Here is a 288,358-nt window from a genome sequence, read left to right as displayed (position 1 = left end):
AAAGTGTTTCCAGCAGGCTGAGAAAGGTGATCTTTCCCTTCTGTTCAGCAGTGGTGAGGCGGAAGCTGGAGTACTGTGTATAATTGGAACTCACAAGTAGAAAAAATACTTACTGAAGCAGATCCACTGAAGGGTCACTACGATTAAAAGGACTGGAGTATCTTGTATGAGGAGCAGCTGAGAGAGCTGGGATTGTTCAGACTGGAGAAGAAAAGGCACAAAGAGAATCTTGTCAATGTGTAAATATATCTGAAGAGAGGGTGCAAAGAAGGAGAGCCAGGCTCTTATCAGGTGTCCAGTGACAGAACAAGAAGTAATGGACACAAACTGAAACACAGGAGGTTCTTACTGGACATCAGGAAACCTTTGTTTTTAGTGTGAAAGTGTCATAGGTCACCCAGAGAGGTTATGGAATCTCTTTTCTTGGAAATAATTAAGTTATCTGGACACAGTCCTGGGCAGACTTCTCCAGGTGGTCCTGCTTGAACTAGGCAGTCTCCCTAGGTCCACTGCAACCTCAGCTATTCTGTGATTCTGTGATTCTGCCATTTAATCAGTGAACCTGAAGCAATCTATTGCAACCTTTAGCCTAATTATGGTATTTTTCTACCTTAGGACATTGGATTTTCTTGTCTTTTCTCACATTTTCAGTTCTGTAATGTTACACCTAAACATAAAATTTTTTTAAATGAAGCTCTTCCATGCTGTGGTATGTAATGAGTGTCTGCTTGTTTGTTTGCTTGCCATCTTTGTGGAGTTACTAAATGACTTAATGCATGCTTCCAAAAGGAAAAAAAAAAAAAAAGGGGGGGGGGGGGGAGGGGGGGAAAGAAATCTACGAAGCAGGTAAGGAGAATGCCTGGAAATCTGAGTGTATTGCTGTGGAAGACAAAAATGCAAATACTTCAGCTACACTTTTCTTGTGCCTTCCTACTGTGCTCATTGCCCATGATGCTGCAGAGGATTAATGCATTTGAATCAATACAAATTAAGATTTTTCCTAAAGACTGTCTGCTTTTTAACACCCTTTAGGTACAGGAGGCAATTAGGGATCATTAATTCAAGAGCAAGAAAAGAAGAGGTAGGGATACTGAGAAGGTAATAAAAGGAATTTGGCAGCCTCAAATAGAGGGATGGCAAGTTATTTCCTCCTTAGAGAAAAGGGGAAACAGACAAGTTCACTTATTATGAACAAAGAAACCTAACCCACTGTGTGACATTTTTTTTTTTTGTGTGTGTGTGTCTGTGTGTATGTGTGTGTGTGTGTCTGGTTATATCTGTTGGTAGTGATAGTAGAGTGATAGTAGTCAATGAATTGTGGTCAAAAGCCCCTCTGAGGGGCTTTTAAGACATGTTGGAAAAGCTGTTGACATGTCTTCTTAAAAAAGACATACCTTTTTAAGACATCTTGGAAAAGCTGTTGAATTGCCATGTGATAGGATTTTTATTTTTATTTTTTGGTTAAGCAAATATGTTTGAGAAGGACTCTGAGACATAGCAAAACTTTCCAGATATCTTCTCCATAAGCTGGCTATTGTTTTTTACTGTGGACAAACATGAAAGGTTGGTAATGTTTTTTTCTACCCTCTGTGTTTAAAGCTGACCAGCTCTGCAGCACATCAGGACTGATGAGAGTTCTGAGGCTGTGAGTTCAAGAGTGTATAGGTACATGAGTGAGTCTAGTCATATGGAAGATTGGAGACCCACAGAGCTTGTTTGTAGCAGTAATGTGGGCTCTCTGTGTTGTTCAGACAAGACTTGATGTTAATGAGGATTTGAGGGGAATCAGTTGAGTGGGAAGGGAAATTTTGGAAGAAAAAAAAAGCAAAACAAAACAACAAAAAATGAATTCCAGCATGAGTTAAAAAGATCAAGAGGGACAACAGAAACCTATTGAGTATCTTCCTGAGTTAGTACACCTGACAGTTTAATGCATGCTTTGTTTAGGGAATCAAATGTTAACCAAGAGTTAGAGGAGATTGAGTGACACACTGGAGATGTATTTGACAACCTACCAAATAGAATCAAAAGGCCAAGTTTTCAGGCTGTAATTTTGTATCTTATCTTTGAAGAATATAGGTCAGCAAGTCAAGGATGTGTGCATACACAGAGTTGTGCATGTTTATGAATGAACATATGAAACATTTAGTTGTATTGTTCTTGGTCATTGCAGCAATATTTTTTTATTCACTTGCTTCTGAGAGCAATTCTGGGAGCATTTCCTCCCCTAGAACACAGGATATCATTATTCCCCAATACACTGCTTTAATGTCAGGAGATTAAAACACTGGCACACACACACACAAAATAATATATATATATATATATCACAAAAATAATACACATATATATACTTTAATATAATTAAATAACTTTGCTAGCAAATATAAACTCTTACATAAAAATAAAACCTTTGACTTTTCATATAATTTGAATGATACTAATCTGAATGAAAGTATGTGATGTTAGTGTAAATAGCTTAGTAAACAGACTCCCAAATGATTTTGCTAACTCAAAAAGACATGCAAATTCTCTTATCCACGTGAAAATGGAGGTAAAAACAGGTGGAATCTAGCAACTCTTAACATCATTTAAAATAAAAGAATATTTGTAACTGGCAGAAATGATAGAGAATTTATGTCCATAGAGTGTAACTCTGAGCTGAATTTTGTCTTGTGAATGTGATGTTCATGTCCTCGTTCATGTTGAAAATGTCAAGCTTACAAACACAATCAAGACCTCAGAAAAATTTTATCTCGGTTCTACTGCATTCTTCCTGAAAGATGTCAGTGGTGTTAAAGAATATAAAGTGCAAAGATTGTTCAAAATTGCAGAACTAGCACATTTTAAATGAAACAGAGAACCTGTTCTGAAAGGTAAAACTATACCCTATAGTTGAGCACAGTATCATGTATGAATTGGTGCATCTTTACACTTTGAAACACAATTAAGAAAGGGAGAACATAGTCAACCAAACTGGAACACAACCTACTTATAAAATGTTCTCAGTATCTGCTTAGCTTAACTTTGTATATCTAAATTTATATTTAGATACATTTAGATAAATTTATATACAAATAAGTGATAACTCAAGCTTTAATTTCCTTACATCCACCAGAAAAACCTGCAGTACAGCATCTGGTCAGAATACAGATGAACAAAGTGTAAGAGATACTAACCATCTGGGCATAATAAGCTCCAAAGGCAGTAAAGAAAAGTAATTAAAATAGCCATAAATTATATTCAAAACAAATCTTTCCATCAGCTTATTTCTAGTTTCAAATATCCTATAGGAATTGCATGACTTTCTCAGAAGGTGGGGAAGTGTCCTGAAGTTCCTCTTTCCGTTGTGGAGTTTTACAAGAAAGTTACTAGTACAAAGCCACAGTGGCTCTGCCCAAAGCATTTATGGCTCATGACTAATACACTGCCTCTGTTCATATTTCCAGTGAGTGTTACGATTCACAGACTGTGGCCCAACTCTTTCTCAATTTTTGAGACATTTCCTTCTGTAATCCACCCTGTTCTGCTTTCTTCATTGACTCTCACTGACAAGATTTAATGACGTTACAGTGCATAATGAAGGGTACAGCAAAAAGGTCACAGGGATCAAACTCAACCATCCAACTGAAGAACTGCACAGGTTTGGGGAATTATTTGATTTTTAAACAGTTTCTCCTTATGCAGACACTCAGGATTTTTCCAAGTCAGCTCCTGCCCTTAAAAAAAGCTGCCACTTAGCTAGTAATAGTAGTGCTGCTAACTGCATAGCAAAGTTTTTTGTGGTCCCGTCAAGACTGTGAAGGAGTCCTAGCAAAAATAAAATGAGTCTCTTTTGTCCTTATAACATTTGGAGCAGCTCCTGCTGTGCTTCTCTGGATATTTGTTACTACTGACAAAGTGGGAAGATCTCTGCCCCTCAGATCTCACCATCCTCCTTCCAGTCTGGTTGCTAAAGGCATTGTCTTTGCATCTCTCTGTGCTGAAAGAAAGGAAGAACCCTTCTTCTGTGGGATGTGGATGGCAAGGGGTTCATCTCTTCTTTCCAGTTTTCATGGGTTCACTAAATTCAGTTCTTCATTTCTGAGCAGTATCACAGAAGGCAAAAATACATTAGTCCATGTGGCAGTGAAACAAAACACTGGGTGCAGGACGCTCCAAGGTGGCATTACCTCTACTCTTCTGTTATCAGGAGTTCAGACAGAGTAAGCACACCAAGAGCCAGGAAAATTCATGTGCTTGCCAATGAATTATGTGGAAGACTGAGGAGAGCACTGGCACTTGTTTGGCCTAAAAGCCCATTAAATTAGCACAGTTTTCCCAAAGGGTGGAAGAAAGTCAAATAGACAAGCACAAAATTGTACTTGCTACCATTCTGTAGCAAAAATAAAAGAGAACACTGGATAGTAGGTTTCAGTCATCAGACAAACATGTTGCATGTTGTTCTGCAGAGTACCTGGAGAGGATTCTTGTTCTGGCACAGCATCCAATACTATGGGACCTCGGGCCTCACTGTATGCAGAGATAGTTCCCAGTCAACACTCTGGCTGTTGGCCTCCATTTCAAGCTTCTAGACTGGTAGACTGACACCTAAAATAAATGAATGTGTGATTTACAGAAACATGAGAAATAGGAGCTGAAAAAGTGTTGATAACACATGTCCATTTATCTTAGGATTTGGAAGAATGAGGTTGGCCTCAGGATCTTTGTCTTTGTGAGGAATGAGGACTGTCTGTGAGGAATGAATTTCCTTCTTACTACAAAGGAAGGATAGACTTTGATGCCAGCATAAGGGTCCTTTCAGCGCAGAATAAACCCTGGACTGCTGAGACTTAGTGTTGCAACAAAACAGATAAATTCAAAACAAAGATCACATTCTGTTCTGGTAAATGATAATTTTTCCAGTCTAGTACTAGGCAGCCTGTGGTGGAACAATGCCTTGGATCCTTCACCTCATTGATGACAGTGATACTTGCATTTGACAGAAGCCTCATCTCATCCTTCTTCCAGCTCCACTTTTCTTATAAATGTTGACGGACAAGAAAGATTTATAAAGTGCCAAATCTAACAATAAGCCATTAAAAAGATGGAAGTGCAGGAAAAAATGGTATGTTTGTGCCATGACAATCTCACACAGCACAAAGAAGAGGGACAAATGGTTGCAGGAGGAGATAAGAGAAAAATGTTTGGATATGCTGGATAGACTAAATTGTTGCAGGAACTAAATTGTCCAAGGAAGTTTAATTTAAGTCCAGCATAAAAGCCAATTTTCTGTCAGCAGCTATATATAGGTAAAGCTGAATAAGAAGTAATTACTCACTCTGGCTGGTAGATGAGATATTTCTGTTCTTCAATATCACAAAACCCAGAAGAAGTGTGATCAGTATAATTACAGCTATAAGTGGGCCAAAGAAATTTACCTTCCCTTGTTCCATTTCTTCTCTCTGTATCTCTGAATAAGAAAACAGAGGACATGCACACAACAAAGATTTAATTTGGTGACATTTGGCTTAACCAATCTAACTCAAAATTATGTGAATTAAAAGTTTAGGGAAAGGCCCTCAGTATCCTTTACTTTTACAGTACTTTAATAATGTTAAATAATCACTATCTATATGCTTTATTTCCATTTCCAATAACCAGCAAGTCCACCAAGGCTAAATGACATCAACAACAGTAAGGCAAATTATTATTTCTGAAGTTTGGATAACATGAGAAATAAGCAGCTTGATTAATACAAGGGCCTATGAGGCCACTGTTGTGCTACTGCAACTCTGTGCTACTGTGCGAATTTCAAGAACCTGGGATTTCTCACTATTTGGTATCTGTTGGAACTGATGATTGAAGCCTAATGAAAAGCTATAAGGGATGTGAAAGAAGCAAGGAGTTCAAGGGAGTTTCCCTCTATTTCTGATTATTGTGCTTTTGAGGTCTTGGTTGCTAGGGATAGCAACAAATACAGCGTCAGTTGTCATCAAAGTTGTTTTTTATCTAGAATTGCTGGTTTCTTACCCACCATCACTATTTATCAAGTGGCTTACTTTCATAAAGCAAGGGAGGAGAGAACTGAACAGGGAAGAGGGGGATGCACAATTATGGCTAATACTATTGATGGTATTACTCTTGAGCAACATGTAGGCTATGCAAACCTCAAAAGATTTCTGAATTGTATTTTAATGTTAATTACATTAAAATTATGTATATATTTATATTATTTTACAATTACAATACAATATGTTGTATTATATATATATTTTACAATTATAATACAATACAATTTTACATTACAATATTTACATTACTTTCATGTAAGGACTTCAGAGGCAGTTTACTATATATAGCACTGATGACTTAACCCTTTAGCTAAAGATAAATGAAGAAAATTGCTCTGTGGAACTTCTTTAGGAATGAGTTGCAATCCTCTTTTACATCTGTAGTAAGTGTTAAGTAGGGAAGCCTGTACTTCCCTAGCAGGCTTTCTTGCAATGCTACCAGCGTCTCTGGGCTCCGTGTTCCTGTGAGTTGAAGCACAGCTTCAACACTAAAGGAGATGTGCAAGGTGAATGACCAAAGTGGGAAGCATCTTTATTTTTATGTGTTTGTGCTATAGCTTATGAATAAAAAATAATAAATAAATAAAATAAATAAATAAAAATCAAAAGATGTTGGATGTTTTCCTATCCCAAGCAATAAATAAAATACATTTTTAGTCTAAAGAAAGGGTCATTCATATGGAACCCTGATCCACGAGGGTTCAGTATTCATACAGTATTCAGCTAGAAAAGTAAAAGTAGCAAACTGTGAGGCAGACAAAGAATACCTAAACACAACTGAAACTGTAGTCATTAATAAATCAGGGAATATTTAGGATGGCACAGAACATACATATCTCACAAGAGGTGTCTGGAAAACAAACAAAAAAACAAACAAACAAAAAAAACCCCTCACCACAATCCCAGAGAAAAAAATCCCTAAATGGTCATTTTGGAATACACACTCTATATGCCAAATATTATGAAAACCACCAGGAATGCTTCTGAGACTGGTCAAAGTTTCATGGTCTTTACATTTAAGCTCAGTGCAGTCTATTTGGCAGTCTGTGAGCTAAATTTGGTCCAAGGGTCTCTTCTGTTCAACCTTCAGCCTTTCTATCAAGAGAGATTAGGAATAGCAGCTCAAGCACTTCAACATCAGAAAAACAAAACAAAACAAAACATATGTACTGTGAGGGTGGTCAAACATTAGAACAGATTGCTGAGAGAGGTTGTGGAGTCTCCATGATTGGAGATACTTAAAACCAACTGGATGAGGCCCTGAGCTACCTATTGACCCTGTTTTGTGTGGGGTGATCTCCAGGTGCTTCTTCAAACCTCAGCAGTTCTCTGATTCTGTGATGCAGCAACCTCTATCTTAACGGTGAAATGTCACCTCCAGAGACTGGTTGAAGCCTAATACTGGCATCCAGGTTGCTTTGTTGCTGCAGCAGCATTTAGGGAAGGGATGAACATGCCCTGTTCTAAACAGTGTAGCAGTAGTCTTCCTTCCCTGTGCCAACTCCCTGCTCTAATAAGGCTTCCCATGGAAAGATAAGGAGAAGGAATTTGATGGCCTTGGCTATCAGTGAACAGGATGGAGAACATACAACCCTTGTAACTAGACCATACTGCTGCTTAGAGTTTATTCTCTGCCTTGACTATGCTGCCATCTGTGATCATTTCTACTGCAGTGTTCCCATCTCCTACCCATGCAAAAATCAGAACTGGCAAATGAAGACTCACCGATCACTAGTGGCGCTGAGACAAGGCTCCCCAGCTCCTCTCTAAGGTGAAGTAAGCAGCTAATATTAGTGAGGATGTTTGTAGGAACTGTGATATTCAGCTTGCTGGTAACATTGTACAGCTTTGTTACAGCATCCTGTGAGACATCCATATGATGTATATGCCTATTTGTTGTGTTTTCATATGAAATTAGCCAAATCATCTGCCTGGGTTCTGGATAACCTCCGCTGGAAGAACAGGAAAGATTCAAGTTTTCTTTGGGCTTTAGTTCCCCAGAGGTTAGCTGTGTTATCTCAGGTTGACTATAGTTGGCTGAAACAGAGCAAAGAAAAAGCATCATGAGTTGGACACACCACATCTTGTGACAGTTCCTGTCAATTATTTGAGATTTTCAGGCATAATCAAATCTAAACAATCTTCTCAGAAAAGCAATGTGGGTCCTAAGAAGGGTTTGTTATATTTTTGTTGCATACACTGGCTTGCTTCTCCTTCACCTTGGGACATTTCAATGTCATAGGTCAGATCAGCCAGAGAGTGAGACTCCATCTCTCCCATCTTCTTTGGACCAATTGACACTTCAGAATAATCAAAGCTGGACAACTTGCAGGCCTGCTTAAGCACAAAATTGGAATGAGAGATACAGTAGTACCTACCCTCAACTTCTTGATTAATTATGAGTCGAAATACAAACCTCTAATTTTTAAATGTGTGCAAATAAATTATCTGAGGGATTTCAGATGAGGTAAGTTGAAGGTCCAGTGTTGTCATGAGTAGACACATCCTTGGTGTCTGTCAATATTACAAGTGATTGTTTTGCAGCTGAAAGAAATTCACTCATCTTAACTTGAAACGTAGGCCTCTCTTAGCTCAGCTTAAAATGTGGAAGTGACTACAGTACAGGTTTCTTTACTCTGTGACACTGCATACTCATCCCAATCAATGAAAAACAAGCCTGTTGCTTTAAAAAGCCAAGTTTCCAAGGCAAGAAATAACTGGTAAAAAAGGACTGTGTAAACATAAAACATGAAGGATAAGCAGGATCATTTAATGAAAACAAAAAAGTAACAGGCTCAGGACTTCATTGAAAACACTTAAGTATTTCAGAGTCAAAGTATTTTTGTGCTAAAGACAACATGGAGAAATATTGGAGATGGGGCAAAATATTCTTAGAAAAATATGAGCCTAAGGGGTCTGACTCTTCTATATACATGCTCAAAGTGTTGGATCCATACTGTAATCCTTGCCCCAGTGAATCCTTAATATAAATGGAGGAAGAAATATGATTACAGAATGTTAGGGATTGGAAGGGACCTTGAAAGATCGATCATCAAGTCCAATCCCCCTGCTGGAGCAGGAACAACTAGATCAGGTCTCACTGGAGTGCATCCAGGTGGGTTTTGAATGTCTCTAGACATTCAAAAGGAGACTCCACACACCCCGGGCAGCCTGTTCCAGTGTTCTGTCACCCTCACCATGAAAAAGTTTTGTCTCATATTTAAGCGGAACCTTCTATGTTCCAGCTTACACCCATTCTGTCCTCCTGACGCTCACCCTTTACATATTTACAAACATAAATAAGGTCACCCCTCATTCTCCTCTTCTCCAAGCTAAAATCATGTTGCTTTTGTTTGTTCTATGCCAGTACATAGGGAAACAGATTTATTCTAGTCAATTAAATGCCTGGAAGAGTCCAGAAGGAAAAACAAATCAATCAATTAATCAAACAAACAAAAAAACATATTGTTTGCACCCTAAAATGTAGTTAAGTTGTCCCTTGGGAGGGTTCAAGCCTCCTTTTTCTCCTCAAGGTCTGACTTGCTTATCTGACTGCTCACTTGAGCTCCTGGTCTGGAGTATTTATTCTTAGCATTTTATGGGGAGGGCAGAAAGGTAATCCATGGCTGTGAAACTTGCCATATCATCCAAGTGATTTAAGAGTTTGAATCTTATTGACAGTAAGCAACTGGAAATAGGGGAATATACCCTTATCAAAGCACTTTCATTTTCATGGCTTCTGGAAGGGAAGCTTAATTTACTGAAAAGTGATGATGCTTGCATGCAGAGTGTGCACTACTTATGTGTGAGTTTTGTATCTGGATTGCTAACAGAAAAGCATATTTTAGGACAATATTTGTAATTAAAGATAACATCTTCCAAGTAGGCTACCTCAAGACACAACAGATCCATCAGGCCTTTATTATTTTTCCCAATGGCTTAATCACCCTACCTGGTTTTGTTTTTGCATCCTAAAGTGACAATGCAGCTTACTCACTTGCTTCCCAGCCACTGACTTTTTTTATATCTTCAATGAATTAATTAGCCTTTTAAAATAGATATTATTTTATGTATATTTTAGGTTCCCATACTCTGAAAACAAGACTCTTTAAAGTCTTCTTTGTTAAAAAGTAATTGATTCATCTTTCAACATCTCTACTTGGACTGTATTTTTTCCCAGCCCTCAGATAATTCTAGTAGAGCTTTTGTTCATGCTTTTAAACTTTTCAGTGTTCCTTCTATAAAATGAGGTCACAAACTCTAGTCTGTATTCTGGCATTGGATCTACCATCAAGAATTTGAAGAGAGCCTATTTTTAAATAGCTTTCCTAGTCTTTTCCCTTATTGATCAATCCAGAGTAAGCACTACATACATGCTGTAGCAGAAAGATCAGAATTTCCAGTTAAGCAGCTTGTCCACAAAATCCCTACCTTGTCTGTTTTAAGAGTCAAAGTTTTCCATTACGAAACCCACCTTTTCTGGAGAATGATCTGTGTTCATTGTTCTTATATAAATAATCTTGGCTTTATAAAATTCATATAATATACATACCTTTACCTATGTATTGTCCTGATGGAATATATATGAAGTAGATGCATAAACTACATTAGAAGGTGCTTGGGTATTTTGGAATAGGTTTGGTCATCAAGTGGTCTAGATAGTTTTCTGTGACTGTCCTTTAATTCCTGTATAGCAGTCAAACTTTCTTATGTCCATTTTAAGAGTGAAATTCCATAATACAAAAAGTGTGAAATTCCATAATACAAAAAAGTTCTCTATGCATGCTGTAAGTTTCTAGTTAAGAAAGAGTAGATAAGCACAGGCACATTTCAACATTATTTTTTTTTTTAATATTTTTTATTTTAATATTTTTTATTCTCATGGAATTCCATATTGTTCCTTCCTTTGGGAGCTTTTTGAACAGAAAGTAATTTGAAAGAAACACAGCAGCAAATAGCGTAAAAGAACCTTCCTAAATTAAAGGTTTGGAAAAGTTTTAATGCTTATGTATAAGACTTCTGTAACATGTTGAATTAATTGAATGGTTGATACTAAGCAGCTCTTAAATTAGAGATCTTGATACTGAGTGTCTGAAAGTTTGCTGAAAATACTTGTCATGAAAATAAATTCTGGGAGAACCAGAATTAATCTAGACGTTCTATCTGTTTGTGGGCTGAGGAAACATCTGCTGGTAGCACAATACTAAATAGGCTCAGAAGTCTTGGTACTCTGTTTCTGGCTGCTGTTACACATGGCCTATTCTCTTTTGAAGCAGTATTCTGAGGTCTGAGAACACCAGTGGAAGTTAGAAGCTCTTATTACTAATAACTACCACTATCCTAGGAGTAGAGAAAACACAGCCACATGAACAAAGGTTGCCAAGAGAGCAATTTAAAATAGAAAAACATTATGAAAATATATTATGAATTACTAAAATATTATACATATTAGGACAATATTGCTTCCTCACTGAACCCCATCCCTCCAAAGATTATCTGTCCTTTAACATGAAAGAAATCAAGTTAAGTCTCATCAATGCCTGCATTTTTTCTTCAGAGATATTTTCAGTCCTCCCTTAACTGAGCATATGATTTTCTACTCCTCCACATATGAGCTGCTCTTTTCTTAATTTTCCCTACAATTTATATCTTCATAAAATAGCTGGGTGTTTGCAGAGATCTTTTTGTTTCAATTGTGATTTATCTCCAACAATGCTAATACTATGTTTTAGTAGTAAATGTTAATACTATTGCTTTTAATAGAAGACAGTACATCAGATGTAAATAAAACATGTATTTTCTGGGGTCCTAAAAGCCATAAAACTTGTAGGAAGCAACAGAAAGAAGGCAGAATGGTTTTCACTATAAAATGTGATAGGGTGGGAGTCAGGAATGTTCAATGTTGAACAAATTATTTCTTTATTTTCTACTTCTTCTGATTGCTTTCACCATAGTACTACTAATTCAGAGCTAGCTAATTCAGAGATGAGGATTTTCTATTGAGAATGATATTTAGAAATTCTGCTCCAGTGCAGGTACATCTCCAGTGGCCTGGGGACACAACCACAAGTTTCTGGACTAAACAAAGTGACAGAGAATCAACCAACCAATCAACCATCAAACCACCACCAACAAAAACAGATGTCAATTAGCAGAGATTACTTACCAATGATGCTCAGTGAACACTCAGATTTGTGTATGACCTTTGGTGATTCTTTGTCTCTGTGCTGTATAATACAGGTATATTGTCCCTCATCCACAATCCTTGCATTTAACAACTGCAAGGTCCATTTGTTCATATCCATCTTGGTGCGATTTATGTATTTAGGACTAAGGTTGTCATGTTTTTCCTGGCCATAGTATACTTCATGCACCACTTCAGCAACACCTTTTTGCCAAAAAACTCTTAAATCCTTTATGTCAGTTTTCTGAGAGTTTGTAAAATAGCAAGACAGGTATGCAGTGTGATTGAAAAATGACTTCACCTGATGCCCACTGGCAGTAATACCTTAAAAAAGAAAGATAAGAAATTAAGATTTTCGTCAGCTGAAAAAGAGCACCAAGTATTTGAAGTCACAGAGGCAACACAACAATAATAGCAACAAAATCACCAGCATTTATACACAAATTCTCCCACTAGGTGTGGGAGGATACTTACTTCTGCAAACTGACACACTTAGTCCTGTGGAGTTCAGGTCACAAAACTGTTACTTATATTCTTATATTACTATATATATATTATTTATATACTGTATTACTTATATACTATATTATTTTATATTATTATACTATGTTATCCTACATTATCATACTATATTATTCTATATTACTTATATATTTATATTACTGTTACTTCCTATATTTCACTTTCCAAGGAAGGCCTACCATACAGAGGTTGCCAGCAGGCAAGAGGTCAAGGGTTCTTGCATGTGTATGTAGTGAGATTTTGCCACAAAAGAGATAGTTGCATAATTTCTTTTCTGAAAGTTAAGTTCATTCTCTTCATAGAACAACACAGCATTACAGTTTTGAAGAAAATGTAAAGTGCACACTGTGTGGTAAATATCGGTGTCTGAGGATAATATGACCAGAAAGTCAGAAACAGGTAAACACTTTCTGTCTCACTGAAGAATTAATCTAGAGTTTAATGACAAATTAAATGTCAGGTTTAACTGTTCTGTAATTAATGTAGAATGTAATGGCAAATTAAATGTCAGATTTAAAGTTCTGTTGCTGATCTTGTTAACAGAAATAGTCAATAAACACAATTACATGTATGTCTTCATGCAACAAAAGTATATACTGTTATTACACAGGGGATGATTTTTCTCCCACTTTCACCACAGCATGTATCCATTGTTATAATGGGTGTTGATGGGCTAGGAGAAGAGTCTTTCCTTGCAATTGAAAATGCAGTCCTCTGTCCAAGGAGGTGCAAATACCTCTGCTGTGTTAAAAAGGAGGAGGATATTCACAGTCTCTCTCCTAAAGCAAAGTTTTCACTGCCTTTCTGGAACACCAAACTGCAGAGTGATCTCTGCAGCTGCCAAAAACTCCAGTTGTTCCTTATCAAACTGTCCATTATCAGTTTAATACTGCTGTCCTCTACGGTATACAGAGGTGATATACACACATTTTTAAAGATTGATTTAAATTGAAAATTTAAGAGCAACATAAAGTATGTGTAATGTAAAGATATAAACCTGGAGAAAATACTTACTAGATATTTAATAGAGTCTCTGCACATAATTTAAATATATATTACATAGGTTCTGTGACTTTGATTGTACAACTGGAATGTTTAATTACTACTAGGGAATTTCTGAGTAGATGAAAATGTATAGAAGGACACAAGTAATCAAAACAGGTTTTACAATTTAAAATGTTCCTCTTACCTGGGAGAAGTATTATTACATGAAGAAAGAATATGCAGACCTCCATGATACTGTAAGAAGGAAGAATTAAGCAAGTATTTTAGAGTTTGAAAACACTCCAGTACCTTCTTGAGTATTCCCAATGAAATGGTAAAACAGGAAGCTTTCAGAGTGATTTTTGAGAAAGTTAATCTTATATTTTCCCCCTGACTGGTAGAAGTATTTCTGTATTCTTCATAGCCTTTAGCAACAAGAATCATCCTATGACAGGCCTCTGGTTTACAAAGATGGTAATGAGGTTCAAGATTACTGCAGATAGGGTATGCTATGGGAGGAACGCAGAGCCTCTGATCTGCAAAGGGCAGGATGAATACCTAGAATGTCTGGCACAGAGGAAAGAGGAATGGGGAGCATGCTTGCCCTTGGCTGTGTGGGGAAGAAGATGGGGTAACTGAAAGTAGAAGGGGAAGAAAGTGACACAGAAGGAGGAGGTGGGGGAGACTTTACGATGATGTCAGCTACCAGAAGCGATGAAACGTGTGACCTTTAGTTTTGCAACAGAAACCTATCCCTCACTACAGTAAAAGACAACTGAGAGTAATCCTACATAGTTAAAAGAGTTGAGACTATATATCACACAGTTAGCTAAAGAAAAACTAATATCTTTTTAGAAACAAACAAACAAAAACAACAACAACAAAAAACTATGAATCCTCTTATAAGCAAAACACTTCTATGACTGCTTGGGTTCACATGATGTAGGGGCCTTTAATCCTGTTTAAAAGCCTGGGCCATTTTCTCATGTCTTTCTCATTTATTGGTGAAATAGCAGCTCCTTCATCTGACTCGCTTGTGGCTGCTGGTTAGCAGCACATTTGTCTGTCTCCTGTGCTACTTCCATGTATTTGGGAGAAGTCTCCACACCAACCCATTCAAAACATCTATCACTCTCCTGAACGATGCAGAGAATCCTCTTTTGGTGGAGCAGATGTAAAACTCTTCAGCTTTTACAATACTTAAAAACAATGAGATTGATGTCTGCTGTCCTGACTGGTAGCATAGCTTTCTGATGGTTTCCATTTTTTTTGTCAGGTTTTATATTAAGCTTGTACACTTTGGTCTTTACCTTTACCCAGATCTCTGGGAGTGCGGGTCTCTTTTTCTGTTTAACACAGAATTTTTCTCAGTCAGCTGTCTTTCTTTTTTTTTTTTTTTTTTTTTTCTTTTTTTTTTCATGTACTATATAACACACAACTAGTAAATACTTATTTCTAGATTCAGACTGCCTTTTCTTAGGAAAGAGGAGAATGAATCCTAAGTGTGTCAGAGGGTATAAAAAATTTTCTTTGTGATCAGCGAGACTCATTGATTTCTTCCTCAGAAGAGGGAAGGGGGCTCATGCAGAATTCATTGCTGTAAACAGAGATCATTCTCTTTCTGCTCCAGACTACAAGGGCACAAACCAACCTGCTATGTGGTGGCAACTTTTATTGAGCAATTTTTCTCCTAGGTTGGGTCCCACCAAATTAAACTACACAACTGATTGCCTAAATTGCCTGATTGCCTTTGGACTATGCTCTTAGTCATATGGACTGAATTTTTGGGTAGACCTGTGTGGAGCCAGGAGCTGGACTCAGTGATCCTTGTGAGTCCCTTCCAACTCAGGTTATTCTATGTTTCTATGATTGTAAATAAAATTGCCTGTGCCAAGTCATAGAAACCTACAGAAAATCCCTCTCAGCAGGCATATTTCTCTCCTGTGAACAAGAATTTTTGCTTTCAGTCAAATAATAATAAACAAACAAACAAACAACAACAACAAAAATGTGATAGCCCTATAGCCCTGTTTTTTCTTTGATCCAGGGCAGGTTCATAAGAGTAGGACTTAAAACAATTTGGTGACTGGAAACATAAATGGAAGAGACAGAGTATGCTGCTATAGCAAGACGTGTTGCAATGACTGTCTCAGAGCAGCAAAGACCAAAACCAGAAGTGAAAATAAAAAAGAGAGAAATAAAATCCAGGGGAAAAAAACAAAACAAAACCCACCATCACCACCAACAAAAAACACACAACAGATAACACTCCTTGCCTTTCTTTATGGGTTAGAATTGGAGCTGAGGACAGAAGTCTCAAAGGTCCCACAGACTGTCCTGGATGCTGTCTTCCAGGTGGTGTGTAGCTGGGGATGGCTGTACGATGAAGGATTCTGGGAGTCTGCAGAGGGACATACCTCCACATACCCTGGCAAGGGAGGTCACTATGTGTGACAAACTGCTTCTCTTATGTGAGCTGATTTAGAGGTAGTTGCTGAATCATGAAGTGGGACAGAAACATTTCAGTGCTGTGAACGGCTTCTCTTCCTTTTTTTACAGGATGCCTTTAACCAGCTGATGCAACTCCTTGGAGGCAGTCTCCAGAAGACTGTGGGGAGGAAGAGGAATTAAAGAGTCTCTGTGTTGGCTACTTATATGATTTCTTAGGCATTTTCAAGGACGGTTTCAATACAAATTCTGTGCTCAATTCTCTTTTACAACTTCAGGCCATTGAAAGAATGGCAGTGTCCCAGAATTGTTAAGGAGTCAAAAGGGACCAGGTAAGAGGGGAAAGACAGATTCTACTTCATGGCATGGCCTGCTACTGGCTAATGGTGGAGAAGGAACTGCCCCACTTTGTGGTCATGGTCCAGTGCATGAGCACTCCACTTCAGAGCATTGTGCCTCTGCGTCCATGGCACTTTTTCAGGATGCTAGTGATAATTGATGAGTTAGGAGTGCTTTGAAGACCCAGGGCTTAAAAAATCATCTCTGACATTCAGAAGTACATGAAGTTGGTCCTCAGGGAGGTAAACATTTTTCCTTGCTAAAGAAGTGCTACAGAAAAGGCACTATATGGCAAGTGTTTTTCTTGCCTTTTAAAGCTCTGTCAGCCATTCCCAGAGATGCCCTCATGACTCAGGATTACAAACTATTTGTGGATGTCAGAGATGAAAAATGGAGAAGTATTTTAATTGAAATTATGTCAGTATGCACCAGTAGTTACATTCAGCTCTTTATTTACCGAAAGAAGAAAACGTATGAGTACATGTACTTTAGTGGCCCTATTCATGACTGCTTTTATTTTGGCTAAAGCAGTTTGAGAGGAGTCATGAGGCAGCTCCCATTTGGCTGAATACAAAGTTCTTCCTCCCTGAAGAACTCTAAGATAGAGGTTTGAGAAAAAGAGGTGACTTTGCTCATCTTACTTTTGAAGGTAACTGTGAGAAAGCCCTCTGGGACTTGCTTTGAAATTGGCTTGTGCTTTCTGTTTCTTCTCCCTCTAAATTCAGTGTGTAATATATGCAAATTGAAGCATCACAGACAATAGTTCCTCCTCCCCCCCCCCCCCCCCCCCCTCTTATTTTTTGCCTGAGTTTTCATTTGCGCTCTTTTTTCCCATTTTCACTTTTGGATGTAGTCATTGTCTTTTGAAAGATACTGTCAAATCTGTGGTGTTTGACTCAAACTCCTTCAGTTCCTTTCAAAATTTACTTTTAAAGAGTATCTAAGAACATGCAATTAATTTATTTTATTACATCAGGTACATATCTTCTATGCGAAGACTCTCCTCACCCTTATTTCACCATGATCTCAAAACAAAACTGTCCACTAAACTAGTAACCTCCTGTTTTGACTTTTCTTGAGTAGGGATTTTTTTTTTAAATTTCCATGCTGTGCAACACTGAGTAGCTCCATGAGCAGTGTTGTGAACCTCCTGAAGACATCTGTAACTAAGACTTTTCATCACTGACATGAAAGCTATCCTAGAGAGTTCTAAACAAAATTGTGCTCAAATGCATTATCAGCCTTCTCCTTCGTTGGAAATACAGGATGATTTGAGCAAGTGTTATCAAAGGGATGGAAAAACTTAAGGAAATTCCTTTAACATAGCAAAGTCTGAGAATGGTAGTATTCCTTCCACCCAAATACTCAGACATGCAGTATAAATATCTGGAATGGACATTTTTAAAAACATAATATTGCTCAGACAACTTATGTTTCCTATGTGTTTCTCCATAAAGAAATTGTCACTGTTGTAATCAATTACTATTTTTTTTTCCTATTGCTCATTCTATTTTAGAAAACTATTTTACACTAAGTTAAATTTGTAAATACAGGATTTGTTTAATTATGTTGTTGTTACATTCTAAAAAATCTGTCTCCATAGTTCTCAATTTGTGAATGCATTTTTTTTTCCTTTTCACTATCCCCTCTTTAAGTAACATTCTTTCATTATTACCATATTCAGAGAACTATGACTTTCTCTATGATTCTGGGATTACTTTGCTCTAACACCCACAATCTGGTCTTTTAATAGCAATGAAACAACACCAATTATTATTTAAATAATACCTTTGGTCCAAAGATCATGGAGCATTCCACTGCCTCTGCAAACAGAATTCTTCATCCACAACTAAAAGAAAAGTATCTCTGAAGGAGAGCACAGAGTCTGCCTAACAATGCTCAGTCCCAGAGCATGAATCACAGGACACGAACAAGTACTCCACGTAACTGAAACCGTGGGGGGAATTTGAAGGGGAAGAACATCATCAACCAGAATAAGACAGTTGTTGGAATTAGCTGTGGTATTTGCTCTGAGTTCCACCTACAGGTCAGGCTGACATGTTTTTCCACACTCTACGCTATATCTGGCTGCAGAATTGACAAATTTGTTGAACCACCTCTCCTGCATCACAGGTAACCACATATGATGACATCTGTCCTCCTTTCCCAGCCTCTGCCCTTGTTTTGACATTAGTCATGCAAACTTCTCAGCTGAGAAGTAGCAAGTGGCTGATTCTCTTCTCCATAGTTCATACTAACCCAATTGACTTTGCAAGGAAACAGAAGGAATGCGCCCATTCCCACACAGGTCACAACTTAGAGATGGCAACTGGTTAACAGATTAGTCAGCTGCTGGAGTTTCCTCAAGAGTCAGAAGAGGGAGTAAGAAGAGGAAATTCAGATGCTCACTCACAGGCCATCCCTCTTCTAAGACTTCTACAAGGGATGCTTTGCCTGGAAATGGTAAGTTAATGGGTTGGTGTTAAGGCTAAAGCTCTCAGCTTAAGTCAGGGCTACACAGGGTGTCACAGGCACAAGCCCAAATAAGTTTTCTGGGCACCCCTAATATCAAGATAAAGGCCATATACAAAAGAATAAATTCATGATTGATTCCTAACATATACCCAAATATGTATAACAAGGTTTAGCAGCCATGCAACATATTATATGTTTGGTTCTCAGGTATTATATGCTTGATTTTTAATAAACCTCTTTAAAAAACAGCTGTGAATATGATGCAAACCTCATTCTGCTTCTTAAATGAGAACATCACTGATCAGGAACTACTTTTTTCTAATTGCAATAAATTAATCTCAATTATTAAATTAAGATGTGATATTCAGAAGTGCAGGTAAATGAGCCAAGCTCTGCTACTCCCAGTTCTAGTGCAGAAATCACTCTAGGGATACATATTTATTTTCTCATGGTGTTTCTTACGGCACATTAACTGATTTACAAAGCTAAAGGAAGAGGTTTTGGATACCTTCCCTCAGCCACCAAAATTACAGTAGTTAAGAAGAAAGGACCCAAGTTTCCTACCTACTGCTGTAAAAAAAGATTGCCATTTTTATAATGTGCATAATGAGAAAATATCCTGCAGTTCTACATTATTTTCTTACCCAGTTTCTGATTATATATGTCCTACCCTAGGAGTTCAGGAAATATTGTGCTGATGGCACTATAAAAAGGGTTCTGTCTCACTCTGTTATAGGTTGGTCAGCTTGCTTCAGGGAATAAGAGATGTGCGTGAAGCTGCTATGATTAGCAACTGTGATTCAAATGAAACAGAGAACAGCTGTAGAGTTACTTTACTAATAGAAATTTCATCTTACAAGCATATGCTCTTATTCATTTATAGGAGTGTTACAAAGGCTTGCCTCAATAACTGCTCAAATCTATAAGATAACTAAAGGAGGTGACAGTCAATTGAAAACATTATCACAATATTAGGGAGTACCCTATTTCTTTCTCTAAGCTTCCTGTCTCAGACATGGCAAACTAGTCCTGTACAGACCCTGACAACAGTAATGTTCACTTTCCTTTGTCCTCAGAGCCTGTCCTTCAGTACATGCAGAATGCCTTGATCACAGAAAATCAACCCTTTCATATCACAAATATGCATGTGCTTCTTATAGCAAGCAGCCTCTGTCTAAAAGCTTCCTCTTTTGAAGCTGAAATTCCCCTTGTTTCCAAACATGTTTTATTCTCTTATAAGCATTGCTGTTACTCAGAGTGTTCCTGAATTGCTGTGTTAGCCCTTATCTTCTACAAAACCTTTGCTTGGATTTTGCCTTTAGGAAAAAGCCCTTTGCCTGTAAGAAATAGCCCTTTTTGAATAAGGCTTCATTTTTTACGGCTGGCAAGTTCTATTCACTTCTGTTTGCTTAAACTATATTAATAGAAGGGGAAATAGTTTTGTTGGCAAGGACTAAACTTTCTCCAATGAGATTAAACAAAACTGTCTGTCCTTCCCCAATTCTCTGTTGCTGAAAGCTACTAAGTTAATCTGAGATCAGATGTCACAATAAAAATAGAGCTTAATGGATTTTTGTATAAGAATGCTGATATTCAGAGTGATTCCATAACAATTATGGAAAATAAAAGAAATTTAAAGCCAAACCTATACCACAACTGCTATGCTTGTCATGTAGTGGTTAATTTTCTATACGACTCAGTAAATAAGTTGTGCATATGTTTGACTATTTATACATACAATTCTTCGATCAATTGATAACTTAATTCTTCTGTACTGTCAATTTATTTACATTTCATTTGATTCTCTTGTAACTTCATTTTTATTCTGATAGCTTAGTAAAACTTGTGACTTTATCATCCATTAAGATTTGCTTCAAGTTTGCTTATGAATATGCTGTAAGCCTCATAAAAGCCCAGTTTAATGACTGCAATTGTGCTTGCCAGGCATAAATCAAATATTATTCACACCTGAGACTCTTGTCTCTGAATCACAGTTTATACATGGCATTCAAAAAGGAGCTGTCTGGGGAGAAAAATCCAGCCTGCATCTACTACCTATTAAACATTATTAGAAATGAATTTGAAATCAGTTTCTATACACATCTATTTCTTCGCCCAGGACAAACTACTCATCAGCTCTGAATAAAAATAGAGAAAAAGGCTGCTATGAGTGAAAAAGAGGAAGTTGTTTTCTCGAGTCTGTAGCAATCAGAGAGCTATAATTTGCTTTTAACTTAAGTTTTCTGTGAAAGCAGCCAAAAGAGTAATTTCTTCAACTAGATTGATTATAAACTAATTAGATCTAATTTATGTGTTTTCTAAACAAGCTGAGTAAAATCTAAAACCTAAGAGCTTTTACAAGCTTTTTTGTTTGTTTGTTTGTTTTTGTTTCTTTGGTTTTATTATTTTTTATTATTTTGTATTTGCTTGCAAGTCAGTGTTGTGGTTAACAAGAAAAAACAGTAGAGGTGCATAGGTTTTTGGTGATGATGGAGTATCTTCCTCCCACTCTAAGATTTCACCAACAGTAATGATGGAGGTGATATAAACATGCTGGAAGCAATAAAATTGTAAATGTTACATATTCTTTGACTTTCTGCCTACAAAGTCTCACCATTTATACTCATTGTCACACGTATGTGTTGCATTCAGTTTTCATCTGAGTCAAATCACTGGCCAGGCAGCCTGGCTGCAGTTGGATGAAGAGGCAGTACCCTTTATAGGAGCCTCAGGAACATCTGATGTGGTAGAATTTGTTTCTTTGTTCATGGTGGAAGTTTTGCTATATGTTAACAGATTCTCCTTATCTGAACTGTTATTGATATAACCAATATTTGATGCTGATACTCAGTTGGCAGTGTGTTGACTGTGATTCTCTTGTAAAAAAAATACCTGTTGAGTGAGAGCTGAAATAGGAAACCAAAGTGGCTAAATCAGAAGAGCATCTAAATACTAACCATCCCAGCATATGCTGGGGGCTATCTGACTGGAAAGCAGCTCTACAGAAAAGGACCTAGGAGTCCCAGTGGACACTAAGTGGAACATGAGCCAGCAATGTGCCCTTGCTGCTAAGAAGACTAATGGTATTCTTGGCTGCATTAGGTAGAGTGTCACCAGCAGGTCGAGGGAAGTGATCCTTCCCCTCTACTCAGCATTGACAAGCCACACCTGGAGTATTGTGTGCAATTCTGCCTTCCCCTGTCAACCAAGTCCCTGCCAACCTCGACCATGCTCTGATTCAGTAATTCTGTAAAAGGTTGGTGCAAGACAGAGACAGTGATTAGGCAGGGAAAGAGAAATTAAATTAGGCTTTAACTGAAACACAAAAAAATACATAAGAAGGACCAGAGAGCACCAGGGATTTTGTAGAACAGTACTAGGAGTTAATAGCAGCAAATAAATGTTTTAAGAATAAATTAGTGAAAACTTTAATCATGTTCAGGGAAAAGAACAATACTTGATGGGAGATCATGAAGGAAAGGTAAGCAATTATTCAGAAAGACTGAACTTGAAAGCTCAGGTTTAAGAGTGAATTTTCAGCAACTATTCAACCACTCATTTGTCTCTTGCTTAAAAGGAAAGGAAAGGAAAGGAAAGGAAAGGAAAGGAAAGGAAAGGAAAGGAAAGGAAAGGAAAGGAAAGGAAAGGAAAGGAAAGGAAAGGAAAGGAAAGGAAAGGAAAGGAAAGGAAAGGAAAGGAAAGGAAAGGAAAGGAAAGGAAAGGAAAGGAAAGGAAAGGAAAGGAAAAAGAAAAGAAAATAATACATATTTTTAATATTTTGAAATTTTTGAAATAATAAGAAGACAAAGTAAGGGCTGAAAATATATCTCCAATGTAGCAGTAAGGGTTAGGGTTAGTGAGTAGGGTTGGGGATCTCCGTTAGGGGTAGGGGTTAGGTTTAGGAGGTAGGACTAGGGCAAGGGTTAGGGTTAGGTTGTAGTTAAGGTTAGCCATTAAGGCTAGGGTTAGGGATTAAGGTTACAAGTTAGATTTAGCATTAGCCATTAACGGTAGGGTTAGCCTTTAGGGTTAGGGTCCTTAGGTTTAGGGTTAGGGTTAGTGCTAGGGGCCTTAGGGTTAATCATTAGATTTAAGATTAGTATTAGGTGTAGGATTAGGGTTAGATTTAGGGCTCAGGTGAGGGTCACGGTTAGGTTTAGTTTTAGGGTTAGGTGTTTTTAGGATTAGCCAATAGATTTAGATGTAGTGTTTAGGTTAGTGTTAGTCATTATTGTCAGTGTTCCAGTTAGTGTTAGTGGTATTAGGGTTATGGCTATGGTTGGGGTTAAGTGGATTAGGTTTAGGGTTAGTGTTAGAGTTACAGGTACAACTTAATGCTAGTGATAGGGTTCATTAGCGTTAGGGTTCAGGTAAGGTTAGGATTAAGCTAGCCATTATGGATAGTGGTGGAGTTAGGGTTAAGGTTAGCCATTTGGGTTGATGCTATGGTTAGTCATTACAGTTACAGAATCACTGAATGGATGAGGTTGGAAGGGACCTCTAAAGATCATCTAGATCAACCCCCCTACCCAGTAGGATCATCTACATGTACATGGTATTGCACAGGATGGTATCCAGGCGGGTTTTGAATGTCTCCAGAGAAGGAGATGCCATAACCTCTCTGGGTAACCTGTGCCAGTGCTATGTCACCCTCACAGTGCCTTCTCATGTTCAGATGGAACTTCCTGTGCTTCAGTTTGTACACATTGCTTCCCATCCTGTCACTTGGCACAACTGAAAAGAGACTGTCTCCATCCTCTCAACACCCTCCCCTCAGATATTTATACACATTGATGAGGTCTCCCCTCTGTCTTCTCTTTTCCATGGCAAGCAGGCCCAGTTCTCTCAGCCTGTCCTCATGCAACAGGTTCTCTAGTCCTCGAAGCATCTTCGTAGCCCTCCTCTGAACTCACTCCAGTTGCTCCATGTCCCTCTTGTACTGGGAAGCCCAGAACTGGACACAATACTCCCCGTGTGGCCTCACCATGGCTGAGTAGAGGGGCAGGATCAGCCCCCTTGAGCTGCCAGCAACACTCTTCCAAATGCAGCCCAGGATACCACTAGCCTTCTTGGCCACAAGGGCACATTGCTGGCTTGTGGTCTGCCTGCTGTCCACCAGGGCTCCCAGGTCCCTCTCTGCAGAGCTTCTCTCCAGCAGGTCAGTACCCAGTTAGTCATCAGAGTTATGGTTAGCCATTAATGTTAGTGTTAGGGGCCTTGTTGTTAGGGTTTGGACTAGGATTAGGGGTCATAGCGTTTGGATCAGGGTTAGGATTAATATTTAGGTTTTGGTTTAAGAGTTACATCTTATTTAGGGTTAGCCTTCAGGCTTACAGTTTGGGTTAGGGACATTACAGTTAGGGCTGGGGTGAAGATTAGCCTTTAGGGATAGGGTTAGTGATAGATACTTGCAATAGCATTAGGTTTAGGGTGAGCCATTAAGGTTACCGTGAGGTTAGGGTTAGCCATTGGGGTTAAAGTTAAGGTTAATGTTCAGGGCTTTGTGGTCTGGTTTAAAATTAGGGTTAGATTTAGGGTTAGCCATTAAGGTTAGGATTAGGGTAAGTATTACGGATAGTGTTAGCCATTACATTTAATATTAGGGTTATGGGCCTTCTAAATAGAATTAGGTTTAGGACTAGGAGTTTGTTCTAGTGTTAGAGTTAGGAGTTAAGTTTAGGGTTAGCTGTTAGGGTGCAAGTCACTTATATTATGATAAAATGAAGTGGAAGAGATTAACTACAGCATATGTTGATGGATGTGTCTTGCCACCCACAGGGAGCACAATTTGAGGACTTTGAATAGTGTGAGCAACTCAGGCTGCATCCCTCAAAGTCAGCAGGTTCCAAAAGCAACAGAGGGCTAAAGTGTAGATGGCTGAACTGATCACAGTACACACATGTAGCAATTTAAAGTGATAAGGACTTTGAGGCAAATGTTTTTTAGGTACTTGCTGGAGTGGGAAAAGAATGGGATGAAATGGTCAAAAGCGGGTGTACTGAATCACACAAGGTTTGTGTGCTGTTATCTCGGAAAGCTGGTCTTGGGATTTGCTGGGAGGGAAGTAAAGGACGTCCTGAAGGAAATGATCCTAGTGTCATAGGAAATGGTGTGGCCTCCAAATAAGTAAGAGGTGTCTTCGTTGGAAATCCCAGAAAGCTTCTAGAGGAACTGCAAGATCCATTGCCTGAAACTGAAGTAGTCACTAGGGGGCGGTGAAAAATCAGACCAGATCTAAACTGTGATGATGGCAGCTGTGAGGAAGACAACAACCCGCTTTACAGTGGGAGAAGTCCCTTAGCTCTGTTTAGGACCTCAGTTTTCTGTTAAAGGCATAAAGGATGCTAAAACATTCTTCTTCTGCCCCAGAAAATTAAATACTGATACAGAAATAATGCTTGATTGATTAAAAATCAAGAAGAGCTTCCCAACAAAAGTGTATTAATACCCAAGTTATTGTTGGGTGGCATCTAGGAACTCAAGAGGTATGATTATGAAATTGTTCCAACATAATGCCTCTAGAGTCTCTGGGTACCACTAAGGCTAAAATCTGTGCTAAGTGGCCTGATGGCACAAAGTGCAAAAAGATCAGGAAAAAATATTGTCTTGCTTATAATTTCCCAGTCCCAGCTCACTCAGAGAAATAAGATCAACTGTGGCAGGTAGTATTCTCCAAATGGATTGTACAGGACAAATTTTGAAATCTAGGGAAATTTTGAAAACCTAGGAACCTAGGAAAGAAGTGTAAAACTTTTTTTTTTTTTTTTTTCCCATAAGTTGATAAAACAACTTTTATAGACAGAGAAATATCTTTTATTAGATTCAAATATTTGTGGAAAAATCAAGTAGAGTTTTCAAAAATAAGTCTTGAAAAGGGTCTGACAACCTGCTTTCTTTTCTCTGTATGTGAGTTGTTCCAATAGCAAAATTAATCTCTACAAATCTTGCTTAGCTTAGACTATCCTGGCTACAGCAACACTGCAATCATAATTAAGGATTTGTATGCCCACATCCAGAAACTAAAAGGTGCTAAACATAGAGTTTGTACAGTTCACAGGGAGAATTTAATGGTTCCAAATGGAAATTTTGACAATTAGCACACTGCTGAGGGAGCCACCTGCACAGGTCTATGAGAAAAGTCAGGATGTTGTAAACCTAACCACTTTCTAGGATGCGGTTTTCTCATTCTTTGCTAATAGGTATCTCCTTTTCTTCAGGACTCACAGTCTAGAAGCTTCTGCTCACAAGCATCTTCACCTTTTAAAAAGAATAATGTATCACTCCATGAGAAGAGTGCAAGTAAATCCCCTTTCTGTTCTTTGGGAGCCAGGCTGCCCTGGACATGGCAGGGAGGCAGGTTCATAGCTCTTGTGAGGGGATTCTGATTTTCTTTTTGACTCTGTAGGAATTCTGAGTGTATCAGGCTACAGTCAGTCCTGGAGCAGGACTGAATCACTTCTGAATCAGTTCCAGTTTGTGCAGAAGAATTGCATAGTCTCTGGGTGAATGATGGAGAAGGAACAGATTGGCCTCTGTTTTCTAGTGCTTCATTTGTGACATGGAAGTTCTGGATGCACATTGTTGCCCTTAGGACTGTATTTAGAGTTTTGCATCAAATATTATTGTGTTGAATACATCAGCAGTGTCTTGGGGCTGTGAAAAGACCAGGAATGATCTTGTCTATAAGACTGCCCTCATCATAATCTAAAGCAATACTTTTGCATTATAGTCCACATGTTCAGGAGTGGCTGAGAATTGCTACCGCTCAGGGAATATAGCTGACTACAGCACTATTCTATAATATGAGAGATAGAAATGTACACATATAACATAGACAGGACTGGGAATTGGCCTGCACTCACTCCATGGAGGGCTCTAACCACAAAGCAGCAGTAAGAAACAGTCCCAGTCTCACAGGCAGAGAGAACCATCGTCCTAATTGTATTTCAAAAACTATAAGAATTTACAATCTAATTTTGTGCAGAAACTGATTCAGTAAATATGTTCTGTGTTCTGAGACAACCAACTACACCAAGTCCCACAAACAATACAAACAGAGGAAAGGCTTTCTCCTGGCTTTTGGCTGGGACTAGATCTTGCTAGGGCCTGAATTAATAAACTCTCTCTAAGCACCTCAACTTTTGCCACCTGAAAGCCTGGAGCACTGTAGAATTAAAGTTAAGTAACAGCTGAGCAGGGACTTTTCATGATTGTCCTTCTGAGTTTGGGTACCTGCAATCTAGTCCAGGAGCCTTCTTAGGTATTGAGAACCTTTGGTGGACTTGGCTTAAGTGGAGAGAATGCTTCCCTCTTACCATAATCAGAGGCAGTGATTGTCTCACTTTTGGTTAGGTTATTGGTCAATGGAGATTACCAAAGCCTTCTAAAAATTACATTTCAAGTCTTCTCATCTCAAAGAAGATATCCAGTGCAGCTCTTAGGAGCAATGGCCAGCAGTGCCTCGGAAAACATGTTAGCTTTCAGAAAAGACTGAGATTTGAAATTCTGCTCGTCCCAGGACCTATTTCAGCAAATTCTAACAGTTGTCCAGGAATGAGAACATCAGAGCTCTCAGGTACACTCTGTTTAGTTTTGATTCAGAGAAAGAAGGAGTTACTGCTATGGGGTAGGCGAAACTCTATTTAAACTTCATTCCTTACTTTTATTAAATTGGCTGTGTCCTACAGGATGTTCCAGTTAAACTGGAAACAAGGTTTATTTAATATACAATGTCTGAGTTTTGTGAGATGAAGATTAGAGTCCAGTACATTTGGAGAGGATTTCTTTCTCATGGCTTCTGGTCTCTCAACTTGTTTAAACAAAATACAATTCTTTGATGTGGAAGTGATGGTAACATACAAGAGAATTAAATATATCAAATTTAAATTGACAGTTAGCTTATAAACATTTAACCCTGTATATATGCTGATGTACTGAAGTGCTCCTGCCTATGCCTCCTACAGACTAACAAAACATTTTCTACATTATGCTGACTGAAACAATTACAAGATTTGAGACCAGAGCACAAAACACATCCTTTTTAACTCAGGTCCTCCTAGATCTTAAGAGAATCTGTCAGTCCTCATACTAAGAAAAGAAAAGAAAAACTGGCTAAAAATGGAAGTACATGATTGTAGTATGTTCTGCAGTGCAAGCCCACTGTGTGGAAACAAGCTAGGTGCATGTGCCGGTCTGCTTGAGGGTAGGAAGGCTCTGCAGGAGGATCTGGATAGGCTGCACCGATGGGCTGAGGTCAACTGCATGAAGTTTAACAAGGCCAAGTGCCGGGTCCTGCACCTGGGGCGCAATAACCCCAAGCAGAGCTACAGGCTGGGAGATGAGTGGTTGGAGAGCTGCCAGGCAGAGAAGGACCTGGGAGTGATGGTTGATAGTCGGCTGAATATGAGCCAGCAGTGTGCTCAGGTGGCCAAGAAGGCCAACAGCATTCTGGCTTGCATAAGAAACAGTGTGACCAGCAGGGCTAGGGAGGTGATCGTCCCCCTGTACTCAGCTCTGGTGAGGCCGCACCTCGAGTACTGTGTTCAGTTTTGGGCCCCTCGCTACAAGAAGGACATAGAGGTGCTTGAGTGGGTGCAGAGAAGGGCGACAAAGCTGTTGAGGGACCTGGAGAACAAGTCCTATGAGGAGCGGCTGAGAGAGCTGGGCTTGTTCAGCCTGGAGAAGAGGAGGCTCAGGGGCGACCTTATTGCTCTTTACAGATACCTTAAAGGAGGTTGTAGCGAGGTGGGGGTTGGTCTGTTCTCCCACGTGCCTGGTGACAGGACGAGGGGGAATGGGCTTAAGTTGCGCCAGGGGAGTTTTAGGTTGGATGTTAGGAAGAACTTCTTTACTGAAAGGGTTGTTAGACATTGGAACAGGCTGCCCAGGGAAGCGGTGGAGTCACCATCCCTGGAGGTCTTTAAAAGACATTTAGATGTAAAGCTTAGGGATATGGTTTAGTGGGGACTGTTAGCGTTAGGTCAGAGGTTGGACTCGATGATCTTGAGGTCTCTTCCAACCTAGAAATTCTGTGATTCTGTGAAACATATCAATTATCATGTGAAACAGGATTTTGCTCATATATGGTTTGCTTTTTGTATCTAACGTAAATTAAATTAATTGCTAAAAAAATACAGATAATCATTTAAGAAGTTAAGCTGAACATTTACTTTTTTTTTTTTTTTTTTTTTTTTTTTTTTTTTTTTAAGTATTAAGAGCAACTATCATAGAATCATAGAATGGCCCAGGCTGGAAGGTACCTCAAAGGTCATCTAATTCCAATCCCCCTGACACAGGCAGGGATGCCTCCCACTAGACCAGGTTGCTCCAAGCCCCATCCAGCCTGGCCTTGAATGCTTCCAGGGATGGGGCAACCACAGCTTCTCTGGGCAACCTGTTCCAGTGCCTCACCACCCTCAAAGTAAAGAATTTCTTCCTTATACCTAATCTAAATCTACCCTCTTTTACTTTAAAGCTATTACTTCTTTTACTATCACTACACTCCCTGATAAACTAGTTTCTCTTCAAAGCGTATATTAGCTGTCACTTGAAGGAAGCAGGGAAAATGTGGAATAAATAAGTTCCTTTGCATAAGGCTTTGGTATTTAAATCTCTTTTTCCATATTATGTCATATCTGATAATACTGTTGGTTTTTGTTTGTTTGTTTGTTTTGTTTTGTTTTTGTTTTTCTTAACTAAATTTCATATTAAGGGAACTACAGGCAATGCTTTTGCCAGGGGTGACCTTCCTCTAGCTAAGGTGAGCAAGATGACTATTTCTTCCCTCCTCCCTCCCCCCCCCCCCATTCCCCCCATCCCCCCTCTTTCCTGCTAATAGGACCAAGAATAACTGAAGAATAGATGAAAGAATACAAAGCATTGATAGGTGCGCACTGGGAGTATCTGTGAAGTGAGAGAAAATAGTGGATTACGTCACCAAGGAAACTAAACATATAGGAAATGACAGAAACTGACATCATATTAAGGTTCAGACAGGTAATTTCACAATTTGAAACCCAATTGTGTTCATATAAAGTGCAGTTGTTGACTTCATACTGTATTTTAAAAATGTATTAACTTTATTTCAGTTCTAATGTTAATATGATCATTCTCTTGCTTGTTTTTATTTAGTTTAGTGGAAAAAATGTTTTATTAGGATACAAATGTGTTTTAAGCTTTTTTATTATTAAAAAGTAATCATCCTTGCAAAAGGCTTACCGTCTGGAAGGGCATTTTTCCTTTCAGAATTGCAGCGAGGCTATAAAAACTATAGTCATTGTGCTGGTAAATACTTGTCTGTCTCTTGATGTATACCCATGTTCTTCACAATACATTATATACTTCTTTGTAAGACACCTGCTTACCACATCATTTTAAGGCCATTACATTAGATGCCTAGATATACCTGGGTGTACATGTATATGTTAATAGTGTACAAACTAGGAAAAAAATAATAATAAATACACACACACACAAAACTATCAAAACCAACAAAACAGCTATATCTGATTATATTATAACTTCATGAGGTTTGATGGACTGTTTATGTAGTTTTGGTCTCCTAAAAATTTATTCAGTCTGTGTTGCAGAGCCCATTGTATTTTGTCATACCTCATCATTATGCGCTATTCTTTGAACAACTTTAACTTCTGTAACTTGAAGTACTTCACCTTTAAATTGCATTACTTTTAACAGTCAATGGATCTTGAAATTTTCTTGAAGGCTGTTTAATGTACTTTTGTTATCTCATTCCAGTTCTAGCAAACTCAAGTGAAAAGCTCTGGAGTTTATTAGCAATGCTCTGAAATCCCTAGTCCTTCAGAAGGTCCAAAAAATAAAAATAAAAATAAAAATAAAAATAAAAATAAAAATAAAAATATAATCTACAAACATATATATTAGCCATTTTAGGTTTACATTTATATTAAAAGACAAGCTCTTCAAAGCTTAGAAATCTCTGCATACTTCATAGTGCCCCACCTGCCCTGCCCAGTGCATTCATTTATATAGGCCTGAAGGAACCATGTACCAAATCAAATATTGTGCAAGAGTAGTACAGTCAAAACCTGGTTAATTGAGACACCTGTATCTGCCTATGTAGTACTATTCAAATACATACTTCAGTTCATTACTTCTGTTATATGCAATTTTTATCCTAAAAAGAAGTAATGAGCAGCAATAGAGCACCGCAGAATCATACTATAGAATCCTAACATTTGAAATAAGACCTGTTTTGAAAGACTGTTTTTATGAAGCATTGGGCTGCAGTCTGGTGAGGAAAAGACCTGAAGGAATGGAGCATCTCACAGACTTAATAAGACATTTTAATTTCACTGACATTATCAATGACAATGACCTGCTCAGATGTTATGACTGGAATGTTAACACCTCTGGTTATTATGTGATTAAGAGGGATATATATAGGAAAAAAAAAAAAGTTTCAGAGGTAGGACTATACAGGGAAGATACAATTACCTCATATTAGAGCCGTAGGTCATAAAACCATGAATAAGCTAGGTTGGAAGAGACCTCTGGGGATAATCTAATGGAATCTCCTTGCTCAGTGCAAGTCTAATTAGACCAGGTTGTTCAGTGCCATGTCCAGTTGAGTCTTAAACACCTCTCTGGGCAACCTCTTTCAATATTTGACCACCTACAAGTTAAAAGAAAATCAATCAATCAATCAATCAATCAATCCTGCTGTATAATTGGAATTTCCCATGTTCCAACTTGTGTCTTTTGCCTCTCGTCCTATTCCTGCACCTGCAAGAAGCGAGAAATCAGAAGTGTAGGACTGCTGGACGCCTGTAGTGTGCCAACTAATACCGTTTAGGAAAATACAACTAGTGTAGCAGGGTGGAAAGAAACAAAAAGAAGAATATGAAAGGTGCTAATCCTTTAGCTTTGAAGGGTTAGAAAGCTAGCAATTAAATTAATGAGGTAAGCCTATGCATGTTTATATAATGGCCAGAATTCAAACCTGCACCATTATGGAGAAATTAAAAACTGGGAGATTTGCAGTTACCAATTAAACATCAGTAGAGTTTCTTCTTTGTTCAGTGGCTCTTCTGGCCAGAAGGGACCTCTGTGTTCATTTGAACCAATCTTTATGTGCAAAGGCTGGATAACCATTTTGTTTTCAAAACTAGGTCAAACAATGTCTTTTAGAAAGAGATCAAACCTTGTTTTCTGAATTCAAAGTGATAGTAACCATTTAATAACTTTCTCCACAAAGCTGGTAAAATGACACCTCTATAACATAAAAGTCAGCCAACATAACATAACTATTTTGGAGTTCATTACAAGAAATAAAGATGTAAGTTGCTGAACTGGAACTTGGTGGTTTTCTAGGGACAAGTTTTCTCATTCTGATTTTTTTTTTTAGCATGGCCAAGCACAGGAGAATCCCAAACACAGACAGCTTCAAAAGCTTTAATTTATCAAATCTCAAAAAAGTTATGAATAGTATCAATTGGGAAAATACGTCTGGCAGAAAAATGTAAATGGAAAAGGGTAGCTCTTCAGAAGAATTTATTAGGTTGACAAAAAAAAAAAAAAAAAAGAAGTTTGGCCATACTTTTTTCAGTGGCTAAGTGAAAACCATGTTTAGAAATAAATAAGCATTTTATAACAAATAGAAATTGGAAACAAATCCTAAGAACAATGTAAACAATGTATGAGTAGCCACAAACCTTGGAAAATCATTTAGGGAGGATAAGACTGCCAAAGAAGGAGGTCTCTGGCTGGAAGGTCTAAAGACAGTATCAAATTATTTAATCAAAAAGGATCATACCACTACATATACGTTAGATAGCCTGATTCAGTCCTGAAAATAAAAGGTAAAAGTTTTTAAGGATTTAGCTAAGAAAGACCTGATGGGTAAGATTATAAATTATCCCAATTAGCATATTTTTAAGGAAATCAGTCAGATCAAACACTTGTGCTGGGAGCACCACAGGATACACTGATAAAGGCAGCAACATTGATATAGTCTACATGGACTTTTATGAAGCAGTTGATTTAGTTCGTCATCACTGATCAAAAAGTTTTTACAGTGTGGTGAGATAAGAGGACATATTAACTAGTTTGATAACAGGTTAAATGACAGCTCTTGGTAACTGTTTGCAAAATAGAAGCAGTCACTGAGCAATAGTTTCTTGACTCAGAAAACTATTATCTGGTGGTAGGATTGTCAGGTGGCATATGGTACAGACTCTTTGAATTTACATTTTGACAGCCACACTGTGACTAAGCCCATGCCAATAGGTGGGTTTGCATTCAAAAGGACAATCTTCTGTTGCAGCTCCATGTGTGATGTGAGCAATTGTAAAGCATCCAAAGACTCTAGTCTGAAATAGTGGGTAGAATGGAGCACAGCTTCCACTAGATGATTTTAAAATCAAATGCCAGCATTCTTAGAAAAAGAGTGGAAGAATTTGGCTGATAGTGCATACTCACAGACAAGTAGCCTGGGAAAACTCAAAAACTCAACTCAGTGTAATTCAGGACAAAAGGCCTGGTAACCACAGGCTGGCTTTTCTTGTGCTTGAAAACTGTGTTATATCCTCCCAGGCTGCAGCACAATTGTGTTGACTGAGTGAACCTAGCAAGACATAAGTCCTGTCACTTAATTAAATCAGAACTTTTATTTTACAACTCCATGTTAAAGTTTGAGACATTTAGGAGATAAGGCTGTAAAAAAAAAAAAAAAAAAAAAAAAAAAAACCAACAGGATTTCCCCCTGGTTTCCTGATGAGAGAGGCTGAAACTGTTTTTTGCTTAAATGTAACAGAAGGAAATCCAGCAACTAGATAAGACAGGCATGGGAAAATTTTGTTAAAAGAGTGATTAGAGTAATTACGGGTAATTGAAAACAAGGGATTAGAATTTAAACCCTTATGCAGCCTAGCCTTTATAGAATCAGTAATGATTCTGTAAAAAGATATTGTAGATAGCACATCTTTTATTTAATCTCAACTTTTCAACCTCCTTATTTTTTTTTCCAAATTAGTAACAAGAAAGGTTTAATGTAGCCACATTGTAGCTTCACACAGCCTGCATCCAGGAGCACTGAGTAAAGGCAGACTACAGGGAATTTCTAAAGGATTTTTCAGAATGAATATTGGGTGCTTTCATTTTAGGTGCACTTCTCCTTTAGTAATGATAAAGAAGTCCCATGGTGGAACATTTATTCTGCCCTGTGGGGAATGTGTAATGATTTGTTTCCTGCATGAAGACTGATAAGTTGCTGGCATATGAAATGTCAGTTGTTGGTCATGCTGGCAAAAAAAAGGCATTTGTAGTTTTTAAGAACTACCATTAATCATACCTTGTGTCAGAGAGTGAAGAGTGCAGCAGTGCCAGCACATTTCTAAGAAAAGAAGGAACTGTCAAAAAGGGAAACCGGACTAAAAGATTGTGACCAGCCATGGGGCTGTCTAGTGCTGCATCCTGGTAGCAGAGGGGTCTGGTGCGACAGAGAGGTGGGGGACAGTCTTCTAAAGATGAAAAGCTGAGCTGCACAGGCACATTCAGAGAGTGTCCTCCCTGATGTACCTTTGGAAGAGGTGTGGAAGTAGTGTTGCTTGGCCTAACTTTTGGTTCCTTTGCTTCCCAGGGTCCATGTCAAGGCTAATTTGTACCTGTCTACCTTAAACTACCTTAACCTTTAAAAAGTGCATCAAATTAGTTTTCTAATTCCATTTCAATTCTTAAACAATGTCTGTGAGGGGTATAAAGTGTAGCTGATGACAGAGAACATTGAAGATTTATGTGCTTCCGCCTAACAGGCAACTGTTGTGTGCTATATTTAAAGGTCGTCTATCTAATCTAAATAGTATATTTCTTCTACCTGTTGGTAATTAGGTAAATAGACATGAAAAAAATATGAAATCTAGCATAAGCAGAAGGCACAGATCTATAGCAAATATTATAGATACATGTATTACTTATTATGGGATATCCATTAACAATGGGTTCTTGAACTGCCATGGAGGCAAATCCCACCAGAAATAAATTTCAAAGTTTTTCTAAAGAGAAATTCAGGAAGACTGAATGATAATGCTAGTCGTTTAACACTAACATCTGAGCAAGAATAAGTGACTATATATGCATCCTTACAAATCTGAAACAGAAATTAGAAGATTTCTATCCACCAAAGAATGAATTTACAGAACATACTTGCAAACTGAGATGTAGGTGTAACCCAGACTGACCCAAATATAGCCCAAAGGAGGCATAAAATGTGGGCATTGGAGATAGTAAACTCATAAAAATGGAGTAGATGAGTTGGGAAGTTGATAAAACTGAGAATAATAGGTTGGAGAGGGTGTCAGGTTAGCCACAGTGTTTCTGCCAAAATTGCTCCTCATTAAAAGAGCAGGCAAAGTAGGAGTAAGTGTCAGGAAGAAACCATGCCTGTAAATAGTTACAGGTCCTTGTGTCTACACAGAAATGCAGAGCACCTTATGAAAGAGTTTAGCGAGGCAATATCTGCCAAACACATCAAAAGGACAAGTCTTTAGTATTGTAAAAAAAAACAAATCAAAACAAAAACAACAAAACAAACAAAAACAACCGCACACAAAAACAAACAAACAACAATAACAAAACAAACAAACAAAAAATAAAGCAGAAAATCTGCAAGTTACAGTGGCCTCCAAGGCCTTCCGTAAATACTCTTTTGGCATTGGGAGACATCTCTTTCCTGTGAGTACAGCTTTATATGATGAAAATACTTTGTTCAGATCTGGGTCAGGCGTTTTAAGGAAGCTGATTTTCTGTAACTCCATGCACCTGGTTTAGGCCAAACACATCCACTCCCTCTGAGATTTGGACCAAAACTAGTCAGTTGCCTGGGCATCCCCCCACACCACCACTTTAACATTTTGCTTTTTCTCCTAATTGATGCTGCCCCATTACTCAGTCCTGGAACTTCTCCACTAGCATGGCATTTTACTCTTTGACATTTCAAACTTGTTTCATGTGTGAATAATTTTATTTCAGTTATTTCTGTTTCTGCTTTCACTTTCCCTGATGGCGTAGCATCTGTTCTGTATGTTAGGATATGAACTACTTATGCCTCTTCTTATTAGCCGTTCTCAGAAATTGCACTTTCTTCCTTTATCCTTCTTAGGAAGAGCTTATTCCCAGTCGTACTGTCTTCAAAACAAATATTTTTTTGCCATGTGCTTATAACTTTGTGAACCAGCTGAGCTCATTGCTGTGCTTTTGCTTGGCATTTGGACATTTTATTTTTCTGTTTTGCTGACATTGCTTGGCGTGTTTATTTCCTTTGCTATTTCAGTTTCTCTAGTCTTTACTGAAATACTTTACATGGATTGCTTAGTATAATGTGATCCATGCCTTTTGAAGTCCTTTAGGATTTTGATTCAGTGGTCTTTCAAATATCTCTTCAATGAATCCCAAGTTTTCTGATCTTTAATGAACAGTCCTGATCTATCTATCTATCTATCTATCTATCTAAAGACTCTTCAGAGTGTGAAAAAAGTCCTTCTTACTTTTTTTTTTTTTTTTTTTTTTTTTTTCTGAATTCTTACGGAGAAAATGTGTAGCATTTCTTCTTATGGACAGAATGTTCTTCCTCCTTTTATTTTAACATTTCAAAACAATGTTCCCCTTCACCTCCATAAATAAAATGCAACCAATACTCCCCAAACCACTGCCATTCCTTTAATCATCTCCCATTTTACAAGCCCTGATGATTTTCATGTGCAACATAAAGTGCTAGTTGAACATGAACTTTTTCAAGATTTATTCAGCATCTCATAATTTTTAAAGCTGCCATGATATTGCCACAGAGACTCTGAAACTTTGTTTTTATTGTGACTTTTTCTGTACTGAGTTTAGTCAGTTTCACCCAATATGTTCCATCAATAGAACAACTTTGTTCTGTTTTTCTGTATTTACTGGGACTTGTGACTTCCACTTTTAAGGACCCCTTTTAATTGCAGTCCTAATAAATGCAAATTTTATGTAACAAAAAGAAAAACATGAACAGTAAGCACAACACTCATGCTGCCATCTTTCGGCTTGGCTTTAATTTCTGCTTCTGTCCGCAAAGGAATGTGTGAAAATCTAGCTATGGTTCAACACAATAACCTGCCAGGGATTATTTAACTATCAGATGGAACATAAGCCTCCACAGCAGCATTTATTGTGAGGCAGGATAGGCTCTGAGGCATGAAAGGGCTAGCTGTAAAGCTCTGAAGATGTCCAAATAGGGTCAGCAGATCTTTATGCATGCTTGAGAGAGAAGGGATGAATCTGGCTTCATTCTTCCTGAGGGGAGATGGCTCAGAGTTATCAGTTGTCAATGTGTGCACTTGTATTCATGTGTGTGTGTTTCTGGAAAGGAAAAGAAAAAGAACGTATAATCAGAGTGAATGTATAATCATAGATATAGCAGAGAAGTTCCCAGTCTAATCTGTGTGGGTATTTGCATAAACAGTGGCAACACTGGTCACCACAACTACTAAAGGCAGGAGCAGAAATGTTTTTCTTTCTTCCTCACCTGTTGTCACATGCCTGGATTTCCCCAGAGAAGCTTTGTTTTGGCATCCAGAATTTCAAACTTACTTAAACTTCAGGATTTTTAAGTGTATCTAGTAGACACAAATGGCTGCAAGTCTGGCAATGGGTCCTGCATAGCTGTTCCAGCTGGAGTGCTGCATGTTGGATGCTAGGGTGGTTTCAGACACTCATCCATCACGGTTGCTGCATATCCATCGAGTAGAGCTGACACCAGGGGGACTCAATTGCATGGGACTCAATTAGCAAGTGTCTGCTGTCCAGTCAGTTGAGCCTGACTAGCATTTCCTGGAAATGACAGATTCATTATGTATGTATGATATAGATTCATATCTTAAATGCAGTATAATCCAAAAAATCAGGCTTACTACTTAAAGACATGACTATTTATCTGGGAAATCCCAGAGAAGCAGAGAGATGCCAGTCAGCCTCACATGGTACAGCTGGAATACAATCAAGGACCTGCTGGGATTTGTGGCTAGAAATTCTCTTGCAGTTGGAGTGGGGGGTGTTAGAAGGTGAATAATATATCTTGCAGCTTTCCCTGCTGCATGTGTCAGTCTGCAGTTAGGTAGGTAACTGCAGGCTGGACAACAGTGTGCCAGGAATTTGTTGCATGAGCACAAACATCCATGCAACAGTCATGCATTTGCCCACTGTAGATTATGATAGTGCCCATGATCTGTCATTTTGGGTTCGCTTATGCCTTTGGAACAAGGGAGCACATGAACCTCATATACTCCATGGGAAATCATGCCAAATGACAGCTACTGTGTCTGGTCAATTTGCCTTGGTGCCTTCACTTCCACCCTCAGGCTTGACCTACTTTAGGAGAGCTGTTGTTTGCGCAAATCCCTTCTTCCCTCCAAATCTGTGGATGGACTAATGAACAGAGCTGCTAATGTGAGAACCAGATCAGTTATATTTATGTCAAATGGTATATTCTCCTTTAACAGCAGATTTTTTCACTGCCTGTCCACAGACTGGTTTTAATTCAGTACCGTTAGCTGAATGATGACATTTTACCTGAAGATCAAGTTTCCAAAGGACTGGCTTATCAGCTTGCAGTATTTCTAACACTATTCAGACCTGAATGTCCATCTCTGTCATGTTCTTTCTCTTTCTAAAGGGAAATGTCTTTTAACAACTCTTAGCAAGTAATGATGATAATGTACAGCTACTAACAATGCAATGATAAAATGTCAAATATATGAAAGAGCCCTTCAGTTTTCCACATATTTATTACTTACTTTAATATAAAACATTTTTTGCTTTCAATATGTAGATATCGAATAAAATCTCTTGAAATCCAGTAGTGAAATCGGATCTCATTAAAACATGGAGTTAGTGAAATGGAAACAGATGGGCCCTGCTGGGAAGGAGAAGATCATTGAACAAGACTGGGATAACTTAGTGAGTTTGCAGTTATAAAGCATGTGGCTTTGTAATTTCTAACCCCCAGTTCTGCAAAGTAATCAGTGCAGTTGGATCCACATGCCTGCAGGGAGGCTCATTGAGACAGGCATGAAGATCTGTGTAAAGGAACAGGCACATGCAGCTATTACAAACACAGCTGTAAGGAAGTGAATTTCTCTCTTTTCTAGCCAAATTTTAATCTGCCTTCTCCAGAATGGAAGAACACTTCACTATAAAATACGAAGCTGCTTTTCAGCTCCCCTCTAGCTGCTACCAGATCTGGGCTGGAAATTTAAGTAAAATATGAATCTTTCAAACATGGATTGATTAATCTGCCACTGTTGAGTGTTGTCCATCTCAGTACGCCACTGGCAATGGGAAGCAGGTTTTAAAATTATGTTTCTAAGAGGGTTCTGACTTATTCTTAATAATGTTGAAAATGTTTATCTTGACTCATTTCTGTGATAAACTTTTGGTAACAGGAAACCATACTTTATTTACGTAGAAATTTCTCATCTCCATTATTGTAAAGATGTCTTAGCAATTCTATTTTAGGATTCCACAGATAGGGCTTTAATCTTGCTTTACTTTTAATGCAGATTGTGCTAGAATATGAAATGTCAGATGTGTGAGATTTGTGACCATCCCAATGATCAGTATGGTTCTTATTTCCAGAGACGTCTTCAGTCATCAAGTCCCATCATCTGCAAACCCAGACTACACATGATATACTTAAGTCTTTGCACAATCTCTTCCACGTGTTTAACAAGCTCCAATAATTTAAGGTGGTTGTTTCAGTACACACTACAGGCAACCATTTGGTCTCAAGGTCCTGAAGCAATGCAGCTCCTGAAGCTTGCTTCCAAGCATCTTTGGAGCTCCTGAAGCTTGCTTCTGAGCATCTTTGGAAATCTTATTTTCACTTCCTCAGTAAAAGAATGTCAGTGCTGCTTGTCCTAAAATACACACTCCTGGACCTCATATTTTCTTTTACAGTCTGATATTTATGCCTGTTCTGTATCTCTGTACAGAAGTTACCATCCAAGAGTTCAGTTTTCATAGCTGCAAATTTACTGGCAGACTATAATACTCTTTCATGGTACCAAAACTCCTTTTTGATGTGCAAGTCCCTTCATGCCTTAGGGAAGCAAAGAAGAAAGCCTGTGAATATGTGATACATTAACAAATACACGCTGGAGGCTGATATTATAGGCCAGCTATGTATAGGAGGAGTTGGTGTCTTGGTAGTGAATCAGAAATTCTAGGAGAGAGCATGCCGCCCTTGCATGTCCAGAAAGAATGGGACAATGTGAAACTTAAAGTGAAACAGCAAGGACTACTACACTCAAAAAAATATCTTTCCAGAAGCACTTTGAATGGACCAGAAAGGTGCAAGTCAGCCTCTGTGAGACCCAGAGTAAAGGAAGCAAGACTATGCCTATGTGGGACAGTTTGGTGTAGGTGATGGATGGGAAAAGCCATATCTTTGATACGTTACATTGAAAAAAAAAAAATCAACAAAGTGTGATTCAGAGCTTCCATGGACAATTCAGAGCAGAAGACCACGCATGAGTTATGGGTCTGAATTAGAATATTGTGTTCTCTACCTCTATCAAGAGAGGAGATAGGAGAATGAGATTAGTGAATCATCCTGTTACAGCCACACTGAGAATGAGCAAAGGCTAGCCTTTTTCATGCAGATGTAAGAGTAAGTGTTGTTTGGAACAAAATGGGACCTGAATTAGAGGGGCTGATCAGAAGGATGTCCACACAGAAAGAACAGTAAAATGTATGTTTACACACATTCAGCAACACAATGAGTAGGTACAGAGAGAGCAGAAAAGGGGCCAAAGAAAAAATCTTGTGGCAAAGGCTGGCTGTTGTTGAGGGGTCTTTTCCAAAGAAGTGATGATTGGACGGATAAGATGATAAACATGAAGACAGAGTCACAGGAACCACTAGAGACTTTGTGAAGTGTATGCTCACCTTGGTTTAGTTGCCATCAACGTGAATGCCATTTTGAGCTGTGTCAGACCTACCATAGAACTTGGGGATCTGAGGAAAGACTGGAAAATATTTGGGAGAAAGTTGAAGAAGCATCTTTGAAAATAATGATTGAATACTGTGTGCCCATATTGTCAGGCTTGACAGGATCCCTCTGATCATTTTAAGAACAAAGAAAGACTACATGGCTATGGTATGAGCCACCTGTACTTTTGTAGGAAAATCATACTTTTTCTACCTGTAGGAAACGTGAACTCTCCTAATAATTTTCCAGAAATGCTGGCTTGCAGAAATAAAGTGACTTCAGTGCTGATGATCAAGCATTTTTGCACTTTAAACCCTCAGTTACATAAGCAATCGAAGACAACAAAGTGAGCACAGGAAATTCCTGGTTCTTGTGAAAATGTTTAGGTTTCAGCACAAGGCATTTCTGAGAATGTTCAGGGCATCTGTGAGAAAACATTAATATATGCAGAATCTATGTAGTGTAGCACAGGCTCGTAAAAACAACTAATTCAATATCATTCTATATTTAATGTTGTTCAGCTACAGAGTAACACTACTGCAGTGTGGAAAATCGCTGGCAGAGTTACAGGGATATGCATATTACCCAGTATGACAGAACCAAAGGATGAAAAATGACTCTTAGACTTTGTTAAGAGCAAAACATGCACAAAATTGTAGAAAAACTTCATCCCAGGTCAGACATAGATGCTTTAGAATTTGGAATGGTCATCATAAACTACAAATCTTACAGAAATGTCACTTCCTTGCAGTGAGCTAAACATGAAGAAACATATTATAAAGAAATTGGAAGCTTCTGCTCAGTTTTTAAAGCCTTTAAAGCAAAAGAAAAACTAACAGTTAGTACAGAAGAGTAAAGCAAAGGGCAAAAAGACTGAAGAACAAATATCTTCATCGACTAATTTTTTATTTATTTTTTTTTTTCCCTTCAGACTGTGTGTGGAAGCAATTTAACAAATGAAGATGGGAACGTATTTGAAGATATTTGGCTTTACCAGAGCAAAACTAGAAGGCAGCTGAAATTTTAAACCTATTGAAGCTGGTTGAAGCCTGTTGATCAACTTCAGTTGATCCTTCAGTAACAGCACAAAATATTAGGTATAGTTGCTGTACTGGTTGGAGTGCATTGTTGTATCATTGACAAGGCAGCTGCTATCATTTCATAGAATCATAGAATCATAGAATATCCTGAGTTGGAAGGGACCCTTAAGGATCATCAAGTCCAACTCTTGACACCGCACAGGTCTACCCAAAAGTTCAGACCATGTGCCTAAGTGCACAGTCCAATCTCTTCTTAAATTCAGACAGGCTCGGTGCAGTGACCACTTCCCTGGGGAGCCTGTTCCAGTGTGCAACCACCCTCTCTGTGAAGAACCCCCTCCTGACGTCCAGCCTAAATTTCCCCTGCCTCAGCTTAACCCCGTTCCCGCGGGTCCTGTCACTAGTGTTAATGGAGAAAAGGTCTCCTGCCTCTCGACACCCCCTTACGAGGAAGTTGTAGACTGTGATGAGGTCTCCCCTCAGCCTCCTCTTCTCCAGGCTGAACAGGCCCAGTGACCTCAGCCGTTCCTCGTACGTCTTCCCCTCCAGGCCTTTCACCATCTTCGTAGCCCTCCTCTGGACACTTTCCAACAGTTTCATGTCCTTTTTATACTGTGGTGCCCAGAACTGCACACAGTACTCGAGGTGAGGCCGCACCAGTGCAGAGTAGAGTGGGACAATCACCTCCCTTGACCTACTAGCGATGCCGTGCTTGGTGCACCCCAGGACACGGTTGGCCCTCCTGGCTGCCAGGGCACACTGCTGGCTCATATTCAACTTGCTGTCTACCACGACCCCCAGATCCCTCTCTTCTAGGCTGCTCTCCAGCGTCTCATCGCCCAGTCTGTACGTGCAGCCAGGGTTTCCCCGTCCCAGGTGCAGGACCCGGCACTTGCTCTTATTGAACTTCATGCGGTTGGTGATCGCCCAGCTCTCCAACCTGTCCAGATCCCTCTGTAAGGCCTTTACACCCTCATTTGAGTCCACAACTCCTCCAAGTTTGGTGTCATCAGCAAACTTGCTCAAAATACCCTCTATTCCTACATCCAGATCGTTTATAAAAATATTGAAAAGTACCAGTCCTAAAATGGAGCCTTGAGGGACCCCACTGGTGACCGCCTGCCAGCCTGACACAGCCCCATTTACCATAACCCTTTGGGCCCTGCCCGTTAGCCAATTGCTCACCCATCGTATGATGTTTTTATTTAGCTGTATGGTGGACATTTTGTCCAGTAGGATCCTATGGGAAACCGTGTCAAAAGCCTTGCTGAAGTCCAAAAAAATCACATCAGCTGGTTTCCCTTGGTCCACCATACGGGTGATTCTTATCATAAAAGGAAATCAGGTTAGTTAGGCAGGACCTACCCTTCACAAACCCATGCTGGCTGGGACCAATGACTGCTTTGTCCCCCAGGTGCGCCTCAATAAGTCCGAGAACCAACTTCTCCATGATTTTATCAGGCACTGACGTGAGACTGACAGGCCTGTAATTGCTAGGGTCTTCTTTCTGACCCTTCTTGAAAATTGGCACAACATTTGCCAGCTTCCAGTCTACCGGGACCTCTCCAAATTCCCAGGATCGTTGAAAAATAATTGAAAGAGGTTCCGCGATGACGTCCGCCAGCTCTTTCAGCACCCGGGGATGAATCCCATCCGGACCCATGGACTTGTAGGGATCCAGGTGGAGTAGCAAATCCCGCACACGTTCAGGGTCAGTTGGGAGTTTGTCATCCCCACCGTCCCGGCCCTCCAGCTCCGGGCACCCTGGGTCCCGAAGCCCATCATCGGCATTGAAGACAGAGGCAAAGAAGGCATTAAGCGTCTCTGCTTTGCCTATGTCATCGTCTGTGAGGAGACCTTCCCTATCAAGGAGCGGCCCTATGTATTCTTTAGTTCTCCTTTTTCCATTTACATATCTAAAAAAACCCTTTTTATTTTCTCTCACAGACACAGCCAGCTTTAACTCTAGCTGTGCTTTGGCCACACGAACTTTCTCCCTACAAACACGAACAGCATCCCTGTATTCTTTCCATGACGCCTGGCCCTCCTTCCAGTAGCGAAACACTCTCTGTTTCCGCCTAATCTCCATTAGAACGTTCCTGGTCAGCCACGCCGGCCTCCTGCCCCGCCTGCCTGACTTGCGATATTTTGGAATTGCCTGAATTTATGCCCTCTATTTTGCATCTCTGCCCCACATTGGCTCTTTGGTTTCTATCACCTCACAGCAGAGTTTTACACTTTCTTCTGTTTTTGATTAGCATAAGACTAGCAACCAAGGTTCAGGAGTCTGCTGCACAACATCGTTGTAGTTCTGGCTTGTAAAAAACAGCATAGAGGATACAAGTATATTATTTGATGGAACAGTTTATCTGGATGGACAGATGGGAAAAGCCATTATTTCTGGTATGCTATGCAAAAAGATCCAGCTACGTGTGAGTTGCCTTGGATGTGAGGACATAAGGATTGTTCTGAGCAGAATTAGTCTCAGATAGAAGATGGTCTCCTCACCTTCAACAGTTAACTTCAGACAAACTGAATGACCCTAAGCGTTTATTGACCTGGATTATTTTGACCCACCCACACTCATGCCACTGCATTTGACCATCAGAGTTTTTCAATTAGCTGAGCTCGTTTCCCTCCCTGGAGTTGTCCCAAAGTAGCTTTTTCTTGAGGTTTAATTTCCACAGTATATGACACTCAGACCAGAAGCTGAGCACTAACCTTCATTAATGCAGCACATCCTGCTGGATTTGGAACATTTTTGCACAGGCCAGCATATTTCCGCAGCAATTTGAAACATTTAACACAAAGTGTAAGACTGGCAACAGACCTAAATGCCTGGTTTTACTGAACCGAGAGTTATCAAACCTGTTCTGCTCAGATACCAACAACTGCGGTGACTGTGATCAGGAGCACCACTCATGGGTACTGGCAGCATTAGTGGCAGCTAAAGCCACTCTTGGCTCAGTGCCTGTTCTGTCTGCACACGACACAGACCTCATTTTCTCTCCTGCTTTCTTCTCCAGTGCATTGCTCTCACTCTTGCATAGTAACTTTCTGGAGCAAAGCTGGGGGGTTCCCCACAGGGAGCTGCTGCCTGATGCTTCCATTCATTTCTCATCCTGTCAGTGTGACCACATCCTGGGGATGCTGCCTGGAAGCACACCTTGGAAGTCCTCTCTAGCCCAGGTAACTGCACTTTGGCAGGCTCAATGTGCCTATCCTCTCCCTATGCCTTTCTGTTTCCATGGCTATCATTCAGCCTTGTCTGCTGGGTTCACTAAAGACTCTCTACAACATGGGAGTATTCAAGATCTTTTTAAATCTCTACAAACATCCTACTTTAAAAGAGCAGAAGGTGCAATCTGTCTCCCAGTATTAAGGACCTACTACTGGTCTTTTATCTCCTCAATAATAATGTCAAAGGAAGCTGTGGGGAGCTGGGGATCAGTCTCTTCTCACAGGTAACTAGTAAAAGGACTAGAGGGAATGGCCTTGCATTGCGCCAGGGGAGGTTTAAGTTAGAAATTAGGAGACATTTCTTCTCAGAAAGAGCAGACAGGCACTGGAATGGGTTGCCCAGGGATCTGGTGGAGTCACCGTCCCCGGCGGTGTTCAAGGAAAGGTTGGACCTGGCACTTTGGGACATAGTTTATTGGGTGAAATTAATAGTATAGGGTGATGGATAGACCGGATGATCTTGAAGGTCTCTTCCAAACATAATGTTGAAGAGCAAAATGACCAGGAAGCCTCTGCCACAAGTGAAGCCACACAAATCCTCAAATCTCTCTGCTGCCCCTCAGGACATTGCCTCAGTGCAGCTTCAGTCTTGGAGGCCAGCATTTGTACCTGAGTCAGAGGCAGGCAGGATCATCCAGTGTGAGGGACCTGAGACCCCAACGAGGCTGCTGGGACATCAATTGCCAATTCTTCTTCACTTAAGATGAACATGTAAAACTCGTGGTTTAGAAAAAACGGTGACAAACATGGGAAGTTGAGGAATTTCCACACAACTCATGGGAAGTTGAGGAATTTCCACACAACTGTGTACAGCCACAATTCTCCTTGTGTCACCAGCACTGCACACCGGTGTCTGGCGTGTTCTCACATCTGCACTTGAACAGAAGATACCCTCACTCCTTTAAGAGCGTACAAGGAGGATTATAAAGACCAAGTGGCAAAAACTTGCAATAAAAAGAACTCGTTTTCTTTTTTTTCTTTAAAATAAAGGTTCTATGATTCTATGAATCCTGAATGCTCCATCTCCTCCTCTGCCACTTCCTCTACTACTACCTCCAAAACAACCACAGACACCTCCTTAAAAACCACTAGTACCTCATCATGTTTCTCCTCTTCTACCACTGCATCCACCTCCACTGCCGCCACCTCCACCACCACCACAGCCTCGACAACCACCACCTCCTCCACAACGGCCTCCTCAACCATCTCCTCCTCCACCTCCACCACCACCACCACCTCCTAGAATGATGATTTCCAAGGACTCTTCCAACAATAATAATTCTGTGAATACTCCTCCACCTCATGGAATCATAGAATTATAGAACATCCCCAGTTGAAAGGGACCGATAATAAACATCAAGTTCAAATTCTTAATCTTCCAAAAACATTATTGTTGGAAGAGACCTTCAAGATCATCCTTCTAGAAGGTCGTAGCAGTGGTGAAGGAGGAGATGGTAGGGGAGGAGGAGGTGGTGGTGGAGAAGGAATTTTGCATGGACCTGTGGTAACAGGAGTTGGATTTGATGATCCTAATGGGTCCCTTCCAACTGGGGATATTCCATGATTCTATGAGGTGGAGGAGGTTTCATAGAATTATTATTGTTGGAACAGACAATCAAGATCAGTCTTCTAGGTGGAAGTGGTGGAGGAGGTGGTGGTGATGGAGGAGGTAGTGGTGGTGGAGGAGGTAGTGGTGGGCAAATTTTGGGTAGACCTGTGGTACCAGGAGTTCGACCTGATGATCCTTATGTGTCCGTTCCACCTGGAGATATTCTATGATGTGGAGGAGTATTCATAGAATCATTATTGTTGGATGAGATGTTCAAGAACATCCTTCTAGGCGGTTGTGGTTCAGGAAGCATTGGTGGTAGTGGAGGAGGACATTTGGATAGACCTGTGGTACCAGGAGTTGGACTAGATGATCATTATGGTTCTATGTGGTGGAGGAGGTTTTGTAGAATCATCATTGTTCAAAGAGATCTTAAAGATCATCCTTCTAGGAGGTGTTGAATGAAACTTCAAGTTTATTCTCCTAGGTGGTGGTGGCAATGGTGGAGGAGGAGGTCGTGGTAGTGGAGGAGGACGTGCTGGTGGAGGAGGAGGTGGTGGTGGAAGATGAGGAATTTTGCATGGACCTGTGGTAACAGGAGTTGGACTTGATGATCCTAATGGGTCTCTTCCAACTGAGGATATTCAATGATTCTATGAGGTGGAGGAGGTTTCGTAGAATCATTATTGTTGGAAGGATCATAGGATAATTATTTTTCATTATCTATGAATAATCCTCCACCTCATAGAATCATAGAATACCGCCATTTGGAAGGGATCCATAAGAATCATCAAGTGGAACTCCTGGTACCACAGGTCTACCCAGAAGTCCTCTACCATCACCAACTCCTCCACCATCTCCTCCACCACAACCACCACAACTTCCTCCACTAAAATCTCCTCCTTCTCCTCCTCCACCACCACCTAGAACAATGAACTGCACTGTCTCGTCCTACAATAATATTTCTAACTATCCTCCTCTACCACACAGAAACATGCAATATCCCCAGCTGAAAGTGAAAAAAACACATCACACAGTCGAACTTATGGTAAACATGTCTTATATAAACTCCTCCTCCACTACCACCACCTCCTCAGCCTCCAGCACCTCCTAGAACGATGATCTGGAAGGTCTCTTTAAACAATAATGATTCTATAAAATCTCATCCAGCACATAGAATCATGGAATATCCCCAGTTGGAAAGGACACATAATGATCATCAAGTCCAACTCATGGTACTACAGGTCTAAAAATACTCCTCCTCCACCACCACCACCTCCTCCTCCACCACCGCTTAGAACAATGATCTGGACTGTCTCTTCCTGCAATATTGATCCTGTGTATCCTCCTCCACCATGTAGAATCATGGAATATCGGCAGTTGAAGGAGACACATAATATTCATCCAGTCTAACTCCTCGCAACAAAGGTCTAAAAACAATTCCTCCTCCACCACGACAATCTCCTCCTCCACCACCGCCTAGAACAATGATTTGGACTGTCTCTTCCTACAATAATGATTCTATGTATCCTCCTCCACCACATAGAATCATGGAATATTTGCAGTGTGAAGGGAAAATAAGGATGATCAAGTCAACCTCATGTTAGCAGAGGTCTAAAAACAATTCCTCCTCCACCACCACCACCTCCTCCTACACCACCGCCTAGAACGATGATCAGGAAAGTCTCTTTAAACAATAATAATTCTATAAAATCTCCTCCACCCCATAGAATCATGGAGTATCCCCAGTTGGAAACGATAAATAACAATCAACAATTGCAATTCATGATACTACAGGTCTAAAAATATTCCTCCTCCACCACCACCACCTCCTCCTCCAGCACCAACTAGAACAATGATCTGGCAGGTTTCTTTAAGAAATAATGATTGTATATATCCTCCTCCACCACACAGAATCATGGAATATCCCTAGATGGAAGAGACCCATAAGGATCATCAAGTCAAACTATTGGTAACACAAATTTAAAGAAAATTCCTCCTCCACCACAACCAACTCCTCCTCCACCACCGCCTAGAACGATGATCTGGACTTTGTCTTTTTACAATTATGATTCTATGAATACTCCTCCACCAAACAGAATCATGGAATATCCACAGTTGGAGGGGACGCATAGGATTTATCAAGTCTAAATCCTCGTAACACAGGTCTAAAAAGAATTCCTCCTCCACCACCAAAACCTCCTCCTCCACCACTGCCTAGAAAGATGAACTTGAATGTCTCATCCAACAATAATGATTCTAAGTATCTTCCTCCACCACATAGCATCATGGAATATTTCCAGTGTGAAGGGACAAAGAAGGATTATCAAGTCAACCTCATATTAGCAGAGGTCTAAAAACAATTCCTCCTCTACCACCACCACCTCCTCCTCCACCACCTCCTAGAACAATCATCTGGACTGTCTCTTCCAACAACAATGAGTCTATGTATCCTCCTCCACCACACAGAATCATGGAATATCCGCAGATGGAGGAGATGCATAAGATTCATCAAGTCTAATTCGTCATAACACAGGTCTAAAAACAATTCCTCCTTCACCACCACCACCTCCTCCTCCACCACCGCCTAGAACAATCATCTGGACTGTCTCTTCCAACAACAATGAGTCTATGTATCCTCCTCCACCACACAGAATCATGGAATATCTGCAGTTGGAGGAGATGCATAAGATTCATCAAGTCTAATTCGTCATAACACAGGTCTAAAAACAATTCCTCCTCCACCACCACCACCTCCTCCTCCACCACGGCCTAGAACAATCATCTGGACTGTCTCCTCCAACAATCATGATTCTATGTATCCTCCTCCACCACACAGAATCATGGAATATCCGCAGTTGGAGGAGACGCAGAAAGATCATCAAGTCTAATTCCTCGTAACACAGGTCTAAAAAGAATTCCTCCTCCACCACCACCACCTCCTCCTCCACCACCACCACCTCCTCCTCCACCACCTCCTAGAACGATAATCTTGAAAGTCTATTCGAACAATCATGATTCTATGTATCCTCCTCCACCATATAGAATCATGGAATATTTCCGTGTGAAGGGACAAAGAAGGATTATCAAGTAAACCTCATGTTAGCAGAGTTGTAAAAACAATTCCTCCTCCACCACCACCACCTCCTCCTCCACCACTGCCTAGAACAATTATCTGGACTGTCTCTTCCAACACTAATGATTCTATGTATCCTCCTCCACCACATAAAATCATTGATTATCCCCAGTTGGAAGAGCCCCGTAAGGATCAAGTCCAACTCATGGTACCACAGGTCTAAAAAAAATTCCTCCTCCAACACCACCACCTCCTCTTCCAACTCCGCCTAGAGCGATGATCTTGAAAGTCTCTTCAAAAAATTATGATTCTATGTATCCTCCTCCACCACATAGAATCATGGAATATTTCCAGTGTGAAGGGACAAAGAAGGATTATCAAGTCAACCTCAAGTTGGCAGAGGTCTAAAAAAATTTCCTCCTCCAACACCACCACCTCCTCCTCCAACTCCGCCTAGAGTGATGATCTTGAAAGTCTCTTCCAACAATAATGATTCTATGTATCCTCCTCCACCACATAGAATCATGGAATATTTCCGGTGTGAAGAGACATAAAAGGATTATTAAGTCAATCTCATGTTAGCAGAAGTCTAAAAACAATTCCTCCTCAACCACCACCATCTCCTCCTCCACAACCGCCTAGAACAATCATCTGGACTGTCTCTTCCAACATTAATGATTCTATGTATCGTTCTTGACCACACAGAAAAATGGAATATCCGCTGTTGGAGGAGGCGCATAATATTGATCAAGTCTAAATCCTCGTAACACAGGTATAAAAAGAATTCCTCCTCCACCACCACCACCTCCTCCTCAACCACCGCCCAAACTGATGAGCTTGAAAGTCTCTTCCAACAATAATGATTCTATGTATCCTCCTCCACCACATAGAATCATGGAATATTTCCAGTGTGAAGAGACAAAGAAGGATTATCAAGTAAACCTCATGTTAGCAGAGGTCTAAAAACAATTCCTACTCCTCCACTACCACCTCCTCCTCCACCACTGCCTAGAACAATCATCTGGACTGTCTCTTCCAACGACAATGAGTCTATGTATCCTCCTCCACCACACAGAATCATGGAATATCTGCAGTTGGAGGAGACGCATAAGATTCATCAAGTCTAAATCCTCGTAACAGAGGTCTAAAAAGAATTCCTCCTCCAGCACCACCACCTCCTTTTACACCACCGCCTAGAACAATCATCTGGACTGTCTCTTCCAACAATCATGATTCTATGTATCCTCCTCCACCACATAGAATCATGGAATATTTCCAGTGTGAAGGGACAAAGAAGGATTATCAAGTTAACCTCAAGTTGGCAGAGGTCTAAAAAGAATTCCTCCTCCTCCACCACGACCACCTCCTCCTCCACCACCGCCTAGAACAATCATCTGGACTGTCTCTTCCAACAACAATGACTCTATGTATCCTCCTCCACCACATAGAATCATGGAATATTTCCAGTGTGAAGGGACAAAGAAGGATCATCAAGTCAACCTCATGTTAGCAGAGGTCTAAAAACAATTCCTCGTCCAACACCACCACCTCCTCCTCCACCACCGTCTGGACTGACGAGCTTGAAAGTCTCTTCCAACAATAAGGATTCTATGTATCCTCCTCCACCACATAGAATCATGGAATATTTCCAGTGTGAAGGGACAAAGAAGGATCATCAAGTCAACCTCATGTTAGCAGAGGTCTAAAAACAATTCCTCCTCCAACACCACCACCTCCTCCTCCAACTCCGCCTAGAGTGATGATCTTGAAAGTCTCTTCCAACAATAAGGATTCTATGTATCCTCCTCCACCACATAGAATCATGGAATATTTCCAGTGTGAAGGGACAAAGAAGGATCATCAAGTCAACCTCATGTTAGCAGAGGTCTAAAAACAAATTCCTCCTCCTCCACCACAACCACCTCCTCCTACCCACTGCCTAGAACAATCATCTGGACTGTGTCTTCAAACAACAATGATTCTATGTATCCTCCTCCACCACACAGAATCATGGAATATCCGAAGTTGGAGGAGACGCATAAGATTCATCAAGTCTAAATCCTTGTAATACACGTTTTAAAAGAATTTCTCCTCCACCACCACCACCTCCTCCTCCACCACCGCCTGGACTGATGATCTTGAAAGTCTCTTCCAACAATAAGGATTCTATGTATCCTCCTCCACCACGTAAAATCATTGATTATCCCCAGTTTGAAGAGCCCCGTAAGGATCAAGTCAAACTCATGGTACAACAGGTCTAAAAAGAATTCCTCCTCCAACACCACCACCTCCTCCTCCACCACCGCCTGGACTGATGGTCTTGAAAGTCTCTTCCAACAATAATGATTCTATGTATCCTCCTCCATCACATAGAATCATGGAATATTTCCAGTGTGAAGGGACAAAGAAGGATTATCAAGTCAACCTCATGTTAGCAGAGGTCTAAAAAAAAATTCCTCCTCCTCCACCACAACCACCTCCTCCTACCCACTGCCTAGAACAATCATCTGGACTGTGTCTTCAAACAACAATGATTCTATGTATCCTCCTCCACCACACAGAATCATGGAATATCCCCAGTTGGAAGAGACCCATAAGGATCATCAATCCAACTCATGGTACTACATGTCTAATAAGAATTCCTCCTCCACCACTACCACCTTCTACTCCACCACCGCCTGGACTGATGATCTTGAAATTCTCTTCCAACAATAAGGATTCTATGTATCGTCCTCCACCACATAGAATCATGGAATATTTCCAGTATGAAGGGACAAAGAAGGATCATCAATTCCAACTCATGGTACCACAGGTGTAAAAAGAATTCCTCCTCCTCCACCACCGCTACCTCCTCCACCACCGCCTAGAACCATGATCTTGAAAGTCTCTTCCAACAATAATGATTCTATGTATCCTCCTCCACCACATAGAATCATGGAATATTTCCAGTGTGAAGGGACAAAGAAGGATCATCAAGTCAACCTCAAGTTGGCAGAGGTCTAAAAACAATTCCTCCTCCAACACCACCACCTCCTCCTCCAACTCCGCTTAGAGTGATGATCTTGAAAGTCTCTTCCAACAATAATGATTCTATGTATCCTCCTCCACCACATAGAATCATGGAATATTTCCAGTGTGAAGGGACAAAGAAGGATTATCAAGTCAACCTCAAGTTGGCAGAGGTCTAAAAAAATTTCCTCCTCCACCACCACCACCTCCTCCTCCAACTCCGCCTAGAGTGATGATCTTGAAAGTCTCTTCCAACAATAAGGATTCTATGTATCCTCCTCCACCACATAGAATCATGGAATATTTCCAGTGTGAAGGGACATATAAGGATTATCAAGTAAACCTCATGTTAGCAGAGGTCTAAAAACAATTCCTCCTCCTCCACCACCACCTCCTCCTCCACCACCGCCTAGAACAATCATCTGGACTGTCTCTTCCAACGACAATGAGTCTATGTATCCTCCACCACACAGAATCATGGAATATCTGCAGTTGGAGGAGACGCATAAGATTCATCAAGTCTAAATCCTCGTAACACAGGTCTAAAAAGAATTCCTCCTCCACCACCACCACCTCCTTTTACACCACCGCCTAGAACAATCATCTGAACTGTCTCTTCCAACAATAATGATTCTATGTATCCTCCTCCACCACATAGAATCATTGAATATCCCCAGTTGGTAGAGACCCATAAGATTCATCAAGTCCAACTCATAGTACGACAGGTCTAAAAACAATTCCTCCTCCACCACCACCACCTTCTCCTCCACCACCGCCTAGAACAAAGATCTGGACTGTCTCTTCCAACAGTAAGGATTCTATGTATCCTCCTCCACCACATAAAATCATGGAATATTTCCAGTGTGAAGGGACATATAAGGATTATCAAGTCAACCTCAAGTTGGCAGAGGTCTAAAACCAATTCCTCCTCCTCCACCACCACCACCTCCTTCTCCACCACCGTCTAGAACAATCATCTGGACTGTCTCTTCCAACAACAATGATTCTATGTATCCTCCTCCACCACATAGAATCATGGAATATCTGCATTTGGAGGAGACGCGTAAGATTCGTCAAGTTTAATTCCTCGTAACACAGGTTTAAAAAGAATTCCTCCTCCACCACCACCACCACCTCCTCCAACACCGCCTAGAGCGATGATCTTGAAAGTCTCTTCCAACAATCATGATTCTATGTATCCTCCTCCACCACAAAGAATCATGGAATATTTCCAGTGTGAAGGGACAAAGAAGGATTATCAAGTCAACCTCAAGTTGGCAGAGGTCTAAAACCAATTCCTCCTCCTCCACCACCACCACCTCCTCCTCCACCACCACCTAGAACAATCATCTGGACTGTCTCTTCCAACAACAATGAGTCTATGTATCCTCCTCCACCACACAGAATCATGGAATATCCGCAGTTGGAGGAGATGCATTAGATTCATCAAGTCTAAATCCTCGTAACACAGGTCTAAAAAGAATTCCTCCTCCACCACCACCACCTCCTCCCCCACAACCGCCTGGAGTGATGATCTTGAAAGTCTCTTCCAACAATCATGATTCTATGTATCCTCCTCCACCACACAGAATCATGGAATATCCCCAGTTGGAAGAGACCCATAAGGATCATCAAGTCCAACTCATGGTACCACATGTCTAAAAAGAATTCTTCCTCCACCACCACCACCTCCTCCTCCACCACCGCCTAGAACAATTATCTGGACTGTCTCTTCCAACAATAAGTATTCTATGTATCCTCCTCCACCACACAGAATCATGGAATATTTCCAGTGTGAAGGGACAAAGAAGGATCATCAAGTCAACCTCATGTTAGCAGAGGTCTAAAAACAATTCCTCCTCCAAAACCACCTCCTCCTCCTCCAGCACCTCCTAGAACAATCATCTGGACTGTCTCTTCCAACAATAATGATTCTATGTATCCTCCTCCACCACACAAAATCATTGATTATCCCCAGTTGGAAGAGCCCCCTAAGGATCAAGTCAAACTCATGGTACCACAGGTCTAAAAACAATTCCTTCTCCACCACCACCACCTCCTCCTCCATCACCGCCTTGAACTATGATCTGGGCTGTCTCTTCCAACAAGAATGATTCTATGTATCCTCCTCCACCACACAGAATCATCGAATATCCTCAGTTGGAAAGGACACATAACGATCATCAAGTCCAACTCATGGTACTACAGGTCTTAAAATATTCCTCCTCCACCACCACCACCTCCTCCTCCACCACCGCCTAGAAAAATCATCTGGACTGTCTCTTCCTACCATAATTATTCTATCCATCCTCCTGCACCACATAGAATCATGGAATATACATAAATGGAAGCGACCCATAAGGATCACAAAGTCAACCTTATTGTTAACATGTCTTCCATAAACTCCTCCTCCACCACCACCATTTCCTCCTCCACCACCGCCTAGAACGATGATCTGGAAGGTCTCTTTAAACAACAATGATTCTATAAAATCTCATCCGGCACATAGAACCATGGAATATCCCCAGTTGGAAAGGACACATAATGATCATCAAGTCCAACTCAGGGTACTACAGGTCTAAAAATATTCCTCCTCCCCAAGCACCACCTTTTCCGCCTAGAACAATCATCTGGACTGTCTCTTCCTGCAATAATAATTCTATGTATCCTCCTCCACCACATATAATTATGGAATATTCCCAGTTGGACGAGACCCATAAGGATTATCAAGTCCAAATCCTTGTAACACTGGTCTAAAAATAATTCCTCCTCCACCACCACCACCTCCTCCCCCCCCACTGCCTAGAACGAGGATCTTGAAAGTCTCTTCCAATAATAATGATTCTATGTATCCTCCTCCACCACACAGAATCATGGAATATTTCCAGTTGCAAGAGACCAATGCAGATCATTAAGTCCACCTCATAGTACCACAGGTCTAAAAATATTCCTTCTCCACCACCACCACCTCCTCCTCTACCACCGCCTGGTCTAATGATCTGGACAGTCTCTTCCAACAAGAATGATTCTATGTATCCTCCTCCACGACACAGTGTCATGCTATATCGTCATTTGGAATGGACACTTAAGCATCAGGAAGTCGAACTTACGGTAAACACGTCTTCTGTAAACTCCTCCTCCACCACCACCACCTCCTCTTCCTTCACCACCACCTAGAACAATGATCTGGACTGTGTCTTCCTACAATATTGATTCTATGTATCGTCCTCTGTCACATAGTATCATGGAATATCCCCTGTTGGAGAAGACCCATGAGGATCATCAAGTCCAACTCCTCGTAACACTGGTCTAAAAAGAATTCCTCCTCTACCACCACCACCTCCTCCACCACCATCGCCTTGAACGATGATCTGGAAGGTCTCTTCCAACAATAATCATTCTACGTATCCTCCTCCACCATGTAGAATCATGAAATATTCCCAATTGAAAGGGAGCCTTATCTGCCATCAAATCCACAGGTCTAAGAACATTTTCATTTTCAGTAGGCGGATGGATAGACTGGATGGTATTGAAGTTATCTTCCAACCTTAATGATTCTGTGATTCCTTCATCTCCTTCTCCAGGAGTACCTCCTCCTAATCCTCCTCCTTCTCCTCCTTTTCCCTTTCCCCTGCTCCTCCACCACCTGCTGTTCTGTCACTTACTCCTTTACTGCTGCCACTACTGCTGGCACCTCCTTCAGCACCCCCGTAGCCAACAGTGCTTCTGCCCCCGCCACCACCTACTTTTCTCCTCATTTTATGCTGCCGCCACCACCTCCAGCTCCTCCTTCTTCTTCTCGTCCACCAACTTTTCCCCCTCCTTCTTCTTGTCGTTGTCATCCTCCTCTTCCTTCTCCTCCTCTCCGTCCTCCTCCTTCTCTCCCTCTCCCTCCTTCTCTCTTTCTCCCTCCTCTCCTTCTCCCTCCTCCTCTCCCTCTCCCTTCTCCTCTCCCTCCTCCTCTGTCTCCTCTGCCTCCTACTCTGACTTCTCGGCCTCTTCCGCCTTCCCCTCTCCCTCCTCCTCTGCCGCCTCATCTCCCTCCTCCTCCTCCTCCTCCTCCTCCTCCTCCTCCTCTCCCTCTCCCTCTCCCTCTCTCTCTCCCTCTCCCTCTCCCTCTCCCTCTCCCTCTCCCTCTCCCAGCTGCTGCACCATGTGCCATCCCGAACACTCTGCCTCCCACTGCCACCCTTCGGCCCTTATGTAGGGAGAAGACACACCCTCTGTTTATGACATACTAGTTGCAAAACAGCTAACAATCGCTAGCCAGCAAATCAGGGGACAGGCAACGTATCCCGGGGAGTCATGATGATGCTAGGATTAGCCAGCTGCTGCCTTACAGAACCACGGTGTATGGTCCTACTGAGTCACAAATGGAACTAGAACTATGAGTGGTGGGCAGCGCTCCTGTCCTGACCCTTCCATAGAAGCCACCTTTACACACCTGGTTCCTGGCAATTGCTCCCGACATCTCTGGGCTCAAGGTCATTGATACCACCATGCTGTTCTCAGGGGCACAGAGAGCAAGGTGGCCAGGAAGAAAAACAACCACAAAGTCAGGGAGATTGCAAGGACCTGTTTATATTTTTCAGAAGCCAGTGCTCAAATCACAGAATCACAGAATCAGAATCACAGAATCACAGAAATCACTAAATCAGGGTAGGAAAGCTCCTCTTCCTCCACCTCCTCCTCCTCCTCCTCCTCCTTCACAACCTCCTCCTACTTAGTGCAAGAAGGACACTGTGGCCCTTGAGTGTGTCCAGAGAAGGGCTGTGAAGGTGGTAGAGGGCCTGAAACATGAGTCCTATGTGGAGTGGCTGAGAGAACTGGTGTTATTTATTCTGGAGAAGATGAGGCTCAGCAGAGACTTGCAATTGTACCAGGAATGTAGCGATAGGACTGTAGCGATGGCCTCGTCTTGCACCAGGGAAGGCGCAGGTTGGAAATTAGAATACATTTCTTCTCAGAAGAAGTAGCGAGGCACTGGACTGAGTTGCCCAGGGATCTGGTGGAGTCGCCAACCCTGGAGGTGTTTAAGGAAGGGTTGGACCTGGCGCTTAGGGACACGGTTTAGTGTGTGACGTTGGGAGTAGCGGGATGGTTGGACTGTGATTTCGGAGGTCTGTTCCAACAGTAACTATTCTGTGATTGTAATCTGGCTCCTGCTGTCCGCTTCTCCAATCCTTCAGTTTACACTTCCTTTTTGTTTTATATGAAACCCTTTGCAAAGGACTCGGGCTTGTGCACGTGTGCGGGCCGTCAGGCACACCATTTTGGGGGACAGCAATCACATTTCAGCGCTTGCAGGCGGTAATCCAGGTACGCTGCCTGTGGCCGCGCCCCTGGCCCGCCCCTCCCGCCGGAGGGGCAGGGCCGTGCTGGCAGCCGCTTCCTGGAGACCTCACTTTCCCCAGCGCGCCTGCTCCGCTCTCCACCGCCTCCGCGCAGGCGCAGCCGGGCCGTGGAGCGGGTCCGGAGCGGGCTTGCGGTGGCCGTTGCCGGCGCCGTTGGCAGCGGGGCGGTGGGGATGAGCCCGCGCCTGGCCCGGCCCAGGGGACGCGGGCGGAGCGACGCCGCGCCTCAAGCCGGGCCCCCAGCAGCCCGCTCGCCGCCGCCGTCCCGCAGCCGAGCCGCCGCCGAGCTCGGGGAGCGCCGCTGACCGGAGCCGCCCGCTCGGGCCCTGCTGGCCCCGGGGCGCGGAGGCAGCGGGGCGGCTGCGCCCCAGCCCCCGGGGGAGCGGCGGCGGCCGTTGGGGCAGCCGTTGGGGCGGCCGTTGGGGCGGCCCGCCCCCCCCCTCACAGCCCTCACCTCGCTCCTTCGAGAGGGCGCCCGCGGGGAGGATGGTGAAGCCGCCGCCGGCCCCCGCGCCGGGCTGGGAGGCGGCCGAGGCGAGGCGGGCCCCGGCAGCCCTCCGCAGGGGGTGAGAGGTGGCGGCGGCCGCCGCGGCGGGGGGTGAGGCTGCGCCCCGCGTTGGGGTCGCTGTCGGAAGGATGACCACCCCCGCCCTGCTGCCGCTGTCCGGGCGGAGGCTGCCCCCTCTGAACCTGGGGACGTCGTCCTTCCCGCACCACCGGGCTACCTTGAGACTCTCGGAGAAATTTATCCTGCTCCTTATCCTTAGTGCCTTCATCACGCTGTGCTTCGGGGCGTTCTTCTTCCTGCCCGACTCCTCGAAGCACAAACGCTTTGACCTGGGTTTGGAGGATGTGCTCATCCCCCACGTGGATACCAGCAAAGGGGGCAAAAACCTCGGAGGCTTCCTGATCCACGGGCAAGGACACGATGAGCATCGGCACAGGTAGGTGGCCGCGTCCCCGGCACGGCTGCGGTGCATCACGCTCGCTCGCTCCAGCCAGCGCACCCCGGGGGAGTGGGGCTGAGTTAAGGAGAGACCCCGCTCATAAGGGCTTCTGCCTCTGCGGACGGGACATCAGGTGTTCTGTGTTCTCCACCTTTCCCCAGCAAAATGTACCTCTGAAAATAAGGAGGTTTTTTTTTTTTTGTTTGCTCCTTTGCCAAGTGTAGAAGTTATAACTGCTTACTGTCACTTAAGAGACCAGAGGCATTCCAGGGCTTGGATCTGGCCAAGAAAAGGAAGAGTCTTTAACATACTGCCGTTGCTACTCTCTCCATCAATCATATGTCTTTCCAATATGTATTAACTTCAGAGTTCTCCTGTTCTCCAGCTGCCATACATAGATGCATCTTCATGTTTTCTTTCCTAAAGTGAGTTTAATTCTAGCCTTCCGACTAGTGAGGACTGGGCGGCTAAACCTGCGCTCTCCTCCAGTGATTGATTACTTCTCACCGTAGGCAATATGTAGTGTTAGTCGTGGCGGGGAGGGGAAGATAAGGGGTGATTAAATTATGGCATGTGGGGAGATAGCCTAAGTGACCGCTGCATCTTTTTAATAGCTTTTCCTTGCTTACTCAAAACACTGACTTGATGCTGAATAGTTTGTGGGATTTTTGTCTAATAGAGTCTCAGGGTTATAGCATGAAATCTGTCAGTGTATGATGTGTGGGATGTCGAACTAGTAAATGGTTTAATCACCCTTTGTGACCCTTAAAATAAGTTGCTATAATATTATTCCAGACATTGGAGTTGTCAGTGATTAAGTTTCCGTAATTGTGTTAGCAAGGGTGAAGAAATTGGAAATAAAACAGCAGTTAAGAGCAATAAGGGTTAATGTAACGATGTTGGTAGCTTTTTGGGGCCTCCTAAATCCTTGTGCAGTGCGAGTCCCTAAACGTTCAAGGCTGGGTCATGTGAAGCTGTCTTCAAAACAGATTCAAAAACTTAAATGAAGGTTTTGCAGTGTACTTGCTTCTAATATGCATTAATTGCTTAAATCACATCTTCATGCCTGGGTAAGATCTCTCTTCACTGTCAAAGATGTGTAAAATGTGATGACAACGGATGATAGAATATGTTCTCTTCAATATTGCTATTAATAATATGGTGAAATTTAAGTAAATGTTACTTATGCTGATAGTGTTCTTTGGGAACAGTTTGAAATGTATCCTATTGACATCATATTAGAATTATTTAAAGATTATTTGCCCTAGATTGAAAGGAAGGGATGTAATTGCCTCTTTTTATTAACATCTTGTGAGTTATAAAGACTACCTGAATACTGTTCTATTTTTCCTTATGGCGTTTTTGCCGTTAGATATCATGGAGCATTTATCATGAGCTCTTTCTTGCTAACTGAAAGGGCACGGATGCTTAATATTTAACAAGGACTTCTTTTGTCTGCGATGTTAATTGCTGGTGCAGTTAATGTTGCTCAAGACATAGGTTTAGATGCTCTCTAATATACCTTTGAAGTTCTCATCTTTCATTGTCTTTTTTTTGTCTCTTGTGATCTTGCTTCTTTTCACCCAGTCACAATGGTACATGCAGTCAAAAACCAAGTTCTAAAATAGAAGATGAAACAAAACAGTCAAAATCAGGTTCTAAAATAGATGTCGGATGAAACAAAAAGGAGTTCAGCAGAAATTTTCAAAACTCCAGCTGTGATTGTTGTACCTTGTGCTGCCTAGTAGATGGGCCATAGAAAAGTGTTTAATACTGCTGGTTCTGAAGTGATGCTCTTGATTAACCTACTTATGAGAGTCCTTTTCAGGTTTGCTCTTCGTGTAATTTCTGAGGCTATAGCTTCAGTAGTGATATGAAAGTGCATACAGCTTTTCTTTCGCACATAGATAAACAAAATGCATTTAGCTCCAATGGTTGATAAGCGAAAACAGACCCCAAATAAACCTTAAAAGAAGTGGTTACTGTGTCATCAATTAACTCTTCTATAATTCCTCTCTAAGTTGTAAATATGTACTTCTCCTTACTTCAGTCCAAAATTGTCCCTCTCACGTACAAATTTTATGACCACCTTTCAGGTGGTATTTGAGCAAGAATAAGTATTTCTGTTGCTTTAGTCCAGCAATCCATTACAAAACTCTAAGCATGCTTTAACTAGTTTAAGCAGGCAGGCTTTTTTTTTTTTTTTTTTTTTTAAAAAGGCACTTCTGTGAATTCCACCATGTGCATTGTGAGGCAAGGTTATGTGTTTTATTTCTGGAGTAATTTAATGAGCTTGTTACCTGATAGCATTATCAATAGGTATTTGCTAGTTTAGGGTTGGCATAGTGACTGTTTTTCCATAGAGGAGAACAGTTGCCTGTTGACATTTTCAGTGCTTGGTTACTGCTCATGGGTCACAGGGACCTCAACAGTATTCTTAGAAAGCAAAATGTCTTCAAAATTGAATTCTAGATATCTTGTTATTTCAGTTTGGGATGAAAAACTTTGTCCAGCTTACCATCAAGGAGCAAAGATGAGCATCAGCTACTCCATAGGTGTTATTTTTTGGATAGAATTGTGAGTTAAAGCAAAGATCAAGAGAAAATAACCTGGACTGTAGCACAAAGGAGGGTGCAGTCTAAGATGTGAAGTATGATAATGGACTGACAAGCTGTCTTTCCAAGAGTTGTGAGACTTAAGAAGAAATCGTATCAAAGGTCATTCATATGAAGTATACTTTATCATAAAGTGGCAGGTGTGTTTATTTAGTGATTAAGGGAAAGTATTTCTTCTGTTACAGCAGCTATTGACCGATATTAAAAGCTTAAAAAAAAAAAAAATGAAACAAACCATATTGTTATACTGCTCTCTTGTTATATAGTGTATAGTATTTTAATGTTCATTTTCCCTTATCACTTAATTTTTGAGCTTTGTAGCCTGCTGGAGGGTATTGATATTTCTATCTCGCAAAATATAGCAAGGATGTAGGTAGAGGGCTGTCATGTAGCCATGCATTAGTGTTAGGTGTGCAAATAATGGTTCTTTCTGAAACTTCTTTGTATTCCCTCACATTGCTTAAGCATTTGTTCAAGAATTGTGGTGTCCTTACCTATCAAATAAAGAAAAACAACTTCCTTTTAAGAAGGGGGTTGAAATCTGAAATAAAGCTGCAACTGATGCTCTGGGAAATGGCTTGCACAAAGCCCATACAATAGTCATTTCTAGCTGTATATTTTGGGGGAAAGCTCTTCATTTGTTCTTAGAAGGCAATACATAGGGAGTGCGTTAGTAATGTTAGAAAGGTGTGTATCAGAATCTTGCCTTGGTGAAGGAGAGTGGAAAAGACTAATTAAGGACTTCTGAAGATACGTACACATGCATGCTTTTTAAAAGCCCACTTCAGTTCCTACAAGATGGATTTCTTTCTGCTTTAAATAGGATATTGCAGAGGTTCTGGAACAAGAGAAGCACAGTTTTGAAGACACATCTCCTAAATCTTGAATGACACACGTTTGTTTGGCGAGAAGTGACAGCTCTATGCAAGAAAATTCTACATATTCTGCTACCAAAAAAACAACAAAAAACCCACAAAACAATACAAAAACAAAAAACCCTTAAGCTGTTTCTCACTACCCAGTTTCTTTCCAACTATTTTAGGTATTTTATTCTTCCATACTGTGTCTGAAAGATAGCTTTGGAACCAAAACAAAATATTTTTATAGTTTCTTGGCATTTAATATAAACAAGTGAGAATGCAGTCTGTAATCTTTTTGATTTATTAGAAAGTTTTTAATAAAAATGAGTACCTGCAATAAGAACATTGAGCAGACTTGTTTTTTTAATGATGTGTTAGTAAGCTGCTTTTTATATTGACAAAAATTGAGATTATTTCTGCGGAAAAACTACATTATTTGGAGAAGCAGTAAATACATAATTTTATGAGCTCAAAGTTGCAAAGCCACTTCATAACAGCACTCTGGACTATTGCTGTGCCAACAGTTCAATCCTTCAGAATTTTGCAGAGCTGTATCTTCAGCTGCTAAATTCCTGTGTTATTTTATTTCAAATCACAATTCCCACCCTTACTTAAAAATAAGACAAGCTCTCTTTTCAAAAGATTGGTAGCAGTTACCACTAATGCAACTGACCACTGCAACTACCTTGGCCTTGGGGTGTAAGCTCGTATAGATTAGTGTAAATCATGCTTTTGACGCTGTTCTTGTGAGGCTAAGGTATATCAGCTTCTGAATTATACAGAAGTGATAAGCTCAGCAGGTTGATATGACCAGGTGTATGTCAGCAGCTGCATGGCAATAGTTTAAAAGCACTCTTTCTTTGTTGTTCAATATATGGTTACCTCTAAAGACAGTAGCTGCTACTGCTGTACAGGTTAAAGGAGGTGAAAGTAATAATATTTTCAAAGACCTATCAGTCTCTCTTCTTCATTCTTCTAAATCCTGCCACTCTTCTTAATTTGAAAGAAACTTGAAAAACTGAATATGCTTTTTTTGACTCCCGTTATCTTCTGTGGTCTACGTGGCTTAATTACAGAATCACAGTGGAGCTCACCTGGTCTAACCCCCCTGCCAAGCAGGGTCACTACAGCACGTTGTGCAGGATGGCATCCAGGTAGCTTTTGAATATTTCCTGAGAAGGAGATGCCACAACCTCTCAGGACAACCTGTTCCACTGCTCTGTCACCCTCACAGCAAAGAAGTGTTTTGTCGTATTCATCTGGAACTTCCTGTGTGTGTTTGTGCCCGTCACCTCTTGTCCTGTTGCTGGGCACTACCGAAAAAGTCTGGCACCATCCTCTCAGTGCCCTCTCTTCAGGTACTTGTACACACTGATAAGACCCCCTCTTAGCATTCTCTTCTGCAGGCTAAACAGGCCCAGCTTTCTCAGCCTCTCCTCGTAAGAGAGGTGCTCCAGTCCCCTCATCATCTTAGTAGCCTTCTGCTGGACTCACACCAGTAGCTCTGTGTCCTTCTTGTACTGGGGAACCCAGAACTGAACACAGCTCTCCAGGTGTCGCCTCACCAGGGCTGAGTAGAGGGGCAGGATCACCTCTCTTGAGCTGCCGGCAACACTCTTCCGAATGTACCTTACGATGCCGTTGGCCTTCTTGGCCACAAGAGCACATTGCAGACTCACAGTCACCCTGCTGTCTACCAGGACTCCTGGGTCCTTCTCCACAGAGCTGCTTTCCAGCAGGTCAGCCCCCAACCTGTACTGGTGCTTAGGGTTATTCCTCCCTAGCTGTAGGACACTGCGTTTGTCCTTGCTGAACTTAGTGACGTTTCTCACCACCCAGCTCTCTAGCCTGTCCAGGTCCCTCCGAATGGCAGCACAGCCCTCTGGTGTGTCAGCCACTCCTCCCAGTTTTGTGTCATCAGCAAACTTGCTGAGGGTGGGCTTTGTTGCATCATCCAGGTCACAGAAGAATAAGCTGAACAAGACTGGACCTAGTACTGACACCTGGGGGATACTGCTAGCTACAGGCTTCCACCTATAGTGCACTGTTAAGACACAGAAGTGGGCAGAGGAGATAATTTAATTGCTGTTGCTCAGTGGGATCAGTGTTTCCTATCATCCTCTGCCATGCCATCAAGTATGAAGCTGTGTAAAGCCAACTTTTGCTCTTCCCTCCCTGCATGTACTTGATGCACGGCTCATTAGTGCAATTATGAGTATTAGTGCAATTACGAGTATATGGGTGATTCAGATAACTTGCTTTTTCCCCTGAAAGCTTGGAATCTGCTGTAGCCTCTGGGGTAAACTCATACTCTGTCCAATTTCCCTTTGCATGAAGTTGAGCTTTCAGAGCAGACTGCACAATCTGTCTGCAGTATGGCCAATGAGTGTCAGCTCAGGTGATGAGTGTTGAGAAGTGATGCTGGTGCTTGGAGACGTACCAAAATCTGATTTCCCTTGATTTCTTCCAGAATCCTCACATTCTCTTAAATTTGATCTGAAATTCTTCTGAAGTTGTACTGGGCTATGGGAGGAGTACCCTCTTGTCTTATTTCAAAAGGTTCTGCTGAAATGAGTGCATTATATAGTAGGCTGAGAAATACTTCCATCTTTGAATTACAAAATGCAAATTCCAGACCATCTGTATAGATGTCCTTCCTCCTCCCCCCATCTGCTTAACAGCCTACATCATGTGTAGAGTGCTTCTTTAAGTTATCTTGCTGTACTCAAGTTTGACAAAGCACTTCTTGCACTGTGGAAGAGGAGATGACCAATCATGTTCTCCAGTTCTTAACGTTTCCATTAAAGAAAAGAAAAAAAGTTGGTTTTCTGCATGATTTATACTTCGTCTGCATACTGGAAAACAATTAGGCGTGGGAAAACAGCAGAAAGTTTGCTTGCTGGATTTAGGCCAGCTAGTGGGTGGAAGGCAGTAGCGCTTTGGAGTTTTGTAGATTAAAATCTCAGAAGAATTTTAATATAAATGTGGGTTACTTGATGTGTTTGCAGTGGTATAGGCAATAGTAAGCAACGTGGGCATACTGTGCCCTAAGAGTTCTCCCATTTGCTGCTCTTGTCAGTAGCATGTAGTAAATACAAACATCCTGATCCTTCTCAGCTTGTTCCGAGTTGCAGATTTTTGCTTGCTTACCACAAATGTATGTAAAAATAATCACATTTGGTGATGTGTTGTATGCATACGTTTTTTCATAACAATTGAATTTACACTTAATACTGGCAAAAAAAGGGAAAATATATTGTAAATTTTTTTTTGCTCTTGTATGTTACCACTTTCAGCTTGTGTAAGGGGGGAAAAATATTAGCAATCAATGCATGAAATTTTTGAGGACTACAGCATTGTATTTTCAGTTTAGACTTGCTCTAGAAAAGCTTTATTGCTTCAATAGTTATTTATGAATTCTTGCAAAATATTTGCATACACTTGTATTTTAGAGGTAGTTATAAAATGTTTTTTTCTTGTGTTCTTTTTTAAGAAACCCATGAAGTCCAAAACATGATCAGTGTCTCTTCTCCACTCTTCTGCACTGTTGCTATTGCAGATCAAGAGAAAGTTGGTCTGACACGCAGACAGTTATTTCTCACAGTAAAGACTAGCTAAGTGGGAACCTCAGTGTTTGTGTTTCAACATAGTTTGTGGGATTTGTTCTTTTGCCTTTGTTTCTGGTTGGAGAGTCAAGTGACTGCTGTAACGTGTCTTAATTCAGTACCTAGGTTGTCAATTGATTACTAAAATTCAGAGTTCTGTTGTAAGCTAATTGCTTGTGGGAAGAAGAGTGTTCAACAAGCTAAAGATGGTAAAGCAAGAAGGGGAAAAACAGGGAGATGTGGGGGAGGTTTTTAAACGTTGAAATAAGAATTGTGAAGGCTCTGAATGTCCTGTATGACCAACTTTTTCAAAGTACCTGCATTTACAGTATAATTATGTACCTCTTATTTGACCTGTTGAAGTCTATTGACTTCTGCTATTTGTCTTTTGAACTTAGTAATTCAACAATATTTCACAATCTTACTGTATTAAGTGTGTATTCATGGTTGGAAAATATTTGGCAAAGCTTTGAGAACTGTGGAGTTCTTACCATATAATAATTTGTAGACTTTTTGATTCCTTCTACCTGTATTATCTATGTTGCCTGATCTAGCCTCTCCTATGGAGCAAATCATGTAGGTTCATCCATTCACTCAAATACAGAACCTCTAAATCTTTATTAAATCAGTTAACTTTCTGGGATTATTTGAAGATCTTAAACAGAAATGAGAGATTGATTTTTTTGGTAACTTTGAGTTGTTTGTTTGAGCTCCTGACCAGGTTCACTGGGGTTTTCAGAATGTAAAAATTTTGAGCAGATATGCTATAGACTATTAGCCTTCTTTTCTAAGTTGGAGGCTTCTCTTTAAAGCATTTTTTTGCTTCTTCTCCTAAGCAAACAAAGTTTATATGGTTGTACCATATGTTCACCTGTGGTGCTGACCCTCTTCTTTTCTACATTCCCTCTGTTCCCCCTTTAACTTTTATCAGAAGCAGAGGGTAACCTGTCAAAATAAATACGTTTCTGTATCTTGTGCCTATCTAATTGCTGCGTGAAAGAGAGACACCTCGGTTAGGGACGTTGTTGAAAGGAAGAATCACAACTGTGAGCCCCAGAGTTTTCTGCGATACTTGATCTGCTGCTTTTCAGTCTGTCCCAGTGTAATTCTGAGCCATTCACAATATGTAGGGTTTAGTGGGGTTTAATGGGTTGGGGTTAGTAGGGTTTGATGGGATGTGTTACTGAGGAAACGTTGGTCTAGAAAGCTAAAGAACCCTAATGCGTGAAATGCTGGGCAATGATAGTTCTGTTCCTTGCAGGATTTTTGTCCAGACACTGAATCATATTTATGATTCTGTCTTGCTGCCTTTATTTTTTTTTTTTTAATGTTCTTGAACATTTAAAAAACATACAAACTTATGAAGAGGATTACCTTGTATATGGTATTTGGCATTAGGTTCATTAATATTTTCTGTTTTCTTTTACTTGTTAGTCACTCCTTAAACCACCAGAGGGTTTTGTAAACACTTCCCCAACTCCTTGCTGTAGTGTTGCTGTTGAAGCTTGCAATGGGCAGGGAGCAAGTTAGAGGTTTTTGTTTGACTTAAAATTATGCAATCTGCTAAATATGGTATAAGTAGAATTACTTGCAGCTTTAAGGGAGTGCATATGATTAAAGTACTTTTTCCCTTTTTTTCTGTAAGAGGGCTCTTAAAAGAGATTACTTTGTGTCTATTAACACCAGTAAACAAATGTCAAATTTCACATTTAGTGTGTGCTGTTAGCAACCTGGACGGCATTTGTAAGATGATAATTATCTCCATTTAGGTTTAGCACAGTTTGTAGGCCAGCAAAGCATTTGAAGTTTGCATGGGCAAGCTGCTTCAGAGTGTTCTCCTTCTCAGCAATTTGTTATTGTTTTTCCTCTGGAGCTGCTGACATGTTTGAACTGCTGAAGCTTACAGTCAGGCTACTTACGGGCAGATGACTGTCAGTGGTAAATCAAACTAATCCATTTTACTTGTTATTGGATCAAATGAATGTGATCACAAAGGGGAAGAAAAACATCTTAGTTGGAGGAGTGGCATATCCCTTAAATCCTTCAGTGGGATGGGGAAGATCCCATTTGCCATGCTGGCTGGTAAGAATAACTTACAGCATGTGCTACTTCCTCACAGATTTTTCTTGTTATGTTGCTATCTTTAGGAGTTTATTGCATTTCAAGTGTTATTTATTGTTTTCTCTATGGAAGTTAGGGACTCTTCTTTTGTTCCATAATATTGCATTCTTTCTGTAGTGTATTTAAAAAATATTAATATATAGCTGTCTTTCTGGACCACAAGTTTTCTGCTGCTTTTATTACTTAATGAAATCATAAATTACTTTTTGATTTAAAAACAAAACCTGAAGAAACACCCACAACAATCTGAATTTGTCTGGGATGGCAAAAGTAGTGTGAGAAATACTTCTGAGAGAATAAGAAATAATCTTCCTGATAAGATGGTCTCCCCTACTTCATTGTTCCCAAAGGGGACAGGCAGTACAAACCCCTCAAAACCTTGTTATCCTCTTGAATCCATGTTCTGCAGTCATATTTTCTGATGTATAAATCCAGTTGATCTTTTCTTCTATATTCAGGCAAACTTTTCTAGCTGTTTTGGGAGATCAGAATATAAGAGCATAGGTTAAAATCTTCAGGGTAGAAATAATGAGGGATTCTTAAGAAATGTTAGTAGAGAAAAGTCCAGTGTGTTAATAGCAATTTACAGAGATTTGCAGAATTTTACAGAACATTTAGTAAGTCTTAAAAAAAAAAAAAAAAAAAAAAAAAAAAATCAGTCCCGAAAAAAATGATGTGAACTAGTTTGACTAAGAACCATGTTTCTGGTGACCTTTTAAATCTCTTGTGAATCAGATTTATCTTGGAAGTACTAAAGGCTGTTTTCAACTTAATTATTACAGATGATGCAAGCATGTGTCTGTTTTCCCAGTGCTATAATCACACATCCTTAGTTTCCTAAAGGCATCTGTTCTGCTGTCATTGGTTTCTGTTTGAGTGGAAAATGTTCTCCAAATTATTAAGTAACACTTGTATTAAATTCTGAATTGTAATGCAGAGTGTTCTGGAGAAGAAAATACAGCAGAAGAATCAGTGGACTCACTGCACTGTGGAGTTCTGATGTTACAAAGGGCATGTTTGGAAAATGAATTCAAGTTTCTATTTTTTGTGAATAATTTCACCTTCCAGAGACTGTGGAGTCCATAGCCATTAATATAGAATCATAGAATATCCCGAGTTGGAAGGAACCCATAAGGATCATTGAATCTAACCCCTGGCTCCACACAGGTCTACCCAAAAATTCGGACCATATGACTAAGAGCAGAGTCCAAATGCTTCTTAAACTCTGACAGGCTTGGTGCTGTAACTGTGTCCATGGGCAGCTTGTTCCAGTGTGTGACAACCCTCTCAATAAAGAACCTCTTCCTGATATCCAGCCTGAACCTCCCCTGCTGCAGCTTGATTTCTTAACATGGTCTCTGAAATAGGTACTTTCCAGAAAATGGGAAAATTGAAACAAATTAGTTTTGCTGTTGAAGAATTAACCAATTCTCTTACATTAACAACAACTAATTTAAATAGAGTAACATACCAGGTACAGTGATAAAGTTAATCAACACTGTTAAAGATACTGATTTTAAGTACTTAAAAATAGTGAAGTTGGATCTACTAACTGTCACTAAGTTGGTCCAGATCAGTAAGGTGAAAAGTTCATACAGTATGAATATTTTGCCTATTTATATTAGTAGTTCATACCTGGGATGATGAAAGGGATAGAAGGAAACTTACCTGCATTGCAGTAACTGTCACCCTGGTAATCATAGCTTTTTTGGAGGGTTTTCTGTCTGTCACCTTTCTCATCTTGAGAGATTGATACCTATGGAAGCTTTGTCTTGATCTCTGATATATGTGTGTATATATATGAAACTGTTCTGTGAAGTGGGTGATCAGTTGTCACTGATGTTGTTTCAATACTTGTACGTGAACTTTCAAACAAATGACAAATGAGGTGACTGGTGTTGTACAGGAGTTTTTTACAAAGAACTTCTATTAAAAATTATAAACTTGTTTTGTTTTGTTTTGTCATGATATTCCCAAACAGAATGAGAATCATTCAGAATTGTATTGGTATCTGAAAGAAGTTTTTGTTGTTTTTTTTTTTTTTTATTAAGTGAAGAAAAACACCTCCCCGCACCTCCCCCCCAAAAAAATCAAAACACCAAAACAGCACAATCAGACAAACAAAAAACAGCCCAAACAAAAAAAGCCCCCAAATAAACAGAAAACAGCACTTCATCATTCTTGGTCTTACTTGATGTGAAGAGCAACAAAGCCTGCAGAACAGTGGTGGAAGAGAACCTGGAATCTTTGTCTGGCTTTCACCCAGTCCTGTGTTGTCATTGCAGCATTTGCTAGCTGCTTGCTGGCCACAGTAGGCTACGGGAACAGTTTATTGGCTTATAAAGTAAAATGCCCAGTGTTTTTTTTGTTCTTGTTTCCAAACTGACAAAATTTGCGATTCACTACCACTCTACGTGTGAACCCCAGGCCCTTGGTTAGCTTGGTTTTTAACATTTATTTTGATTTTAATGTATTACAGATATGTAAATCACTTGATCACTAATTTTATTCAGAGGGATATACTATTGGAGTTGTGTAGTGGTTTGCTTGTCAGCCCTTTTCCCCTCCTTAGATGTAATTTACTCAGAATAGCATCTGGCTGTCACACTACAGTGGGACTAGATCATCCGGTCTACTGCTATTACAAAGAAAAATGACGCTTGACATATTCGTGTCAATTTGGCAAGATGCCTAAATGATTATGCTCAATGAAATATGTGACGTTTCAAGTGGTAATGTAACCTGCAGGAACAGTTGCAGGAGAAATGTACAGTACTGCAAAGAAAATGCCACCTTTACTGGTTCTGGAAGGTTCAAATACTGACACAAGTCACCTGATCAATTCCCAGCACACAACTGCAGGCTTAGTCCATTAATTCAAAGTTTTTTGTACTCTAGAATTTGCTGATGGTGATCCTGAGGAAATTCAAAATGCAATGGAGTTTAAGAAGAAAAACACCAGGAAGTGCCTATGACGCTTCCTTTCCTACACTAAAAAGAAAACGAATCAGCAACCATCCACAGTTCCAAAGTGGTGTGTATAATTACATTGAGTAAGTCATAATTACTTGCTATTCCTAGGTTCCCAGGAAACTCCAGTTTATTTTGAACCTTTCCAAGTCCATAGTATGGAATTCCTAGGAAAAAAGCAAGCTATGTAATATTGTCTACTGTTGTAATAGCTAGGAATTATATGAAAGCATAAAATGTTTAAATGCTCCCTTATTTGATTATAAATTCATTTTTTCCATCTACCTTACTTCTATTACTAAGGAGAAATTCTGGAGTCTGTGCAAACTAAGTAGGGTTCTTCCACTCTAGCATGAGACAAGTTGCCTTAAACTGCATCAGGCGTAACCTTGCCTCACCAGCTTTCAGGTGGGTCCAATAATGCTTAAAATGGAACACTGTCTGAGAGTTAGAAATCTTTATTTATGTCAATCTGTTCAAAGAAATTTTGTGGTAGATAGTCTCTGATTTTATATTTTACTTCCAGTTTCTGTTCTACTTTTCCTTTTTATAAATTGGTCACTTATTTTTAGCAATTTGACCCTACCATTTTCAGTTCAATGCTTGACAGTTGCAATAAAATAGGACTATGAATGTGGTAAGTGCTATTCAAAATGGCTGAGTGGTCTGAGGCATCTAAAACAACATCACCATCTCTTCTCAACCTTTTTCTTCCACAAAGACAAGGCATAGTCTCAAAAAAAAAAGTCTGGTGATGGGTGGCTAGTACTGCCTCATTTTCTTCTAAAACATGAAGAATGATTGAAACTTAACTCTCACTTTGAGTAGCAAGAGTAAATGAAAGCCTCCGTAAAACTTAATTTCTTAAGGATGAAAGATACAGAATTGCTGTGGATGAGGTTTTGGCATCTTCTAGCATGCACAGAGGTTCTTTATGTCAGAGACAGAGCAATTATTTTCTAGGTAGTGCAGGTTGCTTAACTGGTTAGGCAGTTTGCTAAGGATTAATGTGCTTACCAGCCTGATGAGTCCCTGCTGATGTGAAAGGTGTATGAAAGGAAAATACTAACTGCCTTTCCTTCTTGGAGTGGTTTGATTTTTTTTTTTGATCTGGTTGAGTTGATGTAGTCCAACTTTTTTTTTTTTTCCTGAACGTCTTATGTCTTTTGTCAGTATTTTTCTTCTGAGTTAAATTACTGTCTCAGCAATTTCACTGTTTTTCTTACCTTTTGAGACTTACAACAGTTAGAGTATCCTCTCATAACATTAAGTTTTTGGTCGAGCTGAGCCCAAGCTCTTGATGGACTGTGGGTCATAGAGAGTACAGTCTTTTGGTTTATCAATACTTGTACTGCATGCTTGTTTACTCTATATAATAAACTTATATACATGTACTGAGTTTTGTGAGTTGCATTATTTCATATGTATATATAATATAAATAAATATAAATATGTTCTGGGGAGTAACTGACCCACTATTGGTTTTCTTCCCTTTTTTAATAGGAAAAAAGATCCACCCAATTATCAGTCTCCTGAATCATCATTATGTAGTTTATTAGTGGGGTGGATTTTTTTATGTGGAAACTTACTGGAAGCACTTGGAAGGCTAAATAACTTGTCACACACTTGTCTTTCATCCTCTGATTTATTGATAAGATTAAAGAATTTTGTGAGTAATGAAATAGTTTTGCTCTGTGGAAAAGTGCAAGATTGGACAGTACATCATTATTTCCAGATAGCCCATTGCTCTGTCTTCAGTTACTGATTTGGCTGATTTGACAAGTAGAGAGGTATAAAGATTTGCTGTTCTCTCTGTCTAACCACTCCCAGAGGTGTGGTATGGGAGAACTTTGTGTAGAGTATTTCCATTTTAATTAAACCAATATTACTGTTACAAGAGGACAGAGACTGCAGTGTGGATATACTTTTATGCATTCCTTCTGGTTCACAGTATAAAATAAGTCCTATATATTTTTTTTTCCCTTGAAGTAAGTAAAGGCTTTGTACCATTGCCTGCTGTTCCTTTCCTGTCTGTGTTTTTCTCATGACATATGATGAAATACCTTCTAAAAGCTACTGACATTCTGAGACTGAGATAAAATTAATTTTTTCTATCATTGCTCTATAATTCTTCCGATTTCTCTGAAGTAGGACTACTTTTTAAACTGCTGCCACATAGCAGCAAGGGAGTATTGCAACTGGAATGATCCTGCCAACACTAAGTGCAAGGAGCTAATCTGTCTTTCAGACTGATAAAATGCTGCTCCCATGCCAAAGCAATGCTAATTGACCATCATTGAAGCTGTATTGACCCGAAGGACTGCATATAACTGTTTTCTGGTGGTGAGAGAAATCAAGAGAAATTGCTGAGACCTGTATTTTTAGAACTTGTTCAGCCTAAGCAGTAAAACCCTAGTGATGTTGACCCACTGCGATGAAGAGCTAGTGTCAGTTTCCTATATGAATAGCTCCCAAGGATTCTTCTTCCTCTTCAGGTTCTGTGCTGTACATTTGAGTGCATGGCTTATGGTGCCATGCACATTGACTGCTATTGTGATTTTAAACATTGATATAAAAATATCAACTTATCATATAGCAATATAGCAACAATTATAGCCTGAGGAGGATAAAACTGAGTAGTGCAAGTGGACTTTCAGTAGTATATTTACAGCACTGCTGCTTCAGGGATGTGCAAAGCAACTCAGGCTGGGTTAGTAAATAGTGTTATAGAAATTTAGCTTGTGTTGACAGAACATCTGTGTGAGAGTAGTCTGTTCTGTAGTGCTCTGTGGAAACTGCTGGGGGATTTCCGTGCAAAGAAGTCTAGTGCCATCTGCTTACCTGAAAGTTTGCCATCTCAGAGTCTATTCTATATGCTGTTTGCTACTCTACCTTTGCAATAGCCATTTTATGTGTATTTTTGCTAGCTCTCAACTATTATATTTGAAAAAAATGAGTACTTTTTAGGCTAAAAGAATAGTCATATCATGGCTATTGCTTTAAACTACTAACTTTCTTCAGCTCTTTTTTTTTGGTTTGTGAGGATCTTCAGCTTTACTTCTGGAGGCTGAGAAGACTCATGTTATAAAAGGAGGGAGTTACCATATTTATTGTGGTACCACTTTTGAACACAGGCTGCAGGAAAAAGGCATTGCTACAGGTCAGATAGAGTTCTTATTTCTACAGTATAGGGGGTGGGAAAAGGAAAAGGGAAATGAGTATCTGACTAGGAACAAGAACCTGGGGAAGGGGTAAGTCTGGGTTACCAGGGGGCCTTGGTGATGAAGAGGAACAATTTATTTCTTTGGAATCTGCAGATAGGAAGTACACACTGAACAAAATAAAATAATACAGGATGGCTGTGAAATAGTAATTTTAGCTGCCTTCTACAAAAACTACAAAAAAGTGTTGTCTGAGACACGAGAAGAGGTGGGCATTGGCTGAGTGAGGTATCAAAGACTTAGCAGAGTGGCACTGGGGAAAGGAGACATTTCAAGCACAGTGGTGCTCAGTAAGGCATAAATAATGCCTTAGGGTGGTAGGGAGTGACTTACTGCATGGAGGAAGCAATATCATTGGGATAAGTTTGAGGAGTAGAAACTAGATGTGATGGTGGGGGAGGGAATGACTGGGGTTATTGATCATGTGAGTTTGTGTGCAGAAAAACTGTTGCTGGTCACTTGGGCTCTACTTTAAGATTCTTGAATATGCAGTTCTGTAACACTTGGATTTCATGTCCTGTTCTCCTATGTGGTCAGCCATTTAATCTTGCCTATATCTGAGTTCCAGCAGTAGTGTTTGGACAGTCAGCCTGTTAGGAGGCCTGATGTGGCCTTAAACGATCAATGATTTTTCAGGTGGCTCAGCTCACCACTGACTGAGTGGCTTGCTGTCTGGTCTCCTGAATACCAGCATAAGGAGTAAGGAAGTTTTTCTTTTCTTTCTCTTTTTTTTTCTTTTCTTATTATTTTTTTTTTTAAGGCAACCAACGCTCTAAAAGAATGATTTGCACAGAGATGCTAACCAACGCAAGGAATATTGAGTTACAGCTGGAATATTGTTTTATGTAATACTGCTGATCATATTATCCATGCTGCTGTTACATGTAAGCAATACTAAAATTCACAATATAAGTGGACGTGCAGACATCATTCATGTGCTGGTTGACTTGATGCTAAAAAATGCCTACTTTTCTGGCAATCAGTGAGTCAGTGTAGCATGGCCAGAGAAGTTGTGCTCCTGTGCGCCATTGGAAGAGGTTACCCATGCTGGTGGTGAGCAAATTCTCTTCATCCAGGGATGTTTTCCTACTGCTCATGCATGTGACTTCTCTGCTTTGGGCATACAATGAAGATAGGGCTGTCTTCTCCCTGACTGGAAGTTGGGTTGGTGGAGCTGTTGGAAGAGCTTCACAAGATTTAACCTGCCAGGGCTTGTGCTTACATTGGTGATCTTTGGTCTGGATGTTGTGTTGGTTGTCCAGTCAGTTAATTTATTCTTCTACCATTATTTTAATATAATAATATATATTATGATGCGTATATCTAGTAGTTGCCAGTTTCCAGTAGACCCCTCCCTTATTACTGTTGGCACTGTCTATGTACCTCAGAGCTCTATAATTAGTATGTTTTTTGGTATAAGTCACCTTTTAGCTACAATGTGCACTTTTGTTTCTGGCAGACCCTGTAATGGGAAGGCAGTGTGGACTCATCCATAGACAGAATATTGTTCCTGCTTCTTTCCTCATGTTATCTTTTGGCTGTCATCTGACCCTACCATAGTTAACTCAGGGAGCTAAGCCCATGCAACAAAACTCAGTGAACAAATGTCCAGGGCAACACAACCAAGCCCCTAGGTAGTCTTTTATGTTAAGACCCTCAGTCAGTTCACCAGCCACTGACAAGTGCCAGAGCTGGTGCAGTGCTGAGTGGGACCTTGTACTTGGCAATAGCTAGGCATTAATCAGCTTAAATATCATGTGAAACTGTAGCCCGAGCCTTGTTTTTTTGCCTCCTGCTGCAAGCTGATACATGTGAAACCCTGTTAAGGTATGTTTCTCTTCCTTTGACCTACATAGTAACTGATAGCAGAAGGTTGTCATCTTCTATAGCTCAAATGATAGGGTCTCTAATGGATGTAAAGCTCCAACATTAGAGTTGTGAATTACTGGGATGCTGAAATGATTATCATACCTTTTAGTGATTGCTGCTTCTTAGTTTTCTCTTAAATATATACATATGTACTTAGTTATATACAACAAGTGTCTTAATGGCACCATTTTTTTCCTTTCTAGTTTCCAAAACTCAGTTACTTCATGCTTTTAAAATTCAGCAACATATTATAGCTCAGTGTTTTATTTTTTTCTTATTGTTATCGACTTAGTATTTTAAATTAAAACTTTCAGTCTGTTCTTAGAGTTGTCAGTTTCCTAGCACATATGGAGAGTGAGGCTGTCCTGGTATATTAAGTATTTAATATGTTAATATTTAGCACTTCTTACTGCAAGGTATTCATGCAGCTTTCTCTGTGATGTTCTGACATACTGGTTTCAGCAAGCCTTTGATCTCTGCTGGAAGAGTGTTTTCAAGCTATGTCTTGTAAAGGTAAACAGGTGAAATCCTGTTTCTCTTTTGCTTAAATTTTCTTTTATACATTGCTGTTTCTGTATAAAGTGAAATGTTAGGAAACTGTTGGTAGCATATTTATTAGTCAAGCTGATATCACAGTGTTCTGTTAATTGAGCTAAACTACTTGAACACAAACATACTATAATCAATAGATGTGCTAAGAAATTCCTTTTTGTCTTCACAATGTGAGTATTCAGGACAGAGAATTTCTCAGCTGGTTAAGACTCCTGCCTTAGGACTTGTTCAGTTTCTGGAGACTGTGTGGGGCCTTTCAATGATTCCTGAAGATTTTGTGCATGCCTCCAGGAACTGTTTTCTCCTCTGGGAGTATAATGTACAGAAGGGCGGGGAATTTGTAACTCTAGGATCAGGAAGAAGATCAGGAAAGAAGGGAGAGCAAGGAGATGCTGTCTGTACTGCACACATATAATTAGAGTTCTTTTGTTGTTGCTTTATTCTTGTTTCCTATTCCATCTCCTTCCAAAATTCCTGTACAGAGCTGAATTATGAACCTGCCCCATTTTGGTATAACTGTAAGGCAATGTAGCTAGTGCAGTGAGTGAAGGAGTAGCAAGTCGGTACAGTAGTGCTGAAGATGTAGTGCGAGCTCTCACAGCATATACTGAAACAGATGCTGGTGCTATGCTAAAAGGGACCCATGATTCATTTTCTGTAGGTAAAAAAGTTATGTAAGAACTGCATTTAAAAAAAAAAAAAAAAAAAAAAAAAAACACAGCTTTTCACTCCAGGGAGCATTAAAATGTTAAATAGTGTCGGAAGTGCTAGTTGCTCTACGTGTGTTCAAAAGGTTGAGAATTAAGGTGTAGTGGGAACATGTAATTTTGTAGTGCCTTGGTTTTCAGGTGTTTGAATATATATACATTTAAGTAATCTAAAATTAGCCATCTAAGTCTGGCTATCTTTGGGATTCTGTTTAATTGGATGTTGGGCAGCTTAAATAGGATTGTGGTTTTGCTAGGAAAAATGTTGCCATCAAAGCAGGTTTGTTTTAATTGTTGTAAAAAATGAGTATATACTTAATTTTGTGTAGCATAAAGAAAAATAAACATGTTTAGTAAAGAGCATAGTAAGTTTACTTCTGAAAAAGAACAACTTCATGCTGTATGGAAAATGCAGTAGTGTTTCAGAATTTGCAGCGACTTCTGTGATAGAATGCACCATTTTTATTTTCCTTCCTGGTTTGTGTAGTTGGGCTTATGCCTTTTTTCTTATAAGAAACTTGGTTTTGACACTAGTAGTAGGTTGGACATAAAATAATACTTAAGAACTTGATGCTGTGTAATGAAGTGCCCTGGTTCTTTCTCTCTTCTTGAGCATGTTTCAGTATCTGATTTGTGCTATTGACAGCAGTGGGACTGCTTTGTTTGTCCTATATGTAAGTGTGCTTAGCAGATGATGCACTGCTGTTGTATGAGAATGCAGTTCAGTGTAATTGTTTTCTCAGTATCTCAAGACCAGCTATGTGTCATTCTGCTGTGATCAAACGGTAAGTCTTGTAAATCAGGAATGAATACAGCATGCAAGATGTTGGCAAATGCTGTATAGGACTTGAGCGTGATTAGTATGGAGTCTAAATACTACGATAGATCACTATATACATATCTAAACTTACACAACAGTTTCCAGCTAGAGAGGTTTAGAGTGGAAATTTTTATTTTGACATCATTAAGTGTGATAGGCTTCTTGAATTTAAAAGTATCCTACAAGATTTTTGGTGTTGTTAAAATCTTGCATCAAAATGAACTCTACTTTTCCAGATATTTGTTCTTACTGTCTTGCTCACTTCTAATTTTTTATCCTACCCGATGCTCTTGTCCTATACCTATTTCATTTTCTATTTATCATTCCTGTAGCCTATATACTATTTTCACTCAAGCTTCTTCCAATGTTCTTCCATCTTTATTATTTTAAAGGAAAAAAAAAAAAAAAAAGAATGTCTCATGGGGTTACACACTGGAAATGAAGATAAAATGCTCCAGTCAATATTATGCCGAGAAGGTGTTTAGAATCCTTTTACATTTGGCAGGTGGTAACATTCCTCTGATTCATGTTTCTTGATCAAACATAAAGAATTCTGAAATATCATAAGCTTTTAGTATACTTTTTTTTTTTGAAATCAATTCCTAAAAATAGCTTTTTTTTTCTTCAGAAACAGCATTGCAAGTGATTTGACAATCAGGTTTGAGACTTTGCTCTATAGAGGCTTAATATTCTGCACAAAAGCAACCAGCTGCAGCCATTAAATGAATTTTCTTTAATCAACCTAAGTTCTGTTGTAATGCCTATTTTTGATTGTTAGTACCTTGAGGCAAATCTAATTGTATGCATTTTTCCATCATATAAATGAAAAAGATCTAAGGAAGTATTTTCATAGAGCTGTAGTGATTGAAAACTCTACATTTTTGAACTTTACGCATCCACTGCATTTTCTAAGTGTTTTGTCGAGTCACACTAAGACACTACACACAAAACAGTAAGCTTGCTTATGCAGTATTCAAAATGTGTGTAAAGCATTGTGTTAATTTATATTTATTCATTAATTAATTTTTGTTAATATCTGTTGAGTTGAATATCTTCCTGAAATAGTTGGTTTGATTAATCTGAAAAATCTGTATGAGCTGATACATGAAATACCCTGTTTTGTAATTACGGTAAGCATAAAATGCTTACATGGTCTCTAGTGACCCTTTTTAGCACTGACAAATGTCCAGTTGCTATTATGAATGCAACTGTTGGAGAGTGTTTGCAGAAAACCTCTGCGTTTCTTCACCAAGTAAAAATTAAGCTGACTGTGCAGGCTATGACAGTGCTTTCAGGTGCCAAGAAAAGCATTAACTTGAATTTAGCGTATCTATCAATACTAAGGAATTTTTTTGCTTTTAGTTTTGCAGTGGGCTTGCTCTTCATGCATAAGGGATGTGCTTCAGCTGTCCAGTCCCTTTGGCAAGTTCTCTGAGTGCCCATTCAATCTGTATTTTTGAAATTCTCTCTAAATATTATTATTCCAGAGCTGCTTCAAAGGGCCCTATCTACATCACAAGATAAAGGAAAACAGTTGGGTACAGATAGATACAGAAGTTACAACAAGCATTGGCCTTTAATGATCAGCCATAAGAATTAGTAAATTTAACACTGGACTTCAAAAAGTGTCTGTATTCTTGCCATTCTGCCAGCGAAAATATATATAATGAGTAACAAGTTTTGCAGAAGGAAAATGCAGCAAGGCAGTGTAAGGATGTAAGTATCTGATAAATGTCTTCCTGACAGAATTGCTGAATGAACAGAACAAGCTGTGAGGGTTCCCTAAACATATGGGATAAGAGAGACCACGTTTAAAATATGTGGAAACAAGGTAGAAAAACTTAGGTGTTGTTAAGTTCTGGAAAAAAAATAAAAATGCCCAGACACAAGCAATCTGGGTAATGGAGAAATTTGCACTGTTGAACAGAAGACGTGGGAGGAAGATTAAAAGTTACGGTTCATTGGACTTGAAGGTGACACCCAGCTATCTGCAAAGAAATGTTGGAGACTGATGTTTTTGCTTTACAAGAGAGATTGGAACGGAATCTGTGAGCTTCCATCACAGAGAGGAATTTGAGAGCTATGCTGAAAGTGTCTGAAGGCCCAGGCTTTTGGCCTAAGATAAAAAAAATAATAAATCAGACCCATCATTACCAGGAAGCGCCAGTTTCTTCTCCCTGTTAACTAATGGTAAAACACAAGGGAATGGCACAAAGCTGTGCTGGGGAGGTTCAGACTGGATATCAGGAAAAAATTGTTGACCGTGAGGGTGGTCAAACCCTGAAACAGGCTTCTGAGCAAGGTGGTTGATGCCCCATGACTGTCAGTGTTCAAAAGGCATTTGGTTAATGCCCTTAATAATATGCCTTGCCTTTTGGTTAGCCTTGATGTGTTCAGGCAGTTGAAACGGGTGATCTTTGTAGGTTCCTTCTAACTGAACTATTCTATTGTGTTGTTTATTGTTCACAGGAGGAAAGAAGTGTGTTGCAGAAAGCCTACATGCAGTTTAAGAGCGGTTATTTAGTATTAAAGGGAAGCAACTGTGTCATTGAATTATTTCTCACCTTTCCTTAGCACAGTCCAAAGAACTTGACTGATGAAAGTGAGGAGGACTGGTGTTTGGAGTGGCAACTGTCCTTGAAGAACAGCAAAGAAGCGAGCTAGCAGAGGATAACTTGGTATCAATAATAGTAAAGGAAGATGGGAAAAAAGAACATGAAGATCAAGGGAAAGTGCAATGGCAAGACAAATTTCTGAAACTAGAGGGAGAGGAATAAAAGTGCTTGAAGAAGGAAACACTTGTTTGTGTTATGACATGAGTACCGCTTGTCAATGCCAATGTAACCATCTGCTAGAAATAAGTTCTACTGTCACCTTTGTCTAAAAGGAACCACTCAAGAAGTGTGCACCTTTAGTTACTATCTGCTGCCTCTCATCGCCCAGAAAGTTAATCTATGTCCTTGCATGGCTTGAAAGTGTATTCTCCATATCCTAAGCAAACATGATGGGCTTGTAATGTGTGTGTATGTTATAAAACGGTGTATGTTGGAAGGAAAAGCAACTTCAATACTTAATGTGTGAAATGTTTTTTGAGTCACTGACTCAAATTTTTTTTCTTGTCTATCCATCTGCTGAGAATCCAAACAATAATAAACTGGTTGCTGTCTTGCTTTAGTAACCCTATGCTATGCTTTTTAGTGTGGGAGAGCAGTTACTGGTCACCAGTTTTCTTTCCTTTATTTTAATTTTTTTTCTTTTTAAATCTTGAATGAACAAGCTTTAAAGCTTTTTTTTTTTTTCTTTCTTTTTTTTCTTCTTTTCTTTTCCTCCAGATCAGTTATTCAAAAGCTTGTTCTCTCACAGCAGGTAAGAGAGACTTGCATTAAAAGTCATCAGGGCAAGGGAAGCTTTCGTGGCTACTCTTAAGTTCAGAAAGTTCCCTACCTCATGCATATTTTTGTAGCACATAAAGATTCACCTACTGATTCTATTATCAAGCCTTACAACTTGTGGTCTTTTCTGAATGACATTTTGTCTGCTTGTGCAGACTGTGTACAATATTCTTGCATAAGCAGCTGCAATAGTTAACTACAGTGATTGTTTAAGAAACTTGCACCTGTTTCTGGTATGCACTTGTCTAGTTTCAGATTGTAATTATTTGGGTCTATTTATGGTCCTTGCTGGCAAAAATAGTCTACTTGATGATCCTTTTAATATTGCTTGTTTTAAAGATGCTACCAATGTAGTTTCACGGTACGTAGACCTCTCTATTTTGTCTCAAAATTTTTAGAACAAGCTGTTGGGGTGACTAAAGGAAGCAGCAGCTTTGCTTTAGGTAAGGTTTTTGAAGAATTACTCCAAATGGTGTGTATTATAAGAGCTTGCTAGTGTTGACTGGAGCAGGGGGATAGTTGGGTAGGGAAACAGTTTTTGACACATTGTGATATGTGTTTATGCTGGGACTGTTTCCAATCTTTATTCAACTGTGAATATGTTCTTAGTTTGGTCCTTTGAGGTCTCTCTTCTTTATCTCCATGATTTATTGAATGTAATGATATCTACACATATTGAACTGTTGCTGACTCTTTCTTATGCTGGATGAGGAGTTTGTTGGCATTTGGGTGCTGTTCGGTGGGGAGTGGGAGGCAGTGGGGAGTCTCAGTTGGTCACACATTTCAAATCTTTTCACAACTTCATTATGTATTTTCACTTATGTCATAATGCCTAAGAACTCAAGAAAAGTGATGTGACTTCTTAGGAGTGAGATTTTTCTTTTGCTAAGGTCATATACTTCAATATATTTGGTAAAATACATCTTCAGCTGGAACATACAATATGACATTTCTTGCAGCTCAGGCTGTCCATCATTGGTAATTGCACAGTGAATTGCTGTCTGCAGAAGAAGCTCTTGCACTATCTACTGTAAACTCCCTCAAATACCTGTTGACCTTTCTCTTCATCTTACTGTTTTCGTATGTTTGTTTCAAAATGTCACTTCCTGGAAGGCTTTTGGCTGATCATATAGTTAGTGCTAGAGTTTTTCATCTTAATATGGAGTCTTTGCATATTTTCTTCAAACACTTTAATATACTGCTGAGTGGGTGAAGGAAAGTAGACTGTCATTCAGACCTCCTTAATGAATCTTGTCGGGTTATAGTGCTGTAGAAATCAAAACTACTATATAAATGTATATAGTAGTTCAGTAGTAGTTTAGACGTGAGTTCAAAACTGTTCTGAATTATGGCTGTTTCATACGCTTTGTTTGAATCTGGAAATAAATTAAGATGGTAGAATGATTCAACACCAATTACTTGTCCTGGGACTGAGAATTAAAGGGAAGGATGTAGGTAGAATCTTCATGGTGCTTGATTTTGGTAACACAAAATTGTGATAATGCACAAAGCATGTTACTACAGTGGCACACTTTAGTGAGTCACACTTACTCTAGCTACTCATAGTTAATTTTTTTCACATCTTTTTGGGGGATTGTCTTTAGGTACATGTGTGTTAACCACAGGCTTTACCAAAAATTTTATACCTACAGATAAAGCACATTTATTGTAAAATAGTCTCTGCAAACTAGGTTCATGTGGATATACCATGAACATCTTTTTATGAAGGCCTGAAAGGCATAATTATCATGTTCTAAAAATTCCTTTTTTTTTTTTTTTTTTTTTTTCAAAGGATGAGCCTCACGGAAAAACCTGATTTCAGTGTTTACTAGCAAAACCATTAGTAGATCTAGTCAAAAGGTAAATGGTATCACTTGCCTCCAGATACTGAGTTTGAAAACGAGAAACATGCTTCCAAAATACACTAACCCCACACTGAGCGTTTAAGAATCAAAATACTTCAATAATGCTTCCTGTTTCTCATTCTCCATAAGCCATGTCTTTGGTTTCTGCACAGAATACTCTTTCTTAGTGAAACTGTGACTGTGCAAAATGATCTCTAGTTCTGGCTACCTCATTCTGTCTAGCTGCATCTTCCACAAAGCCACCTTCAGCTAGCTTCAAAAAAGCTTTCCAGACTACAGACCTATGGTTTCAAGTTTTTGAAGGACTGCTACTATTCATCTGTATTAATGAGATTGGATTTGATGGTCATAAAGAGGAGCTCAGTGCTTCATTTTTCATTGTTTAGGAGAAACTGAATGTGACATGGATGATACTATGAAAAGTGGCTGAAGAAATTCTTTAAAAGCCTTTCAGTCAACGCATCTGTTAAAGCATTTTGTTACAATTCTCATGATGAAATATATAAAGGTAATAGTGCTACTATAATTTTTAACTGCAAACGTAATAGCACATAAGAAAAAAACAAAGTGCTAATACAACAGTCTGTGTAACAAAGCTTTTTGTTGACAGCATGTGTTATCAAGTGATGTCAGATTTTGTCAAACTGAGAACAAAATGTGCCTTAAAGTTCTTGAGCTCGTGTGCTGAGCTAAAGAGTGCAGCTGAGATGTATATACATTTTAACTTAAAAATATACTGTGTATTTATGTGATAACAGTCAGGGCTAGTGCGCTGGGGGGTTGAACTGTGCATTTCTTGAACGAGAAGCCTGATTTACTGCACTTTGACTTAGATAATCCTTCATCAGAGAACTGTAACTGTCATACACCTTACACAAAATGGATTAATCTATGGGGATTGCTCTGTTACTACTGTGCTAAATTATAGAAATATTTAGCCCAAACATTTTTATAGTCCATGAGGATAGAAATTGTCAAATAAAGTTTGTGAGACAGTAATTGAAATTGTATTCAATTGGTTTCTAAGAAATTTAGGGAATCCACTTTATTTTTAGTCAGTTTTCAAAAGCAGTTTTTTAAGATTAAGAGAATTAATAGTTTAAAATCAGAAAATGCTAGTTAGTGCATTAACACTTCATTAACGTTTCAGCGTGCTTTATATCTGCATTAATTCTGATTTATGTTTTGTACGTTATGTTGAACATAAACTTTCATTAACTAATGCATCTCAAAACATAGCAGTCTTTATCTTACATTTCTTTTCTGTGCTGAAATGTAGACTATCACTTTAATACATTAAGACTCCTATTTTTAGAATGATGCATTTAAAATATCAGGACAAGTTGGTGATTTTTTTTCCTTTCAGTTTGTTTTTATCTATTTTACTGCAACTTATCTGGTAAATTTGAGATGTTTTACAACAGGGTTATTATGCGCATCTTCCCATTCTAATCTGCTTGAGTGTCCTTTCCATATTCCCTCTACTCTGAAGAAGTTTTTACCTTTTAATTGTGTTAGAGAAGACATTTTGAATTTCTTCCATTCCTAAATTGGTACATGGCCTGCAATATTCTATTCCATATAACAGCTGTTCTAAGTAGTTATATCTGATGGATACCTTTTGTGCTTTCTCTTGGAAATCTGAGTATTGGCATACAGTATAGAGAGCATGTTCATGAGGTATTTTTAATAAGAAAGTAGATGGAAGAAGAGCTTTTTAAGATGTGTGTGAATATGCTTACTATGCTCCGCCTTATCATTGTAGGGCAGTATTTCCAAGTTTAGGTTGTCACATCTGCTCAGGAAAAGCATACCCTTAGACTGTTCTCTTTTAGGTGCTGTTAAAATACTTTTCTTTTTTTTTTTTTTTTTTTTTAATTTGTGGGCTTCTTTTCTCTCTGCCCCAGTTTAGATCAATTCTGCAAACCATCTGGCAATATTTTTATATCCAGAGTGCAAGTGTTTTTATCCTTTTTTTTTTTTATTATTATTTTCATCATCTTTGAGATATGGCTGCTTGATTTTTTTAATCCTTCCTGTTTGTGTCTCAAAGCCCCTATTAATACTTGAAGCATCCCAGTAGCCATTATTAAAAATGCAGTAGACACTGTAAAGAAAGCAGAATGTCTTTCTTCTAAAACATATAAAACATAACTTCATGCAAGTTACTCATATTGCCTTTGTTCTCCAACCTATTTTGGAAAGGTGAAACAGTGCTGTATAATAGTCATGACATGATCTATGAGGTTAATAAAAACAGTTCTGCTCTACTTGGAAAGCTCAGTAAGGTCTGTCCATATTCTTAAATATTGCAGTCTAAATATTCCAATGCAGCACCCCAATCTGTTACTTAGTTTGGTTGAATCTCTGAAATGTTACCAGTTTATCATAGATGTCAAATATTTTTAATAAATTTTATAGGAAAAATAGCCCAGTTTAACCCTAACATGTAGGTATCTTCTACTTTTTTGTTGTTAATGTATGGTTAACAGTTAATCCCATGGTTGTGTTTTCTGTAAATTTTGGATTGGCTTTTCATTGTCATGTATCAGAAAGCGATTGTTCCTTTTCATTAGTACTGCTTCAACACACTGGAAAAAAAAATGTCATTTGTGTCAAGTGACTCAGCTCCTACTAAAAGTGGTTAGGCCAAGCTTGGTATCTCTTATGTGGTTTGCTGCATGCCTTCTCTTCTTTCCATTATCCACTTAATGTTTTTCAGCAAAAGAGTATTTTTTTGTCCAGGTAGGCAGAGGGTAGGGAGTGTATTGTTTTTAATCTCTGCAACTATTTTGGCTTACATTGGTCATTGAACAACTCTATAAAGAAAAATAAAAAGGTTTTGTTATGTTGAGGGTCATGATGTGTATTTTCCTGATGCTTTTAAGTATTTTAGGACGTTTTTCATTTGTTAGAATAACCTCTTGTTTAATACCGGCTTTAAAACAGCTCTCCTTGTTTTGTGTATGAATCTCATATTTTACTGATCATTAAAGATCATGGTGCAAGATTGTGCTTAGAACCAAGATATTGTTGCTTTTGGCAACAGTGAGTTTCAAAATCATGCTTTATTAAAAACCCTTATGTTCTTAAATTGCTTTATAATTAACTCTGCCTTTAGTTTGTGAGATTTATAGACGATACCAATCAGAACAATAAGTACTGAATTCAAGGCAAAACACAGCGTGATGGGGTTTACAGCTCTTGCTGCAATCTCATTGTTAATAAGGGCCTTACTGCAATTTTTTGTAGTTATTACTCCAGATCTTGACAAGTTGCACGTGATGTATTATTGTGCAGAAGGTGAGGAAGAGCCCTTTTGATTATATTAAGACTGATTGTTAGATATGCCTGTGCGTATATCCTGTAGTTGAAGTACAGGATGTAGAGCTTTTCCTTTCTAAAGTCTTGAATAGATAAGCAAAGGTGCTTAGGTATAATCCAGAATACCTTATGGTATATTTTTCTACAATACTTTCACTGATGTGTGTGCTGTTCATCTTTTGAGCTTCATGGCAAAATTGAAATATGTTAATGCACATTTCTACGCAATAAACTTGTCTGAATCGTTAGAATTATTTAGAGTAAACCAACTTGGAATGTGGCTTCTGTTTTGAAGCTGCAGTTTGTTTATGATCAATGTATTTTTAGTAATGAGATGCTGACTAGCATTTGTGTCTCTAGAGAAGAAGAGGAACGTCTGAGAAATAAGATCCAAGCAGATCATGAAAAGGCTCTGGAAGAGGCTAAGGAGAAATTGAAGAAATCACGTGATGAGATACAAGCTGAGATTCAGACAGAAAAGAACAAAGTAGTACAAGAGTTGAAAAAGAAAGACAGCAAGCCACTGCCCCCTGTTCCTTTACCAAATCTTATAGGGATAAACAGTGGAGAACCAGCAGACCCGGATATTCGAGAGAAGAGGAACAAAATTAAAGAGGTAAATATGATGATGTGGTCCTACCCATTCTTGTATCTGATAGTAGTTATTTATGACATTTAGTGGTTATGTTTAAAAAAAATAAGAAAATCAAGTATTAATAAATATTGACAGATTATTGCATGTTTTTTTCTGATATTGGAGTGTTAAACTGTTATGCAGTGAAATATTAAAAATGATTTTTTTCTAGAATTTGGTGTTATGGGGGTAGAATGGGGATGGTGTTGTAGTTGGTCATTAAGGTGTGGAACAGGAACGGTGTATCTTTAAAGCAGAGCCTGACTTTATCAGGTTCCATTGAAAGAATATGGTATGATACAGTGTTGCAAGATAAATGTTTATGAAATTGAATTGAAAAGATGGGGGGGAAAATGACCTATTGCTAAGATTAGCAAATTACCAAATTATCATTTGCTTTTCAAAGTAAGTTTTAAGTGACTTGAAAACTGTGAGTTCATTTAAGTAGATCGCCTCATTTTCCTGTAAAACATTAAAACTAAGATGTTGGCCTAAACTTTTGTTTTAGTGGCAGTCTATGCAATGGGAATTGCTGACTGTGATGCCATCTTTTCTACCTGTGAGATTCATTGCCCTCTTTTACCCTGATAATACGAACTTACTATTTATACCAGGCATTTTTCAGAATCTGTGTTTTTAGCTCATCTGATAGAAACATTATGGGACCTCCCCCCCAATTCTGGTTAGTTTTATGCACCAAAGTCAGCTTAGCAGATAGAAATGGTTCAGGCCAGAAGTAGACAAGCACAAATGCTATTACTGAAGAATGTCTGGGGCCACAGCACTTGAAGATTTAACTCATGTAATCACTTAGTTATCATCTGAATTTGATAAGCTCATTTAAAAAAAAAAAAAAAAAGTCAGTCATAGGAGGGCTACAAAGCTGGTGAAGGGCCTAGAGGGGAAGATGTATGAGGAGCGGCTGAGGTCACTTGGCCTGTTCAGCCTGGAAAAGAGGCTGAGGGGAGACCTCATTGTGGTCTACAGCTTCCTCATGAGAGGGAGTGGAGGGGCAGGAGCTGACCTATTCTCCTTAGTCACCAGTGATAGGACCCAAGGGAATGGTGTCAAGCTGAGGCAGGGGAGGTTCAGGCTGGACATCACAAAGAGGTTCTTCACCGAGAGGGTGGTCGCACACTGGAACAGGCTCCCTAGGGAAGTAGTCACTGCACCAAGCCTGTCAGAGTTTAAGAAGTGATTGGATTGCACACTTAGTCACATGGTCTAAACTTTTGGGCAGACCTGTGTGGGGCCAGGAGTTGGACTCAATGATCATTATGGGTCCCTTCCAACTCGGTGTGTTCTATGATTCTATGCAGCTGTCCTAGCAATTGGGAAGTACAGCAGCTGGAGTATGTGACATGCTGTGGGTAGGTCACCCAAGTTAGAATTTTACTTAGAATATTAATGTTCACTGCTTAGCAAGAATGAATTTCATCTAATGAAAAACTGTTTATGCTTGTGGAGCTGTATGGCTATTTGAACCTACAGGTAGCAAACCCTTCCTGTGAAGTGGTGCACATTCCGTTGGTGACTATTGCAGAAACACTTTTGACTGAAGTTGTGCATATAGTATTGGATCCCCTTGATGCTGCTTTGTTAGATTCCTTTCTCAAAGGACAGCACTGACTTGTGGACTTCAAAAGGCTGCTTTTCAAAACTGAGGAGCCCTCATATCCTGAGCCCTCACATCATATCCTGTGAGATTATACAGATAATTTAGTTTTATCAACTCTTGTTTGTAGGATGAAAATGAATGCTGAAATGATATGGTCATGCAGTTGTCAATTCTTCTTAATTTTAACTGGAGTTTACTGTATTTAAATACCTTTTGAGTTTACCACTGATGGATTTAATGGGTAGAATTAAAAGGAGTTAACCAAGTGATGTGAAAGCACTGAGCACAGCTAATAATGATGAACTAGCTTGAAGAAAACTAAAGTTCCTTTAGATCAAACCTAGAATTAAAGGGGAAGATTGATAATATGCATTACTGAGGTTGTTTTGTCAGAATGTATACATTTGAGAGGAGACAAAAATCTTCTAAGTTAACACAGAATAGTAATTTTCTTGGTGATAAAAATAAGTAGTGAAGTTTGGACAATTATTTCTGTTTTAAATCTGCAGGTATAGTAATTTGTGGGTGGGGGAATCCAGAGTGATTTAACTGATAGCTCTCATGATTCTTACCTGCAGTTGCCATATATCTTGTGCTGTAAAAGGCTTATTACTTTTTTCTTTGTCAAAGTGTGAATCACATTGACAAGATGTTTAATTAAATAATTTGTCAATGGCTTGTGTTTTCTGAAGTGTGTAGCTTCTCATAGACAGACCAAAGATTCCGTGGAAGTAAGCTTTAGCTGGGTGAGTACTTCAGTTAGGATATCGTATCTTTGTGCTGAGCATTCTTTGCCAGTGTGACTATTGGACTTGAGCAGTCCAGGCTCTTCCTAGTATGATGGAAACATTCTCTTTGTTGTGCGAATTACCTTCATTGAGTCAGTCTTATCGGTACTGTGGCTGTCGAGTGAATTCCAGAATTTAAGTTCTTTGATGCAGCAGACTGTTTCTTCTACTCCTTCATGCATCTGACTGTAGAATACAGCACTAGAAGGTCTGCTAATGAGAATGGATGAATTGTAATGCTGATGAATGCGATGTTGTTTCAGTATTATTTGTGTGTGGCCTCTGTATCTACTTCTGTATTTTGGCATCTGCTGCATGCAGTGAATGTAATGTGTCTGAGGTAAAAACATGTATTGACAGTGTCAGATGAGTAATATTTTGCCTGAAACCTGCTCTTGGGGTATCGGTTGTATAACAGAATGCTTCAGTGATTCCAGAGATGCAATCCTACATCATGAAATATGCTGCAATCACTGCTGGTGTCTTCTCTTCCTGTTTTCCATAAACATTGTAGACTAATATAAACAGTCTTTGTAGATGAGATACAGATGTGTCAAAAAGAACAAGTTCTGGGAGATAATATCTTAGGCAGAGGTCTACATCAAGTGTATGTAGCATTTCTGATGTGCAATACAGTACGGTTGCCTGGATTAAGATGAAAAAAAATGCGTAGGGAAGTGTTTAGTGCTTATAGAGACTGATCGACAGGCTTCAGAGTTCTAGGTGGTCCTGAGGAGGCAATTGGCTCTTGTTTTGGTTTACTTTGAGGTGTGCTGATGCATATTTGAGGAACTTTGCTCTCAAAGAACAGCATTAGGCTACTTAAATTCACAAAACAAATGTATGTAGCCTACTTCACCTAGTATCAAATTGTGAAAATGTAGACATGGGCGAGTTGATGGAGTCAATTTGTAACGTGAACATGGCTCTTTGCAGCTGGGAGGCAGACTAGTTTCTGTCACTGTTACAGAAAAAAAATATTGCTACATCTACTTCTTTCCAAACAACTAGAAACTTTGTGAAGTATTTTTTGATTACAGTATAAAAAGTAGTTTTGCAGTACTTTAAAATATTTTAGAAACAGTTTGATTTTCAAGAAAACATGCATAAATATAATTAGAAGATGTGTAACGCTATTAAGAGAGTTTTGTAAAGCATTGAAAGCTGTATATAAGATGTTTACTGAGCACAGAGAGGGAAGCTTCTTGAGATCATGAAATAATCCAGAAACATAATCTGCATCTCCCTGTTTTAATTTTTTCTTTGGTTCGGATGTTTATATTTAGTGTTTCACTATATTCTCAATTGTAACTAATTCACAGAACTGTATAATTTGTCTATATTATTCTAACATTCTGTTAATTCAGTTATTTAATTAAGGACCATTTTTGAGTTGATTATTTTTGATGTACAGTGACAATTTTGAGAGTTAAAGGTCTTCCCACCTGCTTACTATTCAAGCTTTGTAGCACTTCTCTAGTATACTTGACTGATTTAAAAAAAGCTGTTTTTCAAAACCAGAACAGCAATTACTATATTAAGAATAAATGTCTGAAAGTCATTCTTGTTGCTACACTTTAGCTTAGTACGAACATTTTGTACTGATTTTTTCATACTAAGGTAAAGATTATAATAATTTTATACAAGGGTAGATGTGGCTTGTATAATCTTTCAAAAGATTTTGAGATTTTTTTTGAGGCTAATGTAAAGAAATTAAGAATAAAACTGGTCTTTTAGAAGTCATTGGCTTCTTTCTAAGTTAAATTAGATACATGTATTAATTGCATGAGCAGTAGGAATTTAGGAAGCTTAATTTCCATTATGTCCTTTAGTGTTCAGAATATTAATTTTTGCCACAGTTAAAATGTAATCACTATGGATATTGCACTGTTTTTAATGAGTTTTGGTTCCTTGAAGAGTTAAATTTTACCCAGTCAAATAAGGAAAATTTTCTTGAAATTTCTTCCGTTTTAAAATTTTCTTTCTTTTAACTCTTTGCACCCTATTCAGTTTTTTCATTTCAGACTAACTTCACACTATTGCTTTACTGCCAGCACTCGTTTGGCAAAACAGGGTATTTAATGCAATAATTTAACCATTCCCATGCGGGTGTTTCTCTATATATCTTATTCTAAACATTGGAATGTTTATTTTTGATTGGAATGTTTATTTTGATCATGTCCATAAATGGTTGTTCTAAGAAGTGTTGAACTTATGGACATACAAGTTTTACATACAAGTCTGTTTGTATTGTATTACAATATTGTGTTTCCTGTGTGGGTTCTTCTCCACGGGTTGCAGCTCTGGCCTGGGGCCTGCTCCTGCAGGAGCTCTCCATGGGCCGCAGCCTCCTCCAGGCCACATCCACCTGCTCCACCGGGGGCTCCTCCACCCATGGGGGGGCTGCAGTGTGGAGATCTGCTCCATGTGGGACCCACGGGCTGCAGGGGGACAGCCTGCTCCACCAGGGGCCTCTCCACAGGCTGCAGGGGAACTGCTGCTGCCTGCCTGCAGCACCTCCTGCCCTCCTGCTGAACTGACCTTGGTGTCTGCAGAGCTGTTATTTACTCTTTGCTCTCCCAGCTGCTGTTGTGCAGCAGTATTTTTCCCTTTCTTGAATCTGCTCTCATAGAGGCACAAGCAGTGTCACTCATTGGCTCCGTTCTGGCCAGTGGTGGGTCAATTTTGGAGCTGGCTGAAACTGGCCCTTATCTGTCAAGGGCCAGATTCTGGACTCTCCTCAGAGAGGCCACCCCTGCAGCCGCCTGCTACCAAAACCTTGCCATGTAAACCTGATGCAAAGGGACAATTGCTTCCCTAGTCCTGTTGGCTACACTACTTCTGATACAAGCCAGGATGCCATTGACTTTATTGGCCACCTAATCATACTGCTGGCTCATTTTCAGCCAGCTGTTGGCCCGTATTCCCAGGTCCCTTTCTTCCAGGCAACTTTCCAGCTACTCTTCCCTGGGACTGTACTGTTGCATTGGGTTGTTGTGATCTAAGTGCAGCACCTGGCATTTAGCTTTTTTGAATACCATACAATGGGATGTGCCCCATTGATCTAGACTATCCAGATCCCTCTGCCAAAGCCTTCCTACCTTCAAATAGATTAGTACTCCTGCCCAAGTTGGTATTATCTACAAACTTACTGAGTATGCACTTAATCCACTCATCAAGATTGTTGATAAAAATGTTAAAACTGGCCCCTATACTTAGCAATTGGGAACACCACTTTTGACCAGCTGCCAATCAGATTTAAATCCATTCACAACTATGCTTTGGGCCTGGCCATCCAGGCATTTTTTTTACCCATTAATCAGTACATCTGTCCAAGCTGTGGGAAGCCATTTTCTATGGGAGAATGCTGTGGGAAACAACTGTTTTGATGAAGTCCATGTAAGCAACATGCAGAGCCTTTCCCATATCCACTAAGCATACAGTCTTATCATAGAAGGAGATCAGGTTAGTCAAGCAGGACCTGACCTTTATAAACACCATGTTGACTGCATATGATCACCTGGTTGTCCTGCACATGTTGTGTGATGGCAGCAGAGATGATCTGCTCCATGACTTTCCCTAGCACTGAGATCAGACTGACAGGCCTCTAATTCTCCAGAGCCTGCTTCCTGCCTGTCTTGTAGGTGGGTGTCAAATTTTCTAACCTCCAGTCATCTGGGACCTCCCCAGTTAGCCAGAACTTCTGATAAATTATTGAAAGTAGCTTGCTCATCAATTCTGCCAGCTCCTTCAGTACTCTTGTGTGGGTTCCATCTGGCCCATCAATTTTTGTGTGTTCAAGTGGTGTAATAGGTTGCTAACTGTTTTCCCTTGGATAATAAGGGCTTTATTCTGCTCCCTGCCTCTGTCTTCCAGCAAAGTGGGCTGGAAACCCTGAGAACAATTAGTCTCACTAATAAAGACCAAGCCAAAGAAGGCATTAAGTACCTCAGCCTTTTCCTTATGTCTTGTCACAATGTTGTCCCCCCATCCAATAATTAAAGTATATTTTCCTTAGTCATCCTTCTCTTGTTTATGTATTTATAAAAACATTTTTATTGTCTTTAACTACAGTAGCTAAGTTAAGTTCTAGCTGGGCTATGGTCCTTCAAATTTTCTCATTGCATAACCTCACAACATCTTCGTAGTTCTCCTGAGATGCCTTCTCCTTTTTACAAAGGTTATAAACTATCTTGCCCTTCTTTCTTGAGTTCCAGAAGAAGCTCTCTCTGTTCATCCAGACTGGTCATCTTCTCTGCTGGCACATAGGGATGGCCTGATCCTGTGCCTTCAAAATATCATTTCTAAATAATATCCAGCCTTCCTGGACACCTCTGCCCTTTAAAATTATTTTCCAAGGAACTCTGTTAGCCAGGTCCCTAACAGCCCCAAATCTGCTTTCCAAAAATGCAAAGTAGCAGTTCTGCTGACTGACCTGCTTTCTTCCTCAAGGATGGAGAGCTGTCATCTGATTGCTGTGCCTGAGATGGCCTCCAGCCATTACATCACCTATGAGACCTTCCTTTTTAACTAACAGGTCAAGTGGGGACATCTTCCCTAGTTGGCTCCCTCACTACCTGTGAGGAAGTTGTTCTCCACACAGTCAGGAAATGCCTTAGTCAGTTTCTTCTTTGCTGTATTGTGTTTTTAGCAGACATCTATGAAGTTGGAGTCTCCCATGAGAATGAGGGCTAGCAATCAGGACACTAGGGCTAGCAGTCATTTCCTAACTGCCTGTAGAATATTGTCTTTCTTCATTCTGGTTGGGTGTTCTATATATACTCTAACCACACTATCTACATTGTTTGCTCTTCCCCTGACTCCTACTCAGATACACTCATCACTTTCATCACCATATCTAAGCTCCATGCAGTCAGGACCTTTCCTAACGTATCCCCACTTCCTCTCTTTTCTTTCCTATCTCTTCTAAAGAGCCTGTAGCCATCCATCTCAGCACATCTCACTGAGGCCTGTGGTATCATAGCCCCGAGACTGGGCTAAAAATTCTGGTTTTCCTTGCTTGTTTCCTGTGCAACCTGTATTTGTTTAGAGTGATTTAAGTTGGGACCCTACTGAAACTGACTTACTGTCTGGTGTTCCTTTTTGTTCTTCTTCAGGTGCCTCAGGACCTGCTGGAGGGACAATGCAGCAGGGCTTAAGCAATCTAAGTAGTTTCTAGAGTGTATTGATGATAATTTCCTCACCCAGGTGGTAGAGGAGTCAGTGAGTAGAGGTGTTCTGCTGGACCTCATACTCATCAAGGGGATTGTTGGGGGATGTGGAGGTCGAAGGCAGCCTTGACTTCAGTGACTATGAGAAAGTGGGATTCAGGATTCTGAAGGGAGGGAGCAGGGCAAAAAGCAAGATGGACTTTAGGAGAGCTTTGATCTCTTCAGGGATCTGCTTGGTAGAGTAGCATGGCATGAAGCTCTAAAGGGAAGAGAAGCCCAAATAAGCTAGTTAATATTCAAGGATTATCTCCTAGTTCAAGAAATATATCTCCTGTCATATAGGAAGTTAAGCAAAAATGCTTGGAGACCTGCATGGTACAAACAAGGAACTCCTGGCCAAACTCAAACACAAAAACAAAGCGCACAAAAGGTAAAAGCAAAGGTGAGTAACCCAGAATGAGTAAGAGACACTGTCTAAGGATGCAGAAACGGGGTTAAGAAAGCCAATGCCCACATAGAATTGAATCTGGCAAGTGATGACAAAGATGACAAGAAGGGCTTCTTTAAGTGCATAGATGACAAATAGAATACTAGGGAAAATGTGGACCCATTCCTGAAGGAGACGGGAGATCTGGTTATACAAGAGATGGAAAGAGACAATGTACTGAATACCTTCTTTGCCTGTCTTTACCAGTAAGACTGGCCTTCAGGAATCCAAGGCATGGGAGGTCACAGAGAGACTGAAGCAAGGACAACGTAGCTTAGTGGAAGAGGGTCAGGTCAGGACACACTTAAGTGAACTGGCCGTACATAAGTCCATGAGCCTAGACATGATGCACCCATGAGTGATGAGGGAGTTGGCTGATGTCATTGTGAAACCTCTCAGTAATCTTAGATTAATTGTGGCATCTAGGAGAAGGTCCTAAAGGCTGGAGGATAGCAAATGTCACTACCATCTTCAGAAAAGAAGACCCAGGAAGCTATAGGCTAGTTGGCCTCACCGTGATTCTTGGGAAGGTGATGGAACAGCTAATCCTGGAAACTGTTCTCAGGCCTGTGAAGGACAAGCAGACAATTGGGATAGCTCATGTAGATGCATGAAGAGGAAGATGTGCTAGATAAACTTTTACAATGGAATGACTGGGCTAGTATATGAGGGGAAAGCAATGGATATTGTCTACCTTGACTTCAGGAAAGCTTTCAGAACTGTACGCAGTGAGATCCTCACAGAGAAACTGTTGAAGTATGGGCTGGGTGAGCAGACAATGGCATGGATTGAAAAGTGGCTGCTGAATGTTTGAGCCCAGAGTGTGGTGATCAATGGTGTGGTCTAGTTGGAGGCCAGTTAATTACCAATGCACCCCAGGGATCAGTACTGGGTCAAGTCTTGTTAAAAATCTTCATTAATAGTCTGGATGATAGAGCAGAACATGCCCTGAATTAAGTTTACAGACCACACAAAAGTAGTAGCCGAAACACCAGAGGGTTGGTTGTGCTGCCATCTAGAGGGGACTTGGAGAGGCTGGAGAAATGGGCTGATTAAAACCTCATGAAGTTCAAGGGGAAGTGTGAAGCCTTGCACTTGGGGGGAACAACACTATGCTGGAGGAGAGCCTAGTGGTGGGCTGTGAAGATGATTGAGGACCACTTCTTATTTGAGGGAAAATTGAGAAAGCCTTGACTTTTTAACGTAGAGAAGACAGAGAGAGTGTGTGTGGGGGGTGTTAGATCTCATCAATGTGTATAAATGCATGAAGGAAGGGGCAGAGACAGGCATTTTTTAGTTCATTTATTTATTTATTTATTTTCCCCTGTGGTGCCCAGTGCCAGGACAAGAGGTAGTGAGCACAAACACAGGAGGTTCCCCCTGAACATAAGGAAATACTTCTTTACTGTGAGGGTGTCTGAGCACTGGCACAGGTTGCCTAGTTAGGTTACAGAATCTCTCTCCTTGAACAGGTTTCTAAAGCTGTCTGGACATGGTCCTGGGCAACGTGCTCTCAGTGACCCTACTTGAGTAAGACCAGATCACCTTCAGAGGTCAATTCCAACTGCAACCGTTCTGTGAAGTCTGTTAGCTAAGCCTGTCAACTGGTAGAAAGCTTTACCAGAATGGAACAAACATGCAGTTTAAGTAAATAGAGTGAAATAGTTTGTATGTTCTAGGTTTCAAAGGTATGCTAGCAAGTCTGAGAGTTCTCTGAAGCTTTTGTTCTACTTGTTCTGCATTCATTATGAATTGTAATCATGTAATTAGGCAGTACTAATTATGCATAGAACCTTTTTCAGCTCAAAGGGTCGGTGTTGTTCACAGAATAAGCCACTTCTGAAGTTAATGGAGGTTCTGGCTGTGTAGCATGCTTGCTCCTTGTTCACAAACTTATTAAGCTTCACGACAAAGACTTGAAAGGAGATGCTTTATTAGTATCTGACAAGTTGTTTTCAATACAGCAAGACTTCGGTTTTGTTCCTGCTTCTGTCGTAGCTTTTTTGGCAAAACATTGAGCAAGCCTCTTAATCAAAAGTTGTTGGAAGTCATCTTTAACTGTCCCCTATGCACCCTGGATGCCCATTTTATAGCATCTGACACCTGCAGAATGCTGAGCTTGGATGATATCGCATGAGTGAGGAACAATGCTCTGACTGGAGTTCTGCCAGTGAACTTAATCTGTTTTTCAGCAAAACTTAAAGCATATTGTCTTTTTAAAATGTGAATTCCAATATGCTACCTTTTAGAAGGGAGGTATTTATTTATTTAGAGGGGGAATAATTTATTTCATATTAGCAGAGGCAATTTCGGAAACACTTATAAGAATGTGCCAAGAAGAGAGATGATTAAAATGTATTTTCATCATGGTCTTTGGATGATGCTCAAGAGGCTGCTAACAATGTTGAGAAGTAACAGCTTTATAAGCAGCAAAACTAATGGTTTCCCATGTCTTTCTGACCTACATATCCTTATACCACCCTCTGCTTCTCTCTCATGCACACATTGCTGTGAACTTCCTCTTATCTTCTTATTTGACTGCATGAATCGCAATGTGTTTTGTGCCTGGTTTAGAGATACCTGTATGCTAAATGTTGTCCCTTTGAATGAATAAAGGAACGGATTATAACTGCCTTTCTCTCAGTTGGGGTACTCATTACTGTCCATCTTCCTTACAGAGACATTGATTTCTTATTTTTTCACAAAAAGTAGAGGTCTCAAATGCCTGGTTTCTCCAATTCTGTGAAATCAAGTTTGAAATTAGACAATGGATTCAAAGGCTACTGCAAATGTATGTGTTGAGTGACAGTTACATAGACAGGAAGATTGCCTAAGCCTTACTCTCTTAAGAAATCATCTTAAAAAGAATAAGTATCCATTACCTGAGTTCTGTTTTGTGTGCTTATTGAGAAAAGAGCCGTGCTGGAGAAAAGACCTATACATGATTAAATATTTCTTTCATGCTTCATAACTCCTGTTTTCATATTTAACTGTTCATATGACTTCCATTGCTGAATCTCGTTTATTTTCTGTAATTGCATTGTTTCTGATGTAGCCAAATTGGCCTCCTTTTTTTGAGTGTGGGACTTCTTTCAGCATTTAAAAATATGTTTTAGCTGTTTCTTTACTGAAACTTACATACTTTCCTTAGCTGACACCACAGTGTATTTGTTTTCAGTCAGCGTATTCAGACTGCTACTTGGTTAGGACATCGCGTTTTTTAGTATATATTTTGTGAAGTTTTTTGCACTGCATTTTATATCTTACTGCTTCTGGCTTTGATCATAATAAAAATGAAGTGCAATAAGTATCGTGACCTACTTTTTTTTTTGGAATTAAGGTAACACTCCCTACATGTGTGTGCATATGTTTTAGTAAGTGGTTCTGTTTCAACACTCTTGAAATATTCTGGATCCTCATGTGTAATTCAGCATATTGGGAACAGCTATGTTGGCTTCAAACTAGTTTCACTGTACTTCTTTGATGATGTTCATCTTTACTAAATAAGTGAAATCTATGTGAAGTAAGGATGGACTCTTCCTCATCAAGACATAGGATTGTCTGTTGGTAAACTAATTTTCAATGTCTTTATCAGATTGAAAGTTGTGTGATCAGCACTTTGGCCAGTACAGGCAAGTTAGGAATGGCCCCGCACTGATTTGCGTCCTGACATGCTGGTGATTGTACAAAAAATTCCTAATTTTAACCAGTTTAAAGCCTAATTTATGTATGTGACTATGTCTGTTTGTATCTTGGTGTATTCGTTCTGCTCCGACAGGAGGAGGAGGAGAAAACTTTTTCTCAGTGGGTAGCTGGTGCAGTATTTCAGCTGCATATCCTAGATAGTTTGCTTTGGCTGGTAACTTAAAATGTGCTACTAATGAAAAATGCAAGTTTGAGTGTTTGAAGGTATTCAAAAAAACAAATCAAGTTGCAGCAATTGCAGAATTTTCTAGTACTCTTAAATTATTGGAAACATTAAAAATTCAAGAACGTCTTCATTTTTAAAAGTAACTTCTTTCAGACTTCTTTCATTATGAAAAGAACCTGTCTTTCAACAATGAACTAACACACAGTATTTAAAATTTATAAATGCAAAGTAAAATAGAAGAAACAAGGAAATGCTTCATTTTCCTGTTACAATCAGCCAAACAGAAGTGAGTAAAACCCCAGGTAAACTACTTATTGTCAGAACTGCTGAGTCAAAAAGCTTCAAAAAGCTTCACAGAGGTTACACCTCTGTGATAGCATATTTAAGAAAGGCAAAAAACCTGCTGCACAACAGCAGGAGGGACCCCACGTTGGAGCAGATACAGAAAATGACTGTGAAGGAGCAGCAGAGACGGAAGTGTTAAGGACTGACTGCAGCCACCATTCCCTGTTCCCCTGTGCCACTTGGAGGGAGGAGGCAGAAGAAGGTGGATGAGAGGGGGAAGTTTGTAGTTTGTTTTTATTTTCTCACTGTTCTAGTCTGCTAGTGATGGGCAATAAATTGCGATGATCTTCCTATGCTGAGTCTGTTTTGCCCATGATGGTAATTGTTGAGTGATCTCCATGTTCTTATCTCAACCCTTGAGCCCTCTCCATCGTTTTTTCTCTCCCTTCCCCTTTGAGGGGGGGAGTGAGAGAGCGGCGTAGTAGAGTTCAGCTGCCCAGCAGAGTAATACTACCACAGTAGTGTTATGATCAACTTAGCTGACATGGAGATTTGGAGTAGAAAACTGAGACCTGACTGAAGAATCGCAGAAAAATCTAGGGATACTGAGTGATTCTTATCTCCCCCTTTTATTTCTCAGATAAATAGAAAATGATGCATATTGAGACTGAGAAGGAAAGAAATTAGAACTTCACGCTTAAAAAATCACCTAATACCTTGTCATATTACCACTTGAGAATGAGAACTTGTGACTGTAGTAGTTATTTGGAAAGGTCACTGTAGTGCTTAATAGCAGACAAAAAGCAAACCTTCAGTATTTTAGGAAGGGAGAACAAAACAGGCAAGGTTCTTTTGTTTGTGTATGAACTAAGGTGCTTCTGTATCTTGCATGCTTCATGTAGTTCTAGTCTTTCACTTTAAAAAAGGGTATGGTAAAACTGTCAGAAGTACAGGAGTAAGCTGGTGAAGATGATTAGATTGCCTGAAAAGGCAAGAGTTAGAACACTGAAGAAAAACTACTTTCTAGTGGTTGCTTTGCAGTCCTGTTACAAAGGTGGTCTGTGAGGTTTTAGTTTTCTGGACACAGGATGAGTAAACCTGTGACAACCATTTTCTCTTGAAACAATGAAGATACAATTTCAAAAATATGGATTCATCATATTAAAAAAAAAAAAAAAAGTGTTTTTGTATTGCTTACATAAATTTGAGTACTCATTCCACTTCTGTAAGCTTTCCAAGTTTAGGCCATTTACATCTACTGTTCTGGTTTCACCATTTGAAGTACTGTCCCCTTAGATGGGGACAAACAAGTTTCCCATGTTACATTAATTTAATAAACGTTATTTTTTCAATTTAGTAATGGATCTGTTACTATGCTTATCACTAAATGAAGAAAACCCAGCTTTCTGTGCTCTTCAGGAACGTGTTCCAAACAGATGCTTTCAGTAGCAATGTTCAGATATGCATGACAGAGGTATAGGCTGATGCCAGAAGTAATTTCTGTTTAGGTGGAAATTTGTAGCTCCCACAAGAGTAAAATAATAATTTTTCTAATTTTCTTCAAACATAAGACTATCTATACAATGAAAAGATCATTGCTCAATTGAACCTCCAGAAAGTAATCTCCACAGACACTAGGAAAGTGCTTATTAATTTTTAATCTGCCAATTGAGCAATAAGCTTCTCTAGCAAGTCCTTTGCTAATTTAAAAACAGAAGTTAGAGGTGTCTTATATAATCTTTTGAAATCGTTCTCTTAACCAGAATATGTTCCTTTGAAAGCAAAGCCTATTTGTTGTCTGTTATGTATATTCCTGATGGATGGCAATGAAAAGATAGATTTTTAGGTACAACCATTCTTTGCAATTTGCTGATAAATGGCTTTATTTGCTTATTTCTTAGGACTCTGATTTAGTTTTCTAATTTGAAGTGTCTGCCCTTTTTCAGGGATTGGAAAGGGACTTTTAGAAATAACAATATAGAATACAGATTGTTTTAACACACTGCTGTAGTGATGGGACTTCCTGACAAAATTCGCTTTCATCACTGTAGCCTCCTTTTACTGTTAAAACTGTGGTTTTGTTAAGACACATTACCGCTCTGCTGTTATAAAATACTGATTTCTCAGCAACTGCAGAGGATCAGATCCAATGAACAAGGCATATGCGTTCTAAAGTCAGTAAAAATATCTAGATATGGTGTACCTACAAAAGCAGTTTCATTTGAGACATATCCCACTTCTTGCCATTCTGGCTTTATAGTAGCAGAGTCCAAATCCAGTTTTTTGGTAGAATCATCAAGCTGTACATGCAATGCTGTCTTGCTGACTTGTATTTTGGGTGCGTCCCATGATAAACATTTTCAAGACTGGTATTCAGTGAACCTATTCCATATGAATCATTTTCCTGTCAAAAGTAAGATCTGTCATCTGGAGTTAATAGAACCAGTGAGAATTCCATCAGTAAAAACATTCATTCTTGGGTGGCCACATGACAAGATCTTCATATTATACACCATCAAATCCAAGGGCTTGCTTTGGCAAACTGTTTTCTGGTGTGGAAATTTCAGCTATAGAAATTTCCACTTCTCATTTGACAGAATTATTAATGCATCCTTGGACAAGTTGATTTTTTTTTTTCTTTCACATAGTTGAGCTTACGTTTCTCCTGTAATGGCTTCTTGAAAGGGTGATTTTTTGTTTTTGTTTTGTGTTTTTTTTTCCTATTAAATATTTTTACCTTCTTTCTATCACCGTTAGTGCTGATGTTCCAGTCAGTGTCTGAAACTTCCCTATTCTTGTAAAGACAAGTTTTTTAAGGAAAGACCTGCAACTGCCTACTGGCAACTATAATTCAGTATTTGCAAATTTCATTACATAAATGCTTTCTGGCATAATTGTAGAGATAATCTGGCTTTTCAGATCAAGAGGTCATTGCTTATACTTCATGAGCCAAAGTGGCATCCTCTGTTAAAGTTTTAGCTGGCAGCGGGTTACATCTTCTCCTGTCTTCTCACAAGCTTCTGCCTGCACAACTACTTCCAGTTATATAGGTGTTATATCTACAGTATATCTTGCTACCACTTCTGGCAACAGCAGATATCCTATGTTGTTTTTAGATCTCTTGGTACATGATCCTTACAGAACTTGTGTACAGGAGCTATGGGGCTTCTCCCTTACATGTAATGTGCAGTTATCTGCTAACCAGATATAATCAAGTATTTACTCATTTAGTGGTAGAAAAGAGCATCACATTGTGTGCCTGAATAATGTTCAGTATTCATTTGGAAATGATCATTTGACTTGCTAGTGTAAAAACGTTAAGAAGATTCTTGGGGAATTATAATACCATTTGATTTGTATCCTGTTTGGGAGAGGCAGAGGTGACAGGAAAGACACCTGTTCATGTTTATGAAAGTAGCTTAGTATCTACAAGATATGATTTCCTTTCTCAGAACCTTAGATGATGCAGTCAGCTATGCCTTAGTCTTGTGTTTGGCAGTGGTTTTGGTCTCAGTAGTGTTTTCCTAAGTTACTTTTCCATTAATGGATGAATCTGGTGAAACTGATTCCGTTCAAATTTCTATCTTTCTTGAATTTTATCTTAGGAAAAATTATATCTTAGGAACTTACGGATATAAAAACATGTTAGGTAGTGGTGGATTTTGTTTTAGCCCTTTGTAATGTCTGTAGTTTCCTCAGAGCTAAAAAAAAAAAAATCTGCAAACAAAAAATCTGTACCAAAATCTACACCTTCTCCTCAGACCCCCAGTAGGCATAGCAAGTGGGGACAGTAGAATATTCCATGGTTAACATTCTGCCATGAAGAAACAATTTATTGCTCTTGGTTTTGGGCTTAGCCTATTTTTGTTCTATACTACTGTATGTTCTATACTACTGTATGTTCTATACTAACATTATACTGTATGTTCTATACTACTGTATGTCCACACTTTGTCTGAAACTTTTACAGAGCTAAAACATTAGTGGTCATTTATTCTTCACCATGAAATATTTCATTGATACATTCCAAGGTCTCAAAGCTCAACTCCCCTTTTTTTGGAAAGAGGTTGGTTAGAGCTGTCATGTCACGATCACCTTGTTATGTAGATATCCATCTATTATCAAACTGAGATAAGAGCTCAGCTTCTTTAGCTCTATCCTGTAGTGCCTTCTAAAAATTCAGGTCTTTTTTTCCTTTTTCACAAGATAATGTTTTTAGGAGTGTCTTGTTTCAGTTTTGAGCAGGACAGTTCAGGAAGACTGACTGTCCTGTCCCGTCCTGACTGGATAAAGAATCAAGCAGCCCCAGTCTCATAGCTGATCTTGCTTTGAGCAGGGGGTTGGACTGGAGACATTTCAAAGTCCCTTCCAGCATGAATGAAGCTGTGGTTCTTGACTGTATGATCTTTAGTAAACATATGTCTATGTATATATATACATATGTGTATATAAATTGTGGATTGATTCTGGATAATGTTAGTAAGAGCTCTCAGAAGAAGTTCTACACTACCTATGATCAGGATTTTACTGCATTTTCTAGTAGCTATTAATTGATCAATTAGTGAAGTGCTTAGTAAACACTGAAGAATCTGTCAATATTAATGAAATGTCTCCTCTCTCCTTTTAGGGTAATATTTGCATATGCTTTTTCTTACAAGTTCATGACCAAAAACAACAAAAAAAAGACTAATTGTTTGTCAGAATCTTAATAATGTGAAAACTGAGAACAACCATATAGGTTGTCTTGGCATGGTGCACAGTAGGAGTGGGACCAATGCCATCTTGAGAGGGATATCTGTGCTTCGGTTGATGTCAGTTTAACACAGGAGCATGTTCTGTATGTTCACCTCTGCTCTGTTTCAAGTTATTGTCTGGGCATGAGCTGACTCCCTTCAAGCTTCTCATGTGTTAGTTTATGTTCAAATGAATTATGGCTGTGTGGGTTGGACGAGAATCTCTTGATAGTTATAGAGAGACGGGGACTTCATGGTTTGCATATCCCAGTAGGCAGCTTGGATACAGTTTAAAATGCTTGGGTTTACTGGATGCTGACTTCCTCTAAAAGAGAGCTGGTGTCTTGCTTCTATGTGAGCTAGTGCTAATAGGGCAAATGACTCCGTCTTACTTCTTAGCTGACATCTACTTGTCCCTTCATATTTTCTGTGAACATGGTGACCCTCAAATTACAATAAGAAAAACTATATTCCTGTAAATCATGGCATTTCCTTGCCCTGATATAATCAGCTTCTTAAAGGGTTAGTATAGGTCTACAAGTTGCATTAGCATAGTTTTTCCTCTTAGGGAACATTTCTCAAACTTGCGGATATTGTGATTTAAGTTCTGTACATTTGTGGAGGCTTTTGTTTATTTTAACAATATTTTAATATCAATTTTGAAGACACGATAGAAAAATAAGTTATATATAACACTGTGGATACAGCTGCATGGCTGTTGATTGAGAACTCCTGTTCAGAAAAGGTTTGTTTCTAACTTCCTTGTGTCTGGGGCAGTGGTTTTTAGAATCAGCTTTCCTCCATGGTACTTGCTTTGATCTGTTTAGGTAACTTACCTTATTTGATTAAACTGCATTTCTGTACTTTCAATTTTGCAGTTTGGTGGCTGCTAAATTTCAGCTGTATGCAAACAAGGAATTTTGAAAGTTCTAGCAAATACATAAGAGCACTGCTTAGCAGCTGATGTGTGCAACTAATACTCATGGTCCAACAAGACTTTTATTTTTTTTTAGTTTACTATGTAGCATAAATCCCTGTTAAAAAGAGTGTTTGGGGGAACAAGAAACCTGAAGCTGTGAATGAATTTTCTACTGCTTTGTTCATTATACTTTCTAAAGAACAAAATGAACAAAGTTTTTGGTATTTCTCATGGTAGAGGCTGTTCCGCAGTATATTTCTGTCAAGTAGGTGTTGCTAACAAAAAAAAAAATGTATTATGCCTTTTGCAACATTGTTTAGTCATGCTCTGATTCACCAGTGTAAATAATAAATAATTAGTGTAAATAAATCTTTTATGTTTCAGATATTGCTATTTGTTTATTTGTTTGTTTTCTTCAGGCTAGCAGCTTGAGTATTTGCCAGTATTTTTCACTAATTTCTTAATGTCTGTGTATATATTTAAGTCAAAGAAAAAGTAAGTGAACTAATGCAGAGCATCTTCTATCACAAGTTGAATAGACTTAAGTTGTTTTCAATACTTACTCATGATATATAACCTGACTTCTTAAATAAATAGAAATAGAAATAGTAGCAATATCAGTATGCTGGGACGAGTGAGAGAGATGAAGCCTCAAATAAGGAGTAAAATACTATATTTTTATGAAGTAGCTTCACAACATAACCGAATCCTATTTTTTTCCTATTTTTTCCCTCTCTTAGATGATGAAGCATGCCTGGGACAATTATAGGCAATATGGATGGGGACATAATGAGCTCAAACCGATTGCCAGGAAAGGACATTCCACCAACATATTTGGTAGGCTATGTTTTCTTTTGTTTGTTTGTTTGTTTATGCTATTCTCCTTGAACATCTATCCAAGTGTTCCAGTAAATTCTGTTTTAGTAGAAATGAGGATCACAGAATTGTCAGTTACTTCAGTTGTGGTTTAGTGAGTAACTTCACTAAACTATATTTTTGGGAGTAACCTGTTCTTATTGTTGCAAAAGCAAAGTCGTGTCTGTGCACACTGGTGATTTGTGTATGTGTGTGTATATATACACACACACACACACATATATATATATATATATACACATATACACTTATATATACATATAAGGTAGTGTGGTGATGATATTTGGGGATGCAATGAATGTACATTTGTCTTAAAAACAAAACTCTCACCTCTTGTCTAAATTTTCAAGTTTAATTCTTGGAGGATGATACAAGAAAGTGTTTGCAAGATGCTGAAAAGCTACTTGTAACAAGATGAATTTTTAAGTAGCTTTAAAAAAAAAAAAAAGTATATATAAGAGTGATGTTATCTGATGTGTGATCGTGATTATGAAACCTGAATAGAAGAAAGAAAAGTTGAAAAATATAGAAATTCAAGGGTGAGGAAAAGGTTCGAAGAAATTCAAAGGATGAAGGGAGAATATTTGAGCAATGGAGTGTGAATGTAAGTGTTACAAATGGCATTTTGAACAGTATGAAACATGAAGAAGGTAAAGATCAAGAAATTGAATAATATGCACTGCATATGTGTGATCAGAATAGATAACAAGACGGACTTTTCTTCCTTAAAATCTCAGCAATCTGCAGCACTACTGCTTTTTTTGGTATATATGCCTTAAGACAGAATAAGTGGAATTGTGATTGGAAAATAGCGAGTATTTTATTGGTGCTCATACCAGGAAAGAAATCTATTTTCTGTCTCCAATTTCGTAAGACTGACAGTATAAAAGAAGTAGTTGTGACTGTTGAGGACTGAGCCCTGGAGGCTCTCTAGGTTCATTTTCTGGTGTAACAAAACATATAACATTGGAGTTAGTGATTAAGGTTTGTATGGGCTTACATGGCAAGGTTTTGGTAGTGGGATCTGCAGGGGCGGCCTCTGTGAGAAGAGTCCAGAAGTTGCCTCATGTTAGGTAAGGGTCAGTTTGAGCCAGCTCCAAAATTGACCCACCACTGGCCAGAGCTGAGCCAATGAGTGACATTGAATGTGCCTCTATGAGAGCAGATTCAAGAAAAAAAACTGCTATTCAACAGCAGCTGGAAGAGTGAGGAGTGAGCACCAGCCCTGCAGACCCCAAAGACAGTGCAGCAGTAGGGCAGGAGGTGCTCCAGGCAGGCAGCAGCAGTTCCCCTGCGGCCTGTGGAGAGGCCCCTGGTGGAGCAGGCTGTCCCCCTGCAGCCCATGGGTCCCACATGGAGCATATCTCCACGTTGCAGCCCCCCCATGGGTGGAGGAGCCCCCGGTGGAGCAGGTGGATGTGGCCTGGAGGAGGCTGCGGCCCATGGAATGCCCCCGCAGGAGCAGGCCTGGGCCGGAGCTGCAGCCCGTGGAGAAGAGCCCACGCAGGAGCAGGGGGTCTGGGGGGAGCTGCCACCTCTGTTATATACCCCTGTTGGAGCCTGTGGAAAGCCCATGCAAGATCAGTTCAGGAAGAATGGTATCCCATGGGAGGAACCTGACACTGGAGCAGGGACACAGAGTGACCATGAAGAAGTGGCAGAGATGAAGTGTTAGGGTCTGACTGCAGCACCCATTTGCTGTTCCTCTGCACTGCTCAAGTAGAGGAGGTACACAAGGGTGTGTGAGTGTGTGTGTGGGTGTTTTTAATTTGCTTTTAGTTTTTTACTGCTCTAGCCTCTTAGTAATGGGCAATAAACTATATTACTCTCTCATACACTGAAGTCCGTTTTGCCTGCGACAGTAATTGGTGAGTGATCTCCCTGTCCTTATCTCAACTCTTGAGCCCTTTTCTTTTGTATTTTCTCCCCCTTTTCCTTTGAAGAGAGGGAGTGAGAGATCTGTGGTGGAGTTCCTCCAACCATCAGCGTGAAACCATCACAAGGATTAGCCTGGACTGGTCCAGAATGCACAACACCTAAGATGACTGACCAATGAAGTTCATGCATTTATTTTGAAATGCACAAAAGAGGGCTCTTCTAAGATTGTAGGGTGTGGTTTTTTGTTTGTTTGTTTGTTTGTTTTTAATTCTCTTGAGAGCTTCACACTGTGCTCATCTATTCTGTGGTATCTGAGAAAGGTACAAATTTTATCATTTAACCATTTTTTACACCAACAGAGTGTGATTATGCAGTGTATACCTTAAGTATTTTAGTATTTATTATGTTTGCTTGAGATCAAGATTTTTATTGGCTTTTATTATAATGTAATTGGCTAATGACGTTGTGTGAGGTTGGTTCTCGTTATAATTGGTATTTACTTTATTTACCCTGCTTTAAACTTCATATTTGTTTCTTATGGATGATAGAAATACAGATTAGGAAAACCTTCCAGAGGAAACTTATTCCAAACAATGAGTCAAATTACTTGTTTCAGAAGCTTTTTAATATTTAAAGGATTTTAATTTTTTTGGGGGGACTGTCCCTGCTATTATTCCCCATAAATATTATCTTGAAACCATTCTTATATCTTACCAAATTAACAAGCTGTGTTATAACATTATTTATATTCAAGCTGTTTTTTGTCAAATTTACATGTATGGTGAATGTCAACCTTAAAAAAAAAAAAAATGTATACTGGAGGAGAACAAGGCACTCTGCTTTTTTCCCCTGCTCTTAGCAATGGAGTGCAATCTTCTAAGAAGAGAAAATTTCTGAAATACTTTAAACAAATAAAAAACAACAACAAAAAAACCACGAACTTATAGTGCATGGAAGCCTTTTTAAATTCATAGGAGAGTAACTTCAGTTTGCATACCAGCCCTGCCATCAGCAAGGACTATTCACTTTTACTGCAAACAAATGGCTTGGAGTCTGGCATTGATTGCTTTTGTTCATGCACTGGAACGTGTTTTGTTACACTTCAGTATGATGTGAAAGGTGCTATTTGTTTTACTTCTCTATATTCCTTTATAAAGAAAATGATTGGGTCAGATGGAGCTGTCTGGGGGTAAGGTGAACAATTTAGCATGCTCAGGAGAAAAAAGCATCTGGAATGGACGGGGAGTTTGAAGAGTGAAATAGAAGAGTCTAAAACTTCAGTCAGCACTGAGCATAGTGCAAGGAGATAATGTGAGACTGCAGGGAAGAGCGGAGAGCAACGGGCTTCCGCTGTGACAGACAAAGACGTTTCTTACGTTTTCGAAGTACTGTGCAGTATGCTTAGGCAATTTCTCATTGCTACCTTGTAAATTGGCAATACTTTGAATTTCTATCAGAAAAAAATCTCTTTTTAGGCATCCCATGATGTAATTTGCTTTTTACCTAGTTGTCTGTCATCTCTAAATCATGGCTTCTCTGTATATTTTTTCCAGCTGATGAAGTTGTTATGAAAATTTTCAGTGTTCATTCACCTGTATGATTGTGTAGTCTTCACTGTTGAATTAACGTGTAATTCTGTTGATTAATTTGTTAAAAAAATGTTATTTCAGCATGTGAAATTATTATTTTTTCTTTATATGGCAAGCAAACATTTTTAATGTGTCTGATGCAATATTTTAGAATTATTTGGAATTACCGTTTTACTATATTTTTTTCATTTCACCTCTGCTTGCTTCTCTTATATCTCCTAATGAGGATTCAGGACCTTCTACTTGATTCACATTTGGAATGGTTATTCTTCGTAGTTTTAACATTGCTTTCTGAAAGAAATTGTAGACTTCTCCCACATTTAGGTCTGTGGTTCTCTTGTTCCTGCTAACTTTCCCAGTCATTTTTTTAAGTGCTGGTTCTTTTGAAATCCAGATGCTATTTTGTGTCATTTAATTTTTAGCCAAATCATGTTATGATTGCTCTGCTAAAGGCTATTTCAATGGAAAACTTTTCTGTAATATCCTCAGGATATATCAAATCTAAAATAGCATCAGCTATTGTTGACTTGGTGGGTGGTTGATGGAGAAGGGAAAAAAAATCTGTTGCTGTCGTACCAAGGACTATCCAGGCTGTATTGTTACTGCTAGTACGTTACCAATCTCTATTACCAATGACGACACCATTCCCAGTGGTATTTGCTTTTATAGAAGCATTACAGAACTCTTTTTGAAATCTGATTCTATTTTTAATAAAAAGCAGCTCAGCAAAAGCTGCTTTTATTGTTAATCCCAAAGATTATTTGACCCAAACTGTTTTCTGCCATTACTGGAGCCTGTTGTACTTCTATCTCAATTCATAGCATGTCTATGAGATTTAGCAAGGAGGTGGTAGCCTGGTTGACACAGCATCCTTTTGCATTGAATCTTGCAAATGAGGTAAATGTAATTCAATATAAAAAGTAAATAAGGCCGCAGGCTTCCCTGTTGGACTTCTTTTTCCGTCTGAGATAGTGTGTATTGATACCTATGCCAGGATGAACTTCAGTGTTCCCAGCATCACATGCTCTAGCAGAGTTCAGGATTGAGTGAGAAAAGGGAAGATGAGGTGGCCTTCACTGCTCTAATAAATCTTAATTCTAAGTCATTAAAAAAATAAATAAGAGAAGGTGATAAACTTCAAAGCAATATTCTCAGTGCCTCACTGAAGCATGCCTGCAAGAACATTTGTGGGCTGCCCCAATTAGTAGTTTGACTCTTAAAACAAAGCCTCCTGATGTTACATTAGGTGACCTGCAACTAGAATCTCTTGACAGCATTTCTGAGGTGTCTGACACTTATGACTGTAAAATGTAAAGTAGAGTCTTCTGAAAGTGTTGCCTATCAAACTGTGTAGTCAGTCAGCCAAAATCCTGAATAGTGCCTTTTCAGCAGTGGAGTCAAAGCATTGGTAGTATGGTGCTGCTTTTGAAAAGTGTAACTGGCAATTGATGGGCTTCTAAAGAGACTTACACGTAGATAACATGATACGAACCTTTATAGGTTCTGTATTGGTGAAACACAGATTATCTGCTTATTTGTAAAAGCTGCCTGCTTTTAAAAATCATAGATTTGTCATTTATTTCTGCCTTAGCAGAGAAGGTATGTTATTTTTCAGTTAACTTGATTTGCAGGTCTGCTAGTGTTTTTTGCAGCTGACCTTAAAAAAATAATTTTGGGCAGCTTAAGCTGCTGAAATAATTTGACAGCCTCATGGTGTTATTGTAGAGGTGGGGTTACATGGTATCTGGGGCAAGTTCTCATTGGAACACAAAGGATGTGAAAAAAAAAAAAAAAAAAGTCTGAAAGACTGGTGGGAAATGATGCATGTAGATAATGAGCAAGTACGACAAACCCTAAGCTTACTTTGGAAGGTTTTCAAGGCTTAGCTAAAACCACATCAGTTGCTAGTATTTTCAGATTGCCTTGCTGTAGTGTAATCTTGCCTGGGTTTATTCTTGGGGATCACAATAACTTTTTAAAGGTGTTTTGACCCAGCACTTGTTTGGTGACCCATAGGTGAACATTTTTTAGAAACACTGTTAAAATTACTCAGGCCAGATATGATTCAGGGACTTAAATTGTGTATTTGTGGCACCTTTTTGTTCAATATCTCATGAAATAATTACGGTTGCACAAGCTTTGAAGACCCCTTGTTAGGATTTAAATTGAGCTTTTTATATTGAAGGGTTTGTATTGGTCTTCAATTAAAAAAAAAAAAAGTTTGAGAACCTGAGCAACTGAATGAGAATCTGAATGAACCCAAACAGGGAAAAAAAAAAAAAAAAGAAAAAAGAAAAATGATCATAATCGTTAGCAACTCAGAACACTGGCCTCAGCATAAATAGAAATCACTGTTTGTCATCTGACCTGATGCTTTTTGAAATGAGGGCTCTGAAATCAATTTGTGGGTTTGGAGTAATCTTATCTAAGAATAAAATGAAGATGTGCGGTTTGTCATGTTATTATAAAGTATTTGATAAAGTAGTGATACAAACTTGCAAAATTATAATCATCTCCATGTACTAAAAGTGCATTTCTAAACTTTGCACTTGGACAGTTTCTGTCTAGAGATGAGCTGTATTATGTGAAGATGATCTGATAATGTACACACACATAGATAGATACACATCTAAATATATTTTCAAGGATGTCAGTAGATCTTTCCATAGGGATAACTATGTGGAATTTTTAGTTAGTAGACACTTGCATACAGACAGGCCTGTTCTCATGCACAAACATTTGAAAAAACTATTACTTCGTATTCTGTCATGCTATAACTCTCATGCCTCTATTGTGCTTTCATGCTTCTCCTGTTCTGTTATCTCATGCTATGCAAATGGTCAATTTAATCTGCAACATCTGCCAGCTGTGTTTTGGGATGTTGCATTCTAGGAGGAAGAGAAAATGGTGTATGAATTTACATTGCGTTTGCATTGTTGCCTTTGTTTTACCTAGTAAAGCCTTAAGGTTCCAATGCAGCGCCATTATCTCTCTCCTAACACATGACCAAATACAATGCTTTCTCTTTTACAAGGGTATTCTGTCTGGCATATTGAGTGACATATAATGTGCTTCTGGTTCATCTGTTTGGAAAAAATGAAACTTTGATGCGTAATGTGTCTTAACAAGCAAGATATATCACTGCAAACAACTTGAGGATTCAGTTGGGACAGTTAGTAAGCCAAACTTATTTTTTTCATTAACTTGCCAATTGATTACTTGGTTTCTACCCACTTGTTTCATGCATCCTGTTGCCTCGCGTAAAGCACAGCCCATCTCAGCTTTTTGCTACCAGCACCAGTGATAAACCCATGAGACCCAGGAGAACATCGCTGAGCCAGCTGCCTGCTACCAAAGAGAGCGTGCTGCTGCCTGCCTGGCAGAGCCTATGGCCAACTACTGCTGCAGCAGCGTGGGAAGCTCTCCTCTCAGATCTCTTTGTTGCTAAGCAATGGAGAACTGTCAGTGCATTTCTCTACGGTGCTGGAGAGCAGGAGTAGCAATGCTCCCAAGACCCATGGAGAAAATGCATTTGTCAGACTGCAAAGACGTGGGGTGGTTGCAAGAATAAGCTGAGTCAGGCAAAGGAGTTTATTTTCCCAGTATTTCTGGCAAGTACAGTATAGCTTAAGAGAATAATCCTATTTCTATGTGCAGTCTGTGATCTAGAAAATAAAAGGTGGAATACTTCTTGGTAGTGCTACAAGATTTTACAGATTATTTTTTTTTTGTACTACTCTGGAAAAATATTTATTAGACATTTTTGTCTTCTTCCATTGTATTGGTTCTTGGGCTCCTTAAACTGCTCTGACACTATTGTCTGCTGTTGTCTGATTATTTGTCATTAACTTTTCAAGTTCATATAATTGAGCATGAGGTTTTGCAGGCCTTCCATTTTGCTGTATTTTTGGCTGTCAAATAACCAACAAATATATAAAAATAATGGAGACAAAATACTTTTTTACTAGGAGGAAACTAGATGATATACCCAAAGGGGTGTATCACACAAAGGGATGACCATTCAGGAATATGGTTAAAAACTCGTGGTGTCTTTTCATTGTAAAAATCATAAGGTAGAGACAGACAGTAGAAAAAACTTATGCTCACTGTCCTTTTTCTGTGTATGCCTTTAGCCTCTGATTCCATGTGGAGGATAAATAAAAGCAATAAAGGAATAATGTGTATGTGTAAACAAATAGGTTCTTGGCTTCTTGTCATTTTGATGAAAAATATAGCAGCAAATGAAAGGAGAAAGAAACTGCTCACACTAACTAGTGAAGAGAGCTAATTGCATGACGCAAATTTCAGCCTGATCTCTGTATTTCAGAAAAAATATGAAAAGATAGAAAGCGTATTTTACTTAAAAGTAAATGAAACTGGCTTTCAGACAGCCATGTGCAGCAATGATCTCTGCAAAATCAGAAGTGAATGGCTACGCTGAGACGATGTTGAACATTATATGCACTGGCAATGTGTATTTTTTTTCTCAGTAATGTGAATTTTGGAAATACAAAATTTTAAGAAAGTACATAATTGTCATGAATTACTGGCCTAATCTGGAATGAGGAGAGTGTTCTGATAATGCGAGAAAAGTTTCCTCAGGTTGGATGAAAGGTCAAACACGATAATTACTCTTCCACCAAAAACTGAAAACAGTAGGTGCTTATGGACAAAACGTAAGAACTTGAAAAGCACGTGGTTATTGGCTGTTTCTCAGAGTACTGTCCGGGCTTATGGAATTTTATGTGGTGTTACTGATTCTGGGCTCAGAGGCAACAAGTTTTACTTAATAACCTTTAGTTTATTTTTCCATTATTTTGTTGGATCTGTTTTTGAGTTTATGCAAACTTAAGAGCACCCACAATGTGTCGTTACAAGTGGTTCCACAGCTTTGAACTTTTGAACTTTTTTTGGTTTTGAACTGTCTGCACACTGTATCAGGTAACAAATTTTGGTGTTGAAGCAGAACCTGAAGAAAACATCCATAATGAATCTTTTCCTTGCCTTTCATGAGTTTGTAGAACTGTACATAGCCTCAGTTGTGTGTCTGTCTTCTATGGAGATTATTGGTCTAAGCCATTTCTCATACACAGGTGTTTTTACTCCCTATACGTTGCTGTCTCTTTACTCTAATGTTTTCAAATTTTCCTGTTGAGAGGGAAATCAGCAACTTTTTGTTCTGATTGTTCACTGTTCCTTTTTTAATTGTACTTTGCGTTTTTCAGACAGCTTATGGAGTCTAGAATGTCAATATAGGATGGCTTCTTTGTGTTAGCATTCCTTTCAGTATCCACATCCAGAGTGTACACCATTTCCAAATCATAGAATCATGTAGAACGGCTCAGGTTGGAAGGGACCGTAAAGATCATCAGTTCCACACCCACCCTGCCATGGGCAGGGATGTCACCCACTAGATCAAATGATTTATTAATATGTGCAATAGCATGTATCCAAGCATTCATCTCTGTACAACCTCACTGGTGATTTCCCTTCACAGTAATTGTTTATTTGTACTTTACTATCTTTTAAATCATTATCCATTTGTGAGAGAATAATTTTCTCTTATCCTGTGACAGTTTTTTCTTAAGAATCTTTAATAGTTGTTCTCACATATCTTCCAAATCTATTCTCTAGTTGGTTGACTTCTTAGACTTAACGTTGTTGCTAACATATAACTTCCCTCTACAATAACTCTTGACTCTTCCTCAGTTCATCTAATTTAAATTTCTGCTGATGCTGCTAATTGGGCAAGTAGTATTTTGTAAACATTACTTTGCTTCACTGCAGTAGAGGTGGTGTTTTATTCAGAATATGGCTCTAATTTCTCTAAAACTTGCAAATGAGTGCAAGAAGGATGCAATTTCTCTGTTCATTCGCTCTTAATTGCTTACAGTGCTGGTGCCATAAAAACAGCTGTAGTTGGCTAAGAACATTTTTTAAACATTACTACTGTTTTGTCAAATTGTCATGTGTGCCTATGCATATGAGGATATTTCACCGTAAGAAGCTGTTGTCTTCTGTTCTTCCTTTTAATACTACAGTATTCCCATGGAATGCTTCATGCCCAGTGTGTATTAACTCATGTACTTCCTATTTAGATTCAGTCATCTCAATAGCTTTTTTTTTTTTTATGTGTTTCTGAACTGATGGTGCTAAATGTTATGTTGTTACTCAGAAGATTGAAAACTCTGCCTTTAAAAAATATATAATTAAATGCAAATGCAAAGTGAGATTAGACAAGCACATCTTATTTCTGTAACCTGCTTTATAGAAGAGTGAGGTTCACATCTACATCAAATAGTAAGGAATAAATTAAATCATTAGAATTCAAGGTTCAAGATCATGTGGAGAATTTTTATGATCTCTAGTACCATCATATCCTGCTTTTCTCATATAAACCAGATTATTTGCTCTGCGGAACAAAAAATATGTTTCCCATTGGGAATCTTTGGGCTTCCATTTGTTTTGGTTTGGTAATTATTTAGATTGCAGGACTGCTATTCCTGAATTTTAACTCGTTTCCTATCATTTGGAATTATGAACAGAACGTGCAATATGGAAAAGAAATTAAGAATGTGTATTTTGGATGGTGTTTCAATATTAAGTAAACAGGCGTGACAACTAAATAAGGATTAGTATACTTGAACTTTAAATACGTAAGGACAGCAGCGTGAGCATGCATACAGAATTGGAGGCAGATGCAAGTATGCTTTGCTGTCATCTGAAGCCTGCTGTGAGGCAGCTGTAATTCAGAAACTGCTCAACCATGTGAGTGCAGCATTGTGACTGTGCCTCATATACTTTGTCTTCAGTCAGAGATTATTCATTCAAGGTTTGCACCATTCTGATGAAGTTACATGGCTATCCAACTGAAATTAGTTCTCCTTCAGTTTAGAGAGAGTTTATGAGGTGGTTTGGACCAAAGCGTGTAGAAGTGGCCCGTATTTTTGTTTATCTGAAGATGGAAAAGTTTATGTGACATCATAACTTAGAGGAGTGTCTTTTGTGATGCTTTTCCTACTGCATAGCTGGTAAAGAAGTTTTGTTTACAATTATCTGTAAGAACTTGTATCTTTACAATCTTGAAAGGTCAGTAGTTAGCTCACTTTGTATGTGAGGTGCAGGAATGCAGTTCACACAACCATTCCTGAGTCCAGATAATACTTGGCTCTCTTATTTACTGTCAGATATAAGTTTTACCATGTTCGCTGCTGGTTTTAACTGTCCACTGCCTGCATTTAGATTCTGCAAACTTCTGAGCCATTGTTCACAGATACTCTTCCCTTTAGAATTTCATTTCCTGATTTCTCAAAATAAAGCTGCTCCAGATGTGTATTTTTATTTATTTTTTTCATATGTGTAGCTCATTGCCATCGCCTTCACTTCTCGTCTGTCATTCTGCCTCTTCTCTGACACACTTCCATCCTCTCATGTTCCTCCTTTGTACTCAATTTAATGCCATCTCCTCTCCCTTGTTGCTTTCTTACTCCATAGCTCATTCTCATCTTTTCCTTCTCACACTGAAGCCTTTTGTTTATCACTAGGTTTCATCCTTATACTAACTTAGATCGTATTTCCAGTGTTAGTCTTACTTATAGGCTACACACAATCCATTAATTCCTCCTTCTGTCTACAGTAATTCAGTTTTCTGCTTATGCTTAAAAAATACAAATAAAAAAAAAAAGCAAAGATGATAGAGAAACTTGATGATAGAGCAAATCAAAACAGTCTGATACTTATATGCCAAGCCCTATTAAAATTAGTTATGTGTATATTCAGGCTTTGTACTAGAGGGACTGCATTTAGCACTTGTATGAATTTTGAATTAAGCTGAAGGACCAAGGAGGATTTATTTGGAGAGCAAAGCAAAGCAATCAGGTGAAGTTCACTGAAGAGACAGGTTTACTGTAATATAAATTCTTAGGCAAAGATTTTAAATTTGAGTCTTTAGGACGTCGCTATTTAAACAGCAGTTTAATTGATAGTATCCACCTGTAGGTTCCCTTTTCTATAGATTCGAAGAACAAAGACTTAGCATACACTTCAATGCTTCATTCCTATTACTTCCTCATTTATAAAATAAAGCAAAGCATTATAATCAATTATTTAATGTTGTTTATATGCTAAAATACTTTAAGTGTCTGGTAGAAAAGATTAGGGACTCCTTTTCATGCTGTCTATTATCAGCAAATTAACAGAACTAAGCAATCAACAAGCTTAGTGTTTTGTTCTGCTTTTTTAATTAGTCTAAAATTTTAAACACAATTGGCTTCTCCATGGATACTTAAAGGCTTATTCAGTGCATTTTAAGGCTGAGCTGAAATCATACGTTGCAGTTTTGTATGAAATGTATTGTTTCATTGACTAATTCTGAGGCACTTGTTTTCACGGTGGAATTAAATTCTGTTCAAAAGTTTAATTCATTTTCTTAAACATTATCTTGTTCATTGTGAGTCATTAAGATATTTTACAAGTGGTATGCTCCAGTAGTGGCAGCTTTATTGCCAGAGCCTCATTAAAGATAAAGACGACTGGTTTGATAATTGTTTGCTTTTAATTTTCATGTTGTATATTTTTCTGCCAGGTCTGTAATTGTCTATCACATTAAGAAATCCTGTTGCTGCAGTTTAAATTAGATTCTTTGAATCTTTTTAGATAGAAATTGCTATACTTTCCCTAGATCTGTATAGTCTTGCCCAGTCTGCATGTTTTAGCCCCTCTCAAACTGGCCAGGCAAGACTACTGATAATGAGAATGTTTTTTTTAAGACTGTAATAACTCTGTTTAGTATCAGGTTGAGTTTATCAAGGAAGCATTTTCACTCCCATGCTGGGGATTAATATACCTTCCTGTGTGAAAAATAACAATGATAATCTTTTAGATTCAAAGCGTGCCAGGGAGGGTTTCCTTGAGGAGGTTCGAGATTTCCCCTTTTGTTTCTGGAATCACTGCAGCAGGATAGGGAGGATCCGCTCTGAGCTGGAGCACATTCCAGACATTGGGATAGTGTGGCTGTAGTGCTGTACCGTGCTGAAGTCCAGATCACCCACTTGAGCGGAATTTTAACTTTGAACTATCCTCTCAAGACTGTGCTCCTCTTAGATTCTTTCTGCAGATTGATTCCCCTGGTGAAACACGCCAGTAATCAAAGATGTTCTGCACCAGTAGAAGTAGGTTCTTCTTCCAGCAGATGATGTCTGTCCAGGGCCATGAAATAAATGAGAACTGGGACTTGGTCACTGTGACAAATACTGTTTCTGCCACAAAAGGTTTGTTAGAATCTTAAAGTTTTATCCATTTTATTTTATGATATAGAGTCACAGAATGCTTTGGGTTTAAAAGGACCTTAAAGATCATCTAATTCCTCTACTTCCATGAAAGGGGCATCCACAGCTTCTCTGAGCAAACTGTTCTGGTGCCTCACCACCCTCAGAGTAAAGAATTTCTTCTGGATATCTAATTTAAATCTGCCCTTTTTAAGTTTAAAGCCATTATTCCTAGTCCTGTCACCATACTCCCTGATGAAGAGTCCCTCTCCTGCTTTCTTGTAGGCCCCCTTTAGGTACTGGAAGGCTACAATGAGGATATAAGGCAATTGTCTTCAATAACATCCTAGGTACTTGTTTTTCTTCAAGCAATCTTAACACTTTCTTTAACTTTTATGGTTGGTGGTGTTATCTGTAGATTGACCATGTAAGTAAGAAGAAGAATCTCTAATAGATTCCTTTATATTTTTGTCACTGGTTTAGGAAGTATTAAAAACCTATCTTTATTTTAAAGGAACTAACGAGCATTCCACTTTTGGGTCTTTCATGTGCTGCCTTTTCTACTTGATAAAGTATTTCTTTTTCAGTCATTGCATAAGATTGAAGGGTGAGAATGGTTACAGGTGCCAGTTAGGCCTGTTGTATATGACTTTCATTGGAGAAGGAGTGGCCTTGTGGTTGTCTTTCCTTTTCACAGAATCACAGAATTTCTAGGTTGGAAGAGACCTCAAGATCATCGAGTCCAACCTCTGACCTAACGCTAACAGTCCCCACTAAACCATTTCCCTAAGCTCTACATCTAAACGTCTTTTGAAGACTTCCAGGGATGGTGACTCCACCACTTCCCTGGGCAGCCTGTTCCAATGCCTCACAACCCTTTCAGTGAAGAAGTTCTTCCTAACATCTAACCTAAAACTCCCCTGGCTCAACTTAAGCCCATTCCCCCTCGTCCTGTCACCAGGCACGTGGGAGAACAGGCCAACCCCCACCTCGCTACAGCCTCCCTTGAGGTACCTATAAAGAGCGATAAGGTCGCCCCTGAGCCTCCTCTTCTCCAGGCTGAACAAGCCCAGCTCCCTCAGCCGCTCCTCGTAGGACTTGTTCTCCAGGCCCCTCACCAGCTTTGTCACCCTTCTCTGCACCCGCTCAAGCACCTCGATGTCCTTCTTGTAGCGAGGGGCCCAAAACTGAACACAGTACTCGAGGTGCGGCCTCGCCAGAACTGAGTACAGGGGGATGATCACCTCCCTAGCCCTGCTGGTCACACTGTTTCTGATACAAGCCAGGATGCCATTGGCCTTCTTGGCCACCTGAGCACACTGCTGGCTCATATTCAGCCGACTATCCACCATCACTCCCAGGTCCTTCTCTGCCTGGCAGCTCTCCAACCATTCCTCTCCCAGCCTGTAGCTCTGCTTAGGGTTATTGCGCCCCATGTGGAGGACCCGGCACTTGGCCTTGTTGAACTTTTAGGCTGGTTTCCTTGAGTTGGTTGTTGCAGCCCTGCTTTGACCTAGAGTGCACTTTGATAATGAGAGATCCATTTGAATACACTGTGTTTCCTTAAATTTGTGGCATCTGTGGTCTGCCTAATCAGAACTGTTTTAGCAGTGCCATGGTGTGGGTCCACCCTGCCTTTCTTTAGTACTTGGTGCAGACTTTTTTGTCATGTAAAAACTCTGACAGGGAGCTTCTTTAAAAGGTCTTTGGATAGATGTGAAGTGTGTTGTAATATTCATGTGTTAGAGCACAGCAGACAGTAAAGGGGAAAGAAAGAAAAAATACTTTCTATAGTTCTAGTTACTTGAAATCTGTTGGCCATACAAATTACAGCTTTGTTTTTTCTTGAGTCTCATCACCTCTTGCAGCTCAGTACCACATGGCCACTTGCTCACTTCCCATTTCACCTAGTGGAACTGGGGAGAGAATAGGAAGACCAAAAGCGAGAAAGCCCTTGGGACAAGATAAAAATTGTTTGATAAATGAAGACAAAGGAATGTCTGTCTGCCTCTTCCTCCCTCCTTTGCACTTAGTTTTTTTTGCTAAGCATGATGTTATACAGTATGGACTGTCCATTGGGTCAGCTTGTGTCAGCTGTCCCATTTGTGTTCATCCCATCTTCTTGCCCATATCTGGCTTACCGACTGGCAGAGGCGGAATGGGAAAAACCATAAAGCCTCAATACTCTGCAAAGACTGCGCAGCAGTAGCCAGAACTCTGGTTGTGGTATCAACTCTGTTTCAGTCACAAATACAAAACACAGCACCATGTGGCTGCTATGAAATAAACTTATTCCATCCCAGCCAGACCCAGTATAGCTGCTCAGCCCTCAATTCAGGCTAATAAAAGCCCTCACAAAAATGTTTTCCAGTAACAAGATTTGTGTGTGGTATATATGTGTTTAAGTAAAGAATAGATGTGGAAGACAGGTCAAATAATCAAAGTATCTGTGAAGTACCTTCTTGATGATTACTTTTCAACTCAGAGTGCATTACTGAAGTTTTGCTGTCAAAAGATTTATCATTTTGTTCCTTATTTATATAATGTGGCAATGTCTCAAATTTTGAGGTCTTCTGTGATCATAATTCATCAGAACAGCTTGTTCGGTTTTTCTAGTACCTCAGTGCTCACAGTCTTTTCAGCTTCTGCATAATAAATACACTAAGCAGTTCTGTAGCTAGTATGAAACTTTATAAATCTCTACACTTAACCTTATGGTAGAATGAAAATGGGCTACTTATTGTCTTCATATTTCTTTTGTCATGGAACACACGACAAGATTTTTTTTTCTAAATACTTTGATAGTCTCTTGTGAGACTTTAAAAAGTGCAAGTAAAGCAGTTCTTCACCTAGCACTTCAGCATATTGAAAGAATTTTAGAGGAAAGAAGTGGAAGACCAATTTTCTCTTAATGGCCCTGCTGCTTACAGATAGTCATATCATTTGCTAGGTATTTCAGACTCTGGATTAATGTGCTATCAGACCAAGGAATTATTTGTCTAATCTCAGGAAACTGAAGTCTATCTAAATATAAACCTGACTTACTATTTTGCAATCCTTTCAAATAATATTCTTGCTTAATGAGTGTGCATAATTTTGTTAATAGTTGAGCTATTTTGCTGCTCAGTTCCTTCCATTAGCTCATGATGGATGTTCTGTTTTATTTAGAAGAACGAGTATTGCATTCATTAGGCAAACTTCATTAAATTTGGAGTTCAATCAACTAGAACTGTAATTATATGAAGAGGAAACTTCCTAATCTGACATTTGTAAAACTGAGCCCTTTTGGAATCAGTTATTACCTTATGCAACATGACCAATGAGCCTTTGTATTGAACAGAGGTGGACCCTGGGAGGAGTGCCTTCAGCTAGGGAAAGTGTTATGTTCTATTATGATTTAATTGTTTTATAGCTTTTTTAACCACAATGAGACATCTGCTCTCTATGTATCAGGAGCAATAACGCATCATATTGGTTAAAGTGGTAGTAGGCATGCTATACTCCTCTTAACTGTTATCTCTTTGTTTATAGTGTGCTGTATTACTTTTCAAATAACACGCGCAATTTAAGTCCATGACTACCCTCTTGTCCTTTAAGGCAAAATTTATGAATCTTGTCATGGCTATGAAATTTTAAAAACAAACAAACGAACAAAAAACCCATACTGTGTTATGAATGGAAAATGACTTACTTTTGAGAGTTCATGCTGAATGGTTTGAATCAGCATCAGGAGTGGGGAATTATAGCTGTCTATCCGTTTTAGTCTATTTTCCCTATAGCACTGTGTGAGACCCTAGTACAGACCAGTGATCTTTGAACTCTTCCTGCTTCAGATTTCAGCTGTTGCCTTACTGGTACAGCAATGCATTTTAATATGGAAGAAGATAGCTATAACAGCATCATTGCCTATTCTGATTAGGTTATGAACCACATCGCTATGATTCTATGAATTCAGCAGAAGCTTTCTGTATTTTGGATCAAGTTAAGAATGACATCTCCTACACAGAGACATCTGGAGTCCTCCAAGAGAGAGAAGCTGAAAGCAATTCATTAATTTGAATCTCTCACCCACCGTAGCAATAGTTTTAAGTTGAACCTATCTTGCAACATAGGGTGGCCAAGCTGTTATGTTAAGATTGTTATTCTCTGTAATGGAATTGGGCACTGAGCTGAAGGTGTTAAACCTTACAGTACTTACACACTGCACTGAATTAATTTTCTGAGAGTTACATGGATGCCTGGTGGCCACCTTGTCAAAGGATATGTCTTTATGCCCAGATGTACCCTCTGTTCTTGTAGATACAAGATTTCTGGGAATGAGCTTCATGTTTTGGACTCCTGCCTCTTGATGAAAGGGGTGCACAAGAGTGGAATTAGCTTGCTTTGTGCTGCCTGATTGACACTTAAACAGGAGAAGACTGGGTAGAGAATCTCTTGCAACATGTCTTCTGTCATCTCTTGACTTTTGGAATTGTGTTCAGCTCAAAAGGTTTAACAACCAAAGAGTGCTCTTCTTAGTCTTCCTCAGGAATGATGTGCTGGTGAGGAGTTAGGATTAGTTATGTAAGAATATGCTATATGTAAGAAGAAAAAGGAAAAATAAACCAAATAGAGGTGAAATAACAGCCTACTTATAAGAAGAGAAATGAATCTATTTTTATGTGTTGGGATGTAAATGCTGTTCTTAAGAGACCATTTTAAGAAATGATTGAGCTGTCATTTGTAACCCAAAAGCTACAACCATATTGATCTGCATCTCAGAAACAGGTACCTGTCACTGCTCAAGGAAGTGGCATGTATGAGCAACAGTGGCTTTTATCAGTAATGTTTTGCTGGATGTTTGTGGGTCTAGGAAGGATAGACATAAAAGAGGAGAGAGAGAATCAAACAGGTAGCACAAGAGAGAGCCTGAAAAAGCTGTTGGAGAGTGGCTCAGAAGATGCTCCAGGTATGAACCTACCCCTTTAATTGACTCTTGGGGGAAAAATGCTGAGAAGCTTGCTTTGTTCTGTTGGACTGTGTGTGTTTTTGTGACTGCCAACAGTGCTAGAGGGTCTTGTGTGAAACAGGTTGTCATTGTATCCCTATTCACTCAAACACCGTGTGTATTTGAAAACTGTTTTCATTGTGGTTTAAGTAACAGTACAGAAATTACTTTGAGTGCCATAGCGGTGTAACACATTCTAACTTTATATCAGAAATACTTTGTCAGGTAATACTGAAATCAGTCCTTGTGTTATGGTCTGATTGGTGTGTTTGTGAAGTGAAAAATTAGATAACTGGTCATATTAGGCTTACGAAAAGGTACAAAGTTAAGTGCATGCTGTTGTTCTGCTCAAAGCAAACCCTATTGCAAGCAGTGGAATCCAGAACTTAGCTGGAGGTGTTAAGCTGTGCAGTATGTACGCACTGTACTGAATTAATTTCACTCCTGAGAGTTATAGGTGTTCCTGGTAGCCAACTTGTCAAAGCATATGTCTACTAATTAATCTTAAGAAAGGTAGTATATCCTTATCTATACATGAATATTCTTAATGCACCACTGCTTTCCATATCTGGTTCATTCAAATTCATTAAAATAGTTACACATCTATTTTTGAAGAAATTAGTTGGCAATTATTTTGTGATCAAGACTGTTGTGTTTAATTTTCGTTATTTAGAGAATGAAATTCCTGCAAATGGAATTAAATGTGCATGCAAGTATCAGTCATAGGTGTTTAAAAGAACTACTATGGAGGTGATGACTCAATTGAGTTATTGTAATGCATGAGGTAAAATAAATAAATAAATAATCCCTAAATACATGAAATGCAGGAATAAATGAATAGAAACAAGCAAGCAGCAACACTGCCCTGTAGAAATTAAATTATGGATGAAAAGCACATTAACAAAATAAAATTGGGTTAACTTTTTAATGGACCACTGTCATAAGATTGTTAATCATATAGTTATTGTACCCTTCATAGAATACTGGTATGAACAATGACATTTGGCTATTTTGTTACTGTCTAGGAAGTTTTATACACTCCGTGAAAAATAAATAATCCCATGCATATCTAATTATCTTGCATTCCTCCATAAAGAAAGACCTCTGCCTAGTAAGTGAGTTGGGGTGGCTTTAAAAGGTTACAGTTTGTCCTGTGTTGTTTGTCGTCTTTTTGCAAGAGGATAGGAAGGCTCTGCAGGGGGACCTGGACAGGTTGGATCAATGGGCAGAGGCCAGTGGGATGAGGTTCAGCATGGCTAAGTGCCAGGTCCTGCACTTTGGCCACAACAACACCATGCAGCTCTACAGTCTTGGGGCAGAGTGCCTTGAAAGCAGTGCAGTGGAAAAGGATCTGGGGTGCTAGTTGATGCTCGCCCAAACGTGAGCCGGCAGTGTGCCCAGGTGGCCAAGAAGGCCAATGGCATCCTGGCTTGTATCAGGAACAGTGTGGCCAGCAGGACCGGGAGGTGGTTGTCCCCTTGTACTCAGCTCTGGTGAGGCTGCACCTTGAGTACTGTGTTCTGTTTTGGGCCCCTCAGTAGAAGAAGGACATTGAGGCCCTGGAGCATGTCCAGAGAAGGGCTATGAAGCTGGTGAAGGGCCTGGAACACAAGTCCTGTGAGGAGCGGCTAAGGGACCTGGGGTTGTTTAGTCTGGGGAAGAGGAGGCTCAGGGGCGACCTTATGGCTCGCTAAAGCTGCCTGAAAGGAAGGTGTGGGAAGCTGGGGGTCAGCCTCTTCTCACAGGTAACTAGCAACAGGACAAGAGGGAATAATCCCAAGTTGTGCCAGAGGAGGTTCAGATTGGAAATTAGGAGAAATTTCTTCTCAGAAGCAGTCAGGCATTGGAACGGGTTGCCCAGGGAGGTGGTGGAGAAACCATCCCTGGGGACATTTAAGGAAAGGTTGGATGTGGCTCTTAGGGACATGCTCAGTAGTAAATGTTGGGAAATGCAATGCATCAGTGCATGGATTGTTTTATCTCGTTTACCAATTGTTTTATCTTGTTTTTGTGGGTTTGTTTTTAAACACTTCTGCCCTAGAATTCCTAATAGTTTTTTGAATCTGAATTTCTTTCTGTCCCTTAATTGTTACAAAGGGGAGTTGCTCATGTTAAGGTTATGAAAGCAGGTAAGTTTTTTTTTTTTATGTCTTTAGTCATTTTTTCTCCCCAGATTCCAAACTATGTCAGAGAACTTAAGCTTTGAAAGGGATACACTCCTCTTTTGTAGCTGCTTATTCCTTGCTCAGTTGGACTATTTGTTATATTGTCATCTTCTAGTAACTTTGCTTTGCAACTGCTTGGGATATTTTCTCATGCCTGTGATGTTCAGGAAAAGTGATGAAATAATCAGTTGTAATAGAAATCTTTATTTTTGTGTTTAGGAAACTCACAAATGGGTGCTACCATAGTAGATGCACTGGATACTCTTTATATCATGGGGCTTCATGATGAATTCAGAGAAGGACAAGAGTGGATTGACAAAAATCTTGATTTCAGCGTGGTGAGTAGAACTTACCCATCTTAATATTTCTCTGGTCCCCTTCATGGTGTTCTGATGGAGGGGGAGAAGTCTTTCAGCTAGAGTTTAAAAAACTTGTGATTAAAAGTATTAGAAGTTGATATGCAAACTTAAGTGAAGTGTTCTGTTTCTAGCTTAATATTAAATAAAGAACACCATTAACTCTCCAATTGTAATTAAAGATATATACATATAATATTTTCAAAGTACAAAAAGTGGATAATGGAAGAAAAGGAAGGTGATCAGTGGGAAACTACAAGGCTTCTACAGAAGAAATGATTGCAGGAAAATAAGAGTTTACTGCTCATAATAGCTTGAAATAACTGAGTTGTGAAGGAGAATTTCTCCCCAGACAAAATGAAACATTGGTATACAGTCAGAAATGAGCAGATGTTTATTATTATTCTTATATTAAATCCTACATTTCAGAAAGGGTTTGTTGGCAATTTTGTTTGTTTGTTTTGTTTCATACATTTCCTGTCTGGCAAACATGAAAGAAATTCTACTTTCTGCCTTTTTTTAGTTAGTGCCAAATAATTATTCAGTATAAAACTGAAGACCCTAAATGTGTCAGAGATGGTGCAGACATAATGGTGCCATTATGGAAGGTGGAATAAATTACTACCACAGCTTTTGTCTGTTGTGAGGAAATCTCTATAGAAATTTGCAGAGTTAGTCTAGGATTTGGGTGAAATAAATTTGCATGACTCACTGAGGTTAAATTACAGCTTCCTTTGTATCAGAAAACATTTCTGAAGGTTAACAAGTTGTCTTGTATATGCAAGACTTGAGTGATTTCCTTATGTGGTTAAAGATCTAAAAAAAAAAAAAAAAAAGAGTTCCTCTTGAATTCTTTTACTGGGAAATACAAGTGACTGGTTTCACTATACACTGTACTGTTCCTTGTGTGATTCATGACTTTAATAGGTATTAATTAGAATCATACACTGCATTGTTGGTATTTTTCTTGTGTCATCTGTATCTGAATTAAAATACATCTTTTACTAAAAACCTATTTTTGTGAGTATTTCAAACTTCAGACTTCTAATCATCAGAACTGTTAGAGGAAATCTTTATTTATATAATCTCTTGGAGATAATGTGTGAAAAATATACATATTTTGTATACATGCAAAATGCATGATACAGCTATAGTTTCCATAGAAGTAGTGTTAAAGGAAGGATATACAGGTTTATATCATGTCACTGGTGTACTCACTGGTGGGAAAACTTGTGTGATAGTGATTTTCTGGATAAATTAAAGCTTGTTTTATTTCAATGTGTTTTGATAAAACAACATGTGTGTCTAATGGGTTGAATGAATAAAAGTTTATGAAAGACATGGGATTAAGCAAGCAAAGGAGTGAGTGGGGCTCAGAGGGAGGCAGAAAGACAATAAAACTAGGTAATTCCTCTTAGTTTTTCAGATTGGGTTACATGAGTCAAAATGTACCAGTGAATTTAACCCAAATATATTAATGTAGAGGGAGGCAGTAAAGTGGTTTCTCTTCAGCTGCAAAACCACTGAGAAGCTCTTGTTGTTACACCATTGAATACATAAAGGCTGTTCCTTGATGGAGAGTATCTTAAAATGAAGCTCTGAATTTGCACATTGGTAGTTCATGTTAAGAAAACATGTTACAGGAATTCTCTAATTATTCTTCTACTTTGTCCTGTAAACCAGGAGATTCAAAGTTATGTTTAAACATAAGAGAAAAGGTGCTGCATTATGGAAATGTACTAAATGTAAATGTTGCTTTCTCTCTCACCGTCCCCAAGCAACTAAAATTGTACTCTGTAGTGATAATATGATCAGAGAGTAGGAGAAAAACTAATTTGATTTTTAAAAATCAGTTGATGCTAGAGCTGGAATTAGCATTGTGTCATGAAGGCATTTACAGGAATTTTGGTATGATTTAACATATTGAAACAGTACAAACCCTTACATGTATATTGGTTTAGCATATAGAATAATAGAATCATCTAGGTTGGAAAAAACCTGCAAGATCATTGAGTCCAACCATCAACCTGCCCTACCGAGTCCTGTCACTAAACTGTGCCCTTAGTGCCATGTCCATACATGTCTTAAATACTCCAGGTATGGGCACTTCATCACTTCCCTGGGCAGCCTATTCCGGTGCTTGACCACCCTCTCCATGAAGAAATTCTTCCTAATGTCCAAACTGAACCTCCCCTGGCACAACCTGAGACAGTCTCCTCACATCCTGTTTGCCTTTTTTCTTTGATTAGAGAGTTGGTTAATTACTTACATTTTCTTTGTGTTTCAGAATTCTGAAGTGTCTGTATTTGAAGTCAATATTCGCTTCATTGGTGGTCTTCTAGCAGCATACTACCTTTCAGGCCAAGAGGTAAGGATACTGGAAGGTGTCTGTGTCATGTAATGTATTTTAGTAAATCAAGTTGCACATTAAGTTTTTTTTAGAATCTTGGTATATCATGGGTTTGCAAACTGATTTCACAGTAATGAGTTACACAGAGTAACCAAATTCTTTGAGTATGGAATCTATGAAGTTGGTTTCCGTGCCCATTTAAGCTGATTTAGGACCCTTTGTTAGAACTTTGAAACTGTTTTATCAAGATGCTTTCAAAAGAAGTCCACTTCAGTAAACATCAACCTGAAATGTCAAATCACTGTTCTTTAGTGACAAAAATAACTTGTTTTGATATTCTGTAACTCCTCAAAGCTAGAAATAATCTTTTTGTCACTTTTCTTGCAAGGCTACAGGTTTGTTTGACAAAAGCAGTACAACAATCTTCTTGCTATTTTCTCAGTGACAAACTGAGAAATATCAAGCCAATTCCATCCCACTTTTCAAATTTCTGTTAAAAAAGATTGGAGATTTACACTTCTGAGTGCTTATCCAAAGGCGTGCTTAGATTGAAAGGATGCATATACCCAAAGACTTGCAATCACAGATGACTTTGCTCTTCCCATAACATTGTTGCGATTTCATGCCTCATTGCTTCACATACTTTAATGGAGATGGAGGCTGACCCAACCTACAGATTAACTCATAGCTCTTCTCACATCTTAACAGCTTTCTATCTTTTCATCTGTTGCCTATGTCTTTTTATCTTTTGATTTTATCTTTTTTTTTTTTATTATTCCTTCCTTTTTTTTTTTTTTTTTTTTTTTATTTTAGCCATTCTGTAGTCCACTACCTAAAACTTTAGGTTTCCTGCCATATTTCACAGGTTAAGGTTTGATATGCTTTCAGGTATCCATACCTATTTTTTCCCTTTGTTTAGGGGACCACCACATACATATCAACAAGTTCTCATGGATTTTAAGCCTGCAACCCTAAGAGGAACCAGAAGAAACCCCGTATTAGTTGTCTTTTTATGTATTTGGCATCATCCTGGGACCCATTAATTTTCTTGTTAGCAGTGAGTTCATTTTGGAAGAAGAGTGTAGTGACAGAGTGCAAATCCAGCAGGTATCCTGAAAAAATTGAGAGTACATTTTTCATCAAGTACTACTTTTCATCCTTGTTGTTGTCAACATTCTTCAAGGACTGTGTCTACAGAGTGATCAGTTGCAAGCAGTCCTTTCTGTTGCACTGATTTATGTGGTCTGTGATAGAGGCCTAAACGAAAGAAGAAGCACAGAATTTTGCTACTCCATTTTATTTGTAGTAATGTAAGAGCTGAACAACTTGTGTTCACGGCAGTGAGTCTTTCTCTGCCTCCAGAATCTGTCAGGCTTAGGTCTGACATCAGAGATTACTGGCAGCTCAATAAAGTACTAAGTCAAGTCCCTTTAAGTACTGAAAAGGGGCTCTTTCAGTACTTAAAGTGGGTTTATGAAAAAAAAGGTGTAGAGAGAAACTTTTTACTTGGATAGATAATGATAGGACAAGGGGGAATTATTTTAAACTAAAAGAGAAGAGGTTTAGATTGGATGTTAGGAGGAAATTCTTCATTCAGAGGATGGTGAGGCAATCCTATAGAAGTTGTAGATGCCTCATCTCTGGAGGTGTTCAGGACCAGGTTGGATGGGGCCCTGGGCAACGTGATCTAGTGGGGTGGCATCCCTGTCCATGGTAGGGGAGGTGGAACTAAATAGTCCTTAAGGTCCCTTCCAGCTCAAGCCATTCTATGATCCTATACTTTGCCCTCAGGGAGTGGTCCAATGTTGCAAGTCAACCTTTAAAACCGATAGCTGTGGCAACTCTTCAGGAAGACAGCCTTTATAGCAGCTATCACTTGTGTCAGAATAGCAGTGAAATTCAAGCCCAGTTACTTTACACTTTTGTCCTAACAAAAGGCATAAAAATCCCTGAAAGATCATCCCAAATATTTGTTTTGAGCAAGCTTCCAAATTTCATCTGGGTCAGCATTATTAACCTACCAGTTTTCTTCTGAAGACCCCCAGAACAGAAGCTTTCTTTTGCTATCAGACATAAGCAAGGAAAACTGCTTGTAGCAATTTCTGTAGGAAAGATGTTTCATGGAGAGTGGTCTCAGCTGCATGTGGTTTTCAACTTGTGTCAGGGAGCAGCTGGAGCTGTTAGGAGGCATTGCTGTTCTTACCTTTAGTGTAATGATCTCAGCAGCATAGTGAAGGATGATTCCTTTCCAAAAATCTGTATTTCTGTCACTTGTAGCTCAGATCACATTTAGTACTATGTGATCACTGAAGCCTTCAAGCATTGAGTAGTGCAGTCCCACATCATCTTTTCAGCTACAAACATTGATCCTGTCTCTGGATAACTTCAGCTAGATTGTGCCCCTTGGAGTCATCTACCGTGAACATGGAAAACCTCAGAGAAAGAACAATGATCCCTCATCTACAGGATTACTGAGATAGATCAATGCTATACCTCTGCACAAGCACCTTAGCAAGAACCCTTTTTCCCCAGTATGCAGATGGGTGCAGCCAAACACTGCCAAAAGCATGTGTTTGCCTGCATTTGTAAGGCTGGGTACTCCTTTCCCTTTCAGTTCCTTCTAACCACTTGAACAGAGACAGAGCAATCTCCTTTGTGTAAAGAATTTTCATCAATACATTTTATGTCTTTCCTTCTCAGAAGGCTTTTATTCTCTTTCTTAAATTTTGACCACTGGACTGATTTTTGCCACTTAAAAATATTTCTATGGCATCAGTTTCACCAGTGGATTTTAAACACTTAATAACTTGTCGAAGATTATTCCTGTCAAGTGATTATATATTATCTTTATTTTCCAAAAAAAGGACTCATAAACAAGCGTTCACGCTTCATTTCTTTCAAATAGTTTGGCAGATAGGACTGCTTCTGGTACCTGAGAGACTACTTAATTTGCCAAGTTGGATGATTTCTCTGTAGTTTATCAGCGTGAATGAGATAAGCAGGGAAACTTGAGACTTTTCAGTAACTGAAGCCAGTAGAGAGAGATCTGCCTCTGAAGAGAACTTATTGGAGTCACTTTCCCATTTAAACTGTTGGAAACAGACTGCAGATCGCCATCAGGAGAATGAAGTAGCTGGGGAGAGAGACCTAACCCAGACCAAGAGAGTCAGAGGAATATGGTGTTACATGGATTTCTGTCTGTTTCACTGTGCACTTTTTATTTTATCCATATTAAGATGGATCCTTTCACTTTGTGTGTTTTCATTATCTTTCAGAGATTTGCCTTTGAGAAACTAAGTTTTTTGAGTCTGAATAACTCAAGACAGTTGACAATATTTAGCTGAAATTTTGATTTGAATGTTTTTATATGTGACATCACCTTTTGTAGTTAATATACATTTGGAATAATCTTAGTTATGTCTTTTTACAGACATGCAGTCGTTTCATGTTTTCTTGCTATTTCTTCTTTAACATTGGGTTTCAGTGTGTAAGCTTAGGTGTGTGGGTTGTTTTTTTTTTCTGATCCTCAAGAATCATTGCTTGTTTGAGATGCTTGTTCTGTGGGGTTTAAAAATTGCATCATCACAGGTGTATTTTATCTGAGGTGCCAAATTCAACTATGTCTACCCACAAAAGAAAACCTGTCCAGTAGGTGTGTGAGAGGCATCTGGTTCTTTGGACAAAATGATGGATGAATATCTGTATCTGTAGTAATATGATATTGAAAGGAGCTTGTTACTAGGCTGCAACTCCAGAATGTGTTCACTAAGGTCGTTCTTTTGAGCATAGGTTTCCCCCTCCAAAGCATATGTGCTGGCTGCATACAGTGCCACAGGTGCTCTTCTGTGCCAGATCTGACATGAATTTGGTCAGTAGGTCATAGGTTGTTTAGGAAGCATCATTCTGTTCTGCAAGCGCATAAAATGCAAGCCCAGCCAGAGGGAGATCACAAAGGAAGAGCAAGTCATTACTCGCCTTCTGTACAGCAGGCTGTGAAGGTGTGTGTGTCTAACACCTGTCTTTACATGCACCCAGGATGAACCTTCTATTTTTAATCATTTCTGTACAGTGGTACTGGATGTGTCCTATAAATGTTTGCTCATTAAGGTATTCACTATTCTTTGTAAGAGAACCTCTTATACTAATTTCAGGCATCATCAGTTGAGTAGTGGATAGATTTGTGGATAAAATACAGGAGATACTTGCTGATCTAGGTTTGCTTCAATGAACAGAAGCACGATGTTACATGTGCTTGGCTTTACCCTTTCTCAGAAGTTAGTATTCTGAGGGCCTGTGACCCTCAGTTACAGATTAGAGTTCTTAAAACTCTGAAAAATCCAGTACATGTTCTGAAGCAAGATGAATCAGAACAAGAAGTGCTGTAGCTGGTGTTGGTCTCTGTAAACTCAGATGTAACTCTCTTGACTAGCATCTTGTGGGAAGTCTGTAATAAAACCAAACATGGAGCCCATGGCATCTTGCTAGGCCTCCCTATAGAAGTTCAGCAGCAACTATTTGCAGTAGGATTCTGGGGTTGTTTCCAGTTGTTGTGTGTTCTGGTTTGTAAAGCAAGTGATAAGCAGGATTAGTAAGTGATACTTATAAGCTTTGCTTAGAGTTTACTTGATAGTAGTCCATAAAAAGGTTTGTGAGGTATGCTGGAGTATGCCCCGTTTTGCTGTTAGGAGAACTAAGCATCTTATCTAGCACGAACAGCATTTGTCTGTGGAGAGAGTCCTTAAGCTACTTGTTGAACTACTTGCTTTTTTCATTAAGTGGAGCTTCACCAGTTAAAACTTCTGATGTGACTGGTAGCATAAAGTATTTCTGCTAGCAGTAACACATGGGATGACAGAAGCCTGAGGATTGACAGTGTCAGTTGTTATAGGGAGTACACTACACTCACACTTGAGAACTAGCATCAAATAAAGAAAACAAAGCAAATATTATTCTAATAGCTGTTGTGTGATGGTGGCTGGAGGACATTTTTGCCATTAAGACAGTTATTGTCTGCTGCTGATTTATTAATACAATAAAAGGGATAGCATACTGTTTTATTTTTTGAAGAAAGTTATTCATGACATCTGCAATATGAAAAAGATTAATGATTCACTGTGCTTGCGTATGCCAGCAGTTCCTTTACATGGTTGTTTTTCTCCTTTTTATAAACACCATCAAAATGACGCTTCTTTCTGGGCATGATACTGTAGCTTGTTTGGATAAATTCAACCTGAAATCTGTCATTTAGAATCGAGAGCAAGAGCTGTAATCTGTCCAATGGTCCGTTAACAAATAATCAAAATAATCCTTTCAAGGATTTTTTTTTAATTTTTCCAGGGAACTGACATGCAGTGTTTCTCCTGTTCAGGAAAATTCCTTAGTAAAATTGTGTTATTTACACCAGTGGATATCCCTGACAACTGACCAGCATATGTAAAATCTAAGTCTTCAGTAAGCTAATATATTTCGTGAACTGTTTTCACAGTTGTCTTGCCTGTGCTTATGAAGGGGCTTATCTAAATTAAGTTTGTCAAAAAGTTAAAAACTCAGAAGAGATGACAGCACTGTGTACGTCCTGTCCAATATTTTCAGTTTATTGCCATGAGATGAGCTGCTTTTTCATAAATGATCCAGACAAGTCACAGGTCTTTAGCAACCTGAAAAAAAAAAATGTTTTATGGAGTTTTAAAGCAGTGCCATGTGTATGCCCACTGTAGTGCAGATTATAAACTTCGGACAATTTCTGTTTACTAGGCTTGTAGTAAACATTTTTTTGACTGGCAAATGATACTTCACCTAATTTATTGCTGAATCTTAGTACTGCATAACACCAGAAGAGGAAGAAAGGAAGAAGAAGCTGACTTTATTGTAATTTTGTTGACTACTGTAGGTTGAAATGAAAATAGGTTTGCCCATTGGTGTAATATGCCTTAACCTTAAAGCATTAGAATTAAAGGATAAGCTGTTTTAACAGTAAAAATAGGATAACTAAGAGTGGTTATAACTAAGGCAGTGATAGCCACTCTTAAAACTCTTAAATAGAATCATAGAATCATAGAATGCTTTGGGTTGGAAGGAACCTTAAGGAACTCATCTAGTTCGAACTCCCCTGCCATGGGCAGGGACACCTTCCACTAGACCAGATTTCTCCAAGCTCCATCCAGCTTGTCATTAAACAATTCTATGGATGGAACTTTGACAACTTCTCTGTACAACCTGTTCCAGTGTCTCACCACCCTCTGAGTAAAGAATTTCTTCCTTATGTCTAATCTAAGTCTACTGTTGTTTAGTTTAAAGGCATTCCCACTCGCCCTGTTACTGCACTCCTCGACAAAGAATCCCTTTCCAGCTTTCCTGTAGGCCCCCTTTAGGTACTAGAAGGCCACTCTAAGATCTCCCTGGGGCCTTCTCTTTTCCAGGCTGAACAATCCTAATTCCCTCAGCCTGCCTTCATAGGAGAGGTGCCCCAGCGCTTTGATCATCTTCGTGGCCTTCCTCTGGACATGTTCTAACAGGTCCATGTCCTTCTTGAGCTGAACACAGCACTTGAGGTGGGTTCTCACGAGAGCAGAGCAAAGAAGAAGAATCACCTCCTTCAACCTGCTGGCCACGCTGCTTTTGATGCAGCTTAGGGTACAGTTGGATTTCTGGGCTCTAAACCAGTTCACATTGAGCTTCTCATCAACCAACATCCCCAGGTCCTTCTCCTCAGGGCTGCTCACAATCCATTTTCCACCCAGCCTGTATTTGTGCTTGGGATTGCGCCAACCCGGATGCATGACCCTGCACTGGACCTTGTTGAACCTCATGAGGTTCTCCCAGGCCCACCTCTGAAGCCTGTCCAGGTCCCTCTGGAAGGCATCCCTTCCATCCACTGTGTTGACCGCACCACACAGCTTGGTGTCATCAGCAAACTTGCTGAGGGTGCACTCAATCCCACTGTCCATGTCACTGTCAAAGACGTTAAGCAGTGCTGGTCCCAATACTGATCCCTGAGGAACACCACTTATTGCTGATCTCCACCTGGACATTGACTGTGACTCTTTGAATGCGACAATCCAGCCAATTCCTTACCTACTGAGCAGTCCATCCATTAAATCTACGTCTCTCCAATTTAGTGACAAGGATATCATGCAGGAAAGTGGCACATGCTTTGCACAAGTCCAGGCAGATGAAGTCAGTTGCTCTTCCCTTATCCACCAATGCTATAACCCCATCGTAGAAGGCCACCAGATTTGTCAGGCATGATCTTCCTTTAGCAAAGCCATGTTGGCTGTCACCAATCACTTCCTTATTTTCCGTTTGCCTTACTGTGGTTTTCAGGAGGATCTTCTCCATGACCTTGCTGGGCATAGAGGTGAGACTGGCCTGTAGTTCCCTGGTCTCCTTTTTTTCCATTTTTAAAAAAGTGGGTTATGTTTCCCCTCTTCCAGTCGGTGGGATCTTCTTTGGTCATGTTACTGTAAAGGGTTATAATTGCTAAGAAAGAATAGGTCATTTGTCACTACCTGCATGCCATGTATTTCTTGATGACTGTGTCTATTAGCTTTTTGCTCCCTCTTTAGTAGTTTTAACTGTCATGCTGATGGGCACTGATAACAGCAAGCATGGTAACGTACCTGTGATTTTTCCATGTGTTTCATTTATTTGCATTGATGTCGACATTGTAAATGCTAATTTCTACTCACTGAGTTTTCCTACAAGAACTTTCCTGAGAAGTTTAGCTTCTGCACTGGAGGTTTTCACACTTGATCTCATTCTGAGAGGAAGTATGGTGTTCTTTTTGGACAACTGAGAGCACAGTTCTTCTGGCTGGATTGTTTAGGCTGCCCTTTTCCCTCTAAAACAAGAATAAAATTCAACTCCAGACATGATCACATTTTAACACAAGGCATCTTTGGTTTTGCATTTTGGAACTTCTTTGCATTCAGTGCTAAATTCCGTCTTTAAAAAGGAGTTTGAATATTAAAAAGGAGTTTGAATATTAAAAATAAAAAAGGTTGCTAAGCAAAACTACTAAAACTAGCAAGAATTCACTAACAAAAGTTGTGTTGCCTCTAAGCATATGTACACCTATCATGTGATAAAACTGAACTCTTCAAATCTATTAGGTATCAAGAGGATGCTAAGCCATCTGCAGTGGTTACCATATTACAGTTGAAAAATTGGAAAATCAGCAAACAAATTTGCACAGAAATGACCGAGAAGTGCTCTGGCCTAGTAATTATTATTTTGTTTTTAGTTTCAAAATCCAAAATTTCAGATACATGCCTAAACCAGAAGAATGTTTATGTTCAAAAAGGTCATTTAAGGTGACCTAGGTATCTGTGTCAGTCTATTTTCACTCCTTTTTCCCCACCCCAGGAATTCAGTTGATGAGATCATCAGCATAAAAATGATTTGGTAATAAAATGGCTCACATCAGAATGTATAGCTGACTGTTAATTTGCCTATGTTGAAATGGTAAGTAAATAGAAAACTATTGAAATTCAGTCAACTGGTCAATTTGGCTTGTACAGTTGAAGTCAGTTTTAATGTTACCAAAGTTGTACATGCAGACTGTTAGTTATAAAAAACGAACACACGGAAAACAATGACCCACATTGTCCAGACCAACAGAACAAGGGAATGTGTTTTGAGTATTCTGACTGAAGAATATGTGGAATTCGCAGAAGACGAGCAGCTCAACTCGAACTTTTTATGTGAAATCCTGTGGCAAAAGACCTGTAAGCATTTGGATTTACAGAACAAGTTTTGAATATGAGGAGGAATTTACTTCTGTTTAAGTCATTAAAAAAAAGGCCAGTGTTGGTATGCTCTAAACTTATTGGAAATCATGTTTTAAAAAGGATGTGTAGAAACAGCAGAAGTAGTAGAAAAATCATCAAAAGGTAGAGGAATCTCCTGTACACATGAATAGTCAGTCAATATATCATAGGTAAATCAATCCAGGTATGTCACTCTGTCAGCAAATAGTATTTAAAGTAAAGTTGGTAATTATTCTTTATTTTATACAGAAGTTGAGATTGTTGCTCTGAGCCTTTTTGATTTTTTGATTGCATGACATAAAAGAGGAAAATCCTTGTTACATCTGGCTGTAAGATCTATAAATTATTCTTCAGGAGTTTAGGATATTTCTCCTACCATTTTTCAAAATAAAAGTTTTTTCTAGTGTCTTGCAGAATTTATCCAAATATGAAGATTTGGTACTTACTAATTCATTGCTTATAGCTTGTGTTGACCATGTAATTTTTTGTCAGAGCTTGGACCTAATGCATGCATATAACTGTGAATAACCTATGTCTGCAAATATATAAAAACATGCCAGTTCATCCATTTAAAAAAAAAAACAAACAAACACAAAAACAACAAAATGCTATTTACTTGCTTTCAGGTGCAATGTAATGGACTGTATTTTGTATCTGACATAGTGTGAAGGATATGTTTTTGTAAATGTAAAAGCTATGTGTTTTTGTTTTTTTTTGAATATTTTGTTTCTAGAGTGTGATTTTTGCACTGTAATCTGTCACATCATACCAATGGGAGGAAGGAGTCTGTTTATAATGAGTGTACATAGTGTGAAACAATATGTAACTTCATCTATGTTTAACTTTTTTGTAAAGGCAAATACAGTCTAAGGAGGACTGAGTCATTTCTGGCAAAGTCTAAAGGGGAAATCAAGATTGATTTGAAATGGAAAGCTTGGCAGCACATTGAAGAGAAAGAGGAGACAGGAATAACAGAAAGTAGAAACTGATACAATGTAAGCACAGCTGAAGGACAAAAAAGATGACATAGCACAGAAAAGTATATGTGAAAATAAGATATTTGACGTGAGTGGAGAATGTATTAGGAACAAATGTTGCCAAAAATGCTATAGATTAATAATCAGAGGTGGTAGATAATTTTTATTGCATGAGAAAGACTCTTATAAAACTTGTAAATATAGTATAAATGGCTTAATTACTTGATTTCAGAACTGTTGTTAGGGTTCCTAATACATAGTTTCTTTCTAGAATCTACAGAGATACTGGATCATCAGTTGGGTTGGAACCCTTAGGAACATAGTACAGGCTTGGTATTAGCAAAATAACAAGGATCATTGATAAAAAACAAACTGAAAAACCTACCAAGATAAATTTCTACTGTTTACTTTGTCTGAGTGTGTTTAGCCAGGAAGATATGTTGAAAGGCAGATACGTTAGGGTCAATTCTAGGTCTGAAGAATCTGCTCTGGTGATGAGAAAGTGTTTTTCCCTATTAACCCAGGCTGTTCCTAGTACTCTTGTTTCTTGTAGCTAGACTCTTGTAATTCTCTTCATGGTCTCTTGTTATTGTCTTCTCTGCTTTGTCCTTCCTTCCATTCATATTCTGGCCTTCCTCCTGATGCCTTCTTCTTCATCCCTTCTGCTCCTGTTCATGCTCTTTTAATTTCTTCTGCCTGACACTTTGTGTGAGGTGGGAGACTGGAAGGCCTGCCTTTACCACTTTTGCTTCCCTGCTGGTAAAGCTCTATACTGATCTTCTGCCCCTTGATGACTGTTTTGTTTTGTTTCCTGTTGGCCATCCAGATATGTTTTATCTTCCTCATTCTGCTTTCTTTTTTTTTTTTTTTTTTTTTTAAGTCAATCCTTCTTGCTGCCTGCAACCAGTAGGAGAACACTTAAGCCAGATGCCAGAGATTGTGTGCTCTCACATCTGATTCCCAGTGCTACTCTGGCTCCCACAGCAAGAAGAAATCACGTGAATGGAGAGGCTCTTAAAAGCCCAGTTGTGTCTTTGGAGCATGCATAGGTGTGAGTGATTCTGTTTGGTATGTTGTACAAATGCAAGATTGTTGCTTCTAGAAGGTTACTGATCTAACAGGTTAATACAGCCTGTATATTTGAACTTACAGCAAAGAAATCGAATCTGAAAAGAAGGAAAAATAAAGCAAAAACAAAATGCCTGGACTCAAAGCAACTTTCTAATAAAAATAGAAGACAGAATTAATTCAAAACAGCCATGAATTTTGGCTCAGCTAGGCAGGATGAGAAACAGTATAATATCTCTTACTGGAATGATCAGATCTAGGAGCCGTTTATATGCCAGATTCTCATAGCACTTATTCTTAATTTTAAATGATTTGTGATGTTAGCTGACTGGTATGAAGTGTATCAGATTTGAAGGTCCTTTAAAAATGAAGAAAGTGTAACTTTTCTACTCATGAAACCAATGCCAAGGAAGTAAATGGAAATGATGCAGTTTAATTGGGGCACTATTAACCTGTGCCAGGTAATTTAAATGTGATTAGCTGGTTGTCCAGTGCATGCCAAACTTTTACATTTAGGTCTTACAGAGCAAAGATTTCAAATATTTCTAGTAAGTTAATTATGCACAAGCTTTTTATGTAGATTTTTCAAAAATATCAGTAGTGTGAAACCAATGAATATTTCATTAGATCCTAAGATGCTATAGCCAACAGTAACTAGATTCTTCAAGTCTGTTGTCCAGGAAAGCAGCTTTGGAAAACTTTAGTAAAAGATAAAGATAGTATCACTTAAGAATTCTGTTTGCAAATCCTTCACTGCTGGTGGTAAAAAAAAAAAAAAAAAAAAAAAAAAAAAAAAAAAAAAAAAAAAACCTCCATAATATTTATTATCATATATTAAAGAAGCAACATTTGAACATACAAACATGCTCCTTTGTAAAATATAAATAGGGAAAATTGTAGTCAGCCAGATAATCTGTTTATCTGGATTTAATTGATGCAGTTCAAATATTTTTCTTCATTTATTATTCTGCTCAGTTTTAGACTGTAGCTGAATTACATGATCAAATAGGCATTTAAATGTTTTTCTGTGCAATTCTAACATAGGAACTACCAATAGGGTAGTTTTTCTAGGTTGTCTGTTCCATTCAGATCAGTTGATACAATGGGGTATTTTTTTGCCATATCTTTTACTGGTACTTTACCTTTGCCTGTGTTCAAAATCCCACAAAACATGACCTTTTATTTTTATCTCAAAAAAGTGTAGAGCCTCTAGGAAAGAAGAGATCTGGAGACTTGGGTTATGAATAGACCTGTACAGTCCTGCAGGCTTTTCTGGGCTTTTTGTTTTAGAAATGGAGTGCAGAGTGCAATTGCAGCTTTTTCCTTGAAGTCAGGATAATTCTAATACAACACGTTAAGAAATTTTTGCAAGCTAGATAGAAATATTAAGGGTAACTAGGCTTGCATAACCATAATTTTTAGAACAGAGGCAACTGTTCTGTCACCTGAGTTCATGCATCATCTGGAACTGGACAGCCTTTCTTACCTTCCTACCATTCTTTCTTTCAAATTGTTTACAAAAAGTATATCTTGCAGAGAGGTGTTCAGTATGACTTTGTTTTATAAAAATATTTGTCTTATGTGTAGTGTCACTGGCTAAACAAAATGTTGGCCTAGTCTACAAGTTTTGAAAATATAGCAGAAAATTCTCAGAAAATTCATTTTCAAAGGCACTTTTCCTTTAGTTAAAAAAAAAAAAAAGCAAACAACAACAACAACAACAAAACAATTTTACTTTAGAGATTATCATTAAACAGAAGAGAGGGTCCTGGATTAGAATAGATGCAGGAAACAGCAGTTGCAATACATTCAGAAATGTTGACTTTGAGATTGGTGAATTACTAATGTGTTTTTTTCTTTTTTTTTTTTCTTGTTGTTTCTTTCTTTCTTTTTTAAAGATTAAACATTTCATAAAGTATCTCGTTTCCTGAAACCAGTAAATCAGCAAATCATGTAATATTTATGGGTGAAGTATTGTCTGCTCAGATGAGTTGTTCTTGAGATACCAGAATTCTCTTACACAAGAGGACTCTACATCAATAATTGCATAAACAGAAGTAATTAATCCCAGACTTCCATAAGGGTGAATTTTAGCAGTGTTCTAAAATTCTGAAGACTGTTGAGATTAAAAGACCCATACCAAATTCCATTGACTGTCTGTGTAAATTTTTGCATATAATTGCCTCATACCTTACAGAAGTGCAGTGATACTCTCTGCCTTGAGTTCAGGAAGGCTTTCAGCACCATATCACATAAGATCCTCACAGAGAAGCTGCTGAGGTATGGGCTAGATGAGCAGATAGTGGTATAGATTGAAAACTGGCTGAATGGTGAGGCCCAGAGAGTAGCGGTCAGTGGCACAAAGTAGTGAGAGGCCAGTAGCTATTGATGTACCCCAGGGGTTAGTACTGGGCCCAGTCCTGTTCAACATGTTTATTAATGATCTGGATCTGTTGAGCATACCATTGGCACATTCGCAGATTAAATTATAAGGAGTCACCAGAGGGTCACACTGCCGTCCAGAGAGACCTAGACAAGCTGGAGAAATGGGCTGACAGGATCCCCGTGCAGTTCAACAAAGAGAAGTGCAAAGTCCTGCACCGGGGAGGAGCAGCCACGTGCACCAGTACATATTGGGGGCTAGCTGTCTGGAAAGTAGATAGGCAGAAAAGGACTGAAGTGGTCATCAAATTGAAAATGAGACAGCAATGTGCCCTTACTGCAAAAAAGGCTAATGGTATCCTGGCTTCATTAGGTCAAGTACTGCCAGCAAGTCAAGGGGAGTGAGTGATCCTTCCTCTCTGCTCTGCTCGGCAACTGTGAGGACACACTTGGAGTACTGTATCCAGTCCCGGACTCCCAAGTTCAGGAGAGATGTGGACATACCAGAAAGGGCCATGAAGATGACTTAACAGACTGGAGGGTGTCTCTTATGAGGAAAGGCTGTGAAAGCTGGGACTGCTTAACCAGAAGGGAAAGCACAGGGGGAATCTTATAATAAAATATAAATATCTATGTATAAATTTGTGAAGGGAGGGTGCAAAGAAGACAGAGACAGTTGACATCATAGTCCAGATTTAAGCTGATTCTTGGTGAACTTTTTTTTTTTTTTTGACTCTTAGAATGCTGAGGTGGGTTTGGGCTTTTCACTTCTGTGTTATTTTTTTCTGTCATAGAGAAATTAAAATAAATTCAGAGACCATTCCTTTCTAGGACAAGTCTTCTCTTGTCTAAAGACTTTGTCTTTTAGAAGCACTGCATGTTGTTCGTCAAGTACTTGGTAATCATTACAGCTCACCAAGACACATATGGTAGTGTTTAATAGCATTGGCAAATATTTCTTTGTTAAACCTCTGCTATGACTCAATATACTTCCACTGCTGAAAAGTTGCAGTTGTATTTATGTAATTCTGCATCTTTTTACCACCAAAAATGTTGTAGTTTATAGCTGCCTTGCTAAATCTCACATCATCACAGATTTACTTTCTCCAGGACAAATTCTAGATGCGACAGACCTCTTCAATCATTACTCACAAAGTGCTTTTCCACTTTTTTTTTCATACTATGATAGCTGAAATGTTACCTCAACCTTTTTGTATCTCCCTCTTGTCACGAGACCTTTCTAATGAAATCCTTGGAATTTATGAGAAGCAAATACATTATAAAGAGGGACCTATTTCTTCGTAGCATGATATCCCTTCTTTCAGTGGGGAACTCTCTAGGAACATTGTAAAACTCTGGTGTTCCCAGTCTTATATAGGGGTGTTGTGTGTCTTTGGAACTTAAAGCTGTTCACCTGTCTTGCAGGCTTTTTATTCTAAGCCTTCATAGGCAATGAAACAAATATGCTTATTAAGGTAGCTATGTTTCTTTTTGCAATAATGCTACATATTTTGGTTTTCAGCAGTAAATCATACCACTAGTCCCTATCTCTGCTCATGCAGAAAGTCCTAACTGACGAGTTGAATTTTAAATGGGTGGTTATCCACAAAAGGACTGTAAATAGTTCAGTAATGCATATCGAATTCCAAAGGTAAAAAGATAACTACTTTAGATTGAGTCAAGATTTTAGACTGTGCCAAACAATATTCTCAGCGGTCTGAATCTATTGGTGTGAGATGCTCTGTTCATTATCTGCTTTCAGTATTTGAATAGGCCAGCCTTGACATCTTACTTCATGCTTCTGTTATTTTGTATTCTCCATGACCATGGAGAACACAGTTTATTTCATTTTTCCGTGTATTGGCATTGTATGGACTGAAAGGTTACTATCCTGTCTTCTCTTGAACATCTTTTCTGTAGGCTAAATAACCACAGTGCTTCTACTGTTTCTTAACAAGGTCTAATTTCAAGGCATCCATTCATTTGGGTTCTTCTCTGTTCTTCCTGCTTGTGTTGTTCTTGAAATGCAGTGCCTAACAATGGGGAACTGCCAAGGATGAAACAGAATCTATTAGTTCAACTTCTTCAAAACAAACAAACAAACAACTCATGCTTACTATATTATAAGTGATCATGCTGTCTGCTGTCATAGCATTATTTACAAGTTAGGGCCTCGTGCATTTACTGCTGCTGTTGTGGTACGTCTGAAATTTATTAGAAGGAGCTGTTTAAGTTAGATCAGCAGAATACTGTGGTCACATCTGCAGTCTCTCCTACAAATGACATTTCATCTACCACTGCTTGTTTTATTTCCCTCTTTTCTCTACCTTTCTACAAATGTGCTCTTCTAGTTACTTTGCTCTGATAAAAACCTAAGCAGCTTTCTCTCCAATCTTGGAGAGAAATGAGTATGCATAGATAAATGAGTATGCATAGATAGATGCAGTATCAAACATTAGGTTGTTTTGTTACCCAAAAACAACAGTGAGAAATTCATAGGACTCTGAGATGGTGGTGGGGTTGGAAGGTATGCTAATATGAAGTAATGGCCTATCTTCAGTTGCATATAAGTGTTTTATTTGATGAGAAGGGTAAGGATGGGCAGTTTCACCCTTTGGCACTAAATAGTAGTGCTCAGAGTCCTCAGTTCAACAGAGGTGTCAGGAATGTGCCTCTAATCACAGCAAGTTTTCACAGATGCTATTAATATCATTGTCTGAATTAACGGTCGCTACTTTCCACTGGCTTTCTGTTTTTTTTTTCACATGCTGAAATGACTGGCACAGTGGCTATATTGCTTTCCCTGCCCCTGTGTAGATTCATGTACATTTTGCTCAGCTTAGCCTGTGCTTTCTGCACTGTTACTAAAAAACCGCTTCCAATATATTATTTTTTCCTAAGTTATTGTAGTACATTTCATATTGACTAAAAGCTGGATAGTAGTACATAAATAGGTAGCCATTGGGAATATTCTTCTAGTGAGGAAGTTTCTAGGGATATTCTCCCACTGAATATTCTTGCCACAATTTTTCAGTAATTTTCAAATTGCAAACAAATGCAAACAAATAATTGTATGCGTAGAGTTTTCAAAAGGTGCAGGATCTAAATTCATGTCAGAGACATCTTTCCAAACTATGTACCGTTTAAGTAGAACTTATAATTCTGTTCTGGAGGTGTGGAAATTGTTCTGCATTGTAGAGGTAACTCACTGCAGGTGGTGATAGCAGTTCTATCTGGTCTTGGCCCATCTATTAAAAATCTAAAATTTCAGCATGATTTTTTGACATACGTTCGTAGATGCAAAGCTGCTAATTTACCAATGCCAAGGCAGAGCTTTTAGTTTTCTTCAGGGTTTCTTTTTTTTTTTTTTTTTTTTTTTTTTTTTTTTTTTTTTTTTTGCAATTACCATAGACTCCACCTGTATTATTCCTCTTACTTATACTATGCCTTCCTATTTTGACTTGGGCCTTTATTCAAAGTCAGAGTCTCTGAATTTTACCGTTAAATTTCAGCATGTTTTCTCACTGTCTTTTGTCAATATCATTGCTGAAAATCATTCAAGCCACGTTGCCTCCATTACTTCACACTTACATCAAATCCTATTTTCCTATTTTGATGATTCCAGTATCCGCTTTTTCAGTTTAGACATACTTCGTCTTAGAATTCATTTAGAATACCTCTGTAGAAGTTTTTTCCTGGCTCATTGCTTTCAGATCCACCCCCATCTCTTCATACTCCACTGCATCAAATGCAATTAGATGTCATCTTTAATATTCTTTTCTGTCTATTTCATGTCTTACTAGTCACCTTCTAAAATATTAAGATATTGATCTTTTCCCACCTTCATATGAAAAATGAGAATAGTCTTGATTGCTTATTTTTCAGATTCCCCAGGCAGCATCTTTTCTCTTTTCCTCCTCTAGACTTTAAAAAAGGAAGAAATCATTTTTATAAACATAACAGAGCTTTCTTGCAGTCCTTCTTAAAGCTTTTAATTCTCTTCATTACAGAATATTGGTCAGCTAGTTGATAATACTGTCTTTATAGTTTGTCCCTGTTGTATAAGTAATTGTAGAGCATGGTAGCTCTTTTTGTTAAATGTTTGTGCAGTGCCTCAGCAGATGAATAATGTTATCTCCTAATTAAGAAGATGCTTTTGCAGAAATATGGTGAATATTGACAATGAGTTAATTGATGTGTGTGCTAGCAACTAGCTACTAAGACCAATTTTATGTCATTGGCATCTGCCAAGTATGCCTTCTTGGAAAAGATGCTTCCTATAGGCTTAGCAGAAACTTTCTCCAAGTTACTAATTTAACTAATGAACATCAGGCTCTAAATAAAGATATTACAGGTTTATGTTCTGAAAGCACATTTTTTAGAGAAATGAAAAACAACAATGGAAATTAATTTTGTCCGGTCAGTAAATTGTACGACTAATCAAACTGGAGAGGAAATACTAAGCCTGTTATTTTTCTTCTGTATTATCAATGAAATAAAAGCTACAGGAAACTGCGCATATTTGGTTTTGCTTAGACAGTGTTCATAAAAAGATAGGAAATCCGTCTACACTAAATATATTGTTAAAGAGATTGTAAGTTTGTAAAAGTTAAAACGCTTGTGTGTCAGGTGGAGGAATTGTCTTGCTTTTAGCTCCAAAATATAAAGTATGTTCTAAAGACTGCTGTACACAGTGTTTGAAACTCTTAATGTTGGTGGAAGGAGGTGGAGTGAGGATTGATATCCTTCTTTCATAGGAACCTTAGCAAAGTTGCTGGTGAGCATGGAGGCAAAGTCATTAACATAACGAGTTTTCTTTTCATTTCATTTTCTTTGTTCAAATCTTAATGATACTCATAAAGTGAACAAGTGAAAATAAATGAGAAGTTAATGCATTATCTTTTTTTGCAACATAAAGCTTTTCTTAGATGAAGTGGGTGGGGCAAGGAAATTTCAGTCCTTATAGTTCTTGGAGATAAATCAGAATTTGTAACTATTTCCACTTTATCCTACTATCTTAGGTTTTCAAGATCAAAGCAGTGCAGCTGGCAGGAAAACTTCTTCCAGCCTTCAACACGCCTACAGGTATACCATGGGCAATGGTGAATCTGAAAAGGTAACGAATTTTCTTTTGTGTTCTCTGTGTTTTTCCCCTTCCTCCAACTTAGAATTAGTAATGGCATATGTCAGTTCTTCTAAGTAGTGCAATTGTAGAAAATGATGACAAATTGGTATTTCTGGAACTTAAGAATAATGTTAATAGAGATCAGAGCATCCTACCTCATTAACTGCAATAATTTGTGACCATTAATTTTTTCCCTGATTCTGCAGTAAGAATTCAACATGTCATTAGAACATATTGAGTTTATTATGCCATATGTTGTCCTAGAACTTAATGATTAATTGTTTAGTCATCACATTCCTATTAAAAAACAAAATTGTTTAGACGCCGTGGTTGAATTTACTGATTTTTATGGACTTTGTGAGCTGTATGTTACTATGAGAAATCTCAAAAAGTTTTAGGATGCTGAAGATACTCAATCATGATGATTCATTTTACAGTTTGGCTTAGGTATAAAGGCTAGTGTGCTGAAGTCCACTATGGTCAGTTGAGATGGATAGGCTCCTTTGATGGCTGTTCAGCTGAATACTGAACTTAGGTGGTCTGAATAGCCTTGTGGAAGAAAATTGCCTTGTCTAATTTATCTTGCATTGCTTGTTCAATTCTGGGTTTTCCCTCAAATTTTGAAAGCATTTTTTGACACAAGGCATTTTTTCTATTTTATCATTGTGGTGCCAAAATTTTCCTGTTAGTGCATTCACTGTCTCAGTCTCTTGGTAGCATACAGAGCCAGCTGGCATCACAGCAGAAAATACAGTGGCTAACATGCAAGGAAGCAGTGACAGTAGCATGTGTATGTGTGAATGCTTATCATGAGGCTAACACACACATAAAAGGCAAGGCCTGAAAGACAGATATGAAAAATTAGCAACTTGTGTTTTATTAGATTTTGTATTTTTCATGAAACACTTTATTTTCTCTCTGTATGAGAGTTGAGCCAAAAATAAATAAATAAAAAAAAAAAACAACACAAACAACACAGTTTTTGTCTCTATACAGTCTGTGAACAGTGGTTACTGTATTTTTAAAGATGTTCTGTCTCAGGTAAAGCTACAATTGCTGTTCCATTACCAATGTTTTTCATTTACATTTTTCCTTTTTCTAATTGTTATTATTATTAATATAATATATATAATTAGAAAATTATATAAAATTATTAAATTTATTATTAAAATTATATAAAATACAATTTTATAATAATAATAATAACAATAATAACAATATTAAACAACCACTCTCAATTATATATGAAAAGGCCTGGTAGTCATGTGAAGTCACTGGTGACTGGAAAAAGGGAACATCACTCCCGTTTTTAAAAAGGGTAGAAAGGAGGATCCGGGGAACTGCAGATTATTGAGCCTCACCTCTGTGCCTGGAAAGATCATGGAACAGATCCTCCTGGAAGCAATGGCAAGGCCCATGCAGGACCAGGAGGTGATCCGAGACAGCCAGGACGGCTTCACCAAGGGCAAATTGTGCCTCACCAGTCTGGTGGCCTTCTACTACACAGTAGCTGCATCAATTGACAAGGGAACACCGACCAGTGTCATCTACCCGGACTTCTGCAAGGTCCATTTGACACGGTTCCAGATGACATCCTGGTCTCCAAATTGGAGAGAGATGGATTTGAAGGGTGGACCATTCAGTGGATAAAGAATTGGCTTGAAGGCCACACCAAGAAAGTGGTGGTTACTGGCTCTACATCCAAGCAGAGGCCGGCGATGAGTGGTGTTCCCTAGGGCGCTGTCCTGGGACCAGTACTGCTTAATATCTTTATCAGTCACATAGATGATGGGATCAAGTGCTCCCTCAGCAAGTTTGCAGATGACACTAAGCTGAGTGGTGCAGTTGATACAACAGAAGGAAGGGATGCCATCCAAAGGGACCTGGACAAGCTTGAGAATTGGACCCATGTGAACCTAATGAGGTCCAGCAAGTATGAGTGCAGAGTGCTGCACGTAGGTTGGGGCAACCCCAGATATGAGTGCAGATTGGAAGAAGAACGCTTTGAGAGCAGCCCTGCAGAGAAAGACTTTGGAGTTCTAGTGGATGAAAAGTTTTATATGGGCCAGCAGTGCACTCTTGCAGCCCAGAAGGCCAACAGTATCCTGGGCTGCATCAACAGAGGAGTGGCCAGCAGGTCGAGGGAGGTGATTGTCCCCGTCTGCAAGGGAGGTGATTGTCCCCCTCTGCTCTGCCTTTGTGAGGCCCCACTTGGAGTGCTGTATCCAGATCTGGGGCCCCCAGCACAAGAAGGATCTGGATCTGTCAGAACAGGTCTGGAGCAACTCTCCTATGAAGAATGGCTGAGAGAGCTGGGGATGTTCAGCCTGAAGAAGAGAAGGCTGTGGGAAGACCTCATTGCAGCTTTTCAGTACTTGAAGGGGACTTACGAAGAAGATGGAGAGCAACTTTTTGCTCAATCAGGACAAGGGGGGGATAGTTTTAAACTAAATTACGATGGACTTAGATTAGATACAAGGAAGAAATTCTTCACGCAGAGGGTGGTGAGGCACTGGACCAGGTTTCCCAGAGAAGTTGTGGAAGCTCATTCCTGGAGGTGTTCAAGACAAGTTGGACGAGGCCCTGGGCAACCTCATCTAGTGGGTGGCATCCTTCCCATGGCAGGGGAGTTGGAACTAGATGATCTTTAAGCCCCCTTTCAACCCAAGTCATTCTATTTTTCTATGATAAGTAAGAAGACATTCGTAATTGTAATTTTACTGGTAACTGAAATCTTGTATGAAAAAAAGTAGAAGGAATCTCCTGGAAAATATGGCTAACAATAAATTAAAGGACCTAGTCCTGCAAGCTGGTGAAAACTCACAGATTAAATTAAAACAGAGGTAATTTAGGAGTTAAGAATTAACACATGGTATCTCTTACAGTGCAAAAGATCTATGGCATGATAAATTCTGCTGGTTCCTTATGTGAATCTGAGAAATTCATAATATTCTGCCTACCGTAAACATACAATTTTCCTAGGTAGAGAGAAAATGGGCCCACTCCAATCTTGCTAAAGGGTCTAATGCTTACTTTAAGCACAGGTAAAGGGAAGACAGCAAATACCTGACAGAAGATGGAAGCTAATGCTGCCACACTTAGAAGTATACTTGTCTCATCTGATAATTGCTTTTGATTCTTGTTCTTAATAATATAGAATGAATAAAAAACAATTGAGAGATTGGATCCAGCGTTAAGACATTGAAATATACAATATCTTGATGCACAAAAATATAATCACGGGACTTTTTATCAATGACACTATGTTTTGTTTTGTTTTTTCTCTCCGACTTATACCACCAAATCACCAACCAGTCTACCAAACCACAACTCCAGTAATCTTGAATACAGATTAATATTTTGCTGTTACCTCTTTAATTTTCTGCAGTAGTTGTACTAGTACTGTGCACAGTAATTCTGATTTTTTTTGTCCTTTTTTTTCCTGATTTCTGCATGTATTTCTTGAAAATCAGTGGAGTGGGTCGAAACTGGGGCTGGGCTTCCGCAGGAAGCAGCATCCTTGCTGAGTTTGGTACTCTACATATGGAATTTGTCCACCTCAGCTATTTGACAGGGGACCCTGTGTATTACAACAAGGTAGGTCTCAAATTCATTTTTTTAAATCATATAATTGTCTTTTTTTTTACTGTTTCAGCATAAATTGCATTAAAGGAAAGTGCCTCCTGTATTGCATTTTGTAATGGATTATGTTCTATCTGCATTCTTGCTAGCAAGTAAAATCTTTTGTACATGTACATGTATTTCTATTACCAAATAGGTGACTTTTTAGAAATTTATGACAACGGAAGATTTTTTTTTTTATTTGTTTCAACGTACATTTAAAAAACACATTTTAAAAAGATGTTTGTGTTTATGTGTCAAACCTTTAAAAAAACAAAACAGAAAGCCCTCAAGAAAGCTTCAGATTATGGATCAGATTATGAAAACTTCTGAAAAAAAAATTTAGATTTATCAATATGCAGAGAGTTGGTGAAAGATGTTAGTGGTGAAACTGATTCTTGATTTAATTTAGGTCATGCACATTCGGAAGTTACTTCAAAAAATGGATCGTCCTAATGGACTTTATCCAAATTATTTGAATCCAAGAACAGGCCGATGGGGTCAGCGTAAGTATTCTTATTTTATTCGTTCATAATTAAAGCTCTACTTCTTTCTTTGATGCTAAGTTGGAGATCAGAAAATTTATTCTCAAGGGCATTAGCAGCACTGCTTGAAAATATGAAATGTAGAAGAATTGCTTAGACTTTAGATTTCCTGAAACCAATTTTTGCAAATCATTCTCTCAGAAATCATGCAACTCATTTTTATATGTTCTGACAGCAGCTTCCTACCAAATCCAGTGCATATCTTTTACTTCTGTCTGTCAGTAAAATCTTCGGTAATAAAGAATGAGACAGAAAAACAGTTCCTCATTTTGATTTTGTTCCTGTTTTTTTTTTTTTTATCTGTAGCCACCTGGTTAGTGGATTACTCTTTGCAGGTGTAGTGTAAGATACTGTTTATAGGTGACTAATTATGCATGTTTGTGCTGGTTATGTTTGAAGTCTTTCATCTGGTTAAATATACCTATTATATTTAATATAATACATATTTCACCTGGGGAAAGTATATTTACATATATTTCTACATACATACATACTTTCACCTGGTATTAGGGACTGCAATTTTTAAGGATCATTGTTCTTCTTAGTGACATGTGAAATGACATAGAATCATAGAATACCCTGAGTTAGAAGGGATCCACAAGGATGATCAAGTCCAGCTCTTGGCTCCAAAAAGAACTACCTAAAAATCAAACCATATATTTGAAAGCATTGTCCAAATGCTACTTGAACATTGCTTCTAGCAGGCTTGGTGCCATTACCGTTGCCCTGGGGAACATACTGCAGTGACAGACCACCCTCAGTGAAGAACCTTTACCTAATATCCAACCTGAACCTTTTCTGATGCAGCTTAATGCTGTTCCTTCAGGTCCTATTGCAAGTAACCAGCACCTGCCCTTTTCTTCTTGTTGTGAAGAAGCTACAGTGTCCTGAACATTTCTGTAGATCCTGCTGTTATCTATGTGTGTCTCATTAAAACAAAACAGAATAGCTTTGGGATGAAAACTTTTAAAATGTATTTGTTTTTGTGGACAATCTATGTGGAGAGGGAAAACACGAAGACACATACACAACCCTGATTCCTTTTCTTGAAGTGGTTCTTCTAAGAAGCGTTGGATGTTTTAGTGCTTTCATAGTATAGATGATGAAGATAGTTCTTTTTCTTCAAGGCTTCTATTCCTTCATCTTTTATGAATGCAAGTTGATTTAGGAAAAACAAGAAAGATGGTCTATTTTTGTCCTGTTTGACATCACTAACAGGTTTTGGTGATTTCAGTGTTTGGCTGTAAATATCCAGCAGAACATGTTCTGGCTTACAAATTGAGAATTTGCTTCTGACTTTGAGTCTGGAACAGGAGGGAAATGAATACAGCTATCATTGCAGTGACTTTGAAAAGAGTTGTCTAATTAGATCTGTGAGACCAAAATTCTCTTCAAAGAGTGCAAGTGAATAGGGCCACCTTTTGAGATGGGTGCCTGGATTAATGAGATAAATCCTTTAGACAAATTTAGGCTTACAAATGCTTCTGAAAAAAGGGGGGGGGAGGGTCTAGTAAATACAAACATTCATCTATAATTTATTAAAAAGTCAACTTGTTTGTTGTGAAATAATTTTTATATTGCTTTTTCTATTCCTAAACAATTGCTTTTACTGGTTTCAACAAAGGTAGTAAATTGTGGCATATTACTAGGATTCTACAGGGGCTTTTTATTGGTTTTAGTAATAATACTGTTACTATTAGCAACTCTGGAGAAGGAAATAATAAATAAACATACAGTGGAAGTTTTAACTTGACAAAGCTTGATGAAGCTCTAACATAACTTTTTAAATGAATTTTGAAAGATTATACATTTGAAAGTAGAATTTAGGATTGCAGATTATGACTTAAGGTTTTAGGATGAAAAGAACTACACCTTTATAGAGCACCTAATATTTTTGTGCTGCTTACTAACCACAAACTTACTTCCTGGAATTTGTTTTGGATTTTTCCCCGCTAGGCAAATAGGGCACCTAATGCTGATGCAGAGCTTCTAGGAGTGTTTATAACATTTCATCAATGTAGCATTTATAAACTTACCTTGAAAAGGTTTGTGAAGACAAGAGAGCAAGAATCCATAATCCTATTTTTTTTTTTTTTTAACTTGCCACAAAACCAGATGGGACAATGAGAAACTGTCTTTGTTGTAGTCCTGAGAGATAAGTCATTAGTGAATTCATTTGCAGAAATTTAAGAACGTGACTTAGAGTAACAATGCATAAATGCTGAAACATTGGACTTAGGAACTGGAACAGCTGAGGCTGAGACAGATATTCCTTCCTTCTGATTCTCTTGCAGAGGCCATATCCTGCATCACAAAGTCAGTTAAGTAACGGTGATAACTCTCATGCACTAAATCTCACTTCTGTAGAGGACTCTTGTCAGAGTCCATGATATTGTTAATGACCTAGTCATATTGTTGGTTTTAAGGATGAAAAAAGCTTTTATATCTTCCTCAGAAGATAATCTCAAAGAATATTATGTTTTGCTTGTTATATACTTTAGTACTGGAAATACAGAGACAGTGGAAAGAGCACCAAAGCATAACTTTTCTTTCAGCATCTGGAAAAGAAGCCAAGCAGCCCTGTTTTTTTCTCTCTCTCTTTTTTTTTCCTGTAACCTTTAGTCTGATACAACTTTTATCTTGTACAAGCTACTGAAAATTTCAGTTCCTGAAAATTATTTCAGAACTCTATTGGCCTAGGTACATGTAACTCTTGGCTCTGACCTTTCTGTATTTCTTCGTTTTTTTTTGATAGTTTGTTTGTTGTTTAGTTCTGCTTGTTGTTTTTTTTTGCTTTTTTTGTATTTTTTCCTTTTAACATTTTTTCTCCTCCTCAGGCTTGGCTCAGTTCTAGTTAAGTTTTCTGTTAATCTGTACAGTGTTCCAACTAAGTCAAAAGTGGTGTGAAATAAGTAAAATAAATCCATCAAATAGAATATTGAGGAAGTATGGGATTTTGCTGAAATGTAGCATCATTCTAGTGGTGGCTATGTTTTGAATTTCTATACCAGTCATGCTGATAGTGGATGTACTCTGGTGGTGAGTGCTTTTATTTGAAGTAACAAAAATACCTGTGGTGTGCCAGTTACTGCCAGTTGATTATCCAGAGATTATTAAACAAAATTATATGATGGAAGAATCTGTTTAGGTAACATTTTCTCATAGTTATATTTTGTCTTTACAACTAGCTCGTAAAATATTTGAAAAAATAAAAGTATATATGATTTGATTAGAAGCAATACTGAATAGATACACTTCTGTTGTATTTCTGTTTAATTCTGTTCTAACAGGCTGATAGGTAAACTTTAATAATTAGAACCAATTCTTTTTGCAAGACAGATTTATGGAAAAAAGAGAAACCTCGAACATTTTCAGTAGCCTTGGTGTGGCCCTGTAGGGTTTGGGCTGTATGTATCTCTACTTCCAACATGAATTTTGTGGAAAGAACAGTATTCTGATATCTTCTCAGAGGTATTTACACAAGCAGCCTAGCCTAATTTTAGGTTTTTAAAAACAACAACAAACAACAATAAAAAACCAACAAGGATTGCGTCTACTTTATTTGAGTTTCAGTCCCAAGTATTAAATTTTAGCATGGGTAACTAATGTGCCTTTGAAATGTCCCAGTCAGAAACCTTTATTTCCTTTTTCCTCTTTAGTCCAGAGAACTGGAGCTGTGCAGTAATGTATGATACCACATAAAAGCATGGTTTTAAGTCCCTTTCCGTTGCAGACAAAAGACGTCTGCACATTTATATCTAAGATTTGTTTGAAGTAACTTCTCAGCACATGTAAAAACCTACTGCCTTTCTTCAGTATCTAAAAGATACATAATCCATCAGAAACTTGAATTAAGTGGATTTAATTCACAAATATTAAGTTTTTATCTCCATTGCTAGTGTAGGGAAATTAGAGTAATAAAATTCAGTGCAAGGTTGTATGGAAGGGCTATTTGTTTAGAAAATCATAAAGTGAGCTGATTTTTACCTGCACACTTTCACTGTCTTATAAATTTAATTCATTGTTACTGAAAGGTACCAAGATACGGCTGAGTTGTCTGGACTCAAAGGACGTCACTCTTCCTCACTTATCTAGTGTTTTTGAATGACTAGTGATGAGCTAGTTTTTGGGCAGATCTTTTGGGCCTAGGGATCAGCAATTGCTACAGGTTCTTGCTTTTCCTCAGAGACTTTCTGACTTATCCCTCCATAGATCTTGGCCTTGTCTCTTTTTCCTCATTTAAATGTGTTTAAAATGTATGTCCATGGTTTGCTTTCTTGTTGGAGCTAGGCGAAGGAGAGTGGTGCATGTGATGTGCTGCAACCTTGTCACAATCCTTCTAACATCAGGATGTGGGGTCTTCTGCTGATGAGTCATTGTGCTGTGGTTTGATTTATCAGAACGCAGGCTTTTTGGTCTTGATAAAAGCAGCACACTCCTCAATTTCATTGCTTGGGAATGGTGCTCTAGGGACAGTGTCCTGAGATAGGCCATCCTTTTAGCTCATTCTTCTAGTTGCTTCTTGTAGTGCTCATTTTCATTTGTACTTCCCTCATGCCAGTCAATGTGTTTTTTTTGCAAATACCTGAATATATATATTCAGTAAAGTAAGTTACCAGTCAATTATTAATTATTGTTTCACCAAGGGCATGATGATGGCTTCCAGGTTCTTAACAAGTTGGAAAGGTAAGTAGAGCCATATAGTGTCACATAAATCCAATCTATAGACATGTCTTTTTAATGTTTGTTTTTATTAATAAAAATTTCCATATGTATTTAATGCATTTTATGTTGCACTTGAAGAACAGCTCTGGTGACAGATTCCCTTCTTTTTTTTTTTTTTCTGCCTACCTCATGCAGCAGCAGTCATCAGGGTCCAGAGCCCCTGCAGGCAGTTTTGCAGCAAGCACTGCCATTCCAACAATTGCTTTTTTTTTTTTTTTTATGTTTTGTTTTGGTGTTTGTTTGTTTGTTTTTTTTTTTCAATTTGAATGCCATAAAACCCAATTCTAAAAACTGCCGGGTGAATGGCTTTCTAGTCGTTGCTTCATCTCTGCTTTACAGTGGAACTGCTTTGAAAGGTAGCAGAGTGCTGTGTAGCAGGAGTTCACTATATCTAGGAGGAGGAAAAAAATGTCATGTGTAGGCTAAATATTTGCGTATAAGCTTATAACATGCAGGTATTACTACAGCATGAGTGGCATGACAGACAGCTTTTAATGGGTTCAGCTCAGGATTTGTCATCTCACAGGGGTTTTTGCTAGAAAACAAAGCTGTAATGCCCACAGGAATGTTGACAGATTCGATTTTTAATTATGGACTAATGTGATGGTCCAGTGGAAGCAAGTGATTTACACTACTTCTGTCTTGGAGTTCCAGTTTCTGTAAAACTTGAAATAAAAATAGCTGGCAAGAAGCATGTTTTAACTTCTCATGTTAATGTGCAGTTAACTTTGTTAGCTTTACTTTTCACTTGGTGAGCAATTTGTTTGGTGTAAGCATCAGAACATCATACAGTGAATTTGGATTATTTTCAATGAAAATGACAGTATTTTCTCAAGAAGCCTGCTATGCAGATATAATGCCTAAAATTTTCATTAAATATAAGAGATTTCAGAATTATGGAAATTACTTTGTAGTGAAGAACTTTTCTCCTAAAATGAAAATGTTGAGAAAATTTAATTCTAATATACATTTGCAAGCAAGTTAGATGTGAATACCAAATAAAACAGCAATAACAACGATATTGCCACTCTGCGTGTTATTGCCAAGTTAGGAAATGCTATTTGTATTTGCACATTTCAGTAAATTGGGCATTCTTTCTTTCTACTTTTCAATACGGAGAATAAAATATTGCATTTCATCTACTTCCAAAATCTCTAGCAAAGATGTTACTGAAGGGGAACTCAAATCACTCTGGATTCATATCTCAGTTCCTAGAACCGGTCTGTCTATAGAGTTACCTGCATTTATTATTTAAGAAAGTAGTGTCAGTTTAACTAAAGATGTTTTTTAGACTATATATGGTTTCTCTGTGCATGCAAGTAACAAAAATACTTATTCTATGTTAGCCTTCTGTGTTTATTCACCTTAATGACATATGAGTACAAGTTACTGTAAAGTAAGCTGGTGTGTACATTTACACACTGAACTCTGCTATTAGGAATGTAATGGCAGGTTCTGAAATTACCAGCACTGATACGATGAATAGTCAGGTTGTGGTCTGTTTTGCAGTGCTTTTTTCATGTATCATTACCTAAGACAAGCCCTTTTAGACAAATCTACAAGTGGACCAAGTTAAAAATCTGATGAGGGGCACTCTGGCAGCTGGTTTACTAGGACTGCTAACAGAGTGGTATCAGACCACGTATGTTTATTTAATATTCTAAATTTAAATACCTTGTGTCCTATACAAAGTGATGTCTATCCTGTAAAGACAAGTAAGAGGATTCACATAGGTATATAACCCACCTTGTTACACATGCTGCTTTAGCACCTTCTGGTGATTTTCTCACTTCCTTGCTGTTCTCTGCAGCTGTAGTGCAGAATAAGTTGAGGCTTACCCAATGTGTCTGACTGGGAAAAATTTATATCTGTTTCCCAGTTGCTTTTGCTGTAGACTGTCCCTTAAATAAACCAAAACAAATGTCTTTGTGGATGTGCATATTTCAATTTAAGTAGTGGTCTTTCATTTGCAAAATAAATGCTTAAAGTAAACCAAAACAAGCAGTTTTAGTATTTAACTTTATTTAGAGAAGGCTTCCATGGATTTAATTGAATTGGATTAGATTTACATTTTCTTTAAAACAGTGCATTTTTCACATGTAGGAAAAGTCATAAAAACGATTTTAAATTACCTTCATTAAATCAGTGCAAATAGTGGGCCCTAAATTTTTATGCCTGCTTGTACAGATGGATTTAGACTAATGCTCTTGAGTTCAGCTAGGTAATTAATTGAACTGCTTCATTTAAACTCTTGCAGGTAATAGACAAACCAAGAATAATACACCCAATCTATTTTCATTTGTGATATGAAATTGTGTCAAATATATGGCACCATCTGTCTATATTTTTTGTCAGTATTTAAAAGAAAAATTAAAAAAAAATCTGAAATAAACATTTATAATACACTTTACTATAGATGTTAAGAAAGTCACTGCATCTAGCAGAATCTCAGACCTGTAGATTGCTCCTTTGTAGCTGTTGATACCCTGCCCAGTGCATTTTGAGACCCAGGAGATGTCTCTGTCTCAGTCCAGTGGATGTGACTGCTGCTGTTACAACGTGCATATTGGCCCAGCAGTGAGGCTGAGCATGTATCCTAGAGAGGTGCACACAATCTAAGAGGACACTAACATGGCCACCCACATGGACTACCACTGGCAGAACATGGCCTTTGTAGCATCCACATGTAATACATAAAAGATGAGTACTGGTAGCCAGGTCTTGTTCATCCTCCTCATGTTTGTGGCCAAATAGGTGTAGGCACTTACACTCTCTTCACCCAAGCAACCATCACGCTCAGGAACCTTTAAAATATTCACATACTTAATTACCTGCTACCTGTGCTTGGACCCTGGGCCCCTTATCCAGGCATCAGCTTACTTGTAGACCTTGGGTCTTTCCAGATGCAGGTCTCCTACTCACCATCCTGTCCACCTTGAGGTTTGCTAATGAATTCCATGTACAGACATGCATTCTGAATCAGGTTAACTGGGAAAAATAAACACAGGTAGGTCTTCCCCTTTGTTGACACATAAACCTAGAGACCTGTGACATTCTTTTTTCTCCACTTGCTGCAACCTGCTTCTCTGGTTGCTGTCACTCTGACCTTGCAACATGCATCCCACTCTCTCCAGTTACTGTCAACGGACCTCTGTTGCATGCCGGTCTCCCCAGTTGCTGGCACATAGACTTGCAGGCTCTGTGGCCCATGGCTTCTCCAGTTGCTGATGTTTACACCGTGCAGCACTCACACATGGGATAATGAGTGAAAGTAGACACAAAAAATGGTTAAAAAAGGATTTAATAAAAAGAGAGTTACAGACAGTTGAGTGGGTGCAGGGCTCAGGAAGGCAAGCATGTTAATAGGCGGCCGGCCTGTTTACATGCAGCCAGGCCCTTTTAACCCACCTGATCTTCATTTTTTCCTTACTTATTCCTCCCCAGTCCACCCTGATTTTTTCCTTTTTCTGACTTTGGCCCTTCCCCTAAAATCCGGTTGTAAGTTTTACATAAAGTCAGAAGTCCCTTCAGCTGTCCCATAGATATATTTTTCACAGTCATAGAGTTTCCCTCAAATATCTCATAATATTCATGGTTATTGTGTTTCCCCGTTCTCATCAGCGATGACATTGAGGTTGACTCACTAGGGTTGTATGAGCAGTATGACCCATCAGTCAGGAACTGAAGAGTTCTGGTCTTTGTTATTGTCTGTTGCCACCAGCTTGTTAATGTCTGTGTGTTTAATTAATCAATTTCCTTGTTTGATACTTCTTTCATACAGAATACTCCTTAAACAGATAACTTGACAAAGAAGATGCTTTCACATTGTGCTTAACCCCACATGTCAGAATAGAGAAGGATTAATTAAATGAATGATATGTCTTGGCAGGGTGAGCTCTATTTAAAATATGAGTGGCTCTCTTGAGTGCAAACTTTAAAAGGTGCTGCAGAGATTGAAAAGTAAGTCATTGCCTGGGTTTCTATTATCTGGACTGTTTCTGTCAGTATTTACATCTACTTTTGCAAGGTAAAAGCCCTGCTAATTGCGAGGTGAAATGAATAATACTGAAGAATGAAGTAGTCTTTCAAAAGATGAAAGGAATATTGAAAATAACTTAGAAACCTAAAAATATTTTTGTAGCATAAATTAATAGGTTGATTAGTTATGGGTAGTGAGAAAGATGCTAATATTAGAAAACTATTTTCTTTGCCAACTGAAGCTGTTAGTGTTCTCCTTTACCATTAAGATATTTTGCACTATTTTTTTCTACTCTTCCTTTTTTCTTTTTTTTTTTTTTTCAAATGTACTAGATGCTTTTTTTAGCAGAGGTGGTCTCTCAAGTTATATCTGTTAATACAGATATAGTACACATTAAAAGGTGTGCTATATACAGAACTAAGAAACCAGCAATGCCAAGAATAGTTGGAAAAACAAATTATGAAATATAACGTCAAGCCCCATCAAAACATCCATAACCTTAAAGGAAATTAAAAGAATTGTGTCAAGTAGGCCTGTATTTTCAGAAAAGAAAGAAAAAAAAGTATTTTGAAAAACATTTTCAATTTGGACTGGTGGACAGTAGCTTCTACTGTTTTAATTCTTGGGTGATGTTCTCCCCTTTAGTACAAGGAAAAGATTTTCCCTCTCAAGTACAAATGATGCAGGATTAAAATAATTAATTTTATTTATTGTAGAAATAGTTCCCAGCTTGACTTCATTTTTGCACATTTATTTAATTCAGCAAGTACATTTCATTTTTGATTTGTTTTTGAAACAGCAGTTATATAACTGGAGATATGCCATGTATGTGATGGTTAGTTTGGGGATTGGATGCAGGCATTTATTGTTTTTTGTTGGTGGTGGTTTTGTTTTTTAAATCTGATTTCAGTTCAGTACATTATGAACAAAAAGATACAACATGATTTCTAGATCTCCAATAGCAGGCTTCTCACCATTGCAGATAAGAAGGTGGGGATGGTTCTCTGCTGTTTAATTTTCTGTGCTGTCCTGGCATATTTCCTTAATTTTTCTTTCAAAAATATCCTGGTTTGTTCTGCATTTAGGAATATGCATGTGTTTTGAATATACAATAATCTGTGTAATCTCTGATGGGGAATTCCCCTTGCCCTTTTGCTTTGTAAACATATACAAATGTAATTAACAGTGCTTCAAGAAAAGGCTGTATTCAAATCTGATTATTCAGTAGAAGACAAGAACAAGTTAATCTGCTAAAGCTTTGTTTTAATGACATACAGCAGAGCAATGCATTACAGGGAATATGTTTTTATAAATCTGCAAGGTTAAGACATTTGCTGGTCTGTTCATCAAGATGCTGAAAAAGCTAAACAAATAGAAGCTTTGTTTGGTGTGTTTAAGATTTTAGTGTTATTGGAAGGTTAAATATTTATATGAATTATGCATTTGAAAGGGTGTGTGTATAAAGAATTCCTAAATATAGGATTCAGATATGGTGTAACTTGAGCTTTCAAAGTGCTTGCATAAACTGATGTGGAAAGAAATGAGTATTTTATTTTGCTGTACCACCAAACTACACTTTTATACCATGATATTGATGGAGAGTGCATCAATATCTGGAATTTGAAGTCAGTCTTCTAGCAGCTCTAACATTTGTTTTCCTCACTGTAAAGCCAGTAAATTAGCCTGTATGAACAGAATCCAACATGTATTAGGGTACTTACCTGATATTCTTGAGGAGTTTAAATTGTTGACCTTGAGGACAGCTAATTTAAAATGATTAGGGACTAAAAGTGCATCCTTTGATACAAGCTCTGTGAGTTTTTAAAGTCTGAGCTCCCATGGAATCATGTATTTCTTTAGTAATTGATTTTTGTACCAGAGTCTTTGGATATCTAAACTGTATTTTTCAACCATTTTTAAATCGTTAATTTTCTATGAAAAGAGAGTCTATGAAAATCTAATTGCAGACTTTTTACAGCCATATTACAGTTACATGTTTTGATTTTATTCCTTCTATATCATTTAAATGTTGGAGGCTGTGCAACTAGTTGTTTATAATTAGATCAATGTTGTTCTCTGGACCAATAATAGATTTCAGATGACACATAATTGTCCATTTCTTCTAATTCTGTCTTCAACATGTGAGATTTTATATTCTGGGCTATATGGGGAGATGTACCTTCTTGAGAGAAGAAGAAAAAAAAAAAAAGAAAAAGAAAAGCTTCCAGTTCGGTGCAGAAGAGAGGGTCTATACTTTTACTCTCTGGATAGAGAGTGCATTTTCATACTGGGTTCTTTTAATCATAAAGTTCTGTTAGGAGTTAGACTGTCCTGGAGCAACAAGGTAAAATACCCTCTCATCTTGGAGATCTAAGTGAAGACATTGATCTGTGATTGCAAATCACTCTGTGGCACTTTTTTGCCGATGCGGTCAAAAATCAGAAAGGCATGGTGATGAACGCAGTACAAATGTAGAGTGCTATAGCTCGGTCTCGGTCCATACTCCGCTGTTGAGTAAGCCTTTCACACAACTTGATTTCCTACCACCTTGTGGTGGTTTTACCGTGCTGAGCAGCTGAACTCCACAACAACTGCTTTCTCACTCCCCCTCCCCAAAGGAAAAGGGGAGAAAATATGACATAAAGGACTCAAGGGTTGAGATTAGGACAGAGAGATCACCCACCAGTTACCGTCATGGACAGAACAGACTCAGCGTAGGGAGATTAATGTAATTCATTGCCTATCACTAGCAGACTAGAACAGTGAGAAACTACAAGCAAACTAAAACCACCTTCCCCCCCCATCCACCCTCTTCTGCCTCCTCCTCTTGAGCGGTGCAGGGGAATGGGGGCTGCAGTCAGTCCCTGACGCTTTGTCTCCACTGCTCCTTCACAGTCACTCTCTGCCCGTGCTCCCTGTGGGGTCCCTCCCACGGGTTGCCGTCCTTCCCCAACTGATCTTGTGGGGGCTGCCCACAGGCAGCAGCTCTTCAAGAACTGCTCCCACACGGCTCCATACCACGGAGTCCATCCCCCTGGAGCAAAGCGCTCCAGCACGGGTCCCCCCCAGGCAGCAGCTCCCCCCAGACCCCCTGCTCCTGCATGGGCTCCTCTCCACAGGCTGCAGCTCCAGCCCGGGGCCTGCTTCTGTGGGGGCTCTCCATGGGCCGCAGCCTCCTCCAGGCCACATCCACCTGCTCCACCGGGGGCTCCTCCATGGGCTGCAGTGTGGAGATATACGTACCTGAATTTCCATCAATCCACTGTGAATTCAAGCAACTTAGATAAAGCTGCCAGCACAGTTAGAATTGACAGCTACTCCGAATTTTCTACCTAAATTGTAGAGAGGCTGATCTACTTCATTTGGATGATGCTGATGGGTGTAATAATCTGGAAAAGACAACTTCAGGTGATAAATGGCCACTTTGCTTCTGAATGAAATCAGCAATATAAAGGTCAGTTGTGTTTTTGAATTTTTGCAAGTGGACTTTACATCATTAGATTATTGACCTTTAATTCAGGAACATGTTTTCTGAGAGATGACCTAAATCTTTCCAGAACTGTAAACAACAGTTTGAGTATTTTGAAGTTTCAGGTAAGTAAGAATATAAAAACAAAAATATTTGTTCCAGCTGTCAAATCCTCAACTTGAAAGGAGAGCCTGTTGTAAGATATCATAAATGGAATCATAAAAGACATTCAAGTTGAAGATATGTTTTGGTTCACTAGTTACGTTGATTACACATATATGTGTGTGTGCATTAGTTGGGCTAGTTTTACTTGCTGGCCTTCTGTTGTCTTTGTACATACTTGAATTGTGTAAGCTTGAGAAATTTAATCTTTAGTTTAACTAGAGTTCTAAGAAGTCATTTTGCTTTGTTTTATTTTGTGGGTAGCATTTAAATTCATTTTCTATTAAGTGATTGTGTTTTCAGATTTTTGGAGCTTCCAATTTTCAACTCTTCCAACTGGAATATTCTATCTGTTTCAAGCCTCAAGCTGTCTTCTTCCTCCCTTCTTTCTTCCCTTTCTCCTTCCCTTCCTCCTTCCCTTCCTCCCTTCCTCCTTTCCCTCCTCTTTGATAAAAATGCTTCAACCATTCCTATATGAGGTTCAAGATGCAATGTTGTTATGACCCAATTACACTTTGTTTCTTCTAAGCATACAGTTAAGAATCTCAAGAATCATCATATTATGGATATTAAATACTGTGGGAGTTATTTATTTTAGCACTGCTGGAGGACAAAACCACCCATATTTTTTTCAGGCCTTTGAAAAATATTCATGTTTACTTTCTCCATATGGAATTTTTAGAGTTCAGCTAAGTTCTCTGAAGTTGTATGTGCCAAAGCATTCATCATCATACAACGCTAGGCTGGGAGGAGCTGAGCTAGGCTTTTCTTGTTGCTTGAATCTGTTGTGGCACCAGACGATAGAACTGAAAACTCAGCTGTCTCCTAATTTCTCAGTGCTCATCTTTTCCACTTTAAATCTACTTTTTTAATGTAGATTTTTATGTGACAATCTGCATGTTTTCAGAAAAATTGTCATGCTGGTAACATGTTCCTTAGTGATGAATGATTCATACCTGACTAAAAATTGCACCTCCACCTTCTTTTATCAGGGCTGCCTCTGCTGTAGTTAATTTACAAGCGTTTGCACTTTTAAGTCATCCACTATGGCTTATGGCATCTTTAGGTTGAATTTCCACTGTGGATTGCTGCAGCTGCAATTTCTGGGGCTTCAGCTTTCTGGATTAAAGGATTAGAAAGAGAGCTTGCACCTATTTAGAGCAGTTGAGGGGCACTAAGCCCAACTACGAGGTGAAGGAAGATTGAACTGAAATTTAATCAGTGCCACTCTGAAGACAAACAGAAAAGCACTTCTTTAATAGTTTCCTACACAGAGAAAAGGTGCTCATACAGATTGTGCGTTGTGTAAGGCCAATTGGTACCCAGAACAACTGGTGTGAAGATTTCTTAATGAAAGTTTCATACTGGCTGAATCACTTCACTACTCCCTCCTCGTCTTAACTTCCCCACTCTTGAAATCCTTTCCTGACTTAATACAATAGTGTTTTGTCAAAGATACAGTGTTCATGATCCCAAAGTAAAATCCACATCACCTTTTACTACTTTGTTCTTTTGTTACAAAGTAGTCAGTATTACTACTTTTTGGTTGAAATTAGTTAGTAGTTGTTCACCTTGGTGTTTCCAGTGTATTGGCTTTAGAGCATTGTATGCAGATTTAAAATAGTTTTCCTTTTTGCTTTAAAGTCATAATTAACATTTCCATTTGTAAGACTTGAGTTTCTTTTATGGATTCCCAAATTTCAAATTCTTTGCTTGTTTTTTTTATCTGTGTATACTTAAAAATGCCCAGTCAGTGTTACAGTTGCAAATGCATGAATTAAAAATATTGTTTTAGTTGATTGTCTTCTCTGGCTGTTTGTGTTTATGTACTGGCAGAGGGTTGGGCACATGAAATGCAGTTCTGCTCAGCTTTTTATGTCACCTTCTTCACTTTGTGTGAAGTAAATAAAGCATGAGCTTTATGAATGCAAAGGCAGTGCAGGAGGAGGTGCCTCGAGGTCAGGAAGGGGCAAGGCTGACTTTCAGCCTGCACTGCTTTAACACAAAGCCTCACCTTAGGTGTTGGGACTGCGGTATCAGTTCTGCGTGGTGTTTTGTTTTTAAAACAGTGCTTGGCTTCTTTCTTTATTCCTGTGCATTGCCAGGAAATGACAATGGTACAATTAAGGCACAAAGCAGAGAAGGGTTAGCAAATCATGAACTGTTTTTAATTCACCTCATTAAGCTGCTGTTAACTGCTTAAAGCCATCTGTTTAAAAATAATTTACACATCTTAAGTTTGCTCTAGAGAGCAGGTAGACCTTCATTAGAGCAGGTTTTCTTATTAAATGTTAACTTTAGGAGTCTTTAAGTTGTTGTGGAAAATATCTTACTGCTTACTGAACCAAACTTTCACAGTAAACAAAAGGAGATGAATTGTTCTTAACTTGGAGTCTGCTGTCATAACTGTATTCTTGGGAACCACTGCAGTTCATTTAGAAATTGTCTGGCTCAGAAGGAAGTTATTTACAGCCATTAGGTAGATCTGAATGTTAGAAAGAATGAGCTGAATAGATGCCTAGTGTCTGTATTATTTACTTTAGACTAAGGCTACCATTCCAAGAATTAATCCAGAAAAGGAATGACAGACAGGGCCTCAGAGGTAACAGAGGATGGGAAGGCCTGCAGTCCTGGCCCTGGAAAGCTATTTGAGAAAAAACAACTTTGTCTGTCCAGATTTATAAAGAAATAATGTCATTTACAAAGAACAAATCATACAAGAGCCACTGACTCTCCCTCCTATCCCAAGATCAGATTGATTGTCATTTCAGAAGGATACCATGCACTCTCTTTTCTGACCTGCCATGTATTTCTGTGGTTTGCTGTGAAATGATTGTCCATGTTCTCTTCAGAGGAGGCTGCTTCAGCAGTGAGCTAATTGATTGCTGGTATGAATAAAATCACTTGGAGTGAGACTAGCCTTAGAAGTACTAGATGATGTGAGAATTTAAAGGTCTTCCACTCAGTCTGTAGGAAAGAGGTGAATGTGATTTCTGGATTATTAGCTGAAACAGAAATAATACTTGATTAAGTATATGTATTTTATTGGTAAATGCAAAGCTTATTAAAATACTGCTATGAAATTGAGTGTTGTTGTTTTATTTTTCAATTGCATGCTGTTTGCTAAGATGGAAAATGCCAGTATTCTACAGGATGTAAATCTTTTGAACTGGGCAAAAATATTGCTATGACCTGTAAATATTTTTGTCCTTCTATTAAGATTTTATTTAGCTTTATCTGGATAGGAGGAAGCCTGCAAACAGACTGATTGTGCAGGTTTGCACATACTTTCAGGTGTATAATAAACAAGGAAAAATGCAGTGCTTTTTGTATTTGCTTTTGGCTGCAGTTGTTGAAGGAATTCTTTGCAACTGCACTTACTGTACCTTTTAATTTAAAATAAGACTTTCCAAGGAATCTTTGGAATCCTTTCATGTTTGAAAAAATTCACCTGGGCCTAATCTTAAAATAAAATAAAATAAAATAAAAAGAAATAAAAAGGAGGGGGGCACAGGAAGGAATGAAAAAAATATCTTAATTTGTCTTCAATTGGAAGGAAGTAGTGTTCTAAAAATATGGAGTTGTCATTGAATAGAATATGTGGCTTCTGCCATACTGGATATGCCCTCATACTTCTGTTTCCTTTGCTATATTTGTCTTTATCTGCAAAGAATTTTCATTCAGGATTTCACTGTGAAATAGTTTTTCACAGTAAAAGCCTTTAAATGCTATGCAGCTGATTAAATAATTCTTATAGATCCAATTAGTGAAAAATCAATTTCCAAATTTGCAAAATACTTACAAACATTTTAAACATAATGCCTTCACAACTGTCTACTAAAGAGTAGCTAGTGCCAGGACCCTATTACAAACTTTATTATTCAAATCATAAGCTGTCCTTTTTCATTCTCTGGATTGACATGCAAGGTTAGGGTTGATTAAAAAACAAACAAACAAACAAAACAATTCAAAATATTCTATGCACAAGACATTCTTGAGCAAAACATTTTGAGCTGAGCTGAATTAAATCTCCGAATCCATCTGATCTGTTTCTCAAACAGCAGGAGAATATGATAACCAACATAGACCTTATGGTGATAAGTCTGGGTAGGGAGCTGTGTTTATATGAGAGAAAAAGGTGTGTGATGACCCAAATCTACAATTTTCACCATTTATGGATTCATTAAGGGATTTTGAAAAATACTTTTTGGAATTTCCATACTAAGAGCAAGTCATTCAAGTCCTGCAACCTGTCACAAAAAGTTGTTTAATTTTCAGCCATTTCTAGTGAGAGTCCTTACACAAACTACAGCGAGCTCTGCTTTAGCAACATCTTCTGACCCTAGAATACAACCTGAGGAAGATATTGCCAGGGCTGCAGGTAATGCAGCTGTAGAAGTTGGAAATTTTGCTGTGCTTAAACCTTAGCTCAGCTGCTGTGGTTGCTTCCTTTTCAGTTCCAATCTTTTTCTGCTGTTTTTTTGCAGATGAGAGAGGCCAGGTAAATATAGACAGCTGTATCTGGATACAGCAAGTTTCCTTGAAATATTGCTTCCTTCCCATGTGAAAGGTTTCCTGTGCTTTCCTCCTGCCCATGATGTCTTGTCATATGTGACCACAGAATGTATTTCTTTTCACCCTTTCCTGCTGCTGAAGAAATGGCACAGAATCAGTTTGCTCCTGACAGGTCTTTCCTGTGGTCCATCTGTGAAGGGCATCAGCTGGGGAGTGGCAGCACAGAGCTTAATGAGTGAGGATCCTTGAAAACTGCTCGTACATCAGAGTTGGTGTGAAGTACGCAAAATGGCAATAAACAAAACAATACCGCAGAGAGTTGTGAGGCCCTTAGAACCTCTTAGCCTTACCATTTTTGCATCCCACTGGTTGAGTGGGAGGAAAATCTGCATCTGAGAGGCTTGCACAGCTCTGTTCTCTGAACACATGAAGAAGGTGCAAAAAAGGCTGCCTTGGAGGTGGCTCTGTGCTGTGTCCTGATGTGACTTGTTTCCATATTCCTTGTACTTTCATCTGAGACAAGAAGGAATGTGGAGGAGGAGAAGAGCTGCTGACAGGACACAAAGACAGTTCTCAAATGAGTGTCTGTAGAAGCAGAGGTGAAACAGGGAGTGTTCCTGATAATTGACTTTGGAAATTCACCTGTACATGGATTTCTTATTTTAAGACATAAACCTTTCCCGCTCATCTCCCTACTCTTGCATGCCCTGAACCCAGCTGGAGCTTCTACAAGAGGAACGCTACTCAGAGACATTCAGCAGCCCTGTCCTGGCTGAGGACTGAGTGCATCTGTGAAGGAAACCTGGTGGAGTAGCAATGCTGGCAGCAGTCTCTGAAGTGATGGGAACTCAACTGAAGAGAAGGCAGCAGCTTAACAGAAGTAGTTTTAAGCCATATCTCTTGTGAAGACAGTCCTTGAGTAGTGCTAACGTGAGCTGTAACTTTGAAGTCTCGGGATGATATATTTTTTTCTGAAAACCACAGACCCTTAGTTCTCATGTCGACGTAAGAATATAATTGTTCTTTGAAGAAGTAATTTCTAGTCTTTGCATTTGTGGAAGAAAATGGCCTGAATGCCCTCTTTTCAACTTAGAACTAGATAGCATATGAAAGTTCACTGCTCATAGTTAAATCACTGAATAGCTGGGTGTGAAAAGGCTCTCAGAGATACTGAGATATAAGAAAAGCATATGAAATTATTTCCGCCAAACTCAGAACCTGAAGACAAATGGAGAAGCTAAAGGTTTTCCATTTGTTTCTACATATGCCCTTGTAGGGCATAACAGTGCTTTACAAGAAGAAGGACCAGAAGGAGAGTTCTACCTTTTGTTCTACATCTTTATCCCAGAGAGACTGCTAATAATACCACCTTTCTGAGGAACATTAAAAAAAGGAATATTGTTTGTTTCTTTTTGTCTTTCACCCAGTAAGAGGGAAGTTGTATGACTGTATCACAACTGTGCTTAGGTCACTGAATTTCTGTAATTGTGACCATATTGTTCTTAAACATTTCCTTATCCTATACTGAGCAGACTGACTGCTCTGGTGCTAGCAGAAGTTACGCACTTTTCTGGTTGGAATTGTGTATTAAATCTTGGAGGTCATATTACTTTTTGAATGAAGGGTGTACTGAGGGAGTGCTTGCCATGTTTGGAACAGGAGGTCTAAAACAGTCAGGCCATCAGTAGGCTTTGTGTGATATGTGATAGTCACCCAGACAGCAAACATAGGTGCTTCTTAATGTCTGTCAGCACGGAATAGCAATGACAGTACCTGTGAAAGGCTACCTCTGCAAGAAAAAGAAAAGATGGCAAAAAGGAAATCTGTGCATTAGGAGGTCTGGCTTATGTGGTGCTGGATTGTAGTAGTCAAGCAGTCTGGCTACGGCACACAGTGTGGCTGCTCAGGCACGGTGGAACAGATCAGGGCTTGTGTTGTATACTATTTACTTCTCTTTCAAGTAGAGGAATTTAAATAAGAACATTTACTCTTGAGAAATTCATTAGTATGTTAAGTAAATGTCCTGTTGGAAATAAAAATCTCCTGGAAATATTAGATTCCTTATAGTTGATGATGGTTTATGGCCAGCCACATGACCTAGTTGCATCCTGGATCCTGAGCTTTTATGGCTTTTTTGTACATACGTATGTATACACATACAACCCTAGTAGCAAAACAATTATGTTCTGTGGAATTAAGTAAAAACTTCAGTTAAATTAAATTTGTGATATGAGGGATAGCCTGTGTAGAATGGCAAGTAGTGAGCACGGAAAATTGCATTGTCTGCTGTGGCTATCCATGTCTATGAAATAAGTTCAGAGGGGAGACAGTACAGCTTTGTCCTACTAAGCAGGCTTAAAATGATTATAATTCTACAATGGCATAACTTAAAAATGTGAGTTTATATTTTAAATTATATTTAAGGTGCTATTATGTAACATCTTCAATTTTTCTTTTGCCTCTTTCCTTCCTGCAGATCATACATCCGTGGGCGGGCTGGGAGACAGTTTTTATGAATATTTATTGAAAGCCTGGCTTATGTCAGACAAGATGGACACAGAAGCAAGGAAAATGTACGACGATGCAATTGAGGTGATTATAATTCATTGAGTTTTCTTGTACAGTGGAATTTAAGCATCTTTGATAACTGAAAAAAATCAGCAACACATAGGACTTGTTTTGATTATGTAAGTTTTAAGAAATCAAGTGATGAATAAGACTAGCTTTCATTTTAAGTAGTTTAAAAAGTATTATTTTGAAATATATGTGATGCAGATTATTGCACTAAAAATAACAGCTCATCCAAAATGTTATAAAGTAAAACTCCAAAGCATATTTTATTAGAAACAGCTCTAACAACTCTAAGATGTGCAGAATGGCCAAATTATTTTTGTCCAGTGTTCAAAAACATTTGAGGAGTTGAAGACCTGAATTGTTTTAATCTTCAAATTATTTTCTCAAGTGTTCAATGCTATATTCAATATTCATCCTGTAAAATGTAATCCATACCCATTCCTTGTTCTATAGGTCTTTTGTAATATGATCTTGCTTCCTCTCACAATTCAAGTAGTGTCTGTCCAAGCAGACCAGTAAAGGCAGTTCAGTGGGAGTTTTCGGGGCCTTTTTGTGGTGACTCTAAGCTTTATGTCGCCCAGCTGTTATTTCTTGAGTTTTCCCATACACAGCCATCTTTTGTCAGACTTACTTGTACCCATATATACCCATGTGTCTAATCTACAGTTAAGAAGAGTAGAGAGTAATAAAGCTAGATTAAGTCTAGTTAGCTATGATGCCAACAGCAGCAGGGATTGTGTGATCTTGTCCGCATGCAAATTCATATTTGGTGTCAAACTTGTTCTGTGCTTTGTGCATGCCATGTTTCTTTCAACACAAGCTTTGAAAGCTTAGTTTTAGTGCAGGCAGTTTCCCGAAACAAAATCCTTGTTCTTGGAGTTCTGAAAATTCACATTTAAAAAAGTATATAATAAAATTCCAGTTCAAATTGTTTTGAAACTGTAATGTGTCTTATTTCTGACCTGAAATTGGCTAAGCTTTGGCTTTCAGCTACTTGATTTTTTTCCCCTTATTTTAAAGGGCTATCAGCTATAATGTAGCTGGTTACTGACAAAGGTATGATGGGCATGCTCTTCCAAAACAGATATATGATTTCCTTTCATCTCACAACATAAAGCAGGCTTTGAATTATTTCTCAAGCTCTTTCCTAAGTATTTTCCAATGTTGTAAGTGTGTGGAGGCAAGAATTAGATATTTAGTTTCTGTAATGGTTCTACTAATGTGTCATCACCCAATTTCTTCTCAGCTTCTTGTCTTTGCCCAGCCAAGAGCTGTTTGCACTTTTAACCTTTGTATGACACTGTCATCCATTCTCCAGTTGATTTTACTCTGAAGCTGGTTATAGTATTTTTGATTTACTGCTTTCCTGCTATTGTGATTTACATTCCCAATTCCTCAATGTGCAACCTTATACTTATCTCTGCTAAAACATGATTGTTCAGGTGAAACCCATTTTATCACTTGCTCTGAATGAATTTACAGGGCTGGCTTTTCCTTTATCATTATCTATAGCTCCATCAATTTTTGTGTCTTCTGCAATTTTTTTAGCATTTCTTCTCTTGCAGACTATCGGTAGATATGCTGCCTACCATTGATTAAAATATCCTTGCAAAATAGTGATTGGATGAAAAATTTTCACAATTTTTTATTTTATGTTGATCTGTTCTAGAAAGCCAGTTTTTAATCTGTTTCATATGTGCTGCCTTGATTTTTTTTAGGACTAATATTTTGTACAATACCAAGAACTATACTAATACTCCTCATGATATCAGCATGAAATTGTCAATCAAATGCTTAATTTTTTCAAGCTACATTACTAATTTTACATGGTTCTTTCATTAATCTTTTTAAATACTGTTACAGCATCAGCTATTTCCCAGTCCTTTTAAACTTTGCTGGCTTTCCAGTGTTTGCTTAAGTCAACAGTCAACTTGCATAAGTTCAAAGCAGTAGCTGAATTCCTTCAGTAGTCTTAGATGTAGTGTGTTGGATCCTGTGGGGTTAAAAATGTTTTTTTTAGCAGTTGGCATATGGTTACTCTTGAAATATTTTATTCTGACTCAAATTTATTATGGTGGGCACTTGAAAATTAGAGAATATAAACTTCCTCTTTGATTCTCTGCACTGTAAGCCCAATCTCAAATGTTTTGCATGGGCAAATCTCCATCCCTGGAGATACGGCAAAGCAAATTTGGTACTGGAGAAAAGGATGGTGTGGACAGGAGGGAGAAAGAGCTGAGCTGCTTCTGCTTCTCATGTGATATGACCTGTAGTGCATCGGAATGTTTCCTTTTTGGCTTTCTCTCAGACAACACCACCCACGTGCATTTGAGTTTGCATGAAACATACTGATTTACACATTTTGGAACATCCTTCTGGATCAGGGTTTGTGTTTATCTGAAGTCCTACTTGACACCGAAAGATATGTGCAAAGAATCAGAGTAGGATTTGTTTTACATAATTGCATATTGAATTTTAAATGAAAATCTCAAAATATTTCCAGAGCCCACTCCCTTACTGTTCTTTGATTGTTGCCCGTATCATAGGTCTTCCTTCATAGCTGACAATTTTACTTTGATTTTCAAAATGTTGAGCAAAATCTTATTGTCATTTATGCAAGCAGAAGGGTGAAAGTGTAAAATAGATTCTTCCTACTCATAGTACAGAACTGGAAATGTTCTCAGCACCCACCAGACAAAAAGAAGGTATCTGTCCTGCCACACTTTACTCCCTTAGCTTGTATAAAAGGAAAAGTAGAAGATATACCACCACACCCTCCATCTCAAGTCTTGCAGTAGACAGTGGCATGCCATTCCTTGGAGATACTAATAGGAAGAAGATGACAGCACCTGTTTTTCAGATGTTCTGATTCCCAATCCATGGCATATACAGCCTCAGTTTGCTCTGAGTGCTCTAATCTGTTAGACTTAGAAAACTGATCCGTGTTCTTTGTTATTGCACAGCATTAGATAGCCAAAAGAAGGATCCAGCAGTGTTCAACTATCAGAATATAGCAAATACTGCTGCAAGACAGCTCAGAAAATGCAATTTTTATGTAATCATTGAATCACAGAAAGTATGAACATCAAAGACAACATTGTATTCATATCTCAGACTATTATTTCTGGAATTTAAATACTAAGTAAACTCTTCCATCAGTTAATCTCACATTTCTGATGTGAAATAAGTTTTCTTTGGGAGCTTAAGTACACATGTACAGTCTAGTGCATGCCATCATGGTCAAGCTGGATGCCGTTGCTTTACAGTACGTCTTGGATTGCTCTGTGGCCCCAGCCATCCAACCCAGGGTACAAATGTCAAATCTTTTCCAACTTTCTCAAGATTTCCTATCCACTAGGAGCAGTGCTCTTTGTCAAGCAGTGTTCTTTGTCAATTACTCTAAATACTAATTGTCCTTTTTATTCAGTAGATTGTTGCATGATGCAGTATATTAAGAGGTTTGCATGTATTTTCTTTTTGAGGATGCTTACTTTGCTACTTTTTTAAGATGGTACTTAATTACTAACTAGCTAACAGAACTGGATTTTCAGATTTCAAATACTACTTCAAATACTATATTCAAATACTCTATACATGAGACAGTCGTGTTCAAGTTCAGAACGGACTCTGTTCAGAAGAGGGTTACATGGCAGCTACATGATGTTCTTCAGTCAAATTCTGAGAGGAAGTCTGGCTCTCCACAGCAATTGTGTTCCCCTGAAAATGCACCTGCAACCATTTACTCCTCAACAGTTACGAAATTGCTGAAAGATCAATTCAAAAAAATTTTGGAAAAAAAGTGTTCTTCCAGTAAATAAATAAACCAAACCCATTTAAGTCTTCTTGTTACTCATTGCAAAAAGTGGCTACCTCTAAAAAGAACTCCAAGTTTTATGTACCATATAGTCAAAAAAAATCTCATCAATTTTGTCCAAGATAACTGAATCAATGGAGCTAACACTATATTTTAATATCATCTTCAGTGGCATAATTTTTAGCAGCTTCAGTCTTTCCTATAGCAGTGCTTTCAAGACAAATGAGGCTTGTATAGTTAACTACATCAGGCGTCCCAGCAGTAGAAGCCACAGTATTGTAGTAGTCCTCAATATCAATTTGAATGATAGTTTCACAACCACTCTGGCAGCTGTCTAAGACTTAGTAGTTTCTTCTCTGTCAGTTATTACTGCATTCTTTTCACTAGATCCTGCCACAAGCACACACTTCAGATCTGTCAGTGGTATTAGTGAAGAAGTGAAGCCAATGGGAATTCAGATCAGCGCTTGTCTTTCATTACTTTGAGAATACGTGGGCTCAACAGATTATAGTAGTGAACTTTACCATCTAAATGATGTCTCAGTCCTGAGGACAAGTAAGGAGCAGGGCCCGACTGACAACAGTAGTCATCTCCCTGCAATTTACTGGATTGGCTTTTATCTGATGCATTCACTTTGACCATGTGGGGACTTCAAGATCTGCACTGGCTGTGTGGCTGAGGTGTAGATTCCCAACATTATAATCATTCAGAAAAGTTGCTGCAAGCACTACAGCATCTCAAGTCAAGAAGATACTCAGAAAACAAAGTACACATACAACTATTTCCAATTAGTATTTATATTATCATCTTCCCCAGGCTCCTAATCCTAAGAATTTTTTTTTTTTTTTCTGATAATAATTTCAATAATTCTGTTGTGCTTTTATGTGTTTTGTTGTTGCTGCTTTTTATTTCCTTTTTTTTTCTTTGTTTTTTTTTGTTTTGTTTTGTTTGTTTGTTTTTTGTTTTTCCATTGGGGTACAGTTGAAGAAAAATTTAGAAGACTGTCAGATGCTATTTCAGAATGTGGATGGAGGACTGCTGTCAAATTTTGCTGGGTTCAGTACAGCTGCTTTGACAGCCTTGTAGTACTTCAGCACTGCCTTAACTTTTTTTTTTTTTTTTACTTTTTTTTTAATTTGGAATATCTACTGTCACAGCTATTTCACTGTTTAGTTTTAAATCTGCAAACTATGTATCTGCTGCCTCAGTCTGTGTGGTAACAACCTGTATGGCTAGCACTGGCTAGATATCAGTGATACAACTGTGTGAAGCAGACTTGACCTCCACATCCAAGATAATCACTGCAGTTGTATGCAAGATCCTGTGTGTGGTCTCAGTATATCACATTTCAGTGCAAAATACAGTTGTGCACCTTTAGGGTGTAATTTATTGTAGGCATCAGAAAAGTAGTGGAAAGGAGTAAATGTTCACTTCTGTAGTAGATCTTGGGGATGGGAGGGAGAGTAGTAAATGCCTTTTTAATGGCACTTTAATCCTTCAACTCTAATCAGCCTTGGAGTACTCTGACCAGTACTTTCATGCACTTTAAAGGAAGTTGTGAACCCAGCAGATGGTTATATGTGGAAGTACAAAAGAAATTTCTGGAAAGAAGGTAGGAAAAATGTCTCCATGGTAAAAAAGATAATTACAATGGACTCAAACTGTCATGTAACTAGAAAGTTGTTACAAGAAAAAAGGTATAATGTTAAAGAGAATAAGTACTGCAGTAGATGATAGAGATTATCACCCTCTTTGAAAGAGGCTTAAGTAAATGTGTTTTTCCATGTATTTTGCAAACTTTGGAAAGCTACTGTTCTCCAAAAAGTACCAAAAGAGTACCGTTTTATAAGTCACAATAAACAATGTATATTGATACAAATGTGCAAAGAAAAAACAGCTGTAACTTCATCTGTTAATAATAGTGCTTTTTGTGAACACCAATTCTAACCCTCACCCATTCTTTACTTGTTTGCAATCAGAAGGCTGCTGTGGAGAAGCTAAAAGGTGGCTGGAGGATTCCTGTTACTTTCTGTTAAAGGCTGACTGAGAGTACAAGTGGTTCATTTACGTATATTGCTGACCAAAAGCATCCAATTTGGATGTGTTTTCTGAGTACACACAGATTTCACAGTAGAACATTTATTTACTTCTCAGAGCTAACAGGTAGACAAACAGCCATGTGAGCCATAAAACGTGATGAATTGTCAGATAAAATTGCAGTGTCATCTGTGTTTTGACTTTCCTGTGACTGGTCTCAGTAGCATTGTTTAGCAAGTAGGGTATTTTTTAATGTTCATTGAAATTGTATTCTTACAGCTGTTTGTTCCTGTAGTGCTCAGAAGTGAGTTTGGCAAAAGAAAAAGATATTTACTTTTTGAAGACAGTATTTTATTCTTTAAAGTAGCGTTAGGATGTAAAACTTGCATTTAAAACAGTTTTTGAAAGTTTTCTCAATCTTCTTGTAGGCCATAGAAAAACATCTCATCAGAAAGTCCAATGGAGGACTGACCTTCATTGGGGAGTGGAAGAATGGGCACCTTGAAAGAAAGATGGGCCATTTGACCTGTTTTGCAGGGGGAATGTTTGCCCTTGGAGCAGATGGTTCCCGAGATGACAAAGCTGGACATTACTTGCAGCTTGGAGCTGAAATTGCACATACTTGTCATGAATCATATGACAGAACAAGTAAGATGCATTGCTAATCTAGTTATTTCAGTAGTTGAAATGCAGAAAACATTGAAGTTTTTTTTAAGAGTTGTTATGGACCTGTTCCTTGTCTAATATTGTTTTTAATACCAATGTAATTTTCTTAACATCCATGTGTTTACTCTGATCTCCACCATGGTAAGTAAATGCAAAAACCAGACTTTTTATAGTTCTCTCCTGTATGTTTATCCCTATCTTTGCATCAGTTGGCAAGGATATGCTATGTGGGTGCAGGGAGGAAGGAGTATGTGTGAACTCTTGTCCTCCCAGATATGTAGGGCAGTTTCTCATTTCATACATACCATTTTTACAGTTACGTAGGATGAGAAATTTGTAAATGCCTTTTTTTTGTTTGTTTGTTTTAGTAGTAGTACATTATGGGTAAGTACAATTAAACGTGAGAGGATGGAGATTACTAAATTGTGAGATGGCCAAAGACCTGACTAAGGAGGAGGCAGTGTCACCATTGGGCTGGATATTTCTCCATTAAGTCTTTTGGACCAGATTTTCTTTTGTCTTAAATAGTGGCCTTGAGGCATAAAGTTGGATAGTGCTGATTGTTCTTACTGTGGCCAAAAAATCAAAAGAAACGGTTAAAACAGAAGAGTCTCAGAATAAGGAACAGGAAGACCTTGAGGACTGACTGTCAGAAAGAAAAAGTTACTACAAAAAGGCGGGGGCCTGTTCTGTAAACGGGAAGTTGAAAAATGCCAGTGCAGCCCTAGTCTGTATAAGGTAAAGAATTTTCTAAAGAGATAAGTGAACATTAACACTGTGTTAGAAGACATGTATAATTTGTCATCCAGAATACTCTGTACAAATCTGAATTTTGAAGCAGAAAGAATGCAGAGAATGACCAACAGAATGATGAGAGTGACAGAGCTTTTATTTTACAGTAGGAAAATAAGAGACGTTGGCCTGCTCATATGAGAAAAATAATGACGAAGAAGGGAATACATTTGTTGTCATATCAAGGGATAAACACTGAAAATAAATAGAGCTATTTTAAGACACAAGCAACACAGTTATACCAAGAACAAGAATTGTATGCTCACCATGAATGAATGTCGGCTAGAAATTTTAAATGGCCTTGTGGGTCCATCACAGAAGCTTCTGAAATATCTTGCTAGAAGAAGTAATGGGAACTAAAACTCCAAGGAGTTTTAAGATGTGAATTCGTGTATCTATTCACAAGGATTACATAGTGTCATTGTATCATCACTTGTAATTTTAACAAATGCAATTTGATAGTTAGGAGAGATACTTTCATCGGTGTAGTAATAGCATAAAGAAAAAGAAAAAGAAAAAAAATATATGAGTAGGCTTAAGCCTACAGCCTATTGCACCTACCTGTCTTGCTGGGTCAAACAAAGTTTCAGTCTCAGCCCACAGGGTTCTGTCTCTGCCTTATTACATAACACTGTTAGTTGGCAATTGCTGCTATTTTAGTCAGGATTAATCAATGTGAAGATGCATTTTTTTCATAGGAGCAGATGTGGAGGAAGGATGAGACCCCATTTTGGAGTTAAAAGATTATTTACACTCATACGTATACTCAGTTCTGGTTGGTGATAGAGGAGAACATTCCATCTGCACAGAGAAGAGGACTTCTGTCTCTTGATTTCAGGGATGCCTTATTCCACTTCTCAGTCAAAACATATAACAGGAGATAGTTATATTTTGTGGTAGACGTAGACCAATTCCAGCTCAAAAGCCAGTTTGTTGACCTTTGTACAGATCTGAGTTTTTTCACATGGAACCTGGCCGTCATAGTAACCCAACTCCAGTAAAAGTGTTTTCTTTTATTACCCTAGGGGACTGATTATTAAAAAACTGGTTAATCATTTCATTCAAGTTAGCTTTGGGCAGTTAAACTATGTTGAGACCCTGCTATTTTTTGGGACCAAATCTGAAGTCCCTTGCAGACCTACCCCTAGAGAAAAATTTGCTGTCCTATGCATGTTGCATTCTCAAGTTGAGTGCAGGTCTCTTTGTCCAAATACAAGGTGGTCTGTCTACATGACAGCCTTCTCCTACATGGCTTAATCCTTCTAGATGTTACTACAACCTTTGTACTGTCTTTCCCACCAGATTGCATTCTCTTAGCACTTAAGTTACCCTTTTCATCTCTCACGATGCTGTCTGCTCCACAGTGCTGATTAGGACAGAGGAGTTGGAAAGTCTGTGCAGCTTTTCCTGTTGTACTTCTGTGGACATCATTTCCCAATGACAATTAGGATCTCATGTAATCAGTGATGGGCTTATGCAGGGGCTTGGTCACTCCAAAAATCTGATTCACCTGTCAAGGTTCTGCAGGAATATCTGGGGGAAGACTTAAGACTCCTGAGTTGTAGCCTGTAAAATTGACTGGGAATACCCTGAGAAGCTCAGGCTCTTGCTATGGCTCTAGGAAAATCCCTGTAGATTCTGTTCAAGCTGAGGATCGGTCTAGCAGTCCTTGTGGGATGCCTTTCTAATTCACCAGCTGGAGGAAGCTGATGGTCTTTGGAAGATACAGCCATGATTCTGATCTGCCTCTGAGTCAGTAATACTTCCTGAGTCCCACATACTCTTGTGATGTGTAATCCGCACATGCCTCTGTTTCATAACTACTATGCTTTTGTTCTGTAGTATAACCTATTGATAGATTATTGCTGCAGTCATCCTGTATCTCCCATCCTTTGACAAGAGATTTTGAGATTTTTCTGCAGTGAGGTATGCAGTTTGAAGAGAAGATAGAGAAAATTAAAGATGCAAGACATGCTTTGATCCGTATGGGCATGTACTGGCACAACACAAGGGGTCATAATGCTGTCAGTGGGCTTTGGTAAGGCTAAAATTTTCATTTATTCATGCTGCTAGGTTTGTCAAAGTTTAAGCTTGTGTGTGGACTGCACACCTTGAAGTATTCTGGTTACGGGGGATTAGTTCTGTTTTACATGCTTGTACCATTGAGAGACATGGCAAAGGCATAGAATAACTAGTAACATGGAAGCCATAAATGGTAGTGAAAAAAAGATGTCCAACGAAACAAAAGGAACAGAAATACCACTACGAAATCGAACTGAATAATTTACTTTCCTAGGTATCGTAGAGATTAAATTAATAATAACTTGTATAGGTGGCAGAAAGTGATGATTTACAGCACACAGTATGTTAGAAAAATATACCATCACTTATATATAAGAATTTTCTCACCCATTAGCTAATAGTTCATAAAGTATTGATTACAGAGAGGTTATTTTATGATGAAGCTTCTTGCACATATTTAAAGTTTCTGACAAGACCTCCTCTCAGACTCTGGGTATAGCAGTAGGTGTTCTTTTAAGTGTGACAGCACCAATGCAGAATAAATCCAATGAATAAGATTTCAGCTGAGACATTGTTAAGATATGACCAGATGCTGTCTCTGTCCCAAGACTCACAGAAGGCAGCTAAACGTGGAATAATGATTACTTGTTTTTATAAGTGTAAAATAACAATGTACCTTGATGGAATTGTTCAGAAAGTCTCAAACAAAAGTATCTTGAAGAACTTATGTAGTCCCAAAACTGGGACTGTAGCTCCCATCTCTGGGCCCAGCCATCCAGTTTCAACCCAGCAAAGAGTGTGCCAGTCCAAGCCCTGGGCTGCCAGCTTCTCCAGGAGAAGACTGTGTCAAAGGCTTTGCTGAAGTCTAGGTAGACTACATCAAACGCCTTCCCCTCATCCACCAGGCGGGTCACCCAGTCATAGAAGGAGATTAGGTTGGTTGGGCAGGACTTGCCTTTCATGAACCCACACTCACTGGGCCTGATCCCATGGTTGTCTTGCACATGTTGCGTGATTGCACTCAGGATGATCTGTTCCATAATTTTCCCTGGCACTGAGGTCAGGCTGACAGGCCTGTAGTTCCCCAGATTCTCCTTATGAGTCTTCTTATAGATGGGCATCACATTAGCAAGTCTCTACTCATCTGGGACCTCTCTGACCACGACTGCTGATAGATGATAGAAAGCGGCTCAGCAATCGCGTCTGCCACCTCCCTTCCCTCAGCACTCTTGGGTGGATCCCATCTGGCTCCATGGACTTGTGACAGTCCAGGTTGTAGCTGTGTAATTAAAAATGTGTGGAGCTGCAACTTCATAGCATGGGAAGTATTTCTAAAGGTACATCCTTTTTAAACAAGTAGTCCTACAGATGCTGGCACAGTACTATTACATCTTCCTTTAAGGACAGAAATGGCAAATCTCTTAGTTCAGAGATTCATTTTCAGGTGTGACTAAGTTTGCATTGACTTATTTGAAACCCTTTACTTGAGGATCGCATTTTGAAGCACATCAGTTATGGTGGTGTGACAGCACTTCCCTAGACCAAGAGAGTTTGAATAAGATGCCAGTTATATGTGATGGTGACACCTGTTTTTGTTCTAAGATCTTTTCCAGCTGTGCTGGGTGGGATCAAAGGACATTAAAACCTCTGGTGACCCTTTTTGTTTCTTTTGCTTATGAAGAACTAATGTCAGCCACTTTAATTTTATCCTATAATTGAATGTATTAGTGTGTTTATATTCTCAGTGATTCATTAGTTTTCAGGAGGATTACTCTACTCTTGTCAAGATAGGTATTTTTCTCACAGGAATTGGATAAATTATTCATAAGAAAAATTAAAGGCCTCAACAATAGGAAATATTTATGAGCCTGCTTAAAGACAAGCTCGTTTCTGCTTCTCTCACATGCTTTGGATGTAGCAGACTCATATCCACCCTTCCTGTAAAGATTTATAAGGAATACATTTCTTTCTCTTTTTTTTTTTTTTTTTTTTTTTTTCCCTTTCTCTGCAGCCTTAAAGCTGGGTCCAGAAGCATTCAAATTTGACGGTGGTGTAGAGGCGGTGGCAGTGCGGCAGAACGAGAAGTACTACATCCTAAGACCAGAGGTGATTGAGACCTACTGGTATATGTGGAGATTCACCCACGATCCCAAGTACAGGCAGTGGGGCTGGGAGGCAACACAGGTAACTGTATTAATTATCTGTCACTAAATTAATTCAACCTATTTTCCTTTTGTAGCCACTTTCATCCAGTGGTACTGATATCCAGAAACACTTCAAGGGGTAATTGATTTTTACGGGTTCCAGTAAATCAGGGTATATATGGAGGTGCATGGTTTGTCCCTGTTTTGCAAATGCCAAAAGAGCTTCACAGATGAGACATGTTCAGCATTATATATCTGATGAGTTTTAGGTCTGAAATTAGAATCCATTGGTCATGACTCCTACTATGAACAGTGGTCCACAGCCCCCAGGAGAGGTAATTTATCCTGGGAAATGAAAGCATATTATATATAACTTTACTAAATACATGTTAGCACTTTGTTTAGATTAAAAGACACTGCTGTCCTTAAGATTTCTTCTTGGTCTGTTATTAAAACTCAAGTGGTAGCACAGCTGTTCTCAGACGGTTTGTAGACCAAATAGCATATACATGTGGGTTGATATCATGGCTTTTTCTTATCATAGTTGTCTGAATGGAAGGAAATAAAATTGCCAGTCAATTTAAATTTACTCAATTATAATGAAAAAATACAGCATCACAGGAAGTAGACCATAAAGTGAATAAGCAATGGCACATAAGGCAGAATTTAAAAACGGTTGCTAAGGTAATTCAGAAATTGTTGCTCCCTTATATGCCTGCTTCACTGAGTTTAAATCTGGTCATTGTATATCTTAAACAAATGCCTGAGCTTGAAAATGCTCTTGAGTCTCTCTTATTGGAAATGCTTACACTGTTCTACACAAACAGAGATTCACTAAAAATCCTAATCTCTGTGCGTGTAGCCTTCCCTCATTCATCCTTTGCACATAGATATCTGATAGTTATAGCCTGTAGGCTAGCTATATGAATAACTGGGCTTCATTTTCAAATTAAAATGTAATATTCTAATCATAAAAATTATTTGTAATCTCCAAAGGTTTCTCATTTTGAATGCTTCTCAGAACTGAACTGTGAGCCTTTTCTGGTCTCTTGTTTCTCACTGGTTTCACCTGCTGGTCTCTACCAGGGTCATGCAAAGCTAATTCACTGTTCAAGCAGTTTTCTGGTCCTCTTCAAGATCTGAGTGGACAGTGGACTACTGCAGCTCCTCTGCTTTCCTACTGTAGCTCCACCAGTCTTTGGAAACAGCTCAAATCCAGTTTCAGAGATCAGAATAAACATTAAAGATAACAAGAAACTAATAAAGTATTTTGACTACAGCCAGGCAGATGAGATGAGGGAAGAACCAAGGAAGAGAAGAATCAAGAGCCCGGAGAAACATTTTTCTGCAGGTCAAAACCAGTTTAGCTCAAGGGGCAAGAAACCCAGAAAAAGTACTTGGAGCAAGAGGAGATCTGTTGGGAAGTCTGTATTCACAAGGTCAAAGACAGTTAAGGAAGGTTCAGGATATTTTAACTCAGCTCATCCCTGTCCTTCCTCAGTGCAGTTACAATAATGTAGAAGAATCCTAATATTTTAAGATTCTCTCTTAGTTTTGGTTAGGTTTTGCTTTGTAGACTGTTTTGTTAAAACCAACATCATGTTGTTCTGCAGAGAGGTTCCACATTTGTCAGATTTGTATTCCAGAATCCATTGCCGCTATCTGTAAAACATCAAACATTGAGTCATATCTTCCCTTCTGCTTGAACTAAAAACGTTTCTAATATGACAAAGAAATGGATTTAGTAACCTACTCCTTGCCAGTGTGTGTGCAACAAATGCCTGCTGATCTAACACCAGCTTCTGTCAGAAGCTCTGGCTGGGTGATCCAAGATGGGATTAAAGCATTTATATTAGGTTAAAGAATGCAAATGCAAATTTTTCAGGCCAAACCCTTTATGTCAATCACAATGCAAAGCATGTTTTTGGATTGCATTCATTCAGTTTTCTCCATCTGCCTTCATATCTTGGCTCCCCCTGGTGTTTTCAAACCAAACCCTTCCTCCCTCCTCCCCTGTCCTCAGTTTTCTATTTGTACAGGGCTAGGATTTTATTTTATCCCACATCACCTGCATTGAAGTTGTGTAAATTAAGCACCCCATGTGCTTAACTGCATCTGTCCTTACAGAGTATCTTTTTCTGCTTACTTATTCAACAAAGAGTTTCTTAATCCAACATACTCATAGAGTATTTTTGAACTCTTCATAAGTGGTTTTGCATGCCCCTCCATCCCACAATTAGTTTTTCTTTCCCCCACTGTCATACTAACACAGGAGTCTGGGAAGCTTTTTGCTCCCCAGAATTTTTTATTTCCTACATATAGATAGTAAGTTCTTATGTTTAGTCCTCACACCTACTCACTACTTTCCCTTCTTCTCTGACACATGCATTTCCGGCTGTGCTTATTCCTCCATTTATAAATAAAGAATTACCTCATATAACACGTAGGATGTGCTCTTTTGTAACAGACTGTATTCACTTTCCTGATGCTTTTTGAGCACAGAAACATACTATGAAATCTGTAGTACAGACTTCTTATGATGAATGGTATTTTCTTGCTCTGAATTCTAATAGATCCTTGACACTTCAGGGGAAAATTAATTTTGTTTCAGAATTTGAAATGGTCTTTTTTTTTTTTTTAGCATTGAACCTAATGTTTGGTGACTGATTTCTTGCTGGTCTCCCTTGTCTGCTTCTTTGAACGGATGAAAAAATCCCTACCCAAATGGATTTGAGTTAGTTCACCAATATGTTAGAAACCTGTTTCTCTCATTGTAAAAACTCTTCAGAGTTGGTCCAGAGTACACTTTAGAACTGCCTGGCTTTTTTAGGTATACCCCATTACTCAGGTTTATTAGTACTCTCAGCCCAGATCTCTCCCTGCTTTTTATCAGTGAGAATTGCACAAAAGACTGGATTTTGTGTGTTTACATATTTTCAAACTGTCTTTTCATTATCTATTTCCCTGACAGCTTCTTATTGGCTTTTTATTTCACTAATGACAGCTTCTTATTGGTTTTTATTATCTATGTATTTGGACTGAATTTGGGCATTTTAGTACTAATGTGGTTTTGCCAAGGCGTGCTTTGTCATCTTTTCATCCAGTGGAAGCTGGATCTAGATTCTAACAGCAATCTGGAATCACTGGAACTGTGTCTCTATCTCTTCACTAATAAAAAGGCTAATTCTCCCTAATACTAGCACTATAGGCAAAATTGATCCCAATTGTACTGGGCCAGCCAAAGTGGATGATGGTATGCTGGGTATTTGCATGAACTTTTACTGAAATATGTGTGCAAGATATCCGGAGTAAATACAGAAGATGACTAAAATCCTTTTTAGGCTAGTAACTTGAAACCAGTAAGAGCCACAGCCTCACAATAGACATGTAAAGCCAATTAGTAATCTAAGCTGTATGAGTAAATGTCTTTGCTGAGGACTTGCATGTGTGTCTCAGCAGGGTTGTACCAGGGAGGTAGTGGAGTTCATTTGCAGTTCTTACTTACAGTGAAAGAAATATACAAGATCTCATGTTTGGGCTAACTTAAAAGGCAGACTGAGGATGAACAGTAAGTTGGGATGGAAGATCTATAGGTCTCTACTTAGTGAAGCGAAGTAGACAGAAAACAGCCAGGCATAAGACAATAGGCGAAGGTGCTGCTGGTAGTGGAAAGGCTGGAGGTGCTAGAGAATGAAACATGGATTCGCAATTCAGGGTTTGGAAGCTGTGAGTACCACAGGAGTGTTTTGGGAGGTAAGCTGATTAAAAACCTGGCAGAGATCTGGGAACATGTTAGCACAGTCAAGAAGAGTCACACGTGCAACCACAGTTCCTCTGAGGGAATTAGGATCTGATCTAGAGGCAACTACAATTTTACTTCAAAAGAACCTAGATCCACTCTGACCTCCTTGTATGTCACAGGCCCCAAGATTTCATTTTGAATCATTTTTGAGCCCAGAGTTAAGTATTTAGCAAGAGTACAATATTACATATTTTTCTTTTCTATTCTTGATTTGAATAAGGGGAAGTGGAAAATCCACTTCCTTTGGTAGTTTGTTCCATTATTTAATTAGTTGTAATATTAAAAATATCTGTTTTATTTCCCATTTGAATTTATATAGTTCCAGTTGTCAACCATTGGATTTTCCTATGACTTCCTCTACCATATTAAAATGTGTTTTATTACCCCATGTTTTCTTTCCAGACTTTTCACAGATTGTAACAAACCTACTACAGGGTTGTTTTAAAAGGCTAAACAAATTGTACTGTCTCCTGCTGTTTACTGCTGTTTACACTTTCTCCAAGCACCTGCACCCACCTCAGTTGTTAATCATCCTTTTTTAGAAATTAATTCTGAAACTGCATATTTCAGTTTTTGTCTTCACCCACAGCCCTGTGCAAAATTAAAACTATATGCTTGCTACTGTTTGCTGTCTCTGTGTGTATGCCTGCTACAACATCCTAGTAGGAATTCATACTCAGTTATCTCTTTTGGCCACTGAATTCTTGTAAGTATCTACTTTCCAGACTAGTCTGCAATTACACAGCCTTTATTTCTATATATAGGATTTTGTACCTGGCCATATGAAACTTGTTTTGTGTGGGTTCCAGTTACTGCCAGATTACACTGACTGCTGTTACTCCCCTATGTCATTTTTGCTAGCAGCAGTGTTGCAGTGATTGATAAAATTTAAGACCATTCCTTGTGAATCTTTGAAAAGCAGCCCAATTTGGTAACGAGTTTACATTGCCAGATCATTCTTAGAGCACTGTTGGCCATTTTTTAATTAAGATAATTATATTGATATAGTATAGTGCTGTTTTCTTCTTATCATTATGTGTTCTGGTACCATGTCAATTGCTTTAGAAATGTTTGTTTTATTACACTTTTGCAGTTTCCTTTATCTGCCACTTTGTAGACCTTAAAGAATGAAATCAAGCTTGCAGAGAAAATTGTTTTCTGTTAAACCATGCTGATTGGTGTCAATTGCCCTCTTGTTCTTTATTTATTTATTTTTTTATTTTTTATTTTTTTTTACTTGGGTTTCCACAACTGCTTGGGATTTAGGTATGTCATCCTAAAATTATCCAGTCAGCCTGCCAGAGCTTTGTAATAGTAGCATTCCCTTGATACTCTTCCAGTCCTCTAGGACTTCCCTGAATTCCAGGGTGCAACAAAAATTAGAATCATTTTGTCAAGGAAATTTATCTTGAGTGAAAGAGTATCTAGGTAGCAAACCAGATGCCTGTGCGCCAAGTACTTTGAGACCTGTGTAAAGATAAAACACTGCAAATTTCAAGTGGCTTTTAAGCAGCTTGTCTTCAGCACCAAACTCTTCAGTGTCCTGAAGTACTGTATGCCTCTGAATCAAGGCCAGTTCATTCACCCTTACTTGGTTGAATAGATATTTAATAGTCTTCTGGTGAATTTTTTCCTTTACAGTTCTTTACTACTACAAGCATGAGACCTTCTACGAGCGTTTTGACCTTTATTCATACATATCACACCTGCCTAGCAGCTCACTGAATTTGTAAGGAGGAATGGACAAGTGGTTCCATAAACAGCATGTGCATTACTTCTTCAGAAGTATAACACACAATTATTTTTTTCCTTTCCTTTTTTTTTTGTCTCCCCCCCCTTCCCACGTGCCTTTAGCTGCCATGCAATAGCCAGCATGACTTGTGATGTGCAAGAGTACTTGAAGAGATTGTCATGGGTGTGGGTGCTCTTTAGTTACACATACACCTTCTTATCCAGACTGTAGAGAGAACTTGGGTCAACCTATGTCCCACATGTGAATAGTCTCAGTGTCACCCTATACTGCAGCAGTAACCCGATCTGAAAAGAATTCATCCATACACTTTCTTCTTGTGTGAAGGCTCAAGTCCCAGCAAAAAAAAAAGGAGTTTTTCCAACCAAAATTGGAGACAGCTCCACTTGAGATGAGGAAATACAGAAAGAATTAGACTTTGCCAAGAAAGACAAGAAATTTGGTGTCATGCAGAAAGAAACTTCATGCAAACTAATGGACCAAATTATACATGTAGATTACTAAACTACGGGTAGCTGTGTTCAGTAGTTGTTAATGACAGACATCCTGAGCCAAACAGTTTCCTTCATCACTGTGCCTTTTCTGACCCTGCATAAATCTATTAAAAGAGTTCATGTCTGCTGAGGAAGCATCACCAAAATAGTGGGGAAGCACAGATTATCTGTGAATCATTTCAGAGTCATTTATTTGGGGCTGGTTTTAATGGCTGATATCCTTGCATGCTGTAAGTCCTGAGTATGAGGCAAATGATTGAAAGCATAGGCAAGAGGTGCTCTGCACTACTGATAGTTTCTTCCCAGTCTCCTCCTCTTTGAATAGGCTTTTTGCAGTACTGTGTTGGAACTGATTAGCTAGGTGGTTTGTGAACCAAGGATCCATTGGCCCGTTTCCTCATGGAAGGTTTATGGATTTAAACTTTATGCTTTAAAGATAAAATGCTCTTCTGCAGGCCAGCACACAAATTGACCTGAGTTTCAGCTGTATAAAGGGGAAACAGAGAAAAGCATATATAGGAGATGGAAATGTGGGAAGAAAGCAGCAGCTGGAAGAGTTTACAAGATGAAATGAAAAGTCCCTAAACATGAACAATATTCAATTCCTATTTTCAATAAGTCATAAAAACAAATTACTAGTTACAGAGTTCCTATAACTTTTCAGATTCTTCCAGCTGCATAATCCAGGATGTTTTTTATCTCCCTACGCTCCCCAGACCACATACTACCTTGGTTGAGAGACAAATGTTCTACGTAGTGTTACCTATGACCAGACATAGCAGCTCAGTCTAAAAAAAGTCAGCAAAAGTGTACTGAGGCCATGTCTTCCCACTAATATCAGCCAACAGTGAATACCTAGGAAAGAACATATTCTTCCCCAGATACCATTTTAGCTTCTAGTGTTTTGCCAAATGTGGTGTCTTCTGTATTTTTGTATTTTTGTACGTGTCCATGTGTCCAGTCATTTTTTTTCCATCTGTCATAAACTTTTAACATCTACGATATCCTCTGACATAAGATTTGTGACAGAATTATGCAGCTTGGAAAAGTCCTGCCTATTTTTTTGATCAAGTCTTATATTTCAGTGTGTTCACATTTTGTTATACAATTGATTTTATTTTCTTTAATTTTTTTTGCAGGCCATCGACAAGTATTGCCGAGTCAGTGGTGGCTTTTCTGGTGTCAAGGATGTCTATTCCTCATCTCCTACATATGATGATGTACAGCAGAGCTTTTTCCTTGCTGAAACTTTGAAGTAAGCTGTCTTCACTCTTCTGCCTGTAAAAGGCAGTATCTAAATTCCAGAAGAACATGTTGACTTAAATAATCTGTTGTCTTGTCAGGGCAGTTTGGGCATTCTTTTATTCCCAGCTTTAGGTCCAAGGCCAGCCTATTTTCCCAGCAGAAAATACAGGTAGAATTTCCCATGCAAGAAGCTTATGCTGAGGGAGCTTTCATTTTTAAGACTTCAGTGTGATTTCTGGCATCACAATAGAGGACAGATATCTCCCTTTTAAGAGATTCCATTTGCAAAAGACATTTTTAGATACACTGACTTGACATACTCTGTTACTGTAGAACCTGTTTTTCCTGTGTGTGTCACTGCAAGGGAATAAATGGGGAAAAAGATTTCCTCCATGCCCTTGGATTATTTTTCTGTATTTCTCCTATAGCATATTTTTCTAGAATGCTTTTTGTTGTAAGCAAGAATACCAGGCATATTTTATAATCTTTCATGTACTTCATATTTTAGAATCTTTTAAATATTCTTCAATCAAGTTGAGTCTGCAGGACACCTGTAGTCTATTGCACAGAGGTTAACGTACTCTGTTGCATATTGGGTTCAACGTATAGTTCAAAGCTTCTTTTTGATTCATAATTTAAAAAAAAAAAAATCTATTCAGTACTAGAATATGCTATAATCTTTAAGTTACAGAGACAGTAAGAAAATATAATACAATAAGAAAAATGTGTAAAGATAAGAAAGATAAGAATATGTCATGGAGACATTAAGAGATCAGTTTTTAAAACAGGAAGTTTATCATGACTACTCATCTCTTCCATCAATGATGTGACCAGCTATCAAGAGCACTCTTTTGTCATGCAGCTGTGATCATGCTGGAGTTTTGCCTATAAAGCAATATCTCCAAACTTGTGACAGTTTCTTGACAGTCACATCAGTGAATTTGGTAATTCAGTTCTGGCATTGGAATCTACCAAGGTTCCTGTGTAGGTTACCTCACTGAAACCTTGTGAATTGTCTACCTTCGGGAGAAAAGGGTGTGAGTTTGCTATATTCCTTACCCCTTTTTTCCTCCTGTATAACATTTTGCAGAATATTTTTGTTTGTTAATTTCATGGAATTAACCAGAAGACACTTTTGGCCTTTGAATGAGGCCAGATCTGCTATTAGTTGTTGTTGTCTCTGGTTATATATCTGTGCCACTTTCTGCCAACATGTGTTGGAAGGGATGATACATATGTAGTTGTACAAACCTGTCAGTTGTGAAGACTCATTAAGGTGTCCTTTCTATCATTACAACCCAGTGATTTAAAGAAGAAACAGTTGTAATCATTTGCCAATCTAGCAGGGTGTGCAGCTTTTGCAGAATAAAACAGGGTTTTTTTCCTCTTTTTTTTTTTTTTCAGACTTTACAGTATTTAGCAGGTTTTAGCTGCAACTTGTGTCTCTCAAGATTGATTTGGGGTATTAGGAGCTCAAAATACATAGGTGAGAAAACAGGTCCTGACAGTGGCAGCACTGTTGCCTACTTCAGGCACCACAACAGGTTTCACTGGTGAGAAAGGACTCCCAGGTTCATCACACGAAAGGGAAAGATTTGTCCATTCTGTCCTTCAGCTGACTCCTTACCAGACTTCTCTAAATTGTCACAATATTTTGTTTCCCTGTATTATCATTGTAAAAAGAAAATCAGCCACTGATACGTACTCTGACATCTTTATTAAGTTTATTTCAGTCACTCTTTTGAGTTCATTTTCTGGAGCCTAAAAGCTATACTCTGAAAGGAAGAAGCAGAAGTTTCAAACAGGTCCAGTCAGAGGCACAGTACTCCCCCAGGAAGTGGTCCATCTGCCTATGTGATCCATCTGCCTATAAGAAGCCAAATTAGAAAATGAAATCTGCTCCTAAGGGACTTCTGCGGTGACAGAACTGATGTTCTGTATCACTAGAATTCTGTTTAGATCTTAAATAATCACAAGTAGATCTCAAAATACACTGTTGTGTCGCTCAGTAACTGGATGTGCTATAGCTCAAGCAGTGACACATGAGTATAGACAGTGGAAATTGCCAGCATCTGATTCAGAAAGTGAAGTAAGAGCAGCCTCAGCAGAGTGAAGACAGAACAATGTGGATGCACATGCTGGATGTGACAGAACCCACTAACAGGAGTGACGCCCTTCCTTGTTCCATGCTACAAGACCTGTCATTTTCTGGATACCAGGAAATCAGGCTGAAGCAAGAGCTGAGAGGTCCTGTACATCTGTGATGTTAAGCTTGCACATGCACAGTCAGGTTTTCTGGAACAAGGAAAATACTTTTGAATTTTAGCATTTGAGTTTGGAAGCCTTGACAATATCCCTACCACTAATATCCCCACACACACTCAAAAGTATGTATTAAGAAAAAAGAACCAAGAAATAGTCTTTTTCCACATCTGTCCAGAAACTTTAACATTATTACATGCTTAATTTTCTCTGCATTGCTTTATAATATACATTTATGAATCCTCTCTGCACAATATATTGGCCCATTTCCTCCCACCCAGAAGCTGAACCAGCTTCCAGCATGGTGATGACAAATAAGACATCTGGCATGGCTTATTGGCATCTCTTGCACTTTCTCTAAATCTTTGATTTGGTTTGAACAGAATAGTCATTTCCAAGGGGGTTTATTCCATTACGAACACTTTTTTTGCCTACTTTTCTACTGCCCTTCCTCCCAAATCCTCATGCTTGGTGTCTTGATGTTTGTAATATATAGTAAGTCTTTGAAAGGAGTCTTGAAAAATGGAAGTTACTTGGAAAAGTTAAAATGCTGTCTTTGTAACAACTTTTCATCTCAGGGCTTGAGTTGATAAAAATAACTCTTCAGATCATCGTAATGGCAAAAGTTGTGTGGATGCTATAAAAAGATTGAAAGCAAATAACTTTTTTATAGCTTTAGAGGCTGACTGGTGGGGCATGCAGCTGCTATGTTGCTATCTGTTGCTAAGCTTTAATACCCACCATTTTTCTTCTCTGTATTGATATCTAGGTATTTGTATCTGCTTTTCTCCAATGACGACCTTCTCCCGTTAGACAACTGGGTTTTTAACACAGAAGCTCATCCTCTGCCTGTTTTACATTTAGCAAACACCACACTTTCAGGAAATCCTGCTTATCGATAAAATCAGCTCTAAGAAGAGGAAGAGAGACTTTTCAGCTCTGTTTTGTTTACATGGACCACTTGAAACTTTAAGCAGGAGAGGAGAAAGACACTTGATAAATCTAGACCTCCGAGTCAAGTACAGGCGTGAGAAACAAAGCCCTTCAACATATAGATAAGCAAAACTGAAAAAAAAAAAATTGTTTTATATATGACCAAAACACATCAGTGTGGTATTTGCAGGACAGAGACTTCACGTGCTTTGAACCCTCACAAGACATGGAATCTACTGTTTAATATAAATGCAACAGTGTAAGGAAGAAGAGGTTTTCCTGTTCAGCAACAGAAACTTGCTGCTGCTGTTGTTGGCTGTTGCAAGGAACAGTACACCAGTCACCTCTTCAAATCCGGGTGGGTTCCAAATACTTAGATTTTTTTTTCTTTTCTTTTTTTGTTTGTTTGATGATGGCATGAACAAAGCAACAACAAAAAAAAAGCAACATCACTGCACCAGCAGCATCAGGATTTGAATATTTTTTTTCTGTACCTGTCTGAATTTTCTAAGGATCATCAGTTTGCCCAGACTGGCAGCCATTCTCAGTGCCTCTAAACCATTAAAACTGAACTATAAAAACTATTGCTTCCTCATGTCCCTTTTCAAAACAGTGTTGAAAGCTCTGTGTTGTATGCTCACATCCAAAACATAGTAAGCATTTGGTTTGTAGTTCATTGTCAGCAACATTAGCTTAGTTCATTTGGCATGCTACAGTCACAAAGTGTTGAGCATATTGCAGGGGTAGATAGAAGCCAAAGTTTCCCTTCCTCGCAAATCCTGTCACGTGGAAAGTCTACATTCTCTTATTTGTTCTTGTTTCTTCTAGCCAAATATACAGAGATAACAACATGAGAAAAGCAGTCTCTCATGACTTACATAGCAAGGTATAGTATATGGCATTTAAAAGTGCTCCCCTTCTGCTAAACAGCAGGAGCTTGTTGCTTTATGTTTTTCCACGCAGTCTGGATTTTTCCTAAAAATTAACTTCCTTCTTTGGATACTATTCACAAAACCTTATTTGCAGCTTTGAAATCCTGACTTATTTTATTTCTGCATGGGACAGAAACCTAAAACTGCCTTTGATTTAGTTTACAAAACTCCTTTTCTTCTGCTCCAGTGCAAAGCCGACATGATTGTTTTCAGAAATGACATAACATCTCTTACATATGAATGGAAAAAGAAACTATAGAGCTGTAGAGTCTCTTCTTCATTTAGTTTACAAGAAATGAGATGCTGTTACCTTCATGGTTTTTTTCTTGAGTACTCCTAGTCTGGCATAGTCCAAATACTTAGGAATTAGGCTGGACAATATCAGTTAAGTAGAGTCTGCTTCAGTCTTCGCATACAATTTTTGCTAAAAGAAATTTAGCCTTTTCAAGTATCTCTTCACTGTTGTTGTTTTTTGTTTTGTTTTGTTTTGTTTTCTGTTCCAGAATCCTTACAGCACACAAAATTTCTTTTATTCCCATTTTAGCTCTCAAATCCTTTTGCCATGGTGACTGGCACCTTTGCTGAAAAAGACCTGTGAAGTGCTTCTTCCCCTCCTAATTAGTGCACAGGTTGAATCTTTCAGAAGTCTTGATTGCATTTTCGAACTGAAGTGAGTGGAAGAACTCTCTTCAGTAAGCTACAGAAGTACAGCATCGAGTCTAAAGGCACTAAGTGCTATTTCTCCCCCTCAAAAATGCTTATATATGAAGTTTTATATATAAAAGCTTTTTCTCTATATCAAATTATAATATATCTGACTGTACTTTAAAGTAGGATTTCCCCTATAAAATTTTCCTTCACTCTTCTTTGATACTAATTTAGACATGGTGTTTTTTCTTTGGTCGAGTGATGATTTCTATCAGATGCTTTTCTCCAGACTGTTCCTTTAGTTTAAGAGGAGGAAGACTTAAAGCTTGGAAAACATTTCAATCTCAACATTTTTGCCTTAATACCAATTGTTGAGTTAATGTAATTGGCAGCATTATTTTAAAAATAATTTCTGATAAAGCAATTGATGTACATAATACCGTTTCAAGTAATAGTTTATTTAAAATTAGAAATAATTGGAAGTAAATGGAACCTTCTTACTGGTCTGCTATTTTTTCTAGTTGAGTATTCAATGAGTTACTAAAGAGCTAGTCATTTTCCATTTTAAAGTTCAGATATGTTATGTTTTCAAATAGAGTTTTTCCCATCCCATTAGAACTGTTAGGAGTTTAAAACTGCACTGGATTGACTTGTTCTCCTAAATCTCTCTGAGTACAAAGGAGAAAGATGAAAAACAAACTACTCTGTTTAAGAAAGAAAGAAAGAAAGAAAAGGCACTTTCTCCCCTAGCCCATCCCCATAAACTTCCTGATAAACGTAGATGTAGAATGGCTGCCAGTCTGTTCAGAGAAACATCAAGGACAGAATTTTGGAGTCACAGAAATGGCAAACTTATTATCGTGTTTTTTGCTCTTCCACACCCCTCTTTTGAATTAAAGAGCAACTATTCACATTAATTACTCCATGAATCCCAATGCATTAACTCACTGCCACAGGAATGCTTGAATTGAGGACCTAAGCCATTTCATGTTATGGGATGGTATTTTTCTCAAAGCAGATGTACAGTACTGCTATTTCTTCTTTGTGTAGTCAAGCAGCAGGTACCAAATAAAGGACACTTGTTTCTCATTTTCCAGTTACCCCAATGGTTGTCAATTTCTACTCTATCACTCTAAAAGACAAACTGTTTTTTTCCTACAGAAGCTACTGATCTTCATAGTCTATCCAAAATAATGTGTTTTATGGACTAATTGCTGTGTCATTCATGAATCTCTCCATCCTGAGATTTCCTAGAGCAAGCTGAAAATTTCGAGGTAATGGGTTTTGAGCAAGGTGTGTCTAGTAACCAAGCATGGATAATGAAACTTCTGATTGAAGTGACATGTCCTCATTCAGAGTCCTTCACAAAGAAGTAGGTTCTGATCTGCAGAATGGAGTTATGTGCAATCCACAGTTCAGACTGTTTTCCCTCTGGGTACAAAAGGTACAGTAGAATATTGTCACTTTCATTCTGTTGCTGCTGTCTTACATACTTTCATGAAGAGTGTAAATTTAAGCACAATGAATTTTTAGTGCTAGTTGTTTCTGAGTCTTGCACTGTATTCTCTAACAAAACAATCCTCATTTTCTTTAGGTAGGTGTCCCATTTAGCAATTTCTGCAATACCTTCTCCTCTTACAGGATGAAATAAAGAACAGAAAATCATGTACATTATTGGCACACTGGATTTGGGCAAGAGCCTGGAAATCCCAGAATTGTCTATTTCCTGTATGCATGCAGTCAAAACAAAGATATTCAGTTCTTTTCCTAATGCAAGCCTCAAGCTTGCCTGATCTGCTAGCAGTTTTTTTTTTTTCTAACACTTTACAGCCTGACAGAAGCCAAATTTCTGCACTGATCACCATGGAGCTGTGTGTGTCCTACAGTCAAGAAGTCTACATCTTAGCTTTGTCCTCTAACTAAAAAGAAAACCCTTGAATGATGTTCCAGGTGTTCCTTTTGCTGCACACCTAAATGCCTAAAAGGTGTATGCAAGATTCTAAATACCCTGGAGTAAAGGGGAAAGCAGATAGTATAGTTCTGGGTGCCAGTCACACCTTTGAGGCCCCTTTAGCTCCGTACTGCAAATTTGTGAATAACTGTCTTCTATCTTCCAGTCACTGAAATATACTTACGCAGTATTTTAAAAGATTTGAATACTGAGTATCTGGAACTTTAAAAAGTGAAAGCAATTATATGTTCCCTGTAATATCATCTTGTAAGATTAAAAGTATACTTTGTTTTGATTTATTCCTAAGCAAGATTCTATTGGGCTGTCCTTTTGATCCCCTATTTTGTCCCCAAGAGTGACATTGCAAATGTAATGTTATAATGTGACTTTTCCCTAGTTTGAATGGAGAAGTGGTTAATAGCATTAACGTTGAAAGAATCACAGAAAATTCTGTGCATCCACAGAAAATGGTGTGGCAGTTTACATCTCAGGGCTGTAGTAACAGGCTTATAGCAAATTGAGCCTGTTATGTACACTAATAAGTCTAGTCCATGTTTTTAAGAGGACAAGTTAGAAACAGGCTTCTTGTTACCAGAGAAAAATGTAAGCAAGCTCTTGATCCATGCTGTAGTTCAAAGATCTGTTTACCCTGGTGAGACTTCCCTCTCTCGCTGCTTGAATTTTGAGAAACAGTCTTCTGACTAAAGAGTTTGAGTTGCCATACAAAGAGGAAACCCAAGCTCTTTTTCTAGTTATGTGCGTACAGCTGTAGCAGAGATGACAAGCACGAGCTGCTTTGGATATTAGTGCATTCTAACAAACTGCTCTGTAATTGCCCAGAAAAGTTGGGAACCACGGAAGGAGACGGCTGACTTGTTACAGTGAATTGTTGCCTTTAATCCTAATCGCTTGGTGGAAGTTGGATTTGCATTCTGCCTTTATTCTTGCTTTATCTGAAACTGACAGATTATTTTTCCTCCAAAATAATAAAAGGGCAAGAGTCTATCTTCTGATGTGGAAACTTTCTGACTGCCTCTGACCTGGAATCCTGCATATGTACTTTTTACAGATTAAAAATAATATTGTATATAAAAAAAAAAAAAAAGATTGAATAAAGAATGTCTTTAAGTGAAGAATGTGTTTTTTTGTGTCCTTTGCCTCCAGTAGCAACCTCCTATAGGTGACTGTGAATCTGATCCTATTTCACAAGCTTGTTTAGAGCTGCAGCTTTTCATTCCCCTGCACCTCTATTAGGGACTTAGGTCCATGTCACCATAAACACATATCAAGAGCCACTTTTGCAAAATTAAGCATATGTACCCCTTGCTTCCTTTTAACAGGTCATTGTAGTGCTCAAATTTTTCTCAAGATGTAAACTACATGTACAGCAGCTTAAGTCTGCTTCAGTGTGCCATTTTGAAAGCCACCAAATCTCAGAAAATTTTCAGCTTTCTACCATTTTGGTACATTTGGGTCAAAGTTCAAAATTATTTGTGATGAGGGCAAAGTGCACAGGTAGATACGCAATGTTTGTAAATAACAGTAATTTTATTAAGGCACCAGCCTGAAAACCTAGTTTTTCATGATACCAAATAGCCAGTGTATTAATTCTGGCCATTTGTTCCTTCCTCTGTTGAAAGGAAGAAGGTCTTAATTGTATGAATGTAGTTCCTGGGGAAATGGGCATGAAGGAAATCTGCTCCAAGTGAGACTCTTTTCCCTCTGCACCTTTCAATTTACTGCAACTGCTGCTGTAGCTCTCTATTTTGCAGTACAGCAAGTGAATAACCAAATTTGCCTTCTGATTCCCATTAACTGTAGATGATTCTTAATGTCTGACATCACCCATATTGCTTATGTGCAGTATCTCATTTTTGTGGCATGCCATGACTACCATCCTGTGCATCCTGTTTCACTGCTCTATATCCAGTGCTCTGTCTTCACAGCGTGCTTCTGCCTCAGGATGCATTGAACTCCTTCACTGCTAATTCATAAGAGAAAATTTCTTCCAAAGTATCATAATTCACTGCAATACATGGAACCTGATACACGCCTGCTTCTCCTGGTACATGTATGCCATCCATCTTGAAATCCAGCTCTGCATTCGTTTGTTGCTCCCTAGCTTGCCATATGAGCACAGCATGTTCACGATGCATCCAGTTGCCTACCACAGTGCCACTACCAACACAGTTTCTTTTTCTGCTATTGATCCTTCTCTGCTGTGCCCAGCCCTGAAGTCACTTTACTGAAAGTAGCTTCTTGTATCAAAGCATGTCTGCTACATCTGTCCATGTCACAAGGTCTGAGCCAATGAGCCCTAACTTTGCCTCCTGCTCTAGTAGTAACAAGCTCTCTATCCTTGTCTATATCGTTTTTGCAAATACTGAAGCCTTTATTACTGTGCTCTTGGTTCTTCAAGCAGGACCATGCCATTTGTGGTTGCATTGCATTTCCTCTGCTTCTTCGATAGCAGTGTCCCACCCCTCTGCTTCTACCTCTTCTGAAATACAGTCTGCACCTCCTATATCCTCAAAGCCAACTTACCTCCTTCATTTCTTCTTTGGCTTGCTGCCTGCATGTCACCCTCCCCCCACTCCTTGTAGCCTGTCATTGTGTGTGCTCCTTACTGGAGATCATGTGTCTTGCCTTTCCTTTGCATATTAATTACTTGTATTCAGAAATCCTGAAATTAATCTGTAAGGGGTTATTTTTAGCCTTCATCTTGTAGCTCTGGGAGTTGGCTTCTCTCAATGCAAAGCCATAGACATGCTGTGTGCCCTGGAAAGGCAAGCTACTCTATTTGTGCCAGTTCATACGTGGGAAGTGTGATGGTGGCAGTGTTTGATTGAAGGTTCTTGGTGGTTTGCTTTTATTTTATTAAATTGAAGAGCAAGAATCTTTCTGATGAAAATGTTTCAGGCTGAGCAAACTTCCATGTAAAAGGGTTTGCGGAGAACATTTACTAATATAGCCAAACTCCTTGCAGGCAAAAATTCAGGGAAGAAATTGGAAAGGAAGAAAAAGCACTGTGTGTCCATGTGTAACAACAATTTCACTGTTTTCTTTCTTATATGGTTTACTTTGTACAAGTAGTCATAGACAACAGATATATCTGTTACGAAATAAAACAGAAAGGATGAGCTGCTGCAAGACTAAGAAAATAGTATGATGAGTTGAAATTAGGATCACATAAAGATCCATGTGTATTGTATTATAGCTGCGAAAGGAAGAATGTCCCTGGGTTGTTTCTTCCAAAAGCTATTGCTGCCTATGTCTGCATACCCTTCTCTTCATCAATCCCCGTTGAAGCTTTGGCAAACAAGAAGCCCCTAAGAATATGTGTGAGATAGATATAGCAGTATGCTACATCGTGTGCAACAGAGGACTGCGTGCAGATTCAGGGGGTGAGATGTAGGGAGATTTCTCGTGGATTTGCTCACAAGGACAGATAGACCAATCCATGGCTGATTTGTGGATCATCCTTAGGGCTGCTGTCAATCCCTGTGCAGAAATTCTAGTTTAACTACATGTGAGTATACTCAAGTGTAATTGATGATGCAGAATTATTTGGGATATCAAAGACAAAAGTTTTCCAGTTAAGCAGGTACAACTTTTTATGAGATAAATCGTTCTCCAGGGGAAGGATGTATGGTATATCTCATATAGCTGATCTTCAGTAATTTATGCAATACTGCATCTTGATTAATTTGTCTATGACATTGAACAAAAGACTTGCACAGTGAAAAAGGAACTGGTTAAAGTAGACATAATGAAGTATAAAATGGAGAAGGAAACCTCTAGGGATATTAATGAATGTCACTAAATCATGGTCTTAGGATAAATCTTGTGTAAAGGCAAGAAGTTGTTTTCTTGCAGCAGCAGAAATCTAGGAATGATTACCAATAAAGAGAATGTAGAATCAGATAAACTCAAGGCCTGGAAAAGCAGAAGACAGAAGAAATTCAAAAAGCCAAATGCAAACTCAGACCTCCAGGAACTAGAAATAAAACTTATCACTACATTCTAGGATGTCAGTCTGAAATCATGAACAGTGAGAAAAACTGGAACATACAGTCAGCCCTAATGACTGAGATCACCAATGCAAGATGAAAGAAAAGCAAGTGAAAATAAAAGAATGGTTGTGCTGGGTCAAAACTAAGGTCTGTCTAACCTAGCATCTTGTTTCAACATTGACCAATAGCAGATTCCTAGGGAAGAGTAGGGGGAAATATATATATATATATATATATGCGTATATATATATATATATATATATATACGTATGTATTGATACCTCACAAATGCACCCTAAAGTGATCTGCTGCCGTCTGAGCTACAGGTGGTGTCTTGGTATTTGATAGCTCTTGACATACTGGGGGTGGTGGTTGTTCATAGTAATTACTCCAGTCCCTTATTGAATCCAAACCTTTAGTGTGCAGAACGAGCTCTGCCAAAGAGCCTCATGTGTGCAAATTTAGTATGCATCGAAAGGGTGTTTCTGATGAAACTGAAAAAGTATTAGTGTACAAAGCCTGATCAATACATCTGAGATACAGTGTATGGTTCTGACTGCCCATAGTTAGGAGAGGCTGTCTCAATGGAAGAGATACAAGACACGAATATTTAGGATTACCAGGGAATGGAGAGCTTGTGTGAACAGAGGTAAGAAGAGTTTAGGCTGGCAAAATGGAAGAGTGACAGAGGGGCTAATTGCTGTTCATGACACATTAAGAGATTGATTGCCGTAGGAGAGGAAACAAAAACGATACATCCAGTACTTGAATAAACTTCAGCTAGAAATTTGAAAGGGGTTTCTGACTATGACATGCTAGAATTAGAAAATGTAATCTGCTGAAGAAAATTATAATGTAGTGTAGTTGCCTGCAATTTCAGGGACCTCAGTCAAGGATATAGGAGTCCCCTACCTGTCCTACTTTCCAGAGCTCCTTTGGGAGCTCTGTATCTAGGGCTCAATTTACAAAAGCCCTTTACTTTGTGTTGTCATTTGTTTCCAATGCAGTGCAAGTGTAAAATGCCATTGAATCAGAAAAAGAGCCTCTTTTCAACATAGATAGGATTAATTTGTTCATATTTTCTTCTCTGAGTAATGATGAACAGAAAAACACCAAAATACTTGCTATTAAGCTTTCTAACATGGCTTTCTGTTAAGCTCTCACCACTAACTTAGCTATAACTGAATCAGAAACAGTTTGCAATGTGTTGTAACACAGTACTATCAACATAGGACACCAATCTCTTTTATGTAAAGATTTGTTATTGAACAAGAACCAAGGAATATGATACTAAAATAGAAAAGAGTGGCACAGTAAGAGTAATGTACTTTTCCACAAACAGAGTTCTTTGTGCAGTGATTTTTGCAGAGCAAAATAGGTTATCATCCATACCCAAAGAGAAATACTCTCCAAGATACTTCCTGTTGCAGGCACTTAAGTTCTTTTTTTGCCCCTATTTGTACCTGTAGATTATTGTTACAAGCTCATCCTGTCCTGATATTTAAAGTCCCTTCCAGCTCAAACCATTCTGTAATTCTATGAATCTGTTAATACTTGCATTAATATTGGGCTTCATATATTGGGCTTATCTTTTGGCTTTGTTCATCCAAATCTACTGTACCTAGTAGTCAGCAGCCTGCATCAACAACCTTGCACTGCACTATTTGTGATGAAAATGCAGACTTTGTAAATACAGAAACTCAGCAGTCAGAATAATGGACTTCACAGAGCAAGTGAGGGGAAACACTTGCTAAAGATACCATCTAGTGGCAGCATGAGGCAGAGACTAATAGTGCCCACAGATTGAGATTCTGTAAAGCAAATGTCAATCCTATCAAGCAGCAGATCATAAACTCCTTTCTTCCCAAGCAAAGGATGCTACCAAGGAGTACTGGGTATCAGATCTCACTCTGCCCAGTGGGTCCTAGTTCAGGCAGTGCTGGGACACAAGGGAAATCACAAGTTAATTTTGCACTCACCCCATCCAGCAGTCGGTCTGCGACATTGCTTGTACAAAATACCCTGTGTAAGGACAAAGAGATCAAAATCCAGGCCTCGTCCTTATACAGGGATGTCATCCAGATATGCCTGCTGGTCGCTTTTTGCCAGCCTGTCCACCACAGCAAGTAGTGACCTCCTCTTCCAGCAGCCCAGGCTCTTACATGCAGATGCGAAAGAGAAGGAGCACAATGCATCTCCTGCTTCCTGCTGTTCTCACAGCCCATATCCAAGCACAGGGGCACTGACAGTAGGCCAGAAGAAAGAGATCCTCCATGGTGTTTATGTCCTCCAGTGGGCCCTGGTCAATTTGCCTTGTATCACAGTGCTTCTTTCAAGAGTTCGTGAAGGTCCCTCAGTGACATTTTCTTATTTTCCTTCCCTCTTGTATAGCAATATCATGGGCAGAGAGTAAATGAGATCATTGCAAAAGTAACTACTTTCTGTCTGTAATTATGTAACTAGTAAATTAAGAGGGCTGAGTGCAAGTCCCTAGAAGCAACAAAACTTGAACAATTTAAAAAAAAAGGCTGCCTCAACCATTCTTCACAGGCAGAACCTACCATACCATGCTCAGAGTGGAACAGCTTTTACATGTTCATTGCTCCTTGTGGCCGACCAGGAAGATCACATTGCTCCATCAGTATCTGTGTGCCGGGGTTAATTTTGAGAACCTTATAGACAAGAGACATAAATTGCAAGATGGACCAAGAGAAATGTGCCATGAGTGGCTGTCTAGAACATAGCAGTGGGTACACACTGTTTAATATGTCTTCAGCATTTAGCAGTAGTGTGCACAAAGGCCAACTGCATGTAAAAAAGTGTGCTTTCATCTTAATTAATGATATTAATATTAATTAATATGCAATACCTTAAGTTGCCTGTAGATGCCTAGTGGGATTTTCAGAAATGTGTATATCTAGCTCCTGCTGAAACCACAACATTGAAAAAGTGGAGGCACAGGAATATTTGAAAAAGAAAAAGCATGCAATGAGAAATTGAAGATGCTTCATTCACTTATTTTGTTAATGGGAAAGGGATGAGTTAATTACAAAGTCTGTAAGTACTTTCTCTGAGGGGGAATTCAGAGTTCTTGGAGTCTTTTTATTCTAGTACAGAAAGCATAACAAAAATCAAAATTCACAAGCTGCAACATGTAAACTTCAGACTGAAAAAATATTTATATAAAACATAATGTTTCTCTATAAAAATAAATAAATACATTTTTAGCAGTGAGAAGGATCAATCACCAAGCCAAGTGATATGTTCTTCTTCCCTTGACACCTACAGATGAAATCTGTTTGCTTTTCCGGTTTATACATTTCAATCAAACCCAAGTTATTAGAATCACTGGATATAAGGGAGTGAAATTCTGTGGACTACATTATGCAGGCAATAAGAATAGGCCATGTAATTGTCCCTTTTGGCCTACTGTAATATTTTTTAAAAGACTTGGATGGCTTTCTGAAGAGTATCACTTGGTAATTAATCTGAGGTGAAAGTGCTACAGCATCTCTTTGAAAGCAAGAGCTCCAAACTAGGCTGAGCCTTACTGAAGGAGAAAAAGTCCTTGGGAAGGGATATGGGTGAATCACTGGGTTTGGAGTGTAATAGCTGGTTAACGATCTACACAAAGTCTCCTGGGTTTTGACACCTTAAAATTCTTTAATCATGTTGTTATTTACAAAACCTAAGAAATGACGGCTCACAGAGGTGGATGTCTTCTCAGTATTAGATGGTAAAGACTCTTTTGAAATTTAAAGACTTGTGAAGAATGCTTCTTTACATCTTTTTGGGAAGCTTTAATTGAAGTTGCAACATGATGTGCTTGATGGATTCAAACAAATAATGTAGTTACAGAGGACATTTCAGAGAAAGACCATGCAGTTATTCCAGACCAGACCATCGAGCACTGCTTGCACAGCTTCTTGCATACAGCTTTCTTATTGGTGTAAGACCAACAGATACCAGTAGTAGTTCTCTGGAGTTGTCATGTCTTCTGAGAAGAAAAGCCTAACCCCACAATGTCCTCAGTTCAAACAGATCTTTTAAATCAGCATCTTACTGTCAGGAACTTCTTGCTATTTCAGATGATAGCAAGCCTCGTATCTGCCTAATTTACACTCACAAAATTGGCACATGTTATGTGACCAAGCTGGAGATTTAATATATCTTTTTTATTTTTGGTCACTGTTTTTTTTTCCTTTAGATTGGTCTTGACTGCTTGTAGTCAGTGCTTGCTGCTAACATTGGAGAGGTGTATCTTATTCAAGAAATATAAGAATTTTAGTTATGTGAATGAAGACTGTCTTTCTAGACATGACAAACATGGGTATGAGAAAGAATTCCATGGCACTGCCATGTATACAAATTTCAGTTACACAGTGTTTTTTGAATGAGAAGAAACAGAGAACTTTAAAGAGGGAGGAGAGTGACTGCACGTGGCTACAGGGGTCATGACAAGAGCTGGTGAAATAAGGATGTCTTTAGAAATATATTCTATTACTCTCCAAATTACCATTACAGTGGCTATAGTCCATTATAACTAGATGTATAGATCTGACAGATTTTTCAGTTTTAAGAGGCTATTTTTATTCTGGTTTTCTACATAACAAAGGCCATACATAGTATTTCATGTGATTCTGCACCAAGCCTATGGGTTGAGCCAAAATATTTTTTTAAATGCAGTTTTGATTTAAAGATTGTAATCAGGAAGTAAACATTTATTTTGTGATTTTATCATTTAGCCTGTATTAATACATTTATTGTCCTATTGTGTAAAATGACAACTTGTAAATCAAATTTCATCATCATAAATCAAAACATTTATCATTGTTTAAAATCTGCAATACCCTCACAGTGCCAATGTTCCGCTTGTTTGACAATATGGATTCTTCATAAAAACATGCTCCAAATGTCCTCCCTTGGTTTTATCCTTTATTAACAACAGCATGATATTCCTTTGGACCAATGCCAGGCATGTATTTCCAATTTCCAGTATTAACATAATATCTTATATTGTTTATATTCCTCTGGAACAGCATCAGTATACCTACATTTATTAAAAATGTACATTAATAGCTCAGAGTTCCTGGTCCATTTTAGCAACCAAAAATCTTTTCCTCTCTAGAGACAAAATATTTAATAATAAAAAGTGATCTTTAAACTTGGTTTTTGTACCTGTTGGAACCAGAAATAATACATTTTTCTGTAGCACTTAAGCATCACACACATATCTTAGCCACTTCCCCCTTTTCTGCATGCTTGAAGGGTAAATAAACACCTCTTCAGCAAATCAACCTTAACATTTTTTTTCTTTCCCCGTATGTATATATACATATATATGTAAAGTCCTTCTTACCAATTGTGATCCTGCTGAAATTGGAGTTTCATTGATAACTAACGGTTTGCTTTAATGATTGCCAAAATAAATAAATAAATAAATAAATAAATAAATAAATAAATAAAATTGGATAATAATGCCAGTCAGCAAACTTGGAAAATAACACTCTTACTGATTAGGTACATTTTGTAGCCACTTTGCTGAACTGATGTGCATGAGAGTATATAAACAAGTTTCTGCAATGTAGACTAAAGTGTAAACTTGCAGCAAATCAGCAGCTGTAAGTAACTGTGCCTACATCCTGGAAAAGTACACCCTGAAATACCTTGATTGGCTTGTGTTTATTGTTAAGTAAGAATGAACACACACTAGTGACTGCAGAGTAACATGGTAACTTGTTCAGGTATTCATTCTCTAAGAGTTTCATACATTCACCAAATCACAGGATCACAGAATGGCTGACTTTGGAAAAGACCTCTGGACATTATCTGGTCCAACTCCCCTGCTCAGTGAGGGCAACCTAAAGCAGGTGGTGCAGATGATTCTGCTGATAACAACTTTTTATTGCAAATGCTTTGTGATTTGTGGCAAACAGCTGAACATACAGATGCAAACTTAAGGTAGCTTGTGGAGAATGATTCTTTGGGTCCATCTTTCCTCCCTACTTTCTACAGGATTTTTATTCACCTCTGTCTTCCATACTCTCCCGCAGTCTTTAATTTGGCTGCTTGTAATTCCCATGACACAACTTTCTGCTCTGCCCATTTCTCACAGGAATGGAGCATTGTTAAACTGACAATGAAGGAAAGAAGCTGATGCTATTTCAGGAGTAGTGGAAGATTTCCAACTGTTGTTAATTTTTTTTATTATTTTTTTTTTACACTGAAAGTGAAAGTATTCACATATTAAAATCTACCAGTACTGACTTTAAAACTCAAAACCCAGTCAGCCATATTCTCTCTCCTCCACTCCTTCTCCCCCAAATGCTGGCATATCTCTCAGTGGGATACCATGTTGTACTTCATGCTGGGCTTTGTAGGCCACACACATTTACTGCAGGAACACAATTGCAGTCCTAGGCCACAGATCGCTTTGATCAAGAGCCTGACTGCTGGAGGGTGTCACAGCTGGTGGTGTCACAAACACCAGCAAGGGTAACCCATACCACAGGGTCCTGTTTGGTAGCTGGTTTACAAGTCTGGGAGAAGGACACCCAAGACGGCCAAGTGCCATGACTTGCAGGGTGCCACCACCCCTGTTGGGGTTGTTAGCCCCAGGGCTAACAATGCCATGTTAGCCCTGGGGCTATCAGCCTCTGCCCAGCAAGTCCTCAGCAAGGCTGTTCCCCAGATATCCACAGCCCTGCCCAGCCTGGCCATAGGCCCCAGTGAGCAGGCCCACCACAGCCTGGTCACAGAGTGTCCCAGGGGAAGTGCCTGGTGCCTGGGGCTGAGCCTCCTGTTGGCTGCCCAGCTCCTGGCACCACAGAGGGACAGTCCTGGCCTGGGGGAGCCCCTGCTGGTATCAGCCCAGGGAGCTAACAGCCCTCCTGGGCTATGACAATAAGAAACCGAAAGACAGAAATTGAGGCTTAAAAATCCCTACCTCATGACAAAAATATGACTGAAAAACTTTAAGTTCCCTTCCAACCCAAACTATTCTATGGTTCATGATTTTTTCAGTTTCACCCTCACCCTGAGATCTTTACTGAGAACAGATGAGGCATTAACCCCCATGCAGGCAGCTGCTAATAGCACTAAGCCCCCACAGCCCTTTTGGATTCCAGCTTTCCAGGGTACTGTTGCCTGCAGCAGGGTTGGCTGCCCCTGCCTTCCCATCACGTAGGATTATAGAATCACAAGTTGGAAGGGACCCACAAGGATCATCAAATCCACTACCTGGCTCCACACAGGACTACCTAAAAGTCAAACCATATTTTTAAGAACATTGTACAAATCTTTCTTGAATTCAAGCAGGCTTAATGCTGTGACCAATTCCCTGAGGAGCCCATTCCAGTACCCAGCCACCCTCTCAGAGCCTTTTCCTAATATCCAAACTGAAGCTCCCTTGACACAGCTTCATGCCATTCCCTTGGGTTCTGTTGCTGGTCACCAGAGAGGAGAGGTTAGTGCCTCCCAGTCTGCTCCCCCTCATGAAGAAGCTGTAGACTGCCGTGAAGTCTACCATCAGTCTCCTATTCTCTAAGCTGAACAAACCAAGCGACCTTAGCCACTCCACATACATTTTCCTCTCTAGACCTTTCATCATCTTTGTAGCCCTCCTTATGACACTCTCTAATATTTTTATGTCTTTTTTATAATGTGGTGCCCAAAACTGCACACACTGCTCGAGGTGAGGCCACACCGATGCAGAGTAGAGCGGGACAATCACTTCACTTGACAAGCTAGCAATGCCGTGCTTGATGCACCCCAGGTTACGGTAGGCTCTTTTGACTGACAGGAGACATTGTTGACTCATATTCAACTTGCTGTCAACCAAAACCCCTAGATCCCTTTCTGCAGGGCCACTCTCTAATCCCCCAGTCTGTACACATACCCAGGGTTGCCCCATCCAAGTTGCAGTTGCTCTTTTAAATCTCATGTGGTTGGTGTTTGCCCAACCCTCTAATTTGTCAAGATCTCTCTGCAAGGCCTCTCTGAGGGAGTCAACAGCTCCTCCCAATTTAGTTTTTTCCACAAACATACTCAGTACATCTCTGAGTCCTGCATCCAAGTCATTTATGAAAACATAAAAGAGATCTGGCCCTAAAATAAAGCCCTGGGGAACTCCACTAGTGACTGGCCACCAGCCTGATGTAACCTCATTTACTGTAACCCTTTGAATCCACCTCAGCTACCCTTCTGGCAGGCAGCAGCAGGGACAGCCCACAGCTGTGTTGTCCAGCTGGAGGGCACAGTGGCAGAGAGAAGAGGGGCTCCTGAAGGGAGCAGCAGGAGGGGAGGACGAGGCAAAGTCTCTTCCCTTGCTGCTTCCATCATGGGTTAGCATCCACCCTCTCCCTGCCCTCTGGCCTTAGAACTTTAGCTCTTCACTAATCTGGGGCCTGTGGAGGGGACTGTCAACTAACATTTACTGCAAGGTGGGTTGAGGGACAGGTTAGGAGAGCATCCCTCTTATAGTATGATGTGTGGTAATTACTGCTGCTCGGCAATCTCACTCACTGATGCACGCAGGGACCATAAGAAGGTGGTGTAAGGATGGGAGGAGATGCTGTGCATGGCCATGTACCAGGAGGTTACAGAGAGGCATCTGCTCACTAGAGCAGCTCAACATCCTAATACAGCCCAGAATTACGCTTCAAAATTGAGTCAGCACAGGCTGATGGCATGGAGAAACTTGCAGCCCGGCGACATGCTGCCCTCCTGCGAAATCTGGTGGCCTGGCTGCAGCTGTGTTGTGGGAGAAGACTTTCTCAGCATGATGTACATCTTCTAAGGACTCAGTGTCACTACAGCTACACTTATCCTCTCCTGAGCCTCTGCTGTGCGTGCGCTAGAGGGCTCCCCAGGCACAGCTACTGGCAGGGGGCTCCGAGGCACAGGCCGATGCTGTGCCCTCGTCCAGAGGAATTCAATGGCCCGTTTAGATAAGGGGAGAATTTGATAAAATTTGTACAGCTTTTAGCCTGAGCCGTGACCGAAATCTTGTCTACCCTATTTTTTTTTTTGTCGCTGCCTCCAAAGCAGGCAGGATTTCATCCCATATCTTTAATGGAAAAACACTAACAGATACAGCTGCTAAGAAATAGAAACGAGTAGGAATTATCTTTTAATCTTTTTACCTGGTTTTCTCTCCTCATTTGTGGAACCAGACAGAATTTCATCCTGCATTAATTTAACAATTATTCTCATGCAACAAGTTTGAGGGATTTTTTTTTCCCTCTTTACAGCTTCTTGATCTGAAATATGAACCAAGAAAGTAAATGCTCAACATTTACAGAACTCATACTAAAACTAGAGTTGCTGCCCTCCAGCACTACTACTGCCGCGTGCTGTCTGGTGCTCTTTTATTTTAAAGAATGCATTTATTTCCTAAGGCTGTGTTTACAGGTGGTTTATACTTCTATGGATGTAGAAGTGTCAGAGTATGGGTACAGGCTATTTGTGATAAGTCTGACAATTAGATATGCTTGAACAAACATTAGTCTTTGTACAGTCCATAGGTTGATGTCACCCGGGAGTAAAGCTTTGTGGGGTTGCAGTGCTCCCGGCTATACAAGAAATCCAAACAACATGTGCCAGTAAGCCAAAGTCCCTGCAGGAAAAATAATGGAGAGAATACTAACGGGGAGAAATAATGGCTGAGAAGACTCCAGCCCCGCAGGTTTTGCATTGCGAATAGCAAGTGCTGTGCTATAGAAGGCCTTGAAAGAGAATGGCAGGAAACTATTTCAGGTAGTCCTGAGCACAGGCACTTGATAAGATGTAGCTCTAGAGGCTGTTACAGAAAGAAGGACCACCAGGTCAAATGTAGGGGCCTAAGGCAGTCCAAACACACCTGAACTGCCTGCCTGCTCTTCCTACTACCTGTCTGTGGGGGAAAAGTAAAAATAAAAACATTCTGATATCTGATTTTTCCCTTCCTCCTGTGCTGGTCAGATAGGTAGCAGGAATTAAGTAAGAATAGGAGAGGGTAGTATCTGAGCAATGTTCAGGAGAGCTTTATGTCTTTAATGTGAAGGTGGTTAAACACTGGAACGGGCTTCCTAGAAAGGTGGTTTATGCCCCATACCTGTCAGTGTACAAGAAATATTTGGATAATGCCCTTAATGCTTTACCTTTTGTTAGCCCTGAACTGGTCAGACAGTAGGACACTAAGATCTTTGTAGGTCCCTTCCAACTATTCTATTCCATTCTGTTCTGTTCTGTTCTGTTCTATTCATGCTATGCTGTTCTATTCTATGCTGTTCCATTCTGTTCTGTTCTGTTCCTCCATTTCATTCTTAAAGAGAACGTTTTCCAGTGCTGTAGCATGGCAGAAACCTATCAGAGACAGCGTGTGTCAGAAATGCACCAGAGAGACTTGCTTGGGAAGAGACAGGGTAAGGGCATTCATCTAGAAAGGGTCAAAGTGAGTTTCCATGGCATCCTTCCCCACACAGAAGATGCAACAGGCAACGATCTCTATGGCAACAGAATCTCTATGGCTGTAAGGAAATCTTCAGTTGGAGGTCAAATTGGAAGCAGCATAAGTTATCCCAAACAGAAAAACATCACCAACATCCTGAAAGTAACAAAGGTTTCAGGAGGTGCTCCAATTTAATTGAACACCAGAGAATCCACATGGTGGGATGCCTTGTTTATGTTCTGAATGTGAGTAGTGCTTCAACCAGAGCTCTCATGCCAACATGCACCAGAAGGTCTAGGGAGAAAAACCCTTTATGTGTGCTGAGTGTGGGAAGTGCTTCCAATACACGACTCATCTCAAACAGTAATTTAAGCTTCACCTGAAACAGAGAGCATGATACATTTTTCCCTTGGGACTATGAGCATTGGTGTCCTGACATTAAAAAAAAAAAAAAAAAAAAAAAAAAAAGGAAATTCAAGTATAAATATTTTGGTGTGACTGAAAGAGAGGAAGGAGTGGGTGTCTGTCATAATGCAAGTATTTTGTTGATGAGGTGGGAGAGAGGTGGCAGGATAGGGAAAGATGTTGGAATAAGCTTCCTGACAGCAGGAAGGGATTTAAGGAAGGGGCGCAGTAGCAAGAAATAGGAAGTTCAGCAAAAGTGGAAATTAATGCTTAAATAATCTGACTGTTGGGAGTGCAGCCGTTAGAAAGACAAAAGAAAGAAGAGGAAAAAATCCCACTGTTTTACTGAGAAGACAAAAGCAACAAAGCAGGTACTGACAACTGGAGCCTACATTCAGGAAATGAGTCTCTAAGTGAACTGTGGAAGAAAAGTTGTCTTTTTTTCTCTCTGGCAGCAGCTGCAGATATTTTAGGAGCTTTGTTAAACCTAGGCAAAGATGTCCCAGTTTTCTGGTACGTGTTCATATACCGGCTCTTTGATGTGTTAAGTGCCTTTTCTTATTAAATAGAAGGTTTGCTTCTGTTCTTCTCCTCCCTCCTTTCCTGTTATATTTCTGTGTGCCTGGATTGTGTTTGATAATTCCCTTTTCAGTGACAGAGCAACCATGACTGTGCCCATCATCACTCTTGCTGAACATTAGAATGAAATCTCACAAGCCTGGAAAAATGATGGGTGTTGCCATTTATTAAACACCTTCCTTTTGCTTTTCTAAGCAGCATTTGATAACCACCTTCAGCAGAGTTTTATCTTGCCCATTTGGAGAGCCTTACTCAAACCCTGGAGGCAAATGAGATAACTATATATATGTAAATGTGTGGAGCTGCTCTGGAGCTTTACTAGCAGCACTGAGTACTGCAAATTTTACATACCTGGGAGCCTGCTGGAGGCCTGTGTCCTGCTCAGAGCCTTCTACCTAGGAACAGAGTGAGAACAGGCAACTTTAGGGGAATGAATTGTGGTGAATGGATGGTAACAGATGGCAAATGGCCTAGAGGGGAGTGGAAACAGAAATAGAGGGAAACTGAGTATGGACGCAGTGGAATGTAAAGGAATGAAGTGGTGAGAAAAAAGAAAAATAAAAAGCCAGCAATGCAGGAGACTGAAGAAGAAAAGAATATGAATGGTGAGGCTGAAAGCGCATTCACCAAACTGGTCCCAGAGTCCAGAGTAACAAAACTGTGTGGGATGGATCACAGTGAAACAACCCCAGCCTTGGATTCAGCCTCCCTCTTCTCCTCTGCTCAAAGAGTGGGCAGATCCTGGACACCTGTGTTTCTGAAGCCTAGGAAGGGCAGCAGGGTGTGGGGTGCAGAGGTGGGTGGCCCTGCAGGTTTGAGTTCTGATTGTGTGGGATCAGGGGAACAAAGAGACTCAGAGAGTGGGGAGAGTTGGATACGTGAGTGCCCTGGGCAGGCAGCTGGGCTTTGGGGTTAAAGCAAATCACACTCTTATGGAGTCCTGGTTTCTCTCCATCCCTGAGCAGGTTTTTGGACAGCAAGACTTTGGGTTGCCTGGAATGGCTGTGAGGTCTAACACCCATCTTCCCACACCTGTAAAATGGTGAAAGGTGCATGAACTGAGGGGTGTGGCAGGGAACAGAGGAAGGTTGGATGGGAAAGGAGTGGAAAAATGCACCGATGGTCCAGAGGTGAACATAGTGAGAACAGAGGAGGGCACGAGGGACAACTGTACAAGCACGAGTACTGTAAGGGCAATGGAACATGCACAGAGGGGAATAAAGAAGAGGAGGCTCAGAGGGTATCTCATCGATGTCCATAAATACTTGAAGGAAAGTGCAAAGAAGATGGAGCCAGGCTCTTTCAGTGGTTCTCAGTGCCGGGACAAGAGGCAATGGGCACAAGTTAGAACATGAAAGACTTTCTCTAAACATCTAAACATCAGGAAACACTTCCTTACTGTGCAGGTGACAGTGCACTGTCACAGGTTGCCCAGGGTTGTGGACTCTCCCACTTTGAAGATCTTCAAAAGCTGCCTGGACATGGTGCTGGGCAACCAGCTCTGGGTGTCCCTGCTCAAGCAAGGAACATGGACCAGATGGCCTCCAGAGGTCCCTTCTAACCTTAACCCTTTTGTGATTCTATGATTATCTGACTAAGGGTAGTGGAGGGCAAAGGAACTGGATGGGAGGGGAACAGAGCTCAACAGAAGATGGAGCCCTATCTGGAGATGAACAGAGCATGAATGGAGAGGTCTGGAAATGTATTTGTTAGCATAAAATTATGATTATTGGAATCACTAATAAGTAAGATGTTCCCTGTTTGCAAGTCACACCTGGACTACTTACTGACCTTCATGGGCAAATCATTCTTACCAAGAACTATTCTGCAACTCGGAGTCCTGGCAGGACTTGTTTTTATCAGTCTTTTAGGAAGAAATTTTAGGGAACATGAGTAAAATTAAATGGCCTAAAACTGCTCCATATTTTAGACACTGAGATTTACATATCTGAACCTGGCACAAGCAAGGCAGAAACACACTGTTTCTCTCACTTGTGTGCCTTGTGCAGTTGTTAGCATCTGTTTGAGGGGTGGTTGGCTGCTGTTGTTGGTAATGAGTAGATGTCTGATTCATGATTGATTTGATCTCATTTCAGCCAATTTTGAAGGCCTGGGCTTAAGCAAAACTGTGGAAAGGCAGACAATAGAGCTAAGCAGCAGGGGCGGATCCTTCCCTCAAGTGCCTGTGAACTAAAGACCATCCCAAACCATGTTTTATTGGTTGAATAGGACAATTGGCTAGCTTACAATATTTTATTTTTATTTTTTAAACCAGATTGGCCAAATTATATCCAGACAAGGATGACTAAAAAAACATTGCTCTGCATTTGTCTGTGATGCACACAAAATTTGTGCCTCAGGTATTTCCATGCCACCAGGCTGCTGTTCTTTTGGTCACTGTCAACAGCTTGCTTCAAAATGCTGTACATTTAGCAGAAAAAAAAAAAAAATGGGAGACTTTTGCTTGCTCCTACTTAAGTTCACTTGAGTGAACAGCTTTGATAGTGAAAGGTGCTTCAGTCACAGGTTTCTGCCTCACCCCTTTGGTGGAACAAAGATAGGAAAACAGAGTGTTTGCTTGAGTGGACCTTTTGTGTGGGTCTGCAGTTTGTGCTGAAAACTCCAGGCTGGAACGGCTGAGATGTAAGTGCTTGAGTCTGTTCTGTTGGCTTTGCTACTGGACAAAGGGATGGGACAAGACCTTAGTAAATTGCTGCCATAAGATCAATCAGACCTCACTGTAGAATTAGCTTAAGTATTAAAAAATTGTTGTTGTTTACTTCATGTTGAAGAATATGGATCACATCATAGAGGTAATACAGCCCCCTGCACACAGATGTGCTGCTCATCTGCCTTGAGAAAAATAAAATGTGTTAAATAATGCCTTTTATCTGTTTTTAAACAGGACACAGAATCACAGAATCACAGAATCACAGAATTTCTAGGTTGGAAGAGACCTCAAGATCATCGAGTCCAACCTCTGACCTAACGCGAGCAGTCCCCACTAAACCATTTCCCTAAGCTCTACATCTAAACGTCTTTTGAAGACTTCCAGGGATGGTGACTCCACCACTTCCCTGGGCAGCCTGTTCCAATGCCTAACAACCCTTTCAGTAAAGAAGTTCTTCCTAACATCTAACCTAAAACTCCCCTGGCTCAACTTTAGCCCATTCCCCCTCGTCCTGTCACCAGGCATGTGGGAGAACAGACCAACCCCCACCTCGCTACAGCCTCCCTTGAGGTACCCATAGAGAGCAATAAGGTCACCCCTGAGCCTCCTCTTCTCCAGGCTGAACAAGCCCAGCTCCCTCAGCCGCTCCTCGTAGGACTTGTTCTCCAGGCCCCTCACCAGCTTTGTCACCCTTCTCTGTACCCACTCAAGCACCTCGATGTCCTTCTTGTAGCGAGGGGCCCAAAACTGAACACAGTACTCGAGGTGCGGCCTCACCAGAGCTGAGTACAGGGGGACGATCACCTCCCTAGCCCTGCTGGTCACACTGTTTCTGATACAAGCCAGGATGCCGTTGGCCTTCTTGGCCACCTGGGCACACTGCTGGCTCATATTCAGCCGACTATCCACCATCACTCCCAGGTCCTTCTCTGCCTGGCAGCTCTCCAACCATTCCTCTCCCAGCCTGTAGCTCTGCTTGGGGTTATTGCGCCCCAGGTGCAGGACCTGGCACTTGGCCTTGTTGAACTTCATGCAGTTGACCTCAGGCCATCGGTGCAGCCTATCCAGATCCTCCTGCAGAGCTTTCCTACCCTCAAGCAGATCGACACACGCACCTAACTTGGTGTCATCTGCAAACTTACTGAGGGTGCACTCAATGCCCTTGTCCAGATCATCGATGAAGATATTAAAGAGGACCGGCACCAGCACCGAGCCCTGGGGGACGCCACTAGTGACTGGCCTCCAACTGCACTTGACTCCATTCACCACGACTCTCTGGGCCCGGCTATCCAGCCGGTTTCTAACCCAACGAAGCGTGCGCCAGTCCAAGCCAAGAGCAGACAGTTTCTTGAGGAGAACGCTGTGGGAGATGGTGTCAAAAGCCTTGCTGAAGTCAAGGTAGACCACATCCACAGCCTTTCCCTCGTCCACCCAGCGCATCACTTTGTCATAGAAGGAGATCAGGTTCGTCAAGCAGGACCTGCATTTCATAAACCCATGCTGACTGGGCCTGATCGCCTGCTTGCCCTGCAAGTGCTGCGTGATGACTCTCAGGAGGATCTGCTCCATGAGCTTCCCTGGCACTGAGGTCAAACTGACAGGCCTGTAGTTTCCTGGGTCTGCCCTCCGGCCCTTCTTGTAGATGGGCGTCACATTTGCTAGCCGCCAGTCAACTGGGACCTCCCCCGATAGCCAAGACTGCTGATAAATGATGGACAGTGGCTTGGCCAGCTCCTCTACCAGTTCTCTCAGTACCCTTGGGTGGATCCCATCCGGCCCCATCGACTTGTGCACATCCAAGTGCCGTAGCAGGTCACCAACCAGTTCTTCATGGATAGTGAGGGCCACATCCTGCTCCCCATCCCCTTCCACCAGCTCAGGGTACTGAGTATCCAGAGAACATCCGGTATTGCCGCTAAAGACTGAGGCAAAGAAGGCATTGAGCACCTCCGCCTTTTCCTCATCTCTTGTAACTAAGTTTCCCCCCGCATCCAGTAAAGGATGGAGATTCTCCTTAGTCCTCCTCACACGCATCAATTTTCCCGGGGCAGATTCTATCCCTGAATTTACAACACCAAATTTCATTTGAAATCCTTTATTATTTAAGGTATCTGCAAACCTCCTCACTCTCATGCGTCTTTTTCAGGATGGGACAGATTTGCATTCTTATTAATAATGGAGGAGCTCTGATGGAGATGTTGAGAGAAGTGATGGCATTCATTCAAATGACATCCACAGTACTAGTTTGCTGAGTACAAAACCTTCAATGGAAGCTCAAAAGACTTATTCCTCTGCCCCCAGAATATAACTGCAAGTTCTGGTTGCTGGTATTCTACCACTTTGGATATCCCATACTTAAACTAGGATGTTACTAAAGAAAATGGTAATATTTGCACTGGTACTATCTAATGTCTAGGACACTGAATAATTAAACTCAACACAGACTATAAACTGCCAGCATATCTGGAAATGAGAGTATGGTAAAGTGTTTCTGTTCACACAATTCTGAACAGAACATCCCATCTTTTAGAGTTGTTTTCAGCAAGTGAATTTTAGATTTAGGAAGAAAATGCTGGATCACACCAATTTATTCAGACAAAGTATTCATTCAGACAAGTTCTACATTTTTGGCCCTAAAATCAAGTTGTAAATTCTGCAGAAACTCATAGGGATATCAGAAAAGCACAAGGACAGCACATATGCATTTATCAGCTTATGCTAGCCTTTGCTCCCATCTGAAATCTGAAAATAGCATGATACTATTTGTCAGCACTGTTTGTTTTTCCTCAGTGTTCATGAACGTCTTGAATCTGCAGGGGAGTCCCTTCAGTATATTCAGTGTCCTGCAATATTTTTCGCCTTTCCATCTTGTTACAGTTATTGTTCTCACAGGCTGCCACCAAATTAAAAAATAATAATAATAATAATAATAAATCATAAGTAGGAAAATGATAATGGATGAGGAACAGTCTTAACTTGGCTCCTCTCTCTCCACACAACTGTCCTTGCTCAATACTATGGCACATACCATTGTGCTTTTGCCCTCACAGTGCCTGCTGCGCCTGACTCACCTATGCCTCACAGGTTGGACTGTCAAGTGAACAGCACAGAAAATTATACAACAGTCCTGAAAAATTGACCAAGATTTGTAACAGCTTCTGCAATCAAGTGGCTTGTACCTGCTGCATAATACTGGCAAGAGCTGAGTGAGTAGAATATAGCATAGTATTATTTATTTGTAAAGCTTAGTCATGGTTCTAGGACGAATTGTGCCCTTGTTGCTTTAAAAAGGCCTTAAAGGTTGTGTGGAGTAAAAAGGAAGGCTGGTGTGTTCAAATCATTGCCTGTGTGGAGTTAGTAAAATAACAGCTTCGTGCTGACTAGGTGGATGGGGACCATACAATAACCTGATCAGCCTGTCCTCAACAAACAAATTAACTTTTCACATGTATTTATTCTGTTTTTGGAGATGAGTGTGCTATTGCACTTTTCTTTCTTTCTTTTTTTTTTTCTTTTTTCTTTTTTCTTTTTTTTTTTTTTCATTTGTAGTTATGTGCTGCTGCTGTTTACCCAGCTCTTCTTCAGCTCATGGCCCTACTTGTTCAGCCTGGTCTCATCTCCTCTTAAGATTTAGGCAGCCTTGATTTTCAAGTGCTCCCTCCTCTGTGGGAGCACAGAGGCAATCCACTGACCAGTGCACCGCTTGGCCTCTTCCCATGTGTAACGGGGCATGTAGCCAAAATCCTTTTGTGCCTTTCTATAGGAGAAGGTGAATGGGGTGTTCAGGAGGGTGACCAGGTGACGGTTGGTGGAGGGGACGTACCTGACAAAGGGCCTGAGTAAGAAGCTCATGATCTCCAGCAGCAGTGAGAAGTAATACAACATTGTCAGAGGCATGGGGAGCCGGGGCTCAATTCCAAACCCCAGGTCCTTTGTAAGCTCATAATTTAGGTCTGCATAGCTCATATGAGGAGTGTCATCTGAGATGTAGTAGAATTGCCCCCTGATATTTTTGGCTTTCTGTGGGACCTGCAAAGCTTTGGCTGCCTGCACATGTGCCCAGGCAATGTTGCCCACATACACGGGGTTCACTAAAGCTTCCTTCCTGGAGAAGCGTAGGTAAACATTTTTGTTCAACAGACACTTATCCAGATGACCTTGAAGAAATGGGCATCCTTCTCCAAAAATGTACATGGACCTCAGGGCACAAGTCAGAAGCATGCCTCCATCCTTCAACATCTGGCCATCTGCTTTCAGCACAGAGTCCTCTGCCAGTCTCTTACTCTGGGCATAAATGGATTTTGACATACACTCATAAGCTGTATCTTCATCACCATTGAATACTGGGTCACCTCTGCAGTTTGGGCCTGTCACTTCTACGGTACTGGTGTATATGAAGTTCTGGACGTTACAACGGGTACATGCCTCCAGCAGCATCTGAGTACCTTCAAAAGAGAAATGTGCAAGTTAGGTTGCATGTGGCTGGGTTGGCTGAAAAGGGCTCCAGCCTGGAACTCCTCAAGCAGGGAAAAAAATTTAATTAGTAAATTATATTAAATATAGTAATAGTTTAATTAGCTATTCCTGCCATTGATGCTGTTTGAAAAATATGGGAAAGTAATAAAGTACAGAGGAGCTGGATAAAATCAAAAAAGATAGCAAGTTTTAACAAAGCAAACATAAAATTATCTTAGGAGTTGATATCCATTTGGGATCAATTTCACCCTAACAAAATGTGCTATATTTTTAACAGCACATGGTTAAGTGTTAACTCATGAAATGAAGGTTGCATGGTAAAAAATGAAAAGGTTCTTACAGTAATGGGAACTTGAGCATCTTTGACTTAGCAGGTAATAAAGTAAATCTTCCATAGACCAGGTCTGTAAGTTCTATTTGCACAAAGTCCTTTTGGTTTCAGTCAGCATTGCAAGAACCAAGCTTGAATATAGACCTGAAGAACTGATTCATAGAGGGCACTTTTGTTTGGATTATATTTAATTATTATTTAATTCCCTTCCTCCTAAAAAATTAATATAAGTCTCTTCTCTTCCTAAAAAGATACTGTACCCTTGAGGCATTGTGTGAAATGTGAGCCAGAGAAAACACCTGCATCACAGCAAATTTAACTTAAAATTCATTGAGGTTCTCACACTCCCACCTGAGGTCTGAATGTGGAGATGCCACATCCACATGTGCTTGCTTTGTCGCATCATCTTTGTGAGATCCCATTCAAAAGGCTTGAAGTATGGAGGTTCCCACTTGGAGAATGGGGTTGCCAAAAGAAGTGCAATCTCTTAGTTACCAGACCCATCTCCTATATGTGCTTGGGATTTGTCAGCTCCCATGGGGGAGGTTGGGTCTGCTCCCGTCCAGACTGCTCCCATCTGGGTAAGCTGAAAAGAGCTGGAAACTTTCCCTCCTTAGGTGTCCTATGTTTATAGGCCTGAATTAGAAGCAAGGCGGATTTTTTAATTAAAAAAAAAAAAAAAAAAAAAAAAAAAAGGAGTGGGAATTAACTAGAATTTGTTTGCTTATGTTCTGGTTTGTGAACACACACATCTGGTTCCTTGACACATTTTTATTATAAAAATTTTGTTTTCTAGGAGAAACAAAACTTTCATGCTGCATGCCCGTGAAGTACATAGCAGTGTCTTGGCTGGTTGGAAAGCTGAAAGAGCATCAGAGTAGAAATGGAGGAGAAAAGGGAAGAGGACTTTGATATTCAGCAACTGACCTTAGTGGCTATTTGATCTGCGAGCAGTACTGGTGTGTGCTTTCATTTTACCACTTGTTTTCAGCTAACCCTCACAGACAAAATTAATTTATCCACAGACACACTCTGTCAGGGGGAATCTGAATATTTTGTGCCTAAGTCTAAACCTGCTGAAAGGAATAACACTGCAAACAAATAAACCTTCTAGCTCTGATCCAGCTCCGTTCTGCTTTTGGGACATTTAATTTTTATTTTGTATTTTTTAACGGGTATAGGCAACACATTCTGCTGTGAAAAACAGATTGTAACAGGAGGGTGGTCATAAAGAGAAAGCTTTATAAATCTCCTCTCTGAACTACAGCCCCTGTGTATTTATTTTTCATACCAAAAAATTGACATGTTTACAGGAACTTGCCTTTTTGCTCTTCCCTCCTGGCAAGGACCCGAAAAACTGCCTTCTGGGCCCTAATTTGTGGCCGCTTTCAATCTGTGGCTTTGAGTGACTAGAAATGAAAGGCTCTGAAAGCTAAATAGGCAAGTGATAGGCCAGGCTGAAATGACAAATATGACATCTCACTGTTTTTAAGATGTGTGTAAGAGACAACTCATCTACAAAGAACACTCTCTTCCTCTGAGCACTGGAGTGTAGCCAATATTTGTAAAAGTGTTGCTATACAAATATGTTCCATATTTTTCTGTGAAGAAGGCCTTTGTCTGTGGTAGAGAAGAACAAAGGGCCAGAAAAACTATCAATGTAAATAAGAACATCTTCCCCAAATCCTCACCCAGGAGCTGGAGCAACACGTCCTGAGAGGTCAGCATGCATGGAGGGTAAGCAGAACCTGTTTACTGAAAGGCATAGAGAGGGATCACAGGAAGGGGGATGCACTTGTTCTTTTGGAAATATATTGAAATTTCCTGACAGCTGATACCACATGGGCCATTCCTGAGCCCAAACCTTCCCCCTTAATCTGACCTTTCTTTACAAGGAACAGGAAGCCCTTAGTAGAAAAGAAGATCCCATTGCTGAAGTCACTAAAAACCCTCCCTCCCACGGCCTTGAGATTGCCAGGGAAATCTTAGTAATGAGCTCAAAGTGGGAAAGTACCTGTTCTCTGAACTGCACTCATACACACAGAGACAACAGCAAATGAAGGCAAAGGAAAAGAAGAAGAAGGAAAAGAATAGGAAGCAGAGAGACACACAGTCTGGGGCATTGGCAATCAAAGTTTCCTGTAGTTGCAGTGAAAGCCTGTAGTATTTGTAAAAACTGGAAAATGTATGCAGGCAATTGTGTTACAGATTTTTTTTAGATGCATATTGGGATTTCAGAGATGAATTGCTTCCAAAAATGTCCACTGAGCATGGAATTATGACTTTCCCCTCTAAAGGCAAAGACTGTGCAGATCTCAGGATCGGTGTATGTGAGTGCTAAACAAGAGTGAACAGCCCTGCAGTGCCCTGCAGAGCGTGACTGATGCACACTGGCTGTAGAGGTGGCCAGAGCTGCATAGGGCTATGCATGGCTTTCACTCACATGTGTAGCTGTGCAAACTGCACAACAACCCAGTGAATCTGGCTCAAAACCAAATCACTTCAGGTGTTCCCTTTCCTGAGCAGATGATGATCAGCACTTAATAGAAAGAGGTTTGAGAAAGGTGCTTTGCCTGCTTACCTGTTACATTGACTTCCCAGAGCAGCTGCGTCTCTACAAGGCCCAAGAAGTCAATGATGGAAGCTGTGTGGATGACAAGGGAGACCCCCTGACAGGCACGGTACAGGAATGTCACATCTCGGATGTCCCCCTCCAGGATTTTCACCTCTGTCTTGCCCTGGAATCCTGCAAGGGAAGCAGACAGCAAAGCAAAAGACCTGCTGGGCACCGTAAATTGAGCTCTGACAGGAGTGGTGAAGGACTGCGTAGATGCTGAAGCTGTTCCTGGGTGCTGCTGACTGCCCAGGAACAGAAGCAATATTTTAAGGCTGGCAAAACAGAAGGCGTTTTCCAGTGGCTGTATTGCAAGTGCTAACTACAGTGCTGTACAGGTCTATGTTGTTTACCTACCATATGTTTGCAGCCAATATTTGACATGTTTTTTGCTTGTTTGTTTTTTAAATGAAATTTCCCCACTTCTGTCAAGGGCCTGAAGCTTCCTTCAGGTATGACATCAATCTGTTTTAAATTTCAGAGGGAGAAGCTTTAGCTATGTATGTTCTGGTGATTGGCTATTAATAAAAGTGTTAATCCAAGTACCAAACAGCCAGGCACTTCATGCTCACATCTTCAGGTGATGAATGTGTACACAGAGCTGTGTTCACACCTAATTCCTGCTCCTTGACTTTGCTCATATTGCAACTCTTCTAATACATTACTTGCAGTTCTGGAACCACTCCTTTTTCACCTACCTAGGTCACAATTTACCATGCCTCTTATAACTCTAGTGCTGGCTCCATTTCAGCTTGTGGACGGTGGGACCATTTTTAGCAACCATATCCTTCTGGTCCAAATCTGAACTCTCAAGGCTACACTCCTCAGCCCTGGCTTGCTTTAATCCCTGATCTTCCTGGTCAAGCTCCCTCGCTCCTCAGCAGCTAATGTATGTGACAGTTCTCGATCTTGGAGCCACCCTTCTCCTAAATTTTGCTGCGCAGCATCCTAATACAGTCCAGAACTATGCTTCGAGTCAGCACAGTCTGATGGCATGGAGAAACTTGCAGCCCGGCGACATGCTGCCCTCCTGCGAAATCTGGTGGCCTGGCTGCAGCTGTGTCGTGGGAGAAGACTTTCTCAGCATGATGTACATCTTCTAAGGACTCAGTGTCACTACAGCTACACTTATCCTCTCCTGAGCCTCTGCTGTGCGTGCGCTAGAGGGCTCCCCAGGCACAGCTACTGGCAGGGGGCTCCGAGGCACAGGCCGATGCTGTGCCCTCGTCCAGAGGAATTCAATGGCCCGTTTAGATAAGGGGAGAATTTGATAAAATTTGTACAGCTTTTAGCCTGAGCCGTGACCGAAATCTTGTCTACCCTATTTTTTTTTTTGTCGCTGCCTCCAAAGCAGGCAGGATTTCATCCCATATCTTTAATGGAAAAACACTAACAGATACAGCTGCTAAGAAATAGAAACGAGTAGGAATTATCTTTTAATCTTTTTACCTGGTTTTCTCTCCTCATTTGTGGAACCAGACAGATATGAACCAAGAAAGTAAATGCTCAACATTTACAGAACTCATACTAAAACTAGAGTTGCTGCCCTCCAGCACTACTACTGCCGCGTGCTGTCTGGTGCTCTTTTATTTTAAAGAATGCATTAATTTCCTAAGGCTGTGTTTTCAGGTGGTTTATAGTGATCTCCACTGTAAATTGATTGAAAGATATGTTTTTCACAATGTAAATTCTGACATACATTCACTTCAGAGTGGTAACTGTACCTAGGCTGAAGCTAGGCAAATTGAGGTTTTTACACATGAAAACCAAAGCTTTCAGGAAAAATATAAAAGAAACTGCCTTTTATAAAGCTGAGCACAGAGACAGCTGGTAGCGGTCATTGGAAAGCCACTGTCCAGCTGCTTTGTGCCTTGCTTGGGCTTGCAATTTAAGTTGTGTGTGTGATATGAGACAGGAAAGCTGCTCCTGACTCCTACTTTGGTCAGAAGAAGTTGCCCTTGAAAATAGAACATGGACCTTGTTCACTGCCTTACCAACATAAGCTTTCTCTGAGGAATCAGCAGACTGCTCTTGGCGTGCTCTGGGAAGAGGAAAACGACAGGTGAGCTTGAAAGTAGAGAGAGGGAAAAAATGAATGATAGAGATAGTGGTTTCAGTCTGAGACGGACAGCAGGGAGAAACTTGATTTCTGTCTTCATAGACCATTGCCCAGGCATCAAAACCTGCGTGTGCATCAGGTAGAAGAGGGAGGAAGGGAATAAATTCAACCCAGCTCTCCATTTTTGCATTCTGTAGTTATGAGAAAGCACATAGCCACTAAGAAAGCTTCTTGTACTTCACCAATAGTTTTTCTGGCTTCTGAGCTGCTGCGAGCAATGCTTCCTGCTTGCTACAGGGTACTTTTTGCATGGAAATGGGATGCTTACTTAGTAAAATACAATGTCCTGTCTGACTCGGCAATGCAGTCAGACTATTTGCCCTAAATTGTCTTTCTTTATTCAAAGTCTTCTTTAAAGTTCAAGCAACCAGTAACGTCTGTGGGATTTCAGGAGCTTGAAGTACTTGGTGCTCTTTTATGGAGCTCCTAAGGGCTGCAGGGTGGATGGTGGGTAGAGGTGCTCATGAGAGCTCTCCACTTTCCTGATTAAGTGGATGCTTCATAAAAATGATCTAATTCTTTCATTCATGGGATAAAATTAGAAATTGCATTGTATTTTCATTTGTAAAGGCAATTTTTTCATTTTTAATTTCAATTTAATTACATTTTTTTTTTTTTTCATTTGTAAAGGCAATTGCATTTTCAATGCAATTTATTAGTGTCTTTATTCTGTGGGGGCTGAGATGTTTATTCTGTCCCAATTTCAGCTACTGGAATGTTCAACTTGCACGTGCTCCTGTCTTACTAGCTACAACCCTGTCTCTGCAAAGATACTGCAAGCAAAATGTGCTCAAGAGTTCAGTGAGAAAGAAAATGACTCAGCCCTGCTCCTGGCTATACAAGAAATCCAAACAACATGTGCCAGTAAGACAAAGTCCCTGCAGGAAAAATAATGGAGAGAATACTAACGGGGAGAAATAATGGTGGAGAAGACTTCAGCCCCACAGGTTTTGCATTCCAAATAGAAAGTGCTGTGCTATGGAAGGACTTGAGAGGGAATGGCAGGAAACTATTTCAGGTAGTCCTGAGCACAAGCACATGAAGAAGTATAGCTATAGAGGCTGATACAGACAGAAGGACCACCAGTTCAAATGTAAGGGCCTAAGGCAGTCCAAACACACCTGAACTGCTTGCCTGCTCTTCCTACTACCTGTCTGTGTGGGAAAAGAAAAAATAAAAAATGTTCTGATATCTGTTTTTTCCCTTCCTCCTGTGCTGGTCAGATAGGCAGCAGGAATAAAGTAAGAGTAGGAGGGGGTGGTATCTGGGCAATGTTCAGGAAAGAAAGGTGGGAGGAAAAGGAAAGAAGGCACAGAGCTTTCTTTTTAACAAAAAAAAAAAAAAAAAAGGATCAGCAAAAACTCCGCAGCAGCCCAGCCAAGACTGCGCTCACACACACAGTTGTTTTTGCTCTGCAGGAAGCTCCACAGTCCCCACAAAGTTTTCATGGCACAGAGCAGATGTTTCTGTGCTGCCCTGCTGCATCAGTGCTAAACCACACACACTACTGGTGCTGCAGAAGCTTGTGCATACTGCAATTGCAGGCTATGGGACCTCCCTGGAAATCAGAGCAGAAAGGACTGCTGCGAGGCTCAAGAGCATCAAGCAAATCCATAGTGAAATGGTGAATGAGATTTAATAAGGAGGAAGTCAAGATTATATAAAACCTTCCTAAAGGCTTGTGCAATTTGCACCAAGTTTATGCTGCACTGTTACTGTTCTTCACTGACACTTCAGCACTTTATAGAAAGATTGTGGCTCTTTAACAAATTGTGTGCAGGTATTCTGTACAGATTCCCACATAGATAATGTCAGTATGGAGGAAGAATGGTTTTGAGGTTAAGCTGTGATGGAGGAAAGCATGTTGATTAAGTGTCTGTATGGTAGGGACTCATGAGTATGACCAAATTTAGGTACCCATGTGATATTTTAATAGAAGTGCTCAGGATGCCAGGAAATGGGACATTTAAAGCACAATACTCTGAGCTGATTTCTCCACCACATACTGCTTCTGGCTGTGGGTGCATCATTCATTTATGCTGTCTCCAGTCCATTCAAGAAAACAAACCCTGACTTGTCTTCTGCAAATGAGTCCTGGCCCTTCTGTGCATACCATAAAAGAGTTCTGCTATCCAGGCAACTACAGTATTCATAATGGCAACCAAATTTTAAGCTATTACCTCACAAATCTCATCCCATGCAGGCCTGTGTTAATCTAACTGATCACAGGTTGGAGAAAACCATCAGCACTGGCACCCACAATTTTGCCACTTGCACATCAGAGCCCAGGGCAGCATGATCTGGGTTATACTGTCCCCCAGATACAGCACTAGCTTCATTTTCCTTCTCCCCAGGAGAAGGGTGAGATTTTTTTGCATTCATGTGGGTTTTGATGCAATTAGAAGCCAGGCTTAAGGCAGCTGTTTGCTGCTCTACAAGTATACTGGTCTTTCTTCTGACCTTGTGAAGGCTCAGGCTCTGGCAAAGAAAAGTCTTGCTGTTAAGTTTTATGCCTGATTTCTGTGCTGGATAAAGCAAGAACTCCCTGAAATAAAGCCTGTGTCTAGAAAAACAGGTTAGGGTGGGAGGTAAGGGTGCCCACGCTATACACCTGAGACAAAAGCACACATACCCACAAAGCATCATCCTCACAAGATGGTACTCACTTCCAAAGCTCCTGAGTGCTTCACTACTAAAGGCTTTGTCCAGCAGCCGAATCTCAGCCAGTGCCTCCTCTTCTTCCAGCAGTAACTGGACAATCCTCCTGCCAAGAAATCCTCCTGCTCCGGTCACCAGACAGCTTACCCCAGCCAGTGACATTGCTCTGGGTTGCTTGTCAATGCCAAAATGGCTCTCTCTTGAAGTTTAACTGGCAGTTTCTCCTCCTGCCTGAGAAAACAGACACAGGACATCAGCCTCCAGAGTCTTTACAGATCCCAAAGTGTTACCAGAAAGACAGAATATTGAAAAGCAAACTGACCCCTACATTGAACAATAATTTTAAAAGCATTTCTAACTTCTGCTATCTATTCTTATACAGAAATAGCTTACACATTTTTCCATGCACAGAGAAAAAATATTTACTATTTAAAACTGAAGAAGTTAATTCTGAAAATGCTCAATATCAACTTCAATGCTAAACAAACCTCACTGACGTCTGTTTCAATCCTTGGTTCCACCTCTAGCATTCAGAAGACTGTGGAGGAGATTTTCTTGCATTTATATACTATACTGCACCACCTTGGACATTTTGCTTCCCCTCCCTCTCACATCTCCTTTGCTACAAATGAATGTGATGCTTCCACCCCTCCCCTCTCAGAGGAACGTCCTTGATGCAGCAAGGTCTGAATGTCTCGTTAAATTTGGCCCTTAAGTCCTAGGAGGGTAAATCCTCACTCTCATAACTCTCTGTAGCTGTGCTTGCTTGAGTAACACAATGTTAATACGAAGGGAGAGAACATTAACATTAAATGTAAATAGCAGGAGTAGCTGTTTACACTGTTGGTGATGCCAACTCTTCTCTAGTTTTTTGGATGCTGTGCTCCCCCATTATAGCAGGGATTTCTAACTCTGTTTGAGAAAAGGGATTTTGTATTTGTTCAGGATACTTGAGGCTTTTGAAGTGATTAAATGTTCTGAAGTATAGAGTGGTTAAATAAAGCTGCTGGAAAGAAAGATTCACCTCTGAAATGCCTGGTGTTAGAGTATCTCATCAAAATAAGGCTGTGGCTTGCTTTAGAGTGAACTGTGTCATTATTTTTTACATTTCCAACATAAAACACCTGGCTATTTCTCACTAGAGGTTCACTACAGTCCTAGCAAAACTCTTTCCTAGTGTGGGACCAGGGTAATTTCTCACTAGAGGTTCACTACAGTCCTAGCAAAACTCTTTCCTAGTGTGGGACCAGGGTAAGGCTTAGGTATAAGTTTGAAGTGCATAATATTTACATTGCCTTCCCAGGTCTTTATATCCTAGCAGAATGCCCTGACTTGAGCTGTATTTTTCTCTCTCTCAAACATAGATAGGAAGACTGAAGAAAGATGTTGAACAGATAGCCACCTTAAAAGCTGCTATGGGAAATGACAAAGCAGCCCAAAAACACAAGTAATCACTGAGATCACTGGAAAGAAGATCACTGATTTCAGGCATAGCTGTAGTGGATCTCTAAAAATGCTGCACTGTATTTTTGCATTAAATTCCCAAAATTCCCTGCTTTATTCTGTGGTCATGATTTTGGTTCAATCACTAAAGAGAGCCCTGGAGAAAAGCTATAGGAACATCATCCCCCATCATTATGTTTTTAGAGCAAAACTGCACCTTCAAATAACCGCAAGAAAGTAAAACCATCTTTGTTCGAGGCGAAGAGAACTTCTGGCTGACACAGATGATAAAATACTGGCAACTGTTTCAATGACACTGTCCTTGAAAATCCTTCTCTGACCCCCACAAAACTTAAAAAAAATGTTATTTGTGCTTCTTTCCTTGGCTCCTCTCAGACTGGACCTTGACTCTGTATGTTCATATCAGAAGCTGGTGCAAATTAATTTTGTGCAGTATGTGCATTTTGCAAGGAAAAATAAGTCTGCTGCTGCAGAAATGGTCTTCTCAGAAATGGTACTTCCTTTTTACCTTTAGAAAGGAAATAAAATGCCTGAAAGAGGCATTATAAAAAGACACAATGCAATAGAGCCTCTTAGAATATGAAACATTTTCTTACACCATGCTTATCTATTAGCATGCCTGAGCTTAGCTGGAGCAGCACTTGATATAACATGAATGCTGTGTAGAGGACTGTAGGGACAGTTTGAGTGAATTTCACATATCACTACACAGCAGCCCTCATTTGAACTGCCTTTTGTGGATGTCAGAGATCAGACTGTGGCACTTTGCTCAGTTTAAGACCCACTGGTGCTTGCTGGTGCTTTCCTGTGATTTTGCCTAGAGTGAACTTCCTCACCTTCAGTTTCTCTTTTGGCGCTGCTCTGTGGTGTTGCAAGGTAGCACGACAGCTGCTCTGTGCTGCCAAACAGAGTGGCTCTGGTACTGCCTGAAGCACATGCAGGCAGATGCTGGAAAGGACTATACGCCCCAGAGAGTGCTTACAGTGCAGCTTCAGTGAGCAGTGAGGCCAGAGCACGCCAGACCCCTAACCACTAGGAACAACTTGAAAGAATTCAAGGCTATAGCATCGGCTAGGGATTTGCAGACTAAAACAAAATTTAACATCATCTAAAAAGTTTGCCAACACTGCACTCTGTGTCAGGGTGCAGTCATTTTTAACTATGTTGTCTTCCTCCTCCTTGGCTTTATCATAAAACAAGTCCTTCACAATCTGATATTTTCCTGATGTATACAGAGGTGGACAGGAATGGGTTGCATTTCTAAGAGCTGCATTTCAGAAAATCATTGCTTGCAAATTTTGGCTTGTATTGGAGAATTGCCATTCATGAACTAAGTAGATAGCGTAATACCTGTGCAACCCACTGTGTCCCATTGCACCCATGTTACTAATCTGATGGACCAAGAACAGGGTTGGTGCTCCAGCTTTCTTGGTGCCTACTGTGACAGAAATACTTTCGGGCAATGGCTGGCTGGTATTAGGAGAACACATTTTCTTACACTTGCCACAAGGAGAAAAAGGGATCATGAGGTGGGGAGGGGGTGAAAAGAGGTGCTGAGCAGAGTGGAGATGAGAAGACAGAAAAAGAGAAATAGTGAAAGAAAAATTCCCAGCAGCACTTAGAACAAACTGAAACATGGCACTAGAATGAATAAATAAAATAACCTTTGCAGAACACGTAAGTTTTAGGTAGGATAAAAGTAGTATGTTTTTACAGAAGTGATGTATTACTGCTCAATCAGGCAAAAGAAACCATCTAGGAGTAGGAAGAGAAGGACAGATACCTTTGTCCAGGAAAAAAAAAAAAAAAAAAGTCTGCTTTAGGTCGCTAGATTGTGCCTGGTTGTCCAGGCTGATGAGAACTGAAGCAGAGAAAAGCAGACATGCGTATTAGTTTAACTGGACCTTTTGCTGTCTAAACATAGAGTAATTGTGACCAAAAAAAACCCAAAAAAAACACATGACAAATAACCCATATGTTTCTCATATTAAGAATGAACATGTTTCTTAACATCATGTGCCTGTAAGCTTAAAATGTCTACATGCTGGCAGCTCTGGAAAAGTGGGTGTACTTTGAGTCACAGATCTACCAAGGATAGGTTCTCCCCGTCAGGATGGGAGGCACTGTTCCCTGGAAACATTTTCCTTTGTCTTCTGATTACACGTTGACAAGGGGCAACGAGACTTAAATTATTAACTTTTGAATCAGTATGCTGAATGACTAAACACAGTTTCTCATAGTAAGGAATAGTTTTATGACACTTCAACAAAGGTATGATGATCACTACCTTAAGAGGCCTCAATGTTTTTGTGTATTCAAGTCCAACAAAGAAAATCTCTCCTATTGCAGTAGTATCAATTTCTTTTGGTAGAAGGGAGAAAATGACTGTAAACTTTCCTTACATGATCTTCATGATGAGAAAGACTTACTTTAATATTCCTTGCTCGTGTGCTTAGACAATTGTGCTGAGCAATTAACTAGAAACAAACATTTAGTCTTTTTCCCTTTACTTTTTGGTAGAACTGTGTTTCCTCAACTGAAATTGATGAGTGAATTACATATCTAAAGGCCGTAGAAATTTGCAACATATGCCAAAGGAAAATGTTTAATTTGGATCCATTTTGTAGATAAACTACCCTTGTAAATAGCCTGACTCCACGTCCCTGCTACATCCTCCAGGGATGTTGGAAGGCAGCAGGGTTTGATTAGTTCTTAACCCACATGTTTACAGTCTCTTTGGGCACAGCTTTTGGGGAAGATTTGACCTTGCTTAAATTTGCATGAGAGATATTCACAACAATCAAACACAGAAAGCAGCAGGACAGAGTGTAGAAAGGGGGCGTGTGGCTTTGGTATACACAGGCAAAAGCTTAATCTAGATCATAGAAAACTTCCAAAGTCTTGGAAAACTTGTAGAATGGGCTTGTACAATAGCCTCTCAGCCTGGTGGAACCCTGTGAGCTCTTCTTTTAAGCTCACTCAACAAATATTTTTATTTTCCTCAGAAAATGTTTTCTGGGGCCTCTTTCATAGATATTTAAGTGTTTCCTCAGCATCTCCATGGTAGTAAGGCAGTGTACAGATCTGATATATTGTTCTTACTGTTTTTGGGCTGATGTTCCCCAACAACTTCGAAAGGAGCCTCTGGAGGTTTCTTCTCACAATGATGTCAGTTTAGATGAGGTTGCTCAGGGTTTTGGACAGTCAAGCTCTGAATGCCTTGAAGGATGCAGGTTTCGCTAAACCTCTGGGGTCCCACTGCAGTGTGTGACCAGCCTTATGAAGAATTTTTCTCCACTAATTTCTAACTGGAATTTCCCTCATTGCAGCTCATGCCCACTGTCTTTCATTTTTTTCCTATGCGCATGTGAGAAGTCAGGCTGCACCTTCTGTGTTCCCTCCAACTGGGTAGCAAAAGGCAGTGGCAAGAGCCCCTCTACCACCTTTATTTAGCCCTCTCGGGACTGAACAAACACCGTTCATGTAGTCCCTTCTTGTACAGCCTTGAAGTTCATCATAGGGTGTGATGTGCTATTATTCTTGAGTCTTATCTGCCTGGCTATAAGTCTGCCTACAAGGTTTGTTATTACTGGAACAGAGAGAAAGGCCTCCATGTGAAGGCCTCTGGGAGATCACTGCAGACACTTTTATCTCTGTGAGAAATTCAGGTCTAAACAGGGTGAACTAACAGGGCTAGCTTCTCTTTTCTGCCTTCTTACGGCCACCTTAGGGCTTATGCAGAAGGTTACTTGGTAGTGTGGTTCCTCTCACCCACGCCAGGGAAGGGGGCAAAATGACAGCTGCCAATTGCAAAGCTCATTGCCATGAGTTGTATGTGCCCAGATCTTAATGGTACCATATTTTGCCTTATTTTGTCTGCTCTGTGTCACACCAGATACATACTGGTGCCCACAGCTCTATGGGAGAGTGCAGTTAGCACTCCCAGAGCCCTCTCCTTCGGTACTTGATCACTGTGGCATGACACTGGCACAAGCTTGACTGGGAAAATATTTATTGCTCTTATTGCTGCATTTGTGCATTAAGGAAATGGCACTCATTGCTGACAGTCCTGCTTAGTTCTCAAATCCCCCTTGCCCTGGAGAGGGGGTAGCAGGGGACAGTGCACACACAGCCCTGAAATCTGCTTGGTATCTTAAAGAAGACAACCACACAAAGATGGAGCAGCAGGTTGGTAGAAGGTCCAGCATTCCATCACTGCTCTGCATTTTTATACCCTGGTTGTACAATTCAGAAAAACCTGGAGAAAATCTAGCAGAAAACAAGTAGAAATGCTGAGTCCTCTGAGTCCCAGTCCTAGCCATCTGACCAGAACTCTGCTCACTCTTTCTGACTTGTCTTTAGACTGTAACAATATTAATTTTAAAATGTATGGACTGTACTTTATTTTGCTTTTATCAAGCAAAATATTTGCAGATTCTGTTGGTATAAAATCTGCTGTAGACTACACATGAGAACAGGGAGAAAATCCGATCTAGTTTATTTCTATTGATGAGTGAAGTATTTAAAAGACTCAAGATGCCAGAACTAAAGAGTGCTACAATCTTGGTTTTACTTCCTGTGCATCATGAGGGTCTTTAAATGCAGGATCTCCTTTTATTTCACCATCAGCCCTCAATCCCTGCACAGGAAGAAGAACGGCAGGGAGCAGGCAGAACAATCAATGTGTATGGGCATCACAGAATATCCTGAGTTGGAAGGGACCCACAAGGACCATCAATTCCAATTCCTGGGTCCCCAAAGGACCACCCAAAATATCAGACTATGCGTCTGAAGGCATTGTCCATATGTTTCTTGAACTCCAGCAGTCTTGGTGCCATGACCACTTCCCTGGGGAGCCTGTCCCAGTGCCCAACCAGCCTCTCAGTGAAGAACCTTTTCCTGATAACCAACCAGAACTGCTCGTCACAGCTTCAAGACATTTCCTAGGGTCCTATTGCTGGTCACCAAAGAGAAGAGATCAGCACATGCCCCTGTGGTCCCCCTCGTAAAGAAGCTGTAGGCTGCCTTGAGGCCTCCCCTCAGTCTTCACTTCTCCCTGCTGAACCTCCAAGTGACTTCAGCTGCTCCTCATACATCTTGCCCTCCAGACCCTTCATCTTTGTAGCCCTAATTTGTATACTCTCTAACAGTTTTATGTCTTTCTTATACTGTGGCACACAAAACTGCACACAGTACTTGAGGTGAGGCTGCACCAGTGCAGAATAGAGCAGGACAATCCCTTCCCTTGACTGGCCAGCAGTGCTTGATGCATCCCAGAATATGTTTGGCCCTCCTGGCTGCCAGAGCACACTGCGGGGTCATGTTCAGCTTGGTGTCAACCAAAACCCCCAGATCCCTTTCTGGGGGGCTGACCTCCAGCATCTTGTCCCCCAGTCTGTACATATAGGGTTGTCCCTTCCCAGGTGCAGGACCTGGCCTTGCTCTTGTTAAATTTCATGTTGTTGGTGATTGCCCAACCCTCTAATTTGTCTTTCTGCAAGGCCACACCACTCTCGATGGAGTCATCAGCTCCACCCAATTTGCCATCATCCATGAACTTGCAAGTCCTATATCCAAATCATTTATGAAAACATTGAAGAAGACTGGTCCTAAAATGGATTCATTCCTAATCCATAAAATTGATTCATTCCTAAAATGGATCACATGAAGTGCTTCAATTTATGCCAAAGAGCAGGGCAACAGGTTTTTTTTGAGTCCTGCAGGGAGAGGAACCAGCTGAATGGTGGAGCCTTGGACAACAGCTCCAGGGTTCAGGTATCCCCACACCAGCTGAATCCTGCTTTGAATGACTCAGTCCTTCCTGTTCTTGCATATCCAGGGGATTAGGAGAGGGGAGAAAGAATAAAATAGCTGCATGTGTACAAGAAATGGAGTCTTGTGTGCATAGGAAGACTGGAAGGTGCACTAAGCAGAAGAGGTGCCCAGCAAGATGGCAGTTCTCTTTTGCTGCCCAGCATACCTCAGCCATTTTGTGCAGCCCTAAAGTAGCATATAAGCAGTAGCTGTCTGAACTTAAAAATTACTTTAAAGAAAGCAAGAAGCCATATCTCTTTCCAGGTATTTTTAACATTACATTGCATGTTTAAAGGAGAGACACATTATATGTTTTCATTTGTAGTTTACCTAGACTTTTTAAAAAGACTTGATTAAGCCTGAGTAGTTAAATCAGTTAAACTCTTTACTGAGATTCAGCTTATTTCCAGTTGCACTGGCCCAATTCCCCATTGATTTACATAACACATTTATAACAAAGACCAAATGTCCACACAGGAATTTCAGCCATTGTAGATGAATTCTGTTTATGGCTTTACTTGGAGAGCATTACACAAAGATTAAAATCCAAGCGTTGTTAAGCTCCTCCTAGGCAGAAGAATTTAGAGTAAACACATCTTTAGTGGATTACGTTGTAGCTGCAGCATTTGGATAAGCAAAAAATGGTGAAAAGCACCTTTTTGGTACTCCAGAGGCTAAAGCTGATCACAAAAAAAGCACAAAAATAGGTTCCAATGCTATTTCTAAAAAGGAAGCATGCAACCCCCTCCACAAGTGCCTGGTAGGAATGTATGTATAAGGCTTCAAACATAGCCTGGCAGCACAGAGCCAGACAATGCTGAAGTGGTGCCAGCGCAGGGTACTCCCCACCACCTGTGGCTGTGGTGCTTATGAAGCAGAATGCTCTGCTTACCCAAGGCTAGCTGCCCCCTGCCAGATGGGAGGAGGGTACTTCTGCTCACGCTGCAGCCTATGGCACAGACAAGCCCCAGTGGACATTAACCAACAACATCATCTGACTTCTGCCCTGTCTGCCCCTTCTCTGCCTCACCTCTGCTCTCCAGTGGCTCCCCCAGCTCTGGGCAGCAGCTTTCTTCCTCACTCCCTTCTCCAGGCTGGAGCACAGAAAGTGGCTCTGGTGCTCCCATGAACCTTCCCAGACTGGAATGGGAAGAGAGCATGGAGAGAGCAGAGCAGGTGGCTGTCTTCTGGCAGGCTGGAAAACCAGGAACACAACCATCCTGAGTCAATGTTTTCTCCTTAGCGCTGCCAAACCGCCACAAAAAAAACACTCTCCCCAAGCAATCTTTCCTGTCTGTGTTGCATAAAGATATCAGCAGGAGGTAGCAGCCTATTTGGGGAGGCTGGAGAGGGAGGCTGTGGCTGCTTTTCATATATCTGCAAAGGTCCGTGACACTGGAAGGCTCATGTTAGCTAGGGATATATAAAAATAATAGCCTAGATGAGGATTGAAATATTTCTGAAGAAAAATAATGGAGAAGGGGGGCTGGTAGAGACAACAATATGGTAAAAGGAGATGGAGTAAGGAAGAGAGAGGAGAAAAACTTGATGTCACTTAAAGAATGCTACAGAAAAGGAAACATCCATGTGGGAAAAAAAAAAAAAAAAAAAAAAAAAAAAAAAAAAAAACAAGAAAAATCTCCTGGTTGTTGTTATGAGAGACCACAGCACCAGCAGAGTTGTTTACGCACTGTCACAAACTGGCACCGTGCTCTGAAGATGCATGTGTCCTGACCACTGCTCGGATGAGTTTAGTCCACGTTAACCATGTAGTGAAGGAGGAGGTTCACTCTCTGGGAAGCACAGGGGATTGTTTTGGTTACTAGTGACTTCATTTCTCTGCATTTAGAAGCAGAGGACAAGACTCATCCCACCATAAAGGGGAGCTGAGGTGCCTGTTAGCTGATGCATTTTATTTCTGTATCTGCTCTGATTTCATCCTGGCAAACCCAGGCAATGGCAGGCGTTGATTGTGATACTACCTGGAGCAGGAAAGTGTGTAGCTTCAGCTGCAGTCTGATGTGGTATGATGACCAAGTGGAAGAAGCAAGGGACATAGTTTTCCGCTAAGTCTTTCTGCCAGACAATAGATTTTGGAAGTAAGGCCCAACGCAGGTAATGCCAGAGAACAAACAGTTTAAATTACATGTATTTAAGCAAGTAACATTTATATGAAGTATTAAAGAATTCATTGGTGTCAAAAAAAAGGGGAGGGGGGGGGGAAACAGTGACCATTGCTAACACAGAGCCTTCCCTAATTGCTTCAGGAATTTCCTGAAGGCCTTCTCAGACATCTACATTCAACATTTGCATTTGCACCTCTTTTTCTCTCTTCAGTCTGTTTTGGAACCTCAGCTGTTGGCTGCTTCTCTTCAGAGAGTATTGCAGGAGGCTGTTTACAACTTTGAGAACTGAACCAGGTGCCGGCCAATTTCTGAGACGCTGGCACAGCCTGAAATAAATGGAGAAATTAAACATGTTGATGAGAGAGAAAGGTCTGTGGATGAAACTTCTCTGAGTCACAGCCCACAAGCCTAATCTTGTGTGAGCTGTGTGGGCCTAGGTTGACACCTCAGCAGTTCACACCCTGGAGCTCTGCTACACAATCACATCTCTGCCTTGAGGTTAGGCATCTGGCTTCCCACACAAGAAAAGTTAGACACTAGGAAAAAAAAAATCCTTATAACAATCAGAGTGGGGAAATATCTGATTCAGGCGGAAGTGAAAGGTGCACAAAAAGGACATAATGATGAGAGACCACCATGTGTCAAGTGACTGGAGATGGAGATTTGCAAGTACTGTTTCATTTGGTTAAATATGAGTGGAATTTCACAGCCCTTCCAAAAAGCTCCCAACCTGCTGCTCTTGCCAAGTTCTATGCCCTTTTGCAAGTAAAGCATAAGAGCCTCTTGGAAAAACCCTTGTAGTAATCTTTACTAGAGAAAAAGTAACACAAAAAAAAACAGACTATTAAGAATTCCCCAATGGATTTCAGTTTCAGTCTCCTAGTCAGCATTGCTGTCCACCTGAGTTCATAGTCACTGGAGCATGAAAGTCTTTAAAACATTATTAGAAGTGTGATAGGACCCTTTGTTGATGTTTAAATACTTCTGCACTGGACCTGAATGCTGTACTTGTTCATGTAAGTAACTGGAGGCCAGACTGTACAAATCTGCTGCTCGGTGAGTGCTGTTCAAACGTGGCAGCTACAGGTGGGAGCACAGGTGAGAAACACAGGACTAGGAACAACACTTAAAGCTTGGAGGAGACACAAAGGCTTTTAATCATGTGGAATGCAGAGATCTGAACCTGTACCAATGAGCTGTATTCTGTGGTAGACAGAGAAAAATTCTGCATACAGTTTTTCTGAACTTTTCATGTGGGAAAAAAATATATATATATTTTACCCTAGTAAAAAATAAGATAAATATTGTAAAATGTTAATTTCCCAGTTTAACAGAAACTCCAATGTTTGCTCAGCTCTACTTAGTAGTTCTGCATTTCTTCGATTTAAATTGGGTCAGAAATCTTGCTTTAACCTACATTCTCCTTGCATTTTTCATTGCTGTGGCACTTGAAATGCAAATCAGTTTCACAGGAGACAAAGAATCACCTTAAATATAGCAACTGGATCCAGAACAATTCACATGGTTTCCTTCTTTGTTACCCATCCATCAGGCTTCTGATTTTAGATGGCTCGCACATGAAGCTCCAATCATATTCATAACCTCTGTATCACCAATTACCTCTGTAACCTGTATCACCTGCAAAATGCTTACCAGCTAAGGCCATTGACAAACGAAACTCATCATGAAGAATCTTCAAAACATCCTGAAGACCTTCTTCACCCTGCTCTAACAAAAAAAGCAGTCAGGGTAAAAGGAGCACTGGCACAGAACAATGCTGCAGGATGCTTGCACGGTGAGAGCTGGGACAGTCCCTCAAGTCAGTGCCAATTCCAGTCTCTCAAACAGATGAATGATTAAAATGATATGATGGATGTGCTTAGTTCATCACAGATTAATTTAGATGTTTTTCCTTTTGTGATACATCTGAACAGGGAAAGAAAACAAAGCTGTTTATCACTTCTGACATTTTCTAGCTGTAGTTTTTTTTTAGTTTTCAGTTAACCTCCGCCAGTGGGCTTGTTTTAAAATGTCAAGTCTTAAAATGCTGACACTATTTTATGAAGTAATGAGAGTTTTATATATGGTAAAGCTTTAAAAACTTTAGTATACTCAGATACAGGGCTGAATAAAATAGTATACTGTTCTTTTTCCTCCAAGCAATAACTCCAAGAAGCTCAAAATCCAATACATGTGATTTTGCTCTTACTGTAAAATAGTGGAAGATATTCTCTGTTTATTTTTTATTATTATTTTATTTATTTATTTATTTCTCACAATGAAGTATGCTTTGGGTGCAGACAATGTCACTGCTTCCTCATGCCTTCCCTCTCTTGTATGCTAGAGTAATGCCACTGAAGCACATATCTAGGAATACCCTAAGATATATAATATCAAACACAGATGAACTAAAAAAAAAATCCTTCTCTCTGTTTTCAGTAAGGAAAAAATGCAGACAAATCAAAGTGGCACCCTTTTCATGATAGGCCTATTTTCTGTGTGTATTGGCAAAAGAAACAGTGCTGCCATCTCTTCCAGATTTCTTGCAAGACTCAGGTGTTTTCTTGCTTAAAGCCATAGTACTCACATCACTGATTGAGTCTAAATTTTAAAGACACAAAATATATCTAGACCACAAAAATATTGTTTTTTCTTCTTGAGAAAAGCTTTAAAGTTGCAATCCAGAGGCTAAAAAGCAAAACCTTAGCAAGGAAAACAAAACAAAACAAAAAAAAAAACTTGTGTAATTACATTTTAATTTTAAATATTTTATGTTTACCTTCTGCATTAGAGGCCTGATTCATGATTCTACATCACTGCAATACACTAGGAGTCAAGAAGCTGCAAAACTGGAACTGAGACGGAAGTGGCACGCTTGGATACCTACAGGACTTGTGCTGTGCTCGATCTTGTTAAAAAGTTTTAAAAGTCAGTGGGATAGAGTTCCATATATATATTTCTAAAGAATTCATAATACCATTGTGAAACTGCTGTATCAAAATCATGTATTGTTTTTGAATAAGCTGACAGCAAATAAAATGTTCAGACTCATTTTTGTGGCAAATAAGCCCAAAATTTTCAAAAATTTCAATTTTCAAAAGCAGTGGTGGTCTGGACTCCCACAGTATTATAACACCAAGCTGCAACGTCAAGAAATCAGGGCCCACAAGACAATGTTATGAGCTTCAAAATCATATTTGAAATAATGAAATTCAGTGTTATTTTTAAATCAAATAAAATGCCTGGGTTTGATTCAGTTTGGGGTGGTTCCACATAAAATTCAGCAAAACAACAACAAAAAAAATGCTTAAGATTCCTCACTGGTGAAAACTGTCTCTGTGAGACTGTTAAATAACACCAATGGAGTCTTGGAGAGTGTGTTAAGAAAGCACACACCCTGGGGTGGTTCAGCCTGGAGAAAAAGAGGCTCAGAGAGGATCTTATCAGTGTCTATAAATATCTGAAGGAAGGATGCAGTGAAGACAGAGCCAGGCTAATTTTATTGGTGCCCAGTGCCTGGACAAGAAGCAGTGGGCACAAACTGGAACACAAGAGGTTCTGTCTGAACATGAGGAAGCATTTATTTACCGTATGGGTGATGGAGGACTGGCATAGATTGCCCAGAGAAGTTGTAGAATCCCCCACCATGGAGATCTTCAAAAGCCACCTGGGCATGGTCCTGGGCAACCTGCTTGAGCAGGGTGGTTGAACCAGATGGCCTCCAGAGGGCCCTGCCAACCTCAACCATTGTGTGATTTTGTGATACAGACTCAAACCTCCTTACTCACCTTGTAAGCCAGACCCCATAAAGCTGGTCGTCCAATAAAGACACATTTTGCTCCCAGTGCCAACGCTTTTAATACATCACTTCCTTTCCGTATTCCACCATCTAAATAGACTTCGATTCTGCCTTGTACTGCCTCCACAACTTCAATCAGAGCATCAATCTGCAAAGAAACAGCCACTCACAACTTGGGATCAGCTTTTGATTGCAAGACAAAAAGGAGATAACCCACATAAACAGAAAGGTATACAACACTTTAATAGCATAAGTTCTCAAAATGAAACCAAACAATTAGTCATGAATAGCTTGGTATCAAAAGTTGCACAACATAGTGCATCTTCATGCTCTAGTTGCCAGGTAGTCAGTTCTACATGTATTTTCCAATGTTTTCCTTACATTGATATTCTTTCCAGCACTTCTGATAAGTGAAAAAGAAGTATTTTCACTTGCTTTCTGATTAAATTTTGAAAGACTTTAAAAATAAATTTCATTGTAAATAATACTTTAATTTGAGACAATGATGAAAGATAGGTGTTTGTAAAAAGGATGTCAAACTTCTCCTTGCTACTGTCCAAATTGCCAAACTCACATTTCAGCGCAGTCCTAGTGACCACCTGTTGAAAGCCTCCTCAAGCCCCATAAAGCAGCTATGAAAGATTTAATTTGCTATGCAATACAGCCAACATATCATTTCCTCCAGGCTAAGTCTCTTGATTCCCTGAGGTCTTTTCTACAGCACACAGCATAGTGACAGGTTGGCAGTGCAGGGCAGTACCATGCAGAGACGCTGGCTCTGGTCCCAAGATCAGTAGAACTGGTGGCATGACATTGCACTAGACCTAATTAACCCTCCTTCGTAGCAAACTCAAAGATCTCATTTCTACAATCGCTTACACTCTCTTGCGTGTTTTTCATCATCTTAGGGAGAGAAGCTGTAACTAAGATAACTAAATAGATTTTTCCAAATGGTCATAAATTTTTTCAGAATTTCAGGCTGAAAATTTTGGGGCTGAAATTTTTCAGGAGTAGCTCACCAAGAGCAGTGACAATAGCTTCTTCTGCCAGGTTTGTACCAGAGGGGTGACAGGGCTGAATTAAGTATCTATTGTTTTGTCTCTGTATGTAAAGAAGCTTTACATAGATGCCATTTCCATTATTATGCCTTTAGCATTTAGAATTATTTATTTATTTATTTTTGTCCCCTTTGACATAGAAGAGAATTCCCTGGTGTCAATTTTTATTTTATTGAGGAAAACAGAGAAGAGAAAATCCATAAAAACATGATAGTATGCAATAAAGACATATAAACAATGAACAATTGGAAAAATGGAGATCAAATTAAAGCAGTGAAATACATACATGTTAAACAACCCATTATTTTTTTGTACAGATTAAAAAGTGGAGGAATTTTTCTTCAGATACGTTATTCTTTCTTCAGGCTTATGAAAGTCAATGAATTCCCATTTAGATTTGAGTCTGTGAATATGCAAGCACATCTCTCACTAAATCTAGCTGCACTGTTTGTGCATGTTTTGGCAGAGGTTTAAAATGAGAGTACATTATACTCTCATTTGTACATTTTTGGTCCAGAGCTTCATTTTATTTCTGCTGCAGTGCACAAAGAATATGTGTGCACTGCACCAGCTAATGAATAAAACTTTCATTAAATTGGCCAGTAGTTCTGCTTCAGCAATGTGAGTTCAGTGCTCCCAAGACACTGAGAAAATACTTGAGTGGGCAGCCCATGCCAAGGCATGCATCTTACCATTTTAAAGCTAAAGTACATCTGCACACATCCACAGCCATGCAACAAACACACAAGTCTGCCAGAAGCATATATGCAAAGACGTGTGTACAGATACCCAGGGCAGCACAAATGTCCATACAATACTCTTGGGATATTTGTTTTCACACTTACAGTGGCAGGTCCTCCATCCAGCTGCCTTCCGCCATGATTGGACACAATAATTCCTTGAGCTCCATGCCTCACTGCCAGCTCTGCGTCTTCTTTTGTCAAGATGCCTTTGATGATGATAGGCAGGCGAGTCAGGCTCTGCAGCCAGTAAATATCGTTCCAGGTGACTGAAGGATCCAAGCTGTTGGGTGGCAGTCCGTACTCGGAACAGTCATCTCCCTGTAGCCATAGGACAGCAAAAAAACTCATCTAATCTGTAACAATACAGAGACTTGAAGTCTTTTCCTTCCCTCCCTGGAGGAGATGCGTGAAACTTGCTAGCAATCACATTCATCAGCTCCTTAAAGCATGTATCTCTGGATGACAATAATAATGGGGATGGAAATCAGTGACTCTAAGGAAGCTGTACTGGGATGTTAAAACCAGAAGCCAGGCTGGCAGAAGGTCAAGCCAGAATGCTGCAGAAACAGGAGGGGAGAAGATACGCTTTGGACTCAGCAGATGCCAAAGCAGCAGTTACCTGGTGGTTCTGTCGCATGTGGTGCACACCAGTACAGTGAATGAAAGAACGAGATCATTTTACCAACCTCAAAGGCTCCCTCCAAGTTCTTCAGCTTCATGTGGGGAGGAAGCCGGAAACCATTACGGACATCATCACGTCTTTTGCCTGTGTAGGGCAGATCTGCGGTGAGGACAAGGCCCTGGAAGCCCAAGGCCTCAGCCCGTTGGACCAGCTGCTGAGAAACTGCCCTGTTGCGGTGGATGTAGAGCTGGAACCATCGGAAGCCCCCAGGGGCGGCTGCGGAGATCTCCTCCAGCGTGCAGGTGGAGTACGTGCTGGCAATGTAGCAGGTGTTCATGGCATTGGCCGCTTTGGGAGGTATGGAAAAATAATCACAAAAAAGGTCACTTGAACAGTCCCACCAGACAATGGGTGTGATTTTTTTTATACATTGTTTACAGAGAACACCTGAACTCTTGTTGTATGTATATCCTACCAAACACAGAACACTGTGAGTTGGCCAGTACACCTCAGGGCTTACAACCGGCTGTATTTGCCTTATGCTGTTGCAGGGCCATGGCTAAGGAATTCAGGTAAATTGCCAACTGTTGCTTTCATTTTGGAAATAGCGTTTTAAAAACCACTAAATATCAGCGTTTCACTACCACTTCCTCACAGGAATGCATGGTCTAATGCTTTCAATGTACACAGAAATGCACACAGGAAAAAAGATATTTCTAGGGGTCAGCTCTCCAAGTTTAACAAATGATTAGGCAAGAGAGGTTCTGTTTTTCTCCAAGCACATTTGTGTCCTTTCTAGAGGCTATGGCATTGAGGAACTGTGTGGTTCTTTGGCGTAACTCAGAAATGGTGTCTACGGTCTCTGTCTAAGTTTGCAGCAGCTCCCATGGGGCTGATCTGGTGTTACTAGCAGCTGGAGAAGTATAGCAATATACAGCTTCCCATGCACTCTGTGTCACCAGACCCAAGTGGGTTATCCACACAATGTGATGGGTCATCCACAAACAGGCTGTCAGAAGGTTTGCCTCTTTGAGCCTGGACACTTTGCTCAGTCACACTTCAAATTATCCTAATGGCTTCTCTGCTGCAGAGCTGGAAAAACATTTTTATCTTTTTTTCCACAAACTACTTTTTGGTACAAAACAGCAAAGCAGAAGAGTACCTCTGGCTGTGCTTTTCTCTCCATCAGGCCATGCTAGCTGGTGGAAGCCAGTGGGGGCAATTCCTACAGGAAAGCTGATTTCAGTCCCCAGGAGTTTAGTCCTTGTGTCCATCACAGATACGTCCCGCAGCATACGTGGCCGGAAATGAATTCTGCAAGGCAATAGCAATAAAACACCTTTCAAGATAGTAGTTGTCTCATGTCTTTTTGGCTTTTGAAGCTGCATGGAAACTAGGTCTTCATATGCCTATTGCAATGCAGGAATCTGAGCCAATAAAGAAAACAACATATAAAAAGACTCTTTATCTTTTTTTTTTTTTTTTTCTTTCAGAGGTCAGTTCAGCCAGCAGTTCGGCCACTTCCACCTAACACTAATCCTATACTCCTGCTCATTGTCCACAATACTTCATTTCTACACTTCCCATTTCAGCTTACCATGCTTTATATCACCTGTTCTCCTATTGTCCATCCCACAGGTTACTTCTACTTGTAGCCCAGTGTCAGGTTTCTGTCTTCCACTCTACCATTTGCAGCATTTTCCCCAAATCCCATACTACTTGTAGAGGCAAGGTGTTAGGAGCCCAAATACTTGCACACAAATATAGTTTAAAAGTTTCCAGCACAACACCCCTCCACTTCTTCCTTACATTACCTTTTATATGCCAGGATGTTTTCATCACGGGTGTTACACTCATCTGCTCCAGCTGCAAAAAAATCCCAAGCAATCTTGGGTAAATACTTTTTAGCATGAGCTTCAAAGTCTGACAAACACACCATAGCCATTGCAGAGAGATTCTCTGGGAACCCTGAAGAAAAGAATAACATCGAGTGGAAATTAGATCCATGAACTGTCACTCTCTCTTCCAGGGTTCTCTAAGGGCATTTAAAGCAAACTTTGAACCCCTTGTAGAAGAGTTGCTGAGATGTTGTCTCAGTCTAGGTGGCCCAACCTGTTCTTGAGACTATTTTCTGAGAGTGTCCCAGTCAGTTTCCAACTCCAAAGTGCAGTCAGCACAGCACACAACACCATGGTAAATAGCTTACAGCTGATAGATACCCAAACAGCATTATATATCCGGGGTGACTGTAAGCAATAATCAAAACATGGTTATATGCTGTGCCATGCACAGTGGGCTTTTGTGCGGTGCCATAAGCTTCTCCTTGCCACTTGATGTCCTGTGCCAGACACATCCCTGGGAGGTGACAGGTATCATGTAGCACATGTTGGTCTGCAATATGTTTGGCTGACTTATATATACCCAGTGACCACAGTATTTAGAAAACACTCCAGTGGGGAATAAAGAGCATGACAGAGGCAGCTCTTATATCAGGGTAATCTTGAGGTAATAGTGCTTCACTTGACACTGGTCCCTGAGCACATTTAATTTATCTGCGTAGCTTCCTAAATGTCCTGTACTTGTGTCCCAAAATATTGACAAGGCTGCCCCTCATACAAATTTAGAGTCTGAAGGGCAGTGTGAGGAGCTTGCTCTGATTCCTTCTGAAATATAAGTCCAAAATGACATAAATCCCTGCTTAGCTGTCAGAGAATCATGGCAGAGTTAGCAAAAATAAGGGATATTTGGAGGTTATCTAATCCAACCTCAGACTTAAAAGAACTTGTAAAAACACATCCAAGTCATCAGGATTCAACTGCTTGCTGAACTTGGTCTTTAATATATTCTGTCTCCCATACGAACGAATTACACCATTGATACTTATTTGGGTATTTCCTAAAATTTCAAGTCTTGATCTTGCAAGTTTGATGACCTCAAGAAGTTCCACCAGAATTAGAGAAGCTAAGGGAAGACTGGTGTTTTGCCTCTTGAGATTCCTCTTGAATCAGAACTTCTTTCCAACATCAGTTTCTCCTTAATCAGGCTATGATTACCCAATGTGAATAACTATTTCATCTGACCTCAGGCAAATTTTGCCATTCATCTTCTGCCCTAGTATAATGAAAACTGGAAGATGCAGCCAAAAAAAGTAGGAAAGTAGGAAGAAGCTTGCATCTCTGTATCTCTCTTTATTCTGTCTTAATGAACAAAAGCCTGAAGAGGATACTTTAGGTCCTCTGCTATTTTAAGACACAGCAGTCATTTAATTCGATCACAAATTCCATCTTAAAACTATTTGAATTATTTATTCCACCAATTCTCCTCAAAGGTTGTCCCATAAAATCATTCACTGGATAGTCCCTTAGGACAGCTCCCTAACTGAACCATTACTTACGGAGTTCCTTTTCTGAATTCAAGCCCATAAAATTCAGAAGCAAGTAAAGAGTCTGCATCTAACATACTCTGGCATGAACACATCATAAAACTATGTCCAAACTGTTAGTGCAAGCCATTGTCAAGGCCAGAGTTGGGGAAAAACACAAAATATTTTCTATACATCTCCAGTTCTCTATTTTAACAAATATCTTCTGGGTGTTTACATTGCATACTACAGCACTAATATACACTAAAAAAGGACCATAGAAAATTTGGACAAACTATGTCCAAATAGTTTGGACAGAAAACACTGACAAAAAGCAAATTCCAAAACATGAAACATGATTCTAAGAACTACCCTCAATCTTTCAGGGAATAGATGTGACATTGTGTGACCCAGATGTCTAATCAAACCAACATAAATGCTGACTATCAAATGCCTGCACTTACATACTTGTGATCCAGCCAGGTCTAAAAACTATGCAAATTAATGTTTTAGCAAACCGTGCCCATGTGTGAGGAAACATACAAAACACAGACAAAATCAATTTGCTAAATTGTTTGTTGCAATTCCTTCAGTGGGTCTGATTAAAATAGGTATTTTTCAAGGTATATGAAAGCATAAAGTTTTAAAACAGCTGTGGTTTTTGGTCTAATTTCTCTACAAATGTACAGGAAGAAGTAAATACCCTAGTTTTCAGGATTAGCCTCCCACAGCAGATTAGCAGGGGTTTCAAGCTTCACCAAAACCAGTCCCATGTTTCTGATGTTGTACACTTCTGACACAGATAAACACATAGGTTATGTACACAAATCCAACCTGTCAAATTGCAGACATGGATATGTCTCTCTAACTGAGATGCCTGGAAAATTAGGACTCCGTTCTCTGCTAGCAAAGAGCTAAGGATGAGGGAATCGTTTGAAGACAAAGAGGAAGCGTGACTTACTTCTTCAGCGTTGTTTTGTCTACCCTGGCAGGCATTAGGTAGAAGGTGGTAAAAATATCCCAAGCCCACTCTGTATGTCTTCATGACATCAACCATAGCTGACAGCACAAGTCTTCATATACCATATATCATGATATACCATAAAACACAGACCATGACTTTTGCTTCTCCTACTGTTAGGAAGGCCAAAGTCAGGAAGTGCAAAAAGATAAACTAAGTCCTTTAATGGTAGAATAAATTGTAATTTTAATTAATCCAGACCCAGTCCTCATTATCTCACAGTTCAGACCTCAGTTTAGACTTACGTTGGATTCTAGGAAGAGCAGCAGGAGGTAAGATCCTCTGTTTCAAGACAGCTTATAAACAGGATGCAGAGAAGGTCTTTTCACTGAGTACTATTTTTTCTGCAGTCAATAAGCAACCACAAGAGATTAAAGCTCAATCCTGCAATAAACTTTGTACTGTTTGTGTAACACTAACTTTGTTTGGCTATTAGATCATTAGAAGGTCCTTCCAAAAAACGCTTCACCTAGTCAACCAAGCAATTGCTTGGGACACAGCACTGGAGCTGTGCTCTTTGGCAGTGGCTGAAGGCTGCACATTCACCCCCAGGGAAGCAAATTTTTTTTCTGGGGTTTGATTGAAACACTAAATTAGCCTGTCAGAAGGGATGAGAGAGGTTCAGTCACGTGCTGGCAGTGTCCTCTGTCGCATGTTCTACATGTTCTGCTGATGTTACAGGCAATAGGAGGGGAGGTGAAAGGACATTTCCCATGGGGAAAATTCAGTCTGTTGAAAACGTGGTAGCCCTACCAGGAAGTCTTCATGTTATCTCACCTTTGTGCAGGTCACTGAGGGAAACTAATGGGTCTGAAAAAAAAAAAAAAAAAAAAGCCTTTTAGGTTTGTTGTGTGTTTCCACTCCATGGACAACCAAACCATTTCCTTCAAGCCTGTTGGTAACTTACTGCTGCTGTATGTGCTACAAGTCCCACCAAAAAGATGATCCGCAGACTGTGTGAGTTCTTCCAGCCCACAGCCACAGAGCCTTGAATATTTACCACCGTGTGTGGAGGAGACATTTTTTACTTCCTACAGTGTATGAACAAGTAAAGTAGCCTTTGTATTCTGCCATTTTTTTAAGGATTATGAGTGCTTTTGTGGTCCACCTGCTCTCCCCCTGGCCTTGCAGATTTCCTCCTTTGGCTCCCCACCCAGCCACCTCCCAGGAGCACTATCTGTCCTCTCCCTTTCCTGTGCCTGGGAACTGGTGAGACTTCTCTGTGCTTCCCACCATTTCCCCTGCTAAGCATTACAAACTGGCTCTGAGGTGCCAACAGATTTATGATATTGATTTAAATTTGCAAGATATGAAAAGTAAATACTGGACAGTTTTACTTGCCCTTTGTTGTTTTTTAGCCTTTAGGCTTCAAGTTTTCAATTCTTCCAAGCAAGTCAGAGAGCTTGAAACTTATATTTTTACTAACTGAAAATTGAGATATTTTCCCTATAAACATGTGATACCAGGTGCAGAAGGTGAGGCAGAAACTTGTGAAAACATTCCTGGAGTTTTACCAGCCATCTTGTCCTCCCAGCCCAAGCAACACAGCTGAGGCAGTGAGTGAGACAAAGGGCTGGGGAGAATTGGAAACTGAATAGCACTGCTGCTTCGGGACCTGCTATACAAGAGGCTGCTTGGGTCTAGGACTGCAGATCTTAGTTCCTGACAACATAAATACTAGGTCATTGACATCTTTGTAGCTGCAGTGAACATCTATTCTCCTCTTAGATGTATTCATGAAGTTCTTCCCAAAATCTACCAGGCGTGATCATCTAGACCATCATCTTTTAAAGGTTTTTAAAATTCTGCCTTCAGAGCTTGTTACCTGCTGACAGCACTGTGAAGCTAGCTTCTGGTATTCAGCTATCCATATGCTTGTCACAAATGAGACAAGGTATGCACATTCAGCTTAGTGCCAATGAGCATCTTGGTTCACTTTCCTGCCCAGGAAAAATCCATTCAGCATGACTTCTGAAGAAAAGATCAAAACACCCTCTCTGTCTGCAATACACAGAGAGGAAAAAAAAAAAAAAAATCCTGGGAAGAATAATCCTGTACTCTTCTCCCCGCTAGATGTCAGCTTTGGGTCATATATATCAATTTATGCCAGTAATAAAAAGAGACCATCAGTCCTTGATGCCCTGCCAGGCACAACGTCCTTAAAACTGATACTATCACATCACACGAGTGCCTGCTAATAGGCTTGGAAATCTTTGTTCTCAATGTTTTATTCTTAGCATTTTCTGGTGCACAGAATAGCAATAAATGTAGCTATATCTAGTCTGGCCTGATCTTCACTTCAGACTACAAGTTATCTGCAGGGTCCTCTGTCACATCTGTCATTATGCTACTTCAGGGATGCACACTGCGGCCAACTCACCAAACAATAAAGTTCACAGTTTCTTGGTTATCATAATTTTACATGAATTAAAGATAGGCTGTGACTATTGTAGTTTGGATCAGGAGAAGGACAAGATCTCTGCTTTAGTGCTGTGGCTTTTAGGAGACTTTATATCTACATATATTCCCTTCTTTCAGCAAAATAGCAATTATTTCTTGTTCCATAAGTAGTATTTTCTCTGATACATCTGAATTAGCTGGTGAAGCTCTAATGTTCTAAGGAAATCAAAGTCTGCTACAGAGATAATATCTAATAATGGAGCTCCTATATAATTGCAAAAAGTGGACAGGTTTTAAAGTACTGGATCCTTTTTCATTGGAGTTCAATAAAAGACTTTAAAAGACTATTTTGCTGAAAGCTTTCCTTTTTGCTTTCTTCTGAGAAGTGAAGAAAATATAGGTAATACACATCTGGTCTAGTATTGCAGGTAGAGTGTCAAACAGTCAACAGCAAAAGCTTGATTTGTCCATAGTTCTGCACAGCTGGGGTTTTGCAGTTGCTTACTTTTCATACTAAGATAGTCAAAGGCTCATGAGTCCAAACACAGAGATCCTGTGTAAATGCTCTAGTTCCTGTTACAATCACGACGCTCATTACTCTGGCTGGTAATATTTGTTTGCTTTCCACCGATGGCAAATCGCCACAGCTCAAGCTGACATCTATCTCACTGACACATCCACTAGTGATGGGTTCAGTTCAGGACTTTACAACACTCAGTGAAGAATCTGCTAAAGGATAAAGGAGAAAATAACTATAAGCAATGTAAACCAGAACACAATGCAGTTTGCATATAGTCACTACTGATTTTCCTTATCAGATGTGTTTCTTGGGCATATGCCCCGTGTTTGGAAGGAAAGCTGTTACTCCTTGCACGTCAGTCGTGCAAGAAAGTTCTCCCATAATTAAATATTTAAATAGCCACCCTTCTATTATAGTTGTAGATGGCCATGAATCTTGTATTTAACCTTGCCTAACACTTTTGATTATAAGATCCAGTTTTCAGTTGCTTATAATTGTGTCATATTTTAAACATTCAAGGCTGAAATTTTCTTTCTTCAGTCTCTCTATTGGGCTGAATTTTTGGAGGAACATTTCACTTGAAAGACGGTCAGCAACTTCCAAGGATGAGGTTAGGGAAAAATATGGTGGTTGGCCCATGCTGAAAATGTCCTACAGTGGTTTCACAGCAGAACTTAGGCAGCTCGGTGCTTCATGCAGGGGCTTGAAATTAGCAGGAGCTGATTCCGGGGGGCATCAGCCTGTACTTGCTGTCTGTATGAAAAACCAACCAGATCTGGGCTAACTGTAAATCACTGTGCTCTGCCTGCACATGCTCAGCAGAGCTTGCCTGAAATCCAGATGTTATTTTTGCTGAGGACTTGTCTAGGACAGAGCGTGCTTCCGCTCAGGGCCAAAGGAACACAAAAAGCCTCTCCATCCCCAAGCAGAGGACTGAGAGCTGCTGCCCCCATGCCACCTGTGCTTGTGTTCAGCCTTATGTTGCTCTGGAGGGGAGGAGAGGTGAAACAAAATGGCTCAAAACTGAGTTGCAGGACAGCACCTGGGGACAGACCAGTTGGGATGGGGCAGAGGGAACAAAGCAAGGGACGGAGCAGATGGGAGTAAAATAGGATGGGAACAGGGCAGGATGACAGGATTTCAGGGGGACAGAAGAATGCAGAGAAAGGACAAATTTAGGGATGAGGCAGAAGGGGACAGCCTATTACACACTGAGCAGAAAGTGTTCTAGGAGGCCACCAAATATTTGGCTGTTCTTTCTGTAACCACCTCTGTCTCCAAAACCCAGAAGAGCGCTTGATTTATTCTCAGCATTACTCTGCAGAACAGCAAATAGCTACAAGGCCCTTTGGGAAAATATGTCTCATCTACCCCCAGTGTTAAATGCTCAAAAAGGAAAAGTGTTTCCTGCTAGTAGACGACTTCATTAGCTCATGCGGCCAGGCTCTGTGCTGTGTGCCTGGAAACCCAACCATATAAAGTCTCGCATCTCCTGTGCACTGTTACATGTAATACAACATAACTTCTGAGCTTTTCTTTCTTGCTTACCTAATGTGCTGCTATGTCACCTGCTTTTCCCCATAAGATAGCTGCACCTTAATTTGACAGCTGCACCAGCTTTAGAGAAGGTCTGAAGTACATCAGGTGTAACACCAGGTGTAAACCATGCAGTAGGGAGCACCAAGCAAAGATCTGCTGTACCAGGGACAACACGGCACAGCACAGTGAAAAGGCAAGATGCAAAAGTAGATTGAGTCTGGAAAGAAATGCTGAGGCTAGTAATCCACAGCCAGTAACACTAGTAATTGGCTAGTACTGACTAGTAATTCACAGCCGCTAATGCTAGTGATGCTGTGTCAGCACAGCTCCTCTGCTTCGTAGGTGAGCATTCGGAGTTGTTCTTGAGATTCCCAGGGCACTGGTCTTAACCTCTGTGCTCGGGGTTCCTGTATGAAAAGTGCAAGATATGATTTTGTTGCACCGATTCAGGAATATTATTTTTTGAATGGGCTCTGCAAGTGCTAGTAGGCTTAGATTGCCTTACATCAGGCAATTCAAATTCATGGATGTGTTGGGAAGACAGTGCCTCATGGGATCCTATCCCATTTGGCTCATGCTGCCACTATGGCCCTGGAGCTGTAATGCCTTCTTTTTCTCCTAGAGAGTTCAGATCAGAAAAACAATGATCCTTTTCCCTTGTGAGGTCCAGGGATCCTTTCTGCCCTCTGACAAAGAGAAGGGAATCAAACATGGTGGACTTTCCAAATTGTGAGGTTTATCTCCAACTTCATCCCAACCCAAGATGCAGCAGGACAATTCCTTTGGGGAGAAGGAGTCTACTCCTCCTCATGCACCGCATTTGTCTTGTACTCCTTGGACACAGCAGATCCTGAGAGGAGCACAGTGTACCCTGGCACCCCAAACTGGAGCAGGGGCTGCAGATGTCATAACTGGTGGCTACTCTGCTGGGACTGGAAACAGCCTGTGATTCGGAAAGCTATGGGATGCGGTGAGTAGCTCTCAACACAAGTGCAATCTGGACCCATGCTATTTTCCTCCCTTCTCTTAGAGTGTTCTCAGCTTGCTAGTGTAATCATTGCTTTAAGAAGACCAAACCAAGGAGCCATCCATCTGCCTTAATCTTACTACACCTCTAGATTCTTTCAGTAGCCTAATTTCTGTGATGTGCCTTTCTTTCACCTCATCTTTACCCTTTCTCTTCATGTTTTACACTCCCACAAAAACTGGGAGAAATCAGGAGCATGCTCCTGGGGTCCTATTGTGAAAGCCTCTTTCCTTGCATGTCTTTAAGCAAGGAAGGTCTGGCGTGCTTTGTGGCACCAAAAAGACACAGTGCAGTCTTTTCACCAGATAACCACTCTCCATAAAGATAGTGGAGTTGCACACTGACAAAACTCTTCACCATCAGTGATGGAATCAAACCAAAAGGGCATTTGGTTGGGATGAGAGATTGTGTCAGGATTTGATGTAGGATTTGATGTAGGACATGCTTACCATTGTGTGAGGAGTCGCGGGCTGCAGGAGGCAGGGTGGGAGTGTACAAGCAGGGTCACAGACTGAACACACAACCATATGAAACGATTTCAGAAAGTGGTTCAAGAGTCATTTAAGTATTGCTGGGAACTGCCTAAGGAAGGAGGACAATGTCTTTCTGTTCTCAGTATGAATACATACAGCACTGCTCATCTCAGACACATATCTAAGACTACTTTCAAGCAAATAACCACACAAATAAAGGCTAGTGAAGCACAACCTGAAGTATGTATGTAAAATAAGGATAAGGTTTTAACATCAGCAAGAGTAGCGCTTGAGAACAGCAGATGCTGTTTCCCAGAACACCCTTTGGTCCTCACAAGCTGCTGCCAAAGCTGCCTCCAAAGACACTGAGCTCACACAAGGTGGGGCAGCAGAGGAGCTCAGGCATGACTCAGCCTTGAGTTTTCCTCTTGATTTCCATGGGCGGCTGTCCCTGAAGCCAGAGAGTCAGAGGCAGCTGGATATGACATTAACCATGTCACGCCCTTATGTAGGGTTGGCTACAGATTATTTTATTACTTTATCCATAACCTTACCTGGCCCAATAGGCCAGCTATGATTGTGTAGACATCTAACCTTTCTCTTCCTTCTTCTTCATCATTTATTTTTTTTAATACAGTGGTACTGTCAATGGAAGAAGCTGCTCACTCAAATCCACAGAGCACAATAAAAGTGGAAACAAGAAGCACCTGGGAGTTGCACCTACCTGAGAGGAAGAACAACCTGGGCCTGGTGCCCGAATTCTACCTTACAAACTGGGCAAAAGACTCCCAAGTTAAACCTGCAGTGTTAGTGAAGCTGCCATCTGACCATGTGGGAATCAATGATGACTGTCTTTATATGCCTTTGTATAACCATCATAGAAGAATATAGAAATAGAGCTGAGAGGAGGCCAGAGAAGCCTGAAATAGGAAAAGCCCAAACCTGTGCTGGTTTCCGCTGGTGGAGATTCCACATCTTCCAAAGTAATCTTATTTCAGTGCTTTATTAGACTTAACACAAGAAAGATCATTGCTGGGCATCCCCTTCTTTGTTTCTTTCCCTGATCAAGTTATGCAAGTTCCTGCAGCCTTTCCTCAAGAACCGTGTTTTCTATACTTGTCTCCTGTGGATTCTTCAGGTATTCCACATCCTCCCTTAATTAAAGCACCAGAAACTGGACATGATCCCCCAGCTGAGTCATCTGCTGCTCTTATCTAGATCAGAAAAGAAGGAATATGCCAACACTCTTGTTTATTCAGCTGCGATGGTAGAAAAATATTTTTCTATTAATTACTCAGCAGTATGTTCCTTACTCATTCTGTCAGAGGTACCATCTCATCCTGAGATAAAGGAAGGAGTCAAACCATTTTGTTCATCTCTTCCAGACAAAATAGTCTCATCATTTTTGCTTACTCATACCCTCACTAAAGTTAAGATACATCTTTCTGCTGTTCTCCCCTATCCACAGTTCCTGTCACAGAAGCATATAGATTTGATATGATTTGTTCTTGATAGACCCATACTGGTTGTCACTCACCTTGTAGTTAACTTCTGAAGGCTCAACGATTGCTTTCTCTGCCCCCTCATAATTTGAAAAAATAGTAAGAGGCAATACATTTGTACAATCTCTGTACTCCATGATTCCTCAAAGATGACAGCTAATAGTTCTGGCATTGCTTCAGACGCTTCTCTTAGTATCCTAGGAGGAATTTCATCAAGTCCAGCTGATTTGAAAACATCCAACATATCTAACTCTCTGCCATGATACTGCTTGGTCTGGCAGCAAATTGAAAACATTCTCAGACATTCTTAGCAAAATGAAGGCCCTAGATAGAATTCTGTAACAAAAATATTCCCTTACCACATGAAAAAAAAAAAAAAAAAAAAAAAAAAGGAGTTGGAAAAGCCAACAGGTATGGAAAAGCCCAGATTCAGCAGGACTTACCCTTATGAGCTAAAAATGGGCAAGTTCTGAATCCTCAAAGAAAGCATAATAAAAGAATACACAAGTAATTCAACAGGGAATGGCAAGCAAGCATATTATTTTTTTATATGAGGTGCCAAGAAAAGAAGCAAAGCATTGGTACACTCATTTCTACATGATGTTTGAAATCTAAGAAATAATATTAAGAACCAAAAAGTCTGATCCAAAATGCAGACACTGTTACACCCAGCATATTAGAAACTTTGGGAGAGGAAGACAGTCAGCTGGACACTAATATGGAGGTACAAACTACACAGTAAAGATAAACTATGCCAGCAGCAGAGCAGTGATCTGCCTTTCTGAAAGCTTAGCATCACATTGAATTTTTCAGCTAAGCAACTCAACGAGTAACATAGTATTTATAAAGATTGAAATTCCAGGGCTAAGTATGAAGAATATAGGCACAGAATCACAGAATCACAGAATTGTCTAGGTTGGAAGAGACCTCAAGATCATCGAGTCCAACCTCTGACCTAACACTAACAAGTCCTCCACTAAACCATATCGCTAAGTTGTACGGTAGATAATGTTACTGACACAGGACAGGACAAGAAAATGCCTTGTATTTGATAAGCTGAAGGAGATCACACTGGCAGTGTGGTAAGGAAATACAGTAGTAATGGGAGACTTCAACTGCCCTGCTGTAGATTGACAAATATTATACTAGGACATGAAACAGAGACAACATTTTTGGACTCTGTTAGCAATTATTTAATGGAGCAGATGGTTAGAGAGCCCACAGGAGCAAATGCAGCCCTCAGTTTTGTACTGACAAATGTGCATGATCTGGTTCTAGCCCTTCCAATGGAAACACCACTCTGTGACCATGACCACAGAGAACTTAGAGTCACCAGCTCAAGCGGAGCACCACAGGCCAAATACTCCCCTGTCATTGTGCTAAACTTCAAGAAAAGCTATGCAAGAAATGAGGAATCTTGTTAAAAAGAAGCTGGAAAGGTCAGCAGAGAGGATCAAATCCTAACAGCAGCATGGAAACTACTGAAGAACACCAGACTGGTAGCATAACACCGCTGCGCATGACCTATTGAGAAAGGCCGGAGAATGGATTAAAGGAGGCCAGCACGTATAAACAGCCAAGTAAGCAAGTTTATTAGCAGTATGAAGGCATTTTTCAAAAAGATGTCTATTGTATCCAAGCAAATAAAACGAAATGAATCATGCAGTCTGGCAAATAAAAAGCAAAATGCTCATTAGGAAAGCTAAAAAGGATTTTGAGGAGCACTAGTTAAAAGAATTAAAACTAGTACTAAGCCCTTTGTCAAAAATGTCAGGAGCAAAAAACCTGCTAGGGACTCTGTATGGCCAAGCATAACTCAGAGACAGTGAAGCCTCAGAGACAGTGAAGCTAAATTAATTATTGGCATTGCTCCTCATTTGGAAGAAATGGGGGAATTGTATGTAAACTGGGAAAATGCAAAGGATGTCTGAAATTGAAGTAATTGGGGATGAGATTATGTTTCAAATAGACAAACTGAACACTAACAGATGGTACCTACCAGAAATCAAGGATGAAAATGTTGAGTTACTAATGACAGTGTGCAACCTTCCAGTTAAAACCTCTCTGGAACCTGAAGACTGAAAGGTTTCATACATGAAGTTGATCTTTAAAACAATTTCCAGGGACATCCAAGGTAACACGTTTTATGTTTCATACTATTTTTTCAGCTTCAGGAGACCAGAATGTGTATACATGAGAGGGGAACTTTTACTCTTTGCAAATCATGAGTGCTCAGTTGAGAATTCACTGATATGTAAAGAAATACAATATATTTCAAAAGAGTCAAAATGGCTTGCATACAGATAAGTCCTTCCTGAGATGCCTCCTTGGCATTTGTTGAAAGCATCAGCAGCAGACAGACGAATGTGGACAGAATCTGTCTTGAAAAGTCCCTTGTAAAGTCTGCTAAGTACACTGAATAGCCAAAGTACAAAAAGGAAAAATTCTAAGAAAGTATTAATTAAAATAAAGAAAATGGAGTGTAGGGATAAACAGTCATTGTCCAGTCTGAAGAATTTCACCAGCAGAGCTGCACAAAGGTCTGTGCTGGACCTATGTTCAACAATACTCATAAATGATCTGAAGCAGAGTGAGCTGTCAGATGACACTAGCCGATGGTACGAGATATTCAAGTTAGTGAGGATGAAGGCAGACTGTGAAGAAACATACATGTAGAGGGGTTTTTGAAGACTAAGTAATGAACAAATAAATTGGCAGGTGAAACTCAGAGCAGATAAGTAGAAAACAATGCACTTGAGAGAAAGTCCCCACTTCTCATGTTGATTTATGACCCCATGGTGACCATTGCCACTAAGGAAGGAAACATGAAGGTAAAATGTCATGAAGACATTAGCTATGTGCTCTGGAGCAATTAAAATGCTAGTCAGAAGTTGGGAGCTAGTAAGAAAGCGAGAACAAAACAGTAAATAACATCATGCTTATGTATAAGCCCATGGTTAGCCCCAAGCTTGAATCTGTGTGCAATTCTGTTCTACCATCTCAAAACTTCACATAAAGGCTACAAAGATGATCAAAAGTATGGAATGACTTCTGTAAGAGGAATGACTCAGGAGACCAGAACATTTCTGCCAGGAAAAGAAAAGATGTTGCGAGAGGTCTACAAAAGCCTGAATGAAGTGTTGATGATGCATTATGATAGATGTTGCTTCCAACTCAAGAACTAGGGACTACAAAATGATGCTAGCAGGAACCAGGTTCAGAAACAACCAAAAAAGAAGTGGTTTTCATTCAAGTAATAAAGCGGTGGAGTACTCTGCCTGAGGATGTTATGGATATGAAAAACATCCTTGTGTTCAAGGAAACACTAGACAATGTTTGGAAGTGCACTGCATTGGAGGATATTAAACAGGGAAAAATATTGGGATGAGGAAATCTCTGGAGCTAAATTTGTTTGAAGATTAGGAGAGTATCATTCATGCTTCACCTTTTCTTACCTTTCTGCAGGCATTTGCAATGGCCACTGTTGAAGAAAACTACCAGGCTACATGGATCTTTGATCAAAACCACAACAGCAGTTCTCATGTGCATCTTTCTTACATAGTAGTTTGAGTGACCAGTCTAAGCTGTTCATCATAGCTACTTTAAAGCCAGGGGCAACAAAGAACATAAGGGTCATCTCCTACTTTATCTACACAATATCAGAGGTCCCTTTGCATTCAGTTTCTTCAGTGTACCTTCATAGCCTAAGTATGAAGTAGAAAGTACTGAGCTGTATTCTCTCTAAATAGACTTTCAAGCTCTCTTCTATTCTGGGGTTTTGAATAAATGGAAATGTAAAGATTCTTTACAAACATGAGCTGCAAAAACAGTTACCATTTCACAGCTTGTTCCTTAAATAATGAAAAACACTGCGACAGTTTAGAGCTGTGTGGGCACATCCACACTTCTCTGATAAGCCTGCATTAGGATCAGTTTTGCTATTCAGCCTGCACTTCTAGTTCAATTTCATTACTGATTATGCCAAGCTGTTACCAATGCAGTTCCAGTCTTAGACTCCCTTCTACCTTACCATCCATCTCCCTCTTGATTTAAATCTTCCTTTTTTCTTCATATTTATGCAGTGTTTATTCAAAAAAAAAAAAAAAAAAAAAGGCTGTTAAATATATATACTTTCACACTATCCAACAATATTAAATTTACAGCCCTGAAGGAACAGCAGGAATTCCTTGGTTTTAGTTGCTTGCTTTAATAGATTTGCTTTATTGAAAGGTCATGAATTGCTCCATTTGGCCAACTCTCCTGATAGATTACTAAAGAATTCTTTAGCTTGTAGTATCTAGTACAATGAGAAATTTGAATGACTGTAACATTTTGAGTGTGGTTTGATTTTTTTTTTTTACATGCACCATTTATTTCTCATCAATTTGTTTTGGGGCAAGTGAAAGCTCAGGGAAAAAAAGGAATCAGTCTTCCTTAACCAAAGGAAAAAAAAATAAATCAGTCTTCCTTAACTAAGGGAGGCTTAACTTTCTTAACATCCTTAACTTTCCTTCTGGTGAAATTGTGGAGAGTAGGAACAGAATGAATTTCTTTTCATTTCCTCATTGGGAATATTAAACACAATACAGCTAATTTGTCTGTGAATTAAATTTCCAGCTTTTTTCAGCTCTTTAGTGTTGCTCTTATCTTTTATTTCACTGTATCAGGGGAAGATGCAGTACTGTGCTAGCTAAGGTATAGTGGAGGGAGAAAAGCTTTGCCTTGTGGTTTCTTTTTCTAGCATTGAATTTCTCTAACAAAGACAGGTATGTACAGAAAGTAGTAAATGTAGTTGCTCTAGGAATCAATTGCTTAACAGTCTTCTCAGCCTACCAAAAACAAACAAACAAACAAACAAACAAAAAAACCCTCTTAGGTGTACAAACTTAAAATGAGTCTTTCTGATGGAAATTCTTGTATTTCTAATTAGGGTTCTTCCTCAATTTACTGTGTGCATAACATAGATTTCAAGCACGTCATTTATGCTGGCTCCTCTCAGCCAGATATGTCTACAACAGTAGCTTTAAAACCAGCTTCTCTGAAAGCATTTCCACTCAGATTTGGAGCCACAGATAGGTTTGGCTTTAGGGCAGAAAAGTTTGGGGCTAAAAGTTCTTTGCTGTACCTAGATAGCCCCTAGCACGTTCATCCCTGTTCTCTCTAGTGGCGATGCCAGTATTATCCCACAATCAAGCAGCTGTCCTGATGAATAGAATTATTTCTTTAGAGCAAAAACTTTAAAGAGCAAGCAGGTTTTGATCTAGCAGACCAGTCTCTCTGCTTGCACATTAGAACCCACTGAAAGTCCCACACATTCATCTTCTCTGCCTTTCTCTGCTCAGAGGGCTTTTTAACTGTTTAATGTCTTTTCCGACTGTGTTGCTTTTGAAGCTCGAAATTCTACTGTTGCCCTGTTAGTTTGGAGGTTGGTTGGAAACACTGCTTACTTGTTGGCTACTGCATTGCTCTCCTGCTTACTTTTCCTCCAGCAAGGCCAATTCTTTCCCCAGTGAAAGCATTATAACCTCAAGTATAGTAAATCATCTCACTAATAATGTCACCATAAAATTATTATATCTCATTATTCTTAATTGCTTCACAGCGTTTCCACATTTTCCCCAAGCTCCTTGCTGGAGAGAAGAGGATATACAGCCTTTCTTTTAGCAGAATTAAGGATGCACTCCAAGAGAGACCCTAGGGTAAATTTTAGTGAAACCAAGATCCATTTTTGTCTCTATATCCCAAGTTTGGGCTGCATTTTTTACATGCAGCAGACTGGACATTTAACACATTTATAACAAGTTTAACAGTCATTTTCTGCAGCACTGTTGGAGAATTCACAGAAGTCATAACTGGCACCTGAGGTAAATGCTTAATGAAGGTGTTCCTAGAGTCCCCTACCCACAGCTAGAATATATATATACACTGAGAAGGCATCCATCCTCGTCAGCAAGACCATGGTTTGGCAAGGAACACTAAACCATCAGTACATCAGACCACAATCTATACAAGCACTTCATATAGAAGGACAGTTTTAATGAAGTGGTGGAGGAGAGAAAGAAAGGAAGGAATTAGCAACTTGCCAAAATAACAAGCACTGTGTATGTACCACTGGGGAATTTTCATGGGGAATGGATATGAGCCCCAGCATAAACAGATCCAGAGAGGAGTCAGGAATTCAACTGAAGGGCACATCCTGCCAAAATGGGTCCCCTGGGGCTAAAATTGCTGCAGGAGACGTAGAGAATTTTAGCTTCACAAATCATGTAGGGCGAAGAAAATCAGCTTTAAGAAGCTGCTGGCTGGTCTGCCCTAAAGCCAACACACCCAAAGTTCTATCCAGTCTATGAGATGGAAACTGATGCAGTACTAGTGGATGATCTGCTGGAAAAATAGAGAGAGCACAGGTCCATCCTCATCCTTATGAACATTTAAGCATTGTTCAACATTTAGGCCTCATGTAAAATAATAGCTGAGAGGGTGATCTGGAGTAGAGGGTGCTGTTGCCTCCTGGCAAGATGCATTCAACCATGCAGTGGTGGGAAGCTGCACCTCCACAATGAGCTTCTTTACGTGTGAAGTCCATCAGATGTTTTGTCTGCTCTCCAGCTGCACTTCTTAAAGTGCACACATTCATTGTCTCAGTCCTTATGGTTGATCCTGAGCCCACCATCCAAAAGATATTCTGTGATGAGAATTACAGGGCAGAGTCATGTCAACAAGGTGTCATCCTAAACTGAAAATAGCTCCTACAGCCTTATGAAAATGAGGAAGGAAATGTGTTTTTGCATTTCAGAGGAAACAAAGAAATAGTGAAGGATAAGGTTGGTCCATAGTGCCCTGTTTTGGCAGAACTTCTTGAAATGGAAGTTTGAATGCATCTAGTGCATCTTAACATCTGGTAGAGTAGAAAGCTTGGCTGAAAGCTTTGGATCCAAGTCTGAAGAACATTTGCATGTATTAGTGTTGTCTGTAGGATTAGGGTCAAATGCTCTGCACACAGGACCGCACAAAAAATTAGACCATGCATCTGAGAGTGTTGTCCAAATGCTTCTTGAACAGCTTTGATGCTGTAACCACTTCCCAGGGGAACCTGTTCCATTGTCTGACCACCCTCTTGGTGAAGAACCTTTTCCTAACATCCAGCCTGAACTACCCCTGTCACAGCTTCAAGCTGTTTTCTTGGGTCCTATCACTGGTCACCAAAGAGCAGAGCTCAGCACCTGCCCCTCCACTCCCCCTCATGAAGAAACTGTAGGCTGCCATGAGGCCCCCCACTCTATCTTCTCTTCTAAATAAATTAAAAAAAAAAAAAAAAAAGGAACCTGCGTCTATTCTCTGGTATGTTCAGCATACTTAAAGTAACTGTCTTATATTTTTATGAAAAGCATACATGCATTTGAAGTCCTTTTCTCCACCTATCCCCTCCTCAAAGAAGCAAGGTCTGAGTTCATCATTTCCTGCTACAAGCACACCTATGACGCAGGAACAGGGGCTCAGAAATCCTGTTCAGAAAATAAAATTAAAATGCCTTAAGTAATCTACCCTCCACTCATTACAAGGAATCCATATGCTCTCAAATACAAAGCCATCATCTTCCCTTTTCTAAGCAGTAAAGATTCAAACAGAGGCAGTGCACAGCAGCACAGCATTTAAAGATAGAGAACCCAGAATCTGTCCCACAGAAGTAAGAGGCAAGCTGGCAACTGTGGTCAGCTTGAGCCCCAAGTTTCTTCTGTGAAAACACATATGAACAGCATCAAGGTTAGAGCAGAGCAGTTCATACTGGCTTAATACAACACAAGCCTACTTGCAGAGACTGCTATTCCCTTAGGCTTAGATCCCTTCCATTTGCACAGCTTGACAGTATGAGGACAACCAATGCTGGAAGAATATGGGCTCAGTATGTCAGCCCTGCGAAAGGAGATGAATAAGTATCACACAGATGGTGTGTGCTTAGAGGAGAGGGCAGGATGGAGACACTCTCCTTATAACTGGCCCAAAATTTAATCATCTGTGCACCTGGCTTCAGACAAAGTCAGAGCAGAGATGTGGTTTTAGTTAGGGATATAAGCTGCATCACAAAGGCAGAATGTCTATTAGTTAATGGCTAGTATCAGTTTTCAGCCCTTTTAAGGCCATAAATATTTTAAATATCAAGGCATTTTTCTTTCATGTGTGTATCTATTTCTCTTAAGTGCATTCCAGTGCTGTCTATCCCTTTCTCCTCTGCTCTACACTGCTGAAGATTAAACATGAGTTTGTCTGAGGGACACCTCCAAGCCCTCAGTCATAGAAGCTGTTCCTGGCTCACCACAGGTCATGTCAGATTATTTCACAAGTATTTCATAATTCCTAGTATATTTGAAAGAGAACTTCCTTCAAATTATAGGACTGTGCACTCATTCTCACAAAAATGCTGAAATATATGACTCACAACAGGGACCAAGGACTCCTCTAGGAGATACGAATTAATTCAAAAAAGGCACTGTGAAGCTGTGACAGTTAATATCCCACCTGCTTATAGGTGCCTGGGACTGGTACAGAAGCACAAAGCAGGCTTGTCTGACACAGTCAGAGCAGCTTCTGAGAGCCTCCAAAATGCAGGGTGGAGTCTGACAGCACTCTCTGCGTCTGTTTGATATGGAGAGTTACTGTTTGATTCGCCAGATGTGCTTTCCCTGATTCCATTCACCCATCATCTCATTTCCTCTCTGTCAGTGGTTATAGTGTTTGGAGTGTGTTTCTACATATAACGGCTTTCTTATTGTGTTCTACGCAGGCTTTATTAGTAAGGCACACTGTTACTTTGCCCCCACGGTGGGCAACACACTGGCCTCACCTCTGCCTTCCCAATTCCCTGGTCAGCTGGTCTGACGAGGACAACTGGACTTGCCTTCTCTTCCATGTTATTCATTCCATTTCAAAGGACGTGCCCACTCCTTGATTAATCACATTCATTAGACATCTATATGAGTTACTGATGTCTTTTACTGTAGTCATGTACAATAATATCTTCAATTGAGAAGGCTGACAGCACAGGTGAATTGTACAGTGTTGGAGAGAATTAGTGTCTGTGAACCTACCCTTTGAGAGAACTGTCCACAGGGTAGACAAGCTCCAGAGATATGCCTGAATCCCCTGAATTTCCTTCAAAAACACTTGTGCAACTTACTCTTGGAATAGATAACTCCAGCTTCTCCAACTTCAGTTTTTGCTGGAATAATGCCAGATGTTAATAAAACTAGCAGACCTCATGGTTCCAGAAGTAACAATAGGATCTCAATAGCTAAATCCTGGCTGGAAGATGTTGGCATCAGTCAGATGACAGAGGGATTGAACAATTTTAGGGACAGCAGAGAGGTAGCTCCAGTATTTTTATTCTTCTTGTGGAATACAAAGACAAATAATCCTGTTTTAATCTCTGGCATAATCTGGTGGCAACAAAATATGACAAAAAAAATCAAGTTTTGACCATATGAAGCTTATCTGTCCTTAACCAGATTAATTACATAACTTTCACAGTCATATGTTTAAAGGTGCTTAGCTTAACTGACTCCTTTAGATACATTAATTTTTGCTTTCACATTGTCCTTTATCTGTTAGACCTCAAGCAGCTGGGGTCCAGATTGGAAAGAAGATGCCTACAGCAACTGAATATGTCATTTAACATTGTAAGCTTCACAGAAGGTGTTAAAGGGAGCTGGCATGCAAGCTATGCGAGGGACATAGGGATTCAATCACTCACTGTGCAATTTCAGACAACTGAATTGGAAAGAAAGAAAGAAGTGAAATTTGTGCTATTATCTACGAATGGTCCAAAACACTTTGAAGTCAATGGAAAGATTTTCACTGACTTCCAGAGCTCTGGATCAGATCCTGGATAGTCTTACAGAGAATAACAGGGAACTTTCATCTTCAGGAATTCCTTTCAAGGGACATGGCATTAAATGGCTCTAATTAGCTGTCAGGGTCAGTGCATAGATAATGGAATGGAAAATGTTAGGATCTTCATGGCAACTTCAGCTGCTGTCCGTGAAGCAACTCAAATCTAGACACCTACACTGAGATGTATACATCTATATTTAACGTCTATATAACAGAGGTCAGACACGCAAAGAGGAGAAGCATTGAAGTTCATGACAACTGTGGGTGATTAGCAGATGTAAAAATCTGGTCTCTTGTTGAGGTGTCTAAATACAGATTAATCACGGAGATGCATCCAGGAAGAGAAGCTGTAATTAACAATGGATACCCATGATTATTCAAAAACACCTTTGTTCTTATGCAAATGTTGGCAGCCAGCTACTCCTCAAGCATGCTTAGTGGCTATACACCAAAGGGCATAGCTGCAGTCAAGCCAGACAGCTGTTTGGAATTTGAACAAATGACATCTTCCCAACATTTGAATATATCTCATATAGAGTTCACTTAATCATTTATACACACACACACATATATATACATACATATATGTGTCAGCCTTACCAGCTCCCTCATAATTTTTGTTACTTTGGACTGGATTCTTCCAATTTGTCAATAACTGTCTAGTAATAAGGCAACAAGAACCGAACACAACAGGCAGGCTCTCAGCTGGTGTTAATTGGCACAGCTCCACTGACTTCAAAGTCCTCGAAACTTTCAGGTGTGGTCACACCAGGCATGTAGAGAGAGGGTTTATTATCATGTTCTCTGATGTGGTGCCTTTGTGTATGCAGCCCAAAATGCATTGCTGACACATTGCAAACTCATGTCTAATTTACTGTCTGCTCTCAAACTTAGGTCTTTTTCAGCTTACCTACTTCCACGGCTCCCTTGGTGAATAATGTGTTTTAGATAATTTTCCCCATATGTATTATAGGTTTTTATTTTCCAAGTAGGGTTTCATCTTGCCACCCAGTGATCTACTTTCTGGTTCTCTGACTTCTCCAGTTTCAATCTATTTGCATTACTCTGAGGTAGTACCCTTCCATGCTAGCACTGACTACAGACACAATAAAGTTGAAACTTACCCTTTTTCTGTTATGAAAATGCTGGAAAACATCACAATTATTACTCAGTATGCAACATATTCTACTCTGGGGAGATATTGATTGTAAGCTCACTTTCAGGTAGTTTTCAGTTTGGCTTTTATGGATAAAACCTTTAAAATTGTGCTACTGAAATCAAAAACCCATGTCTAGAGCTACAATTGAGGTATGATTGACACAGCCCCAGATATAAGACGGGAAAGCAGCTTAGTGCTGTGGTACCTTAGCAGCAAAGCATTCTCAGCATTTCCAAATCTGGCTGCCAGGCCAGTGCCTTCTAAAAGTCAAAAGTACTTGAAAGCTGCTCTAATTCATCTCACTGACCTCAAGCAGGTGGAAGCCAGACACAGTGGGGACGTGGAGATATGGAAAGGGACATGCCTGCACTGGAGGCATGGAGAAGGGATAAGACAGGAGGCACTACAGCTGGCTTACATTCAGGGGGCCATGTAAGACACATTTGAAGCTTGGTCTGTGCCAAAGGTCTAGTATCAGACCTGTTCCACATACTGCTCTCCCTCTTCCATTAGTCTCATACACTCCTGAAATTCATTTTTAAAACTTCCTCCTGACAAAGTCTGCCTACTTTCTCTTTACATGTCCATGGAGTGGATCCTGCTGCTGACTTATCCCTTGGCAGGTGAGACTAGACACACAGAATCAGGGCTCAGACAGCACTGGGTTTAGGCAGTCAAATGATGAACATACTGTGGGACCATGAGTAAGCACCTGTAGCAGAAGGCAAGAGCAGACACATAATTTTTGCCAGGAGCTCCTCAAACATAAAGTGGTGCACCCCAAACTGCAATGCATGGCCACAACTTCCCTCCCAATCTGGACCCATACTCCAGTCTAGTGCATGTGGACCATAAAGTCATAGAGGCTGTGGTGCTGAACCACAAATGACTGACATACGGGCCTCATGAGTAAACATTTTTAAACAGAATAGAAATTAAACATGTGGTACACATTCTTTGTTTTTAATAATATTGTAATTGCTTTCCTCGTGTTTGCCAATATAATCTCTGCTGTTACTAAACATGCGTACAGAATAAAAACTACAGTTGCAAATGCAATGGGAACTTGCCTGTCAGGGTAGCATAGCCTACACCTACCCCAGTATCTACCCTGAATAGTAAAAAACAAGTGGAGCCGGGTAGTGGAGCTGGTGCTATGTCACCTCTCTGTTAAATCACTGCAAATGTTCCTGGCACAGCCTTGGCCCAGGCTTTCTCTCAGACAATTTCAAGGGATCATTCCCAGCTGGCAATAAGAATGTAGCTATTCTGGTTAGAAGACAACACCTCAAAGAGTGCAAATGACAGACACTTCATGACAGATAGATCTGTTTGGTTAACCAGCATAAACACATCCTTACTCTTGAAAGCAAATAAAAATAGGATGTGAAAATAGACAATGGAATTTTTCTGATAAAAAACAGAAGATTCAGTAATTATACAGATCCAAACATGAGTCTTACTAGCCAGCAATGAAATTATGGAATTCTGACATTTGTAAGTGAAATAAAGAGAGTGAAGGAGGAAAACAGAAGAGGAGAAAGCAGGCATATAAACCTGTAGTGGAAGGCAAGATGAAAGATTTTTGTTTTTGTTATGTTTTGTTTTTAATGAAAGGACCACACAGCATATGGTAAGAGTGTCATCATCCTGAGTAGGGGGAAGCATTGCAAGGGAATGACACGGAAGGCAGGGGTAAGATGAAGGTTCCTAAGTACAACAGAAAGGGCAGACGAGCAGGCAAACTATGGGGGAGCAAACTGGGAAGGTAAAGCAGAGGAGACTTAAGACAGGAAAGTGTTCCTTTATATTGCATGAGGGACCAGATAACAAGTTGTGACTGAACTGCACTTGGAGTTCCTCAAGTTCCTGGCCTTTATACCCATCACAGATCTAGGTCCTGTCTTTCACAGATCTAGACTGTCTTTTCACAGTCAATTTCCCTGGTGTTAAGGTGCAGTACTTTGCCCATTACTGGGCTGCATTTCCCAGTGAGCCCATTTGATGTATCAATGGATAAAACAGAAGTCACTAATTCACAGTAAGAGGATCTGCTTTTCCCTATAACCTCATGCAGTTTCTGCTGCTATCTTGATATGTGGTTCCTCCTACAACGAGAGTAGCTGCTTTCACAGTTTTAACTGTCAAACTCATAGCCAACCCCCCTTTGTAAAACATCACAAGCATCAGCCTCCTTTTCCCAACTCCCATCTCAGGAACACAGTGTGCTCTTAAGGGCTTTTAGGTGCCCAGATACCCAATCCAAGAATTTGACATGCCATTTTCTCTTTCCTATGCTTTTACCAGATGCTCAAGGTAGCTTCTGCTTTTATCATACCCAGAAGTACACTGCCACTCTCCTTGGAACTGAAATTCACTGTGAAAGAAGTCATGACCTGCCAATGCTGTGGACACACCAGGCTGGAATCACAGCTCCTGAGCAGCCAAGACAGCTTGGCACAATCTTCTCCCTCCTTCAGTTTTCTCTTGCCTCCTTCTCCTCCTGATCACTCATTTCTAGTTCTCAGTCCCAGCCCACAATTCCCATTCAGGCTATCCAACCCTCCATCTTCTGATTCACTCCAGTCAGGCACTTCATGACTGTTCCTTTCTTCTGCTCCACCTTTTATTCTTTCAGGAATTTCCACTTCCTCTCTAGGACACATATTTTGAAGCTGGCTGAACCCCACAGGTCTCTCACATCAGTCTGCCTTTGTTCTCACAGGTAGCACTACGAGCACTATGAGCTCAACAACACATCTTTGATACCTGGCTGCTTGTTGAGATACAATCCATCGATCTCGTCTCCCCCTATTCCTCACCTCTGTTTCCTGCAATCAACTTCAAAGAGAGCAACTCTTTAAGTACCCTCTTTCCTTTGCTCTTCTTTTCTGTTCAGTCCTTGTTGCATTGTATCATATAGTCACTTTAGTGCTGTTAATGACCTGCCCAGCCTTTAATCTCCTTCACACACATACTAACCAAGCTACTTATAGTGATGGAGAACTAGCAAGAATCAACACAAATATGAAGTCCAGTCTCACTAGTCAGAAAGGTCAAAATGACCTTTTTCTGTACATACACCTCATCAAAATCCACAGAGTAGTTCTAAAACATGATTCCTAACATAAATCTTGTAGAACAAAGAGCAAAAGCCACATATGTCACAGAAGAAGAACCAGTGAGTTAAAAAAATGCCAACAGGCAAACTTTGAGGGAAATGTTTTGTGTAATGTAATGGGCACAATGGACCGGGGAGAGCTTTAAGGTGTGGTTTAACCTGGAGTGTACAAGCAAACCATACCTCCTGGAATCTAGGAGAGCCTTCAGTAACCTCAGGACTGCTAGCAGTGTGGGACCTAGGGAAACTGCAGAGGTGTTCACATTTCTCATGCACAGACTTTGAGCCTCAGTATGAATGTCAGCAATGTATTTGTCTGAATCTGCAAAATTCTACCATGTGGATTCAAAATGTGGCATTATTGTGGGTGGATGGGTAAATTACCTGTAATGATGGGAAACTGATCTTTAAATAAATTAATTAATAATGCAATTCACACGTATAGACTTCCACTTCTGCTTCTCAACTGCAACAGTAGTTGCATCACTCCACTGCTGCTCATTGACGTTCTGCACAAATATACAAAAATATTCCGTGAAAATAAATGTAGAACACCACCAGTTAAAGAACCCATAGCTTACCTATGCTTTCCCAGATCTCAGAGTGCCGGATATCCTAGAACTGCAATATGATAGCCAAAAGACAATTGTTTTAATTGATTCTTACTGGCAGAATCCCCATCTGCAAATTGAAATTCCTGCATAAATGGTAAAACAGATCTTCTGGCAAAGCAGAGAGAAATCGATTTAGCAATTGGGAGCTAAGAAAGAGGGGAAGAAACTTCCTCTTTAGGGAAGAAAACTGGGAAACAAATCTAAAACCACATTAGAAAACTGTTCTCCACAGGTACCAAAACAAAACCCAGTCAGATGTCTCACCTACCTCCTTCCTCTCCCTTCTCCCCTGTTAAGGATGGAGGCAGGTATACTCACAGCAATTAGACTTAAACAAACAAAACAAATTGAAGAGGTCATGAGAGTGTTACCCAAGTGTAAAGAACAGGCCTCTTGCATGAGCATTTAGAGGGTCAGCATGTGAGAATGATGGATGGAGAGTCTGGGGGAAGGGAGATAAGGAAGTGTCCTTGCTGTTGAAGCCCCCATTGAGTTTGATGGGAATATGTGAGCAGGAGACTTGCAAGGAATACGGAGCTGATAATCAAAAACATGACAGGGAAACAGATGTTGCCTGCTTTGGAGACTCTCCTTGCACATTCAACACAATGGAAAGGGCTCAGATAATAAAACAGAGAGGATCCCAGCAAGAAATATAGCGTGCTGACACTTTTATGACCTGAGATGCTTACAAAATACAGAAATGGCGTTTTGTTTGCTTTCCATGCGCAGCTTGATATCACATGCTCAGCTCTCTCTGCTGCCACTCGGAGTCAGGAAGGACAATATATTTTCCTTTCCAGATAAACCTAGTGATTCTAGTCAGGTGCAGAAAGCAAATAAATTACATAAGAAGACTTTTTGTATCTATTAATCAAGAGGCTTGTCATTTTCCAGGCCTTGATCCACATGAAAGAAAGTGAAGAGGGGGAGGGGGATCTAGGAATAAGTAAGGATGTGGAAGGGAGCAAAAAGACTCTTACTGCTTGAGAGGTTTCTCATAGCACGAAGGACCACAGCTTAGACAAACACACTGAAAAACAACTCCCAACACACTCCTTTTGGAGCTTTTCTCTGCAAGCCAAGGGAACCTGCTCCAAAATGAGGAATGCATGAACCAGAAATATTCCATTATGCTTTTGGGGCTGTTATTCTCACATTTCCTTTTTTCTTTTAAGTGTTAAGAGGAAAATACTCCACTGCTGAAACAAAAAGAGAGGTACATTCAACAACTTGTCTTCAAGTATATCCCAACAGGCCAAGTCACAGACTTAGAGGTTCTTTTCCAGTAGAGTATAGCAAGGGAGCCATGAAGCAACACAGTTGGTTACTTACATAGATAAAGGAGATACTTTTCACTGTGGATTGCAATAATTCTCCTATCAAATGGAGATATGATGGACTCAGTAGTTTGCATGAGAAACTGGCTCTGTTTCACTCTCTGCGATTGACTTAACATGCAGCATTAAAACAAGACTCGGAATAATCTTATTAAGGTCATATTTATTTCCTTGGATTGCTGTGAATGTAAATCAATGAATATTTATGACATTTTTGAAATCTTCCAAGAAAACAAACTAGAAAAGCATAAAATTACTGTATGGAAGGACTGAATTATTGCTCCAGACCAAATATGAATCAGAGTAATATCCCACATGGAAAACTGACAGGAAAGTTCTTGAACCAGAAACCTGGTTCATGGCCAAAGATTAAATCTGTTTCTCTCTGAATCATCTGCCTGAGAAAATCTGTCCACTCACTGCTTAGATGGGCATATAGAGACAACATGGGCAAAGGAATTTTCTTTGTGAGGCCAGTTACAATGGTAAACATTGGCTTAGGGAAGGTGGTCTAAGTTCCCTCTACCATCTGTAACAAGAGAATGGCCTTTCCAAGAGGCACTTTTGAACACTGGAATTTAGACTCTTCTGCATTGCTTCCTGGAGGTGCCTATACAAGGGTGTGTCTTTCTTCTTACTAATTTAATTTCTGCACAAAAAATATATAAATAAGAGTTAACGCTAAAGTAAAAGTTTGTTGTGATTGGAGCAATACTTCTAGTTCTGGTGTACACATTCATGAGAGATGGTAGAAATTGGAAGGGATTCACAAAACAATTTAATGACTATGTAAGGTCAGGCAAATCTGCTCTATAATGAGGAAGGAAGAAGACAAACCCATCAGCTTACTGAAAAGGCACTTGAGAAGGCATTTGATACTTACCTACTAATACCTATGTGGGGGAGGGATATCTGCTGAGAGCTTTTTAATTTAGCTAGAAAAGACAGTGTGAGAGTAACAAATTTCAATTAGAAAGAATTTCTAATTAAACACTGAAATTACCTACTGAGAGACATGAGGGATTTTCCATTATAAAAAAGATTTGCATCAGGACTGAAAAGATTTACAGAGGCTATGCTATAACTCAACCACAGGCTACTAATGTCACTGAAAAATAAATAAATAAACAAAACAAACCAAAATGCAATAAATAAAATAAAATAAAATAAAATAAAATAAAATAAAATAAAATAAAATAAAATAAAATAAAATAAAATAAAACTAAGTAAAATAAAAAATAAAATAAAAATATTTTGGTTTATGACTTTGATCTTAAATTCTCTAGAGGCCTACAGTTTTTTTGCAACTCTTCCAATAACCTCTTAGCTTGTTGGCAGTCTCTGTGCCAAGCAATATTATCAACATATTCAGCATTGACCAAAAATGATTCTGTAATTTTTCTCCTACTTTAGCATCTATTACCAGACAAATCAACTGGAACACTGAAAAGACTGGCTAACAAACACTTCCCTGGCATATCCCTATTGAAAGGAAGTCCACAAAACAGTCATTAGGTCTTCCATAATTAACAGCATTGTGATAAAGTTTCTTAACTGGCTACCTTAACTCCACAGACAGAGGATTAATCTCTATGATTTATATTATGACTTGCTACAGACTGATCTGCAGGCCCTGTAGGACAAGGAGGAATGGTTTTAAACTAAAAGAGGGGAGATTTAGATTAGAGATGAGGAGGAGATTCTTCACTCAGAGAGTGGTGAGGCACTGGAACAGGCTGCCCAGAGAGGCTGTGGATGCCCCATCCCTGGAGGTGTTCAAGACCAGGTTGGATGAGGCTTTGAGCAACCTGATCTAGTGGGTGGCATCCCTGCCTATGGCAGGGGGGTTGAAACTAGATGATCTTTAAGATCCCCTCCAACCCAAGCCATCTCTGATTCTATGATTCTACCAAACTTTCTTCTTGGCTGGGTTTCTTGTATAGATATTTTGCTTGGTTGCTTTTAATTAAAAAGTGGTGTGCTCACTTTCATTAGATTTCCTGTTTTGGAGGAATCTTGTTACTTAGTTAATAAAGTTCTCCTTCAACATTTTCTTCCACCTTTGGAAGGTTTTCCTAAAGCACTCACTATAATATAATGTCAAAGTATTTTGAGCATTAACACATATCCTCCCAGTCCCCTTTCAGTTGGAGTTCATATTATTTTTCCAGGAGGGGAGTTGAGGAATATCTACTCATTGTGTCAGTCTGAGTTTCAGTACCCTTCAAAAGTAGATGAGAGGGCAGCAACAGTGGTGTTTCAGGGCTCCTCACTCAATTTTGCTTCAATTTTTTGTGTAGGTCCCTATTATTCTAAATATTTTTAAATTACCTACAGGGTGCTGGGATAGGAAGATGTATGTTTTGCAGCCTAAAAAAAATCACTTTATAAAAACATGCAAATAATTTAGAGATGAGATATGTGATGGGGTAGCATCACCATTTGCATGTCAGTACATTAAGCTTTCAGGACTGACCACACATACTGGGGACTCCTTCTGTTTTAGAAGTGCATTGTATCACCACTGTTGATTATTAAGGGTTTGCAATAGAAGATGTCATTGAGGGTGGTTACACATGATCACCTTCTGTTCCCATTTCATTTTCTGATTGGCCTTAATAGGACCTTCACACATCTGTAGTGCGTGAGTGATATGCTGGGAGATGCCAGTTCAGCTGTGTGTATTTAACATGGGTGGAAATTCTGCTGCAAAATGAGGCCCAGATGACAAGTCTGTGAGAACTCATGGATAATTGTCAGGCATCAGGGCTGTGGGTGCTGTGTGCTTCAGAGCCCACACAGCTCTTCAAGATCAGATACTGATGGAACCACCTGACACAGGCAAGTTATATCACAGAATATAAACTGTGTGTGGACAATCCCCCACATTGTAGGGATGTCCAACACACTGGACATAGCCGTTTATACCATGCTTTCCTTCCTTTCATTTGTTCTATACAGTGAGTGCCCCAAACATTTCTCTCTACACCAGTTCTGATACTCACCCTTTCCATATTCTCTAAAGCTTGACTTGACAAAGTCAAGTACTGGAAAATTCACCAAGTCCCTGAGTTAGTTGCTTCAGTAGTTAACTAACTCCACAGGCATGCACATGCTTCACATCCAGTCTCAATTTGACCAGACTGAGCTTTCAAGCATTGCATTTTTTGTGTCTTTATTACTGAAATTAAAAAGTTGTAACCTGCCATGGAACATATAGCTCAAGGTATGCTCCCTATTGGTTTTTAAAAGATTGATGGTGTTGTTGTGGCTCAATTTTTAAACTAATCCCTCATAAGGTTTAGTATCTCCACTATATATCTAGAGGTTGACACCTTATCTAAAAAGACCAAGGCTGACATATTTCTATAGAAGTTTCATTTTGCTAGAGGAAATGTTCATAAATTTGAAATGTGATTGTCCTAGTGCAGGTCTGGCTGTCAGACACATCATGAACCGTATAGAAGTCTCTGTTCCAAAGAGGACTAGCTGTCAATATTATTGCTGACTCTGTAATTGTTTTGGCTAACACATGTGGGCCCAGCACTAAGAAATCTTAAACTTTTTTGGTGTTCTTTTTCCTTGATTTTGTAGCTAATATAAGTGACATCTTTTTCACCATCATTTCACAGAAGTGTAATCAGCCTGTTTTAGCAGTAAATAGACTCATCAAATCCCATTAGCCATAAACCGATGAAAAGCAGAAAAGCACTAGAGTCCTAGAAAAAGGATGCAATTTACACATCCAACAGACAGAATTTACGTTTCCACCCACCACATTATCACGTGTATTCCCAGATGAACATTTTTCGCCTTTAAGAGAGGCTAGTCATACCTGTACCCAGGTCCTCTGCCAGACAGTTATGTGGGCTGAGGGAAACTGTATTTGATTCATTATGATCTGCTTCTAGGTTATGAAAACTTCTGTCTGATGTTTTGGATATCTTTCAGAAAAATACTCCAACCTTTTAGAATGACATTACACCTTTACAGCAAGACTTTAGCTGGTGTGCTGTCCACCACAGATCTATAGAAAGCTGTTTGGAAAGGAACCTCAAGTGTCCCCATAATATTTCATATGAAATTCTGTGATGTAGTCTTCTTTGCAATGTGATATGATCCTTACAAGTTTTTAACAGGGAAGAGTTTTCCAGAAAAAAGTAGACAAATGCAAAAAGCAGTCCAGTGACTTGACACTGAAGGATGAGAATTTCAGGGTAAGATAAATATGATATACATTCTTGTCCATGAAAATAGCCATTGAAACTACTTACCTAAGCAACTCTCCATCAGTTGAGATGTTTGAAACAAAAAGTGAACGTATTTTTAAAAGGTAATTTAAAGATAAATCAGAAGATGCTGTTCTGTTGATGGAACAACCAAATGCAATTGCTTGGCCTATCTTATGGAAAAGCCTAGACTACAGTATTGTAGTGGTTCCTCTGGGCTTTAAGATCTCTGGAAACATCATCAGTGCCTTGTGTTTACAGGAGTTTAGTCTTTGTTTTACCTCTTCTGGTTTTAATAGGCTGATATTCAGCTTTTAGCCACATGTAGCCTCCTAATGTCTAGAAGTGTCTGTGTTGAGCAGTCTCCTTCCTTCTGTATAAAGGGCGTCATCAATGGAAAAATTTGCTCTTTTGAAAAAATACTGATCCAGACAGAGAACAAAATATGGTTCTATTTAGCCCACTGAGATGATGACATTTTCCTCTCAGTTTTCTCAGTAAGTGATGTTTCATCATCCTCTGACAGAAGAAGGAAAACAAACTTGCAGAAAACCTGCCTCTCACCAGCTGGCAGATCCCTACTGGAAACTGGGTTGCAAAGCTCGCTGTGGCTTCCTTGAGCTACAAAAGAAATGGTAGATGAGTGACTGAGGCCATGTGTGTTTTATGTCCAGAAAACATCCCTCTTGTAGCATTGGAGACGTGACAAATGGATGTTTGGTGGGGGAGGGATCTTTGTTTATGTCTGAATGGTTTAGACATTATAAACTAAAAGGCATTGTTTGGGCGATGCAGCCAGCAGTACCAGTGAAATCAGTGTGGTCACTGGAAATGACAATCAAGAAGAGCTTCTTCTCAGCAAGATCTATATTTTTTAGATTAATGTGAACTCTTGAGCTTTCCTGACAAGATGATGAGAGGCCTGTACCCCAAGCATTCAGCATCTTATTCCCTATCTTGTCCTGCTTTACATCTGTTCTCATGTGAAACAGGTGATCACTTGTATCTGACTGCATTTGACACAGTTGGATTTACATCCCAGCTGCAAGGTAGCAATAGATAGTCCTCCGCAAACTGAGGAGCTTTCACAAAAATAAAACCATTCTTATTTCTTCTCACCCACCATCTCCCTATTATTTTTTCCACCTGAAGATTCAAATAGTAAACATGTAAGAGAAACAGCTTTTCTGACTGGGTGAGAAAAATGACATCAAAATTATATTCTGTTTCTGTCAATGTCTACATCTTATCTAAATAGTTTGCAATTACTCCAACTTACACCTCTGGGAAGCTGGAGCTAAGGTTGCATATGTTGCCTGTAATTTAGGAACTTGATAAAAATATAGATAATGTTGCTTAAATATAATGACTCTAAATTGTAAGATATGGGAGGTAAGATTACAGATAAAAATATGCTGGAGAGGACAGAAATGTAGAACTAACAGGGAATGCAGTTCTCTAGGGTATGTCTTTGAATATTGTGTATCTATGCGGGAGATCACAGCACCTGTTAAATTTAATATATATTAAATCCTGTCATATCTTATATATCTGGGCAAATATAGCATACCTTCATATTTTGCTGGCAGCTTACAACTCCCAGATTTCAGTTTATGTTACAGAAAGTATGTATTCAATTCCCAATGAAAAGCTGATTTAAAGAAAACCATTGGGGATTGTAAAAAGATTAAATAGTTTTAATACCTTCAATATATGGAACGGGTAATTTAAGTGGGAAGTTGGGAATCTTTGTTTCTTATGTGAAACACTAAAGTCAAGGTTTTGCCATAGATAAAAAAGTTGGAAGAAAGTTTCAGGTTGTGTAGATGTCCACATGTCCAGGGTGGGTGCTTAAGATATTTGTAAATCACATATGATGTACACTGATGGCTCATCTTGTCAATATACAGACTCCAAATGTAGTGTTTTGTTTTTTTGTTTTGTTTTGTTTTGTTTTTTCTTTATTATAAATGGAAGATGTATGGCAAGACAAAAGCAAACTAAAGGTTGTTGAAATCTTGAACTTTCTGGGGCTTTAGATTTTTAAGTTACCTCACTAATTTCCCCATTAAGTTTACTTATTTTAAATTCTAGTCTTTCACCATTATTTTTCACTTTTCTAATATGAATAGTATTTTTCTTAGTTTTAATTTAACATTCTTTCTTGCAATGCTGGCTTTTCTAGGGACAAATATTCACATGCTTCTGTACTCAAATTCGTCTTATGCAAAAAGCCAGCACAAAGCCCATTTCAAATAAAGATCTGTGCTGGCCACTGAGTTCGTATTCTGCCCTAACAGTCACACGGTTCTCCTAGCAGACTGCCTCACGCTGCCCATCACTGCCAACCTATGCATCATCAAAAAAATCATGTAAGCTTTCCCATCTGAGAAGGGAAGCTACACAGACTTTTAAACATGTCATAGTTAGCTTGAAAGGGCTTCTTCAGGATCATAAAAAGTCAGCAAGCAAATCTCATACAGCATCTATATTTTTTTCAATTTAGCTAATAAACTTTCACCAAACTAGTCAAAAGAACCAGTCATTGATGTGTTTGTGTAAATAATTAATGTATTTCCCCCCCCCCAAAAAAATGCCATGTGGGGTTAATCAAAATTCACAAATTCACAATGAATTTAGCAAATCTACAGAGATTTATTTTTGGGGTGAAGAGGACTCCTCTCCCACATCTCCTGTTTTTCTCAGTAATGCATTTCTACATTATTGAGAAAATGTATTTTTCTACGTTACTGAGAAATTGTATTTTTCTCAATAATGTATTTCTATTCACTGAAGATTGGAGAAGTGGGCAAACACAGCCCAGCAATTTCTGAAGGGTTGGATAGGCTCTCCTCCCATAGAAAGACATCTTTATTAAATGGCAAATGGGATGCAATAGTTATCTGGGAAAGAAAGGTGTGGAGCAGTGACAAATCAGAAGCCACGGAAGTGGGACAGGATAATTTACATACAAAGCCAATTGCATGGATACGGCACAGTGGCAAAAACAGGGGCAGGTCCTGGGGAGGACCAATATCCAGTCTGAGCCTGGGGTGCACCAGGAAATTCACTCTTCTGACCCAAATTTGAAGTGAAGCTCCAGGTTGTCTTTGTGCCTCATTCATGTACTGGCCCAGCATACAAGACTACAAGAGCTGAACTCAAAGCAGCTTCTCATCCATCTAAAGAGCTAAGCTCTTTCCCTGGCCCCTAACTCTCTGTTTCTGCAATTGAATGGGTAATTACACAGGAGATTGTCCTTCGATGTGCATCACAGCGCCAACTGGCGGTCCTCCATCAGGCAGGGAATGGAGAAAGGACCAACCAAAAAGTATTGCCCCTTTTTCTGATTTTACTCTGTAGACCCCTAGAAGAACTTGAAAACCTAGAGTCTACAGAGAAAACCCATGGTCTTGGCAGATCTGGAATTTTCCAGCCCATGTTGCTTTTGAGTCATAAAAAGCCAAAAAAAGTATATGAAAAAAATAGTTAAAAGAATGCTTCATTTTCTATATAAATCCAAGAATGCCTCATCCAATTTGCCTCAGATTTTCCAGAAAATGTCTGCTCTGACATGAGATCATATATATGAAATATAAGAGACTGGTGTGTAGATTTGGCAAAGCTGGGAGAGAAGACAAACTGAATTGTATTTTGAAAAAGAGAATTCGGGTATCATCTTTGAATTGATTACCACCTATTTAGGCAAGTCTTGCCATCCATGACACTTTTATCTTTAGCAATGGTAACAGGAGTAGCTGTCACTGGAAACTACTTTGCACTGTCAAAGAGATAAGAAAGCATGTAGGAGGAGGTCGAAACAAAAGGAAAATAGAGATGTTTGGGGAGACAATAAAGAGGAAGGAAATGCAAAACTTTTTGAGGATGCTGTGTGCAAGGAAGAGGAGACATGGAGGGACTACTCAGTGTAGCAGGATATTAAGGAGCAATGGGGACTGAAAATTGCAGAAGAGAAAGAACAAAGAAATCCTGAAAGAGACTAGGGAGGTGAAGATTCCCCTGACAAAAAAAAAAAGGTAATTTTCTGATAAAGGGTAAAATACATAGAGTCTTCTCAAATCAGAGAGAAGGGAAAGACAGTTTATGCCATTGCTGGAATTATATATATAAATGTGTGTATGCATATATATGTATGTATATAAAAGCAGATGGGCTAATCACTTGAGTGGGCTTGGATATCTATCTTCCCAATGTTTACTACAGGACAGCTCTAATGCACCACTACCCAACTTGCTGTCAGTTCCTTCTGTACTGCAGGGAAACTACCACTGCTTTCCCAGAATGTACCCATGCAGACACTATTGAAGAGTAAAGTGGACACAAAAGCATAATTTGAAAGCCATGTTCTCAACATACCTTAGGAGCAGCTTACACTGCTTCTAATATGCATCATGATACCTGGGCTATACAAAGTCAGATAAGATAATCCAGTTTTTCTGTCAGCATTCTGAAGGTCACCACCTTCAAGAAATGAAACACTTCAAAATAAGATACATAATGAGGCACCTAGTAATAATCTGCAACAAAATAATTCTGTTATTATTTGTTTCTATTATTCAAAATAATAGAAACCCCACAACTCCTTTCTTAAACTCCTTTGAATGTCTCAGGATGATAGCTTTTATGACTTCTTGTCATGATTTCATTTTTCCTTTGCAAGGAAGAAAACCTCTGTTACTCTTGGAAAGACAAGGGAGGGAACCTGAGGTGTCATGCAACTCACTGCCAGAAACACATATGAACTACTTGGCAAGAAGAAAACGATTGGCCCTGCCTGTCAGCCGCATGTGTTTCCTGGACTTTCTTCTCTGTAGCGTTACCACATGTCACAAAGTAAGTTACAAAGCATTAACAGTAATTGTAGGCTTCCCACCCAAACAAAAACATAGAAAACAACTCTGCAATTAAGTATTTGTAACTAATTACAAACCCTCATTGCACCTTCAATTCATGAAAATTTTTGACTTTTGCACTTTTCTGGCATAGGGGAGGGGAGGATATTTGGTTTATTTTTTTTCTCTAATCACTTTGTCTTTTGAGGGGAGAGCCAGGATTATGGGCATTTAGGTGATGTCATGTGCTAGACAGCATCCATATGGAGAACATGAAATGGAAGTTTTTTACCTAGTTCCTGGCAAACCTGAGGCAGATCCCACGTGACTGGAACTAGAAAGCAGTGATCCACAGAGATGCAACAGTCACAATCCCCATCCTTCAAAATATGCAAAAACTGGCACAAACTGTGCAGTTGATCTGTGGGCAGACTTTTCATACTAGCGCACTGAAGGAAATCTGTTTTAGCCCTCTTTTCCTCTAAGGGTTGGCGTCCAGTGAAGGACGTATTGTCTGAAAGGTAAGAGAACATAGGATTGTAATGAACCTCCAGAGTCACCAAAGCAGGCAATCACATCATATAATCCTTTTAACACACTTCTCAGACCCATCTTAAAGTTTGTTCAGCTTCCAGTTTCCATTATTCCTACTGATGCTTTTCCTCACTCTTCCAATTCATAACACACATTTGCTCAGAGCCATCTGTTCTTGTGCCAGGATGGTCACTCAGCTTATTGCTCTTCTCTACCCCAAGCCACTTGGCCCTGAAGTATGTACAGAGAACATCAGTATCTTCTTCCTGGTCTTCTCTTGGCTGAGTTAAAAAGAGACAAATTGGCTTGGTCTCTACATGTAAGACAAGCTTCCTATTCACAACCACTCCAGCAGGCCTCCACTGCAATTGTATTTTCAGTTTATCCTTTGCCAGACATGAACTGTGTTCTCACTGAGTTCTCCTGCAACAATATTAAAAGTCAAACTCTGCTAGAAATATTTCAGTACACTGTAGGATCACATTTGTTTTCTCCATGGTTGTATCACACTGACTACTCACTCCCAGCCTGCAATCACATAAAAATCTCCAGTTCATATCTTGTTCTGAATAACCTTGCCCTCCCATTTCTATGCATCAATATCCAAGACCCTCACTTTTTCCTGTGTGAACTGCAACCCTTTCTGCACTGGTGATGTCCCCAGGGCTGTGCCATTAGCAAAAGCTGTTAGCACTTTCTTTATACATTTTACATTTTTTGTACATTACTGAACCCATTAGATGAGATCCATCCCTATCCCATATGCAACTTCCATACTGCTCCTTTTTCTGAGATATATTGTATTGGGGATCACTAAATTTTGGGTACATCATTGAAATATATCCAGCCAGAAAACCTCGCTCCCAAGAGAGATCAGGAACTCAAACTACAGAGACTGTAATGAAATACACAAGCTTATTTCAATAATTAAAATGTGGTTAAAAAAGAAAAAAAGAAGAAAAAAAAAAAAGAAGAAGAAGAAAATATAGTTCAGGGATGCTAAAATGTGTTTTAGCTGAACGTGTCAAAAAAAAATACATTTCTGGGTAGAGCCTTTCAAAATCCAAAACCTCCCCTTGCAGAAAAATGGGTACTCCAACTGTTTGACATGCTAATTTTAAGGTTATTTAAAAAAAAAAAAAAAAGTGTTACCTAGATATTTATTTCCATTCATAACTAAAATTCAAAACGAAAGTCACTTTGGGATCAGCCACATGAGACTCTGAGAGTCAACTGTAAGACAAATGTTAATATATTTATACACTGAATGACACAAGTGACAGTTTGCATAAGTATCATTTAATGAAAAGAAAGGTAAAAACAAACAAACAAACAAACAAAAAAAAAAAACACAGTAAAATGTAGGCTAGATTGCAAGCTTGCTAATTGAGCAAAACTCTCACCATCAATAATATGGATTACTTAACACGGAACAGTATGTGTTTGTACTAAATCTGAATTACAATGGATATTTAAAGGCCAGGACATACCCCAGGAGAGAGGAATACCTTTCTGACACCATAATGTTCTCCAATCAACCAGCTCTTTTTATGTAAAAATCCATCTTTCACTATCCAAGTGTTCCAAGTCTTTCACTATCCCATCAGAGTACTGTAAAGACACACCATTTCAGTATGTTACCATTTCATTGTAGAAACAGAAAATATTCAGATAGCTGTTCCTGAAGAGAATCTCCTTACATGCTCAGAAGCCCACTGCTGCCACCATTTTCACCCAGCAAAGCAAACTGCCAAAGACAGACCTGAAAAGGCACAAGATGGTACTTCCCAGTGTTGTAAACAAGAGCAACAGGTTTTATGGCTTCACATGCACGGCAGGGAAGAAAGATGCATTTATTTGAACACATACCTGTGATGTCACATTCTGTCACTGCCTGGGATTATAGTCTCATTTTCTGTCAAAGGAGTTGAACATCTAACTTGCTGGAGGAAATAGAGAAAACGTCTGGACCTGTGGCTTAGATGAAGTTGAGGCCGTGTCTGTTACCAAAAGTCTCCTACATTCTCTGTGTGCAATTTCACAATTTCTGCAACAGCAGAATCCATGCTATCAGTCTCCTTCCCTGGGGTTTGAGTACCAGCTTTGTGATTTGAAGAACCAGTTCTGGCCCACACATGTAAAACTATCTAAATCATCTCTCTCCTCTCCTCTTCCTCTCCACCCCTATTTCTTACTATAGGAAGAAACTCACGGAATTAAGCAGTTCACTCATATATTTGCCTGTGTTCTCACATGGCATGCCCCACTACTAGGCATTCCCCTACTGTTAATCTGATTACCTCACTCTGGGTGGGAATCAGCCGTGATTTCATCTTGAATTCAAAACAAAAACTATTATATGAAACCATGTACACATGGGAGAAAAATTCTGTAAATGTGTTGTGTCAGTTAAAAAAAAAATCAGGGTTTTATCAAACCTTTCCAAAATGACTTTGCAGAATAATCATGCCTTGCAAAACACATCAGACCAGCTTCTGCAAAATAAAAGCTATACTTCTCTCAAATGAGCAGGTTGGCTTTTTATTATTATTATTATTATTTTATTTTATTTCCCATGTTTTGCTTTCTCTTTGGTAAACTATGTCAAAGTGAAAATGCTGTATAAATTATAGGCATGATCTATGATGCAGAACAATATTTATAACATGCCTTTAAAGTTAAGTAATGCTGAGAACAGAAATGCAATTAAACTGGAGAGGAGAGGAGAGGAGAGGAAGTTCTGCACTCTGCAGAACGTGCTGTCTCATCCCTTAAACAATGCAGCATGATGGAAACCAATAAATGTTTCTGCAGAGGTAACTGGTTTCTTGTATGATGTATTGATATCATCAATACATGGAAGGGTTGATCTCAGAGTTGCATTTTTTCAAAATATATTTTTCAAGCTTATTTGGGGAAAACAATGACATTTTCATTTTCTGTTTAAGGAATGTATGTACTATCTTCCCCATATGTTCTCAGAAGAGTGCAGGCAAAAGAGGGCATTTGGAAGTTATTTTCTAGTGTGTACTAAATTATTTCACGTGTTTCAAAAATAAAAAGTCTTGTTTATATGCATAGATATATTTTATATATAAAGAGAAGGTTTCTCAGAAATGGGAATCCAAGGTGACAGTGGCATTGGAGACATTCTCAGGATGTGAGCTGCACTACAGAGGTCTCCGTTTTCCACTGACAGAGTAGGGGTAATTAATTTCATTCTTTCACTATACATATATGTATGTGTAAAATATAGCAACTTAAACATTTATCTCTCATTAGTATCTGTCTGTCATGTTCTTCTCTGTGTAGCTGTTTGTGACTAAGCACAAGAAATGTGCCAAATATTCATCTGTGAAAAATACCCATACAATATCAGATATCAAAATCATTTACCCTTTTGAAGACATATAACTCAGTGGCATGTCAGTGGCAAGTTCCTCTCCATAAAGGTGCCCACTGGATATCTTAGCCTTCTAGTGCTCAAAAGAGCTAACACAAGGCTGCCCCATAACCAGTACTGCACAGCTCTACCAGAGTCTTCATGCACAGCATCTGGAGCAGTCTGGTTTGAAGACCAGGCAGGCTCTCTCATGCACAAAGAAAACAGGGCTGTAAGTGCCACCAACAGTGCTAATGATGTGTGAAGTAGGTAAGAGATTTGAGAGAGGAGGAGTGCACAGTCTCTCCACCAATAAACCCATTGCTACCAAGATAACACACCATCATTCAAAAGACCAGCTGTGGTAGTTATACCAGATTGCACAACATATTTATACTCCAAAAAATATTTTTCAAAGATTCCAAAAGACAGGTAAAGACCAAACCCAAAGAGCTTACAGAGAGAGAAAGTAAGACTGAGTGTAAAAAAATAAATAAATAAATAAATAAATAAATAAAATAAAATAAAATAAAATAAAATAAAATAAAATAAAATAAAATAAAATAAAATAAAATAAAATAAAATAAAATAAAATAAAATAAAAATCATCATCTTGATGGAAAATCAATATTTTTACTAGATAGATGAATGTGTTTCCTCTTTACAGCTTTTGTGAAGACAAAAAATCTTTCTAGGGGAAATCTGACATTTTCTATTGAAATGTTAGCTTGTGTCTTTGAAGAGCTGTTGCTTGTGTAACTCACGCTGCTATGCCTCTCTAGTATAGACCCATAGATAATTTTTTAATACCCTGGGTGGTGCACCATGAAGGGACTGATGGTGAGAAAGGTGCCACATGAGATTGTGAGATGACAGCTAGAGACTGTGACTTTGACAAGTGGGGATAAGTGAGACATCAAGTAAACTATGCAGATTAGTACCTTTATACTGAAAATCTTAATTTCTGAGGCATGTTGAGTTTTTACCGAAAGAATCCAAATTCCCTGGGAAAATGCCCAAATCAAATAAATATTCAACACTTCCCACCAAGCTGTAGCACAAAAAACAAAAAGACAGGGTGAAACCACTGAAAAGACATCCAACTACATTGATTTGGAAGTGTCTTATGCTCATTATTATCTCATTTGCTTGATTTTCTTTTGGACACTTGTTCTGTTTCAGGAATTTTGCCTTTCCATGTATTAGAAGAGGGGGGTGGATATGAAGGGAAATACAGATCAAATACAGAAGACTGGGAAAGCAGAGATGGCACAGAAACAGAGAAGAAGAAGGGAATGGAATAAAGAATATGGAGGAAAAGTTAAGAAGGCTACTCAAAGAAGTTATCAACCCCAAAATAATATCCAGCTACACTCTGAGGGTCACAGACTGAAGACATTACCAAAGGTGATGGAGAGAGCGGTGGGGATTACAGTCAAAGTTGGCTGAATCCCTTTCTCTCTAGATACTAGCTTTGGTTTATCTTCCAAGACATGATAGCAGCAGGTGAGGGTGTTGCATCAGGCTTGGAGTCCTCACCTAGGTCATTCCCACACACTAGTTTTACAAAACAAAATATAACAGAAGTGTTCTAGTAAGTCTCTGTGTATGTAATGCACAAATACACCTTCCAGAAAAAGGACTTCATAGATCATCCTCTTCTGTGTTACACAAGGAAGATCCTGAAGGAATCTGGGCTGATATGCAAGACTGGAAAGAAAGATCATTAGGATCTTGCATCCTAAGTGCTATTCAACAGGAGGGAGATTATAGTTTATCACAAATTCATTTGTGAGAGATCAGCTTCGCACACTTTTTAAAATTTGGTATGGATGGAAAAGTTTTAGCTAGCTGTACTTGCAAATCAGACACGTCACAACATAAGTTCTTCTTTGACTTCATAGATTTGAAAGGAAGCCTATTTCTTATGTTAGACGTTTGTTGTCCTGCTTTTTAGTTTTCACTGGGATTCACAGATTTCTTCAGACCAACCAGTTGTGATGTGATAATCTTGGACCGGACTAGAGTCATGGCACAGATCAAAACACCAAGAGGCTATTTTTGTGCAAGCACTCTGAGAACTGTTATAAGCCAGAGGGAGAGCATGCAGGTCAACTAGCAGACTAAGTTCTACCACCCTGCCAAATTTACATTTGTTAGAGTTGTAACAGGAACAGGCCAAACAGACTGGGAGCCACTTGTGCCAGGTCCAGGTGCAGAGGAAATGACAAACTCTGCCCCACAGAGTTAATACCACAAATGTCACTGATTGGAGGAATGTCTGTCATCATTCAGATTAACAGAATTATCTTTACCTGCAGAAGAGTTGTTTTGTTGTTGTTGTTGTTGTTGTGTTTTGTTTTGTTTTTTTCCTAAAAATAGTCTAGTCTACCTGAGTTCAATAAACTAATTAATCATCAGCATTATGGCAGTCACCAGGGCAGTCCCTCTCATCTTAATGGACTGATCTCATGCTCCATGCCACACATTTAAGGATGCTCCAGATTGGAGATTCTACTGCTTACACTGCAGGAAAAAAAAAAAAAAAAAGAAAAGAAAAAAAAAATCCATGGATATCAAAGGCAAGATTTTAAATGTATTTAAAATATAACCACTACAAAGCTCACACAAAACTCTTCCTATCTCTTGCATCAGGGGACAGTGAAACAAGAATGGGATCTTATTCTTCTCCTGTGTCAGACCTTCCCAGCTGTACTTAACATTTTCCTTCAGTTCATTTTCAAACTGTGAGTTCATTTAGAGCTGATTCCCAGATGACCTCCCTCTCCCAGTCACGCAGGCTGGATTCTCTGTCTATGGGGCAGGTGCAACACCAGGAGATAGCGTAAGTTTCTGCATGGATTCAGAGTACACACCATGAAGAAAGGATTTTATTCACACAACATGCAACTACACTGTTGAACTCATTGCTCCAAGAAACTGTCACAGCTCAAAACCTAACAAAACCAGAAAAGGACAAGATATTTATGTGGCTCTGAAGAACATCCACATTTGTCACAGGCAACAATAGCAAACATTTTGTACTTGAGGGATTAAGACACTTTCTAACTCCTGGAAATCCAAATAGGACAGAAAAAGGTCAAATTAGACTCTTCTCTTTTGTCATGCATTGTACTACAGGATCCTCAAGTCTTCCTCTGAAGACTTTTCACAGTCAGGTGGGATCTGGACACTGGCCTGGAGGGACAACATTATGACAAAGCCATCAGTTCCCACTTATCTGTGCCACAGAAGAATGAAAAGTGGAGTTTGGTTACCCAATTCTTTTTCCTCTTCACCCATTCCTGTTGAGATTTGGTAACAGTTGTCACTTACTTTAGTGCCTTTCATCCACAAAGCTCAAAGTACTCTACATAAAATTTATGGCCTGTTAACACCAGCCTAGAAAGGGGTGTCAAAAGGGCTGAAGTGACTTTTGCTAAATGTCAGACAACAATTGAGCATAGGGATCCAGAAGAAAATACCTGAATGCTTCTAGACCTCCAGAATTTTGCAGCCACGCTGGTATTTTCTAGTTAAGTTGCATGTGTCACGGCTCTGCCCACTGTAGATTGGCATCCAGCCCACTGCTTTCTTCTAATCAGATTCTGGCTTCTCACATTGGGATTGTGGTGGGCTCTGCTTTGAAATGAGATGCTTGAAAATGGTTGACACCTGTAGTTCTCTGGCTCTCGGGAAAATTTGTTAACCTTCAAGAGAAGTCTTGGAGAGGAGGGACTTTCAAGTTTTACAGGATGGTGAAGTTCTCTTTGGTTCCCTTAAAAAGCATTAGCAAAGGTCAGATTAACAAGTCAACACTGAAACTAGATACAAGCAAGACTCCCAAAACTGATGCAGAAAAGAAAAAAGGTGGGTGGGGACTGGGTGTGGGGGAGAAAGGCCCACAACACAACATTGGCTCTGATCCTGTCCCCCTTGTTGGGCCTGGGGCACACTTGATAAGGTGAAGGGAAATTGTAAAATTAGACCTGGCAACCTACACAGAGAGGCCCAGTGCAAGGCCCTTGGCCTGAGGCAAGCTGAGAAAGTTGAGGAATTGTGGGGGAAAGGGGACTTGGCAGGCTAACTTCCTGTGGCTGCATCCAAGGCTAATTAGTTTTCAGTGTTCTGTGTGTGTTTGAATGGAAACGAGCCAGCACTGAGAGGCACGGGGTGAGGAAATCAAAAACATATGCACTGAGAAGGAAGAAAAAAAAAAAAAAAAAAAAGAGAGAGAAGGAAAAAAAAATCTGTCCTTTTTAGCTACATTTTCTTTTTCAGGAGGGGATCTCATCATTTTGTTTCATGAGCACTAAATCACCCCGGCTCCCCTGTCTATCACATCTCACATCTGCTTCAGAACTCATTAAACATCAAAAGGCCTGCCCTATCAGTTCTGCTTAGTTAGAAGTCTGAGTTACTAGAATCCTAACCAGGGAAGATTTTGTATGTTTTTAATAATAGCTTAAGGAACTTCTTAGCACCCCATAAATTACTTAATGCAACAAACTCTTCCTGTGGACCAGCAAATGTTTTACAGAGAAGCTGAATGCTGCCTTAACATGCTTGTGGTCAGTCCAGTTACATAGCAACCTGCCTAAATGAACCTTTAATCCACATTTCAGCTTAGGAATTGTTTTCTCATGTATCCTCTCCTGCCGCTAGCCCACTCTCGTTTTTACTGCCGCTCTAATTTTATATAACTACATTATAACTTGTATTTCCGTAGCATTTTGATCCTCAAGAATGCCAAGGCAATTATTAAACCAGCAATCATAGTACTATAGCACCAATGAAATCTGCCACCTTCTGCCTACTTCTGCCATTTCCCCTACTTCAAATACACATGTACAGTGCCCTCCACTACTGCATATGCCAAACAAACAGTTCATGAACATAATTTATATATAGGAAACACAATGAACATAGTAAAGGCTTCAGTGGGCATTTGTTATTAAGAGTGC

The 288,358-nt window shown here is 39.6% G+C and overlaps 4 protein-coding genes across 6 annotated transcripts; 1 reads left to right on the top strand and 3 right to left on the bottom strand.

Moving 5' to 3' along the window:
* Nucleotides 1–3,123: 3,123 nt before the first annotated feature.
* CD86 (CD86 molecule) lies at nt 3,124–18,417 on the bottom strand. The gene is made up of 7 exons (XM_082762527.1): nt 18,319–18,417; nt 16,020–16,351; nt 13,949–13,998; nt 12,220–12,561; nt 7,779–8,090; nt 5,321–5,452; nt 3,124–4,590 (listed from the first exon to the last, which is right to left on the bottom strand). Exons 2-7 carry the CDS (start codon nt 16,166–16,168, stop codon nt 4,571–4,573), a joined length of 1,005 nt encoding a protein of 334 aa, XP_082618653.1. The 5' UTR covers nt 16,169–16,351; nt 18,319–18,417; the 3' UTR covers nt 3,124–4,570.
* Nucleotides 18,418–58,342: 39,925 nt separating this feature from the next.
* Nucleotides 58,343–193,563, top strand: MAN1A2 (mannosidase alpha class 1A member 2). The gene is made up of 13 exons (XM_082783363.1): nt 58,343–59,211; nt 87,496–87,751; nt 106,382–106,478; nt 126,622–126,740; nt 129,046–129,126; nt 147,325–147,419; nt 150,902–151,025; nt 151,462–151,555; nt 170,921–171,036; nt 177,298–177,517; nt 182,361–182,533; nt 189,679–189,794; nt 192,816–193,563. Exons 1-13 carry the CDS (start codon nt 58,904–58,906, stop codon nt 192,946–192,948), a joined length of 1,932 nt encoding a protein of 643 aa, XP_082639489.1. The 5' UTR covers nt 58,343–58,903; the 3' UTR covers nt 192,949–193,563.
* A 24,260-nt stretch (nt 193,564–217,823) lies between these two features.
* Nucleotides 217,824–226,967, bottom strand: HSD3B1 (hydroxy-delta-5-steroid dehydrogenase, 3 beta- and steroid delta-isomerase 1; the record flags this gene model as incomplete). Its single annotated transcript, XM_082756968.1, has 3 exons — nt 217,824–219,052; nt 221,996–222,160; nt 226,814–226,967. The coding sequence occupies 3 exons, from the start codon at nt 226,965–226,967 to the stop codon at nt 218,238–218,240; spliced, it is 1,134 nt and encodes a 377-aa protein (XP_082613094.1). The 3' UTR covers nt 217,824–218,237.
* Nucleotides 226,968–234,481: 7,514 nt separating this feature from the next.
* On the bottom strand, nt 234,482–247,192 carry HAO2 (hydroxyacid oxidase 2). 3 transcript variants are annotated; one of them, XM_082752898.1, is made up of 8 exons: nt 247,059–247,192; nt 244,246–244,399; nt 243,594–243,745; nt 242,496–242,779; nt 241,912–242,127; nt 239,998–240,156; nt 237,863–237,937; nt 234,482–236,535 (listed from the first exon to the last, which is right to left on the bottom strand). In XM_082752898.1, exons 2-7 carry the CDS (start codon nt 244,374–244,376, stop codon nt 237,905–237,907), a joined length of 975 nt encoding a protein of 324 aa, XP_082609024.1. In that variant the 5' UTR covers nt 244,377–244,399; nt 247,059–247,192; the 3' UTR covers nt 234,482–236,535; nt 237,863–237,904. The 3 variants fall into 3 exon arrangements, with proteins under 3 accessions (XP_082609024.1, XP_082609023.1, XP_082609025.1); XM_082752897.1 differs by having other exon boundaries at nt 234,483–236,535; nt 237,863–237,932; XM_082752899.1 differs by having other exon boundaries at nt 234,483–236,535; nt 237,863–237,932; nt 244,246–244,297; nt 247,059–247,157.
* Nucleotides 247,193–288,358: the final 41,166 nt, after the last annotated feature.

This window comes from Aythya marila (genome assembly GCF_965140915.1).
Source record: "Aythya marila genome assembly, chromosome: 1".
In the NCBI taxonomy this organism is placed as follows: domain Eukaryota; kingdom Metazoa; phylum Chordata; class Aves; order Anseriformes; family Anatidae; genus Aythya; species Aythya marila.
This window is presented reverse-complemented; position numbering and strand designations above follow the sequence as displayed.

Coding starts and splice junctions, on each gene's coding strand:
- CD86 (XM_082762527.1), bottom strand. CDS start 16,168: ATGTGGAGGTATGTCCCTCTGCAGACTCCCAGAATCCTTCATCGTACA. Junction 8,091..12,219: donor GTGTTCACTGAGCATCATTG/GTAAGTAATCTC, acceptor GCTCTGTTTCAG/CCAACTATAGTCAACCTGAG. Junction 5,453..7,778: donor CTCAGCGCCACTAGTGATCG/GTGAGTCTTCAT, acceptor TTTCTTATTCAG/AGATACAGAGAGAAGAAATG.
- MAN1A2 (XM_082783363.1), top strand. CDS start 58,904: ATGACCACCCCCGCCCTGCTGCCGCTGTCCGGGCGGAGGCTGCCCCCT. Junction 171,037..177,297: donor TGTACGACGATGCAATTGAG/GTGATTATAATT, acceptor ATCTTCTTGTAG/GCCATAGAAAAACATCTCAT. Junction 182,534..189,678: donor GGGGCTGGGAGGCAACACAG/GTAACTGTATTA, acceptor TTTTTTTTGCAG/GCCATCGACAAGTATTGCCG.
- HAO2 (XM_082752897.1), bottom strand. CDS start 244,376: ATGGCTATGGTGTGTTTGTCAGACTTTGAAGCTCATGCTAAAAAGTAT. Junction 242,780..243,593: donor AGAGAAAAGCACAGCCAGAG/GTACTCTTCTGC, acceptor TACCTCCCAAAG/CGGCCAATGCCATGAACACC. Junction 242,128..242,495: donor ACTTGGAGGGAGCCTTTGAG/GTTGGTAAAATG, acceptor CTATGGCTACAG/GGAGATGACTGTTCCGAGTA.